The 236,725-nt window shown below is 38.5% G+C and overlaps 4 protein-coding genes across 8 annotated transcripts; 3 read left to right on the top strand and 1 right to left on the bottom strand.

The window, feature by feature from the left end:
- The first annotated feature begins 38,796 nt into the window (after positions 1-38,796).
- ERBIN (erbb2 interacting protein) lies at positions 38,797-133,463 on the top strand. Of its 5 annotated transcripts, none has more exons than XM_087715572.1 (27): positions 38,797-39,550; positions 68,196-68,252; positions 76,585-76,808; positions 87,482-87,599; positions 90,686-90,764; positions 90,882-90,971; positions 92,818-92,874; positions 94,215-94,278; positions 94,685-94,759; positions 95,239-95,383; positions 96,341-96,413; positions 96,759-96,888; positions 98,714-98,829; positions 99,630-99,699; positions 101,005-101,104; positions 102,574-102,695; positions 104,014-104,184; positions 105,634-105,813; positions 107,013-107,127; positions 109,105-109,288; positions 110,205-111,723; positions 116,461-116,604; positions 118,947-119,069; positions 126,922-127,116; positions 127,583-127,675; positions 130,049-130,123; positions 130,723-133,463. In XM_087715572.1, the coding sequence occupies exons 3-27, from the start codon at positions 76,620-76,622 to the stop codon at positions 130,825-130,827; spliced, it is 4,332 nt and encodes a 1,443-aa protein (XP_087571698.1). In that variant the 5' UTR covers positions 38,797-39,550; positions 68,196-68,252; positions 76,585-76,619; the 3' UTR covers positions 130,828-133,463. The 5 variants fall into 5 exon arrangements, with proteins under 5 accessions (XP_087571698.1, XP_087571696.1, XP_087571699.1 ...); XM_087715570.1 differs by having other exon boundaries at positions 76,611-76,808; XM_087715571.1 differs by lacking the exon at positions 38,797-39,550 and adding an exon at positions 60,127-60,276 and having other exon boundaries at positions 76,611-76,808.
- On the top strand, positions 71,025-75,937 carry LOC148045323 (uncharacterized). Its single transcript, XM_087715714.1, is given in 3 exon segments — positions 71,025-72,111; positions 72,113-73,908; positions 75,928-75,937. Coding segments are annotated over 3 exon segments (2,850 nt in total). The 5' UTR covers positions 71,025-71,067.
- A 1,796-nt stretch (positions 133,464-135,259) lies between the features above and the next one.
- On the top strand, positions 135,260-166,311 carry SREK1 (splicing regulatory glutamic acid and lysine rich protein 1). The gene is made up of 12 exons (XM_087715575.1): positions 135,260-135,477; positions 139,910-140,043; positions 150,714-150,826; positions 151,862-152,026; positions 152,868-153,046; positions 155,171-155,301; positions 156,922-157,030; positions 158,740-158,859; positions 159,224-159,781; positions 160,504-160,599; positions 161,549-161,690; positions 163,924-166,311. Exons 1-12 carry the CDS (start codon positions 135,317-135,319, stop codon positions 164,074-164,076), a joined length of 2,061 nt encoding a protein of 686 aa, XP_087571701.1. The 5' UTR covers positions 135,260-135,316; the 3' UTR covers positions 164,077-166,311.
- A 262-nt stretch (positions 166,312-166,573) lies between these two features.
- On the bottom strand, positions 166,574-198,768 carry LOC106546711 (interleukin-6 receptor subunit beta). Its single transcript, XM_087715715.1, has 16 exons — positions 198,762-198,768; positions 198,460-198,492; positions 196,652-196,693; positions 192,842-192,953; positions 189,460-189,626; positions 187,830-187,969; positions 186,168-186,309; positions 185,952-186,034; positions 184,857-185,070; positions 183,698-183,856; positions 181,237-181,356; positions 176,000-176,152; positions 172,082-172,225; positions 171,628-171,724; positions 169,573-169,654; positions 166,574-168,248 (listed from the first exon to the last, which is right to left on the bottom strand). Exons 1-16 carry the CDS (start codon positions 198,766-198,768, stop codon positions 167,937-167,939), a joined length of 2,007 nt encoding a protein of 668 aa, XP_087571841.1. The 3' UTR covers positions 166,574-167,936.
- Between the last annotated feature and the right edge of the window lie 37,957 nt (positions 198,769-236,725).

Consider the following 236,725-nt stretch of genomic DNA (forward strand, 5'->3'; position numbering starts at 1 on the left):
AATTATTAGTTTTTACCTTGCTGCTGAAATTGTTCCTCCTCCTTTCTCATTTCATTAAAGGAAATGGGACTGCAGCAAAAATTATTCATGTAGGAAGATCTGATGGCTTATTTACATTAAAACCTTCTGTATATTATTTTTAGCTAAAGAGATTTTGAGAGATGGGATTTGCAGGTGTGTGTGTGTGTGTATGTTTGGGTTATAATAAACTCTTAAAAAGAGAACAAATGGCAGATAACAAAATGAAAATTAGTGCAGTAATGCAACAGAATAGCTATAGTTCTGAATGTAAGTATCTTTTCAAAGTGGAAGAAAACACAGTTAAGGTGAGAATTAGAAAATACATTTCCTTAATGTTGGTGTGTGGGAGCAAAAAAGCATTGTCTGTATCACAGCAAAACATAACTTAGATGTTTCTGAGTTGCAGAGAACCTCCATGGGAGATTTTAAAAAGCAGACAAACTTATATAGATGTTTGGACTGCTAAAGCAACAAAAATCCAGATGATTCCATGATAGAGGCAAAAAGGTAGGGTACTTCTCATGGTTGTTCAGCCTATGATTTGAGTTTTTATCAGTTATATAAATTAGGATGTTTAATGCTTTGTGCTAAAGATTTACTCCTTTGGAAAGTGACTAACAAAGTGTAGTTATTTTGTCTTTTATTTTTAGTTAATTTGCCCATACATGAGGTCTTTCCAGTAACTAAAGAATTGCAAGTCTTCATGGAAAGTTTTTTTTTTAAATGGCTCCTCTTCCTTCCTGTAATAAATTTGAGCAATTACTAAGATATATTGTTAGAAAATATTAATCTTTTATTAAGTTACTACTTCTTTCAAAGTTTACAATTTATTATTAAAGTAATCTAAATGGTAAAATTACAGTGGAGCCCTGTTTTCTGTCTCAGAAATCAGATTTTTTTTAAAAAAAATTGGCCATTTTAAAAACTGGGGGCAGAACTCCTGAGAATGTAGTGGAAATGCTATATAAGTAACATGGTCTTCGCCATCAGCTTCAAGGGGATTTGGAATCTCCAGGAAGTTAGAGTACAGGTAATCTTCACTTAAGTCCATTAGGACCCCCCAAAAAATGTTTTCCCCCCAAAAGTACTTATGACCTGGTTCCAGAGTTCCAACAGCGACCCCTCTTTCCATGATCACACAATCCCATTTTGTGTGCTTGGCAACCAACTCACTTTTATGGCCAGTTCAAAGGTGGTATTCAGCCGGTTCGCACCAATTCGTGTGAATGGGTGGCAGCAATCTGCCGGAGGTCAGAGAACCGGTAGCGATGGCTGGCTGGCAACACCCCTGAACCAGTTCTCCTGTTGCTGCTCGCTTGCTTGCTCCACCCACCCAGTCATTGCTCGCTTGCCCCGCCTACCCACCTGCCTGATGCTTGCTTGCCCCGACACTTGTCCCACCCATGTGAGCCCTATATATGCCTTTGCCACGCAGCCCAGCCCCCAGCTACGTGCCTCAACAGTCATCTCTGCACCTCGCATGCTCTGCTCGGCTCACCAAAGGTAAGTAAGCATGCTGCCCGCTTGCCCTGGGGCAAGGGCTAGGGCCCCTGAGGCCCCAGAGCCGCCATGCACCTCAGCCGGGTCAGGGAATGCAACATTCCCTGGCTCCGGCCTTGCCCCACTTCCACCATCACCACCACCGCTGCCACTTCTTTGTTCGGGCTGCTTATCTTCTGCGGAGGCTGGTCCAGAATCCAGAAGGCAAACTGACCTGAGTTTTCAGGGGCACCAGCCAGCCACCGCTGCTGGGAAGCGGCTGACTGGCAAAGAAGCCTCCCAGCCACTGCTTTTTTGAGAGCTACTTAGCAAAAGTCAGAAAATGAATGTGACTCACTTAAAAGTCAACTTGTTTAGCAACGGAAACTCTGGCTCCAATTGTGATTGTAAGTTGAGGACTACCTCTATATGGTATGCATAATAAACCTGATGATTAAACTGGGTTTCTCCTAAATAGTTACCATTGGAGGAGAAGGTGCAGCAGATCACTTTTGTTATCCTTGCTTTCATAACAGAGAAATGTTGTATCTCGACCTCTTATTTCTGTGACTTGAAACTAAATTTCATATCCCATATGTCGGATCTGTCATAAATGTCATCAACTCTGTCTGTTCTAAATATAACTGATGACCAGATGATTTGGTAACTTTCGTGTACTCTGGGAAGGGCAAGAGCTGAGTAACAGAGAGAATGTTGTGAGATATCAGTGACTCATATTATGGCCTTTATAACTAAATGGATACGAGGCAACAGAGCTGAGAAAATGCTTCTTGGCAATCCTGGATTGAATGTACTTGGCTCGGCGCTTCTTAGATCATCAGCATTGAAAAGAAATGTCTTCATTTTCTCACTATTTAACATACATGTGTGTGGCCCACTCTTTGGAGAACTACATGCAGTCTGGAAGCCAAATACCGTTCCTCAAACATCTCTGGGTACATGAAGGAGTGGCCTTCTGGGGAGGGAAAACTTACCTCAGAGCACAAGTTGTGTTTTTTTGGTAATCTTTCCTTTGAGCAACAGGAGGAAAAAATGTGGCTGCTCTCTTTCTCCTTTTCTACAGCTTCCTTACTAAAGGTGTAAAGGTATGATGTCATGAAGAAGCAGAATGCACCAGGGCAGGGGTCCCCAACCTTGGCAACTTTAAGACTTGTGGACTTCAACTCCCAGAGATCCAATTCAACTATGGGAGTTAAAGTCCACAAATCTTAAAGTTGCCAAGGTTGGAGACCCCTGCTCTAGGAAGACTTCTAGTATTGGAATCATTTACTTAACTCTTCTTTTTTAATAATATATTATTCATAGGATCTGGATCATATTCATACTGCTTGAATATTGCTGTATAATGTATCTTTTACACGGTTGTAAATAAGAATGAAATGAGAAAAAATGAGGGCACGTTGCTATAGTGGTTAAGACACTGGGAGACTGGGAATTCTAGTCCTGCCTTTGCCATAAAGCCAGCTGGTGACCTTGCACTCTCTCTCAGCTCTACGAAGAAGGCAATGGCAAACTACTTCCAAAATCTTGCCAAGAAAATCGCGAGGACTAGCCAAGCAGTCATCAAGAATTAACAATGACTCAAAGTGGTGGTGGGGGGATGGGAACGCAGCAATTAAAATCTCTGCTGAGCATACGCTTCTAACCTCCATACAGAAAAATCAGTGATACAAATCGTAAAATAAATGCTTTGTTCTGGTTCACTTGGACTTGCATGGAGAGGGAGTGGTGGAAAATACGTTAGCCATATTGGCTCATTTTGCTATCAACATGTCAGCTGTCCAAGGAAATCAAATACAGGAATGAATCATAGCAGGAATGTAGAATACTTCCTTTCACTATGTAAAACAATTGTACCGAATATATACGTGTGGGTGTGTTTGTCTCTCTCTCTCTGTGTACTGTTTCTATTGGTATAGTGTGTTGTATGCTATGGATTGTTTTGTTGTGTTTGCAAGTATTGCATGCCAGCCTTATGATCTCAGCTGAATTACGGGTACCCAGAAAGACACTATTTCTGCTTCTCTTTAATCATAACTGATAGATGAGATCCAGTCTGACTCAGTAGTCTTGGAACAAATAGAGAAAAGGCTCCGAAGTATTATATTAGTCTGGGATAAATGAGACTGAAGATCTTTCAGAGGCAAAGATACCACTGGACTTGGTACTGTATTTTCTTTCTTCCAAAACTTTAAAAATACTGCAGAAAAATGAGGAAAAAAATCTTATTTTTCCCCTTAAGAATTGCATGTATACAATGACGTGCAGTCAGGGAGGCAGGGGAGGCAGAGTCTCACCACTATCATCATGAAAAGAAAAAAATGTAAAAGGAAAAAGGCTGAGGTAGTTGCTGCCAGAGTCACAGTGGATGACTCTGCTTAGTGCTTATCTGTTTAAAAAAGCCTCTAAAAAAGTGCCCTCTACAGGAGGAGGCGGGAGAACCACGTGCCTCATTTAGTCTGACTTTATGATCACTCGAGCAGAGTTACGCAAGGGTTAAAAGCCAAAAAATTCCTTATGTAGATGAGGCACATGGTTCTCTTGCCTCCTCCTGTAGAGGGCCTCCTCCTGTAGAGGGCGGGATGCCTCTATGTTGGACATAGCAGCAGGGCAGCCAAAAGCCGCTTTCTTTCTTTTTGCCTCACCAGCCATAAACCTCACTGCATGTCACTGCATTTATATTACCAACATTGGCTACGCAACTCATCAACTTTGTCTGGCATTAAGTTGACATGTCTGGTTACAGGTTGGTCATGGTGGATTTTAATCTAAGCTTGTTTTTCCTATGTAAATCCTGACAGCCTCAAGGTACTGGTTAATGCTTTGTATGGCACTTCAAACTTAGCCTAGGTTAGCTATGAATAAGTGTCACTAGTTTGTTTGTTTACACAATTTAAAGACCATTCAACTCTAAATGACTCTGGAAGATTTATATTTTAAAAATGAGAAACAACAAAGTGAGCAGATTACTGTATTTTTCAAAGTATAAGACGCACCTTAGTTTTTGGGGAAGAAAATAAGAAAAAAAATCTTCCTCTGCCTACCAGCATCCATTGGTATTCATCTGGCTAGTGCCCTTAGCAAACAGCCTGGTCAGTTTCAGCACGTTAGCATGTGATTCAGCACGAACGGCTGATTGGCAGGTGGATCGGCCTCCCAGAATACCCAATCAGCTGTTCCCAGAGGTGAACTTTAGCAACAGGTTCATTGGTTGTGAGCGTGGACCAAAATGGGTCCAGTCATGTGATATTCTGAGTCATGACTCTCACAAATTACAAATCTGATGGGGCAGGTTACCTTACAGTTAAAGAACAAGATTTCTCAAAGATTTCTAAACTTCAAGAAGACTTTTTGAGGGGAATGGGGGACAGAGTGAGGAATTGCTTGCTGCTTGCCTGATTTTACCCAAATATTTTTACTTAATCCACATTTCAAAGTCTAATCTTCATGTTTCCTTTGTTGAAAAAAATCAAATTTAGGAGGCAGCTCAGTGGTAGGTTCCGGATCCCATTGCAACTGATACGGTTGCAACGGGGCTAGCATCCACCACATGAACGTGTGCAGTGCGCGCGCATGCATCCTTACCTCTTGTAACAGCCCCGCGAGCCTCTGCAACACTCCAGCTGCTCAGCGAAGCATCGCACAGGTGCCATGTGCTCCATGCATGTGCGCAGAAGCCCCAAAGAGCTCAAATACAGGTAAGGAGCTTGGGCGGGTGGGCGGACCCTCTGGAGTACTGTACCGGAACGGTACCCAGTGCTCAGGGCAGGCCCCAGTATGCCGGTACTGGGGCATAATGCCTGCAACCCACCACTAGGGTAGCTATATAAGGTTGATTAAAAATAAAATAAAGTAAAATAAAATGCAGCAATTGCTCAGAGGTTTCCGCTTAGGAATAAAAATTCTGAATGACTTGACAGCTGTTCAGAAGACTTCCAGAATACCTAAATCACCCATACTGAAGCAAGAAAAAATATGATTTGTTTTATAGGCTCACATAACACATTGAGTTTTGAGGCTGGCCTTCATTAGCGGTAATTGAGCATCTGCTTCTTATATTTGATGACTATAGAAGCCAAATTTCCTGCAAGTGCTGTTTAATAGCATGCAGCAATTTTTGTAGAGTGGCAGAACAAAAGTGGAAATCATAACCCCTACTGGAGCATAATAGAAGAATCTGAACTTATTGGTGTGAAATTGGCTTACATAATGCAAATTCTGCACAGATTGCCTCTAGTTATCTAAAAGGGACAATCAAAATCCAAAACAATGCTACGATCAGAGACTAAAATAGTTTGACCTGTTTTTTTTGCATTGGTGGAACACACTTTCTTTCAGGCAATTTGGTAGTGTCAAACAGTAGAGTGTGTTCTGCAGACTCAGCATATATGATTTTATATATTAAAAACAATAATATTAATACAATATTAATATAATAGCTATTTTCATAAATAAATAGAAATATATTTTAAATTTGGTAAAAATGTCACATTGCTCAACGTCCAAATTATTAAAAAGTATTCATGTTATATTTAATTATTTCTTTATTTATCTTGATGCATACATTACTCTCAGTGATGCACAATATTAAAATATAAATTTGATATTTAAAAAAACTAAATTATCTTAACCTAAAATGAGCAGTATTGTGATTCTTCATGCTTCTTGGGGATCTTCACTTGAGTTTCCTTGTTTGCGTATTCTTGGAGTAGTGAACATCACAAGGGACCTCATAAAATAATCTATCTAATTATTGGAAAAGGAAATTCCAGGTTTGTATTAGATACTACTTTAAAGCAGAATGAAAATATACCTTGCCAATAGGAATGAGGGTAAATATATATTTAAAGCAACCAAAATAGAGTGAACCGTCAACATAAAATTCCAGTAAATCCACTTTGGAGTCCATTTTTGTTTTATTGTGGTTGGGTAATAACTGCCCTGTAGTACAATTTAGCTCACTATCGTTTTATCGAACTAATAACCCTACAGTGCAATTCCCACTGCTATTTAAAAGTGTGTTTGTCTGGTTAGGAAAATACTCCTCAAAGTGCAGTAATATTCCGTTGGGTAACCTGCTTGTTTGCCTTTCCAATTGCCCAAATGCCCTGGTCAGTTGAATTCAGAAGCTTGTTATTTTGCAGCTGCCCTGCAGAACCATCTCAAATATAAAGGGGAAACATTTTACAGATAGTCCAAAGCAGGTGTGTCAAATTCGATTTCATGGAGGGCCGCATCAGGGTTGTGTTTGATCTCAGGGGGCTGGGGTGGCCAGCTTGATGTCACTCGTGTTGTGGTGGCCCGAGCGACTAGCCAGTGAAAATGGGCTCCTAATCTCATTTTCGGCTGGGATGGTCTCCTGCAACTCTCTGCCTGCAAAAACAGAGCTTGGGAAGGCCGCACACGGGTTGCAGGAGGTTTTTCCAGCCAAAAATGGAGATTGGAAGCCCGTTTTCACTGGCAGAGGCACTGCAGGTCCATCCTTCGCTGTTTCCAGGGCAGCCCAGCAGATCAGATCTAAGCACCTTGTGGGCCGGATCTGGCCTGTGGGCCATGAGCTTGACACCCCTGGTCTAAGGATCAGAATATACTTTTGCTTTTTAACTGCTGAAAAACTGTTTTCTATATGTATAGATTTTTTTAAACTACTCTGTTTAAACTGTAGCTTTAAAGACATCCTAACAACCTCCCACTCAAGAACAGTTAAGGCTGGTTGGATGTAAGCCTCCCCGGCAACTCTTAGAATATGCTCTCTTCTTCATTATGGATACCACCATTTTTTCCTGGATTTCTCTATTTTTTTAGGTGCAAGAAAAAGGTTGGGGGGGTGGAGAGTAGTTTGAATAGGGAAGCTATATGTCATCCTGATTCTTGTCCTATGCAGAGGACATATTTTTTCAGAAAAGGAATGAGACCTCCAAAAGGTCTGTCACTACAGTGCATTAGAAGCATGGCACTGTAGCTTAGTGATGCCCTATAGATGTTTCCCCTAATAAAGGAAGCTCTATAATGCATAATAGGCTGCAGAAAGGTAGGTGAAAAGAGATTTTTATCAGGTGAGGATGGATCTTGGTATCTGTGACAGGAACAAAAACATGAAAGGGCCCACAACAAAAGAGCCGAACCAAGAAGAATTCTATAACTAAGTCCTTATTATATTTCCTTCCAATCATCTATCATTGGCTTTTGCGGAAATACAGTTTCCAAGTTGCAGCATGGCCTTTTCATTCTTTCCAGCCTAAGGGAGTGTTTGTTAGAAAAAAAAATTACATAAAGACACTCAGGACTCTAATTCTCCGTCAGAAGGCTCGCTTTAAGCAACCTGAGCAGAACAGGATCTTAATTACTTACTTACTTAATTAATTAATTAATTAATACAATTGAAAGAGGTATTTCACGAGAAGAGTACTCCATTTCTCTGTTCACGACAGAATCCCTTATGGCACCAGGCTCAAAAATTTTGGGCTTGGATAACCTGGAACTATGCGGTCCGACCTAAACATAGTACACAAAATTGTCTGCTACAATGTCCTACCTGTCAACAACTTCTTCAGCTTCAACCTCAATAATACGCGAGCAAATAATAATAGATACAAACTCAAGGTAAACCCCTCCAAACTCGATTGCAGAAAATATGATTTCAGCAACAGAATGGTAAACACCTGGAATGCTCTACCTGACTCTGTTGTTATATCCTCAAACCCCCACAGCTTTAACCTCAAGGTGTCTACCATAGACCTCACCTCATTCTTAAGACGTCCGTAAGGGGGCATGCATTTGTACTCATTTCCTTTGTTCATGTATACCTGTTATCTTGTACACGTTTGACAAACCAAATATAATAAATAAAAACAACTGGATCTCTGACAATTTGTAGTGGCCAACTCATCACAGCCAACTTGCCACGGGACAACTTGCTCCAGGACAAGAGTTACACTAATAGCAAAGAAATGGTAGAATGGAAGTACTAAAGAAAGGATGCAAAAGGAAGTACAGAATGAAATGTGAATGACAAAAATTAAAATATTTCTTATTTATTTTAAATAATTAAATTTAAATTCTTAAATTGTCCCATGGTGAGTTGGCCTACGGTGAGTTGGCCATGGTGATTTATCCCTCAGCAAGTTGGCCATGTTGAGTTGGCTGTGACAAGTTGTCCCATTCCAATCACAATTAGGGTGTGTGCATGCTGAGGGGGATAAGTGTAAGTATAATCTTTATTGTCACTGTACTTAAATACAACGAAATTGGTTGCAAAATAAACTTGCCAAAAAAGTGAAATTTGACATGGGACCAGATTTAGTTGGTGCTGCAAAGAAAAAAAATTACCCCCATGCCCCTCTATGGCAGAGGCAGTTGGGCAGCAGCTCCAAATATTGACTTCTCCATTCTAAGCCATCCTTTGTCTTCTTTCTGGTCTCAAGTCCCAGAACAAAAATATTTGAAGGGTAGGGAAGAATTTCAGGAGCCGAGTTCTGCATGGTTTCAACACTTCGTTTATTTTTACCAGAATGCTGGAAGGAAATATGTACAATAAATTGGGGAGATGCAGTGGTGGGATTCAACATTTTTTACTACCAGTTCTGTGGGCGTAGCTTGGTGGGCGTGGCATGGCTTGGTGGATGTGGCTTGGTGGGCATGGTAGGGGAAGGATACTGTAAAATCTCCATTCCCACCCCACTCCAGGGGAAGGTTATGGCAAAATCCCCATTTCCTCCCAAACAGATGGGACTCAGGAGGCAGAGAATAAATGGGGGCTGGGCCAGTCAGAGGTGGTATTTACCAGTTCTCTGAACTACTCAAAATTTCTGCTACCAGTCCTCCAGAACTAGTCAGAACCTACTGAATACCACCTCTGGGGAAGTATTGTCTCTTTTAACTCTCCTTCAACTGGACAGAATGGGACCATAATTTGGTGCATTTGAAGAAGCTGGCAAAGGAAAGGTCTCATCTGAAAATGGGCTTGCTCTAACCAGGAGTGGTGTAGAAAAACTTTCCAGAGAAAGTTCCAACAGAGCACCCCTAATGGATCAGAATGTTCCTGGCTCCGTCATTCCTGGATATGTGATCTAGAATATACCCAGAGAATATAGCATATACTATATAATCCATCTTTGTCTTCTTTCATATACACAACAGACAAAGAGAAAATGTAAAGAGAGAGCAAAAGCACCTCTAGAGATACGACATATTCTTTTGTTATAGGCAAACATTCAGAATGTTTCCTGTTGTCAATGTATATAAACAGTTTCAGAAGCCATGTTTACATGCTTTCTCTATCTTGTTATTGTATATTATTCAGTTGTTTGGTTGCTTTTGATTCTTCACGAGAATCAAAAGACAACATTTAACTGGGATCATCTATTAGTAATTTTTTGTTTTGCTTTGCTCTGTTCTGGTCATGCTTGTGATATCAGTATTAGTACTTATCCAACTTGTTTATGTGAGCCTCATTTTTCTATTGCTTTAAATCTTTTCAAGTATAAGAGTCTTCTTCCAAAACATTTGCTTCTATATCATTTATCCAAAATATGGAAACTTTAAATTCATTATTAGTGCTTCTGCGTAGCTATCTATTTTTACTTTATCTAGCATTGTTTTCCTTGCTGTCCAAGGTACTCTCAATAGTTTTCTTCAGCAGCACATTTAAAAGCATCAAGGGTCCCGAAAGCTTAAGGGATGGACTGTATATATCATTCTGAGAAATTCTACTTTGGTTCTACTCGTATAAATTCAAAGATTTGCCTTGTTTGAGAAAATGTAATTGGCATAAACTGTTCTGACCTAGGCTTCCCCAAAAAGCATTAGGCAGAATCCTGGTCCTGACAAAACCCTTTTATTAATTCCTCTCATTCACATTCAGCAAGGCCTGGAAAACAGTCTTTCAAAAGAATATTTATGACTACAGACATTATCAATCTTGGAAAGCTGCCATGTAAATATTTTCTAAATGTGGTGCTGTGGAAGGAAAGACTGGGAACAGAGTCTCTGAGATTCATGGACAGATCTTCACACTTCACACTCTTGAAAGGAATCTAATGACCAAACGAACAAATTGTTTCCTGCAAAAGCCCACTCCCCTTTTGCTCCTCTTATTTCCTATGGGAAGGGCCAATCACCTTCCACCTGTGACTTTACTCTCAAGTCTACCCTGATTTCTGAGTTGTTCTTTTCTTCTGGCAGCTCTGCGCATGCACACACTGGGAAGAGGTTCTAGCTGTTCCTCTGCCCCACTGCTGTCTAGTTCCATAGGCACCTGATCACTGCCAGAGGGCCTCAGCCCTGTCTCTGCCTCCTATGCAGAGGCCTCGTCTGAGCCTTCCCCAGCCTCCAGGACTGGCCCATGCTCCTCCTCTCACTGTCAGGAAATTTCTTCTTATTTCTAGGTTGGATCTCTCCTTGGTTAGTTTCCACCTGTTGCTCCATGTCCTGCCTTCAGGTGCTTTGGAAAATAAGTTGACTCCTTATTCTTTGTGGCAGCCCTTCAAATATTGGAACAATGCTACCATGTACCCCTAGTACTTCTCTTCATTAGGCTAGACACACCCAGTTCCTGCAACCATTCATATGTTTTTGCCTCTAGCTCCCGAACCATCTTGGTGCCCTTCTCTGAACTCCTTCGAGAGTCCTGACATTTTTTTGGTATTGTGATGACCAAAACTGGATGCAGTATTCAAGGTGTGATCTTACCAAAGTATTACAAAAACCGTACTACCACTTTGTATGATTCTGTCCCCTGTTAATGCAGCTTAGGACCGCATTGGCTTTTTTGGCAGCTGCAGCATATTATAATTATATATTATAATTATCAAAGTTCTGAATTAGATTTATAATAGGTAGAAGACTGATGGAGTTCTTAATTAAATCATTTTATGTCCAGCAAATATAATAGCCTCTTCATTTGTTCTGATTGTTGTAAAGTCAAAGGATTAGAGAAACTGGTTACAATTGTATATGCAGGGTTACCAGTTCTTCCTCTGTTGTAAAGTTCGTAAGATATCCTTAGGCTATTTACTATGAATAATTCTCCCTTTCAACCTGAGAATTTTTTTTACAATGGATTAGCATGAATACTTAGGAGATGCAGAGTAAATATTTGCATCTCTTTATGTATCATTGCAAGTATTTACATAAAATGGAGTGTACACCTTTTTTAAAAAAATTGAATATTGATGAACCATGAACTCTACATTACATTTTATAACAGAAATAACAGGAAGTAAATGGCAGGCTTGAGATGACGTCAGTATGAATCAACTAGCTGTTTACTGGAGCTCTGGAACAATCTTTTCCCATAGACTGCATCAGTGATATCATCAATATTCCCAGAAAACTACAAAGAAAACCCTTTGCTCTAATTCTTGTACTGCTGAAAGAACTGAAATTAGAAATTACATGTAATCACTCTCTTTTGTTCAGTTCTGTTAAGTTCTGGCTTCTTTTTCTAGTTGCATGGTAAGAAATGGATCGTTTTCTGTGTATATTCACTCCTTCCTTTCTCCCTTCCAAAATAGATTTTCCAAAAATGTGCTCTATTTCTCAAGTTCCAAAGCTGAGTCCTGCGTGTTTTCAGATTCATCCCTCTTAAAAGAATTTGACATTGAGGAGAGCAGCTTAACGGGTTGCACCTTGCCTTTTCTTGCACCACGGCTTATTCTGTCTCCTTAGATTAGCATTGATCTCATCCACTCATGATTTTCAGTGCTGTTGGGGCCCCCGTTATGGAAGCTCATGATATATATGACAAAACCGTAGACAGTGAATGTGGATAGCTAATGTTACATTTGTAGTGCTACTGAAGACAATAGGCTCTTTGGTGATGCCATCATATCAGCCTTGCAGGTTGGGAATGAGTTATGGGAATTAGAATGCTGGAATGCTGGGACCACCCATTTTAACTTTTTGCAGGAGTCCCTACACACTCTGGTAAACAAATAATTCCCTCAACACTGTCAAACTATTTACTAAGTCTGCATTACTATTACTATTAATCTTCTCATCATTCCTATCATCCATCTCCTCCCACTTATGACTGTATGACTGTTACTTTGTTGCTTGTATCCTTACGATTTATATTGATTGTTTCCTAGTATGATTTGATTGCTTACTTATATCCTATGACTATCACTACGTGTTGTACCTTAGGATTCATGACGAATGTATCTTTTCTTTTATGTACACTGAGTGCATATGCACCAAAGACAGATTCCTTGTGTGTCCAATCACACTTGATGAATGTATCTTTTCTTTTATGTACACTGAGAGCATATGCACCACAACAGATTCCTTGTGTGTCCAATTACACTTGGCCAATAAAGTATTCTATTCTATTCTATTCTATCTTGGTTATCACCATTACCTAGATTCATAGAGGTTAAATAGGGTTGTAAGAATGCTAAAGGAACCCTTAGCTCAAGAAAAGATGGCAGGCCAAAGTCGCCAGTAAACTACCTAGATGAATGGGATCCATCAGAAGAGCTTACACAATTAATAAGGGAATGCATAAGTATGAATTTGTGCATGTTGCAGGGAAACAGGTGAAAGGGTGTGCAGGTAGCCCTCAACTGACGACAGTTCATTTAGTGACTCTTCAAAGTTGCAATGGCCTCACAGGTGGGTTCCTACCAGTTCGCACCAGTTCGGTAGAACCGGTTCGTCCAATCTACCGAACCGGTTAGAAGATGTTCCACCAGAAAGCAGGCCACACCTACAGAAGAGGTTCCAAAATTTTTTGAAACCAACCACTGACACAAGAGAGAGAGAGAGAGAGAGAGAGAGAGAGAGAGAGAGAGAAAGAGAAAGAGAAAGAGAAAGAGAGGAAGAAAGAAATAAAGAAAAAAGAAAGAAAAAGTGAGAGAGAGATGAAAGGAAAAAGGGACAGAGAGACAAAAGGAAGGAAAGAGAGAGAGAGAGAGGGAGAGAGAGAGAAAGAAAACACATGGCCGGCAAGCCACGCCTACCGGTCACATGGCTGGCAAGCCACTCCCACAAAGGAGGCCACACCCACAGAGTAGGTTCGAAAATTTTTTGAAACCCACCACTGAATGGCCTTGAAAAAAAGTGACTTATGACCGTTTTTCACACTTACAATCATTGCAGCATCCCCATGGTCACGTGATTTTACATTCAAATGCTTGACAATTGGTTCATGTTTATGACCGTTGCAGTGTGCCGGGGTCATGTGATCAGCTTTGCAACCTTCTGGCAAGCAAAGTCAATGGGAAAGCCAGATTCACTTCACAACTTTTGTTACTAACTTAACAATCACAGCGATTAACTGAACAAGAAAAGTTGTAAAATGGGGCAAAACTCACTTAACAAATTTCTTAGCAACATCAATTTTGGGCTCAGTTGTGGTCCTAATTCCAGGACTACCGGTAATGCAAGCACATGGATGTAGACTGGATACTGGAAATTTATTTCCATGAAACATTTAATATAATGATGGGTGTGTGGTGGTGTATTTCTGTAAGCACTAAAAATAAAATAGTAAATACTTAAATCTGGACATAACCCAAGTGCAAAATAAAAATATGGATGAGCTAAAAATGGGTACAGGATGCACCGAACATGTTTAGCAGAAAGCTTTTGTGATGGATCCTATAATTAGGTTCACAATACTTTCACCTCAGAGGTGGGTTGCTCCCAGACTAGCCCAGATTGGCTGAATTGGAAATGGCTGTGACGGGATGCTCCGCCCACCTGCCCGCATGCTTCTGTGCATGTGCAAAAGCTTCTGCGGATGCACAAAAGCATCACGCGCATGCACAAGCAAACCAGTAGTGCCGGGATTTGGAACCCACCTCTGTTTCACACTAAAATCACACTTCTGGTTACCTTGTAATATTCCTTTCAGCAGCAGATTGCCTATGTTAACTTCTGTGATACAATAAATGGGAAACAGATGTTCTTGATCCGCTATTGCAGGAGAACTATAGTGGATTCCATGTGTCCTACTGCCTCCTTCCCATTCTTTGAAGCATACTGCATATTTGACAAAAGAATCCAGTAATTTGATACCATGGCTTCAGCCCCATACAGTCCCACACTCCTGCTTTTGCCTCCTCCTCTTCTATGCCCTCTTCCAGATGAACAATGCGATTTGATAAGCCACTCTCTACTCAGTTGCCTGGATCAAGAAATTGCTATTGAATGCTGCAGTGCATATCAACCAGCCTATCTTACCAGGTCCATAAGATGCGTTTTCCCCACAAGAACCAATTAGATTCTGCTTGGCACGTGTCTTTTTATATACGTACATTTTAATTGCTTTTAAAATAATAGCAGAAAAAGGAGCAAAACACATATATTATTTAAAGAAACACATAATACATGTTTAAAAAATGGAAAAATAAAACAGAAGAAATATAGAGTACAATAGGTCATTACAACTGTAAATAGTTGAAATTCTATATGTAATTATCTAATGCAAATATTTTGCATATATGTAGCAATCATGCTTTTTAAAAGTACTGTATTTTACATAAATGAATCCCATATTTCATTATGTCCTTTTCTATATAGACACAGTTACATTCAATAAATTCAAATATTATTTTTGTTGTTTAAGTTGTAGTTTAAGATCCTACTTGGCATACATGAAAATTAAATCTTCAGTAAGTTCTCTGTTTCAAAAATGTGGGTGTTTTGTTTCTCTTTTGACCATTGTTTCCCTTTCTCCTCTTCTTCCTTCTTCTCCTCTTTTTTTCCTCTTTGCCCTGTGGCTGCTGAGTAAGAGGGAGAGCTTTTTCATGCCAGATGTTGGAACAGATTGCTTCAGAATGGCTTTTGAAAATAATCCAACACTCCTAGATCACCCATTTCTGTCCCTTCTTGCTGCATCAGCAACTAGCCAAGGTCTAATATAATATAACCAAATGGACTTCTTTGTTTAAATCGTGGCTTGATTATGAGCCGTTATTTTTGCTCATAGAAAAATTCTACACAATCACAAGATTCAGATGGAAACACTCATATATCAAAGGTAGCGTAGTAAGAAATATATTTATATTTATCATATCTTATGATGAAACAAATATAATGTCATATAGGGAACCCTTTCTAGGGACTCTAAAGAGAAATTCCAACATTTTGATGCAGGCTGTCTGTGCATTGTAAAGGATTCTTTGATGCGTTCAAGGTACATAAGTGAGTTGATGATGAGCTGCTGGCCAAGCATGTTGCGTGTCATTTCTCCTCTTCTGCATTCCATTTCTCTGTGCCACTGAGTGGCACTTCAAGTACTGGTCAAACCTCCCCCCCCCCCCCCGACATATCTGCTGACAGCGTATGTGCCAGCTAAGAGTAAGAACATGTGGGGCTTTCATAAACACTAGGCTTAATGGGAAATATATCTTTGAAACAGATGTCTAAACAGCAGAGAACAGAAAGTTAGACTGGTACTTTTCTACCAGAAGGACTAATACACCTAACAACATACCGCCTACAAATATTGAATTAAGCACAGATTTTGCTCTTAATTTGAAAAGAATATCAAAATGCTTTACATTTGGTTTTCCTTTCAAGATTCTTTTGTTATAATTGCAGACCTCTTTGTAATCTCTTCTCTGAGATAATGTGGAAATACTAGATAATATACGGATACTCCATGGAAACCGTAGTAATGGAAAAGAATTTTTTACATACTATTTAGGAGCCTGGCTGGCGCAGTGTTTAGAATGCAGTATTGCAGGCTAACTCTGCCCATAGCCAGGAGTTTGATCCTGATGGCATAGTGGTTGACTCAACCTTCTGTCTTTCCGAGACTGGTAAATTGAGGGCGCAGAATATTGGGGGCAATATGCTGATCCTGTAAATTGCTTAGAGCAGGGGTGTCAAACTCGATTTCATTGAGGACTGCATCAGGGGTCTGTTTGACCTTGGGGAGGGTGTGTGTGGCCAGCTCATTGTCACTCATGTTGGGGGTTCCTGTGGTAGTCTGAGTGCTCTTTGAGCAAAAAGGGAACACGGGAAGGCCATGTGTGGCCCTCCCGATCTCTATTTTTGCTGGCAGAGGGTTGCAGGAGGCCATCACAGCTGAAAACGGAGCTTAGGAGGGTTGCACATGGCCCTTCTGAACTCCGTTGTCACTGGCAGGCTGATCCTTTGCTGTTTCTAGGGTGGTCCTGCAGGCCAGATCTAAGCACCCTAGAACTGGCCTCAGGCCTTGAATTTGACACCACCAGCTTAGAGAGTGCTGTAAAGCACTGTGAAGCAGTATATAAGTCTAAGGGCTATTGCTAGTGCTATTTCTACCTTAATTTGGGAAATGGAATGTAGACATTTCCAGATTGTCTATATACTATGCTTTAGCCACAGAGCAGTTCAAAAAAACTAATTACTTCTCATATGACTTATCTTTAATCAAATATTAAGTAGAAAAAGGCTTGATATTTTTCTTCCACACATGGTAGTAGACCCATACCTTTGTTAAGTTTGAATTAAAAACAACAAAATGTGAATAAATTAAAATATTAGTAAAATATTAAAACTCTTCAGGCTGAAGGAGGAAGGAAGAAAGATTATTTTGCAAAAAATGTTGAAAATCAAGTATCAGCTAATTTATTATGACGATTAATAAAGTGATTCCTAGACTACTTTAATTCCTTAACTGATGGATCAGCTTAGTTACTTGGCAGTTTGTTTACTGCATGATAAAGTATTTACATTGAGTTATGACCAAAATGGGCCTTGCCCATTGGGTCTTGTAAGTCATTTTGGTCATAAAACAGATTGGTCATGTCACCAATTTTATGAATATTTTTGTGGCAGTTATTAAGCTATTCTTTATTTACTATGGCACAGTTTTGTCAAAAACTAGTAGTTCTGGTTTTCAGCAAAATGTAATTATGTGACTGCAGGACATTGCAAACATTCATAAATGCCTAGTGGAGTCACATGACCTTGGGGGGCTGGGCAATCATTGAAATTTTGGATCTAGCTGGTAATTGCTCTTTTTCAGGTAGTTTATAATTTTGAACTGTTCTTGAGCAACCGGTTATAAGTCAAGGAACAGCTATATCAGTGCCTCTTGAATAACAAAATTTTCAAGTATAAAAAATAGCAACTCTCACTAAATAGGCTAAGTTGGGTCATATGTTTGTTCAGTAGGTTTAATATACCAAACTGACTTAAAGCAGACCCTTTAAAACCCTTCTGGGGAAAGTTTGGGAAATATGAAATCCATCTTAAGGAAGTTGAGATAGCCTGTTCCATGAATGCATTCCCTAGCCTAACATTCCAGAAGTAAAATATCCATATGATCTCTTGGCTGAAATCCATCAGACAGTTGTGCCAAAAATACCTGAAATATAAGCTGATTTAATTCTACTGAGTAAATTGAGTTTAATCCAAACATCCAAACCCAAATGACTATAGATCATGCTGATTGAAAGGAAAATATTTTTACTCCAAAAAGTACTGTACTTCTCTGATTCGTGTAGGTTATCCCATAGCTAGCAATTACAAAAGAATGTTGGCAAGCAACATTGGAAATAATATAACTGCAGGGCTATGAAGCGAAGATGCTTTCTCTATGTCTTCTGCAGTCAATGAGAAATTATTTGGCACTGGGTAGAAAAGAGAGATGCCTGTGAAATGTTAAACATTTTTATTCAGTTGTCATTATAAGGTTGCAGACTAAGAATGGCAAGACTTTTGATCACAGCTCCCTTGTTTAGACTTTGTAAAATAATAATTAAAAAATTCCTGACCTAACCAACCTCTGTTTTGTTATTCTATCTGAATTGTGAATGGGACATGGAGGGGGGGGAATCTAAATGGATTATAAGGATTATAACTTATACAATTTTTAACTGAAAAGCAGACAATTGTTTTCATAATTTTTATTAAGATTTTAATTAAGAGAAGTAAAAATGAATACAAACTAAACTCAGAAAAAGAGACGAAAAAGAATGTAATGTGCAAAGCAATAAAAAAGGGAATGAGTTAAAATATATAAAAATCACTTCCAAACTTCATAGCGAAGGCAAAAACATATTTGATAACTCTACCTTAAAAAGGCTTCAGATAATTGATTTGCTACTTAAAACAAACCATTGATGTGGAAATAATTATACTTGAGGACCTGAACTTGCATTTAATTGAAATAGATCTTCACTTTATTGATTGGTATCATTAATCATAAACAGATGCAAGACCTAATCCTATAAATGCAACTAGAAACTGACACAGCTTTTTAGTATGAACTAAAGCTGATCTTATCTAGTGATGTAAGATAAAGAACAGCATAGTTAAGAATGTGTATCCTGATGATTAGTTTCTGCCTGCATATAATAAAATAGGAAGATGGATATAAGCAGCGCCTTACAGAATTGGATCTCTGGACTGTCTAGTCCTCAGGTCCTTCTGGAACAATCTCCCCGTGGAGATTCGGACCCTCGCCACCCTTCAGGCTTTCCGCAAAGCCATTAAAACCTGGCTGTTCCAGCAGGCCTGTGGCTGATGAGTTCCCAGCCCACTCGAATGGTTGTGGCTGTTGAGAAGTTTTTAATTTGTTTCTTTGTACTTGTTTTGTCTTCATTGTTTTTGTACTCTCCCTTTGCCTATTTGGTTTGTTAGCCGCCCTGAGTCCCCTTGGGGAATAGGGCGGCATACAAGTTTAATCAAATCAAATCAATCAATCAATCAATCAATCAATCAATCAGTTCTGTTTTTACAGTGGTCAACTCACTGCACAAGGAAGCCCATTAGTGTCCAGCAGGTGGCTTTCAGAGGTAAGTCATTGTCATCAAGGCTAATAGCCATTGAACTCTAAAATGCAGAAAGTGGAAAGAAGACAAATAAAACCTAATATATAACCTAAACATGCTAATTTAAAATTATATGTTAAATTACATAGAAATGTGCATCTTCCATTTTACACATTCCACCAATATTGTCTCATTTTTCCCTTTCTTCCTTAATTTTCAAACATCTGGCTGCTCTTCTCTGTTGATTGACAGAGAGAAAAGAGCCATCATCTGTTCATAACCATTATTCAAGCATTCCATGGCTGTTCAGCATATGTCCTCTCCCCCCCCCCCGGATTATGAGTAGACAGTGGCTCTGCCCCCATCTACATTAGCATTAGCTGCATCCTTTTAGTCTAGATCACTATTAACTTCCTGGAAAAGAAAATAGTATGAGTCGGATTGCATTAATTATTGCAGCCGAGAGGTCATGGAAGGAAAAGGTTCACGTCACCAGAATTGTAAGGTGTTCACAAGACTTCCAGCCCACGTTGAATCACATCACTATGAAGGGGGAAAAAATGAGACCAAGATAATGTTTGAAGTTCAATGTTTTAAAAAAGAGGTTGGAAAGCCATTTGTCTGAAATGGTATAGTGCCATGATGGTGAACCTATGGAACACATGCCACAGATGGCATGTGGAGCCCTCTCTGAGGACATGTGAGCCGTTGCCCCAGCTCAATTCTACCATGCATGCATGCATGCCTGCCTCCTGCTGGTCAGCTGATTTTCAGGTCTCTGCCGCGCATGGGCACGCGGCAGGAGTCCATGCAGGAGACATGTATACATGTGGGGGGGCATGTGTGCATGCATGGGGGTGGGGAGTGCTGATATGTATGATGCACAATCCTGTACCCCATTTATGTCCCAGGAGGCTTCAGGGAGGCCTGCTAGACCCAAAATGAGCTGAGGAAGTGCGCCCCCCCACCATGCCCTGTTTTGGTCCCAGGAGGCTGCAGGGAGGCCTGCTAGGGCCCAAAATCGGGCAGGTTGGAGTCACAAATGGAGTCACAAATGCATGTGTGGGGGAGCATGGGGGTGGTCAAGAGCCGAGGTGGCGCAGTGGTTAAATGCAGCACTGCAGGCTACTGCTAGATCAGCAGTTCAGCGGTTCAAATCTCACCGGCTCAGGGTTGACTCAGCCTTCCATCCTTCCGAGGTGGGTAAAATGAGGACCCAGATTGTTGGGGGCAATATGCTGACTCTCTGTAAACCGCTTAGAGAGGGCTGAAAGCCCTATGAAGCGGTATATAAGTCTACTGCTATTGCTATTGGTACATGCATGCGCAGGAGCACGGGGTGTGCACAGGGGTTTCACATGTGCATTGCATTATGGGTGAGGGCATGCGAGGACAAATAGGTTAGCCATCACTGGTATAGTGCTTCCTACCTGAGCAAGCGGTTGGACTAGAACAGGGGTGTCAAACTAACAACATCACATTGTCATCACATATTGCGACTTTTCCCCCCTTCGCTAAAATGGCGTGCCACCCCTGGACTAGAAGACTGCCCAGTTCCCTTCCAACTCTGTTGTTTTGTCATTCTGAGGTTTTTCCCTCTGGCTTTTATTTTCTTGGCTAGTTTGGAGTCTAGAAGTGAATTCACTCATCAGTATGGCTAGTTTGGTTTCATCTCGCCATGCTTTACATCTTTGCATTGTGCATTATGCAGACCCAAACAATAAGGGTTTATTCAGGAAGAGATGGTTAGTAGTAGTATAGCATGATATGTAAAACCCACCAGAGTGTGTCTTCCAGTTAAACAACAAGTTGTAATTTGAGAAGTAGTTTTGTTCAGGGCCAATATAAGATGCTCTCTCTCAAAAACTCTCATCACAAAATTCTTGAGCCAAAGGTAGGGTAAAGCACATTCAGCATAATCGTTAGATTTTGGGAATATAGTTGTATTCATCCATTTGCTAATTAAAATGCAGTATTGAACATGACTAGAGGTAATTTAGAAATTATGAGTGAGATTTCCCCCCCTACTGCAATATATTTGCTAAATTGAAGGGTCATGAATATACAACTCTTCCTCTTGTGAGATATGAAACATTAAAAAGATAAACATATCTCTCAAGAACTTGTGTGAGAAAACAAACTAATTACTGCTTTTCTCAGGTAGAAAGGACAGATATCTTTAGGGCAGGGGTGTCAAACTCAAGGCTTAAGGGCCAGATCTGGCCAGAACTGACCCACAAGACCGCCCTGGAAACAGTGAAGGATAGTAAAGGACCAGGCCACGGTGCCTCGGTCAGCGAAAACGGGCTCACGAGCTCCATTTTTGGCTGCAATGGCCTCCTGTAACCTTTGGGCCCTCCCAAGCTCTGTTTTCATTGGCAGAGAGTTGCAGGAGGCTATCACAGCCAAAAACGGAGCTTGGGAGCCCATTTTTGCTGGCAGAACACTTGGGACATCACAGACATATCTGACATGAGTGACGTCGAGCTGGCCAGGCCCACCCCAGCTATGTTCACCTCGACCCCCCAAGGTCAAGCACAACATCGATGTTGCCCTCAATGAAATCAAGTTTGACACCCCTGCTTTAGAACCTAGTACCATCGTAGCTTTGTGTATATGTGCATGCACCTGCGTGCATGTGTACACATTCTATAAAAGGGCATAGAAGAAAAGAGTGACTTGTTTCCTATCCTCTTTGAGCGGACCTACCAATTTAATTCTAAACTACAATAGGCAAATGTGCAGAGCCCTATATGATGCCTCCATGTCGTTTCTGTTTTCTGAAGTCACTGCATTTGCCCTTCAAAAGTGGAGTAATTCAGTTAGGATGGTATGCATAACTCAGACTCTCTGCCCCGACTCTCATTCTGAAGAGGAGATGACAGAAGAGAAGTAAGAGGGCCTGTTCGCTTAAGGCAATTGCACAGGCGGAGAGTGCCAAAAGCAATGCACAGCCTGCTGGCATACTTTAACGGAAGCTAATTTAAGATAAGAAAGCATTAGAAAATGAAAGTCAGATTTCACAGATTATGCAAAAGTAAGCCAATTAAAATAGGGTTTTAAATGTGTTAGATTTCTTTTTTCTGCTTATTTTGCATAAATGCTTTGACTTTATAAAATCGAACAATTTGTTTTATTTACAAAATTCATTACAAAAGTCATTACAAAAGTCATTACAAAATTCACTTTATTTATTGCAAAGTTTGAAAACCCTGCCACAATACATTCCCCACATAGTGACATGCTAAATGCTAGTTTGTGAACTGTGCAGTCTAGAGAGCTACCCTTTTAAAAGAAGGATTCCTGTGAAGATACTTAAGCAATGTTCCTTGCATTACTCTTTTCATTACTCTTCCTCTAGATCTCGAGGTAGAATATTTCCCATCTTATCACATGTGTCCTTGTTTTATGATCACAATTGAATGCAAAAATTGCATTGCTAAACAAGACAGTTGTTAAGTGAGTTATGTCCCATTTTACAACCTTTTTTGCTACTCTTTTTAAGGGAATCACTGTCAGAGTTTGTTGCAGAAATCAGATCCAGAAAGCACACACAGGTAAGTGATTCAGCAGGATTCATTATCTTTATATACATAACAACACATGAGTAAATGTACAATATCAATAGTGGATTCTCCAATGTGGTAATACTTACAGGCAAAACACAGGAAGAGGAGAAATTGGTTTCAGTTCAGAGCTTAATTCAGAACAGTTGGACTAAGCCAAGCCCAGGTGCCTAGCTGCCTCCAGCAAATACTGTTTCAATTTCTAAACAGCCCCTCATTGGCTGATTTAGTTGCTATGCCTATTCATTGGCTGACGTTGTTGCCACGTGTCTGCCAGTTCATGAATATTGTGACAATCACTGCAGTTAAATAAATCATGTGTTTGTTAAGTGAATCTTGTTTTCCCCATTGACTTTGCTTGTTGGAAGCCGGCTGGGAAGGTTACAAATAGTGATCACATGACTCCAGGGCAGGGCAACTGTCATGAATACATGCCAGTTGCTCTGAGCCTGAATTTTGATCTCATGACCATGGAGATGCTGTAATGGTCGTAAGTGTGAAAAACGATCATGTCATTGTTTTCAATACCATTATGATTTTGAAGGGTCACTCAACCATTGGTTGTAGGTTGAGGACTACCTGCCGATTGTGATAGCTAGGTACTCTTGGCTAATCTCAAAAAGATGGAAGTTGCACTCACCTAGTTCTTGGGTGTTCTGTGGCAGGGGTGTCAAACTCAAGGCCCGGGGGCCAAATCCTGCCTGTGGGCTGCTTAGATCCGGCCCTGGAAACAGTGAAGGACTGGGCCACAATGCCTCTGCTAGTGAAAATGGAGCTTGGGAGGGCTGTGTGCAGCCCTCCCGAGCTCTGTTTTCACTGGCAAAGGGTTACAGGAGACTGTCACAGCAGAAAACGGAGCTTGGAAGACCGTTTTTGCTGGCAGAGCTCTTGGGCCACCACAGGGACCTCTGACATGAGTGATGTTGAGCTGGCTACATACACTTGAACAAGCTTGTGCTCAATCCCGACAAGACTGAATGGCTATTGATGTTCCCTCCCAAAGATTGGCAAACTATTCCATCTCTCAGGCTGGGGGGTGAAATTATATGCCCCTCAGAGAGGGTTCGCAATTTGGGAGTCCTCCTGGACCCACAGCTGACTTTTGATCACCATTTGTCGGCTGTGACCAGGGGGGTCTTTGCCCAGGTTCGCCTGGTGCACCAATTGCGACCCTACCTGGACCGGGAGGCACTTCAGATAGTCACTCATGCCCTCGTCACCTCAAGACTGGATTACTGTAACACTCTCTATATGGGGCTGCCCTTGAAAAGTGTTCGAAGACTTCAGCTAGTCCAGAATGCAGCCGTGCGAGCGATTGTGGGTGCACCCAGGTACACCCACGTTACACCTATCCTCCACGAGCTGCAATGGCTACCTATTGATCTCCAGACACGCTTCAAGGTGCTAGTCATTACTTATAAAGCCCTGCATGGCATCGGACCTGGGTGCCTGAGAGACCGCCTCCTGCCAATTACCTCCCAAAGACGATTCGATCTCACAGGCTTGGCCTTCTCTGGGTTCCATCGGCCAGCCAATGTCGGCTGGCAACCCCCGGGGGAGAGCCTTCTCTGTTGCTGTGCCGGCCCTCTGGAATGAGCTCCCCGTGGAGATCCGGACCCTTACTACTCTCCCGGCCTTCCATAAAGCTACCAAGTCCTGGCTGTATCCAATATCAATTGTGAATGTTGTGCATTTTTAAATTCTTTGTATTGTCTTATTTATTTCCCTTCCTTGTTTATTGTGAGCCGCCCGGAGTCCTTCGGGAGTGGGAGGCATACAAAACTAATAAACACAACACAAACACAAACACACTCTGGCCACACACACCTGCCCTCCCCAAGGTCAAACACAACCCTGATGTGGCCTTCAATTAAATCGAGTATGAAACCCCTGCTCTATGGAAACACTAGGAAATTGAAAACCCTAGGAACCGAGCTCAATTTGTGGGAAGCTTTACCTTTCATCATATAAAGTACGACTAAGTACCATATATAATTTTTATAATCCATTTATTTACTTTAGGATTTGTTTTGCTTGCAAAATCTCTAAGCCATTTTCACTGATAATGTTTGTGTTAATACAGTTTGCACTAAACACCACCCAAAAGTCTCCACCTCATTAAAACCACAAAAGTTTCCTTTGCTGTCTTCCTCTCCTCATTTATTTTTCATTGTGACAAACATCATAATTCTGTAGAAATTAACTTTCTAACTCATACATCATCAATCATTTATCCCTTTACCTCTTTTAATACTTTAAAGTAAGCCAAAATGGTAACAAAACTGTAAGGAAAAAGAACTTCAACAAATATTGAATTTATCCTTCAATAAATAAACATGCACAATTCTATTATTTAAATCAGCTGGCTGACTTGGAAATTCTGGGAGTTGAAGTTCATATCTCCTAACGTTGGTAAGGTTAATAAACACTGACCTAAAATTAACAATTAACCCAATACATAATATAATATTAAAATTAAAGTGTACAATACAGGAAATATGTGTCATTAAGAATTTGTATTATAAAAGAACAACTTCAGAAAAGTTAACCAAATGTTATGACTTTTCTTGGAAAGCAACTACTGTACTTCACTGTCTTGATTTGTTTTCTGTAGCAATAGCACTTAGATTTATATACCACTTTACGGTGCATTACAACCCTCTCTAAGTGGTTTAGAGAGAATCAATTTAGAACTGACGAGAAATTTCCTGACAGTCAGAACAATTAATCTGTGGAACAGCTTGCCTCCAGAAGTTGGGAATGCCCCAACACTGCAAGTCTTTAAGAAGATGTTGGATAGCCATTTGTCTGAAACGATATAGGGTTTCCTGCCTAGGCAGGGGGTTGGACTAGAAGACCTCCAAGGTCCCTTCCAACTCTGCTATTGTATTGTATTGTATTGTATTGTATTGTTTAGAGTCAGCATATTGCCCCTAACAATTGGGTCCTCATTTTACCCACCTCGGAAAGATGGAAGGCTGAGTCAACCTTGAGCCTGGTGAGATTCGATCTGCCAAATTGCAGGTAGCTGGAAGTCAGCAGAGGTAGCCTGCACTCTAACCACTGCACCACCGTACCTTTTAAAGACCCCATATTTTTTTATTTGTTTCTGAAAAGGGATGATCAGCACTGTGCACATATTTTAAACCTGGTCATTTCATATATTTTCTCTCAATTGATTATGATTTGCCAATTTAATTTTAAATGCTTGATCTATCAACAACTATACCTTCTTTTATATTGTTCTGAGTCTTGAATTGTTTGTTATAACTTCCAGAAATCTTTTGCACTATAAAGTGTCTTGTACGCTAACTGCACCTAATGAATTAAGTTATTAGATTTGCCTTAGAGTTAGAAGAAGTGATATGTACTTCATTAAACAAGTTATGTTAATTTGGATATTATGAATTCTAAATTCAAGTGTATACCGTATTACAAAATATGGTTTTCTACCAGCTGTCAGTACAAGACCAAACCATTCTGTCTGATCCGCTAGAGAACAGCTGCTGACTTAAACTGCTTAGGAAGCTTTTTATTATTAGCTTCAAAAAGCTATTTGAAATTGAAATTATAGGGAGTTCCTCATTCCTTTAACCCCCAAAACACATGGCACAGACTACAAATGCATGATTACAATATAGTGAGCAAGAAAGGAAAACATGGGCAGGTTGAATTTATTTTTAAAGTAAATGACCAATAGCAGTAGCAATAGCAATAGCAGTAGACTTATATACCGCTTCATAGGCCTTTCAGGTCTCTCTAAGCGGTTTACAGAGAGTCAGCATATCGCCCCCAACAATCTGGGTCCTCATTTTACCCACCTCGGAAGGATGGAAGGCTGAGTCAACCCTGAGCCGGTGAGATTTGAACCGCTGACCTGCTGATCTAGCAGTAGCCTGCAGTGCTGCATTTAACCACTGCGCCACCTTGGCTCTTAACCATGTTTTAAACTCATTAAAAAGATTAGTAATTAAATTTATGATCAGATGTTATGATGGATTACCTCTCTTTATAACTCATATGTTACAATCCACTTAAAAAAAATAACTGGCTTTGATTATTGGATCTGGATCAGACATAGCAGCATGCTGCAATATTCTCTGGTTCTTAGCATCACAGAGCTAGGTACAAATTCAGATCATATGTGAGTTGGAGGGATGGGAGGTAGGTATATGAATAGTTAAAAACATCCTATAATATACACTCCTAGTATGTCCCCCTTCCAGAATAATTTCCCCTCTGAAGAAGCCATTAAATCAATCCTCCTAAACCAGGGGTGGACTGCTATGGGGTTGCCCGGGTTCGGGAGAACCCATAGATAAGGTGATGGCCAATTCAGAGAGCCTTCAAATCCCTTGGCTGGCCTCTCCCACCCCTCCCCTTCCTCCCAGGAGTCTCCACTTGGCCCGTTTTGGATGCACGCTAAGTGCAGGTACCAGATGGAAACTCAGCAAAAACAGACTTCCTGGAAGTTCCAGAAGGCCCGAAAGGGCCTCTGGAGCCCGGGAGAGACAGTTTTTACCCGCCCATAGGCTCGAAGAAAGACTCCGGAGCCTGGGGAAGGTGAAAATGCCCCCTATTGTGGTGCAGGAGGCCGACTAGGCCACGCCAGGCAGAAAACCCATTGCTTAAATTTTTGAAGCCCACCACTGTCGTTAACCACTATGAGATGTGTATTTTTAAAGTAAAAGAAATCATCTCTAGATTTTTTTCTGTTAATATCTGTCTCATGTTGGTAACCAACTACAAACAAAAGCAACATTTTCCAAGAGTTTTCTTTGACACATCTTGCTGAATAGAATGAAGTTTTAGAAATACCAGTACTTGACTGTTTCTACTTTAGAATCCAATTTATATATGTTTAAAGAAAAACTAGTTCAATTGGCTACTAACATATCCTCACTTTTCTTGATTATGACAGCCCCTTCAAACTGAATACAAATACAATGTCAGAATGACTAACATGTAGGAATATTGAGAAATTAACTTTTAATGACAAAAATGTATTTACGACTCTTGGGTCCATTGTTAACAACAGTACATTGTTAACTGTTAACAACAGTGGCTGCAGAGGAGGCAAAGCTGGATCTGAGATTTTCACGCCCAAAGCATGTGGGATGCTGACAATCACATATTTCTGACATTATAGGGCTAAAAGTATTTTGCAGTTGATTTTAATTTGAACTTAGTGTCCGATGTATTTTTGCTGCAGCGTCCAACAACAGTTACCAAGCACAGATGGATTTCAATTGATCTGATACACTTTTCATTATTGCAACGTCCTGCTGAAATCTTTCACCATGATTGCACCTAGAATTTTGGGAAAGAAGTCCAAGTGTGAATGCAGAAAACAAATCTTCAATGACATGTTGCACTTAAAAGTCCTGTATGCTATAAGAAGTCTGTCAACCAGTTGAATATAATTTGGTGCTCTGCAGTTGTCAAGAAAATCCTTAAGGACATCCTTGAATGCTTTCCAGGTAATTTTCCCTCTTGTTCCACTAACAGATCTTTGAATCTCTTGTCATTGATGACATAGTTAATCTGTGAAGCTACAAAAATGCCTTCCTTAATCTTGACATCAGTTATTCCTGGAAACATCTGTCTCAAATAACAAAACCCTTAGCTGTCTTTGTTTATTGTTTTTTGTTTTTTTAATTCATCAGACTGAGTTTTATGTGAAGTGGTGGCAAAAAAATATCTTTCTTGGATCAACAAGTGGTTCGTATATCAGGTTTTTCTGTCCTGGAACCACATTCTTTTGGAGTGTTGATTTCTGTTTAATGTAATATGATTCTCTTGCATGGCTGCCCTATTTGCATATGTAACAACAGTATTTGGTATATTCAAGCAGCCTTCTAAGCAGCAAGCAAACTACTTTTAGATCTCCACAAACATTCCAATTGTACTTGTGTACTGGATGTGTTTCAATAGCAGTTCCATGTTTTTTATACGTTTCTTTCATGTGTGCAGCATAGCAAAAACAGTTACTGAAGGGTGTTTATTACAAAGCCAAAAGATTTTGATACAATGGTATACAATAAGTTAAATTACAAATTATTTTCATCATTAGCAGTAACTTTCATACTATCAAAATAAATCTTGTTGGGTTTTTTTATAAGTCTGAAGCAAAAAAGCATTATTCCAATATGTAAATTGATTTGCATGAATAATTAGAGTCAAAATTATGCATCCATCACAATTATTTTGCAACATTTAATGCAAAAAAGTCCAAAAAAGCTATGGCTAAATACACAGCAGGCTTCTAACATTATATAGTAGAGGTTCTATAATAACATTCCAATTGAATCCATGATTTTTAAAGTTATCTGCATTCCATAGATAAAGTGAAAATATATTTCCAATATAAAACTGCAGTTCAGAAATTCAAATTTAAATTTATCTAGCATTATATAAACAATATTGCTATCAACTCTCAAAATGATAATAATTATGCCTATTATTAACTTATATTATTCACATTAGAAATAACTATTCATTTGAAAGTTCAAAGCAAGAATTAGAAGTTTAATTAATTAATTACTCAGATTTCACATTCAAGTAACTAATGAAATGAAAAACCACAGACCCCACAACAATGTTGAATTGGCCATATGTCATAGGTCAATAAATGTAACAACAAAAATGAATTATTAACATGGAACAGAAGGTTGGGACATAAAATGCTACACTCCTGATTCTTCCCAGATTTCCCTGGTTGATCGTATTTATTTTGTATATTGTTCAAAATGAATTGAAATTCAAAGGGCATCTCATAACTTTATCTTCATATTAGAGAAATAAGGTAGTAAAAAGGCCCAAAGAGACTTTTTCTATAATTCCTTTGTGTCCCTTTATTTTTCAATCAAAGTATAAAGGCAGTTAAATAATTCCCTGCAGCTAAATACAGTAATTCTCCATAATTGTTAGTACAACTACAATAAACAACAATGACTTATCCTGCAACATTTACAATATATTATGTTTACCTACTCTGTATTATTCAGTAAACTGATCATTAGATTGTATTATTAACAAAAGGATACTATGAAATTATTTCAGTATTAATATTTGTTTCACCTGGAACTCACATAAAAGGAGTTAAGTATACCTATGCTGTCTATTGATATTATTTTATCTAATAGGATTGGGTTTATGTACAAACCTTTTAGGGGTGGGATTCTACTGTTTGGACTGGTTCAGGTGAGCCGGTAGCTCTGACGATTAGCTGGGAGCAAACTGGTTCGTCCTGATGATCAAATGGGCCTGCCTACCCCGCGCTATTTTCCTACCTTTATATTTTCAGCTGATTCGCATGGCAGAGTGATTGCCGTGCGAATCAGCTGTGTTACTCCTCTGGAAAAACCCAGAAGTGAAGATTTCTTCAAACTGCGCATGCACATGCAAATCATGCAATCACCAAACCAGTTGTTATACTGGGAGGATCCCACCACTGAAACCTATGCAAATCACAGGCTCTCCCCTCCACATTTCAGGAATGGTGAATTGGAGACAGCCAGAGATTTTGTACCTTACCTGGGCACTACAAAAGTTTTCAAGATCAACATAAGTACCAGAGGTGGTATTCAGCAGGCTCTGACCAGTTCTGGAGAACCGGTAGCAGAAATTCTGAGTAGTTCGGAGAACCGGTAAATACCACCTCTGATTGGTTCCGTCCCCATCTATTCTCTGCTTCCTGAGTCTCAGCTATACCATGCCCACCAAGCCACACCCACAGAACCGGTAGTAAAAAGTTTGAATCCCACCACTGATAAGTACCAAATATAGGCTAAATCTAAAACAGGTCTAATGGTTTGAAATCAAATTCTCCCCTCTTATTTTTCATTTGCAAGAGGGAGAGAGTAAAAGATTTCACTTATTCTATAGAATAAATCATATTTTCAGGGAACTGCAGCCTGTTCTATCCAGAGTTATTTAAAGTATTATGAAATGAAATAATGGTCCTGCTATGGCTCATTTACAGTGATCAGAACTAAAGCTTGGATGATCCCCTCAACAGTTAACTGGTTCCCAGAATGGCAGCATCTGGGTTATACTAGAAGGATTCTTTCTCTTTTGCTCCATTAATTGAAAACGCTTCGTTCTTTCTCTATCCTACATAATCACAGGCTTTTCAGAGGAGATCCTATCACTACATTTTTTCTCATTTAATCTGCTTATATAATTATTGTCTAGCTCTTGCTTGTTCTTTCTTGTAATTTTTGAGCATGTGGCATTTTTAGAATGCTTTGTATATTTATTCCATTCTACTATTCTAAACAGAAAAGCATTCAACAGAAGTTATTGAATCAATTTCTTTGGCAAAGACATCTTGCAAGACTTTTCATTGTGCCAGTAATTGGGGAAAATGGACATAACATTCCACATTTTCAGGGGGGACCATTGCTTTGGTCACTGGTTAGAATAAGGAAGTTTAGAACTGGGCTCTCATTAAGGAAACTTACTGTTTTGTTCCATTGAAATCCTGACTAAACTAGAAATCTGTGTTCAGCATACAATTTCAACATCTGTATAAGAAAAACAACCTGCTATCAGACATGTCCATTACTAAAACAAGAGACAAACGGAAGCAATCTTTTGGCAGGCAACGTCAACACAAGGGAAAGTTCTCCCACTGTTTCTTTTAACAACATTTATTGAACGAGAATAGTAGTTCGAGAAATCCTGCTGTTATTTTAGAATCCAATTTATCTCTCAGCTAGTTAGGGGCTGAGACTTGTTCAATCTTTCACTAGTGGTCTCAGTGTGAACCAACAAAGAGGCTGCTGTTTTACCAGACTTGCTTCCTAACCCATGAAACGGCAGTCCACTGCATTTCAAAGCTTGATTGTGAAAAAGAGGCATAAGGTTTTGAACTGACTGGTTCTCTGCCAATCAGCTTCACATTTGGGACCCAGCTCATTTTCTGCCTCTGTTGGTAGGTTAGAAAAAACACCATGTGTGATTCAAAAACTTTATTAGTCCTGTCAATCTAAAAGCACAGAGATATACTGTATACAGTATACATACATTTCATTTGTTTCCTAAATTCACATATTGTCTATATTTGTTGATAATGTCTGTAAGCTACCTAGTGTCCCCTCTGGTGAGGTAGGCGGCGTACAAGGTTAATAAATAAGTAAACAAATATTTGTTGATTTATTACTTTTTAAAATCCCTTTAACAGTTACAAAATCTGATTCAAGATGCTTGTTTTGTTTGTTACATTTTATTCTGATTCAAGATGCTAACATTTGTTTGTTACATTTTACATGTAACAAATGTTACATTTGGCCTGTCTGTTTGGCCATGGTCTCCATTGGCAAGTCAGCGGTAGCTGCAAGTCTAGGACAATTGTGGATTGCTCCTTCAGGAAGAGGTCTGATTAGAGCAGTGGTTCCTAAAATTGGCAACTTTAAGACTTGTGGACTTCAACTCCCAGAATTCTCCAGCCAGCAGAGAATTGAAGTCTGGGAGTTGAAGTCCACAAGTCTTAAAGTTGCCAAGTTTGGGAACCACTGGATTAGAGCATACCCAGAGTGCAAAGTGGTTTCTGGACAAGCAGCAACTTCATAGCCTGTCAGTTCAAGTCAGTTTCAACCTGAGTTGTCCCCCGGTATCACAGGGCCCCTCCAGACTACCTTCAATGCATCCCAGGATAGAAGGATAGAAACGCAAAAAAATATATATAAAATTGGTACCACCGCCATATAAAAGGTAAGATAAAAGTTCCCCTCACACATATGTGCTAGTCGTTGCTGACTCTAGGGGGCAGTGCTCATCTCCATTTCAAAGTCAAAGAGCCAGCGCTGTCCGAAGACGTCTCCGTCATGTGGCTGGTATGACTAAATGCCGAAGGTGCACGGAACGCTATTCCTTCCCACCAAAGGCGGTTCCTATTTTTCTACTTGCATTTTTACATGCTTTTGAACTGCTAGGTCATCACCATATAGTGTACCCCCAAACCAACCAAACAAACAACCTTCTTCTAGCAATTTCACTTAGATGTTAAGAAGTAGAGGTGAGAAGAATCCACAAGGGAGGGACTACTAAGCTGATATCTAGCTTTCCTTCCTCCCATTGACTGAAGGAGCAGACGAACCAGTTCAAAACAGTACCTCTTACTTACTCTTACACTTTGCTTTATGATCAAGAGGGACCAGGAAGGTGCACTCTCCAATATCCAAGTGTTAAGAAAAGACAACTAATGCCATTTCTGTCCTATTCCCCAAACTTGAATTTAATGCAGTGGGTAAACTGCTTCCTCTAGTATTTTTTGTCACTGAAACCCCATCAAAAGGTGACCTAGATTGAAAAGAAAGGATGAAGAGAGTAGTCTAATATAACTTGATCTAACTTAAGCCTCTTCAAAAGATACTACAGAAGCCTTCTATATGGCTTCTGACCCAACCCTCCTCTTCCAAAGAAGCTTTAATCAGCATCCCAGTTCCAGCTACTCTGCTCCCACCACTCCAACTAATGAAGGAGCAAGGAAAGGAATAGATTCAAGTCAGAAGGGATGGATCTCACGTTTATTAAATTTATATCATGTCCATCTTGTGGTTCGAGGCAACTCTGGGCAGCGAACAATGTTATAGATAGTTCTCGACATATGATCAAAAGTGAGCCCAGAATTATGGTCATAAGTGTGTCAATCACTAAGCAAGTCACCACATGACTGCCTGATTTTATGACCTTATGGCAGTGGTCATTAAGTGAATCACCATGGTTGCTAAGCAGGCAGCTTTATAGATAAAATGCATGCAAACATGTCACAGCGGTCTGATGACAGCTCTTTCTGCCCATCCTCCTTCAATAGGGAACAGACCACCTTAAATAGTGCTGCTGGGTGACAACTCACCATTAGCAAGGCAGAGGTGTGTTGATGCTCTGCCACCCTTCCCCCCATGGGTTCTTAGCTGTGCCAGTCAAATTTACTCTTTTTTCTTCTTCCAGCAGTGATCAAAGTCTCTCTTTTGTTATTTGATCTTCTAGACTCCCTCAATAAACCAAGTGGCAGATAAAGGTCCCTTGAGGGCAATCATGTCAAGTAGCTTTGCCTTTAACCCCAGAGCATAACCATACCCATCATTGTCTAAAGCAGGCCTCCGCTATATCCAGCCCACAGACCGCATTCTGCCTTATGCAGCCTGCCAGTGGTTTTTCTTTTTTAACAATGAGCTTAGAACAGCTGTTCTTGAAGGATGCACTGCTGAGTGCCTCCGAGCCTTACTTGTTACCATCAGCTCCAGCATTGTTGACGCTTTTCTAGTTGCCAGATTATTGAAAGTACACCAGGTATTGCATTGTCCTGGAATTTTACTAATGTGGCCTTTGCCTTCTACAGGTTGTGTAGGACTGGTCTAAAGAAATGTTTCTTTTAAAAAAGAATACACTAAATATAATTTTACAAGCAGACCAAATTATACAAAATAGATTTCATGCAATAATAAATCAATTGTGCTTAATAAATGCTAAAAGTGTGTTCCATATATTTTCTTCAGAATTTAATTTAAATGTCCCCCCTCCCCGCCCGCCATTACAAAATTTCGGGAGGTATGAGATAAAAATGGGTTTGCATGGGAATTTTACTTTTATGAATCAAAGTTATCTCTTATTTTTTTCATATTTCTGCCAATTTTGCACGGGACCATGGGAAACTGCAAATGGTTGTAAGTGTGCTGTGTTGCTGAGTACCTGAAATTTAATCATGCAAGCAGAGGGGACTCAACTGTCCTTAACTTTGGATCCAATTCATAAGTTACCCTTTTTCAGTCTTTGTAATTTTGAATGTAAATTGAGAACAACCTGTAGCACTTTGATATTAAGCTACCTAATTTCTTGTAGGGTTATTTCCTCTTCAATCTGAGCACTGACCAGGAAAAGCCAAGCCTTCAAAACTTTTATGGAAGGCTAGGTGGGTTGGTGGATGCCTGCTGAACTTTAGGCATAAGAGTGTTCCATTGGACAGGAGCTGCCACAGGAAAGGTATACTTCAGATGGCAACATTTAGGGGAACAGACTAGGAGTGTGCCTACCCTTTTTGTTCTGATAGGATGGGTAGATGTCCTTTAAAAAGGCAATCCTGCAGATAAGGCTGAATTGCAACGAGAAAGAAACTGGAATTCAGTTCAACTCGTGCAACTGAGGTGTTACATGGGCACGCCTATGTACTGTGCATATTGCTACATTCTGGAGCACTTGAACTTTCTGGGTGGTCTTCAAGGGCAGCCTCACATAGATCACATTGTAGTAATCCACATGGGATTTGACCAAAACATGAATAACCATGAGCAGAGTGTTCTGGTCAAAGAAAGGGCACAATTGGCACATTAGACAAATCTATGTAAAGCTCCTCCCTTCCCCAGCCACAGCTGCCACCTGCTTGTTGTCTAAAAGATCTTCAGCTTCCTTCAGTATTGTACATGCACTTTAATGCATTTACATATCAAGTTTATTTCATATTTCTCCCACCATCTGAAATCACCTATGATGGACTTTCTTGTTTTTAATCTGCTTTCCTTCAATATTGTTTCCAGTCTGAAGTTTGCTTGTCCCTAAAGATTAATAAATGAATGTGTATCAATGGTGGGATTCAAAGTTTTTTACTACCGGTTCTGTGGGTGTGGCCTGACTTGGTGGGCGTGGCTTGGTGGGCATGGCAGGGGAAGGATACTGTAAAATCTCCATTCCCTCCCCACTCCAGGGGAAGGATACTGCAAAATTCCCATTCCCTCTCTATCAGCTGGGACTCAGGAGGCAGAGAATAGATGGGTGCGGGACCAGTCAGAGGTGGTATTTACCGGTTCTCCAAACTACTCAAAATTTCCACTACTGGTTCTCCAGAATTGGTCAGAACCTGCTGAATACCACCTCTACTGTGTATGTTCACTTGCATACCACCTTCATTACATTTACAAATAATTGAAGGTGGTGAATGTTTCTGGTCCACCATCCTCTTCCTATTTCCCCAAAACAATAATCCTGTTAGGTGTGATGGACTGAGAGAATGAGTGACCCAAAGTCACAGTTGGTTTTCATGGTAAAAGTGGGACTTGAACTCACAATCTCCTGGTTTCTAATCTGGTGCTATTGTTGATGTTGATGTATCAATTCATTTCAATGCTGATTGACAATTTAGGCAAAAGCCTTTCTCTCTAGAATTGGCTAGTTAAAACAGGGGTCCCAAACCCCAGTCCGTGGACCAGCACTGGTCCTTGGCATGCCAGAAACGGGGCCATGCAAACAAGTGTTGAAAGAAATGTCCTTCTGGGTTCGGCTTCAAGTGGGGAAAAACACACTGGAGACATGGAAGCTGCTTGGAAAGATGGTTTAATGGTGGACAGGACCACATGGCTTGAATCCTGAACAGAAAAGGTGATCACATGCTTCAATGTTGGGTGAAGAAGAGAGAAGGAAGGGCTAAGATGCTGAGACTCTGGTTTTATGCCCTCTCTGGCCTTTGATCTTGAGCTTTTGTCCTGATTGGTTGTCAAACTCCCAAGGGGGCCATTCAGGGGCAACCCTCTAGGCTGTGTTTTGAATCCCAAGTTTGGTTGAATTCTCAGATGCCATGTGGTGAGTTTCTGTGAAAAGCTGATACTACCTTTATTATGTAAAGTGGACTAGCTCAGGCTTTAATGGCTCATTGACAAAGGGGGTGGGGGCAGGAAGCTGCAGGGAGCTACTCTGTCTTTTTAAAACATGTTTCTTCCTTTTCACATCCAGGGAATATTCTGCCATTTCAATATTTCTTAGGATATTTCATTTTTCTGGGAAAGGGCTGGGTGATAACTTTCCACACAAGCAAAGCCCCAGGATACAGGCAGAACACGAAACCACAATCCCTCCGGTATTTGCCTTTTCTTCCACTCTTTGCACATTGTTGACTGGGGAGGGGGGGGGGCTTATATTGGTAGATATGCATGCATGCAGAAATCCTCCTGATTGGCCCAGAAACCCCTTTATATAGTGTTGGAAGAAATGTCCATTTGGGTTCAGTTCCAAGTGGGGAAAAGACACTGGAAACATGGAGGCCGCTTAGAAAGATGGGTTTTTTTATTTTAATTTTTTTAAATTAATAAACATATAAAATACACTAAAAAAAACCTTAAAATACAATACAAACAGGAGCTTCCTATTCTTTCTAATAGCAATTATCAATCGATACCGCTCACCTTATATTATTTCCCTTTCTATTGTATTTCATTTGGATTTCACCATTCTTAACCCTCTTATTTTACTCATAACTATTTTTTGACTTTTGTTATATTCCTTCATTGATTCTTGTTTCTTTCCTCCATCCACCTATACCATTTATCCCATATCTGGTAGAATTCTGATTCTTCTTTTCCATGGATTTCTTTAGTTAATTTGTCCATTTCAACACAATCCATAACCTTTCATATTAATTCATCTTCGCTTGGAATTCATTTGTTTTTCCATTTCTGGGCAAAGGCAATCCTTGCCGCCGTAATTATATGTAGTATTAAATACTGGATTTATGAAAATATATGAAAGATGGTTTTAATGGTGGACAGAACCACCTGGGGAAAAGGGGGATCATGTCTCAAAGATGTTGAAGAAGAAAAAAAAGGGCTGGTTTGCTGAGAGTCCCTGGGTTTTATGCCCACCCAGGGGCTCCTGTGCAAAAAATGCACTCTGATTGGCTCTCAGACTCCCATGGGGCCATACAGGGGCAACTCTGTAGGCCGTGCTTTAAGTCCGAGGTTGGTTGAGCCTTGCTGGGTGATGTAATGAAAGGGCTTTGGGATTCCTATTATGGCTCTGCCTGTAGATCTTTGTTATGTAGAATAGACTGGCTCAGGTCTTAATGGCCCATTGACAAAGGTGGGGACTATTAAGAGTGAGTCTGTTTCCTGCCTAAAAACATGTTTCTCTGGCCCAGGCCTTAATGGCCCATTGACAAAGGTGGTGGGGATGAATTTCTTCCTCCCTTTTAGGGGGAAACATTCTGCCCTTTAATATGTCATTTTCTAGGACAGAGGTGGGTGCTAACGTCCTACAAAAAATCTTATTATGGTCTACTGGCATTTTGGCTGAGATCAGAAAGATCAGACTTGTCCAACACCTCGGGAGAGTATTAGGTTGGAAACGGCTGCTTCAAACCTTATTTTACATAACTACTACTCCACTACTGCATAGGGCCAAGTCGGTGTCACAATTTTGCCCAAATTGTTCCTGATCCGGTGTTTTCCACCTCTGGGATACCTCTTCTTCACAGCTTCTCAACGGTAACTCAAGGATTAATACCCCTCCTTCACCTTCCTTAATTATATTTGTAAATTAGCTCAACCCGCTCCTTCCTTTTCCATGCCGCCCCCCCCGCCCGCAATCGCTTTTCAAGGCCCACGACTCCCCCCCCTCCCCAAATCTAATCTCGCCTTCAACCTTTTCTCCTATTTCCCTGGCACAAAACACTAAGTCTGAGATCCTTCTCGGTGGTTGGAACTCTCTACCTCACCACCTCTTTCTCTCCCCTCAGCTCCCACCCCCCCAGCGCCGCTTTCCTCCCCGTCTTTTTCTTTCCTACACATCCTAACATGATCTTTCTTCCCTTCACGGCCGCCCTTCCGAGCAGGGTCATTGGCTGTTGCTAGCGGCTCCTCGCTCCCGATTGGCTAAGTCGCGCTTGCCTCTCGCTTCGACTTGGTTCTAGACTTGTTGTCTGGCTCCGAGGCTGAAAGTCTGAGGGGGGGGGGGAGGAGGAGGAGAGTATCATTCAGTCACGCTTGGCTGTCTGGGCGGCGCTGCAGTCTCTCTCTCTCCCCCCCCCCCACCGCCTCCCCGACTTAGCGGCGGTGGTAATCGTAGTAGTAGCAACAGCACCGTCCCCGCCGCCCTCGTGGGCCGCGAGCGCCCTCCCTCGCTCTTGCCTGCTTGCTCTCCCGCCGCCGCCCTTCTCTCTGGGGGGAACGCGGCGGAGACGCTGGAACGAAGTCGCCGGCGGGCGCCCACGGAGGGAGCTGCCGAAAGGGAGAGGGGCGGGAAAGGCGAGAGGAAGGAAGGGGGAAGTGTGGAGAGGAGGAGCCGGGCGTGCGAAGAAGGAGAGAGAGACTGAGGGGCCGAGGGGAAGAAAGAAAGGAAAGCGGGGAACGCTCGCGGAAGCCCCGCTCTTCTCCCCCCCCCGCCCCACCGCGTGCGGCCGCTCGGGCAGGAGCAGCGACGGCGGCGCTAACGGGGGGCTGCGGCAGGCGCTGCTGCTACGGCATCCGGGGCCCGGCCTACGAAGCCGGAGGTGGTGGGGGTAGCGAGAGGGATCGGCCTCCCGCTTCGGAAGAACCAAGCCAGGCTGCTGCGCAGGCACTGCGGCCCCGTTGTTGCTCTTAGCCGCCGCCGCCCCCTCGAGAGGGCAGGAAGTGACTCTAAAGCCGGGACTGGGCGGTGTGTCCCTGCGCGAAGCACCTGAAACCGCATATTTGTCAGCGGAAAGAGGGCGAAGACGCCGAGACCCGCCGAGACCTCCTTCCCCTGCTCGAAAAAGTGAAACGGCGGGGAAGGAAAGGGACAAAAAAAAAGACCTCCCTTCCCTCCAGCCCCGCTTCTCTCTGGCCTCTCCTTTCGGTCGTGTCCCGCTGCCCTCGCCGAGGTTGGCCTTTTCCTCTTCGGCTTCGCTCTCCTTTTTTTTTTTTTTTTTGAACTCGAGAAAACTTGGCTTGGATTTAAAGCGTCGCGGAGCGGCCAAAGGGATCCGCTTGTAGATGGAGGAAACCGGGACGGCCGAAGTGTAAGGTGGGCGAATCGTCGTCAAAAGTCCGAATGTGAATGTGGAGCTGTTGGGTGGTTGGATGTTTATAGGAAAATTGCTTTGCGCGGGAGGGGGAAAGTAATAACCCCCCCCCCCCGAGATCCTGATCTGCTCCCTCGCATAATTGATTTTGCAATACAAGTGGTGGAGTTCACTCCGCTAATCCTATGAAAAAGTTGCAATAGACGTCTCTGTCTCGCTACTTGTTCGTGGCCGAAGTGAAGTGAAAGAAAGCGGATTTGGTGTTGGGGGGCGGGGGCGGCGGAACGGGGCTAAAGCTTCTCAAACAGGAATTTCTTTGTTCCACAGTGGAAGGTAGTGTATTGCAATGGAACTGCTTGATTATGCATTGATGATTCAGTTGAAACTTATTTCTGAAAGGGTAACTTTTCCCCTTCATCTGTTGATATTATAGTCGAAATTCTTTTTCTTTGGTAGGTTAAAAAAGTTTAAGAGGTGTTGGGCAGGGAAGATCGAATTTCTCTATTTGGTAGTTAAGACTAAGACTGAAGTTGAGACTAAGACTTATTACTATTCTTCTTTTCATTACTAGTATCTTATCTTTTCCAACTTATTACTATAACCATGTTGCTTGTATCCTTCAATATGTTTTTAATTGTTTCCTGATATGATTTGATAACTTATTAGTAACCTTGACTATCACTAAGTCTTGTATTTTTTTATTCTTGATGAATGTATTTTATTCTCCTTATGTATACTGAGAGCATATGCACTAAAGACAAATTCCTTGTGTGTCCAATCACACTTGGCCAATAAAGAATAAAGAATTCTTAAGTAAGTTTATACAGCTGTAAAGGCCTGATGAACTTATGAGAGTTTTACTTCCTCTTCCAAGTTCTGCAGTTTGAAGGTATTCGGTAGCTATTTCCAATTCCGATTAAACAACTTCTTTTTTGGGTAAATTAGTCAAAAACTTTTCAAGAGTATAAAAGTTGTAGTTCATCCACCAAATCTATAATAGCAACCTAAAAGAGGAAAACAATTTGCCCATATCATATTTATTGCTCTTTGGACTAGATATTTTCATTTGAGAACAATTAGGTAATTAGGAAACACATATGAAGGTAGTTTTAAAAGATTTTTAAAAGTTTTCATAAAACAAAAACCTTAGGTTTTTTTTGCTTGGAATTAAAATATCCCACTTGTAGAGTTACTTAATGTTGATTAGGCAAGAATTGAATGTTTTATTTAAAGTGAATTGAGCAAAATTGTAAACTATATAAATGATAACTGTAAGTAAAGTATGTTTTGTCTTGTAAACACATGTTTTTATTTCTATAGTCTACATGCATAGAAAAGTAAATTTTTTCTACTCCAGTTAGCTTTGTCAGAGTAAAATATATAAGCCCTTTTTACATCTGATAGCATGATCTGAGCAAAGATTACTTTGTCATCCAACAATATTCAATAAAATAGATGGCAATGAAATTTAACTTCCTTATATGGCTTAGTCATGAACTTGAAATAGAATACAGTACCTATAATCCTTTTACAGAAAAGGGTCATTTCAAAAGCAATATTATTTCCTAGCCTTGACTTTAAATGCTGAAGGGACAAAAATGTATAACTCTGAAAGTTACATCTGTAAAACTTCACATTTGTATTTTGAGCTGTTGGAATCTTTTCCACTCAAAAACCTAGAAAACATTAGCCACCTTTTTGAACATTTGTGTGTCTTGATGCTTTTGTTTTTGGCTAATTCTGATGTCATAAAAGTCCATTAGTTTAGTGTAAAATGATTTATTGAGATTCTTACTCTTGGCAAATCAAGAGTTTATGATGGTAATTATCTGATCTATTAATTTTCTTTAGTTGACTTGTGTATTACATTGTTAATTGATCTTTTCAGAACTCTGCACTGGTGCTCTATTCCCTTTATTAATGTACAAAACCTTTAGTTTTGATCAAAAAATAATATATACAACATATTTTAGAAATTGTAATCAACATTTTACAATTGTAACCTGTTTGAATAAATACCTTTTTTTGTCATAAAACTTTTGGGTGATTACAAATTGCTCTTCAGTTTATATTTTACAAGTGTATTGTTGACTATATAATATATTATATTAATGCACCTATTTTCATAAGACGATGTGCCACTGTATCAGCCTAAGTAGTAAGTAACAAGAGAAACTGAGGTGAATATAGCTTTTTGCAGACATTTTATTAATAAATCGAACGCAGAGTCTGTTACTTTAGAGACTTTCCTTTCTGTTCTGCAAAAAAACAACAACAGCAGCAAAAAGAATCTATGCAATTGGTGTAAATAGTGTGAATGGTCACAACAACATCTGTAAAATATCACATTAGGGAAACTCAGCAGCTTCAGAATATTGAAGAAATTGTCACTTTTTCTATGACTCAGTTTAAAAAGGTGGTATTCAGAGCCTGTCTGCAATGCCCTTGGTAAAATAAGTAGAATAACCTAAACATGTGAATCCAGGCCTTTAATTGGACAATGCCCAGAGGGCCTATGAAGTCTATGTGCTTCTGCGTAAAGTTGTAATGTTTTCCTGGTAATTCATTCCTGTCAAGGCAAGCCTTTCTGCACCTTGCCAGCTGCATCCTTTGAAAGAAAAGTAAATAAATAAATATAAAATTTATTAAGTAGTAGTGGGATTAAAATTAAAAATATACATGAATCTGGTAATAATTCAACTCTTCTTTAAAGAGATTGGTAAAAATTGTGCCTGGCTACTGAGATCTGTATGTACTACTGTCAATGTTGGAAGTACTGTTGTTTCAGTTGCCCATAAGGCAATGATTAGAAGGCACATTCAGTAAATTGGTATTTGAATCTGTTTCTACAGCTGCCACCAAAATATTTTGGTTCAGGCTTGTCCTGTGTTATTTGTGTATTTTTTCAGATACATCCTTCCAAACAGTAACAATGTTCTGCTTACAGCAAACTTAGTTGCTATATAAAGTGTGGATCTTCTCTGAGCGTTAGAATGTTTTATTGAGTCAGTAACCACGGAGTTGCAGTTTTAATGAAGTGCTTTTGGAGTTATCATACATTAATTGACTATGATCTTGGGTGATATATGCCACTTCTGCTTCCGGTTCTATTCCCCCGCCCGCCCCCAGTGTGTTCATGTTAAGTCTTAGAATTTTCTCAGGGTGAAATACAGGTGATCGCAAATTTGGTAAAGATAGAAGACATTATTTTATTTGTATGTTTTGGTGTGTCACTTTGAATGCCAAATACATGTTGAATTGCAGATTCCTCAAACAATGGATTGGAAACAATTGTTTTTAGGCAAATAGAAATTGTTGTTTTCTTCATGTAAGAGATTTATGTAGCACAGACTTCCATTAGAACAGAAGGGAGGCAGTTTATACATCAATAGTCCACTCATACCATCTCCCTTCTAAAATAGAGGGGGCGGGGTTGACAGAAAGAGCTGCAAGCGGAAGAAGAAGGTGCATTCTGTAAGTCATCTGAATCCTCGAATTACGACCACAATTGAGCCCAAATTTTGTTGTTAAATGAAACATTTGTTAAGTGAGTCTGTTCCATTTTAAGACTTTTCTTGCCACAGTTGTTAAGTGGATCATTGCATTTGTTAAATTAGTAACATGGTTGTTAAGTGAATCTGGATTCCCCATTGACTTTGCTTATCAGAAGGTCACAGAAGCTGATCACATGACCCTGGGACATGGCAACCATCGTAAATATGCCAAGCATCTGAATGTTGATCATGTGACCATGGGGATGCTGCAAAGATCAGTGTGAAAAATGGTTGTAAGTCACTTTTTTCAGTGCTGTTGTAACTCGGGTCACTAAATGAACTGTTGTAAGCTGAGGACTACCTGTATAAAACCAATCTGTTAAAATAATCAGGACTATGTCTTTAGTTTTGTTATATTTATATTTTGTTGCTGGGATTCTTTAATAACGAGGGAGGGAAAAGGCCAAATTATGGCCAGAAGTGACCTGTGTGGTTTTCAGTTACTTCCTCCTTAATTTTATTGTAAATGTGTAGCAATAGCACTTAGACTTATATACTGCTTCACGGTGCTTTACAGTCCTCTCTTAAGTTTACAGAGTCAGTATATTGTCCCCAACAATCCAGGTTCTCATTTTACTGACCTTGGAAAGATGGAAGGCTAAGTCAATCTTCAGCCGGTAAGATTAGTTATCATTTCAAGTGTCCAAAAAGTGACTTAATTACGGGAATACAAATAATGCTTTTAGAAGCTGAGACTTTAAAATCTATTTAACAACCATAAAGAAGCATATTTGGTAGCAGAGATAACACACTGAAATGGTAAAATGAAATTAGTCCATGCCAAGATGCCCTGGCAACTTGTTCTGCTTAAATTCGCAGAAAAGGAAAAACACACCCAATGAATGTTTTAATAATAGGTAACATGAGACAAAAGGAGTCCAGATAGAAATGATATAACTGGACCTAATGAAACCTGGAAAATATGTATGAAATTTTCAATGTACTATACATAAATTGGAGGAATGGAGCAAGTAATAGAAAAGAGGAAGGAGCTACATGGCCTAGCACAGATTGTAAACTATTCAAGTAATAAAAGAGGAAGTATTAAACATACAGTATTATGTACTTATATATACTCTGTTAAACAAAATATTTGAAAAGAATCGCATTCATAAATTTAGCTGATAGTTATGAAGTCATTCCTTTGACTTATTTAGTGTGATTAAAATTATATAACTAACAATCACAAAATCATGTTTTATTCAATTAAAAGATTTTTGTTTTAATGTTTTGACATTTTAAAAAGCAAACATGAAACTCAACATAATGCAAATACCATAGAACTTCTTCTTTCAGTATATTTTGAAGACTGAGAATGTGGGAGGGAAGAGAATTTGACCATTTATGATTTTGTTTTTTGTTTTTAAATCATATTTGGGTTTTTTAGTCAGAATATGTTTATATGTCTTTAGTGCTGCAAAATCAGTCTGAAAGAAAAGACCATTATATGCCCTTTTATTTCTCTGGATGAATCTCTTTGTCCTGAAGAGTGTGAATTGGACAGCAATGTTAGTGTGCTAATGCCTTTTATGACTACCTTGTTTCCCTGAAAATAAGACAGGGTCTTATTTTCTTTTTACCCACAAAATATGGTTTGGGCCTTATTATCAGGGGAAGGCTTATTATTTTGGGGTTGCCTGGCGGCTGCTCTCTTGTGAGTGAGCTGCCGAAGAGCCGGCCACAGCCTCAAGGGCAAATGGCTGTGTTGCATTGTTGCAGCAGCGCAGCACAGCAGCCATGAAGTGACTACACTCACGAGCAGCCACCCTGCAAACTCCCTTTCTAGCTGGGCACAGTGCCATTCACTGACCTAGGGGTATCGCCAAGCCGTGGGAGCACCTCTTCACTGCCTCCCTGCTCCTGTGACTTGGTGCCTTCGAAATGCCAGTGAATGGCGCTCTGCCAGCAGCCAGCCCACAACCATAGAGTGTACGCCCAGAGCGGCCACTGCCAGAAGACTCGGTTTGGACCCCCTGAAAAAGCCATGCTGGGATGGTGGTGGCGGCAGTAGAGGTGCCACGAATCTGCAGGAAGAGCTGGGCCATGGCATTGTGAGACCAGGAGGCGTGCGAGCGGGAGCAGAACAGCCACAACCCCTCTCTCCAGCCATGCAGAGCGCCATTCACTGGCATTTTGAAGGCACCAAGTCGCGGGAATCGGGCGGCGGCGAACAGGCACTCCCATGGCTTGGCGATACCCCTAGGTCAGTGAATGGCACTGTGCCCAGTTGGAAAGGGGGTTTGCCGGGTGGCTGTTCGTGAGCATGGTCACTTCATGGCTGCTACGCTGCGCTGCTGCAACACGCAACATAACTGTTCTCCCCTGAGGTTGTACCCGGCTCTTCGGGAACTCACTCATAAGAGAGCAGCCGCCCGGCAACCCCTCTCTCCAGGTGGGCACAGTGCTGTTCACCAACCTAGTGGTATCCCGAAGGTGCCAAGCAATGCGATCACATCCCCCCCCCCCAAATTCCCGTGGCTTGGCACCTTCTGGATACCACTAGGTTGGTGAGCGGCACTCTGCCTGGCTGGTGGTGGTGGGGTTGCAGGGGGCTTATTTGCAGGAGAGGGTTTATATTTTTGCCCACCAGAAAAATTGGCATGGCTTTATTATCAGGACATGTCATATTTTGGGGGAAACACGGTAACAAATTTTATAAAGGTGTAAACTCAACTGCAATTCATTTTATCAGGTGCATAGAATGGTTATTTTATTACTAAACCATAACCACAGCTAAAACCACTAATATTAGATTTTCTGGACCAGTCATTGCTATTGGCTCAGCAAAGCAATGTGATGGACCAGCAGCTTCCAATGTGAGCTGAAGAACGTGCACCAGAAGCACTGCTGGAGAACAGGTCTGTGGGCTGTGTTGGAAGCTGCTGGCTCCTTGTGTTTTTTCAAGAGGCAAATGGACTTTCTGGTTTTTTTTTTTTTTTTTGAAGATGTTTTGCTTCTTACCCAAGAAAATTCTTCAGCTCTGACTGGATGGTGGGGAATGGAAGGATTTATATTCCCTGCAGACAGCTGGTTATTTACATTCTGGTCATTTGAATTCTGGTCATTTGCATCCACTCCCAAGGATAAAACACCCAGACACAAACTGAGTAAAGTGGTATATGCAGTACAATGCAGTGAGCCATATGCAGATCTGTACATTGGGGAAACAAAGCAACCACTTCATAAACACATGGCACAACATAGAAGAACAAACTCATCAGGACAAGATTCAGCAGTCTATCTGCACTTGTAAGACAAAGGCCACTCTTTTGAAGACAGCAAAATCCACATTTTGGACAGAGAAGACTGCTGCTTTGAAATAGGGGTCAAAGAAGCCATCTATGTCAAAATTGAGCAGCCCTGCCTCAACAGAAAGGGAGGGATATAACATTATCTATCTCCAGTCTACAACAGTCTTTTCAACAGTTCCAAGAAGGCGCCACACTCATTTGCACCACTCCGGTGACCCTGATGACACAGAAAAACCTCCAGGGGGCCTTAATTTGGCACAGGTGTCAAATTTGCGGTGTCATGTCATCACACAATGTTTTGTGACGTTTTTCTCCTTTGCGGGGATGGGGGGGGCATGACATGCACATGTGATGCATTTGGCCCATGGAGCACCAGTTTGAATGCAAATGACCAGATGTCTACAAGGAATATAAATCCTTCCATGCTCCAGCATCCAGTCAGAGCTGAAGAAGCTCTAGTTGGATAAGAAGCGAAAGTCTTCAAAAGAAAAACCAGAAAGTTCAGTTGCTTCTTGAAAAAGCACCTTTGGGTAGCCCAAATTGGATAACAGTGTTTTTTTTTCCATTGGTAACAACCCATCACTAATCACAGCATGGATATTTAAATTAATAAAGTGTTTTATTTTGGGTAAAATGGATTTTCTGGTAAGTGGTTTTGTGTAACGAAGGGAAAAGTTTGGAAAACCCTGAGCTAAAGATGTCGTCTTCCATCAGTTACTGACGCCTGCTGTCCTAACAACCACAATTGGAACTATTGGAACTGCTCTGGCTAAGCAATGTTCCAGTTATGATAGTTAAGTGAGGACTGCCTAAAGATTCGAGGATCAAATGCTAATAATGGCTTCTTTTGACTGATTTGGGAATAAAGTCTCTGCATCTTTTTGTTGACATTGTAATCCAGTCTTTTTTGACGGTGAGATTGGTAGCTTAACTATATAGTTATGATCTCTTTGCTTTTCAATGTCACTTTGGCAATTACAGCTAAATATTTTTTATCGGTTTCAGTTGACATACTTATGGTTTATATTTCAGGCCACATATTTCAGACTTTATTGCTAGTTAAAGTACAATAGTAAGCAGACTTCATACGTAAGTGTAAGTGAACCTCAACAAAATCTCAATCATATATGAGATTGTTTGCAAACAAGTTCCAAATAGCAACAGTGTTGCCAGGTCATGATCCAAAGATTGTCAGCCAGCTTAGGTTCAGAGCAACTGAAATGTTGAGAGGCAGGAGATTCAGGGCTTTAGGAACATAGAAATACAGTAGAACGATGATTGTACCCAATTAAGAGTCAGGTGAGAGCCAATCAAAGCTAGCAATGCCATTTCCAGGTAGAGAGGTACATAGAGTATTTTCGCTTTTGCTTCGCTGAGACATAGAGCATGGTATGCTTTGAGGGTTGGGCAGTCAACCAACATCCTGGTTGTGAGAGGAGCAACTCTTGATTATTGCTGCTGAGGCCAGCCTCAATAGTTTCTTGTCTTCTGAAGTTGAAATCAGGAAGCCTGCTCTGATATATTCAGAGCAGACTTCCTGATTTCAGAGTCTTCCACTTTGGGTTGGCCATGACAGTCATTATGCCTAATGTTTTTTTAGAACACTAATCATGCTTCTATTGGGAATTTTACAGTACAACATTTGGTTGTACTGTTACAACCATGATTGTAGTCAGGTGGTTGCTAGCGTACTGCTCAAAAGGCATCTGTGACAAAATAATTGAACAGTTTCAGAGGTGGCACTGAACAACTTCAAGAACGTAGTGATGGGAGACTGCAGCATCTGCATTGCTGTTGGTGTATGGATTGTTGGCGTTTTTTTAATTAATCAGGTCAGTAATTTGGGAGTTATTTGGGGTTCATATTCATAGGGTAAAGGTAAAAGTTCCCCCGCACATGTGTGCTAGTCATTTTCTGGCTGTAGGGGTGATGCTCATCTCTGTTTCTAAGCCAAAGAGCCAGCACTGTCCGAAGACATCTCTGTGGTCATATGGCCTGCATGATTCAACGCTGAAGGAGCACGAAGCACTGATACCTTCTCACCAAAACGGTCTCAATTTTTCTACTTGCATTTTTCATGCTTTTGAACCGCGAGGTTGGCAGAAGCTGGGACAAGTAATGGGAGCTCATCCTGTTAGGCGGTGCTAGGGATTCGAACTGCTGACCTTCAGATCGACAAGCTCAGTGCCTTAGCCACTGAGTCGCCGCATCTGTACTCATATTCATAGATTGATACAATCTAATAAATGTATCTCAAAGCAACAAATGTTGCTTGTTTTCCTGATTTCAAGAAGAAAGACATTGACTTTGGGGCAGCCAGGTCCTCCTCAGCTGCTTTCTTCTTTTATTCCTTCCTTGGGCAGCCCCAGCCTCATGATTTATCTCTTTTTTTGGTTAGTCCTCTTCTCACTGCTGCCGAAAAACCTGATGCAGCCTTAGAAGCAGTGACTGCCACAGATCACGACAGCGGGTTCATGTTCTAAGCAATGTGGAGCTGAGCATGCAATAACTTGGAGTACAGCTGAGAAGACTCCGTTGTTGAAAACTTACTGGTCAGGGCAAGATAATAGGTCTTGGTTTTTCAATGTTTGAGTGTTTCCTCTAGCTCTGCTTGCTCATAATTGTGAACTGAGGTCTGGAGCATTGCTGAGCAGTTTTGAGCTGTGAGTTTGAGATTCTGAACTAAGACATCCTTATAATGAGAAAATATGGTAACAAAAAGGTCTTTTCTTTTCATATATCATGAAATATTTTTCTAGTATAGCTAGAGGATTTATTAATTTCTCCCCAGTGACAGAAGTGCTCAAATCTAATATAACTCAATGGCAGCATTTAAGTACTTAATGGTAAGTGCTTTAATGTTGCCTTAAGTGCCAGATTCCATATCTGGCTTAATTCTGTGGGTTGGCTTTCTGTTGTTACAGCCTGAGGGCAGGGAGAAGCTGTTTTATTATAAGGCCAATGTTTTGTTGTCTGACCTCGTTCTTCATGACTGATTTACGTTAGTCAGGAAAGAATGACTGAATTAGGTACAGTGATGTATGCATTGTTGCATAAGTTGGTACTGAAGACCTCCCAAAAGAGGGAGCTCTGCCAGATAAAACTTAACTCCGGATAAAGGTAAAGGTTCCCCTCGTACATAGTCGTTCCCGACTCTAGGGGGTGGTGCTCATCTCCTTTTCAATGCCAAAGAGCCAGCGCTGTCCGAAGACTTCTCCATGGTCATGTGGCTGGCATGACTAAATGCTGAAGGCACACAGAACGCTGTTACCTTCCCACTAAAAGTGGTCCCTATTTTTCTACTTGCATTTTTACATGTTTTCGAACTGCCAAGTTGGCAGAAGCTGGAATAAGTAATGGGAGCTCACTCCATTATGCAGCACTAGGGATTTGAACTGCTGATCTGCCGATCTTTTGATCGACAAGCTCGGCGTCTTAGCCATTGAGCCACCTTTTTATTCTGGATAGTACTCAGCAATCTATAACATTTGAATAAAAGGTAATAGTTCAGTTCCAGATAATTTTGTAGAGCTATTTTAATGTGAGTTCAAATGTGATTTAGGAACTGAAACCACCTCAGTTATTGTTGTGGTCTTTATTGGAAAATGAGCAGAGAATACGATCCTTATTCTTAGTCTCTCAGCAGTTTCTAGTTACTATTAAATATATGATATTAAAGCTGCTCTCAAACACCCATGGCCAAAGCATTTCTTTCATTTTCTCTCTAATAGTAAAGTCAACAAGTGTTACAAAATGTATGCATGCTATCCATTCATATAATTGCCAGGCATAAAGTTCAAATTGTAGGCAATTTTATTTTTTAATTGTTAATACTTTTCACATCTGATGGATACGTCTAAGCACACTTAAATTACAATTAAGTTTGCTATTCATTTTGGTTTAAATTAGGTACATCAAGCTGGAATGACATTTTTTCTTACATGACTCTTAATGTACAAGAATAGTCAAAAAGTTCTTACATTTCTGATTCTGTCTATTGCATTTAATTTTATACAGAAATATTGAGATGTTTTTCTGCTGAATCAGATTCAGGTAACTTATTTTTAAATCAAAATTTCAATTTGTGTAATATAAATGTATGGAAATTATATTTTCTTTTTTCTTTTAAAATTTTTAATAGATATATAGAAGCACAATCCAGAAAAAGCAGAAAAAAGTAAACATACAAAAGACACTTATAAGCTATGTAAAACTGAGTAAAATTTTTAAAGTAACATAAGGTTAGTTCTGTATGTAAAAGTGATCAAAACCATTATTAAAATAAGTGATGATTTAATAATTAATAAAGCTAGGCAATATAATAGCAATAGCATTTAGACTTATATATTGTTTCATAGTGCTTTACAGTCCTCTCTAAGCGGTTTACAGAGTCAGCATATTGCCTCTAACAATCTGGATCCTCATTTTACCCAACTCTGAAGGATGGAAGGCTGAGTCTACCTTGAGCCTGGTGAGATTTGAACTACCAAATTGCAGGCAGCCAGCAGTCACCTGAAGTAGCCTGCAGTACTGCATTCTAACCACTGCGCCACCACAGCATACCAGACATAAAAATCAGATTAGAATAAAAATTAACATAAGTTCTATCTGCTCTAAAATATTCTATCCTTGCTTTATTAAATCAAAAGTGAGTTTGCTAAAGTCTTACTTAACAGAACCTATATGTACAATAATAATACATGGATTATTATTGTACATAATTATTATCCCAAGCTGAGTGAAAATATTTATCAGGCTTATTTTTCAAATGCAAAGTTATTTTTGATAGTGATGAATATTTCTATAACTTTGTTTGCCATTATTCTAAAGCTGATTATATGTGATTTCTATGAAGTGTCCTGGTAGTTGGTATACTTTTCAGGAATATAAGATTTTGTGATATTTAATAGAAAAATATATAGTCTTTGGACTATAATAAATATTACGATTTTAAAAAATATATTTTGATTATAATTTTTAATACAGTAAAAAAGTAAAAAAGAATACAGAAAAGAATTAAAAGGAAAAAATACAGAACTATAACTTCTCTGTATTGAGTAATTTTAATCTTAACCTTTTCTCCATCCATTTCATCATTTTTTAGCACCAAATTCCAAAATAATCAATTTGATCTTCTTTCAACAAAAAGTCCACATAAGGTTTCCAATTTTTCAAAAACATTCTTTGTTGTCTTTTCTTTAAGTTCAGTTCATTTTAAAATCCAATCTTCTACTAGAAGTATCCAAATTTTTATATATAATAATCTCATTTCAGGTACCATTTACAATATTTCTTTTCTAATTCCTTACCCATAAAACCCAATGGGAATAAATATGGCTTTGTTATTGACAATATCTCTTGACATAATTTTATGAATTTGCATCCAATTTTTTAAAAATTTTTTCACGAGTTCACTGTTCACAACCAAAATTTTCTTTGAATATGTAAGGCAGTTTTAGCCACTGTTACATTGTACATTTTTTTTGTGAAGGTTCTCTCTTAATGTAAATTTAATACCTGTGGGTATGTCATAAATATTACAGTTGTCCAGAATGAATTTCAATCTTCTTCAATTTCCTTTCCCGCCCTTAAGTTCCCTTGTTCTTTGCTGTATGTAATAAAGATTAAAATTTGGAGTGAAGCATTGGAACTTACTCTGAAAGGGAAGTCATGCCAGAAGAATGTAAAATGAAGGTGCCATTTAGCTACTTGCTGGTAAATTAGCAGCAAGTGTAAAGTAGCTGGTGATTACCTCTCTAGAGTATGCAAACAGGTATAGCAGAGTTGTAGGAGGAAGGTCTGGAAATCCCACGCGGATCAATGGGTCCAAGCACATATTTTACTTTACTTTGTATTACAATTTTTTTTTCAATCCTTCTCTATATTCTATGTGCATTTGGTTTTTGGGAAAGCTAAAGAAATAGCCCATTTGCTGCCTACTTTGGTGCCAGCTATGTGTTTCCTGCTGAATAGTTACTGTATTTTTCGAGTATAAGATGCACCAAAATTTTGAAGAGGCAAATTAAAAAAAAAAGGTTTTGCACTCTGCAGACCTCATGAAAATGGGCCCATTTTTTTCCAAAAAAGGGCATGAATAGCCTTTAGGAGGCTTGTAGGGTGCTCCTGGGGTGTGCCCTCCCAAATGAGCAAAAAATGGTCCATTTTTTTTTGCAAAGAAGGGCCTGTTTTTGTCAACAAAAGAGCATGCATAGCCTTTAGGAAGCTTATAGAGTGCTCCTGGGGGCTGGGGGGGGGAATTGAGCAAAACATGCCCCATTTTTCACTCATTTCTGCCCTCCCCAGTCCCCAGAAGCACTCTGGAAACCTCCTAAAGGCTATGCACGGCCATTTTGGTGAAGGGGATGTGGTTTCGGGAGGCCAAAATTCAGTGTATATGATGCACCCAGATTTTCAGCCTCCTTTTTGAGGGAAAAAGGTGTGTCTTATACTCCAAAAATATGGTATGTCCTTTCTGAAGGGTTCATGGAAGAATTAAGCTTCAATGCTGGCATTTATAACATACTGTAGCCACATGAAGTTAGACAACAACAACAATGAACAAACAACCCCCTTCCCCAAAAGAGTTTCTTTAAAATGAAGCAAAGCTCTATCATACAGTTACATGTTATGCACAACCAAAATATGTTTCTCTTACAGAGTTCACAGATACCTTAAATTTGTTAGGGCAATGTTGAAAAAATAAACTATGTAAAGCACCCCAACTGGGGAGGATTCATATTGTTATTTAGTACAGTAGATGAGACACAGTATATGAATCTATGAATCTATGAATCTATTTTTCAAGTTGGAAAATATTGTAATTGGAGGAAAAACATTTCTCTGAGAACCTATTTCCATCATAATTGTATTAGTTTGCATATAAATGCATTCATATTTTTTAAAATCACAAAACTTTGGTGTGTTTATGTATAACTGTATGGAAATTCAATTAAAGACTGCTTTAAAACTATTAATAATACTTATGGTACAGTTACTGTGAGAAATATTCCATCCAGCAGACTCTTGTAATATTCCTCGACAGTACTCTTTTCTACAGCTTTATATTGTCATGTAAAAGAGTTTAGCTTTTAATAAGAGCTTTGTTTTCAAATGACAATTTAAATGTAAAAAAAAAGATAAAAGCATAAATTGAATTAGTAATTAGTCTGCGTCCCTACAAAGAATCAATAAGCATATGGGAATGGGAAAAATAACAGTTGTATTCAAGTGGAAGGTATCCAGTATTTGAGTTATCTAGTAGAGAAGAGTTATATTAGATGCACAATCATATTTCCCCCTCCCCCAATATCAACAGTGGTCCTGAACCCCCCTGGGTCAAAAATGCCTGCCTTTGTAAAATGTTGCCCTCCCTCCACATGTTATTGTGATCTGGGTGCTTGACAATCTGTTTTCTCTTACTACCACAGTCCCAAATGTCCACAATTTGCAAAAAAATTTTTGCCAGCTTTCCCAGAAAGTCAGCGGGGAAACTGGCTGGGAAATTTGAAAGCTGTTGTTGCTTGCTGAGGGATTTCCCTCCCGTCCACTCGTGGGGGAGGGGGCAGCATGAAAATCCTTTGGCAGGCTGCAAAAATGAAACTCAGATCTTATCAATCTTGGCTTTGTTTCTTCGGCCCACTGTAGCATTCCCTTCCACACCCGGAGGAGAAAGAAACCTCCTTTAAAAGCCTGCAGAAACAGAAGTCAGGTCTCAATATTCTGAGCCCTGTTTTTGCAGGTCCTGGAGTTCCCCTTCATGCATGGAAGTGAAAGGAGCTCCTGTAGCGGACTGCAGAAATGAAGCTTCGATCCCCAAAATCTGAGCTGTTTTCTGTAGCCCACCACAGGAGCTGTCATTCTCACACAGAGGCAAAACTGCCTGCTTTCCTTCGGCAGACAGCTCTTTCACGCCATTGGCTTAATGACTGTGGAGTTGTGTAATGACCACAGTTGGGAGAGCCAAGATTGCAGTTGTTGAGCGAACAACTGCAGTCACATGGATGTCTCATTTAACAGTTCTGCCCCCCCAATTCTGGTTGTAAGGATTACCTATATTTGCTATTTTTCTAAACTGTTAAGTATATTGGCAATTTCTTTGTGCTATAACAGTACAGTTTTAATTATGCAATTGAGTCATTTCAGGTTTTTAGTTATTGAAGCAATAGTAAATGGCTGTCTGAATAGATGTGCACATTTATATCATTCTCTGCTTTTATATTTACATCAGAATATTACAATAACTTACATTTGGATAAGATTCCCATCTGATTAAAGACATTACATGACTCACTAGGCTACAATACTCATGCAGTTATAAGTGTTCATTTTTGCAGGGTGTAAGACATGGGTATCAAACTCGATTATGTCACGTGACATGACTTTTTTTCTTTTGCGGAGTCGGGTGGATGTGGCTTGTGCATAATGAAAGTTGGTGGCAATGCAATTTTCTTCCAGTTTTGAGCAGGAAACAAACATAAGACAAAAATTATGTTGTGATTTTGTTAGGCTTACCCTGTTTCCCTGAAAATAAGATCTCCCCGGATAATAAGCCCAATTGAGTGTATGCGCTAAAATAAGCCCTCCCCAAAAATATTGTAACACAGCAGCAGCCATAAGATGACTACGCTCGCTGCCTCCTGCACCTCAAAAATAATAAGACCTCCCCAAAAATAAGTCCAAGTGCTTATTTTGGGAGTAAAAAGAAAATAAGACTGTCTTACTTTTGGGGAAACACAGTACCATACTATAGAAATTATACAATGATCCCTTCAGCTAACATTTTTGGTTCATTAAAAAACGCATGCTCGACAAAAGTGTGCCGATGAAACCGCGGTGAGAAAACCGCAAGGTCGAAATTGCGCCGATGAATGGGCGCAGAAGTGCACTGACAAAAGCGCGCCTTCAACAAACAACTAATAACAACCTAATAACCCTAACCCTAAACTTAACCCTAAACCTAACCCTAAACCTAATCCTTACCTTAACTTAAATTGTGCTTTTGTGGGCGCGGTTTTGTCGGTGCACTATTGTGGGTGCGTTTATGATGTTGCGGTTTTCTCGCCACGGTTTTGTCGGCGCGCTTTTGTCGTGCGCGCATTCGTCGGGTCACAACATTTTTCACTTAAGGAAAAAAATTACTTTCCTTTAGTAATGGAATTATAGATCTGTTTTTGTTCTTGGCTATTAACATTTTGAAAGTGTATTGTCCTTGCACACTGACAGTTGTGCTGCCTACTCATCCTATTTTAAAGTGTTAATTGTTGTGAACGTTTAAGAGCTGTGATAGTTAGCATTTACAAATTAAACAAAATTAGATGTTTCAGTGGTTCTTTAATGACTGATTATGCATTAACACATTAAATGCAGATTGATACAGATAATAAAATTGAATTCACTGACAATTGATTTTTCATTATTTAAATAATTATATTGAAGTTAGAGAAATTTTATTCTAAATACCTATATCTAGATTTGAGCTAAATTCAGATTTGTAAAACATGGGAACTGAAGTTAATTCATTCAGATTTTTATAGCAATGCATCAAAATTGCAACATAAATTTTGGAATATTCTACAAATGTTAATCTCTAGCTCCATGGATTTAGCGATGTGCAGTTTAAATGCTTTGAAAATTAACGAGTGTATTTGCTGAAATAAATTTCTAGCTGAATTATAAAACACAATGTTGAAAGTAGGTTCCATGGTTTTGTTATCCAAGACAGCATGGGAAACAGTTCTTCTGATTCCATCAACCACCTGCAGTAGTAAGCGTCCCTGTGCCCCAGCCCCAAGCCAACTGGCAAAGGCCAGTTTTAATAGCATTCCAGAAGATCAAAAGCTTGGGAAAAGTTCTCACCTCTGGGGTGGGGCCACAGCAGAAAAGGCTCTTCTCCTTTACCCTGCCTGCTGGAATTCCTTAACAGATGGAAGATACAGTGGGCCTTTTCCATTGGGATAAGTGTGGCAGATACCTTTGACCCATGCCATATAGGGCTTTAAAAGTAACAACTGACATCTTGAATTTGATCCGGAAGCAAACTGGTAACCAATGCAGCTTGTGCAATAACGGTGTTATATATGCAATCCTGGGGGCTTCCAGAACTATGTGCACCACAGCATTGTTTACCAGCTGTAGCTTCTGAATACCTGTCAAGGGTATACCCTATGTAGAATGTATTGCAGAAATCTAGCCAAGAGAAGTCTAGGGTATGAGTGACCATGTGCAAGGCTTCATGATAAAGGTGAAGGTGCAAAGGCCCTGCTAGCCATAAGTACCACTTGCTCTTTGAGCAGGAGTTGCAAGTACAGGAGGATCCCCATGGTGCACAACAGGTCTGTCTGAGGTAGTGCAACTCCATCCAGAACAATGATAAACAATCGGATTCTGGGGTCACTTGCACCCACCATCTTGCCTGGGTTCAAATGAAACCTGTTGTCGCCCATCCAGACCCCAGCAGCCTCCAGGCATTGAGAAAGGTCTGCCACATGATTGCTTGGATCACCAGGAATGGAGATGTAAAGCTGAGTATCCTCAGCATATTGATGATCTCTCAGTCTAAGTGTTGGATGGTTTTACATAGAATGTTTTAACTTTATGCACAACATTATTTGAAAATATGATTTTAATTTTATAAAATTAGTATGTCATTTCTCCCTGATGAGGAAACTCAAATTTTCTTATTTTCTCAACCATCTGAGTAGGTCAGTAGACTAGGTCAAGAATCTACAAACGGAAGAACATAAGGAACTCCAAAACCACATGGTTGAAAGAAGTTTGGGTGGCAAAATATTAGAGCAGGAGCTTTTAACCATAACCATGCTTTTATATTTTCAATATATTTGCAGCACCTTAGTCAGATTTAAATTTTTACTTGGCTGCCAAAGCTTTTAGGATGGCTTTGGCAAATGGCGGTCTTTCATTGAAATTAACCTGAATGCTATAAATCATATGGGGAAGAATGGCTATAAATAGCCATCCCTCCGTCCATTGCCTCCCTCCGTCCCATCAGATCACATAGAGTAGGCCTCCTCCGAATTCCATCCGCCAGTCAGTGCCGACTGGCGACTACGCGGAGGAGAGCCTTCTCAGTTGCAGCTCCGACGCTTTGGAACGATCTCCCCGTGGAGATTCGTACCCTCACCACCGTCCAGACCTTCCGCACAGCCCTCAAGATCTGGCTATCCCGTCAGGCCTGGGGATAAGATCCGAACCTCGCCCCACCCGAATGCTGAATGAATGTTGTGTTTTATCGGTTTATTTTTTTTTATTCACATTTTGTTTTCTTTCTTGTGTTTTGTCTTGCACTCCCTTCCCATTGATTGTAAGCCGCCCTGAGTCCCCTTAGGGAAAAGGGCGGCCTATAAATGTCAATAAAACTAAACTAAACTAAACTAAACTAAATATAAAACAAATTTAAGTTTGTTTCATCCCGCTTTAAACTTGGAATTCAATCGAATTGTTTTCAGTAATACAAAGTATGCGAAAGAAAAAAGAAAAGAAAAAGAAAACAAAAATGTATTTTTTCTCAGTAATAGTCTTTTCAGTCAAGGAACCACATCCTGTTTTGTGAGGTTGAACATTTTAAAAAGCAAGGCATTACAGTTCTTGGTGTTACATTTTGTTTATGAAAAGGTTAAGCAAGGTTTAAATTTTTTTTTGGGGGGTGTGGTATTCTCCAGGCTGGTAACGGGGAAAACTGATTTCACCTAGGAATTATTTCTGGCATTATATCTGACAGATTTTATTTACCATATTTTTCGGAGTATAAGACGCACTAAGATTTTGAAGAGTCAAATTAAAAAAAAAAGTTTTTGCACTCTGCAGACCTCCCAAAAATGTCCAGTTTTTTGCGAAAATGAGCCCTTTCTTTTCTCAAAAAGAGGTATGCATAGCCTTTAGGGGGCTTATAGAGTGCTCTTGGGGGCTGGGGGGAGCAAAATTGATTTCTCCCCTCCCCAGCCCCCAGGTGCACGCTAGAAGCCTCCTCAAGGTGCTGCACAGCCATTTTGGTGAAGGGAGCAGGGTTTGGGGAGGAAAAAAATGCTGCATAAGACGCACCCAGGTTTTCAGCCTCTTTTTTGAGGGAAAAAGATGCATCTTATATTCTGAAAAATACGGTAAGAGAAGCTTAAAAGTTTTCTCATTGCTAGTAACTTAAATATCCTGGATGGAATATATATATCTATATATATCTATATTTATATATATATCTATATCTATATCTATATCTATATCTATATATATCTATCTATCTATGTATATCTATATGTGTGTGTATGTATGTATGTATATATATATATATATATATATATATATATATATATATATATATATATATATATATATATATATATATATATATATATATATATATATATATCACTCACAGACATCTGTTTAATTATAATACATTGAAAATAGAGATTTGAACTGCCAAATTGCAGTCAGCAGAAGTAGCCTGCAGTATTGCATTCTAACCACTGCGCCACCGGAGCTCAAATCCTCTAATATTGTTTTCTGGCTGCTTCTTTAAATATTAAAAAAATCTGGCCTGATACCGGGGGTGTTAATCCCTACAAAATGTAATATTTCATTCTCTTCTGCACAGTGAATAGAGGACCCACTAGATGAATGCTGTAATGATAAACTTTGAATCTTTTACAGTAGTCTTCAAGTTACAACCATAATGGAGCCTGCTTATTAGGGTTGGAAGTCTAATCAGTCTAAGTGATCTGTTTACGATCTCTCAAGGTCTCCCCACCCTTCATGCAGGCCATCATAGCTGTCCATCTGACTGCTCAGGGCTGGCTTCCCAAAACTAGGCATGAGGCATGAGAGCTTTGCCATCACTCAGTGGCCATCTGATTGTCACAGAAAGCTCAAAAAGCAGCCACTATTTCTGTAAAGAATTGTGGGGGCACTAAAAAGGGCTGATTCTAGGAGGCATAGGGAACAGGCCTGAGCACTGTAGGTCCCATCAAGGCAGGATGGTGGGAAGAGAAGCAGGGGATGCTGCAGCATCTCCGTGGTCTCTTATATGGACAAAGGACCACCGGGACACTGAAGCTGTCCTAACTTTGAAACATGGTCACATATGGTTTTGGGGTATCAGTCTTAACTTTGATTGTTAAGTGGCTTGTCATTTCTTGAGATTACCGATATAAAGATCTTCCTCAAATAGCAGGTAATTATGGTTTTTCAGTTAATAATTTTGAATGTATTGTTTATAGAATTTGGAAAAATCATTCTAATAGGGAGCTGAAGGTTTGAAAATTCACCTGTGAGAAAAAATAAGGGCATTAAACAATATGTCTTTTATAAAATTAATGAAAAATATATTTATTCTGAATATAGCTAATCCAATTTTTTCAGCCTTAGCATTGAATACAATTTAATTTGAGGAGAAAAATAGTTGTATTACTTACACCCAGAAAGTATACTCTTTGTGGATTTATATGATGCTTATTTTTTTTATTTCATGACAACCCAAATATTATAAAACACTTAATTAGCAACCTTTTCAGCTATTATTTTTCTTGTATTGCTTCCTCAGCTTAGTTTTTCTGTTGTATGTAGAATTCAGAACGTTGCTATACACTGAAATAGTAGTATAGTTTATGTTGTAACAAGATCTGACTTTCTGTGCTGTTAAAAAGCACAGAAAGAAAAAACAAAGATATTTCAGATTTTGTTTTGGTGTACGTACACAGATTGTGTATATGTACTTCACTTATTTTTCAGTCATGGTGGAATTGGTGGCTTCTGTCTTCAACAGCAGCAGCAACAACAACATGATAATACTATTCAAAAGTTCTTGGACTTCTTATAAACTTACCTGATTCATTCCTGTCTGCTTTAACCACTGCACTTTTGTAATGCAATGATCAACTTGATGCCCTCAGAAATTTACAATTTCTGCAGAAGGTAATAAATCTTCCACTGCTTCTGTGTATCAACTTGTATTTGCACCATACTGCCTGTCATTTACCATGTTTGTCATTGAGAGGGTACAATAAAAAGCCATCAATGTTATCCATGGACATTTCATGTGAGGAATGAAACTTGTAAACAGCACTAGTAGAATCACTGTGTACGTATGAACCAGATGCGTTACAATCTCAATCCTGGTAAAAGAATGGCCAAGAGTCTGTTGACTGGAAAAGATGTGAAGAAAAGACTTAAGACTCAAACTCTGATGAAGTTCTGAACAATTTTTCAGAGCTTCATCAGAGTGTGAATCTTAAGTCTTTTCCTCTCTATTCTACACCATAACATTTGTGCATGGATGGCTTCCATTTGTCTGCAATTAACTACCGTACCCATTGTTGTGAAATCTATTAGCTTCAATAATTGTGTAGTTCCTGAATATGAATTATGCTTCTGGAAATAAGAAATTTGAAGTCTGACAACCTATTTCTCCATGAATTAGTCCTATTGTCTTTTAAAATTATCTAAATTGGGATTCATCTTTAAATCCAGTGGAGAACTGTCTACAATGTATAAAGAAATGCCTCCTTTTCTATCTTAAGAGTCCCATATTTAATATTCCTTTAACATTGTTAGGTTGGAAGAAAAACTTTTCATACAGTTCAGGATTTTGTGTTCCATCATTAAACTGCCTTTTTTGACTAAAATTTCTAATGTCTATAGTTTCATAAAATTGCTGTTGCAGCTTTAGTGATTTTGATGACATTTTTTAGCATCTTTTCCAGTTCTGTAGTATTGTAAGAGGGAAGGTAATAGGAGAAATTAAAGTTGTGGTTAACGTGTTATATGTTTTAATTTCTAAACGTGTAGAATATTTTATTAAAAATGGAATGTTCAATTTAGAATGAAAAAACTGATTCATTGTTTAAGCTAGCAACACAATCTTGTTGAATAACACTTTAATAAATTACCTTTTCATATTAAAATTATGACATTTGAATATACAGGCCTGATCATTTATAAATGTTAGAAAGTATATAACTGTACAATATTGCAATATTTATCCCTCTTTTCTCTTTTAACTGCAAAATTGTGCTGTATGTGTTTTCTGATGGCATTTTACTTTGTGGGTGATTTCTCCAAAATTTTTCAGCAATGCAATACAATGGGTAAGCTGTTCAGTTATTTTAACCTGAGTTATGCAGGGAAGAATATTAGTGTTATGATGGAATGTGTAACAGACTGGGAAAATAGAGGGACCATTGCAAAAGAGATACTCAGTTAATGACTGCAGTTGGAATTGGTAACTGTTGCTAAATTATAAAAGGAAAAATGATGAGATTTGCAACAGCAGTTCTGGTTGAGATTGTTAAACAAATCACATGTGGTTATTGAGTGTGATTTCACATAACTGCGACCTGCGACTTCTTCCAGCTTTCCTAACGGCTCTGCTGGTTGAAATCTGGCAGTGAATGTCATAAATAGCCAAATTGGGTAACCAAATTGGGATCATGTGAGCAAGGGGAATGCTGTGACAGCTGCAACTTCAAGGAATGGTCATCTCTTCGTTCAGCAATGTTGTAGTGTTGAATAGTCACTAAATGAATGGTTGCAAAACAGGAATTATCTGTACTTCAGCCCAGAGTAGGGAGAAGCATAAGAGAAGGGATTCAGAATAACTCTACCTCCATTACATTAGATAAGAGTTGAGTGGGAGAATTTAACAGGCTTCCAAGGTTCTGCTACATTAACTTACTGGCAATAAAAATCTTTCCAGAAATTTATGTGGCTTTTGTTTTCAGACTGCCTAAAAGAGCCTGACACGTGCTACTACACATTAAAAGTGTGAGAGAAATAAAATCATTTTATTTTGTATAAGTAGCGCTCAACTTACGATCACAATGGAGCCTGGAATTTTGGCTGTATGTCATTGCATTTGTAAGTCAAGGCAACATGTGATTGGACTTATTTTATGACTGTCATAAAGCGAGAAACTAGTCATTAAGTGAATCCATTTCTCTGGGCATTTTTTGCCAGAAATTGACAGAAAATATTGGAAACTGACAAATGGACAATGCAATTGGTTGCAAAAGCTTGCAAATACCTGAAACACAATCATATAACCCTGTGTGTGTGTGTGTGTGTGTGTGTGTGTGTGTGTGTATGTGTGTGCATGCGCATACCCTGTCACTCTGAGGAAGGAGCTTTTTAAAATTACAACATAATTGAAAGGTTGTTCAACCACTAGTCATAAGTTGAGGACTACCTACATATTGGCTTCATGGCTGCAAGAAACTGATTTGATTTGATGGAATAATTCAGGGATGTCAAATTAAGGCCCGCGGGTTGAATCTGGCCCACAGGGTGATTAGATCTGGCCGTGTGGTTGCCCAGGAAACAGCGAAGGACCGACCTGCGGTGCCTCTGCCAACAAAAACTCCATTTTCGCTGGCAGAGGGCTGCATGATCTTGAGCTGGCCACACCCATCCCAGCCATTGCCATCCCAACCGTGCCCATTTGGCCCCCCCTCTGAAGTCAAACGCAACCCTGATGCAGACCTCAATGAAATCGAGTTTGAATAATTGAATGACATTCAGTAGATAGTGTATTAAATGGAACAGTAAATTAAATTTAGAATCAAAGTGCTTAGAAAGAGTATCTTTATTGACATGAAAGGAAAATGCTATTCATTTCATAGGCAAAAGGTTTGACAAGAGCTAGGTGCCTTTCGCTGTAAAAGTGCTATAGAATCGATCTATGCAATAAAATAAATAAATAAAAGTGGGATGCCCTCTGCCCAAAGGCTTCTAGGCAATCCAGTGAAGCAGAATATTTAAGTGCCATGTTCAGGAAGTAGATACAATTATCAGCTAGTGGCCTTTGCCAGGAACATGAAGTTAAAGGCCTGGCTTGTGAGAAAAGCTGCCAGATACCACAATACACTCCTGTCTGCCTGGGCCAAGTGGTGATTTCCCTCCCTCCCAACTTTTAATTAGAGGCAGAGCAGCTATTCTAATTACAGATTTCAAGACACAATAGATAATATATTAAAAAAGGGTTTTATATCTTATGGGGATCATCTTGAGTGGAAGGAGGTTCCATTGGTGAATTTATATTCAAGTGTAAAGTTTGGTTAAAATGATGCTAATTATAAAACAAATGGAGTCCAACTTTTTTTTAAAGAAAAGCAGAAGGGAAGTAGTTATGGGATACTCAGGAAATTAAATTTGAATGCTATGAGTAAGCAGTGACTTTGGAAGCATTTTAAAAATAATAATGCAGAAGGATATGAAGGGCCTCCGGATGTATTTTGAAGGAAGATCTCTAAATAACTGTTCTGCAGTTGGTTGCAAGGGAAAAACAAAAACCCTCATCTGTTGCCAACTAGCTTTGAATCTAGGAATTTGGTGTGCAACCTTACATGTGTCTTATTATAGTATACGTAGTCAATAACATTTACTTTTCGGGCACTGTAAAACAAGCTGCAGTGTTCTCAGAACTACATTTTTGTATGATACTAAATCTATAACATTTTATTTTGAAAATTTAAAAATGATGCTACCAGCAATTTTTGGAAACATTCTGGGTTTTGGTGGTGGTGAATGTTTATAATAGATTATAAAAATCTATTCCATTCAAACCAGTTATTTAGAGTACTGATTAAAAGTTTGTGAAATTTCAATATTTCTGCTTAAACATTACCCTAAAACCAGTCCCGATTTAACAAATGGGTAAAAAACATTATAATTGTTCATTTATTGAGAAAACGATCCTAAGCTAAATATTTTTGTGTGGCAAATGAATTTAAGCCTCTAGGCTTATCAGTTGATTTGAAGGGGAAATTAAAGTCATGTGTTCAATCACTGGTATGATAATAATGTAGAAGGTCCTGCTTTATAAAAAACAATAGAATTTTGGCTATTCATTTTCAAAGTCTCATCTTAAAAACACGACGTGGAAGTGTATCAGAGCTGAAAGGATATTTCAGAGGTTCTCCAACAAAAATTATTGATGTTTCACGATTTGGGAAATGTTACAAAACTTATTTCCAAAAAGTTTGGACTCCAGGAATAACTTTCAGGCTGTTTGTATAGATCCCACCAATGAAAGGAACTGAAAGCTTCTCTTGCATTTTTATGTATGTATAAAGTTTATATGGCCACCCATCTCATAAGAAGTGACTGAGTGGTGTTTGGCAATTAAATAAAACAAACACATAAACAATTATTAATAAAATGAGAGTGTCTTTATTAAAATACAAACCACTAGGTCAGTGATGGGATACGACTGGTACGCCCCGGTACGGGCGTACTGGTGCCTCCGGAGGGCCCACCTGCCCGCCGGCTTTTCTTACCTGTATTTGAGCCGATTGAGGCTTACGCACATGGAACGTACAGAGCCTGCATGATGCTCCGCCGAGCAGCTGGTGCATCACGGAGCATCGTGGGCGGTAAGTACACAAGCGCACACTGTGTGGGTGCTGCGCACGTGCATATGGTGGACTCCTGGCCCCGTTGCATTGTACCAATTGCACTGGGATCCGGAACCCACCACTGCACTAGGTACAGGAGAGAATAAATTAAGTACAATGAAGGAGCTATCTTCAAATGTCCCTCTTCTTCTGGGATCCCAAGCCAAATGACATCACCAGAGTTTAACGGACTTACAGAACGTTAACAGGGACGAGACTTAACCTTACTTTGTGAAGTAAAGTGTTTCAGGAGGTAGGTTATACACGGTAGAAAAAGTCCACCACCTGGGACCAGCCAACTATAAGTCCCTAGCAGATGGGACTCAAAGCCAGATCGAATGGGACTGCAGATGTAATTGGGTAAAGGTGGCCCCCTCAGATAATCTAATCTGATGGGCTGAAAAGGTTAAACCCACAACTTGTAATGGACATGGAAGCAAACTGGCAACCAGTGCAGCTTGTGGAGGAAAGATACGATGTGTGTTGTTTTACAAGCACATGTAACCACCATATTGCTTTCTGTATCAATTGAAGCTTCCACAAGTTCTTCAGGGTAATCCCATGTAGTTTGTATTATAGTAGTCCAATATGGAGCTGACTATGGGATGAATGATCGTGAACAGAGCCCCAGATCTAGGAATGGGTGCAACTGATGCACAACATAAAGCTAGACAAAGGTGTTGATGAATGTGTTCATGATGCCACCATTGGGACAACACTAAACAGCAGTACTGCAGTTGGGTTGCAAGGAGAAAGCTATCAATCTCTACAAAGAGCATTATTGCCAATCTACAGTTTCCAAAAGTCCAAGTGGATAAGCCAGAAGGCTATTGAAATAATGTTTTATGGATGTTACCAATATAATAAAACTTTTTTCCTTGAATGAAAAGTAATTTGTTTGATTAAAGGTCAACTCCACTTTCTATCGTAAGAACCTTATCTGAGAAATGTAGTTGCAAAATCATGGTTTGGATATGCTGTGCTGCCTCAGGATAGTTTGCCCTAATTGATGGAACTAATGATTCTGAATTGTACCAGCAAATTGAACTATTTAATGAAATACTTGTCTAGAACTGCTGTTTGAAGCTGGGAAGCAAGTACTGTAACTTGACCTGATTTTGGGAAAGGGGGATCTTCGCTCTATTCTTAAAATTTAATGTATCACTAAGAAAAAAAACAATTTAAATAATCTAGGGTTAGAACTTGTACTGAAATAACTGCAGAATGCCTTTAATATTTTTACATATATGAAAAAGAATCCAATCTTTGGGAGATATAATAATTAATTGTGGGCAGTATGGCATTCCCTACTGTTCACTTCTTATATTCAATCCAGATGATGTAACTGTTCAGGGTTAAAAACTGTCATGTGGTTGGTATTCTCATTTTGCATTTTATACATAGATACACATTGTCTTAGGTACAAAATATAAATTTTTGACAAGAAGAATTCTATCAACAGCTGGCACTATTACTGTAGCCTTTTATGTTTGGGTTAAGCATTACAGGTAGCGCTTGACGTAGGACCACAATTGGGACTGGTATTTTGTTAGTAAGTTGAGACACTATGCAGCCAGGCACAATTGTTTTTATGGCAGTTTTATTGCTGCCATAGTTAGTAGTCTTTAGACTTGATGATGACCAGAGGGCTGCATCAGGTGGTTATCATGATACAAATTCTGAAAGCATGGCTGTCTCTTGGAACATGGTTTTGTTTGCATTTGTTACTGCATATACTGTATTTTTCAGACTATAAGACACACTCCCCCCCAAGTGGTTTGAAATGTCTGTGCTTATTATAGAGCGAATGTTGCCAAAGCCCTTCCCACCTGCTGGCCCCCATCCTTTGGCCTCTGCCTCCCAGCAATTTGCCTCCTTGCAGCAACCTGGTCAGCTTCAGCGCAGCCTGATTTTACATGAGCAGCTGATTGGCAATTGGATTGGCCTCCCAGAATCCCACCTATCAGCTGTTCCAGGTTGCGGGGATCACTGCTCTCCATTGCCGCCGCTGCCACTTATCACCACTTCTGTGCGCCCTATTTTTGGCCTCCGTGTGTTCCATTTTATGCCTGTTCCAGGTAGCGGGGATAGGCGGCGGTGATCCCTGCCACCTGGGACCAGCAGAAAATGGGATGTGTGGAGGCCGAAAATAGAGCATGTGGAGGCGGTGATAGGTGGCAGCATCTATGAGCAACAGTGATCCCCACAACCTGGAACAGCTGATAGGCAGTATTCTGGGAGGCCGATACGGGAGGCCAATCCAGCCGCCAATCAGCTGCTCATGCTAAATCAGGTTGTGCTGAAGCTGACCAGGCTGTTTGTTGTTTGCTGCAAGGAGGCAAATTGCTGGGAGGCAAAGGCAGATTTTTTTTCTTGTTTTCCTCCCCAAAAGCTAAGCTTCTACTTCGGAGCATCTTATAGTCCGAAAAATACAGTACATTCCTTTACTTCCTGAAATTATTCAGAGGCCTTGGAAATACTCAATCCTAAACTTATAACAATGGAGAAATATAGAATTGAGAGGAATCCTGTCATTAGCATATAGATGACAATTGGTTTAAAGTCTGGGAATAATCCTTCCCTGTGGTTGCATATTCAATGGCATAGGAGATAATCATAATACATTCTATTTTGGGCTGCCTTGAGTTGGTCTCAAATAGGGGAGCAGGACTGCTAATTGCAATGGGATGTTTTTGAACAGAACTCAGTTCCGCTAGTTTCTAGTCAGTTTTTGGAATCAGTGTAAAGCCTTTGTAGTGGGCTGTAACATTCTAAGTTGTTAGACTTACTGACAAGCTTTTATTTAGCATTTGGCTTAGTAGAGGTTGAGTAACATGCAGGTTCTCTCCTTAACAGAAAGTGGCTAGCTACTGCATACTAGGAAGAAGCCCTAAAATGGGTAATGGCAAGCAGACATCCAAGATGCATTTGTATATTAATCATAGTTCAATTCTGTCTCTTCCTTCTCTTAGCCTTCCATTGTTTTCTCAATATTGATATTTGCTTTTTAGCCTTGAAGTTGGGCACTATTGTTTATTGGCATAACTTGACATGTCTGCCCTAAGAAACACTGGCTGTTTCACATAAAAGATTTGATTGAGTTGCCTTATGTAGTACAAACCTACCCGAATATGAAGCCATTTTTGGAATATAGATGCAATATTCCTGAACAAAGGAATTGAACTTTGGTTCCATAGCTCCCTTTTTGTGAAACACCTTCACTTGGTAGCAAATGACTGTTTTGGATTTTTTTATATATATTTTCTTCTATTGTACATATCCTAATATCTTTTAAAATTGTTACTGCGCTTTGGTGTTTGATCTATAGCTTATTTTGGTTAAGATTTTTAAAAGGGGGAAGTATTAGCAAAAAATAAACAGAAGGTTGTAGAATATTGTATATAGTTATAGTTTTAACCAAAGTTATTGTTTCCCTTTTCACAGAATGTTGGTTTTGAAAGCTCAGGGAAGAAGCAACAGGGAGAAAATCACAATCCAGTGGTAAGCATGACTGCATGGACATCCCATTTAATTATTTAACAAATAATATTTTAGCTGGGCTTTTTATTGAAATAAATATAGCAGTTAGAAATATTAATAAAATATTAGAGAATAATCAGGAAATGAAAGAACAATTTACTTGATTTAGCTATTCAATTTTAAGTGCATAATTTGAAATTTTAAACAATTTTTGTTCTTAAAATGTTAAAGTCTTAGTTATACTGTCTCTGTTTTCTCTAGCCATAATATCCTTGGCATCATAAATAAACATACATAGCAAAGAATGGGGGAAGGGAGAAGTGAGAGAAGGCAAGGAATCAAATCCATGCTAGAGCTTAGTTTTCAGATAATGCTATACATTTCCTTGTCTGACATTTCTAGGAGATGTTTTGACCAAATTAAAATGTTTATTCTACATTGCTTCCCTACACTCTTAACTGGTTATCAGATGTCCACAGATATTGGCATGACATAATTTTCTGCTATGATGGTATATATACAAGAATGGTTAGAGTGAAGACTATGAAAGCTATAATAAATTGCCACTAAATTCTATTTTAAAACAAAATGACAAGATAATGAAGCCATAATTATCATAGGGCTGGAAGGATCTTGGAGGTCTTCAAGTTCAAATCCCCCCCCCAATGCAATGCAGGAGACCTTATTGTATCCTGAATAAATGACTGCCAAATATTTTTTGAAGACCTCCAGCAATGGAGCACCCAGAACTCTGAGAGGCAAGTTGTTCCATTGATCAATTGTTCTTATTGTCAGGAAATTTCTCCTTAGTTTCCAATTGGATCTGTCTTCAACAAGTCTACCCATTGATTCTTATCCTGCCCTCAGATGCTTTGGAAAACAAGCTGACTCCCTCTTCTCTGTGATAGCCTTCAAATGCTCAAAGACAGTTATGTCACATGCAATACCCTTCTTTTCATTATATTAGACATTCCTAGTTCCCTTAACCTATTTATCTTATGAGTTATCCTCCATAACTTTTGTCATCTTTGTTGCTTTTCTCTGCACTCTTTTTAGTCTCTCAGTAATGTTTTGTGTGTTGGTGACTAGTACTGGTTGCAGTATTACAAGTGTGGCTCACTAATGTAGTGTGTGATACTATCACTTCTCATGATCTTGACCCCAAAATGTCTGACACAGATGGGTGGAAGTGGTGGCGGCGAGAGGAGATGGTTTTGCATGCACACATGCGCACGGCTTTCACAATGGGCCACAAGGGTTGGGGACCCCTGTACTTGACACTATCCCTCTGTTGATGCAAGAGCCAAGGTGGCACAGCGGTTAAATGCAGCACTGCAGGCTACTGCTAGATCAGCAGGTCAGCGGTTCAAATCTCACCGGCTCAGGGTTGACTCAGCCTTCCATCCTTCCGAGGTGGGTAAAATGAGGACCCAGATTGTTGGGGGCAATATGCTGACTCTCTGTAAACCGCTTAGAGAGGCCTGAAAGGCCTATGAAGCGGTATATAAGTCCACTGCTATATTGCTATTGCTATAGGGCTTCACATGCTTTTTTGACTGCTGCAGAACACTGCTGGTTGTATTAGATGATAGTACACTAGAATATCAAGTTCTCCATAGTGAGGGGGGAGGAGTATCCAGGATGGGTTTGACCTTATCCTCTCGTGATTGGTTTGAGTCAGATAAGCTCTTTGGGCTCCGCCCCCTGGCAGTGAGCATGCCCAGTTTTCTGACTCAAAACCTTCGTGAGAAGTTGCTCATTCGAGAGCTCCAGGAATTTACTAGGAAAATTCATTTGGATCCGTCGAGTTTGCCTCCCTGCTTTATACACAGCCTCCTCCTGCAAGATTGGAACTGCCACTAGCCCCCCTGGGGCGGCAGGCTGCCCTGGACACTGAGGAGATCCGAAGTCTCTCAGTGAGGAGCTTGACCAGGCAGCAGGAGAAAGGGCAAAAGCCTCTAGCAGGCAGCCCCAACCGCTGAGGCTTGTAAGTCGCTGGAGCGCTCCGTTGCTCCCCTCAAGGGTTGAGCGACGAACCAGGGCTTTCAAACGCCCTGGAGCGCCCGCGCTGCCTCCACGTGGCCAGAGGATCGTGAGGAAGCCGAAGAAGCTGTTCCTGGCCACAGCGGCATCGGAGGAGAGGCAGGAGGAAGAGAATCCGGCTGGGAGCGCACGTGGCAAGCTCTCAGGAGCTCAAGCCTCGCTTCAGGCACTTTTAAATTTCGCGCCCCTTTGCAAGCCGGTCGGCGCCATTTTGAAGCCGGGAGGACCCACGTGGTCCAAAATGGCGGCGCCCAGCAACTACCAGGAAGGAGAATCCCAGGCAGTTGCAAGCAGGGACTGCAGCCCCACCGGAGGGGCAGAAGAACAAGCACCCAGGTCAGTGGCTTCCCCAGAGACTGCCCGAGGAGGGGGGGGAAGAGGAAAGGCTAAATGCAAAACCAAGCACCTTTCCCCCAGGGCAGATCCAGAGGAAGGGAGGGGTCACAAGCCCCCCAAGCCCTCTAAATACGAGCGGAGGAGGCATAAGGCTTTAGAGAGACTTTGCAACCAAGCAGCCAGCCATCAGAACGCCCCAGGCAAAGGGGGGGAAAATTCAGGCACTCCCTTATCCAGCGGAGGCTCAGGGGAGAATCCAGCCCTGCCAACAAGGATCCCAATAGACACCTCGGGGCTTTGGGGCTCCACTCAGGGGTGGCAATCCCCTATCACCCCTACTGTGGGGGCAGCCTTGCCTACTGGCTTTCCCCTTTTGGGCAGCCCCCCCCTTGCTCAGGGGGGCTTCAGCCCCAACCCAGCGCCTCCCACAGGAGCCCCCAACTTCCAAGAATTAATGATGCAGGCTTTTCAGCAATACATGGCTGCAGCATTCCAGCAGCCACAGCCTCAGGGGGCCCCCCTCCCCCCCACCCCCAGGGCCCCTGAATTCCCAGAGGCCCAGGAGGAAGAGATTCACAGCTCCTCAGATTCATCCCAGGAGGACAGTGACAATGAAAGTGAGGAAGGCGAGATCAGAGAACTCAAGCTATCAGAGGATGAAGGCATGCCTCCTCCTAAACCCACATTCACTGGGTTGTTCCAGCCCTCACTGTTTGAGTCCCTGCTCTTCAAGGCCAAGGCAACGGTCAAGCTAGGCAACAGAGCAGCGGAGGCCACACCCCAACGCCAGGGCCTCTCAGCAGAGAACATCTTTGATGAGCAGGCCATCGAGGCAGACACTGTTCCTACGCCCAAGACCTTCCTAGGCCTGATAAGGCGCCAATGGGCATCTCCTACAAAGGGCCCATCACCCTCCTCTTCAGACAGGATGTTCTTCAATGTGGACCAAGAGCTGGCTAAGCTACTTGCACAGCCCACCATAGATGATCCAATCGTGGCTCTTCATACATCCACCAACATGCCTGGGGAGCCAGAGGATGCCTTGAAGGCGGAGGACAAGAAGGCAGACCTCACCTTGCAGAGGGGCCATTTAGCAGCGGCCTGGGCGGTGAAAGCATCCACCACAGCCTCTTTCATCATCAGATCTTCCTTGCTGTGGCTGCAGGAGCTACAGCAACGCACCCCCATAGCAGATGCCCGGTCACATCAGGACATCAACAGGCTGGCAGCGGCCATCCAGTTCTCATCGGATGCCACCCTGGCTGCAGCCAGATTCGCTTCCAGGGCGATCGCATCGTCGGTGGCATCACGCAGGCTGCTGTGGCTTCGACAGTGGCAGGTGGAGGTTCGTCACAAGTGGCGCCTGGCCTCAGCCCCCTTCACAGGGGACTCCCTCTTTGGCTCGGCTCTGGACCGGTTCCTGGTTGAGAACAAGGACAAGAGGAAGGTCCTCGCCACTGCCCAGAAGAAAGGCAGCTTCAGGTCAACTCCATACCCCAGACGCTCCTACTCCCGGGGTCAGGACTCTGGTTCCTTCTTTCGGGGTCAGGACTTCCTTAGGGGGTCAGAGGCAGGTTTCTCAGGAGGCAGGCAGTATCAAGGGGGATTCCCTGCTAGACAGAGGTACCCAGACAGACAGCAAAGAGGCAGGCAACAGAAGCGGCCCTTTCGAGGGGGCGGAGGAGGCGGAGGGGGGCGCTCCTTCCGCAAATATTAAAGCTAGGTCCAGCACTCTCCCCATTGGGGGGTGCTTAGCGCACTTCGCTGACCGCTGGGACCTCACCTCCTCTGACAGATGGGTGCAGAAGACCATCAGGCATGGCCTTTCACTCGAATTTCTTTCCAGTCCCCCGAGCTTCTTCCGGATATGTCCGGTTTCTAAGAACCCGACCCGGAGGCTGCTGATGCAGGAAGCCATCCAACACCTGTTGGAGATCCGGGCGATCCAGCCAGTGCCTCCAGAGCAACAGGGTCAGGGGCACTATTCCATCCTGTTTGTCATCCCCAAGGCCTCTGGGGGCTGGAGAGCGATCCTTGACTTGAAACGCCTGAACCGTTCCATTCGCTATAGGAGGTTCAAGATGCACTCCCTACACTCTATCTTGGAGGGGGTTAGACAAGGAGACTTTCTCACTTCCATAGACCTCACTGAGGCCTATCTGCACATCCCCATTGCCCAGGATCACCGTAGGTACCTCAGGTTCTGCTACATGGGTCATCACTATCAGTACCGGGCCCTCCCCTTCGGGCTGTCTTCGGCCCCGAGGGTATTCACAAAGGTAATGGCAGCGCTGGCAGCGCACCTGAGACAGGTCCCAGTGCGCATCCAATGTTACCTGGATGATCTGCTCCTGCAGTCATCTTCCTTTAGGGGCGCTCTGCAAGACCTAGACATCACCATGACAGTCCTGAGGGACCATGGGTTTACAGTGAACCTAGCCAAGAGTCACCTCCACCCCTCTACTAGTCTGATTCACCTAGGAGCCAGAATAGACACCCAGGCGGGCATGGTCTTCCTGTCACCCGACAGACAGATAGCGCTGAGACAGCTAGCCTCCTCGATAGCCAGGAAGCGCAAGGTGTCCCTAGCCACTCTGTCTAAACTACTAGGCACCATGGTCTCCGCCATTGGCATCGTCCCGTGGGCTCGCCTCCACACCAGAGATCTCCAATGGTTCCTCTTGCCGTTCCAGCGAAGACGCACGAGCTGTTCGCAGACCAAGGTACTTCTCCCGCTAGACGTCTCCCGCTCCCTGGCTTGGTGGACATCCCCAGCGATCACAAAGGGCGAAACCTTCTGGACACCAGACCGCTTGACGGTAACGACGGACGCCAGTCTGAGTGGGTGGGGTGCCCATCTGCTGGCTCAGATGGCGCAAGGAGAGTGGACTCAGGCGGAAGGGACTCACAACATAAACTGGTTGGAGCTCAGGGCGGTCCGCCTGGCTCTGTTACGGTTCCAGAATTCGGTCAGGGGCCAGCACATATTAGTCCTCACAGACAATATCACCACCAAGGCTCACATAAACAGACAGGGGGGGACAAGATCAAGGGCCCTCATGAAGGAGGCCAAACGTCTGGGTCAGTGGGCCGAAAGGAACCTCCGGTCTTTGAGGGCAGAACACATAGCGGGGGTGGACAACACCAGGGCCGACTGGCTCAGCCGGGCCGAGGTGGACAACTCAGAGTGGAGGCTACAGCCTGCGATATTCGAGGAGGTGGCCGAGCGCTTCGGGCGCCCGGAAGTCGATCTGTTCGCCACTCCCCTCAACACTCAGCTCCCGAGGTTCTTCTCCAGGTACCGGACACGGGGGGCGGAAGGGACGGACGCTCTGCGGAGCTCATGGCCCAGGGGTCTTTTGTATGCCTTTCCTCCCTTGCCCCTGATTCCCAGGGTCATACGGAAGATCCTTCAGGAGGGGGCGGAAGTGGTTCTGTTGGCTCCTCATTGGCCCCGGAGGCCTTGGTTTGCAGATCTCCAGTCTCTGTCAGTGGAGAGGCCCTGGAGAATTCCCCAGGAGAGGATCTCCCTCAGCCAGGGGGCGCTGGAGCACCCGGATCCTCAATGGCTCCAGTTGACCGCTTGGCGGTTGAGCGGAGCATCCTGAGGAAAGACCTCTTCTCCCCCAGGGTGATAAGGACTATCCAGGCCGCCCGCAGGCCCTCCACAGAGCGCATCTATGGCTCCACTTGGCGGGCCTTTGACTCTTGGTGCAACTCCCGGGGGTTCAACCCCATCCAGGCTACGGTGCCTCAGGTTCTGGACTTCCTCCAGGCGGGCCTGGATAGAGGGTTAGCTCCTAACACAATTAGGAGACAGGTCTCAGCCATCTCATCAGTTCTCCTGTGTGGCAGAAACCAGAGCCTGACGCACCACCCCATGGTCAGGCAATTCCTTAAGGGGGCCTCCAACCTCAGACCACCTACGGTACACAGGTACCCTTCCTGGGATTTACACAGGGTATTGGACGCTCTAACGGGCGCCCCATTTGAGCCATTACAAACAGTTTCCCTTAAGTTCCTGACCCTGAAGGTGGCTTTCCTGGTGGCCATCACTTCCGCCAGGCGGATATCCGAACTGCAGGCGCTGTCCACCAGGGAGGATCTCTGTGTCTTTCACCAAGATAGGGTGGTGTTACGGCTGGATCCATCCTTCATTCCCAAGGTGTGCTCCTGCTTCCATCGGGCCCAGGAACTGATTTTGCCCAACTTCTGTCCAGACCCTTCTCACCCATTGGAGAGGAAGTGGCACACTCTGGACGTTAGGAGGGCTCTGAGGATTTACCTCAGGAGAACCAGGCCAAACAGGAAATCCGAAGCCCTGTTTGTCTCCTTCCAACCAGGATCCCTGGGTAATAAGGTAACTTCCACCACTATCGGCAGGTGGTTGCGAACCTGCATTGCCACTGCTTACCAATCGCAGGGGTTACAGACACCAAATCATATCACAGCCCACTCCACACGGAGTGCTGCCACATCCACGGCCTGGGCCACACAAGCATCCCTGGCCGAAATCTGCAGGGCAGCCACGTGGGCTTCCCCCTCTCCCTTTGTTAGGAACTATAAGTTGGACTCCTTTGCCTCGGCAGAGGCCTCGTTCGGCCGCAGGGTGTTGCAGGCGGTTCACAGGGCAGGACCCGTGCCTCAACAGGCCTGAGAGGGGGACATATGGCCTCGGGGATCTCCCTCCCTAGGGACGTGCAGGCTTTGGTACGTCCCATCCTGGATACTCCTCCCCCCTCACTATGGAGAAAGGGCGTTGGTACTTACCTGATACGCCTCTTCTCATAGTGGGGGGAGGAGTATCCAGTCCCTCCCTGACTATGTTTGTACAACTAAGTGTTATGTTCATTGTTTATATTGTTATTTAATTATTGATGTTGAAGACAATAAAAGCAAAAAAACTGAATCAAGAGTCTGGAGTGAATGATGCAACGAGTCGGAGAGAGTTCTTCGTCATAAAACTGGGCATGCTCACTGCCAGGGGGCGGAGCCCAAAGAGCTTATCTGACTCAAACCAATCACGAGAGGATAAGGTCAAACCCATCCTGGATACTCCTCCCCCCACTATGAGAAGAGGCGTATCAGGTAAGTACCAACGCCCTTTCCCTCACAGTTACTACACTTGAGTCGGGTAACTCCTTTTCTCTACCTATGCATTTGGTTGTTCCTGTCTAAGGGCAGGACCTTATTTTTCTCATCTTTGAACTGCATCTTATTGGATAGAGCTCACGTTTGTCAAGATCCTTCTGAATCTAGAATCTGTCTTCCAAAGTGAGGTTCTTGGTGTTCTCTGAGCTTGCTTGTTTTCTTGCAGATTTTGGTGAGAATGGTCTTGGTGGTTCCCTATGAGGGTGTTGTTTACTGTTACCTTGTTTGTCTGAATTGATGGTTATTTGATTTGGGTATTGTTTGCTTCTTGATTGTTGGTTTATAAATAGACCAATCAAGGAACCACCAAGACCACTTGCCTCAACACTAAACGAGAAACCACTAATATATAAAATGAGAGCAAACCCCACTTTTTACTAGCACTGATGATGTAGCCTAGTTTCACAATGAAACATTTCCAGCAAACCAATCAAGACAGAAAGCACTAAGGACCCCGCAGTTCAACCATGAGCTACAACTATTCTCTTATGTTCATCTTCCCAAAGTGTTGGCTATTTTCCCCAACTTGGTGTCATCTGCAAATTTGATGAATTCATCTTCTATAAATTTTTAGTTTTATGTTCAAGTTAAAAAAGATGGTTACATAGCTGGCTTTCACATCTTTTTGGGAGGATTCATTACTATAAAGAGGCTAATACTTATGTTTAGAGATAATTCTATTCAAGAAGATGCATGAACATAACATTAAAAACTTTGTAAGTGCTGGGAACTAAGTACTTAGTGTCTTTTATTTAAAAAGAACTCATATCTGTAAATATGTGGCAATATTTATTCAACTTCCTGGGCTTGTTACTATTTTTAGAGTACTACTTTGTTGTCTCACAATAGTGCCTGAAAATGACAACAAAACGGAACTTGTTTGTGCGATTCGTCCCATGCCGTTGCTTGCGTGGAGAAGAAGAAACTGTGACTGTACTTGATTACTCGCACTGCAGCCTGGAGCAGGTTCCTAAGGAAATCTTTACTTTTGAAAAGACATTGGAAGAACTCTATTTAGATGCTAATCAAATTGAAGAACTTCCAAAGGTATGTTGCATCCTCATATGGCATTTCTTTATGTAAGTGAATAACAGTGAATCCTCACACAAATGCTTTGTGTACAAAGCTAGGTAGAGTACATTTTCTAGTAGTTGTATAATGTTTGTATGTCAGGACAGAAATATTAATATGACAAATCAAGGTTGACATATCAATATTTATATAAGGTTCTGTACATGCATGTCACCTTTGTTGAAATCAACCATAGTTGCTTGCTTATTGATTATTGTTCTAGCATTTGTGAGTGGCCGGCAAAATAGATTTTGTGGAGAAGAAAATAATTTATAGTATTCTAGGCTAATAGAGTGTTTCCATTTTCAGAAGAATCAGTTTTAAAAATAATACTAAATGACTTCCTTAAACATGGATTGTTGGTAAGTTTAGAATCCAAGCAATATGTTTTGTACATTCCTAGGTGAAGCAGTGGAATTACTGTTGCTCTCCAAAGCTTCAGATAAATCCTTTCCAGTGACTTCCTGTAGATGCTAAATAATAAAGGTCAAATTAAGTGGTTTTATTGAATAGTGTTCTATTTTTCAAACACAGCACAGTAGAATAGAACATAACCTTTGTAACTTATTAATCTCAACTCTGCCTTAGGAGGGAACACTTGTTAATGTGAAGAAAGTACCATCGTTAAAACATTAAAGCAGATTATATGCTGATAGGCATGCATAGCGTCTCTGAAGACTGTTGTTCATTTTCTGCATAATATTTTCATGGCTTTGATCAGTAAAGTGAAGCATTGCATACATGCACAAACATACCCAGGAATAGCCTTTTGAGGCAGCCAAGCGGGCGTTCCAACATTTCTCCTAGCCGCTGCTTGGAGTGTCCAAGCATGGGTTAACTTCAGCTTGCTGCCCAAGGACTGAGTTAAAAGTTTGTGTAGCCACGCCTCCTGCTCCCTTTAGAGGCCCAGTTTAAAAAACTCAGTCACCCTAAAAGGATGCAGTTGGGGAGATCCAGTTCTTGGACAACAAGTTGGACTCTCCAAACAGTCTAGTGTAGCCTAATTTTTTATTTTTCTTGTCAGTGGATAGTTTAGGAAGCATTAGGGTTTTATTATTTTTTCCTACAAGTGAAAACTTTCTCATACAGCCTTCCTGACGCGCAGAACAGGCAGCTTGGAGCGAGGCTGCCTTCCGTGACCACCGTGGTCGAGGCACCACCGGGAGGCTCGTCAGTGGCTGCTGGCAAGCTCAGAGAGCAGGTAGGAAGGTTAGGGAGCCCCCAGACACTGTCGGAGGACTGTTTCTAGCCCCGGAGGCTCTACTGAGCTATCCGGATTGCCGACAGCTCCCCGGTGCTGCTCCAAAGCTCGCGGTGGCCATTTTGAAAGGAAAAAAGTGGCACGCTTTATTTCCCAGCCATTTAAAATGCCGCAGCCTGGTTTCCAAAGCAGATCGCCGCTGGGAGGGCGTTTAACATCGGAATCTCGTTCTGGGGCTCCAGGCAGGTTCCCCCCTCCCCAGGAAGACTATTGAAGGCAGCCACAGGGAGTTTGGCTTTGCTCTGGCCATTCCCTATTTTATTATAGCGCGGATCTGTGGGTGCTCTGGGACTTTCCAATTTGGCACCAAAATCTTGCACCAATTTTGCTCCCTGTCTGGCCCTTCCCTCAGAACTGTGACTGCATAAGGGGCTCATCATTTCTATCCGCGGCACTTCCAAGGCTTAATTATTCAACTTGCCTGTGTTACAGCTTGGAGTGGACCATGGCCAGCAATAGTGTGGCTGAAGTCAGTGATCAGACAGGTCCTTCCACCAACAAACACAGCAGACTTAATCCTGCTGCCAAGGGGGACAGTGCAAGTCGCTGTGCAAAAGGGAAGCAGCCCCAAAACAAGAAGGCTTCAAAGCAGAAGAAAGATTGGATGAGAGGCAACAAAAGGTATTGGAAAGGCAGTTTCAAAGGGCACAATCTGCCCAGGAGCAAACTGCCCAAGCCAGGGAGCCACCACCAGCTGAGGTGCTGCAGCTCCTTCCGCAATTACCAACCAGCAGGATAGATCACCATCACTGGGCAGAAGAAGGGGATTTTGGTTTTTCGCCCAATCCTTTTAGGGCATCTCCCAGGTCCCTTGCTTCCTCTCTGGAAGAAGATTACATGGCCTGCTCTCTGTTGGAGGAGGAACTCCGTCCTCTGGAGCCTAGAACTGGGGTCACACGTCCCTCTCAGGATCCAGACTCTGAGTTATCCCCAGCAATGCAGGAGGTGGTCGCACGTGCGATTTCTCAGGGCATTGCAGGTGGCATCCAGCAACTAGGCCTCACATTGCCTCCCAATAGCCAGGCCAGAGCCAACTGCCTCTCAGGACCAACCTAAAAGGGCCTTTCCTCCCGTTTCCTCAGCCGTCAGCGAGGCGTCTGAGGATGAAGAGGGTGTTCAAGACACCCCAGACCTATCTGAGGACAAGAATCCGGCTCCTGACACTCCCACTCACTTTTCGGGGTTATTCAAGCATTCCATGTTTAGGGCCATCCTCACTAAGGCGAAAGCTTCATCTGTCCAGATGCCACTCCCTGCTCAATCCGATAGGAACAATGCCACAGAGCAGGGTAATAAGGAAACTGTTGATTCCTCAGATCCAGGTGCTCGACTGTTCAAGGAGAGCACCCCCCTCAGGCTCTGGTTCCAGCCCCCCAGCTCTTTCTGGATGTTATCCAGTGCCAATGGGCCCAGCCTGGGTCTATGGCTAATCCCAGTGGGGTAGATAAAAAACTCTATTTGATGGAAAGTGGCATTGAGGACCTTCTGAAGCTTCCGCAGGTAGATGACCCCATAGTGGCCCTAACCTCGAATTCGGTCCTTCCAGCTGATCTGCTGGAGGGACTCAAGGCAGAGGACAAGAGGGCGGAGAAGGCCTGTCATAAAACTCACCTGGCCACTGCGTGGGCCATGAAAGCCACCTCCTCCTCCTCATACTTCAGTAGGGCAGCCCTGTTTTGGCTTCGTAAGCTGCTAGCCAACCTTCCAGCTGGCGACACTAGATCACACCAGGACATCAACAAAATTATTGCAGTGGTCGAATATTCAGCCAACGCCTCCTTGACGCTACCAATTTCTCCTCTAATATGACTTTGCGCCGACTCTGTCTTAATTGAGTCCAAGGACAAACGCAAAGTCTTGCCAGCGATTACAAAAAAACCAGACCGCAAAGGCCATTCCTTTTTTGTAGGCAGCCCTTTCGGACTGCAGACTCCCCTTCCACTTCCAGGGATTTTACCAGACCTTACTCCCAAACACAGGACCACTCCCATGACAGGGCTTCGTTTAGGGACAAAAAGAAGCAGCAGGGTACCCGCAGGTCCTTTAGAGGGGTGGTTCTCCAACCGCTCCTTCAGAAGAACCAAGTGACCATCACCGGTCCCTTCCCATAGGCGGTCGCCTGCAACTCTACGCCAATCAGAGGGAGGTGACAACGACGGACAGTTGGATCTTGAACATGATCCGTCACGTACTTACCCTGGACTTTCTCTCATTACCACGGACATTCATCTGCTGTCCCCTGTCCGAAATCTGCCCACAAACGACAACTGATGCTGGCAGAGATCAGGCATTTGCTGGACATAGCGGCCATCGAAAAGGTACCACAGGGCCAGGAGGGCAAAGGATTTTACTGGATCCTCTTCCTCGTTCCCAAGGCCTCGGGAGGGGTGAGAGCCATACTGGACTTCAAGAAACTCAACATCCATCTAGCATACAAGCGCTTCAAGATGCAATCGCTCCAGACCATCTTGGGTAGAATCAGGCAGGGCGACTTCCTGACGTCAATCGACCTGAAGGAGGCGTACCTGCACGTTCCTCTTCATCCAGTGCATCACAAGTTTCTGAGGTTCCAATTTGCAGGCCAGCATTTCCAGAACAAGGCTCTACCCTTCGGCCTCTCATCGGCCCCCAGGACATTTACCAAGCTTCTGGCTATTGTCGCTGCATGTCTTCGGTCTCATCCAGTGAGACTCATTTGTTATCTGGATGACATCCAGGGAACAGGCATGTCGGGATCTCAGCGTCACCATCCGCATGTTCGAACAACACAGTTTTTCCGTAAATTTGGAGAAAAGCCACACGATCTCATGCATCACAGTGGTTCCCTGGGCACGACTGCATGCACAGGCTTCAGTGGTTCCTGCTTACGATTCAAGGCCAGCAATTCCAAAAGAGTGGTGAGCGTTCTTCCATGGGTACTCTGGTCGCTCAGATGGTGGCAGACAGCGGCGCTGAAGAAGGGGTCCCTCAAGGAACCAAAGCGCCTGGTCATAACAACAGATGCCAGCTTCTATGGTTGGGGCACCCACCTTCAGCTGCACGTGACGCAGCCTGTCAGTGACCAAGCAGTGGCACATATCTCAGGAGCAAATCTCCCTCAGCCAAGGGGCCATCCCACACCCAGACCCTCAATGGCTTCAGTTTGGCACTTGAGGGGGACCTCCTGAGGCGGGACAACTTCTCTGACAAGGTCATCCATACCATCTAGGCATCCAGGCGACCTTCTACCGTGCAGATCTATGACACAACTTGGGCTATTGTCTCCTCTTGGTGTCAGTCTCATCACATCAATGCCACAGCAGCAACAAATCCACGAATTCTGGACTTCCTCCAGGAGGAGTTGGACAAAGGCCTCGCCCCCAACACCCTTCGAGACAGACGGCAGCCCTAGCTACCATCTTGCCCAGAGATGATTCTCAACCACTCACCATACACCCACGGGTTAGCAGTTTCCTAAAGGGGGCTACCAACCTACGCCCTCAGACAGTACACTGTTACCCAACTTGGGACTTATCGGTTATATTGCAGGCCTTAACATCGGCGCAATTCAAACCAATTTGCTCTGTTAGCCTACGACATTTGTCGTTCAAAACCGCCTTTCTTGTAGCCATCACTTCAGCGAGCAGAATTTCGGAGCTAGCTGTGCTCTCCATTAGGGAGGACCTTTGTATTATACATTCGGACAGAGTAATTCTGTGATTGGATCCAGCATTTTTACCAAAAATTAACAGCTTATTCCACAGAATGCAGGAGGTCATCCTCCCCGATTTCTGCCCACACTCCAGTCATCCCAGGGAGCATGTTTGGCACAAATTGGATGTGCGCCGTGCTGTGCAGGTATACAAAAAGAGGACAGCTTCATTTCACAAGTCAGAATCGTTCTTCATATCATTCCAGCCCACCTCCAAGGGTAGGAAGGTATCATCTTCCACCATAGGATGCTGGCTGCGTGCTTGCATCAAGCTGGCTTACGAGCAACAATCCAGACCTGTTCCTCCTCATATAATAGCACACTCCATGAGGAGCGCCGCGACTACGGCCGCCTGGGCCACTCAAGCGCCTTTGAAGAGATCTGCAGGGCAGTTACCTGGTCCTCGATGTCACCGTTCATTTGGAATTACAGACTGGATTCCTTTGCCTCTGCAGAGACTTCATTTGGAAGGAGAGTTTTACAGCGAGTCCTCGTGGCTCCTGCTAACCAGGACATTCCTTCTTCCCACCCTGGGGCTACATAGCTTGGGTATATCCCATGCTTGGACACTCCAAGCAGCGGCTAGGAGAATGACCGTTGGCTTACCTGAATGGTCATTCTCTAGGCGCTGCGGGAGTGTCCATCCCCGCCCTGGGGTCACCTATGAGTGCATGAATTATCACCTTCATGGCATGGACCTTACTCCTTACAGCATTCTTCTAGGTCTTACACCTTCGTTTTTTAAAGGCAGCGGGAGGCATGGCTACACAAACTTTGAACTCAGTCCTTGGGCAGCAAGCGGAAGTTAACCCATGCTTGGACACTCCCGCAGTGCCTAGAGAACGACCATTCAGGTAAGCCAACGGTCATTTTCATGTTTTCACAAAAGATTCTTCACTCAAACTGGCAGCTTTTGTGAAACACTCTTTTTAGGTGGTTTGTTTGGCTCTACTGCTGTAAGTAATTTTGGTTGATAACGTTAAAAAGTAAAAGAATTAGATAGTTTACCAAGATGACCATGGTAACCTTTGTACAACATTCAAGGCAAAAATCTGAATAAAACAGATCCATATAACCAGTACCATTCGGATCACAGTGATATTACAATATCACACGCAAATAAACATTTTTCACTGGCTGAATCAGCAAAAAATGTAATGTTGAAAAACAACTTCTATCACTCAGACATTCTGTCTGCATCCTCAAGATCCAAAAGCTAAACAAATTAAAAACTATTAGATAAGCACCTGAAACAGATGTTTCACAATGAGCAGCTGACTGCTACACCTTTTCCCTTTGCACCATCCCAGCAAATAAAGCCTCAGACTACAGAACGATAGTAGATATTACTATCTACTAAATATGAGTGCTCTAAATATGATATAGATTTTCGATACTCCTGTCCATATCTGACCTTCTTCATCCCAAATTGCTTTTTTGTTAGGACTCTAGATGTGTATATCCATATTTCTGGAGATCTAAAATCACAGAATAACTATTTAAAAATGTACTTTAGGAAGATGTTTTTATCTGCCACAAACCTTCCAGAGATGGCAAATTGTACGGAAATTACATTTTGAAATGTGCACTATAATCAGGAATATGTGATTGAATATTTTATATAAATTGACTTTATGATCCTAACCTTATTTTTACTTCTTAAAAGTGATTATCACTCTCAATTTAATATATACCATTTTTCCAGATAAAATTTAAGGTTAGGATTTATCTATTTTTCTCTTGAAAAGGGGATCTTGTAGACATGAGAAAGCCTACCAACTTTGATTAAGCTGTCCAACTGTATGCTTTTACATGTACACAGGTTTATACTTTCTCCTTCCAAGTTTCCCTTTTTCAGAGATACAGGTTCTGTGCCATTAATGATTACCTTTTCTTGATAAGGCACTTGTTGGCCTACAGAATGGGAAAACAGGTTATCATATTCTGTTTTATGGGATACACCATGTTTCAGTTTATGAAGCCAAGAACATGGACAAGAAACCTGTACCTGCCTGCCTGACAACACACTCTGTGATCTCTGGTGATGTGGCCTCGTTTGAGCTGGCTGAGGGATTGAGTGGGTGGATGCAGGGAGTGGTAAACGAATTTTGCATGAGAGAGTAGTGCCATCAGACCGCAAGGAAGGCCATTTGTCTTTCTGCTCCTCAGGAAACATTGCCTGGATTGTCTCAAAGTACCTGAGCATGTAATAGTTTTGCATTTCTTAGAGGATACTGATTATTACTTTTAAATTAAAGCTTATTGAACACATTTTTATGAAAATAAAACAGTGCAGGTATTAGAAAAGAAATAGAAAATAAGAAAGAAATTAAGAAAAAGAAATAGAAGTAGAAAAGAAAGGATTATAAAGCAACTTCCAGTCTTCTCGACAGTAGTCATAAATGCATTTAGATTTTACCTTCTCTCTCTAAGGTTGCATCATAATTTTCACAAGGTTCACAAAATTCACAAGTAGGTAGTTGTTTCTCTAATCAAAGGAAGTTAATTTTGCCGTTATCTTTATAAACTTTCTTCTATTGTGGGTATTTTAGAATCTTTACATTTTTGCAGATTTATTTTGTTCCCTTTGATCTTGGTTCAGCCCTGGTTTTGGGATAAAGTCAGCTATGGATAGATTTATTTACTTATTTATTAAACTCAATTTAGGTGCTGACTCCAGACAGCTCACAATATAATAAACCATAAAAATACAATACAAAACAAAATGGAATCCGGTTACTAGTCTACACAAAAACATAGACAAAAATACAGCCAGTAAAGGGCTCCATGCATTTTAACCCAAGGCCTGGGAAAATAATCATGTTTTTAAAGACTTTTGGATTGTCATGACAAAGAAGGCACATTTATGGAATCCCCATAGATAGTACTGTTTAAAGGAACCTGGGGCACACCAAATCTGCCAGCACATACTGACTAGGCAGAAATATTGGCTGTTTGTCAAATAAGCTGGTTCTTAAGTGTAGCTAGATGAGATGGATGGTCTGTTATGGGAATTGAGGTAAAGAGAATGTGAGTTTATTTATTATGTTGGATTTCTCAACAGCTTTTGGTATTGCTGATACAGTACTTTCCTGGGCTGCCTCTGTGAGTTGGTAACTGGGGGACACTATATTACAATGATACTCTCTCTAGTTGCAAGGAGAGTTTTGGAGAGTAATACTAGGCAAGTGTACTTTTACACTCTATGCCCATAGGAGTAAACCTATGGCACACGTGAGCCATTTCCGAGGGCAAGCGAGGCGTTGCCCTATCAGCTCCAGCGTGCATGCGCGCTGGCCAGCTGATTTTCAGCCTTGATTTTTGACCATTTTTCATCCTTTGGAGGCTTCCCTGAACCTGAAGCCTCTGGAGGGCAAAAAACCACCCAATGCGCAAACTGGAAGTTTGGGAATGGACTTCTGGTTTGCGTGTTGGGCTGTTTTTCGTCCTCCATAGGCTTCAGGGAAGCCTCCTGAAGCTTCCGGAGGGAGAAAAACGGCCAAATGGGCAACCCAGAAGTCCATTCCCGAACTTCTGGTTTGCATGTTGGGCCATTTTTCACCCTCCCCAGGCTGCTAGAAAACCTCTGGAGCCTGGAGAGGGTGAAAATGGATCTATCGGGCCCACTGGAGGTTGAAAAATGGGCTGTTTGCAGCCTCCAAAGGGTCTCCAGGAGGGAGCGGGAGGGCTCGTTTTCACCCTTCCTAGACTCCAAAAAAGCCATGCGTGCATGCATAGGTTGTCAGCTCCGGCCAACCCAGAGGCCTGGAGCTGCCATTCAGGGGAGAAACCCGGGCCATTTGCCAAGACTCACCAGGTTTCACTCCTACACAAACAGCTGGTTAAATCTACAAAGCCAGTGATAACTGACTGACAATAATCCACGATTAATTGCCAGGTGGTTTTTGTTTTGGGTTACGAGGGGATGGGTGTGCGCGTGCATGGGATGCAGGTTATCCTAATTACTAAGTAACTATAAAATGTGGTGGGAAACACCGGGTGGAAGCTCTGATAATTTATTCATTGCCTTAGTTCTTTGTTGGTCAGTTTGTGCCGAAGGAAGAATACAAACTGCACTTCAAACCGTTTCTGTGTTTGGCTGTTTTCATTAATCCTTCGGAACCTGACACGGGGCAGAGGTGGGGGTCACACGCGCATGCGCAGGGGGAACGGTATGGGGGAGCATTAAATTATAGGGGTGGGCATGCGCGCACGTGCAATAGCGTGCTTTTGGCACCTGAGGTGAAAAAGGTTCGCCATCACTGCCCAATGCTTAGGGGTGCCTGAAAGCACTCTCCCCCATATTATTTAAAGTATTTGTAAAGCCATTAAGAGTCATCAAAATTTGGGGGACTAAATATCACCCTTGACTTGATTTCTCTGTATCATTCAATTAGGAGAGGTGGTGCAGTGCCGTGTGCCGTAATGATCAGGAGAAACAAAGATTTAATCCTAATAATATTGAGACTGGTGGGTGTGTGGCTCCTGCTTTGGGAATTGTGGAGCTGATTTTGTTCCATAAGGGGTTGTATTTATTTAGAAGTAACTGCCATTTACTACCAAGCTACCTTTATGATTTTTATGTTATTTGAGACTAGTCCTCAAATATAGTGACCTCAATTGCAACTGGCAACTTGGTTGTTAAACAAAGCAGATACTGAATGAAACTGTGGCTTTGCCTAACATCTTACTTCAACTTTCCTTTCCTTTATAGGCTTGTGAAGGTCATAAACACAAGGATTAGGTGGAAAGTTACTTTTTCATCACTGTTGTAACTACAAATAGTTATTCTATGAGATAGTTGCTAAACAAACTAAACCTGTAGGAGATCTGCCAGATTATTAACCTCAGGAAGGACTTGCAACCTTTACTGAGAAATGCTGAATGTCATCTGATGGCTATTCCCGGTCTGATCTTCTCAGTGAAAGTTCTACACCCTGAAATGCTTTTCCCCTGAAGTTTGAGGAAGCATCTACTTATTATACTATTGTTTAGGCACAGGTTGAAAACTTATCCTTTCAAGCCATAGATTCAATACTGTTTTATTAGTTCATCGTTCCCCAACATGACTGTCATCCAGCTGTAGTAACTTCATCTCCCAGATTTTTCAGTAATACGTCATGCTGGCAGGGAAGTTATATAATGACTAATTTCAGTTGTTACATAAATCTGGATTGTATGAAGGTTGGGAAACTTGCATTTAGATTAATTGAAGGTTTGTTGCAAACATTTGATTTTTCAAACTTTTGTCAGACCAGATAGGTTGGAAAAGGGTCAGGGGAGGGGAAGTGCTGGTGTTCGACCTTGACTATACCATTCTTACAGGTTATTAGGGACAGTCTCCAATTGTGTGATTATTTATAGAATTTATATTGGACAACACCAAGGAATCTCCAAAAGCTGGCTGCTGCTGGTGCAAATCACATGTTTGTCATTCTTCCATTTTTATAAATACAAACTAGTCTAATCTTACCAGCATGAATAAAATCATATGTGCCTCGTGTTCGCCTGATAAAAATAAATGCGCCAATCATTATAAGTTATAATATTAGCTATAAGTGTTACTTATTGAAGTGTTACAATATTAAATTATGGATTATTATTTTCACAATATTGTTCAACGCAATGTTTTTACAGATAATTTTGAAGTTTTGCACCTTATTAACAGTTTTGCTTATTTATTTTTTGTCTCAATAGCAACTTTTTAACTGTCAGTCTCTATACAAGTTGAGTTTGCCGGACAATGATTTAACAACATTGCCTGCATCCATAGCAAATCTCATTAACCTCAGGGAACTGGATGTCAGCAAAAATGGTGAGTTTTTCCTAATATTACCATGAACACTAAGGAACAAGGTTATAAAAATAGATATTTAGATTTCTGAATCTATGGAAATAACTTTGGGTGCAAAGGTCCAAAAGTGTGAAAGTACATGACATATTTTTTATTGAATCAATTAATTTCACCAAAAACACTTTTCATCTTTGTTTTGCATGGCAAAACTGAAGTGAAAAGAAAGTAACCTGTATAATGGTTTCCTATGCAAGCAGATTAAATTGGAGATTGCAGTTATGGAAGATGTATATATTTTAAATCACAATAACTGGAGAACTCTTACCTGCTTGCACAAGAAACATTTTTGTGTTTGTTACTGCATAATATACTGTAACAAACGCATTTTATTTGTTTGTTACAGTGTGTTAGTCATTATACCATTGTGGCAAATTACCATTCTATGGACAAATCTATTTATTTTTCTTGATATGACATTGTCAGTGCCGACTGGCGACTACGCGGAGGAGAGCCTTCTCAGTAGCAGCTCCGACGCTTTGGAACGATCTCCCCGTGGAGATTCGTACCCTCACCACCGTCCAGACCTTCCGCACAGCCCTCAAGAGCTGGCTATCCCGTCAGGCCTGGGGATAAGACCCTAATCTCGCCCCACCCGAATGCTGAATGAATGTTGTGTTTTATTGTTTTATTTTATTATACCTCACATTTTCTTTTTGTGTTTTGTCTTGCACTCCCTTCCTACAAATTGTAAGCCGCCCTGAGTCCCCTCAGGGAAAAGGGCGGCCTATAAATGTCAAATAAAATGAAATAAATAAATAAAAATGTCATCTTCAGTGATAAATTTATGACACCTTTATGGTTTCCTGGTGATCTGCCATCCAAGTACCAACCAGGTCTGTCCATGTTTAGCTTTGCAAGATCAGTAAAAATTGCTTAAATACTTCCACTTAACTGAACAAAAACAATATCAAATCCAGTTTGACTCCTGCTGCCTTTATTCAGACATGCAAGAAGAAGGGGAACATGTAGGTGCAGAACGAATTCTATTTTATAAGTAATACACAACTAAGTTGCAAACCCAAATTGACATTAATTATTGCTTAAATAAATTACATTTGGTTAGAAGAAATACACTGCTAGAATTGTGACTTGCAACAATTACCTCAATTTGTGATATTTTTTGTTTAGAATTTAAGCATCACTGTTCCATTTTAATTTCTTTCCCACTGGCAGTTGGCTAGCATTCTATGTTTATTCTTAATTGGGCAGGTATTATGTATTCTCTTTTGTCTCTAAATACTTTTTATTTAATAATTTTCTATGTGTTAACAAATTATAGGGCTTCCCCAAATCTGCTTTTAGTAGGGCCTTCCTAAGAACTGAAATTGCTATAAATATTTGTGATCCATTCCAATTGCTGATTCTGTTGTAAAGTTATATGGTGGTCTTTCTTTTTGTTGCCTAGATTTTCAGTTTCATATGAAAGTGTCATAACTAGGTACACTATTTTGACAGCTAGACAAAATTTCATATTTTCTTTGTTGGACAAACAAATAAAATGTTTAGTGTATACAATTTCAGTATAGCATTTTCCACAATTCTGAACTTTGAGGTGCATTAAAAAAAACATTGATAACTTGTAAAACATTGATTTAGATTGCTCCTTTAGCTAGTCCAGGATGGCCCATGGGGCTACCCTGGAAACAGTGAAGGATGATGCCACGGTGCCTCTGACAGCCAAAATGGAGCTCGGGGTGGCTGCTCTTTTGCTGGCAGAGGGCTGTAGGAGGCTGTTGGCTGAAAATGTCCCTCCCCGGGGGGTGTGCACAGTTCCCCTGGGCTCTGTTTCCGCTGGCAGAGGGCTGCAGGATGCTGTTGTGACCAAAAACAGAGTTCGGGAGGGCCACACACAGCCCTCTGTGCTTGTTTTTGCTGGCAAAGGGCTGCAGGAGACCATTGCAACCGAAAATGGCTCCTGGGGAGTCAATTAAAACTTGGGTTTTAGGTTTTGTTTTCACAAAGGAAAAAGCTGAATGGGTGTACAATCATTGCTTTTACTAAGAACTTTAGATATATTGTTTCAAATGCCTTATTGCTATATTTAGTTTTGAATTTATTATTGTGTACCATCTTAAATATAGAATGGAACAGATGAGTTGCCTTTTTAAAAAAAGGATGTCTGCATTGTAACTAAGTGATAAATTCCTTATTCCAAGTGTAATGTTTCAAGTTTCATTGTTCCTTGACTATCCCCTACTAAGCAAAAGCTTAAGGCAGATAGACAGAAAATCTATTCTTTATTATTTCAAAATTGATACTGACTGAAAGGATGCTCACAAGGAGTTCAGTTCCTCATGAAGAGCTTATGTTATTTCTAGAGGCTGACAGAAGGAAATAAAAACTGTGCCACAAAAACTGCTTCTAAGATCTTTGTGGCACTATTTCAAATGTGGTTACGAATTAATTAATACATTTACATTGAACTATAACAAGCAGTTCATTGCTTATTTTGGTTCTATTTTTCACTACCCTTTTATATTAGCTAATCAAATACAAACTTTGTAGTTTATACTTAACAAATGCTTTTGCAGTTACATTTTTATCCAATAATGCTGTGCCTATTGTAGCTCAATAAAATTTTGAAATAAAAAATAAGTTTAAAAATTGCTGCTACAGTATAAATGCACCTTCATAGTAGCAGTCATTATTACTACTCAACTTTCTCTAATTTACAGAAAAGTCATGATTGCACAATTGAAGAGAAATCGTTGTGCAATACTATACACACACACACACACAATAAAGAATTATGAAGAAATGAAACAAACATGTAGGCTATACATTTATAGACAAGTATATATCAATAAATAGAAGCCATGATTTTTTACAGTCATGCATGGCTAAGCTATATGAGTAAATTCTGCAGACCACTGCATATTTTAAGCCATATATTTGCCTTTCCAATTATGACATGTAAGCCTTTTGGCTATAAATAAGGTACAGTAAATCCATTTTATTTGTTTGGATGTCAACTCCATTGTAATATATTAATAACATAAACCCACATTACTGATTTTATGATACTTTTTAATGTTCTGATTCTACAGGTATACAAGAGTTTCCAGAAAATATCAAGAACTGTAAAGTTTTAGCAATTGTTGAGGCCAGTGTAAATCCTATTTCAAAGTAAGTTCTGTTGTAATATTTAAATAAAAACGTGTTGCCCAATGAGTATTACATTGTTTTCAGATTAAGAATATGATCTTGGATTTGTTAAATTTATCTCTGTTTAAATTTATCTAGGCTTCCAGATGGATTTTCACAGTTGTTAAACCTAACACAATTATATCTGAATGATGCTTTTCTGGAATTCTTACCAGCCAATTTTGGCAGGTAAGTTGTAAATAAGTTTACAAAGGCAAGTCACTAGTAGCTATGAAAGAGGATTGAATGTTGAATCTTCCAAATACTTCAAAACAGTAGACCATGTCCTTGAACTAAAATATCTTAATTCAGAACTATAATAGATCTCAAGTCTCTCTGTACATGGCTTTTGTTAACTTTAAATCAGCATTCAAGTCTATTGCAAAACTGCTATAGGGAGAGGGGGATTGGACATTGACTTGAGGCTCTTGCTAGTAATATAGAAATCATATTAAAACTAGGAGGAGTGATCCACAAGGTCTAATTTTAGACTTTAGCTTATGTACATAAGGAAGTCAGGCAGTGATGTCTGTTCAATTTGGAAATGAACTCATTAGCAAAAAGAACTCTCAAATCCAAATTTTCATCTCCCTAGAATGGCAGATAAGGATTTCCCCTTGCAGCTGACCTTAGCATGCACTCAAAAACCTAGGATGCCTTGTAATAAACTTCCAGAAGATCAAAATAATGGTCTCTGTTAAAACACTCACAAAGTTTCATTGGATAATAAAAGGGCAGGACATTCAGTGAGTCTGGGTTTTAAATAATTTAGATATTGCCTTTTGGAGTCTGTGCAATGGTCATGCAGGTGTAGAAAAGCTCTTCTGCCATCCTAATTTTCTTCTGTGCAAAAGGTGGAGAATGTCTCTCCTCAACTCTCAAATTATTCCCAGCAAGATCTCTGGCTCAGCTGCTCTGTAGTTCCTAGCTAAGCCCCTACCTAAATTATTCACAGTTGCAAGCTTCACAAATCACGATTATAAAATCAATGTTCCAAACCCAAAGCTGCATATCCAGTGCAATTTTGAGATAGAAACTGACCAAGAGAGGATTGAGCTTAGAGCATGTTTAATCCTATTTAATTACTGACTTCTGTCAGCGAAGGAATGTCAATTGGTGAGTTCCAAGAGAAATGACTTTTCTGCTGTAGTGACCGCCCTCTAGAACAGGGGTCTCCAACCTTGTCAACTTTAAGATCTGTGGACTTCAACTTCCAGATTCCAGCTTTGCTGGCTGAGGAATTCTGGGAGTTGAAGTCCACAGGTCTTAAAGTTGACAAGGTTGGAGACCCCTGCTCTAGAGTACCTGCTCTTCTGATGGTCCAGACACTGCTTGTCTTTTGGAAGATTTTGCATAACTACATGGCCAGACCTGCGGTTCAGTGTGTATGAAGGGCCCCATTTCCTGGTTAGGCTGACACTAACGAATTATATTATCTCGTGGCTACTATTTATATTTAATTTTTAATTTATATTGTATTTTAATTGTTTCTCTGATTGGTCACCCCCAACCCGAGTTACTGGCTTGAGAATATAAAGTAGATGAATGATTGCAGTTCTGTTTTATCCCTAACATCCTAGAGGATATTAAATAAAAGGAATTCAAAGATTAAGATCAATTTTAAATACTTGTAAGGAAAAAAAAGCCTGCATACTTATTTTGATCATTAGGAAGAATATGCTAATATCATAATTGGACAACTCCGTTGCTCAGAAATGGAGAAGATTCCATACAGGAGGACAAAATCAGTAATTTTAGGGAAAAAACAGTTGAATTTTATGGATTAAAAATAATAATTTTAAGTTCTACTTACGTTACATCTTAGAAATCTATTCTTATAAATTAAAAAAGTCTAAATATTAGAGAAAATAGGCAGCATGATTTGAAAGGCTGTATTTTAACACAGTTCTTTATTAGCTAAGGTCACAAATTTGTGTTTTAATAGTTTAAACTTGCAAATTAAATCAAATTTCTGTTATAATAATAGATTTATTTCATACTTCTCAAAAAGTAATTCATTGTATTTCTTTTAAAGGTTAACTAAACTCCAGATTTTAGAACTTCGAGAAAACCAGTTAAAAATGTTGCCAAAGTAAGTATACAGTGGTATTTGAATATATTTTGTTATGAATTGAAATATAATGAAAATCAGAATTTTAAAATCAACTTTGACGTTCTAGGACCATTGTCTTTCTTGAGGTTTGTTTCTGTTGGAATTACTATGAATTATTTCTTTTTGGTCTATCTATGCAATTATTCATTTTGACAGTAATTCTACCTTATGGATGCTCACAGTTTTCCAGTTGAAACTATGATTTTCTATCCATATGTTGTGAAATTAAAGAGTTTTCATCATGTCTTCTGACTGCTAGTTGTTATTCCTGGATGCGCTCTGCTAGTTTCGTTTGTCCTATATAGTGGCAGTTATAATCCTTACATTATATTTTGCAGGTGACTCCTGTTTTTTCCTTCTGGTTCTGCTGGATCTTTTGGTTTACTTAGGATTTCTGGAGAGCTTTCATTGGTTTACAGTAGTAGCAACCATAACCGTAACTGTTGTAATAGTGTGTTTATGGTTTTTGATGGTAGTGTTGGCAATGTTATCCTTTTCCACAGCTTGTGTTGGTTGTGCTATATTGGGCTGAGGTAGAGACACTTGATAAAGTTGATGGGGTATCCATTTTGTTGGGAAAAGTTGTACAGATGATTTGATTCCTTTTCTGGTGTTTGAGGTTGCTGCAGTTGTTTGTCCTTGCCTAAATAGTGTTCTTACAGAGTTTCTATTGTGGAAGGTTGGGTTATTACTTGGTAATAATAGAATACATGGTTGGTGTTGGATGTTTTGGGATAGACTTGTGCTTCTAATTTGCTATTCTAATTCTGCTGATGAGGATATCCAGGAATCATGTTGCTTTTGCTTTTTCCCTTGTGAATTTTATTCCTTTGAAAATGTTGTTGATAGTTTTGTGTGTCTTCTCTAATTGGTTCTTTTTATTATAACAAAAGTGTCATAATTTTGAGTTTTAGCTCCTTTTCTATTATATAACAGACTGCCCATTTGTTTTCAATTTAATTTTTTTAATTTATCTGTATCCTGCCTTATTATTTTAGCAAATACCTTCCCATAATTTAGCTTTGAGCATTTATTTTATTTATAGAATTGCTGCAAATTGGAGGGCATATAAATTTTATCAGTAATTATTACAATTAGAAATATACTAAGATGCTAGTATTTAGAGCAAAATCATTTAATCTTAGTAGTAGGATAATTTGACTGTTTACTTCTTATGAACTGATCCTATTTGGTATGTTTTCTATAACTGTTAAACTGTAATGCTTATTTAAAAAGGCATCAGAATGAGTACATGAAAATAAGATATAATTGGCATTTCCCTTAAATCTAAGAACTTTTAATCCTTTTCATTTTTGCAGAACCATGAACAGACTGACTCAGTTGGAGAGGCTAGATCTGGGAAGTAATGAATTCACAGAAGTGGTAAGTTGTACTTACAGTTTCGGTTTAAAAGGTCATATCCTTAAATCTTTTAGATAATGCCAGATAAGAAATTGCCTTACCTTTTATATTCTAAGCTAACTTTATTGAATTGTGTCATTTTAAAGTTGACTGCTTTTCCCCAAATTTTATTTGCTGTAGGCATGGCATTTTGGTGACACATTGAATGTATGCATTGAATGACTCTAGATTTATGTAATTCAATAAACTTAATCGTTAATAAAAATATTGAACATAAAAATAAAGATTTGGAATAGAGAGTAAAACATCTATGTATAAATACATAAAAGAAATAACTAAAATTCTCAGTATTTTTTCTTAATTTTGTATTTTCTGTTAAATATTCTGTTATAAAAATAATTATAATATATTTTTTTATTTCTATCAGCCTGAAGTACTTGAACAATTAAGTGGGTTAAAAGAATTTTGGATGGATGATAACAAACTAACACTTGTTCCAGGGGTAATGTATATTTATTATTTTTATATTTATATTACTACTATAACAATTCAGTAGTATGCTTAATGCTTAAGTGAATAATTGTATTCAAGAATGCTGGTCACCTTTCCTGAAAGAGATTCATGAAAACAGTTCTCTTTACATTCAGCAAAAACTCAACAAATATACCTTCGGGATAAAAGTCTGAAAATAACAAGGAGTAATTTTTCTGTGTCACGTAGCTTATCACCTTTCTTGAATTCATAGAGAGTGGTAATTGGTTAAAATGTTTAGTAGAATCCCACAATGAAATATCTTTTTCTCTAGATTTGGATTCTGTAAAACTTTGATTAAAGTATACATCCTAATTTGCAACAGAGCATAAGTATGATCTGATGTCATAGCAAATAAAAATTTCTTTAGAATTAATTTACCTGTAGAGTAGGTATATTCATGTTTTAATTCACAAGCTTTGTATTTTACCAATGTCTCTGTATTTTCAGTTTATGGGCAGTTTGAAGCACTTGACCTACTTGGATATTTCCAAAAACAATATTGAAACTCTTGAAGAAGGTGTTTCAGGATGTGAAAGTTTACAAGACCTGCTATTATCTAGTAATTCACTTCAGCAGCTGCCAGAGTCCATTGGTTTGTATTGTTACCTATAAATATATCATAATATCATGACCACATTTTGGCATTCTTTATTTAAACATAACTGTACTTTTGTACCATATAAACAAAACATACCTTGTCTTATTTTTTTATTTTAAAGAACAATTTTATATTGAAGTTAACTTAAAAGTAATTCATCAGTGGAAACAATTACAGTGGTAGTAATAAAGGAGAACATTTGTAGCTCAGGGTTGGCATGAAGGGTCCTTGGTGCTCTCTGAGCTTGCTTGTTTCCTTGCAGACTTTTCATTTCCCAAACTACATAACATCAGTGCTAGTTGTTCTCTAGACCAGCTCTGCTGATGTTACTTAGTTTGAGTAATGAAACATCTGCAAGAAAACAAGCAAACTCAGAGAGCACCAAGGACATAGTCCCCCATGACAATGGTTTAACCAATCCAGTATAATGCAGTAAGGTGGATTAACATTTCCAAATTGTTTTGCATTAGTTAGCGTGCTACCAGATTTATTAGTCTAGAGTTCTCATTATCCCAATTCAACGTTGTTTGTGATCAGAGAGCTGGCAAAGGAAAAACAGAATATAGTATCTGTCAATTATTATCTGTCAATATAGGTCTGTCAATTATTAAATATTTATGGTTTTAGATATTGCTTGGTAGTAACCATGACACTTGCAAATAAATTTTCTCTTTTCCTCAATTGACAGTATCTACAGATGTCCTTTAATAATACATAATAATAAATTAAAAGAAGTACTTTTTCTTTTGTAATAAAATTTGGTTTGATTTTGGTTGCAATTGATTTAGGACTAGAATAATCTAGCTACTCTGTTTTGCACAGGATACAATGTAATAGTTGCACATAAAAAATGGAAGACACCTTGAGAGATTGCTTGCTTCCTCTACAATGATGTAGATTATGTCATGTGAATACCGTATGACTACCATTTTGATATTTCTTTTATAACAGGTTGTCTGAAGAAATTAACAGTTCTTAAAATTGATGAGAATCAGTTAATGTACTTGCCAGATTCCATAGGAGGGTAGGTATTTCTACATCTTCTTTAACAAAGAACATGTTATATTTCATTTTAATGGTTCTTTAATGAGTAACTTAAATAGAATAGTTTACCTAACGCCTTTCAAATCTATTAATATAGCCATATTTGTATTTGTAACCATTTTGAAGTTTATAATCCTGCATATCCAGTAGATTTAGATTATTTTGGGGGGTTTACAGGGATTTGGGATATTGAGCTTTGTTCCAATCAGTAGCAATTCAAGTTTCAATTGGTATTGTTTATATTTTCCATACTTGAATTTATATTCTTCTAACAAATAATTTTATTTTTAATTTATTTTAATTTTATTTATTGAAATTGGTTTAGGTTAACATCAATTGAAGAACTAGATTGCAGCTTCAATGAAATTGAAACTTTGCCTTCATCTATTGGGCAGCTCTCTAACATAAGGACTTTTGCTGCAGATCATAATTTTTTAACACAATTGCCACCAGAGGTATGCTTTTATTCATGGATCCAGTTGTTTGTGTTTATAGGCTTAGATTATTGAGATATTTAAAAAAAATAGTAGAATGTGACTTTAATTTTTTTTTTTGATATAAACTAGAAACTAATTTTGGAACTCCTGATTCTTGGAAAATTGGTATAAAAATGCTCAAGTAGCGAGGGTACTCATCTGCCAAATGATTCATTGTGGCACAAGTTAGCTCAAAAAGCAGGATATAAATTTAACAAATGAATAAAAACGAGAACTGCTTGGGAGAGTGTAACTACTTTGTAATGAGAAACGGGGAAGTTGGGAGAGGAAATACTTGTTAAAAACTTTTTACCACCTGGAGCATTGTCCTGTATGTGACAAAATGTGCAAAATTGGATATTTGGAAATGAAGGACTCCATTTTGATGACCATGAAGTACTCTCTCTACACCTTTTTTTTGATGATGCATTAAGATTTTTCTGTTATTAGAATACACAGTTAATCCAAACTTGCTCTTCTACTAATGGAAAGACTTAAAGAGATAGAGTATGTTTTGCTGATCTCTTTAGACATTTTTAGACATTTTATTGGGATTTATAGGCCGCCCTTTTCCCTGAGGGGACTCAGGGCGGCTTACAATCGTAGGGAAGGGGGTGCAATACAAAAACAAACAATATGTGAACAAAATAAAATGATAAGACACAACTTGCATTCAACAGTCAACACTCGGGCGGGTAAATTGGGAACCTATCCCCAGGCCTGATGGGATAGCCAGGTCTTAAGGGCTATGCGGAAGGTCTGGACGGTGGTGAGGGTGCGAATCTTTTTCCAGAAATCATGTAGAGCTTTAGAGATAACAATAAGCATCTTGAATTGCACACAGTAGGACACAAGGCATGCCCATACTGCTGCATTCCATACCAATTAAATCTTCCCAGTGATCTTCAAGGACAGCCCTGTGAAGAATGCATTGCAGTACTTGAGTTGTTAGGTGATTATAGCTTAGATCCGTGATGGTAAACCCAGAAGTGGCACGCAGAGCCATCTCTCTGGGCACATGAGCCATCACCCGTTTTTCTTCTGGGTTCTGGTGCACTGGCCAGCTGGTCTTCCTATGTTCAGGAGCAACAAAACCGGAAGAGCAGCCGCCCAGTGCGCATGCCGGGAAGATGATCTTCTGGTTTCCAGCACGCATATGCACACTGGCCAGCTGGTCTTTGTGCACGTATGCACAACAGAAACCGGAAGACCCGGTGACTGGTGCGCATGTGCACGCTGGAAGCTGGAAGATCATCTTCCTGGCGTGCGCTGCCATTTTGGGACAGTGCTGAAAGGTTCGCCAACACTGGCCCAGATTATAATTGCCTAAAGGGCCTCCGATTCAGAAAACATAATCTGATTTCATACCAGAAGTAGTTGTGCTAAGGCTTTCTTTTCCTTCTAGTACTAAGTGCTTTGGAATTTGAATTTAGACAGTTGACCATAAAGGACACAACTGCTAAAGTATATTAGTCTGATTTTATTGGCTTATCTTAATTTGATAGTATCAACTGGATTTCCAGGCTCTGCAGAAGAGTTGTTCAGGACTGATGTAGTGGCTGAAGATTGCCTTCCTATACATTATATAGAAAAAATACATGTAATCTCAATGTGAAATATATTCTCCGCAAAGTATAAAGTCTAAATATGATCAGAAATATAATCTTTTAGCTGTGTTTTCTATCAATTTTGGTAATTCAAAATTGTCATATTGAAATATACTTTTATATTCAACAGCAAAATAGCAATATGTACATTTATTATTGATAAAAAGCTTCTGCATAATTATGTTTATTTTTTTCAGATTGGAAGCTGGAAATATGTAACTGTTTTGTTTCTTCATTCTAATAAATTGGAGGTTCTTCCAGAGGAAATGGGTGATATGCAGAAATTAAAAGTTATAAATTTAAGTGATAATAGGTTTGTAACTTACATTATTTTGCATGAATATTCTGTTATTCACAATGAAGCTCTGGATGGATATAATCCAATCACTATTTCTCACATAGAATTGTTATAAGCATAAAATGATGGGTCATTCAAATGGGGAATTATTGTTTCTTTGGATGAAGGTGGAATGAACATGTAATATTTATATAAAGCATATGTTATGTAAAATATTTTGATATATTATTTTATAGTTTCTGTTGGTGAGAAAAGGTATGTCTAGGAAATGTGAAAGTCACATTAGGAAATGTGACTTAAGAATTTAGACAGGAGGAATTTGAGGAAATTCGAGGAAAGAGCATAGTTGTTTGCAAGAGAAATGTGCTTTGATTCCAGAAAAGTTTGAAGGTTGCAGGGGCTGCAGTTGTGTTGGCAAGAAAAGGGGCGGTATTTCACACCAGGAAGACCAAGTGACAACTTGAAGACATTATGATGGATTCGCCTCTTTTTTTGCCTCTGTTTTTAATTCATTTATATTATTCAATGATCCAGAGCAATGTGCAAATGCCTTATTCTTGAATTATTTGAGTTCTGCTTCAGAACTTATTCACAGTCTAGCTGTGTAAAACTGTCTGGAACCACTTAAAAAGCTGAATTTACCACAAGAATAATTTGTAATCCCAATAATAATTAGAAAGAGAAAAATTACACAATTAAAATGGATAAGAATGTGGGGAAAAATAATCATTTTATTGCTGTATTTTACTAATAAATAATTATTACTGCTTTGATTTGCTGATTAGCTAAACAATCATCTTGACTTTTATTCACAGATTGAAGTATTTGCCTTATAGCATTTTGCAACTGCAACATTTGACTGCTTTGTGGTTATCAGATAATCAGGTAAATGGTATTTGTATTTCATAATTTAATATTTATATTTCCTTTGAAACAGAGTACGTTTTAAAAATAGCACTTGAACTGAAAATACATTGTTAAATTATTTCATAATATTGACTTGTACATTTGATATTTTTATCATGAAGTGTTGTATTGAATATGTTGCTATGTTTCTGATGAGAAAAATATTTTATTGATACTTTGCCTAGAAATAAAGTGAAAGAACGGTCATCAAGAGAATTTTAGATACTCAAAAAACTCTCTGAGCAGTTTTACTCAGTTTCTTAAGAAATATCTTCCCTTCCTTGTCTATAAAAGTGCAGTTGAAAATACTTGGGTTAGATAATGTTTATTATATTTCTCATTTGCTTGTTAAGAAAAGTTTAAGCCTTCCTCCCTCATTCTGTGGCTTATTCTGAGCAGAATGCAGGAGGCGGGCCGGGAGGGGGGGGGGAAGGAAGAAAACGTGAGGAAGGAAGGAAAATGTTTCAGTAAAATATAAAAGACAGTTTTACTTACACAGTAAAACATATGCTTGTCTAATTGCTGGAAATTAAGTTCTTTTGTATTTCCATATGAAGAACGAATATCTGAACTGTACTTGTTTCCTCATACATTGAACAAATAACATTTAATATTCTGTTCCATTATTTTTACTATTTTTTTATAGGCATATATGATTTTTGTAAATAGGCTCTCTCTAATGACCCACCACCTATATAATATGTGACCCACGTCACATTATATATCCATTGTGGTTATAATTAAACATGAATATTTACTTACTTATTTATCAAATTTACATAGTTGCCCAACTCTCTCTCCCTCTCTCCCCCCTCTTTATTTCAACACATGTTTATCTTATCGTTATATATCTTAGACATTCTTTTGCTATCAACATAAGATTTGTTTTGTGTCCAAACAATTACCAATGACTGATTCCAAATCATAGTTTATCTCTTAATATGAAGTGACAGTACAAATATAATAAATTAACTTTTGGAGCTGTATACAGTTTTCTTTTATCACTATACCTTCAGAACTGAGATAAGATTCTGTGGAGTCAGGCACGTTGAATCATTCAAGTAGACTTTGTTGCTTTTTCCCAGCTAGCAGATTTTTGTTCCTTCGAGATCTGTAGAGAACAATCATCTAATAATCCAGAGCAAATTTTGAACTGGTCTCAAAGAACCATATTTAATGTTTTACAGCAAGTTATATAAATAATTAGATAAAAAATGAATTATAGTAGCTTAACCTGCATAATCTCTATATGTATTCATAAATGTTCCCTTCTTTCATTCACAGTCTAAACCTCTCATTCCACTTCAAAAAGAAGTTGATCCAGAAACACAGGAAACTGTTGTTACTAATTATATGTTCCCACAACAACCAAGATCTGAAGATGGTAAGAATTATATTTATTGATTATTATACAAAATGCTACTTGGAATAAAAAAAAGGTTAGATTGGATTTGTTTGCCTGACCTTAGAAATTCAAAACACCTGAAAAAATATTTTAAGATATTTCATGGGAGAAACAAGTATTAACAATATTTAAATTCTGTAGGTCTCCCCAGTATATAATAGAGATATGATGACCATTAGGATTCTGAAAGATTTTTAGGTTTTGGCTCACAGATTTGTGAGCCAGCATCTAAACAACTGCTGTTTAAGGCATATTATACTATAACTTTACAGCACTTATAAATGAATGTGTTTTGTGTCTATGTTCTGGACATGCTCTGAGCATTGAGTAAAAAATACATTGGAAGTTATGGCTCAGATTAAAATCAGTAGTTCACATCTACTGTCTCATATAAAAGGGAAAAAAGCAAGGTACAATTTAAACTGCATAAAGAAGAAAGTCTCGTGAAATAATTGGGAGCTGCCTGAAATTTTGCCTTCTGGAATACATTAGGAATGGAGCCACATTATCTGTTTTATAAATTGCTTCATGCTTTATCAAGTCTTTATAATTGGGATGAGAAAATGAATAGATTCATTGTGCATAATTTCTCTCATTACTGTTTATAAACATAGATAATTGTAGCCCTTGGGACAGTCTTAGTGCAATATCTGGTCCAAAATATAAATTAACAAATTTGAAAAAAACAACAAGTGGTTATTTCCTCAGCAGTCTTTCAGTTGTAGAGAATTCTGAAATTGTGATACTTAGAGCAATTAATAAAATTAGTCCTTAACTTACAATGATAATAGAGCTGGCTAATTATGTCATAAAGCGGGCCCTCACATGACTGACCCGGTTTTATGACCTTTTTTGTGATGGTTGTTAAGCAAACACCATTGCTGCAGATGTTAAATGACTGCCAGGATCGTTAACAATGTCGGGCATCTTTGCTGAAAATCAGAAGTAAATGTGTTTTTAGCAAAAACATCATGAGTTGGGATCATATGACAGCAGGATGCTGCAAACAGCCATAAATGTGAGCAAGTTGCCAAGTGCCCAAAATGCAGTCACATGTGTATGTGTGTGTGTGTGTGAGTGAGCAGAACTGGGTTGTAACTACCTTTTGTGTTTGTGGGGGTTCTGGTGTAACTTTGATTGATCACCAAGTAACTTGTCATGTTTTGCACTGTCTATAAACATTTCATTTTTTAAAAACAAGATTATCATCATGAATTTTCAGATCTAAATATTTTTCATTTGATTTCAGTAAAGTTCATCAGATCTTGACTATTCTTGTTGCCAGGTAGTAATGGAAATGGAAACTTCATTCATTTCAAATTGGAGCTTGGGCTTTGGCTGTTTATAGTGCATTCAGCCTGTTTCGTTAAGGAGGATTTTAAGAAATGCTACGTGCTGTTGTATGAATTACTTTATTTTCTCTAACTTACCTTTATACTTTTATTCAGTGATGTTCCTATCTGATAATGAGAGTTTCAATCCTTCACTGTGGGAGGAGCAAAGGAAGCAGCGTGCTCAGGTGGCTTTTGAATGTGATGAAGATAAAGATGAAAGAGAAGCACCACCTAGAGTATGTATTTGCTTTATTCTGTTATCTTGCCTTTAGCTTTATCCTTTACAGGTGAACCACAGCTGCTTTGGATGTAATATTTTGCTGAGGTGGATAATCTGTCAATGCATATCCTATTTGATCTGATGGGGTGGGCAGATAATCTCAGAGAGAGGTGGTCCTACAGATAACCTGCTCTGGTGTCCTGTAGAGCAGGGGTCTCCAACCTTGGCAACTGTTGCTAAGGTTGGAGACCTCTGCTTTAGAGCTTTAAAGGTGATAGACTTTAAAGGTGATAACCAGCACCTTACATTGTACCTGGAAGAAAACCTGGATCCAGTGCAGCTTGCTTATCAGGCATGTAACATGAGCAAACTGGTGGGTGGTGGCAGCCAACACTTCCAGATGGTCTTCAAAGGTAGCCCCAAGTATAACACATTACAGTAGTCCAGATGGAAAGTGACTAAGATATAGGCGATGTTACTGATAGCCCTTATTTACTGATCATTCTAAGTTATGTAAACCCCAGAAAGCATGTTTTACAGCCTTTTACAGACAGTACTTTTGACTGTCACAAAATGCTCCCCCACCAATGCATGGGGTATTGGCAACAGGTTCGCATTTATGACTGGTTGAAGCATCCTGTAGTCACGTGTCTGCAATTTGTGGCAGAAAACAGCAAAAAAGTTCCATTGGATATGTTGGATTCCCTTAACAACTGTCAGGGTTCCAAGTAATAGATCCATATCAAGTAAAACTCCAAGGCAGGTAAATTCCTCAAAGAATAGCTTTGTTGGAAATACATTGGCACAGATCTGGTGAAAACCGACCCTGAGGACTCCCACAGTTTTCACCTATTTAAAAGTAAAATGTTGTCACTTTCTCAAAACAATCAATTACATGGTCCAATCACACCTCAAGTCATGTTGCTGGGTGACATCACTCTGCCTTTCTCCGGCAGGGTGTGAGAATGTCCTTGGTTCACAACAGAAAGTATTTTGTTTTGGCTACGGAATCCCAACTATCTCAACTCCCCCTTCCCTATCCCTCAGCTCCAGTGTGTCAATGAGGTCAATGAGGTCAGCTTCAGGGTTGACAACAACCACCTGATTTGCTTAATGGCGGGTGACTTAATTTACGACTACTGTAAAAATGGTTATAAAATAGTCAGGTCACATGGTGACCCACTTAACAACTGCCCTAATTTACACCCAAAATTCTGTACCCCTTGTGGTAGTAAATTGAGGAGTAACTGCACTTACTGTATTGATCAGAATGTGGAACACTCTTTGCTGCAATTTATAACTGGTTAATTTTAAAATTGATTTATTTTCTTTAGGAGGGTAATTTGAAGAGGTATCCAACACCTTACCCTGATGAACTGAAGAATATGGTCAAAACTGTTCAAACAATAGTACACCGATTAAAAGATGAAGAAAACACAGAAGAAACTAATAAAGAAGCAAAGCAAGAAAGCCAACAAGTTTCAGTAAAGGATATAGGAGTAAAGGTTAGATTCAGTTTTATGCTAGAAATTTTCTAACTTTTCACTACACGTTCACTACACTTTTGAGAGCAGTGAAAATTTGAACTGTTTAATTTTTTAAAAACTTTAGTTCATGTGAAGATAACTTTAAAAAAACCTTATAATTGACATTCTGTGCATTTTACAAGATGTTCATCCAAGGATAGATATATCATAAATAAATAATGTGTTTCACAATTTTGGTTAGCAGACTGGCCCATTTAGTTAACATTACAATTAATAGATAACGAATCAAGATAAAGAATAAAATAACCCTATAAAGAATCAAATCATTTAAAAATCTAAAGAAACTTTTAGAAACCACCTCAAAGTGATAAAACCCAACACAATTAAGAACATACAAAGAATACATGACAGTAGCATTTAAAATCTGGTAGCAAAATGGGATTCCAAAGTTTTGGTGCTATCACCAAAAAAGTTCTCTGGCTTGTCAGTTACAAGCAGGTAAATGGCCAGGTCAGCTCTTATCAAGAAGAGAGAAAGCTGGTAGGTTTTCTATAGATGGATATCACACTGACTTGAGCAGGGTCTTGGAGTACTTCCAACTACTAGCCTGGAATGAGAGTAATTGATACATGGGGCTTAGCTACTGTTAAAAAAAAAGGTAACTTATACTTGTTAATGTTGATCCTTGAAATATAATCCAAAGCACTTTTGAATTTAATTGAATTTTTGTCCCATTCCATCACTTAGTTAATGCCCTGTTATAAAATAAATTACTCTAATTTGCAGAAATACGTTGGGTCAAGGCCGTATATCTGAAATTCAAGAAACAAATTCAGACTATTGCATCATAGTAACATGGTTTGATTGGGTAAATAAACATGTTTGCTATAAGCATTTTTGGAAGAAGTGCAGAAAGCAATAAAAATGATAATATGTTGTAAAAAATTAAAAAAAAATAGTCCAAGGTTTTTTTTGCTAAAAACTTGTTTTTTCTATATTTTAACTATCTATTAATAAATAGCGCCTTTTTTACATGTATAGTTGAGTTTATAATGGGCTGGTAGGAAAATGTTAGGACTAGTGTAAGTAGACTTTGGATTTGATGAATTTATACTACCTTTCTCCTTACTATAATGCATTTTCATTTCTTTAATTTTAACATGCAGTAAGTCCCACTTTATTTGTGACCAATTCTGCTAATTTTGTGGAGTGAGGTCTCACACTCCTGTGAGTGAAATCCAGCTGTTTATTATTTTTCAATCCTAATTTTTATTATTGAAATGCAGCAAGATATGTTTCAGTCTGGAGTCAGTAATACTTTACAACTGCTTAATTTATCTGATATCAAAATCGGAATCTGAGGAAGTGGGGGATATTGATTATTTATAATATCCGCACATTATTTTTAGTATACCTAAGAAGCCTCATCCAATGGGAATCTCTTTTCTTACTGTGTTAAACATTTAGACTTTAGAAATTACTCCAGTGAAAAACAAAATGGAAAATGAGCAGAATGTTATGGGAAACTGTGTGCAGAAACCTAATGAACCAGATGATGAGAACAGTACCAGAAATTTGCAGATGAACCATCAAGTTAAAAACACAGAAAATGTGAAGCCAATTGTTAACCATGAAGATACTCTGGAGGTATTTTATGTATTTCTATGTCTTATTCTCTATCATCGTGGCATTAAATTTGGATAAAACATAAGGAGTATATAATTTTCAATATATTTTTTTATAAATCTAAAACAAAAAACTCCCATGCATACTTCATACAGTAATGTATACAAACCTTTTAAAAATAAAATAATCCTATACATATCTCCCAAAACTATCATGTACTTGAATAGTCATGGATAGAATCACTCTGTTAGTTACCAACATCAAACTTTTTACTGAATAGTAAATTTAAATAAATGCTAAGAATAATTATCGAATTTGTTACCTAGTAACAAATTTAGGTATTTATTATGTGCATTTATTTAAATTTGTTACCTGGTAACATTTCAAAAATATATTTTTATTATTTTTGTGCAACTAAAATATTATTATTGCTGCTATTGCTTTTATTTTATACTGTCCTAGCTTTATAACTTAGTGCGAATTAGTACTAGAAAACTTTCAATCAGCATGATTAAAAGAAGTCAGGTATAATAAATGTTACATTTATATAGTGTCATTTTCAGTGGTGAAATTCAAATTTTTTTACAACCGATTCTGTGGGTGTGACTTGGTGAGCGTGGCGGGGGAAGGATACTGCAAAATCCCCATTCCCTTCCCACTCGGGGGCCAGCCAGAGGTGGTATTTGCGGGTTTTCTGAACTAATCAAAATTTCCACTACCGGTTCTCTAGAACCTATCAGAACCTGCTGAATTTCACCCCTGCTCAAGTTAGATGAGACTTTTGTAGCTTACAAATATCCTACATACTATTATTATTAGTATTCAGTATGGAAAATATATTTTCCCCTGCATTCCATATTTTAGTAGCCTAAATAAAAACACCCAGTGAGGTAACATTTGTATATTCTTTGATGGCCAGCTGTTTTTCTGAAGACCAGCTATCCAAATACAACTATATACCTCTTAAACAACAGCTTTGTGGAAAATCTTTTAAGGCAGGGGTCCCAACCCTGAGGCCAAGGACTGGTCCTGGTTTCTGGCCTGTTAAGAGACGGACTGCACAGCTGGGGTGAGCAAGCAAAACCCCATTTGTGAAAGATTGTCTTCCACAAAACCTGTCCCTGGTGCCAGAAAAGTTAGAGACTGCTGCTTCAAGATCTTTGTGTTAACCTTAAAGGCTGTTTGTAGTTATGTTGACAAACCTGATTCTTCTTTTACAGGAATCAGAAGAATTATCTTCTGATGAGGAAATGAAAGTAGCAGAAATGAGACCTCCTCTCATAGAAACTTCCATTAACCAACCAAAAGTAGTAGCACTTGGCAATAGCAAAAAAGGTAGGCCTTTATTCAGTGATAAATGCTTTAAAAAGAGATCTATTTCTCTGAGTTGACTAAAGTTACAAGTTTTGCTTGAAAAGTAGCATAAAAATACATTTATACTCACATATTTTTTACTTAAGTTCCTTCTTCAGTTGTTTGGGCCTGGATTGCAGCTATTAGGAAACAATAGAGATCCCATGCTGTGTAAAGATCTGTGTGCTTAAATTTGATGTCGTTGCCTTGTATTCTACCTACCTTCTTCCAGTTCAGTGCTTATTATTTGGGTTTGTGCTTGTTGTCTTCCACATCTTCAATTTTGGATTAACCTAAATAAGCCAAATCTGCAACTCTTTATTATATCTTGCAGCCTAGTTTGTTTGATATGCTGACCACTGTCTATGCTTTGTTTATTTCTGCTTTATTGTCTATTCTGTATTGCATTATCTTAATCCTTTTTGTGTGGTTTTAATATAAATAATTAGTACAAATATACTTAGATTAGGATGATAAAGTTTTACTATTTTGTGTTTGTAGTCCCTATAATTTTGTTATTATTTTGTTAAAGTGTTCTTCAATGCATTTGCTATTTTGTAAGATTTGAACACAGAATTTATCAGATATTTTCATTGTAAAGAAATGGACAAATGTTTTTATTTACCAAACTGCTGCCTTATGATTTCACAAAAATTTAATATATTTTGGTACACTCAAAGCCCCAAGCTGAATATAGGTAGTCCTCGAGTTACAACTATAATTGAGCCCAAAATTTATGTTGCTTAGTGAGACATTTGCTAAGTGACTTTTGTCCTGTTTTGTGACCTTTCTTGCCATGGTTGTTAATTTGCAATTCTAGTGACACGATTGTTAAGTGAATCTGGCTTCCCCAGTTCCTTTGCTTGCCAGAAATCACAAAGGCTGATCACTGCAACTGTTGTAAATAGGAACCAGTTGCAGACATCTGAATTTTGGTCATGTGACCATCAGGATACTGTCAATGGCCGTAAGTGTGAAAAAAGATTGTAAATCACTTTTTTAGTGCTGTTATAACTTCCGTCACTAAATAAACTGTTGTAAGTCAAGTACTTACCTGTATTTCAAGTAAAATTGAATATTTTGTATAAAGCCGATTGTTCCAGGTAAAATCATTAAAGTTACAAAGCAAACATGCTGATTATTATGAAATGAGAACTTTATGGAGCCATTAAATATGACTTACTGTGAAATCATAATATTATGGAACCATTTGGCAAAAAGGAATACCTTTATCCTAATACCAGTATAGAAATGCTGATTCTTCAGCCTATTCAAACTTAAAATCAACTATTTAGCATATTTAGTATTAAGCATATTAAGCATATTTAGTAGGGTTGTATGAGTCATTCAGACTCATTCATCTTCCAAAAAATAGAAGTGCTTTTCTTAAGCTATTCCCCAAACTACCAGGGTAGTGTGACTTTTCTGCTAGTTTACTGGCACTCTGGTCAGTGGTGGGATTCAAATATTTTTACTACTGGTTCTGTAGGTGTGGCATGGCTAGGTGGGCATGGCTTGATGGGCATGACGGGAAGCATACTGTAAAATCTTCATTCCCACCTCACTCCAGGGGAAGGTTACTCCAAAATCCCCATTTCCTCCTGATCAGCTGGGATTTGGGAGGCAGAGAATAGATGGGAGCTGGGTCAGTCAGAGGCGGTATTTACTGGTTCCCCAAACTACTCAAAATTTTCGCTACTGGTTCTCCAGAACTGGTCAGAACCTGCTGAATACCACCTCTGACTCTGGTGGACATGTCTTTGAGAGGACATAATGCTTCAAGTTGCAGGTTTGGAGAAGCCTCACTGAGTTCCAGGAAGGTGTTCCTCCAGATGATTCACAAGGGCCGTGATACTTACTGTCTATGAAAAGCCTCATTTAAACTGAACGTGTACCATAGATGTACCTTTGCATGAGTTAGTAATACAAATATGCTAAATCAAATTAAATTATTTTCAGATGACAGTAAAGCAGTAGATTCTTCGTCTGATGATCCCACCCATAACAGCAATCAGAATAATAGCAATTGTTCCTCTCCTTCCCGAATGTCGGATTCAGAATCTCTAAACACTGACAGTAGCCAAGAAGCATCATTGTGTTCTCCAGACAGAGAAATTACCATGACTGTCAATACCAAAATCAGGTTTGAAAAATATTATAGTATGTTATAAGACCATTTGAAATAATGAAAAAAATTTTTTTTTGCATTTTTTCTATCCTCTGCAATTTGTATCATCTGCAAATTTAATAAGCATCCTCTCTACTTCATAATTGTCATGCCATCTAGTATTCTTAATTACCTCACTAATCAGAATATCATGAGGTATTTGTATCGTTTGCTGAAGTCAATGCATATTATGGGTACCTCATTCCTTCAATTCATTAATAAAATAACCCAATCAAAGAAATGCAATAAGATTAATTTGGCAATTTTGCTCTTGACAAATCTGTACATTGCATTGTTTTCAAGATGCTATTAGACTTCACTCTATAAATTTCTGAAACATCTTGCTAAATCGTAACATCAGTCGGATTGAATTTCTGGATATTCCTTTACCTGTTTTTGAAGAAAGAGCAATATTTCTTGTCCTCCAGCTATCTGGTATTTCATCAGTTCTCCAGGATTGCTCAGAGAAGGGTTCAACTAGGTATTAACTGGTTCCGCTATCTTGTTTTGAAGATTTAAATTCATTCAGAATAAAGAGATAATCCTTAACAATGTTTCTGTTTGTGTAAAGCTTTAGACTGCCCCTTCATCATGCAATTCACAATTTCCTGGTGTATCACAATGTTTGTTAGAAAAGACTATAAAGACGTTTAATCCCATTATCATCTTAGATAAGTTCTACTGCTCCCTTTTGCCTTGGTTGACTGATATCTCTTTCATTACTATTATTATTATTTGCTCAGTTTTTAAGCAGCTATCTCTCTGAGTCCAGTTCATTTGTCTCTACAGTTGATTAAATCTGGCTTAATGCTGCTTTCTTAAAATATATTTATTAAATATAGCCATTTTATAAAATTACTCTTGTTATATTTAGGATTGTTTTATTTTACAGGGAAGAAGATGAAAATTCTAACAGTCTTTTGCAAAATGGAGAAGTAAATGCTCTGACAGAAGAAAAAATGAACTTTCCAGATAAAATCACAAATCTATCTGAATTCAGTTTAAATATTGAGGAGAGATTAGCTTTAATAGAGAAAGGTGTTGAACTAAACAACACCACTGATGAACCTCACAACGTGCATCAGATCAACAGGAATATCTGCAAATTAGCTGAAGAGGGACTACAATCTAATGTAGTGAATCAAATAAAATCAACAGAGATGTCAATTAAGGACTTGATAAATGACCATATGAAAGAAGAAATTAAACAATTGGAAAATAAATATCCAAATATATGCCCAGTAAATATTATCAATGGACATTCTGACGACATGCCACACTCCGCAAGAAAGTCAGAGCTAAAGAGAAGTGCTACCATTGAAACCGATTCTTCTTTGGAAATGTGTCTTTCAAAAAGCACTGAAGACTTGTCTCCACAGAGGAGTGGGCCAGTGGTGAAATCCCACAGCATAACTAACATGGAGACAGGTGCTCTAAAAATCTGTGATATTCTAAATGACAGTGGATCCCAGAACCCCAATCCAGCAATAAAATCAGCAGGTATGGCTGCAGATGGAAAAAATATAGTCCGGAGCAAGTCAGCTACTCTCTTATATGATCAGCCATTACAAGTATTTCCTGGATGTTCATCATCTTCTGATTTAATATCTACAAAAACAGCAACTAAATTTGATTTGAATCATAATCCTGAAGATACTAATACAGTTAGAGGGCAAGGACCGCATTCCTCACAACCATTCACTACCCCTCAATATAATATACAATACAGCAGCAATATTGTACCCAAAGAGTCTTTGTGGCTCCAAAAACAAAATCCTGTAGCTGAACAAAGTTGTTCGTCTTCTCAGCGCTTACCAAGGCTGGATAGTACAGAGAGCTGCACTTCTGCAAAACATTCGGCCAACATGAATTTCTCTAACCATAATAACGTTAGAGCTAGTGCTGCCTATAATATGCATCAAAGGATGGGCAGTAGGCATATGGAAATGTGGGCTGTTTCACCAAATGACAGGCATCCTTCTAGTGCAACCCGAAATACTCTCCAGCGACAGAGTAGTGTGTCTTCTACTGCTTCAGCTAATGTTGATCCTGGATCTTCACGCCGTCCTCTGGTTTCTGAGGGGGATTATTTAACGTATAGGGATTTGCATTCAGCGGGAAGAGTCCCGCCAAAATTGTCAGGGCAACAGAGACCTCTTTCAGCAAGAACACATAGCATTGATGGACCAAATGTACCCCGACCTCAGAGTGCCCGTCCTTCAGCAAACGATATACCAGAGAGAACTATGTCGGTCAGTGACTTCAATTACTCAAGGACTAGTCCGTCTAAAAGAACAAATCCAAGAGTTAATTCTGAATACTCTCTGATGGATCCTACAGGAAAAAATAAAGTTCCTCATGACTGGAGAGAACAAGTACTACGGCACATAGAGGCCAAGAAGTTAGAAAAGGTAAGCAGTTTTACTTCCTCTTCTTGAATTCAGCAGTTTGTTTTTTATGAAGCTGGTAAAAGCCTGGCATTTTAAGGGATACATTGTTGTGATATTATAATTCAAAATTTCAATAATTGGTTTAGTAATAAACTCATGTTCATACAATAGGTAAGTTAGCTTTAGGATTACCCAGCTAGATGTTTTATTATAATACATAGTATGCTTTATTTGTAAGGAAGAACTGTAAAATCATCAAGATAATTATTGCTATAAAGTTAATGTTTATGACATCTAAGCAGATAAAAATCTAACCATCTTCAGCAGCATGTTTGAAATACCGAGATAATATAAAATCCTACTATAGTGGCATGGTTATTGCTTTGCTGATTATACATTCTTGTTAAAATGAAAAATATCAACTATATATTTACTTCCCAGAGGGCTGATAGCAATTTTTCAAATGATTTAATTTTTCTGGGGTACTAGGAAAGTGGCAATATCCAAGTAATCCTCAATTTATGACCAACCACTTACTGGATGTTTGAAGTCACAATGAATTTCTTCAGAGCTGACCAGCCACTTAGTTGATGTTTGAGGTCACAGTGGGTTTCCTCAGGGCTACTTACAAAACAAAATTAAAAATTCCTGACAGCAGTTGAAAAAGTCATAAAATCAGTCACATGGTTACTCACTTAACGACTGGTACAACTTATGACCATAATTGCAGTTGAATGTCAAGGTCTATCTATATTTAGTAACACAGAAACTTGAAACTTATGGCAAATTCAATCTAATACAGAATATCTTTGAAAAGGTTCACGTAGAAATTTCATCAGACTGGTTTATTTTTTGTTCCTAGTCTTGACGTATCCTTACACAGATATTAATTCTGTATTGATCTCTGTTGTCCCGCTTTTTGCCTTTCCATATTTTTACAGTCCCTCTCCCCCAATATGGGGTTCGTGAAAGTGTGGATCACAAAAACTGTATTTTCTAGTTTTCTGATACAACAGTAGAGATTAGAGGAAAACTGCTGATATGATAAACTGCTAAAATATAAGACTCATTTGGCCTCATGGATGATATTGAAGACTATTAGCGAGTATGCTTTCATAAATTCGGTCATCTTTTGACTGTCAGATGTCAAGGATTGGGATTATTTGTTTGATGTAAAAATTTTAATTATGAAATACTTTTTCCTTAGAAGTATTTGGTTCAGGTCTATTTCCCTCAAATAGCCTGTCACTATAGCTATCCATTTCTTCCAGCTTTGTACATTAGCAGTTTAACATAGAAACTGTGCAAATAAACAGGAAGTTTTAAATAAGTCAAAACAGAAGGTTTCCTGTCCGGTAAACTATACTCTTGAATATTTTAAGTGGAAATATATTATGGAGTGTAAACGATTATATTATGTGGCTCATATCTATTGATGTTGATCTGTTCTGGTTAGGATCAACATGTGCCTAGTGTGTCTGCAGCATTTATATCTTGGTGTGGAGGAATGCTTTTCTTGAATATTTATTTATGTTGGATGTTTCAGATACTATTTTCTTTTAAATGCAGATTTGCAGATTGATCTGAACTTTATATATTACTTCTGTGCATAATGTCAGCCAGATTTTTAGTCTGAATTTTTATCCACTTATCAAGTCCTTCCCAATGTCTTGGGATAGGCAGGTGTTGTTTTATGATGTTAAAGGTATACGTTGTAAGATACCTTTCAAAGTGAAACTGTCTTTTGCAATTAACGGATGGGTATTTTGTCAATGCTGATGATGTTCAAGTGGTGCTCCAAAGATATTGGAATTATATCCACGGTAGCTATTCCTACTGGCACTATCATTGCTTTCTTTTGTTATTCTATTTCTGTTTGCAGGTCTATATATTGTGATCTTTCTCCAGTTCTTTTTTGTATATCTTATTGTCTCGGACTATTGCAAAGTCTACTATCCAGACTTTCTTTCTCTGTTATTGACCATTTTTAAGACTGGGATGTTATGTGGCAGGGGTTTATGCATTTGAATTTTAAAATCCCAGCCCACTTTAGCTTCTTCATTTTCTATTTTCTTTTTCTGTTTTGTCGTCGCACCAATTCTTGCTTGCAGGCAAATGATGTTTCTTGCAGATCTTCCAATATACCATTGCTGTTATTTTGTCATGTCATAGCTTGTAATGCAGATTCTCAGTCTTTGGTTTGTAGTCAATCTGTGCAAACTTCTTATAGCAGCTAACTAAATGATCCATTGTTTCTTCAGCTTCTTTGCAAGAGGCAGCACTTGCTGTTGTTGCTGTGTTCTCAATTCTGGCTTTTTATGCATTTGTTTTTAATGTCTTGTGCTGCCATAATTAGCTCCTCTCTCTCTCTTCAACTTCATGTTCTTAGCTACATTACCAGACCTTATTGTTATCTGCTTTGCTTCCTTTTTTTTTAACGTACTAGCCAGGGGTGGGTTTCTTGCCTCGTTCCAACCGATTCGGTTGGAACGGGGCCGGCGGTGTCCTTGTGCACGCGCGTGGCACACGCATGCGTACTAGCGTCTGTGCGATGCTCCAGCTGCTCCTGGAGGATCGCGCAGGCACTGTATGCGTCCTGCGCATGCATGGAAGCGCAGAACTCGTCAAAACCGGGTAAGGAGGGCGGGCGGGTGGGCCCGTCGCCATTCCCGGAAGTTACTTACTTCCGGGTTCGCCGACCAACCGGTTCGCAGGGACCGCCGCGAACCGGTTGAAACCCACCCCTGGTACTAGCCCTATAATGCTTTGTCTTGGCAATGCCTTGCCATGTCTCTTTTCTAGTCTTCATTTGGTCTTTCTTTCGGCCAATATGGTCTCTCCAGTATTCAGTAAGCCTTCCACGTATACTAGCTTCAGCACATCATCTTCACTGCCCTTCAGATATTTTCCCAGTGCCCTTTTTTCTTCATAGCTGCCTGATGTATTTGCAACATTCCATACCAACTTATTTTCCTTGGTAAGTGTTTCCAGGAACACGAGACTGTCTTAGACTACCATGAAAACATAGTGAATTTTTGACAGAAAGTCTGTTTGCTTTAGATTTAAATGGCAATAGCAAATTTCTTTTCATCTATCCCTCCACAGATTTTTGAGAAATGATGGATATTTTCTCTCTCTCTCTCTCTCTCTCTCTCTCTCTCTCTCTCTCTCTCTCTCTCTCTCTCTCTCTCTCTCTCTCTCTCTCTCTCTCTCATGCACAATATTGTATTTCATTTATGCCTATCTCAGCTTGATTTGCAAAAGTGTTTTTTCACCTCACTATGTAGTTTATTTTTATTTTCTCCCTCAGCAGTATCTTTATTAGGAGAGGGAAAGCAAGAAAAAAAATGCTGTTGCCCATCCTACAAAAAGATTGTCGGTTCACGGGATGCGAAAACAACGTTATAACCCTAACCCTAACCCTTTATAACGTTTCCGCGTCCCACTATGTTGTTTGTTGATGGCAGGCATGGTTTTGTTGGTGCGCATTTGTCGGGCACGCATTTGACGGGTCACGAAGATTGACAATAAGATTTTTAAAACACCTTTAAAAAATTGTCTTAAGAAATCATGGAACTGAATTAAAACAATTAATTGTAATGCAATCTAGCACAGACTATTTTGAGCCCAGCAGGAAACAAGCAAAACGATTTATATTACTTCGTAAACTCATAAACAACAACCAGTAAAAACAAAGCCAAGATATTTCTTATGGCTATAGATTTGGGAGAAGCTTATTTGTAATATACCTGAATATATTTAAGTTTTTGTTTGGAAACTAGGCTGTAATCAGTAAGAATCAGCAGCAGTAAACATGCAAAGTGATTTAGTAGCTCATGATAAACTATGATGATGAAATCAATATAATATTTCTTTATGGGCAAGGTCTTGCAATCAAAATAATCTCTCCATTCCAATATGATGTGCAAGCCAGTTGAAACATTGACATCCCTGAAGCTATTTGATTTAAGTTTCCTAGCTCTATCTTTACAATCTCAAGATGCATTAAAACATTGTACTTTGTTAGAAGCAGGCTTGGTTTTCTTTCATGTTAGAGCTTAATACCAATTCTTTTCTAGATTGGCTCTTGTTCCATTTGATTTTGGACACCACTCTGGTGGTGTCCAAACCAAACCTGGTTTTAAAGGGTGATTAGCAGGCTTCCTTCTGTAGGACTTTTTCCGGAGCTTGCTTTGTTCATTAAGTTTTTATAATACTGGAAATATTGTTAAATAGCACTTGGGGATATTGATCTTCAGTTTAAATCTGGTTCCCAGTCTTATAGTTTGTGTGGCCTTTTCACAATGGGTTGATCTCATAGTGATCTAAATATAGATCTCATCTATTATGTGCCGAAATTCTATTGGGCTTTCACTATGTAGTCAAAAGTGGAAAAGGCACATTTCCAATGTCTTACTAAATGGCAAGATTTCAGGAAGAGAAGCTTGGAAGCATGCCTCCTCCCCACTCCCCAAATCTGGTCTTGTGGGATGGGCAGATAGGGAGAGGTGATCCTGGCCAATGAATGGGCGTATGCTGTGCTTTGTGTGGTGATTATGTCAGACAGCATGTTCAGTTATATTGTGAAAAATCACATGGCATGTGACCGAGATTTTGTATTCACAGCGGGACGGTTTTTTGTTTGCATGGTTATAACATGATATACAATCTGTGTGTCTGCACTGACTTTGTGTATAACATGGCTTGTGATTTATGCATGCTGCACTAATCTCTGTTATCTGTCCCCTCTTTATTCAGAGCATGCTGTCACGGTCCTTTAATTCCAATTATGCTCCAGTTAGCAACTTTTACTATGGCAGCTCTAGGGATCTGCATGGCAGCCAGGGCAATGTTGCTTTGAGTGTTGCAGATGGAAGAAGTTCTGGTGTTCCAGTTCTTCGTGTGAGTACACTCCTAATAACATGCTTGTTGAAAGGAAATTGGAAATGACCAATTTAATTCTTGAAATTTGTGAAATCTTTACTATGTTTGATTTTATTCATTACTGTACTGGTTTTAAAAGGGTAATGATTTAAGAATAATGCACGAATCCACCTGTCCCTTTAATATTACTGCATTTCCTGCTCTGAGCCAAACAGCAGATCATCTTCTGATTTTAAAAATACTCATTGGCATGTTTTAGTCCTGTGGGACAGCATGTGTATGGAATGAGTTTATTTGTTGCATTGGCAGATGACTTAAAAGATTTTGATGAAATATGAACATACAGGGAATCCTCAGGTTATGGCAGTAATTGAGGCTGGAATTCCCATCATGAAATGACGCAGTCATAAGGCATGATGTCACATGACCACATTGTTTTAGTGATGATAATGCCATTTGCTATTGTTAATCCCACCCAGTCATTACGATACACCCTGACTCAAGCCATTCACAGCTTTGTCCCAGTCCCAAATTTCAGTAAGATTAGAGGCTGCTTCCAACTACTTGCACCTGCCTATCTCTACCCATCTCTCTGCCTTTTTGGCTAGCCGGTGTACAAGGGCCTTCAGCTGATCTCTTGTTTTCTTTCTCCCGCTATTGGCAAAGTGCACCCACCTAGTCCTTTGTAAGGCAGCTGCCTTCTTCCTAAGGCCAGAATGATGCTCCCGCTGATGTCGTGTCCCATTTGCAACCAAACTTCATGGAACTCATAGGGTCTCTGCAATTGGAATGGTGGTCACGATAGTGCAATTGAAGCTGGCCGATTGTGGCAAAGTGTCTGCAGAGGGTTGATCGCACCATCACGTTCACCGCCCCCCTTTTAACCCTACCCTATGTGTCCTTGTCAAAATTGCAAATTGGTAAGCCTTCTTGTGAGCCTTTCAAATTGAACAGTCGGCAGAAGGCCTGGCCTGGTAAACAGCAGCCTTGCAAAGATCCAGGCACATCTTGTGAAGGTTAGCCAGAGACTGTGGAGCAGAGGCTGGCCGAAGCAGTGAGAGCATTGCAGTTAAAGAGCAGAGATGGGAGAGGATATTGGTTGAGGAATTGAAGTTACCATACATATTGTCATAAGTACACTCAAATTTTGATCACATGACAACAAGGGCACTGCAATAACTGTAACTTATAGAACCAGGCATAACTACCATTTTTTCAGAACCACTATGATTTTAATCATAAATAGGTAACCTCTTGCATTTCTTAAATGATCCAAGTTGATCAAGCATTCTGAATTGTGAGAGGGGTTTTTGTTTGGAAAATTTCAAAATATAAATGTTTTTTTATGAAAATAAATATATTTATGTACATATTCATGTTTAGAAGCAGTAGCAGAGCTTAATTTATAAATTTATTTATTTACAGATTAAAGTATATATAATTTCATTTTTCTTGATAAATGGATATTCCAGAAGTGGGGTTCACTTACCTTCCCTACCGATTTGCAAATGTGAGCGCACTCGCTTCACTCTCACACAAGCATGTGCACAGACACATATTGGCTGTACTCTAGTATGAGTAAGATTAAACCTACTTTTCTGTCATGTGTTTGTCTGATTGATCTAATCAGATTCGTTCATCTTATTGTTCAGATATGAATGTGACTATCTTTTATGCTTCCGTCCTTCCATAAGTAGTCTATTTTCAAGTCTGGATCGCTTCTCCATGCACAGCACATGATCTTTTGAGTAAAAAAGAAATCCAATTCTCACTCTAGTCCTCTGTCACATTGACTAGGCAGACTTCTGATTTCTATTGGTATATTTTCTCTTTCTTCCACTTTTGGCACCAGTATAATTTTTATACATACTATGGTGCTATGTAAATGCCTATATTCACTTGCACATGTCCACTTCTATACTTCCTTTCATTTTTTCATCATTGTTTTTTGGCTGTCTAATTCAGGGGCGAAACTAACTATGAATGTCTGTAATAAATAAATTTAATAAAACCATATTCTTGCTGTGCAGCTTTTATCTTTAATTTGATTTCCTATATTGCTTCCCTGGGTAAAATACACACGATAGATTCAACAGTTCAAGGACTTGCCTTTTCTTTTAAACTAAAGCACCAATTGCAGCAGTCATTGAACAGCATGTCCACTTGTCCAAAGTCGTGCTATATTTCAGTTCCTAGGAGAAAATAAATAGCAAAGCTGCTATTAAGAGGTAAGCTTAGACACTAAATGATGTAATTTGTAATACAATATACAGGAACAAACTTGTGAACAACATGAAAAAGGATTAACTTGCTTTGGTATATAGCAGAAATGTTTATATGCTTTTTTTTCTAATTTTCAGCATCCCCAAACAGCTAATCCAGTAGATGAGGATGTATTCATTTCTGGGCAGCAGAATTATTCAACTGCCACACTCAGTCTGAAAGAGGCAGTTCCAGAGACCATTAAAAAACTTCCTGTGCAGGTAATAAACTGTACGATTCATTAATCATATGTGACTGTAATGTAGTGATAGTAATTAGTATTGTTTACATGTTAATTTTACATGTATTGTATTGTATTGTATTTTATTATTTGTATGCCGCCCTTCTCCGGGAGGACTCAGGGCGGTGAACAATTCAAGGGGGAAAAGGGGGAACATAAAAAGACAAAATACAAATAATAAAAGTAAACAACAGTCGCACAACCATACATGTCGAGAGTGGAGGGAACTCATCACCCCCAGGCCTACCGGCAAAGCCAGGTTTTGACGGCTTTTCGGAAGGCCTGGAGAGAGGTGAGGGTCTGAATCCCTGCGGGGAGTTCATTCCAGAGGGCCGGAGCTGCCACAGAGAAGGCCCTCCTCCGGGTAATAGCCAGGTGGCATTGGCTGGTAGATGGCACCCGGAGGAGGCCAACCCTGTGAGATCTAATGGGTCTGTGGGAGGTAATTGGCAGCAGGCGGTCTCTCAAGTACCCAGATCCAATACCATGAAGGGCTTTATAAGTTACGACTAGCACCTTGAAGCGTATCTGGAGACTGATCGGTAACCAGTGCAGCTCGCGGGGGATAGGTGTAACGTGGGTGTACCGAGGTGCACCCACAATCGCTCGCGCGGCTGCATTCTGGACGAGTTGAAGTCTCCGAATACTCTTCAAGGGCTGCCCCATGTAGAGCGCATTGCAGTAGTCCAGTCTTGAGGTCACGAGGGTGTGACCTTTAGGTTCATGTGCTTTACCTTCATCTGTTCCTCTGCTGTTGTTGCCAGTAGCAGATTGAAAGGTTGTTCCTCTTTTTTCAATTACGTATTTTTCGGAGTATAACACGCATCGAAGTATAAGGCGCACCAAGGTTTTGAAGAGGCAAATTTTTAAAAAAGGTAGGTAGGTAGATAGAGGGATAGACAGGGAGAGAAAGAGAGAGAAATACAGTAGGCAGTAGGGAGAGAGAGTGTAGTTAGGTAGGTAGAGAAAGGGATAGAGAGAGAAAATGAGAGAGAGTGTAGGTAGGTAGAGAAAGGGATAGAGAGAGAAAATGAGAGAGAGGGTAGGTGGGTAGGTAGGTAGAGGGATAGAGAGATAGAAATAGAAAGAGAGAGAGAGAAATACAGTAGATAGGGAGAGAGAGTGTAGGTAGGTAAGTATAGATAGATAGATAGATAGATAGATAGATAGATAGATAGATAGATAGATGATAGATAGATAGATAGATAGATAGATAGATAGATAGATTAGATATAGATATACAGGGCGGGGCATAACCTTTTCCTAGGGGGTCACAGCAAGATCGACAGCAGTTTACAACTTCCGCGACACCTCATTTTAAAGCCCATAAAAAACTGAATTGAATGAGCTATTAAATGTTAAATTTGCTTTAAGAATGGCTGGAAAATTCGATTCGGAAGAACAAAGGATCATTGACAGAATAAAATGCATTGCCTTTCGAGAGGCTCGCGATGCTGGAGCGACGTTTATCAATCGAAAATGGATTGCAAACAAATTGAAATGTCATCCGGATTGGGTTACTGATAATTGGAACAAAACAGCCCAAGAATGTTTCACAAAATTTGGAGAAGGGCGTCCTCTGCAACTGTCCCAAGAAAGCAAAGCCATCATTGCAACTGGCAGTCGCAAACAACGAAAAGGAAACCGAAAAGTGGCCCAAGAAATCCTTCAAATTCGTGGAAAACGAGTTGATCAAAGGACAATCGGCCGATATCGAGAACGAGAAGGTTTGAAGCCATTCCACGTCATTTGCAAACCATTGAAAACTCAAACACACGTTCAAGATCGGCTTTGGTTGTGCGATTGGTTGTCTGAATGGACCGAGGAAGATTTTCTTCATTTGGCGCCATCTGACGAATTCTTCGTTTATGCCATTCGAAAACCGAATTTCCAGAACGATCGAATTTGGGCTAAAGACGTCGACGACATCGCCAAACATGAACGATATCGACAAATCGTTCGCAATCCGACTTGCATCGGGATTTTCGTCATTTTCACAGCCAAGAAACTGCATTGGGTTTTGAAGGATAAAGGGGAATCCTGGGATGGCAGTTATTTCCGTGAGAAAATTTTATTGGAGAATGTCATTCCATTTCTCAGTGATCCAGACAATGTCTTGGTGGTTGGTGAGGCTGTCTTTCTTCATGACAAAGCTCCTTGCATGCGTGCAAATGCGACTCAGCAATTGTTAAAGGAAAACAATGTCGAATTTTGGGGCAATGACGTCTGGCCGGGAAATTTGCCAGATCTCAATCCGGCAGAGAACATTGGGGCCATAATTAAGGATGAAGTGGAAGCTCTGATGATTCAGGAGCAAGATCAAAATCGATATTCAGTTGAAACTTTGAGAATGAATTTGGAAACTGTGTTGAAAAATCTGGAAAATCGAACGGAACTGTTTGAAGATTTGTTGTGTTCTTATCCACCTCGTTTGAATGCTGTTCGAAGGGCTAATGGTGGTCATACTGACTATTAAATCGTGTCAATAAACTCAGTTTTTGATGGGCTTTCGAATGGTGTATGAATTATTTGTGTTGTTATTACAAGTGTTGCTGTGAGAGAGAGAGAGAGAGAGAGAGAGAGAGATCTATTTCAAGCTATTTAGCTCTCATCAGCTAGCCATACCCTTACTGGGAATCGAGCCTGTGCTGTATTGCCTCTAAGGCAGATGTGTTAACCATTGAGCCACAGAGCTCGACTCCTTATCAGCCAGCCAGGGTGAAAGGTATATATTTAAAGTCACAACCCAAAGTCTCTTATGACGAGCCGAAGGACAGAGAATGGAAGTAGTGATCTTCCTCCCATATTTGTGCATACCAGGGGTTGTGACTATATATATATACACACACTTTCACTAACGTACTGACATCCAATGGATTCCAAAGAAATAAGATCACCAACCTAATCCAAAAAGAAACCCCTACTAAAATCCAGGACAGAGAACAAGAAAACGGAAAAGCCCTCCTCCCATATATAAAAGGCACCATAGACAGAATCGGCAAAATCCTCCGCAAACACAACATCAAGACAGCATTCTGCACAAACTGAAAAATATCCACCATCCTAAGAAATCCCAAAGACAAAATTGAGTTAGAAAATCAAGGAGTATATGAAATCCCATGCCCCACCTGCCCCACCAAATACATCGGACAAACCAACAGAAGAATAAGTGCACGCATTGAAGAACACAAAAATGCAATCAGAAAAGAGGAACCAACTTCTTCCCTGGTCCAACACCTTAAAGCCACAGGACATAAAATGTGCGAGTTTGGAATGGCCGCTCCACTCTCCGCTCCGTTCCAAGCTGATGGAAAAAATGCTGGGGAACCTTACAAATGGCAACATAATTCTTCGGAGAGGTCCCTGGGGATGATTGAGATTCGGGGGACCTGAAGAGACCAGTCTGCTGGGGAGGCCATCACTCCCGGACAATCTCAGGTCTCGCAACTCCCAGCAGTTTTGAAACTATCTCTGCTGCTTGATGGTGGCGGCGTGTGGGCGATGGCGGCGTTTTTTGCTGATTCTCGGTGCTTGCGATGTTTTTTGACTTTATCCGCCCGGCTTGTTGAGCCCCTGGGGTCCTCTTTGGATTGCCACCACCCCGGAGGAGGGGAGAACGACCTGTGCGCCCGCCGAGGTTGGGCGAATTGGGTGGCTGGCTACATTTGCCGCTGCCATAGCCCTTCTGGACGCCCCTTCCCCCCCTCCCTGTTTGGCTCGGCCTTTGCATCAACGCTGCCTCCTTTTTCTCCTGTTCGTTGCTTGCTTGGACTTCTTCCCTTGGTGAGTTTCTCCCTCAGCCTACCATCACTGCTGTGGAGCCTTCTACCCCCTTGCTTGCCATTTGGCTCCTTTTTATTTGGGCTTCTGAACATCCAGCTCCCTTAGATGGGACTTTTCTACCTGGCTCCCTATTCATGCCTGCTCGATATTGGGCCCTGGACATTAGACTCGAGGCACTCCATCACAGCCTTTATAGCCCACTTGGAACCTTTTGGGCCCCTTTTTCACAAGATCACCTATATTTTCTCCCACGCAAGGAAGTGAGAAAACAGGACTCTTCCTCCTCCTTTACATCCTTGCGAACCCTTCCGGACTGGACTCTTGGCGAACCTACCCACAATCTCTATCTGAATTTGCACATCTTTTAACAACAGCGCAATTTTATGAATGAGGCGTGTATGGTGTGATTGCTGATGTATGTGCCCACTTTTAATTCCTATTATTATTGTAACTTGTTTTGTGTTTTAAATCGTTCTGTGCAGTGGTGGGTTTCAAAAATTGTTCGAACCTACTCTGTGGGTGTGGCCTCCTTTGTGGGAGTGGCTTGCCGCCCATGTGACTGTATGGGAGTGGCTTGCTGCCCATGTGACCGGATATGAAGATGCTGACGACACTTGTCAGAACCACCTTAAATTACCTCACACACAGCACTGGCATGCATAAGAATATGATGTAAACTTGTTTTTTAAAAGGCATCTTTGGTTTGCGTTAAAACAACTTCAACACACGCAATGTTCTGATAGCACCACAAGCGCAGTAGTCATCCTTACCTTTCACAGAGGCACTGAGTTTTATAATTATGAGCATGATAGTGTAGAATAATCATATCCAAGGACCAGTGGTGGGTTTCAAAAATTTTTGGAACCTCTTCTGTAGGTGTGGCCTGCTTTCCGGGTCCACTGGTGGAATCTCTTCTAACCAGTTTGGTAGATTTGACGAACCGGTTCTACCGAATAGGTGCTAACTGGTAGGAACCCACCTCTGGTTCCGTGGGAAGTGGCTGGTTGTGTGATTGTGCATGTCTGAGTAGGCTGGGATCGCAATGGGTACCCCTGCACTGAGTGCTCTGCAGAAGTGTCAGGGGGCCTGCCTAATCCCAGCCTTAGAATGTCTGATTCGAAGGGCCTGCCGGATAACGTGGTGGCCTGGGGGGAGGGTGGAGGGACCATGGACCCAGGAGTGGGCCGGAAAATTAAGGTCATAACAGGGAGGGGCAGATATGGCGGGGACTTTAGGGCTAGCCATTACCGGGGAAGGAGGGTTCGCTACGTCACAGAGATCCCTCCTTCCGGCCCTATTAGTCCCACTCCAAGGCCAGATGGCTGTTGTCGCTAAATGCCAGGTCTGTGGTTCACAAGGCTCCCCTCGTCCGGGACCTAATTTTAGACGAGAGGGCAGACCTGGCATGTATTACTGAAACCTGGCTGGGCCTGGAGGGAGGAGTTCCCCTCACTGAAATGTGTCCAGAGGGTTTTCAGGTGCTGCATCAGCCGCGACCCAGGGAAGGGGTGGGGGAGTGGCCATTGTTATCCGGGAATCTTTAGTTCCTCGTAGGATCCCTGCTCCGGAGCTTGTCGGGTGTGAGTCCTTGCTGGTGAAGTTGGACCTTGGGGGTCAAGTGGGCTTGTTGTTAACGTACCTGCCTCTCAACAGCGTTGCAACAGCTCTTCCCTCACTCCTCGAGTCAGTAGCCGAGCTGGCAGTTGAGTTCCCCAGGCTTATAGTGTTGGGGGACTTCAATTTGCCTTCACTTGGCGAGCACTCTGATGGAGCGCAGGAGTTCATGGCTTCCATGACAGCCATGGGCTTGACCCAAGTAATTCGGGGCCCAACTCACTCAGCGGGTCACACGCTCGACCTCGTATTCCTCTTGGAGCAATGGAGTTGTGATCTTGGTTTGAGGGGTAGCGAGATCTTGCCCCTGTCATGGTCGGACCACTTCCTACTGAGGCTTGATTTTCGGAAGCCAATCCCCCACTGTAGGGAGGAGGAACCGATTAGGTGGTTCCACCCCAGGTGCCTTATGGACCCTCAGGGCTTTCAGACGGTGCTTGGCGTTGTGTCTGATACTCTCGTCCACAGTCCGGTACAGACCTTGGTTGCTGCTTGGAACTCAGCAGCGACCGAGGCTCTTAACCGGATTGCGCCTTTAAGGCCGATCCGAGGCAGTGGATCCAGGAGGGCTCCTTGGTTTACTGAGGATCTCTGGGAGATGAAACGCTGAAAGAGACGCCTAGAGCGCCGCTGGAGGTCCAGTAAATCCGAGTCAGACCGAGCACTGTTAAAAGCCTGCATCAGAGCTTATCTCCTGGCAATTCGGACTTCTAAAAACACCTATATTGCCGCTCTGATTGCATCCGCTGAGTTGCGCCCAGTCGCCTTGTTCAGGACAACCCGCTTTGTAAATGTGCCTGTTTTTTTTAAAAGGCATGAATAGCCTGAGGGGGGCCCTTGCAGAGTGCTCCTTTGGATTGTGGGCAGCCAGAGTAAATTTAAATCAGAGCAAAGTATCTCATTGCAAAGAAAATTAATCACAGCTTATTTTTTATGATAAGTTGTACATGCTGCTTTTATGGATCACTAGCATTAAGCTAAATATCAGAGCTAGATGATGAGCTCAGGCAGCATTGTATGAGATATAAACTGATATGGAGGAAATGAAGGAAGTGAAAGCCAGCTGGAGTTCCTGGAAATGTTGACTAAAAAGAATTAAGTCAAGAATTGGACAAGTAAAAGGTCAAGAAAAAATTAATAGCCCAGGAAATTAACATAACAAAAACTGATGATGAAAAATATTGTCCACCAATGCTAAACTGAGTAATATAATCAATGGGGGAATTTTTTATTTAGTTATTTATTATTTATTATTAGATTTTTATTGCACCTTTATTATTATCGCACCTATATCGAACATGAGCTGGGTTGGGCTAACAGAGACTGACTGGCCTAAAGTCATTCAGCTGGCTTTCTAAGGTGGGACTAGAACTCACACTTACATTACAAAATACACTACGCATAGACTTCTATCCAAATGCAAAGCCTTCACTATGAATCAAGTTTATTCCTCAATGGATTTAGAGAGATATTTGAGGTAATCAGACTAATACTGTAACATCAGGGCAACAAAATACAATCAAGACTTATTTGCTCTTGTTCAATGGGCAAAATCTTGGCAACTAAAGCTGTAACTCTTACCCTAATAGATATATCTGGAGAGATTCTAGGGTGTGATTACCCTGAATCTCTTTTCCCCTCCTCCATCCAGCTCTCTCCTCTAACTGCTATCATGTAAAATTCAGTATTTTTGTAATAACCCATTGAATTAAGGTCAGTAAGAATTCAATTTAATCAATTGGAGCTTGTTATGTTACTATATGTATATTTTTTTTAGAAGTAAGTTGATAGAGGGAACCCCATGTATCTATATAACGTTGTACTGCAATTTCTAGCATTTATCCATTAACCATGATAGCTGAGGCTGCTTAGAACGCTTAACTTCAACATATATTCTGTCTCATTGAAAGACCTGAAAACATTTACGAATTTTTAAGCTTGTTGACTTTTACCAAGATTGGGGCTATATCCCTGGTTTAGAGGAATTTGGTTTTATTCTTGTCTCTTCACCATCTTTAAACTCTTCTGCTTTCTTTGTACTATTTGTATTAATTTAGTGTAGTTTTTATCAACATTGCTTATTCAACCAGACCTTCTATTAAAAAGTGCCCTAGGAACTAATAACTAGGTTATTGATTTTCACTTCATTTTCTTCGGAAATGAAACCCATCAGAGAGATATGAGACCATGAAATATATTAGCAGATTCTCAAATGTTTTATAAGTTGTTTTAGAGTTTGATTGTCAGTAAGAACAATTCCAAATGAAAGTGAATAGATTGACAGCTTAGAAGTCATAAAGAAATTATTGTATTTTTAAAAATACAGTGTTTGTTTTTGTGCATGTGTATTTGTGCGCATAGATAGAATAGCTGAGTAAATCAAAATATATTCTTGCTTGTGTAAACATTAACTTAGAGCTGTTTCATTTATTCAGATACCTTTGATGAATGGGCAGATGGGTCATCCCTCAAGACCTCAGACAAACTATAGTCAAATCCATCATGCTGGACCCCAAACATCGGTGGCAAGACATCCTTCCAGAGAGCAATTGATTGATTATCTGATGCTTAAAGTTGCCCATCAACCTCCCTATAGTCAACCTCAAGGCCCAACCAGACAATGCCATGAGGTATCAAAACAAGATGCAAGGGAGATATTTTTATTTTATGGATCATTGATCCATAATTGATTGTGGATTTCATTCCCATAACTAAGCACTGAAAATTATATTTAACTGTGATTCTGTTTTGCTGTTATCTTCCGCTGGCCTCTTGCCTCTTTCAAAAGTGAAATTATACAAAAATGATAATGGCTTTATTATCACAGTACTATTTTACTTTCATAGACATTACTTAGGAACGCTGTCAAAATTTTAGATACACTTTATTTATTTTAAAGAGCTAACTTTTGACTTAAAAATTCCCTTCAGTGTAGTTTACAAAATCAATATAAACTATATCTCTAAAATAAATAAATAAAACTGTAAAAATAATAATATCTCTAACATATTCAAGATAATTGGGTTGATTATCTTCATTTTCACAGTCTTGTATATGTAAGTAACCTACTTTTAAATATTATGTTTCATATTTTAGATTCGAGTAAGAATTGAAAAAGACCCAGAACTTGGATTTAGTATATCAGGAGGAGTTGGGGGTAGAGGAAACCCCTTTAGACCAGATGATGATGTGAGTATTAATTAAAAATATGTTCTTTAAATGAACATTTATCCTTTATCCATTGAGGCACTGTTTACCATTTGAAAAAATTGAAAATACAAATATCACAAATATACTGAAAATTTATACATCAGAGTTGAATATTTTGTTTTTTGCTTTTTTCATGCATTCGTAATACATTGTTTATAAATAATTCATATAAATCCTAAAATGATATATAATTAAACATAATTTTGTACATATTCTAAATCTTGAGTACTTTCTATAAATCTGTTTCTTTCGTGCTTTCATTTCCTAACTGGTGAGTTGTAACTCTTCACATACGCACCACATCTTGAGTCTGTAAGCATGTATGGGTGGATTGGCTTGTTTCTTTAGCTTATTTGCCATTCAGTTTCTGAAGATTTGTGAGATAACAAGTAATATGGTTAAACTATTGCAATGATCTTTCTGTTTAATTTCCTTAAATAATTGTCTAAAAGCTTCAGTTAATATGGAATGTGACTGTTAAGCTGCTAAGCAATGCATACTAGAAATAACACTGCCTTGACATTAAAAGATCTGCACTGTTATTTGCAGGTTTGATTTGTGCATTGCCATATTGCTTTTACTACAAATAGAATATTTAATCCTTCCCTCTGTTCTTCGTTAAATGAAGAAACAGGAATTATTTGTGTCCATTTAGCTGTTTTGGGTTTAAAATGGTACTTTTATTCTCATGGATGCCATCCAATATCTTTACATCTGTATAATGAACATAAAATATAAAAATATGTTTAAATTGTGAATTTTAATTTCCTACATCTATCTCAATATCACTTATTTGTGTGCTTATTTTTCATTAACCTTTCATAATACAAACTTTTCAAAATGTCTTCAAATTGTCAGGATTAAAATACTGAAATGATGTTTGTTCATTTACATAATCTTTTGATTAAAAAAGCTGTCTTCACCATGAAAATTAGAAAAAAATAAACATAACATAAACATAGTGCATAATAGAAAATAATTTCAACTATACAGTAACACTATAACACAACAGTAACACTATTTCCAACCATCCCTGCTAGGTTCCCCAGAAAAGCAATGGGGAACCGAGCAGGGAAGATTGTCATTGGCATAAGTCTTCGCCACCCTCTCCAATATTTGGGAAGTAAGCATACTTTATGGCTCTCTAAATAAACAAATTTAATTGTAGAATCTGCTATATATTGAAAAGACTTAGCAGCCTAGTGGAACCTATATATGTCAGCTAACAAAAATCTCTGCCAAATTGATTCCTGTAGGTTGATAAACCTAGCAGTCCAGCTCCACCCTTTTCAGAATCCATGAGATCAATTACCAATGTAATTACCGTAATGATCACCACTCTGACCAATAAGGCTTTTCATTAGGCTTCAGCAAATCTATGCACTACAGTTACATCCTGGCAGTTGATAAATAGCCAATTCCTTCCCCAATTCTTCCATTCAGAGTGGAAGAATTGTATTACTTAAAACTGAAGGGGGGGCTTGGGAATGTTTGGAAGTTTTATGATAGCTTCCTGGTTGGGAGCTTCACCACAGCAGAAATAAAAGTTATATGCAGTAAAACAGATTTGGAATATTAACTATTGCCATTCTACTCGTGGGGTACTAACTGATATGGTCTAATGGTTCCACCACAAAACCGCGGAGTACAAAATCGCGCTCGATGAAAGCGCGCATTTGACGTCATCACAGTGCGACGAAAACATCACGCTGTGATCGAAAAATGTAAAAATAAAGCAAAAACCTTACCCTAACCCCCCCAAACCTAACCCTAACCCTAACCCTAAATCTAACCCTAAACCTAACCGTTAACGTAACGCTAAACCTAATGCTAACCCTTAACCTAACGCTAAATGTAACGCTAACGCTCTAACCCTAACCCTAACCCTAACCCTTACCTTTATGTGAATTGGTTTGCTTTAATTTTAATTTTATTTCAATGTTTAATTTTTTTCGTCGTGCTGTGATGACGTCACATGCGCGCTTTCATCGATCGCGATTTTGTCCTCCACGGTTTTGACGGGTCACGTGGTCTAATATTGTGATATTAAGATGGGTTCTTTATTTTCATTACTATGTAGTTAACATGTATTTTGTATCAGAGGCAAGTATAAATGTAATATTATTCAGACATTGGGCTGCAGAATCCCACATATCTACTAACTGCCTTTCTTGTACTCATACATTCCCTACACATTTGAGTGGCTTTAATAACATGCATGAATTTTAGATTTGAAACATTTTTTGTTCAAAATAATATAGACAGCCAATAGCTGCTGCTATTAATACCTATGCAGTATAAATACATGTTTATTATAAGATGAATACTACTACTGTTTTTGTTATCTTGAAGGGTATTTTTGTGACTAGAGTACAGGCTGAAGGACCTGCATCAAAATTATTACAGCCAGGAGATAAAATTATTCAGGTAATATAATTTAAAGTATTCATAAATTATTTTCAACAATGTTATGCCTTTGCAAGATTCTATCAGTTTTCTGAATTTTATGTAAATAATTAGAAAAAAAGTCTATTAATACCGTATCTTTTCTCTGTCACATATTATAAACCACCCTGAAAAAAAATCTGAAGGCAGCATACAAATGATTAAAAATGAATAATTGTATATAAATCTTTGATTTTAAATAAAAAGGCGGACAAATTACCATTTTGAGTCGCATTGCAAAATAGTACAGTATTTGGTAAAGTTTCCAGATAAAGTGTTTGAATTAATAATTTAATATTTCAGGATTTGGTAGCTTATAGTCTTAGCTGTAATGATAATGATTTTGTTAATTCAATTCCTAGAGGAAAGAGAGGCTGTGACTGTATATTGAACATATGTTTGCTCTTTTGTGTTCCTCCTCCATTGATATGTTATTGGAACAACAACAAAGTTTTCTGAAAATTATAAATTAGAATTTCATTTGCATGGTGTTCCAAAACAAAATAAAGTTCAAAAACAAATTTTAAAAACTTATTGAAAATATTTTCTTTTAATTTATTAATGTATTTGTTTCTTTTCAGGCTAATGGATATAGCTTCATCAGTATTGATCATGGGCAAGCAGTATCTTTGCTAAAGACTTTTCAGAACACAGTGGAACTTACTATTGTTCGAGAGCTTTCTTAAACACTGTGGAGAAAAGAGGAAATTCTGTGTAATTTTTGAAGGACTTGTGGAAAACTTAATATTTTGACTATTTTTGTATGCAAAACTTTTAAAACTATGTACAGTAATAAAATAATGAATTTGTGGTTATGGGGAAAAACCACTGTAAAGAATATAAATGAAGCAGTTATGGAAATGCATATGGTGATTAGAGCTAAATTGTTTTAAGACAGTGTAGCAATCAAGGATCACTCCAAGAACAAACCTGTGGTGTATTTTGTACAGATGGTAGGTTTATTTTGTGGGTAATTCATATACATTAAATAACTTTGTGTACAAGGAGCCTCCATTGTAGCCAGTGGACAGATGGCAGGGCTTTCTGTCCTATAGCAGTTTTGTTGCCTTTAATTTTTCATTTATTTTTAGAATCTTTGTTGAAACCACTTCAGTAGATATTGGTAAGAAATTTTAAAAGTTGGCTTTGCAATGTGAGTATTGTATAGATGAATTGCTAGACTGAAAGTGGACTGATTGGATTAAATTAAAAGGCCAGATAAAAGTATGAAATTAAAAGAAGGGGAGATGAACTTAATGGGAGAATCTATATGTACCAATTGAAAAAAATGCAATAAAAATGAAGGTTTTTTTAAAAAGCAGAGTGAATAAATATACTTCTGGAAGTTCTACAGGATTGGTTCATATCAAATCAATTGCCTGTCATATTCCTACGTGTAATTTAGTTTTGAGTGTTTTTAATCACACATTTTAAAAAAATAATAATTATTCTATTGAGTTGTACTGAAAAGGTACTCTCATTACAAAAATTCCTGGTTTTATATAAAATAATGATTTTCTTCTGCTTTGTATGAAATGCTCCATATTCAAATTATTTATACATTTTTGAAAAGAACCTGAAATGGCCAGTTTTTGCTGTGTTGCCTGTAATGTATGATGATGCGTAGACACATTGAATTTTAACATGTGCATGTTCTGAATAGAAAAGCTGTGGTCTTTTCAAGGAGGCTTATGATACTGAGCCATATGAAGATTGGGCTGCCCCAGAATAAACGATTCAGAAAGAACTCTGGATTTTTGTTGGCCTTCAGTTGCCTTGAGACTAAAAGAAATAATACGATGGAGCTATAACCAAAGCCAGGTTATGGGACGCTGTTGCACAGCAATAGAAGGTTGCTCCCTATTGTAAAGGGACAGGTATTTTTTGGGCCCACCAACTTGTATGATCTTCTTCAAAGGGCTGTTCCTACAGGTGACATTAAATGTGAACTCGACACTTCAGAGTCATTAAAGGATTTCTAACTATATTAATGTAAGAGTGATTTATTACAAGCTGCCTTTTGTTTATTATTACTTGCATAAAACATTGGATTATAATTTTGTTTATGACAAATGTTTATGTTCTTCATGTTCATGATGCAACAGAGATAATATTGCCTAATTCACAAGATAAAAAGTAATACATAGATATTATGGACCACAGAAGAGTGTCATAGAAGACAACTGTTTTTAAAAGTGAATGATCAACCCATCATTGGAAAAATATTCATTTAATTGAAATTTTAATAGAAATTGATAGTTGTACCAATCCGTTAAAGATTTTGCAAAAGCATACTTGAATGGAAAATCCACATTAGCAGCTCTCAGTAGTTTTTAAATGATAAACTTAAATGATATTGCACTTCACTTACCAACTGAATATTGTACTGCATATAATTCTTAATTTTAATTGAAATCCTTTAACAACTCTTTATACATTAACTTTAGTTGATTTTATTAAAATTTACATAGGCATTGTTTTTTATATTAGCAGAAATGTGCTGTATTTTGGTAAAATTCACATTTTTGTGTGCTGTTAATCTTTAAAAAACATAGCTATATGTTGACAAGCGTGTTGCTATTTTATTTACAATTTATTCAGTGACTCACATTCATATTCATTGCTTTTAACTATTCAGTCTTTTAATAAAGAGAATATAAAGAAATGAAATAATTATGTGATAGATAAGTTTCAAAACTGAATATGGATTCAATTTATCTTTGCATACAAGATGTAAGAATGAAATATGTCCCAAAATATTGTATTTTGTATGAAATGAGAAATATTCCTTAAACTAAATTAGAAATTCATTTGAATATTTTTTGTTAAAAACATTGCCAAATTTTTTCATTGTTTAAAGTAACAGTGCAAGAAAAATGGTGCTTATTGTCTGTTTGCAAGGAAATAAAATTCTGTTTAAAGTTCTTTTGTGAGGAAAAACATTGTCAGAATAAATGTTTGAGGAGAGATTGTTGAAAAAGAAGCTCATCAAAACAGGAAAACATTTTTTTGAAGCCATGGGTATTTAATGTTTCTCATTTTATCAAAATATATCTGGAAATTTGATAGAATAGATACAGAATGGATCATGTTATCAATTCAGGTTTTTTTGTAATAGTTCTTTAAAGAATCAGTTCAAGTGAAATTTTTGGAAAAAGTCCCACATATTTATTGTGTAAATATTTTTTTTTACTATTTTTGACGAGTTTAAAAATGTGTACATACTTGAACACATCTGTGAACACAATCATAGCAATAAGAGACACACAGAACCAAGCCTTTATCATTAATTTGCTGTATACTACTTTTTAAAATAACTATTCCCTTGTCAGCCGCACTGTAATGTTTTTATTGATCAGCATTTATTCAGCATTCCAGTTTTTTGTATATAATTAAATTGTTTCTGGAGTAACACATGAGAAGAATAGATAATAAAACTAATGCTCTTTAAAGTTATGTGTACTTTCTTGGTTTCAATTTACATTAGTTTTATTTTTTATAAATTGTTGAACCCCCCCTTGGAATTTCTAAATAACTTTTAAAAAATTATTTGAATTAAATACAATGTATGAACAAATCATTTCATACTGATTTGCATTTGATACTGATTGCTATTCCAGGTTAAGTAAATAGACAGATTGATTCTTAAATGAAATTCACAGCAATTTATCAATGGCAACAATTTAGAGAGGATGCTTTTCCAGGTCTCTCAATTATGCTGTGTGGGAGTTCTATTTGCACAATTATTAACAAATTCAATACCAATTACTAATGAGAAGTATTGCAAGTCAAACAAGCAGTTCATTTTGAAAATATTAAGTGCATTTAAAATACAAATTTGTCAAAACTAGTCCAGGGTTTTTTGCTTCCTTAAGACCATTGGCCATTTCACACCTAGAAACCAAAGTGTTTCAAAATCCGAATCTTTTTTGGACTCTTTTTTTCATCCCTGAACTGTTAGACTGACCCAGAGGGAAATATCCAAAATTTGATATCCAAAAATGTCCAAAATATTTGCCACGCTTCTTAGGGACCTGAAACCATCTCCGAAGCGAGTTGAATCTACCCAGAGAAAGCTTGCTGAGGACCCCAGTTCCGAGAGAACTGCTAGGATCCCATCCCTGCTCCTTCTCAGTGTCCTCCCCCCTTCAGCTTTGGAAAAGCCTTTCTCCGTTATTCCGTTACTGCGCTTTCTGTTAGATTTTCAAAAAGCCATGAAAAGACGGGATAGAAAATTAAATTGATAAACCATGCATTCATTGTGAGGAAAATACGTGATTTGTGAGAGGACACTCAATTAGCATGAAAGCGCTGAAAACATACGAAGACGTCTTTCTGCCCAACCCTCGTTTTGTCCACGCTCACGTATCTGCCATCACATTGAGCAGTTGTGGTGGCTGTGGATTCCCACTTCCAAGAGTTGAACGTTTTATGGCTCTGAAGCTGGCGCAAGAGCCTCAGCCCTAGGATGCGTCTTTTAAACTTGGTCTAATCGGTGTACAACGCTAATAGTATTCTTTAGTGCCGTGAAGGATTATTGTTGCCATACATGGAAAATCTACCTATAGAAGACGCTTGCGCTACTCAAGGATATTTTTCTTTGTCTCATAATTCCATAAAACATATTTTATATAAATACGAGACAAGAAAATATGCTTAAGGCGGACGCTAAAAATTTGTGACTAATTCGTTAGGTTTACAAAATAGTGTATGTCGTCATACCCTGCACCCGCCTAACCCCTCCCCCCCGTTCCCACGTGCGTCAACCAGCGAATTTGCTTTATGCGGGAGAACTTCGTCCTAGCTTGAGGAAAGGTTGGACTTCCGCATTGTGCCTTGGTTTTTTGTATTTGGGATACTTTGACCATAGAGCTGTCCTCTCCAACTTGTCCCTTTTCAGACTTGCTGGACTTCAATTCCAATAGTGGCGAGATAATTTATCACTCCTGGTTAACAATGACAGTTCAAAATAGCGACTCCCCTTTCCTCTACAAAATAACCTTTCTAGGAAAGCCATACCCGCAGGGAAAGCGCTGTTAACGCTTCCCACCTCATAGAATATCACGTGAACGGAAACATCGCAATGTATAACACTCTAGACGCCTTTTCTATGGTAACTTCCGTCCCTTCGCTTACGTGCGTTGGCTTGGGTCAGATAGAGAAATTGCCGCCATCATGATGAACAGCGGTGGAATCGGGGTCCCCCTCGGCTTTCCTTTAACTCCTACTTCGGTTATTCAAGTCACTAATTTATCCTCCGCGGTTACTAGTGAGCAGATGCGGACGCTCTTCGGTTTCCTAGGTGACATTGAGGAGTTGCGCCTTTACCCTCCGGAGTAAGTGAGGCCCGGGAAGCCATAGAGAATGGCGGGAATGACTGTCTTTTAAGGAAAGGGGTATATTAAAAAAAAAAAGCTGACCGGATGCTGCGCCCTCCATTTTGCTTGTGGGTGGCTGGGAGTAGCTCCGTTTTGAGGCTTTTGCTTTCTGAGAGGATTGTTGCCCGGAGTGAAGATGGCACCTATTCATGGACTTATTTTTCTCCCTCTTTCGTCTCAGTCCTATCATTCTTTTCCCTTTCCGTATTGTGAGAAATGCCTCCGGCGTTGCGGTTGGCGCTTCTTTGTTAGACGTCCTGATCCGAGCCCTCTGCAGATAAGGTTCTTTCTGTGGGAGCTCCATTGGTTTGGCTTTGAAAAAGATGCGGCAAGGGAAGCCCTCTAGCTCCTTCCCAGACACTTCTCCCTCTCAGCTCATCCAACCGCCCGAATTAGATTCTGTGGTGCAGTTTATCAGCCTTATTCTTTCAATCAACCTTAGGTCCCTGTAGAGCTTCAATTCCTTGTGTGTCCAATCACACTTGGCCAATAAAGAATTCTATTCTATTTTCTATCTTTGCTTACTTAATTGAAACAGGGGTTAATGAAATTTCATGAACCACCAATTCAGTACGGTTAGGATAGGAATTGCAACCTATTTAAAGCATCTTTAGTTTAATATTGTGGATAAATAGAGGTCCTTCCTTATAATGTTATCGCAGATACTGTATCACCTTATGTAAAATCTAAAATCCGGATATGCATCTCAATCTTTCAATAATGTTCAGGGTAGGTTGAATTGTTATGGTTTCCCAAAAAGATTCCCAACTTGTGTTCAAGTACTTGTAATCAAGTCGTTAGAATTCTGCATGTAAATGTGCTCTGGGATGAAAGGTACCAAACATGTCACTGATAGAGACATGATTCTTTTTATTAAGAAGATAAACTTTAAGGTTAAGATATACCCAAAAGCAAATATTTATGTATTTAACTATACATGCTTTTCTTTTGCTTCACTGATCTGGCGTTGAAAAAGACATGATCTTAAAGACTCCTGAATATTAGAAGTGAATGTAGACTTAATTCTGATGAAGGACATTCCACAGAAAAGGAAACATAAAACATAGAAAACTGGTGTCAGAAAAAGGCCTCTAGTTGTCTATCCAGCCTGTCTTTGGAGGTTTTTTATTTTCAAAATGTTTGTCAGATGATTGACATGGGTTTATGTTTAAACTCACTAATAATTCACCCAGTGTTTCTGCTGGAAGCTGGTCCCAAGCTTTCAAACATTGCTTTTGAATTTCCCTCCTATCAGTTTGAGACTGCCCTTATGTTTTGATTTTGCTTAATACTGAAAATACTGCCTTCTAGTATTTCATCCACACTTGTAATATAAAGGTTTCAGACTTTCAGTCATGTTCCCTCCCCTCCACTCCCTGCTGTCCTATAGGTTGTACATATTTAGTTCCTCCATTTTTTTTCTTGCAGCTTTCACAGAGTCCCTACTCATCATATCTCTTTTGGGATGGGGAGTCTGAGCCAGGACTCTGAAGTCAGAATTTTGAACTTTATAAAAAGTGATGATAGCGGATAATAAAATAAAATCTATAGTGCTACTAGGATTTAGAATTTGAAAGTTTTGCTTTCCTTTTTGCTGTTTTTCTCCTTTTTTAAAGCTTTTTTAATTTGGGGAATAATTTTCTTACTTTGATCCTTGGCCTTGCCATTCCCATCTCTTCATTATAATTTATTCATAACAGTATACAATAAAAAAATAAGTTTATTTTTTAATTCTTGATATGTAAAAATATAGAACACAGACATAATTGTTTTATTAGAAAAGCCAAAATATACTTAACATTCACTTTTCATAAATAGCCTGCTCCAGCCTTCCAATAGTCTCCCCATCAGATCCTGATAGGTAGGGCACAGAAAAATACTTTATATTGGTTAGTTTCGTGTATCACATGATGATTTAATAGCAGGAAAGGAATGGGACATCTCTAAAAGAGAGAATTATATCATCCCCACTCTGGATTCCTCATCACCAGTAAAATATCCAGGTTTTTTTTTGTTTTGTTAAAATAGCTTTTTTACTACAAAATGTCAGTGCTGAGATCCTGGAATCTTGGGAGTCTGCATATGGATACTAGATTATTCTATGTGCCTCTTAAGATAAAACAAACTATTGATCACTGACTTTTTATGTTGTTTCTTTCTTGAATTCAAAAGTCTTTTAGTATCTCCTTATGCCAATCTCTGTTCAGCAAATTCAAACTGCACAGTCAAAATATTGAATAAGTAAATATATTTTTGTTGCCCAATTTTTGATTTAATTTTTATTGCTTTCTGAATATGAATTTGCATATCTCACAGCTTCAGTAATTGACCTAATGTTATCCATGATCCTTCTATTGTTAACCTTCATTATGACAGTTAACAGTTTTGCCATTTCAGACCCAGTTACCATTTTTTATATCGGTATTTTGTCTGATTATATATTACTTTTAATTAATTGATATTGACATTTTTCTTTTCTCTTCCCTGTTTACTCAGTGGGAACAGATGAATAATTAATTTAAATATTAATTAATACAAATAAAGAATTTGTAGTCTTTGAAGCATGCTTTATTACCGTATTTTTCGGAGTATAAGACGCACCTTAATTTTGGGGGAGGAAATCAGGAAAAAAACCTTTGGCTCTTTTCCAGCAGCATCCATCAGTATTCATCTGGCTAACATCTTTGCTGCCTCAGTTGGAACTTGATTCCCGAAGTTGCCTAGGAACTGCGATGAAAGCCTTTTCAATGAAAGTGTAGGGTCCCCTCCCCGATTCCAAAAAGGGTGCATGCAGAGACCAAACAAGTGCATCATGTTTCAGGTGGCAGGCAGTTCCAGCACGTGCTGCTACCTGAAAATGCTTTTCTTCCCAGTTCCCCGGTGCACATCGCAGAACCACGCGCCCTCCTCCTCCTCTACAGACTCACTGCCTGTTTTCTCCTGGCCAGCACCGTCGGCTGGGGGAGGCAGGGAGAATAGTGAGAGGGCAGCGCAGTTGGGCAAAGGCACAAGAGCCAGGTGTGGACACAGGGCAGGCAGATTAGAGGCAGCCAGCTGAGTGAGGATCCCCGCTGCATGGAACCCCCTGAAAATGCGACGGGTGGAGCGGGTGGGTGGAGCTACATTTGGAGTATAAGATGCACCCAGATTTTCACCCTCTTGGGGGGGTAAAAAGGTGCATCTTATACTCTGAAAAATATGAGTATTATTTTCTAATGTGCAGTAATCATAACTAAGCTAAATATGAACTAAATATAAATAATTGTGCAATTAGCATTATTATTAATAGCTTTCAAAAATTGAATGCCAATGCAGAAGTCTCATCATAGATCAGCATTATAATGTTGGAGATACTACTTATTGGCTACAATATTCTAGTTTAGATTTTGGTCTTCCATGCCTGCAATTAATCTAATTGTTAACTATATTAAAATTTTAGCTGTTTTAACTGGTCTTGTAACAGAAATATGAAGTATTAATGATATATTTACAGTTTGTTTATCAACATTGTGTAACACAATTTGAACCCAAAATAGTTATTAATTTTAAGGATTTTAAGCCTTTTAAAATTACAACCTGTGCAGAAGAAAATAATTTGAAGTATTCTATAGACTAAAATACTCTTACTCTGTAAATGTTATGTCAAAATATTAAAAATGACCCTGAAGGTTTAATGTCAAAGATGGAATGATAATGTAAGAAAGAAATAAGGCATTCAAAGGAAGATATTTAAGTCAGGCATGCTTTGGAAAAAAAGTTCAGATGGTTTCTGTTAAACCTTTTCTTAAGTATAATTATAGTTCATAAGTCACATAATGCATCATCTTTATTCCAGATTGACTTCAGTTCATAGAAATCTCCTATGAATTAGAAGTTAGCTAAATAGATTGAATTGAACTGTGGTTTTTCAAGATCAGCCTAAGTTGTTTAGAAGGTCTTATCTATAGAGACTAATTATAGAATAGTCATGTGACACTTATTAAAGCATTATTGGAGTAAACCATAGTTTATAAAAAGAATATTTTAGTTACTTTTAAACTTAACTAATAATGGTAGTGAAATAATGTTTTATCACCAAGGCTGTGATTATGCTTAGATGTATATTTTATTATGGAGTAAATAGAAAACTCAGTTGTTGAATAATGTCTGGCAAAAGCTTGATATTCTTAACCCCATCTGAAGTACACATATAAGAAATTAAGAATCTGTAGAAGAACTGATGTCTTCTATAATTAACTTTCATTTGCACCAGTGTAAGATACATTAAATGATATTGAAAAATATAAGACAATGTATATTTTTGGGTGTTTATATGTTCACAATTGCTTTTGAGCACAGCTTGAAAAAAAGAAGAAACTAAAACATCTAATTGGTTTTCTTTTTCTTGCAGCAATGCACCGCTCGCTTTTTCTTCCAAAGTATGTTATATTAAGTTTCGGGAGTCTTCAAGTGTTGGTGTGGCCCAGCATCTAACAAATACAGTTTTTATTGACAGAGCTCTGATAGTTGTACCCTGTGCAGAAGGTTGGTATTTTCAGTATGGTTTTTTTTCATTTTTGTGGTCTCCACTCTGTCAGTTTGTTCCATATGTTTTTTTCAGCAAATATGTGCATACTTTCTTTAATGTAATGTAGTCTTTTACAAGGAATTGCTTCTTTCACTAATTCTTTTTGTTCCAATGTGTGTTGTTTACCATTTGCCTAGAAAAAGTGAGTTGAACAACACAGACATATTTATATATGAAAATGTCCTAAACATATTTTTAATTAAATGAGTGAGCACACGTCTTTGTTGCAGCAATAGAAACCATATTTTTTAGTTTTTATTATGAGTTATGAAAATAGAATAAGTTTTCCAAGCTAGGTATTATATCTTTTTCAGTAATAAATGATATAAAATATGATATATTATAGAGAGTAGTTACTTAGTGGGGTCAACACCACACCAGGATCTCCAGATTGCTTCAGATTATCTCAAAATTAAATATTTTGGAAATTAAACATTTAAAATGACTGAAATTCAATCTCCCATGAGAACTCTCATAGCGCATAAGATGTTAGCCATTTTAACTTAAGGATATATTTTTATGCCCATGCTATTTTTCAAGGCAAAGGCCTTCCTAAAAAACTGTTCCTGTATTTACTTCTAATATTGTTGGAATTTTAGTTAAATGGGGGGTTCTATGGTTTATTTGGACTTTTGTTAGTTTTAGAGTGCATTTATTTTTTATATTAGTGTTGTAAAATATTTATATGATCAGTTATTCCTTTATTAGTTTTGGATTTTGTTAGCTTAGTACTTATATCTGAAGGCCACTTTTGTAGCTTCAGTAGAGAGGCAAGAAAATGGAATAGCCATGCAAGTAACAGCATTTAGAAAAATGTTATTACTAATAATTCATTCATAGTTCATAGTGGGTAGAAAGGAAAATGTTGGGAACAGTAGTTGAAAACCATAGGTACAATTGTAATTATTCAGGCAGAAGTTAAAAGGTGGGATTTTGAACCAAAATATAAATAATTCAAGACTGAGGATACAAGTGAAATGGCACTCAGTGAAGACACAGCATATTTCAAAACTTAACAGTTGATTGTCCACTGCAACCTTACAACTGCATCTATGGTCCATAGTTTAGGTATATATTACTAGGTATATATTACCTCCCTTCTAAATTAAAACTATTTTATGGGATACAGGATGAGCCTTGGAGGTGGTTGAGTTACTTTTGCTATAATGGTGCTGTCTAGGCTGGAAACCACTGGTTTCAGCATTGCCATTTTTTATTTTGTTTCTAGATTGCCCATCTCAGTCAGGAAGGGACATTTGCAGCCTTTACATTCTTAGTCTTTTGTTTTCTATAAATCAGTTAAAAATATAGAATTAACAGCATCTGGTTCCTTTATGAACTGCTCTTACTATTAGAAACTTTCTTCTAACAGTCAGTCTGCCTTTCTGAAATTTAAATTATTTTTGGGTTATATACCTTTTGGAATGAGAATTTATTTGGTTTCTTGTAACATCAGATATTTAAAGAGTTCTGAGTTCTATCATATTTTCCCTCAGTTGTGTTTTTCCCCCTCAAGTCTAAGCATGTATAATCTCTGCAATATCATTTAATGATATTTATTTTTTAGTTTCTCATTGTTCTACTCTGGCTCTACTAACTTCTTTGAATCCTCCTTAAAGTACTACACTATTTTGAACAAAACAGAAAGAAGTAGAAATAGTATTTGTCATGATTTGCCTTTTTATAAATATTATTCCCAGGCTATATATTTTCCACCCTATGCTTGTTGGTTGTTTTCTAAGGAAAAGTTTTGCACTTATTTCTGATTAATGTTATTCTCTTACTTTTAGACCATTCTCCAAATCAGTCAAGATCATTACTTATTTTACTTCTGGCTATGGGTGCATTAACTAGCTCATTGTATTATGTTCTCCACAAATTTTAGAAACATTTCCTTTTCTTCATCCAATTATAAATTATTAATAAAAATATTGAAGAGTTGAAGACGTAGGACTGATCTTTGTGGCATTCTGTATGAAAACTTTGATTTGATGAGCAAGCATCAATATGCATCTTCTGAGTATGAGTTCTGACCCAGCTGTGTCCACTTATTTGTCATCCAGTCCTTACTTGACTATTTTGCTAATAATGTCATGAGTTACTTTTTGAAATGTTTTGTGCACTAAATGTACAGCATTCTCAAAATGTGTTCAAGAAGTACTCAGTCAAAAATGACATAAGATTACTTTGACAAGATTTGTCCATGCTAACATTTGGTAAGTAAGTAAGTATATTTTTCCAAATTAATTTTTTTATCTTTTCCATAGTTTTCCTAAGTATTGATGTCATGCTGACTGACACATACTTTTCTGAATCTTTTTCCTCTCTTTGAAGATAGGGACATTATTGTCTCTCTTCTAGTCATCTGGCACTTGCTCAGTTCTCAAGGAATTCAATCAAGATGATTATTTATTTCATGTAGCAGGTAGTTCATCTAGCCCTGGAAATTTAAACTCATTCAAAATAAAAAAGATAATTCCCAGCCATGTTTCTGCTATTCCCAAGATTCAGCCATAGAATTTAAAAGGTTCATTTAGATTACCAAGTACAACCCCAAATTGAAGCATCTCAACCTATTAATTTTCATAATTTCTTGACAAAATCTTCTGTTTGTTGAAAAAAAAAACCTGAACTAAAAGAGGGATTGAATAGCTCTGACTGTATTTACTTTGTTATCTGTTAACATTTTGCCATCTTCATTTTTCTTTATTGTGAACATATCTAAAAAAGTCATTTCTGTTATTCTTAGCATTATTAGATTATGCTAAACTTTTGCTTTCCAAACACCATTTGAACAGTTCTATGCAGCCTATATATTGGCTTCCTTTGCAACTGGAACACTCAGTTTTTCTCACATGTTTATTTATTCCATTTTTCTTTTGTAATATCTTTATCCAATTAACATAGGTTATTGCTTAGCATTTTAATGAATACCTGTAGAATGAGAAGCTCCCTTGATAGGCCTATATGTAATCTGAAAGATTGTTTTTTATTCATATATATTATTTACAGCTCTTTGGGCTGTGGAAGATTATTTGCTAAAATACAAATATCAAAAAAGTATCTGTTGCATCTTTATTTGCTTTTCTTAGTCCTTATAATCTTGTCCCAATTCTTGACAAACTTAATTCTGTGAAATCTTTGATTAAATATCATGAAGAAAATAAAGGATAGATAGATGGATGGATAGATGGATGGATGGATGGATGGATGGATGGATGGATAGATAGATAGATAGATAGATAGATAGATAGATAGATAGATTATATTTCCTGTCCATTCAGTCATGTTTGATTCTCATTGACTGCCTGTACAAGTTTCTGCAGTTTACTTGGCAAGGTTTTTCAGAAAACCTTGGAGTGCCACTGCCTCCTTCCTATGGCCGAGAGAAAGCTACTGACCCAAGATTACCCACTTGGCTTTGTGCCCGACAGGGACTAGAACTCATGGTTTCCTGGTTTCTAGCCTGATGCTTAAACCATTACACCAAACTATATATATAGATTATGTTAATTATACAGTATAGTTATATAGTTCGACTTCAGGGAACACAATGTGAAATAATTCTTTTTTTAAGTAACAGATTTTTCCCAGTGCAAAAATGTGGACATATCTGGATAGAGAATATTACAAATGAGTTTCTTTATTTTGTTTTAAAAACAAAATTGTCTGATAAGAGTGACAACTTAAAATTATTAGTAAGTTAAGTCATGTAATTTTTGCTAATTCATTTTGCTTGTACTTATCTTTAATATTATTTATTCAGGAAGAGCAAATATTTAAAAATATTGCTTTAATATGTTCATCTATTCCCTTTGTCTACAACAATATGATATTGGAGCAGCTTCATAAACTAGCATAGTTATCAAAGGTTACATATTGTACATCTTTGCATTTTGTTTGTCTTAATATATTAATTTGTACTTCTGATCTAAATTATAATCTCGCTTGTATTTTTATATTTGATTTCTAATAAGGATACAACAGAGAATATACCATCATGTATCTGGATTTTCCATGCCTGGAGTAGAAGAGCATATGAAAAGACAATTTCTGTTCTTCTACTTGTTTTTGTGCTAAAAACAGCCCAGAAAGACACACAGATTTCTTCAACTGAAAAAATCTTTCTTTACTAACTTCACTATGCATCTGCTAGACTAATGCAGAGGATTTAGTGGTGTTCCTTAGCCCTCTTCTTTCCCTTTATATTTGGCTCAATAATATGAGTTAACAGAAAGCTAAGTCATTTATATTACAATGGCATTTTGATACGTTGTAATTCCTCCCTCAATGAGTTATTAGATTTTTAAAAATGTATTCCCTATTATGGGGTATAAAATCAATAAGATACGACATGAAGGATTATGCATATAATCTATCAGTTTGAATTTTGTCTTTTATCATTTTAACTGTCTGCATGGGAACAAAAACTTGATACACATAAAAACAATTGAAGAGAATGCAGCAGTCATTGGCATTTGCTCCCTCCTCCAGTGTAAATTATTTTTTCCAAATCTGAATTTATGTGGTGACCTTCCCAACTTTTTACTTCCAAAATATGCTAAATTTCAGTTAATATAATTTTTAGCCAGCTGTTTTGGCTGAGAATATGAGGAATTCATTGAGCACAGTGGAAAGATACTTGAATTGGGAAGGATTATTCTACCAATAAGCTACCTAAAAGTAAGCCTATTAGCAGCTATTCCAAAGTAAGTATGCAAAACTATTCCTCTGCAGTCAGTGCTGGGTAAATGTAATTTCTTAATCATTTAAATTTTGAGTTTAATTACAAGTGATTCATATGGTTTATTAAAGTAAAATGCTCAGATCAAATCCATAGGCTTATATATACCAACCTAGCAGTTTCCTTGGATTTCATATGAAAAGTAGAGAGTTACATAGGCTGTAGAGCACACGTGCTCTGTCGATCTACTCTCTACTGAGAAATCCAAATAGTGTGATGCCTAATATTTATGAATTTATTGTACAAACTCCAGACACGGGGAGGGAAGAATGTTAATATCTTTTAAAAATGTTCATCTTGTCTGTCAGGAATTACTCATAACATTGCATGGCAATGGCTTCAATGAATATAGAAAAAATGATGTCAAATATATAACTCATACTTCATGATTAACTTTGTGATTTTGGATACAGTGCAACATCACATTGTCAAAATGTGTGGTCCCCTTCTCATTTTATGTGTATTTGAGATTTCTCTCTGACTTCAGTCTAGTTTGAGAAAAGACAAGATTGAAATACATCTGATGCCACCTTTAATCATCATTCTGAACTTTTATGTCCACATTTTCTGGTTAGATGGATTTTGACTATTAATTTGGTTTTGTATGTTTTCTCTGTGTGATATTTGTGCATTATTAGATGACTAGACTGGCCAAGGCAGACCTGTTACACTTGCCTGAATTAGGCATTGTTTGCCATGCCACTAAACCTGCCGCCAAGTGACAACTTCATGGGGGAAAATGAGAACGAAGTCTGGCCTGCAGAAGATGGACGCCCTGTCTCTGTTTTATTATTTTGTTTTGCTTTATTTTTCTTCTTCTTTTTTAATTTTGTCCCTTTCTTGCTGTAATTCTTTTGTTTATATTTGTGAACTGGTTTTTCAGTTCTGTAAAAATGCTGTTCTGTTTTAGGAATTCATGATTCATTTTAAGTCTATTCTGTGGAACTAATACTGTGTCAGTAAGAGCTGACATAATTCTAAAGTCAATTTAGATTTTACATTTAAATTGTAAGTGCAATTCTAAGTTTAGATAATTTGAAATCAGTGGAAATAATTTCTGTCTTCTTAATTAGGACTATGTTGAGTATCAAATGAACTGATAAAATTGTTTACATTATCTCCATATAATTAAGTGTCTATATTATGCATTGATTTCTCTGGACTAAATTTTAAAGTGTTCATTTCTTCTGTAATGTCTTCAGAAACTTTCTTCTCCCCCTGCCCCCACCTTGAACCTCTCTGTTACTTTTCAAAATATGTATTTGAGCAAATGTTTTCCTTCATGCCTAAGCTTTAGCTGAAGCCTGTTGAAATTTCTCATTGAGATTTGAACTGCAGGGCATATAAGCATATTGGTAATGTGATATATGTCAAGAAGGCTAATGTTATTTCAAGGCTAATAGGTTTTCTATTTATTTAATTTTATATTCAATATACTAATTTTAAAAAAAATCTAAAAAAAATTAGGGAATATTCAAAATAACTCTGCTGACCAGTGTTTGTTTTGTATATTGTCTTCTCTTCACTGTAGCATTCTGTGAGAAGGTGACAAGCATCACTTTTATGACAGTCTGTCTCGGATTAACAGACAAATAGAATTTGAATATTTTCTACAGAACCTTCTCAAGAACAATAACTTTTACTCCTTTTTTGCAACAGGGATGAGAGTTCACAATTATTTTTGGCATCTTTTATCATAGTTTTGCTTATCTTTTTTCTTTAATAAAAATATTTTACTGTACTCTGATAATTTTAAGTAAATAGGGAATTACATAATTAGCAGTAAACCCTACTGGAAATTTTGGTTTATCTAATGAATCAGCAGGATCTATACTAAAGCTACAAATTATTTAGAAATATAATTTAAGGGGCTGAAACTTTTGACAGAAGCTTTAAACTAATAGAATTAAAGTACACATTTATTTGGTCAGGGAAAAAAAAACATGAATTAAATTAAAATTGTTACAGAACAGTAGAGAAAGGAGGATTTGGACTTCCCAATTGGGAGCTTTATTATCAAGCAGCAGCTCTCACCTGGATAAGGGACTGGATCAGTCTAAAAAAACAGAAGATTACTAACAATAGAAGGTCATAATTTGGAACTGGGTTGGCATGCTTTTATCTGCGATGGGAAAGACAAAATTCATAGCTATTTCCAAAAACATTTAATTAAAAAAGCTCTACTACAAATATGGTTAAAAATCAAAAAACGCTACAACAAAATCCCAATCTGGCTATCCACCATGGAAGCTCTGATATACCTTAATGTATTGGACATAAACAAGATAATAAAATATAAAGACATATTAGACAACCAAGAAAGACTAAAAACAAGGCAAGAATTGAAAGACGACGGAATAGATATAGGCTGGTGGCCCTATTTACAAATACAGGCAAGTTAAAAAAACACAGAGAAAGGGATGGATTTTATAAGGAGCTGCAAGAGCTGGATAAAATTTTACAGGGAATTTTTTTTTATTAAAAAACATCACTTTATTAAAATTTAAAATGGAAGAAGAAACAAAGAAACGATAACATGGGCGATAAATGTTGGGTATAATATAGAATTGGATTGGGAAAAAAATTACAAATTAACGATGGCAACGGCATATAGAGAGAACATTTACAAGATGTTCTACAGATGGCATCTCACACAGCGAGAATTGTGAAAATGTTCCCAGAGTGTTCACCTATCTGTTGGAAATGCAACCAACAACATGGAACGTACTACCATATGTGGTGGACATGCACATTTGCGAAAAAGTATTGGGAAAAAAAGATTGGCTAGAGGAGATTACTACACACCAAATTGCACTAAAACCTGAATTATTTTTGTTAGGAATTATAAAAGGAAATTATGAAAAAAATATTAGATACTTCATTTTACACATAATTACGGCAGTGAGAATTACATTTGCACAAAACTGGAAAAATAATTATACACCAACAGAAGAAAATATAATAAAAAAATATTGGAATGTGCAGAGATGGATAGGCTCACGAAAACTAAAAGAGAAGAATCTGAATATTGCTCTGTGTGGGATTTATTGTACAATTGGCTAGAGGAAGGGGGGGGGAGCAAGAAAGCAAAAAAGAAAGATCAACAAATCAGTAAACAACTACAAAACCGGAAAATGATTAAAAGATAGAAATGAGATAGACTATAACAAATAAATATACAAAATGACTTAAATGTAGTAAAAACTGTTATGCATAGAATATATAGAATATTATATATAGAATGAAAAAAATGTATGAAATAATGTAAGTGCACAGAGTTATAAAAGATTTATTTGTATTGATAAAAGAATCACAACAGATAATGTAAAAAATGTAATGTGTTGCAAAGATGTGATGTTTGTACAAACAAAATTTAAAAAATTAAAAATAATTAAATTACAGATTGATGTAGTAGTTAGAGTTATTAATCAGTTTTAAATGACATAGTCTAGTTCTGAGTAAAAACCATTTGTGCATGTCCATGCTTTTACATCATTGTTTTTAAGTGTCATTTGAGCCATCACCAGTGCTGTGTCGCGCAATTAAGGAATCCTATGCATGGGGATGTCTTTTGCAAAAATAACTATTGAAATAAATTTTTATGAATTTTCATTCTTACCTTTTTATGATTACTGAAAACGTACAGTGATATTTAGTCTGGAATAATTTACTGAATTAAAACTTTGCTCTTGCACAAGTTCAGTGAGGTACAGTTGGGCCCTTTCTTGATGTAAGTCTCTGTTTAGCAGATCTTCAAAAATTATTTTATTTTCTTTAGTTTTGAAGAGAGATATTCATTTTGTTGCTTTTTAAAAGAAGGCTTGTTTTCTAGTAAATTAGTTAGATGTAGGTATGATAGGTTAGAAAGTTCAGTGTTTACTATAAATTGCTATCTGTTACATATACTTGGTGGCCACCCACTGATCAAAAGTTTCTCAATTAAGTGAGGGAAGTTACTTTATGACTTTTCACTTCTCTGTATGATTTCCCATGCTGCTTCCAGGAATGAGGAAATTTACAGGGGAGAGGAAAATAATTGAAAATTAGTTACTTCCCTTTTTCACTGTTGGATGCCTCGATTGGATTAAATGTCTTCCATTAGTAGGAAAAATCCCAATTAGATATGGTCATGGAAGACTGCAGTTTATAAGCATTTATTTTGGAATGTGCACTTGAACTCTATGGGCCTATAGAACGATAGGAAATTGGGTTTGAAATATTTTAATTTAAATGCAGTCCACTTACTATTTCAGTCAAGATCCTCTTATTTTTAAATCCATTAAATCCAAGTGGAACTATAATATGGTTTTTATGTAGCTGGTTTAATCTTATCTTTCAGTCAAAGTTTGCAGTGTTTCAACATATATATATAAAAGTTTTAAATAATATCCTTCCAAACTCAAATTGTCAGGATGTTTAATATAGATCTTCAGGTAAATTTTTAGCATCAGAAACATCTTCCCCTTTTTGAAGTGGAATAACCTTTTTTTGAGCTTAATATGGAGATAAGTGTGGTTATCTACATTATATCTGTGGCTTTTTTAATGGAATATTACAGCATTAGTAGATTAGTTGGTGAGGATTTTAAAATAAAAAATTCTGTGTGTTTTTCTTACTATAAATGCTATTATAATTCTAGATAATTGATGCTTTATGAGGCCAGATTGACTTAAATTCTTGTGCGTGCTCTAATAAGTAACAGTTACTTCAGACAGTGGTGGCTTCTTGGCAGAGTACTTTGCCATCTGCAGTCTAATTTCTGGATAGATTAGGAACTAATCCTTTTAGTAGTCCTGTGTTTAAAATATTTACATTTAGGCTGTTTGGGCATAACCAAACAGTAGTAGTTAGCCGCTGTAAAGCATCTTAAAGAATAGTATAAATTGATTATCCTTAAAGTACATTTTTAGTAAAGATCAATTCAATCAAATTATTCAAATACGGATAACCATGGTTAGTGTAAAGTAATTTTTATTTAATTATTTAAAGTATTTTTATCCTAATTTTCAATCCCTAACATTTCTGAGTTAAGAACTTGAGCAATTTTCTGGAGGTAAGCCTTGTTCCCTGAATATATATATATATAGCAAAAGACAGAATCTCCTTGTCATCTTGTAAAAACAACAGTGGATCAGTTGCACTGACATTATGCAGATGTAACAAACATGCCAGTGATCAAGTAAATATTTTTGTAAAGACTAGATTACACTATCCCTCATAATGCTACAGAGCTGTGAGCCTTGTTAGGTCAAAGTACTTACACTATGAATCGTTACCTTCCTTGCCTTGCTTGATTTGTACCAAATTGACAACTGGTGATCAACTGGCAATATTTTTCACAGCCACTTTCAGCAGAAGAAAAGCCCAGTTTTTGCTTAGCACACTCCTGTTTCCTCTTTTTTCTTTTTGACTGATTTGGTTATTTGCCATTTCTGGGGATTAAACTTTAAAAAATGTTCTTCTTTTCTGTATCTGATGTTCTGTGTGCTATTAGTGATGCAGCCAACACGAACGGTTGTCATGTGTAACACACCTTTCGATCACCGTGAAACAACGTCCTGCGAAAGCGTCCATGCTTGATATCGTTTGGTTCATGAACATTAAGTTTCCAGTACAGGTGACCCATAGCTCAAAGTGTTAAATAATTATCTACTCATTGTTCAGTTTTTAAAGTAAAAATCTGGTAATGAGATTATAGTTTTGCTCACTTACTGTTCCTAGTGGAGTAGGGGAAAGGAAGACGTGTGTTGTTTTGCTTTTTTTTAAAGGCTGTTGTAGTTTTTTTTTTCTTTACTATATTTAAGTTGAAGGGAAATAGTAAATAGAAGAGTAAAATTTGAAAGGTGGCCTTACTTTTGATAACAAAACCATTTTGCTCTTCAGGTAAAATCCCAGATGAAGCCAAAGCCCTCTCTCTCTTGGCTCCTGCTCCAACAATTACAAGCCTGATTCCTGGTGGAGGATTGCTTCCTATACCAACGCCTCCTGTGAATTCAGTAAGTAATGCTGGATGTAATAATGCAGCTGAGTCAGTTACATTTTTAGTAAATGGCCTGTGAGAGGGATGACTTTGACAAAATCTAATGTGTAATTAGTTAAAATCCAAAGTAAGATGGGCAATTATTAGGCTAAACCAAAATTCTTAACATATCAAAAGCCTATATTAGCAAAGAAGACCAGAGAAAATAGCAAGAAAAAATAATGTTAAAGCATTAAAGATTGGTAGAGTCTTGCATAGAAAGGTGTTAAGAGTTTCTGGTTTTAAAAGGACTGAGGCATCTTTCTTCTTGTGCCATATCCGTCATCTGACATTGGCGATCAGGTTGGCAATCCTATTTTTGTCAAGAGCCGTATGAAAAAGTGCTGTTGAGTTTTGTCCAAACCAGTCCCTTAGATTTTGAAGCCATGATGTTCTTCTTCTGTCTGGACCTCGTTTGCCTTCAGTCTCTCCCTGGAGGATTAAGTGAAGGATGCCGTATTTTTCTGGGTGTCGCATCACATGTCCAAATTTTTTATTTTATTTATTATTATTTATTAATTAGACTTATATACTGCTTCATAGGGCTTTCAGCCCTCTCTAAGCGGATTACAGATTTTTAGCAAATTGAGCCAGCAAATTGCCCCCACAGTCTGGGTCCTCATTTCACCCACCTCGGAAGGTTGGAAGGCTGAGTCAACCTTGATCCGGTGAGATTTGAACCGCTGAACTGCAGATAACAGTCAGCTGAAGTGGCCTGCAGTACTGCACCCTAATCACTGCGCCACCTCGGCTCCATTCTAACTTATTAGAAAATATTCTTTCGCTTTTTTTGAGGCATCTTTGCAGTACTCCAATTATTGAATCTTTGTACATGCTTTTCTGCTAAGAATATTGCCTTATTGCCTGGAATTTCAAGGAATTATTCTGTTTTAAAACTGAAAATGTACTTTTATAGTGTTTTCAGATAATTTTTAAATCAGTTTAAAATATTTTTCTATTATTCAAAACAGAAGAAAGACCCCATGCTTGTTTCTATATTCTCTACTTACAGATAGGAATTTCCCTTGGTCCACTAGGAGCTATACCAGCAACAGCATTGGATCATAACATTACAGCCATTGGAGACATACCCCAGCCACCCATTATGGGCAATGTGGATCCTTCCAAGATTGATGAAATTAGAAGGACTGTATATGTGGGAAACTTGAATTCCCAGGTAAACATTTCTGTTGCAGAGGAATATATTAATAAAAAGGGTAGCTGTGTATTATAAATTGCTGTTGTTTGCTCCATTCTCTCCATCAGAGAATCCAATTACCTTAATCTTTCACACAAGCAAAGTCTGGGAAATCTGTTATGTCAGAAGTCACTGTGATATGAGATCTTTGCATTATGATTCATATGGTTTATTGATGGCTGCCAGAACTGCTGTTGCTAAGGAGCAGCTCTAATAACGCACCAATATAATACTCTTTCATGTATCTATTATTTTAATTTACATGGCTGCCCATCTCAAATTCATGATTTGGTTAGCAGCATTAAAAAAATACAAAAACCCAGAAAAAAACAAAAAATGGAACATATAAAACAACAGCTGGGTTAAAAAGAGATGCAGATTAACATAACCAATGCCTGGCCTTAGCTCCATGTCCTCACCCCTAAATCCAGGGGCAAAGCAAGTTTTTAAGGATAGACTGACAAAGTTGGACCCAATCTGATCTCTGAGGATAATGATCCAAAGCATGGGCATCTTTGCATTATATGTATATTAATATTTTTAAAAGAGATATTTATCCAATAATCATTGTTGTCATTTCCTTTTGGGCTAAACAAACAGAAAATTTCATGCTTATAAATCAGATAAATTTAAACAGGAAATCATGGAAATAAAAGTATTATTTCTTGCTATTAAACTTGGTGTTCAAGATGTAGGAATAGTTTTCATTTTGGTGACAGAAATAAACATTGTAGTTGACGTGATTCCAAATAAACAGAATGAGAAATAAGTTTGCAAGTTATTTTTAATTTGAGTTGTTTGCTTCCCCCCCCCCTTTCAGACTACAACAGCTGATCAGTTGCTTGAGTTTTTCAAGCAAGTTGGAGAAGTGAAGTTTGTGCGGATGGCAGGTGACGAAACCCAGCCAACACGCTTTGCCTTTGTGGAATTTGCTGACCAGAATTCTGTACCTAGAGCTCTTGCCTTTAATGGAGTTGTGTTTGGAGACAGACCATTGAAGTAAGAAAAACACACTTTTATAATAAATTTTTATCAACATTAGCCAGAATGGAAAGAGTTTGTAAGAGTTGTAGTCCAAAACAACTGGAGAGTATTAGTTTGCCTATTTGTAGCATAATGCATACATATTCTTCATACATTTGTATGCATTCTCACAAAATTTGGGTTTCCTTAAGCAATATATTGCACATACTTAACAAATAGATCTGCTGTAGGTCTATGGGAAAAATGCAAATGTTTTTATTGGTAACTCATTTACTTTACTCCAAATGAAACAAGTGATACATTTACTATAATTAGGTAATAAACGTTTGGACAGAAGACATGGATAAGTTGGGGATTTAGCACAGAGCTGGCCTGTAGGAAGTTGCAGTACATTCTTGTCATGTAGAACTAGAAGTATTTCATAAAATATGAATGGAAAGATGCTTTTATGAAAATCTGAGAGAACATTCCCACTATGTATATATTATATTTTCATAAAGGCAGCTGGTGGAATTGAGACACAATTCTGTACTATATTGATAGGTCCTGTTCTGTGCTAGAGACCTTAAACAATTCACTGTATTGATTTGAGAGTCTTGGAAATTGTAATCTCTCTGGAAAGCACCATATTAAATGCTGTAAAATTTAGAGCTTATTTTAATTTAGAGGTTGAAGGCATATTTTGAAAAATCAGATAAGATGCCGCTTAAAGGCTTTATTTTTGTTTCATCTTATATGTATAAGGGTAAGCAACTTGCCGTAAACATCATTCCCACATTCTTTTTTTACATTCAGGAAGTGTTCTCTTAATAGCTAATAAAATTAAAATGGTATGCTGATCTAATATTTTGTTTGGATTTCATCAAAAGGAAGCAGTTAGTTGAAACTAAATTGTATCTTGATAGTCAAAATGCCTCTGGGTTTCAGATGCATTCTTAGGAAAATAAGAAGATGGAGAGAAGAGGAGACTTAGGAGCAATAATGCAACAAAAGAATTAGAAGTGAGAAAGTGATGGAAGGAGTTAAGGAGTTATGGGACTATGATTTGACAAAAAGGGGAAGAAGAAAAACATCTGAGTTCAAGGGGGGTATTTTACTAGCACAGGGGTATCAAACACAAGGCCCGTGGGCTGGATTCGGCCTGCAATGTGCCCAAATATGGCTCACAGGGCTGTCCTGGAAAATGTAAGGGGCCAGCCCGCGTTGCTTTGGCTTGGTCTACCCAATGGGAAGATGAAACATCAGGCCAGCTTGGCTTCAGACCAGTGCGAAGAGGAAACATGCCAGCAGTTTGGGGAGTGGCGTCAAGATGTCCACGCCCACTTAGTTGGCCACCACCACCACCCCGAGGTCAGCCCTGATGTGGTCCTCAATGAAATTGAGTTTGACACCCCTGTACTAGCAGGTCTCAAGTTTTTCTTGGACAATGTTTTTCAAATTAGTTTTCTGTCTCATTAGCTGAGATGAGGAATAGGCAGGATAAAATTACTAAAAGCAATAGGCTTTCATGAGGGCAGGAGAGGGGAGCAATGGCTCAGCAGTTAAAGATGCTGAGCTTGTCAGCTGGAAATCCAACAGCCTGGGTTTGAGACCTGAGTGCTGTGCAACAGGATGAGCTCCTGTTCCTACACCAGTTCCTGCCCACAAAGCAGTTTGAAAGCATGCAAAATGCGAGCAAATAAATAGGTATTACTTTGGTGGGAAGGTAACGGTATTCGATATGACTTTGGTGTATAGCCATGTTGGCCACATGACCACAAAAAAGATCTTTGGACAATGCTGGCTCCCTTGGCTAAGAAACCAAGATGAGCATCGTGTCCTAGAGTTGGACATGACAGGACAGAAAAATCTTTACCTTTATAGGCTTTTATGTAAAATGTATCTCTGATAGATTTAACTCCCCCTCCATATCACAATATGCAAAGAAAAGGACTGATTATTCCTCAGGGAATAAAAAGATAAAAAGATCAGTAGTTTTATCTGTCAAATTCATTGTTTTAAAGTCTAATCCAAACCATCCGTGTGAGCTAATAAATAACATGAGTCCATTTTATTCAATGGCACAAAAAAAAAAAGATAGAATGAAACATATGCATACATGCAGTGAAATAACTCAATACAATCTGTGGTTTAATTTAGAATAAACCACTCCAATAATGCAATAGTGAAGCCACCTGAAATGACACCACAAGCTGCTGCAAAGGAGTTGGAGGAAGTGATGAAGAGAGTACGGGAAGCTCAGTCTTTTATATCCGCTGCTATTGAGCCAGGTAGGCTTCTCCTTGCCCTGCAACTCCTGGCATGTATGTTTGGTGGAACATTTTTTTCCTCTAGGAAACAGGGAGAGGCTATCCTGGGCAGAATTCTTTGGTGGACTCAGTAATTTTGATGAGTGGTTTAGTACTTTATAGTCAAGAATGTGCAGCTAAGGTACCTGATAGCACTGGTTTTTCTATGTCAAACTATTGGATAATTTCTAATAGTTTTTTTTAAGTACTATTTTGTTGGCCCAACTCCTCACAGCTTTCCAACTATCTTTCATTCCATGGTCTCCTTAATTCTTCTTTCAGGTTTTTACAACCAATTTCTTTGTGTTTTATTTTGTACAATGACAATAAAGACTATACTATACTATTTCATTCTTCTTACTGCCTGACCCATTACTCTTCTTTTCCCCCTTTCTTTTTCATTATCATTTGCAGCTTCATTATTTTCGATTGAAGTATAACTTTTCTTGGGAGCATCAGTGTTTTGTTTGAGTGCAGATGAGTAAGGTGCTAAGTTGCTCTGCTTTTTTACTTTTAGGTATTGGGGTTTAGAGGACACGTCTAAATTTATTGAAGTAGTTATAATACCCAGAATCGTCAGAAAATTATGATAATTAGGAAAAAAGGTCAAAACTAGCATTATTGGACTGGGAAAACTGCACCTGAGCTAAACTGTTCAGCATTCACCTTTATAAAAACTGCTAAGATAATCCATGCAGTTAAAATTAGTTATTTACCACAACATCAGAAAACAACTGACAGGCAAAATCTAGAGATAACTTGATTTTGTAATGAAAGTTACTGAAGTAGTTGGTAGATTATGTAAGAAACAAATATCAGACCATAAAATTTTCTTAAGTACCTTACAAAGAAAAAGAAATTCTGAACATTAGCATTCTTGTTTTCCTTACTTGAATGAAATGTGATTACCTTTAAAAATGACAGAAAACATAATACAGATTATTTTGGTAGTTTTTCTTGATGTTGCTAACATCTAGTCAGTCCATTTTCAACAAATAATGTAAAAAAAAAAAGACCTTAAGCACCATACCCATTTAACTAAGTTTGTAGAATATTAAAGGACATGTATTATGAATCAGTCTATCATTTCATTTTATTATAAAAACTGAATGAACAAAATTTTATTTTCTTGACTGGTTCTAGAATTATTGCCTTTCTTACAGGATGAGTCCATTATGTTCTTAAAGATTTGAGGATTAACTACTTAATTATAGCAATGCTTTGACAATAAAATTCCAGTGCTATTCATGTGCATTTCTGCATATCTTTTCAAAATTCTATCAGATTTTGTATGTTTTCTGTCTGAAATCAATTTTACCAAAGATGTTTTAATCTTGTGCATTGTGGCAGCAACAAATCCCATTCCTTATTTAGCTAGCTGTTTATAATTATCTGGTTTATGTGTACTGCTGCAGGATGGCTGCACTCAACGAATATATGCAATGACTTTCTTGGATGTTTCTGAAGGATTTTTACAAAGAAGGAAGATGTGCAGAGAGTAGGCCCCTTGCAATATATGTGGTACATTCCACTTGTGCCAGATTGTTAGCTGGGATCTTTAAATATTCTGAGCTTACACTGCAAAGTCGTTTTTTCTCTCAGAGTCTGGAAAGAGCAGTGAAAGAAAAGATGGTCGATCGCGTTCCCATTCACGTTCAGAATCCAGATCTAGTTCAAAATCTCGAAGGAAAAGATCACACTCAAAACTCAGGTAAGTCTTCTACTTCTCTGAGATCTATAGTGAATTTCCCCCATGTCAGCTAAGGCAGGTGTCTCCAATACCCAGCTGTGGCTCGATGGGAACTGGGCCGCACAAACGGTAGGCGAGTGCACAAAGCTTTATTTGCGCATGTGTGGGATTGGGTTGCACACATGAAAACATCCTCAGCTGCTGCCACTTCTGTTGCTGGTCCAATAAACCAAAGATTTAGTCAGCAAGGGTTACAGGAATTGCTGTGATATAGCTGAACCTGTGTTTTGACATCATTTTGTTCAGTTTAAGAAACTATTAAATTATGGCATGAATTTTCAGATTTTCATGTTGCCCTGAGGTGGTACCTAAATTATATTTGCATGTGAAATTTAATATTTTTCACATGCAAGGCAAATATATTAACTTTCTCTTAATTTGTGGCTAAATTAAGTTTAATGGTGGCCAAGAATAAAATTTCAAAGAATCCTGGCTTATCACAATGGGTGATAAGCTTGCAGTTCTTCTTAGACATCATTATAGTATTCTGAACTGGGAACTTTGCTTTTATTCAGATTAGAATTCCTTGCTTGTTGCTTGCCAATGTGCTAAGATTGCGCGCGTGCGTGCACACACACACATTTCTACAAACTCAGTCAGGTTTAAAAGTCAAATCAAAATGCACTGATTTAGATGACAAATGGGACTTTCAGTTTTTGATTAAGTTAGGAGGGAGATTCTACCAAGGAGGATCAAGATGAGATTGAGCCTTCTTTGTGCATCAATATTTTATTGTAGTGCATTGTATAGTATAATAGAAAAAACGATGTTACAGAAAATAAAAACAGTAAAAAATAAAAAGTGTCTCAAGATTAAAAAGTGAAATGGCTGTAAAAAACCTGTGAAGTAATAATAAAATATAATGCTTTTTTAAATCCAATAATTCTTTAGACGTAGACTTCACAAACATAATGATACATTATGAGGAAGTTGTGTATGAGTATACCAAAATGCTTCCATTATACTATTGTTAGAAATATTGTTATGAAAAATATCTGTCTTGATCCCTAGCATTCATCCCAAGAAAGTGTCACATATTTAATATTCATATTTATCTTCAGCCATTTTTCTACACCCAATAATATATACAGAAATTTTAAGACCTTACTAAAAACATAAAGTATTAATGAGTAAATGTATTTCTTAAAGTCGTTCCTTATCTGTGAATCCACATTCTTGCTCTTATGATTGAACTTTCTCCTATGATGGAATAGGCAGCCTAGGTTCTCCCCAATCCTACCTGTAAAGATTATTGCTAAAATTGGCATAATTTTATTGCATACAAATAAGCTTCGCAGGTCAATTTCTGTTCCCTTGCTCCCCCTTCCCAAAATGGGAAACATAGGGGTGTTACAATGTATAATTAATGCTAAATTCAAATGCTTTGAACTGGCTGTGAATGTTGTATTTTTGGAAAAATTTTATAGCCCTTTTTGTAAACTGATAAATTCTAAGATTATCATAATTTGTCATCATTATTCATAAAATAACTACATTTCACTTGCCTTTTGCTTTGAAGTTAGCTTTGGAATATATTGTTTGGCTTTTCATGTTGTTTAGTAATTTGTGAATGTTCTAATTTTTTTAAAAAAAAGCACAATAATGCAGGCAACATAGGAAGAGAACCAGTATAATTTATAGTATTTAGCCTTTACAATTACTTGCTACAGGAGTAGATCCCGTGGTAGATCACTCTCTAGTCAAAAGGACAGACGCAGATCCAAAAGTCCACTCAAAAAGCGTTCAAAGTCTAAAGAACGCCGAAGATCAAGAAGCAGCTCTCCTTCTCGGTGAGATTCCTATAATTAATGCTATTACATATTTTTGATATTATCACCAAACACTAAGAGGCTTAGGAGTAATCATAAAAGTTAAATTTAATAGTATGTCTTTCTATAGAATTATAATTGCATGTTATCCAATTGTATATTTAACTGTTACCACAAATGGCATGAGGATAGAGCAGTTAGCATAATATCATTTTTGTTTACTGATTTTTCTATCTCTCTGCTAGATGCTATTTTGTAATTTTTCTGCCATCAGTAATCGGTGCATCCTGTTAAAGGACAGTTTTGGGAATTGACTTTACTTGACTTGTGCTCTCTTACATTGAATGTTAGGTAAGCTGAATTAATAAATATTTTCTTTTCTCAGGGAGAAGAGGAAAGAAAGCAAAGAGAGAATTAGAGAAAAGGAAAAGATTAGAGAGAGAGACAGAGATAAAGAAAAAGAGAAGGATAGAGTTCGAGAAAAGGATAGCGGCAGGGAAAAAGATAGAGGCAGAGAAAAGGAGAGAGGGAGAGAGAGGGAGAAGGAGAAGACCAAGGATAGAGAGAAGGACCGAATGAAAGATAGGGATAAGGAGCGAGAAAAAGACAAGGACAAAGAAAAAGAAAAAGAGAAGGAGAAAGCATCAGATATGGAAAAAGACAAAAGGGAAGATTTGGACAAAGAAAAGGAAAAGGAGAGAGAGATAGAAGGACACAAAGAGAAGGATGACAAAGAACATATCAGAGAAAAGGAGGAAGAGAAAGGAAAGGAAGGAGAAAAGGACCATGAAAGAGATAAAGAAGGGGAGAAAGCAAAATCAAAAGACAAAGAAAGAGATCGAGACAGAGACAGAGAAAGAGATGAAAAAAAGAAAAAGGAGAAGAGATCGAAAACACCGCCTAGAAGTTATAGTTCTTCAAGAAGATCACGTAGTTCTAGCAGGTTTGATTTTTTTCAAAGTTCCCCGATTCATTTTTAAAAAAATTGAAATTGTAGTAAATAAATAGTACATTTAGTGTCCAGTAGTACATACTAAAACAATGATGAGGCTTATTTGATACCTGTTGCATATTTCTGAAGGGATTAAATTAGGACCACATTATGAATCGATTACCATAGACTTTTATCTGGTAAATAATGAAGGATTCCAGAGAGAAACCTTTGGTGCTTCTAGACAAGACTTTTCTTGTGCAAATATCTTGCCTTGTCTTGATATTTACATGAAGTTCATGTATCATGCAATAAACTTCTACACATAGCCTTATATATATTTGGTTACTCATCAAATGAGTAAAACTAAAGAAACTCTGTTGCACTGCAAGTGTTTTGTTCTTCAAAAGCATACCAGATCAGGTTTCTTTTAAATCAACTGGCCTTATGTTAGGTTTTAATGCATTTTTGTATGAATTGTATTTACAGAGCTATTATGCCAAATTGGCATAATGGTTTAGCAAGGTGTGAATGACCCACAGCAGCTTATAGAAGGGTCTCTGTTTTTCTCTGGTACGGATAAAAACTGCAGTTGTTGCTTTTCAATCAAAATGTGCACTGAGATAACTTTATAGTTGAGGTTGACTGCAATTTAGGATCTACATGACAACCTGAGCTTAATTAAATTAGTAATACCCAGTGGACTTCCAATTTTTGATTAATGGATCTTACAGAGATCGAAGGAAGAGGAAGAGCCGAAGTCCTTCAAAGTCTCCCAGATCATCCAAAATCACAAAAAGGAAATCATCTCGGTCTCCATCTCCAAGGAGGTAGGTACATAGATTTATCACACAGAGTTTTTGTACTGTTCAAATTATTCTGAAGTACGTGCCTCTCATTAACAGCAAGTAGATTAATGCAAAGGAACACCGAACAAGAAAGAAACAGAAAACATGTGTCTGTTTTTTTTTTCTTTTGATTAATAATTATCTTCAAGTTTTTTTCTTTTTAGGACATTCTAAACATTTTACCTTTGTGTGTGTGTGTGTGTGTGTGTGTGTGTGTGTGTGTGTGTAGTCTCCAAACTTTGACAGTTTATTTATAATATAAATCTCAAACCATTATTGTTCCTTTGAAATGTAGAATTCATTTTTAGTAGCAGTTGTCTGACTAGAAGTTGAAAAAACACCTTAGTAAAAAGGGCAGTGATAAACCAGTTCTTTAAAGACTGCAGAGGAAACATATTTGAACTTGACTTGAGGTAGTCTTTAGCCTAATTGTCGCTATCAGAGCTTGCTGCAATGCATCGTAAAAGGATTATTAAGGTGCAGGATTTTTTAGTTTGATGGATACACTTCATAGATACTGTTTTTTACTGCTCTTGTAAGCTGCCCATAGATGTTTAAGATGGCCAGCCATAAAAATCTTCCAGATAAATAAATAAACTTTAAGATAATTTGAATAATTTCATTTGAGAAAGAATTGTGGTACATTTTTTTAAAAAAATGCTAAATTTGATGTGTAAAATATTTTTCTATTGCTAGATATTCTTTGTTAAGCAACATAAATTATTTAAAGTAGAAGAAACTGCTAAAATAAATTTTATGTTTCCTGTCATTAAATATATTTAGTACTAATACTTTGTTCCAATGTTACTTGTCATGAATTCAGTATTGTTTGAGGATGTGTGACTTTGCTAATAGTTCTTTAATGAATTCTGTAAGCATGAAATGAACCATCCTAATTACATCAGTGTGTATAATATTTTTTCCAAAACAGAAGCAAGAAAGACAGAAAAACAGAGAAGGAGAAAGATGTAAGTAATGATCGAAGAAGAGAGAGGGAGAGATCTACCTCAAAGCAAAAGAGTAGTAAAGACAAAGAGGTCAAAGAGAAATCAGATAAAACCGCAATTGTGAAGGTAAGCTTATTTTGATCAAGCCAATTCAATCATAGTAGAATATTTTAGGAAGACTTCATTGCCTGCTGTCTTTTGTGCGTTCTTTGGATACCTCCTAAATTTTATTTAATTATTGAAAAATTATCTTCAAAATACCTCAGTAATTTCAGACAAGAACAAGTCATAAATACCAAATTTAAAAAGACAACATAGTTTAACGTGAAGGGACAAAATTTGCAGTGTTGAATTTTATTCCTTTGAGGTCTTTTCAGGAGTATTTGCATGGTAGAATATTGTTTCCAATAGAAAGGAAAGGCCACCATTCTTAATTGCAGAAGGTGAAGTTAATCAGTTTTGCATATTTTCTAATATTTTTCTGAGGTTAATAATAAACTAAATAATATGTGTTATAAACTATCTTAAGTAGTATTTCTACAAGAAGGACTTACATTAAATAGCAATTATCTATTGTAATGAATAGATAATAGGCAAGTTCCCAATCCCTTTTAGTGGCAGCAATCAACCAGATAGGATTCAGTTAACTGCACTTCTAGCAGCAAAAGCTGCAGCCCTTTCTAGCAGCGAAAGCTGCACCCCTTTCCCATAAATGGAAAGATTTTGTCAAACCTGAATAGAAAATTGGTAATTGGAAAGAGGGGACATAATCTTTTATTTCAGTGAGGGTTTTCAGTCACCAAAATTCTCTTAGAAGCCTGTATTGAATTTTAAGTATTCCTCTGTATCCTACTGAATTGTTGTCATGTAACAGGTCGTGGAAGAAGATTGTGCCCGCCTATTTTCCTGTCCTCCCCTATTGTTGAAAGGCGTTTTTTTTACTGCAAACTACTCTTTATTGAAAATGTCATAATTTCTCTTTGCTGGACAGAATGCTCTTGAGCCAAATGAGCATGGAAGTACATTCCCTCGGTTCGGGCATGTGTGCATTTGGGCATGCACTTTGGGCACTTGGTCTGGAAAAGGTTAGCCATCACTGGCCTAGAGAGTATTGCAATCTTTTCCATTACTAGGGAGTGGGAGTAGAGATACCATAATACAATAGACTGCATGCTTGCTGGATCCATTTGAATCATTTCTGGATATTCTATAACCCAAGTCAGATTGAATGTGCATTTTTCTAATTTAGCAAAGAACTTATTGTGTCACAATTTTTGTAATATATTTCTGAAATGAGTTCCATGAAAGCAGGAATCTTCAGAATAAACCAAGAGGTCATCCAGTAGACAATAATATCTGCAGAAATGTTCATGAAGCTATAGAAAAAACTTCAGAATAAGACTTGAAACCAGGCTGAAAGACATTACTATGTATTCAAATCTTCCATACCTTGTATCAAAGCTTGATAAATATTCATGCCCTTCTTTGATTCTAATGAAGTTGTAAGCACTTCTCAAGTCTAGTTTTGTAAAAAACAATGTTTTTAGTAACTGATCTAGTAGATCAGTGGGAGTGGATAATAGTGTCTAATTATTACTTTGTTCAGGTCCTTGTAATCATGAATTGTGTGCATTTGGGTTCCCTCCTTTCCATTTAGATTGATTATTCTTTTTATCCCAAAGATGCTTTCCCCAAATGTTTTGTTTCTCATCAAGAAGCTTCTTCAGTTTTAGCTCAGTTCTTCAGTTCTCCAATTAATATAGTAACTAAATTGCAAAACAAATGTTGATAACATTTATATAAACTCAACAAAAACACAATATAACAACTTAAGTTGTTATATAAACCTAAAGATAGGTTTATTGTATGTCTTGCCTTAGTCCCTAAATGTATATTTAAAAAATTGTTGCTTTTAAAAGATTCCTGAATCCTAGGATATGACTCTTTCATTTGGTGGAAGATAATTTCACATTCTGTGCAGCAGGTTTAGATAGTTAATTGGTGCTGGCTAATGATTAATATGGGCATAGAAGAAACTAATTGTTGCAGTACTAATATCAACAGAAGGATATAATGCATTATGAATTTCATTTAAAAGTTGCCATTTAAAAATAAGTAATTATTTCAGATGTTTCAATTTTTATCAGATGTATTTATTTTTAAGGTTTATAGCCTTTCTTCAGGTGCTCCATATGGTTTACATGGAGATTATTATTATTTCCCCCCATTTTTATACACTTTTAAAATTCAAATTTTGGAGTGCATGAGAAGGACCATGCGTGCCCTCAAAATTCAATTAGATAAATTTGTTGTGTATTATTTATTTATTGCCTTTTAAATATTTTTTTTATTTACAAAGGATAAAGATCTCAGTAAAGAGAATCAAAATTCTGAAATCAGTAAAGCAGCAGAGGAAGAAGAGACAACAATTGCAGCAGAAATTGAACAACAACAGAATGGGAACTGCCAACCAAATGAAGACACGATCTCAGTTAAAACTGAAGATGTGTAGAATATTGAATGGACCTTTGACCCATTTTGCAAAAGAAATACAAAACCTTTTGTTTGATCTCCAAAATACATCAAAAGAGGATAAAAAAAATTAAGCAATCAACTGGCCATACCAAATTCTGCTAGCAGCTACTCCAGTCTTGGTGGTTTGGTCAGCTTGAGGACTGACAAGAAGCAGGACTCTGACCAATAGGATATGCTGTTACAAAAGCAAGCAGCAATGGTCATATCTTCCAAAATAAATGTATTTCATTGATCATAAAATACTAGGTGGTTGCAATCTATACTATCCTGAAAAGCTACCAGAGGGATGCATTTGGAAGTTGTTAAAATATTTGTAGATTGATAAATTTTGTTTTTTCTTATGGTTTTAAAACTAAACTCCATGTGATATGTTTTGATGATGTGCTTGAAAATGGTGCAGAAATAAACATATTTCCCTTGATGTTGTAAATTACAAGTGATGAAAAGTTTTAACTTAACAGTTTTACATTTGTGTTTATGCCCACAAAGGTAAGTGAAGATTCTTCCTCTGTTGTTTGTGACTTTCTTTTTATATTTTTAAAAACATATTTCACAACGTAAGTCTACAATTCTTCTCTTAATTAGTAGTTGATCAATGCATGCTAATGTTCTGATTCTAAAAAGAAGATACATGTTTATACTAGAGTTCCATTCTTCCAATTATAAGCACATCTATGTAGTAATTCCAGACAACTGACTTTGTCTTGAGTTGTATTACAGGGTGCCTACTCACTTGCAAATTGAACAGAACAGAAAGACGAATTTTTACTTGTTAGTGGAGATGTAGAGCACAAGCTGATGCTTTAGTGCCTTTGACACAGAATAGTGATTTCTAGTAATGTAGAGGGTTTTTTTTAAAAAATCTCTGTTTGAGTTGCTTTTTTTGATGATTATCACACCAGTAGGCAAGCATTTGAAAGATGTCAGTCATATCAACTATTAGTTATTTGAAATAATTTGAAGATCTCTTGATTTCAAGTAAAAAAACCAACAACCCTATGTAATATATGGATTAATTGCTGTTTAGGGACCATAAAAAAGTGAGCATTTTATCCAATTAATCCATACATTTTTCAGATCATATACTGAAACATGGAATTGAATAGTGCTAAAAAGAAGTAATTTACTTCTCATCAGGACTGGAACTTAGAAATCTCCCTTTAAAAGCACGTATCTTAAGGGCTAAATGTAAGAGGTTATTTCTATACTTTCTATCAGAAGTAAAGAAATAATTAAGATTTCTGTTCTGTTTGATAAAGTTCTGAAAGAAAAAAAGCAACTAGTTCTAGTCTCATTGCAGCCTTTTAAAATTTAAAGCAAAGGGTTATACTGTAAAATCAAGAACTATTTGAATATAATGTAATACAATCATATGGCCTTATAGCACTGAAAAAAAAGTATGAAAAGCCAAATAGTCATATAGCTTTCAGTTTGTGTTTTCAATATTTCTGTTTACGGACAGATAGGTGAGTATGATAAAATGAAAGCTATAAGATAAGAGGGCTCTTAGATTGTGACACTGCTTTAGTAGCTCATTGTTGGGTAAGGTGTTTTTGTTTGTTTTTTGTTACAGTCTAAAGTTTTTTTTTCTTCAAAAAACCTTTAGTGAATGCTTTACCATGTAAAGTATGGACAGTAATTTTGTGATGTTTATGCCACATAAAGTTGGCTTGCAAACAGCTTATTCTGATAAAGCAAAGACAAACCTCATGCTTCTTGAAGGACTGTGAAAGATTGTGTCTTGCAACAGCAGCTGTCATATTTATGATTTGTAAGTAGCATAGAGCAAAGATTGTATACCTGCTATCTTTGGTACCATCACTAATAAATTTTAGTATTTTAGAGAGAAGTAGTTTTGATTTGCTTTTTAAAATAATGCCTGAAAGTTTATTATCATTTACTACAATAGCTGCATTTTGTTATATGGATACTTTGGTTTGTGTTGGTATATATAGCAAAGTAAAAAAGATGGAGCCCAGAAGAGATATGTATTAAAAGTTTATAACTTTTCAGTATAAAGTACGGTAATGTTCCAAGTTTTTTTCATATATTGCCAAATGTGGTATCACTTTAATTTACAAGCAGAGGCTGAGATGGTTACAATGGGCCTAGTGAGTGTTTGATTAGGATCAATTTAAGACTAGTTAATGTAGTAGCTGAATAGGTTAAGGTCGTTTGAGTACAATAAAATCCCTGTTAAAATTGCATCAGATCATTGAGACGCTTGTTTGTTTTGTTTCTGTGTAGTTCCACAGGAATACATAAACATTTCCTTATGCAAAATACGTAGAGTTTGAACACTAAAATTGCAATTGTGGAAGGTGAGGTGGGTGGATACAGGAAGATGTAGGAAGAGGAAGACTGCATAGACTGCTTTACAGAGCTCTGGAAACAATTGTTAAACCCCAAAGCATACAAATTTATTTCAATATGACAAAAAAGTCTTGTATAATACAGTATAATGCTGTCAGTTTAAAACAAATTTTCAAGTTGAATTTATTTTTTTAAAATTTCCACAAAATTGTTAGCAAGGACACAGCCTATCTTTCTGCCTCGTGCATTATAACCACAAATGTGTAGATCGAGCTTGTAGAATAATCTGTCTTTAATGTCAGATACAGAAATGACAGATTTGGAGATAGCAAGGATTGTACAATGGGTGAGTATGATGACCCTGTTGTCTGCCATAGCATTTTCCGTAAATGTGGAAAGAGCTGCTATCTGCACAGGTGCCAAAGAAGCTAACTTTGCTAAATATTGCTGACAAGGCACTGGGAATAGAAGGTAGTTTTAGATCTTTACAGGACTTTGAAACATGTTAGAACAATTAAGCTGGGGGTTTACCTTGCACTTCCAAGAATTCTAGCAATGTAAATAATTTAGAAGAAAACTACTGCCATCAAAGATAAAGTCATAACACAATGGAGGGGAAGGGGAGTTAAACTGGAAAGCATGAAAGATACTGTGCTTGTTTTAATTGCCACTGCCTTACCACACATTCTGCTATTGAGCCACTTCCAAATAGTATGAATTCTTTTGATTGGTAAATATTAACTTCTAAGTGACTCTATTCATATCCAGAGAGCTTCAGGAACAATCAATTGGTAAGTTTAGCTAAAAAGAGTTTGGTTCATTGCAAAAATATTAATATAGAGATTTGATATAATAATTTCTGTTAGCATTTGTTTACCTTCATATAAGGTAATATAGGGATCAAAAGCAATGTAACCTTTATTTCAGGCTACTGTTACGTTAATTGAAGAAATTGTTCAAGTTTTGACAACTTGAATAGCACAATCTGAAAATATGTATTTGGCTACATTGCTACAAATAGAAATGAATTGTGAAAAACATTGGGCATTATGTACATTAGAAAAAAGTATCCAAAGAATGGACCAAGATGGTGCCAATGCCTTTAGATTATTTAAAGGCATTTAAAGGTAGGGGGGCTTCAATCGCTCACAACATACCTCTAAAAATAGAGTGCTGAATTTCTTCAAGTAAAAATCATTAGGCTTAAAAATAATTAAATTCCCATGGTAAAAATTAATATAATTGTATGGCGGAGCTTAAACTCATCTGTATTTGTAATTATAATTAGACCATATATCCAAATGATATATGAAATATAATGAAATAATTTCAATAAGATTGATTAGAATATATCAAACAATTCCAATTTATGCCAATATGAATTCTAATTACATATCCTTCATCTAGTGGTAAATGCTTTTGATCAGTTTACTACCTGAAGTGTCATCGGCTTTACCTCATAGGATCTCAAGAACAGCAACATACTGGTGATTCTTCTTTACTTCCTGAGTTTTTGGACAACTGTTAGAGATGGACCGTTTTCGTAGGCATATTCTCTGAAAGCTGCTGCATGGCTTTGTGACTGAATTCCATACCAACATAATCAAGGTGAAGGCCTGCCTTCACCTTCTCACTGGCATTTACTCTGTTATGAGGCTTGGGAAGTGTCTCTTCCTTTCCCCTTCCCACTGCTTCAGAATACTCTGTGGAAACTCTCCCGGTTGCTGGACTTGTTGGAGGAAATACCTCCAGATCATTCTTTATCACATAAAGCTTATCGGCTTCGTTCACTGGTGCTGAAGGAAGCAATGGTTGGAAGCTGGGTCTCAGGAGAGCCTGTATATTCAATGAAGTGGGGGAAAAATAAGTTGTCACTGTATTCAAACCTTAAGCCACAAACCAGACAACCTTAGCTGTCCTTATGGGTAATTCTATCCTCTGCAGGGCCCGAACATTGGGCTAATTGAGCATAAGAGTTAAATTAACCACGGGTAAATATTGTGCAAACACAGCTTTAATTTCTTACGGCAATATTAGAGTTAATTCCTAAAGCAAAATTAATAAGAAACAAATTGAAAAAAATATTTTTACTATAATTAATTAATCATGGTATGACACTGCAAGGTGTTGGACCTAATAACCTCCAGTTGTGCTGGACTGCAGGGCAACACATTCCTAGCCAACATACCCATTAGCTATGTTGGATGGCAATTAGAGAGTAGAGATCAATTTACTCAAAAGTGGTAGATTCATATGGTTGACGTTAGGAATTGACAACTATTTCTCCAGTTTAATCTTTTTTTAAATAGGAAATCTCTTTCACTGTTACAGTACTAATCACAATCTGTTTCTCTAATATTTTAAAAAATATTCATCTATTTTCTACACAGGGATATTTTTGTACAACTTATAGTACAGTAATACTGAAGAACTTTCTGTATTGCCCTATTATCTGTTATTACAAGAGTTGTGGTGGCGCAGTGATTAGAGTGCAGTATTGCAGGCTAATTCTGCTGACTGCCAGGGGTTCGATCCTCACCAGCTCAAGGTTGACTCAACCTTTTATCCTTCTGAAGTTGGTAAAATGAGGACCCAGATTGTTCGGGGCAATAGGCTGTAAACCGCTTAGAGAATGCTGTAAAGCACTGTGAAGTGGTAGATAAATCTAAGTGCTATTGCTATCGTATCTCTCGAAGTTTCAGTAGCATTTTCTTTCTTTTTCTTTCCTTAATTTCCAGCCATTTCACTTGTGTCAGGAGCACTTGTGGTGGCCTAAGAGCTCTACCAGCGAAAATGGATTTCCGAGCTCCATTTTCAGCTGCAATGACTTCCTACAACCCTCTGCCAGCAAAAACGGAGCTCCCAAGCTCGTTTTCACTAGCAGAGGCACCACGGGCCTGTCCTTTGCTGTTTCCAGGACCGCCCCACAGGCAAGATCTAAGCATCCCGCAGACTAGATCCAGGCCCCGGGCCTTGAGTTTGACACACCAGTTCTAGACTCATAAAAGATGACAGTGCGGACAGCAAAAACCCCACAGTATATTGATTTAAATACAACAGTGGAAAGGCATTCTATACATAAGCAATTATGCTATACTATTTAATAATGGAGATAAGTCCACAGTATTAAATGGTGCAAAAATGCTTAAAAGAATCATACCACTGGAAAGGTTCTTTCTGCAACTTGCATAGCACTGCTATCTCTTGGATTTGGGACAGGTGGCCAGCATGATTTTCTTGATCTGAAAGTCCAAATTTTGTTGAAAACATGAAAATTATGTTTAGTTCTTGAAAACCTAATCCTGCAAGTTTCATAATGAATTCAGTGTTAACAGGAGATATAGCTGAGCACCTGGCAGAAATGACCTTTTGGCCAAAGCATTTGGAATGGGCTTATCTGAGAAAAACCAACTAGCAGGTGCAATTTACATGCTGTAAATATCAATGTGTGCAATTTGGTGCAGTATGTAAAAGTAACTCCTAGCTAAAATTGCATGAAATACACTAAGCAAATGCGGGTTTTTTTCTTGCATAATCCATCACACACTTATAGCAAAAGTATGGGAGCTAATAATCATCAGGATTGTGAGAGTTATGTATTAGTGTATTTATTACCAAACATTTATTTTTAAAATTATTGTTTGATTCTTTTTGCACAGCATTTTCTTACCAGCAAATGCTCATAATGCTTTTCCTATTTGCCTGTGCTAATCAATGTGTCCTGATCATCAAACCCTTGACAATGATTTTCTGTTTTATTAAAACACTTATAATTCAAGGGGTTAAAATAGTGTTACATTTTATTGGTCTATATTCTCTTTCAAACTGCAAGTACTCAACAAACTATCGCTTCTGGTTATGGAAATTCTGCATTCCATGGTTTTTGAGAAACAAGATTGTAATCTGCCAGTAAAGAACTTGATGTAGCTTTGCAAGCTTTCTTGTGGGAACACAATCAATGCCTTTGCCCTTATTTTTGCTGGCGCGCTGGGTGAAAAGAGAAGAACTCCCAAAATGTATTGAGGTGGCAGAAGCTTAAATACTGGATCAAAAACCCATGCCCTTGTCCTAGCAGGGCCTCAATAAGGAAAAATATGCTTGCTGTTATCCTTACTGCTTTTCTCATCATTCTGAATGGGAAATTGCTAAGCAAATGCAGAAGGGGAAGAAGAAAAGGGGAAAAAATGATTTCACATGATTTTAGAACTAGTTCATTTGCAATGGTTTCTTTCTACCCTGCCTATTGTATTGCACTTGCTTCTGTATATGTCTCCTAACACCCATCTTAGTGCTTATTCCCAGATAAGGATTAACCAAGGGATAGAATCAAGCTCACGAGAAGTGATCCTACCAATTTATAATGCTTTGGTAAGACCACACTTGAAATACTGCATCCAATTTTGGTCACCACAATATTTAAAAAAAGGTTAAGACTCTGGAAAGAGTGCAGAAAAGAGCAACAAAGATGATTGGGTGGAGGGAGCTGAAAGCTAAATGTTTCCAGGAATTGGGTATGTCTAGTCTAGTGAAAAGAAGAACTAGGGGTGACATGATAGCAGTGTTCCAATATTTGAGGGGCTGTCACAAAGAAGAGGGAGTCAACCTATTCTCCAAAGCACCAGAAGGCCAATCAAGAAGCAATGAACAACCTGAAACTGAACAAAGAGAGAAACAACCTATAACCGAGGAGAAACTTCCTCACAGTAAGAAAAAATCAACCAGTGGAACTGCTTGCCTTCAGAACTTGTGGGTGCTCCAACACTAGAGATTTTTAAGAAGAGATTGGACAACCATTTGTTGAAAATGATATAGGGTCTCCTGTTTGGGGATTGGGATTGGGATAGAACAGGGGTCTCCAACAGTGGCAATTTTAAGACTTGTGGACTTCAATTCCCAGAATTCCTGGGAGTTGAAGTCTACAAGTCTTAAAGGTGCCAAGGTTGGAGTTCCCTGGGCTAGAAGACCTCCAAATTCCCTTCCAAGTCTGTAATTCTGTTAATAATGTTACTTTAATTCTTAAGTTTTGTAGAGCTAGACAACAAGGTAATGGTGAGTCCATAGAGGAAGTGAGCAGAACCCTATTTTTGTTCTGTTCATGCTTTCAAAAGTTTTGCACCACTTTTGAATTCTGTGGCTTTTGTTTGCTTGTTACCACAATTAGAATAAAAACACACAAAGCAATTAAAGTATTTCTATATCATGAAAATATAATTACCGTTTCAGTACTGAGGAACAAATTGTGATAGCAATAGCTGGAATTATTATGAGGCCAAGACAGAGGCCAACAACCATTCCTCCAAATTCTCCTTGATCTAAGAAGAAATAAGCAACAGAAAAATTGAGAAACAAACACTGCTCTAGGGAATTAGCCTTTTTGTTAAAAAATATATATGTTCCACTGGTAAGTAAGACAACTGTTTTCTCTATCAAGGATCTAACATATGCAGTTATTTATGGCCCAGTAGCTGGTTAGGACGGAGAGTTGTGCCCATTGTTGGCACTGAAAAAGTTGGCCATCAATGCTGGGTCAATGTGGAATACAACCTGATCCTGTGGATAATCTTAATTTGACTAGATGCATAGATAGCTGAGTAACATTAATGTGAAAGAGTAGAATACACATTAAAAGTACTAATAAGTAAATGCATAATAATAAAATTTCAAAATACCATATTTCAGCGTAGTAAAATCCTGCGGCAAGCTTTGAGCTCCTTCTCCCTTGCTAGTGATGCCAGAGACATGGACTGTATAATGGGTATTTGCCTTAAGATCAACCAAGTGGTGCTGTTTCATTGAAGAATTGAGAGTAAGGGCTGTAATGGAAGGGAAGGGAAGATGTTACGAAGAATAGTTGCTGTGCCTACCCCAGGAGAGGAAGAATTTGTTCTCAGTGTATTTGGGTGATAGATAAATATCTTCTAAGCCAGTGTTTCTCAAGCTTGGCAACTTTAAGATGGGTGGACTTCAACTCTCAGAATTCATTCAATGATGTTCTAAGTTCCCAGTGATGTTTTCCTCAAATGATAAAGGGAGAATTTTTCTCTTGAACTGATTGACCTTGTCTCTTCTCTTAACATACTTTACCTGATAGCATGGCACCTTTCTATATATAGTGTAGAAGCTATTGTATCCACTTACACATAGAATCAAATGATCTTGAACAATTCAAACTTTGCCTAGCAATACAGATAGTCCTTGTTTAATGACTCAGCAACCACTCAAATTTGAATGATGAATGATGGCAATTATGACCAAACCTCATAAACTGTGGTTGCAGTGTCCCCACAGTCAAGTAATTAAGATTTGTGACTTTCCAAGCTGGCTCTCACAAGTAAAGTTAATGGGGAAGCTGCCAAGAAGTTAGAAGTTGTGATCATTAGAGGCTGTCACTTAAGTACCTGTGCAGTCTTTGCTTAACTATGACAACAAGAAGTATTGTCACTAAGCAGCATGGTGGTCATACGACTGTTTTGACATGATTGTATCACTTAACAATAGTTTTTACCAATTAGTATAATTAAACAAGGATTACCTGTAACATGATATGAGCAGTCAATATATGTGGATTCTAATTAAAGAGGACCATCAACAGAACTTCACTGTGCTTTATGTACTGTACCATTATTTCTTAGCTGACTGCAAGACACTGTCAAAGTCTCTTTTTAAATTCTAGTTTAGGTATATTTGTTACTTTCCCTTCTTTCTCCCTTTTTTACCCTGTCCAACTCTCAGCTGCTTCTCTTTTCTCTTTGGATCTTTCCTTTCTCTGAGTTCTTTTAATTTCATAACTGGTTTCTTTATAAAAGAAAAAGATGAAGGAGAGTTAAAGGGAACCAGCTCTTCTGCATTTAGACTATGATGTCTTACTTTCTGAAAAGACTTCCAAGTCCCTTCTTTGACATTGAATCCTGCTGCTCTGTAGGAGAATATCTTGCAGTATATGGATTCTAAGTGTCTTTTTCTCCAGCGTTTGAAGTTAAAAGCATTTTTTCACTTAAATATTTTATTGAAGTGGAGTAAAAGATTCATATTATTTCAGAATAGTAAAGCATTTGCAGCATGTGGGGTCATTATGAACAGTGCTCACTGCTGCCTCCAAAATCAAAATGCATAGATGTGATACATGCCTGCCGACTTTCCTTTTCTCTTCTCTCTTTTATAGGAAACTTTAAAAATTAGGAGCCTAATACTGTATGAGTTAAAGAAAATTTATTTCTTGTCATATATATATGACAACATATATGTAAAGGTTCATTTATATATGAATATGGATATGAGTATGTATGTATGTATGTGTATAATTATATACCGTGTTTCCCCGAAAATAAGACAGGGTCTTATTTTCCTTTGACCCCCAAAATAAGCATTTAGCCTTATGTTCGGGAAAGTTTTATTTTTGAGGTGCAGGAGGCGGCGAGCCTGGTCACCTCATGGCTGTTGCTGTGTTGCAATATTTTTGGGGACAGCTTATATGTATGTATGTATGTATGTATGTGTGTGTGTGTGTATATATATATATATATATATATATATATATACACACATACATACACACACATACATATATATATTACAACCCCCGGTATGCCCAAATATGGGAGGAAGATCACTACTTCCCTTCTCTGTCCTTTGGCTCATCACAAGAGACCATCTTGTATGTATGTATGTATGTATGTATGTATGTATGTATGTATGTATATATATATTTGTGTTTTTTTATTTGTGCTGATAAATAAATAAAGGGAGACTAGTATAGATCTATTTCAAGCTATTTAGCTGTCATCAGCTAGCCATACCCTTACTGGGATTTGATGAGAGCTAAATAGCTTGAAATAGATCTATACTAGTCTCCCTTTATTTATTTATCAGCACAAATAAAAAAACACAAATATAACAAAGGCAACAGTAAAAATATTGGGTTTCTGTCGTGATGGACTCTTGTGACGAGCCGATTGACAGATGATGGAAGCTGTTAGCTTTCTCCCATAATTGGGGCTTACCAGGGGTTGTAAAAATCATATATATATATATATATATATATATATATATATATATATATGTATGTATGTATGTATGTATGTATGTATGTATGTATGTATGTATGTATGTATGTATGTGTATATATATATATAGTCTTCATGCAAAGAAGTATTCACAGATATTACTTTTGAAAGTAAAGCTTTGTAACAGCATTCAATATACTTTTTTCATGTGGGGACATCTGATTTGTTTCTGGAACATGATCTGGAGTTGTACGTTTTCCTCATTCCTTCCCAACTCATCACATTTAAAAATTTCCTCTACATAGATATATAACATTATATAGGGGAGAGGTAAGGGAAGAAAGAAGGGGAAGGAGAGGAGGAAGGAAGGAAGTAGAGAAGGAAGGGAGAAAGAAAAGAAAAGAAAGAGAAAATAAGGTGGTGTCATAACAGACGCTAGGGATGGTAAACAATACAATCCAAACTGTACTCTATAATCTCTTAAATGGAATAACAATAGTATAAGATTGGCAAAGAAAAAGATTAACCATGTGAATGTATACCTAGAATTGTATGTAAGAGAATAAATGATAGTAAGAATATATAGCACATTATAGATAAACAATATTTGGTTACAAATAGCTAAGTATAAATAAATATAGAATTGTACATAAAAATGGATAATGAATAAAGAGACCATGAACGTAAGATAGAAAGGTATACAAAGGGTATAGAAACACTAGCTGCAAAGAAACCAATACGGAACTTCTGTATGATATATGATGGAACGTCTTGTTCCTATGTTGTCTTAACTCATGTGTTTGTTTTTGTTGATGTGTTTATGTGTGTAAAATAAAAACTTAAAAAGAAAAGATATATAATATTATATACATTACATATATTTATACATGTATTATTATATAAGATAATAAACAACATTATTTTCTACTGGGGCCTTCGAGACATTAATTCAATTACTGCATTCCAACATAGCTGGGGATATTAGCTTGGGAAAAGCTGATAGAAAATTTCCTTAGGTCTTCAGGTCCTTATATAATTTTTGTATTTTATAGTGAGAAAATTTAGAGGATGAAGAGAATATTTACAAGTGATGCCCAAAATGTTCAACAATGCATCCAGCTCCTTGACACATCCATGAAAACTTCTTCCAAGTTCAAGTGTCTTGTGTTGATCCTACTTTATAAAGTTATGGGATGGGATGGACTAATCCTGTTTAACTAAGCTTTCCCTAACATGACAAGTGAACATTTGGGAATTCTCAGTTTAACTTTTGCTTCTGATCTGATATGAGCAAAAGGTTTCGGCAAGAGGTCTACATTACAGGATTGTCCTCAACAGACCTGACAAAAAGCACTTTGAAGATTCTGAAGTTTATAAGATGCTGAAGCAATTTATATTGGGATTTAATTAATCTTCTTCCTCCTTAATTTAAAAAAAATCATTCAGGTGAAGGGAAACTTCAGTAATGCTAAACACAAGGCATAATTTCTTCAATACTTTCCATTTTAAATAACACATTTGTTTACAGAATGGGTATATCATAAATCTTTTGATTAATTATGTCCATGCAATGAAGTAAATTACCCCAAGAGACGCTGTTTGCGACTTCTGTGTAGTGAATTCTGTATCCCAAAAGGAAACCCAAGCAATCTTTCGCAGGTATCTCAGTCCATTTCACAACAGCTGAATGTTTGGTCACAACTGGAATTGTTAAATTAGCTGGACCTATCCTGGGAACTTAAAAAGAGCATCCAAATCAATTTTCCATTTTCCAAAATTATTTTGATCAATTGCATACATTCTCGTGCTATTAGACTTTGCAAAGTACTGATACGAAAGAAGAATTTTTGGTTACAGCTCCTATCTATCACAACAATATATTTCAGGAGTCCTGAATTTATCCTTAAATCAATTGTATTGCAACCCTCACCATCAAGAGTCAGCACACATTGGAAATAATGGTCTTGTGATCTGACACTTCTGAAGCCTATTGAGTCACAGAAATGAATTTCGATTACTCATAATGGAATAAACCTTGACATATTCCTTCTAGACAGCCATACCAATTGGACTAGACTCTATATTGTGTGTGTGTGTGTGTGTGTGTGTGTATCAATCTGATTTTCATTCTATCATGAAGCCATAGAAGACACTCATAAAATTAACATCTATTGATTTTCACAACTGTAACAAAAACATTTATTTGCCCTGCTCCCACCTTCTGAACTTCATAAACAGCTTAAGATACTGTTTTCTCCTGCCCTGAGCTAGAATGTGGGTGATGGTGGTGGAAGCCCCTTGGTTGATTATTGCCTGCTTGACTTTGGGGGTTTTGGTTTCTGGTTACCTGTCTCCCCCCCCCCCCCAGTATATTTTGTTTTCTTTAATTTTTAACTGTAAGTCACCCAATGTTACTATGGAGTTGGCATCCTTGAAATTGGAAGGTTAAATAAAAATAAAGAATAAAGAAATAAAAATACAAAAGGTCGAACTTTAGCATTTCAGTATGTCAATATAGGTGATGTAAAAGAGTTCTGTCATCAAATCCTTGTCAGCAGAGGGCAGTGATAGCAAATTAGAAACACAAGTCTATTGTAAAGCTAACCACACTGGCCAAGTGCTTTATTACCAAAGTAACAACTCAACCTCCTACAAGGGTAGCTGTGCAAGAACACTATTTATATAAGCACAAACACACTGAAACAACCCCGAAAAACAAAATCTGTACAGCATTTCCCAACAAAATGGATACTCATGCAACTTCAGCAAAAAATGCCTGATCACTCAACCCAATAAAGCACAAGCTGTGAAAAGGATAACATTGCCTAGACATCAAAAACAACTCAGAAACATAAGCAGACTATTACAACCACATGGCATCACCGTAGTAATGAAATAACTAAAGTCCTCCAAAGCAGCCTAAGTAAACCAAAACATCCAGCAGTCCAGTGGTGGGTTTCAAAATTTTTTCAAACTACTCTGTGGGTGTGGCCTCCTTTGTGGGAGTGGCTTGCTGGCCATGTGACTTGGTGGGAGTGGCTTGCCGGTCATGTGTTTTCTTTCTCCCTCCCTCCCTCTCTCTCTTTCTTTCTTTTCTTCCTTTCGTCTCTCTGTCCCTTTTTTCTTTTTTTCTTTCATCTCTCTCTCACTTTTTATTTCTTTATTTCTTTCTTCCTTTCTTTCTCTTTCTCTCTCTGTGTGAGTCTGTGTGTGTGTGTCTTTGCCTCTCTCTCTCTCCTTCCCTCCCTTCCTCTATGTCTCTCTATGTGATTCTGTCTCTGTGTCTGTCTGTCTGTCTCTCTCTCTCTGTGTATCTCTCTCCCCCCTCCCTCTGTGTCTGTGTCTGTATCTCATTCAATTTTTTCCATCCCTCTCCATGGATCCCCACCCCAATTGGAAACGAGCTGGCTATGAAACACAAGGGAGCACAACCCACACGGCTTGTTCAAACAGCAAAAGAAGGGACAGGAGAGGAGTTTGCCTGTTTGAAAAGCCCCACTTGGAACTCCTCTCCTGTTCCTTCTTTTGCTGTTTCTAAATGCTGAGCGGGTCGTGCTGCCTTGTCGGCAAGGGTGCTTTGCAGCGACAGGGACCAGGACCGGTACCGGCGTTCCCGGAAGTTAATTACTTCCGGGTTCACCGACCATCCAGTCCGCGTGAACTGGGGCGATCCGGGAGGAACCCACCCCTGCAGCAGTCCCAGAAGAAAAAAACAGGCGTCTACAACATACAATGTAAGGACTGTAACCGCCATTACGTAAGGCAAACTGGAAGAAGACTGACAAAACGCATCAATGACACACCAACTAGCAGTCCAAAGACATGATGAAAACTCCTTAATTTTATAGTACATGAACAGATTTAACCATAATTTCAATTGGGAAACTGTGACTATCCTAGACCAAGCAAAGTCCCAAAATGCTAGAGAATTCTTGGGATTTTGGCACTGAAACAAATCAACCATCAACATGCACATAGAGACAAACAACATCTATATAACGTTAAAACAGGCAATCAAAAAGCCAAAAAGTGGGAGAAAGACCAAAATTCCTCCTCATCAGCAATCAATATCCAGATAAACAGAGATTTAAGACCAAGATTAGCATGGTAACCAAATGAGAATTGTGGTACAGTGATAGTAAAAGTATTCTTTCTTGACTTAAAATGTACAACTTGATTTGAATGAAGTATATGTAAGGATTGTGGAAGAAATGCACGGAATATATTTGTAACCAATCGATACGCTTTCTACAAGATGTAATGAAAGATTATTCTTTTTTTGTGTGTGTTTTTGTTTAACTAAAACAATAAAAAAATTCTAAAAAAAACATGCATATAGAGATAAACAACATCTATATAACATTAAAACAGGCAATCAAAAAGCCAAAAAGGGGGAGAAAGACCAAAATTCCTCATCAGCAATCAATATCCAGATAAACAGAGATTTAACACCAAGATTAGCACTAGACCAACAATCAAGAAATGAACAATACCACCATCAAGGAACTGTAAACAGTAAACAGCAGCCTAATGAAGCAACCACCAAGATCACTCCCATAAACACTGACAGGGCAATCCACTAGTATATAAAATGAGAACAAAGCCCACTCTCTTCTAGCATTGATGATGTTATCTAGTTTGGTATTGAAACATCTGCAAGAAAACAACCAAGCTCAGAGAGCAACAAAGACCCTACATATTATCAAAGCTATAAATCTCTGGGGAACAGATTTGGGTTTTCTACTCTCACTAACTTCTATATGACATGAATGTTAATATTAAAAAAGCGTCTTCCTCTATCAAAAGTTTGTAAAAGTGATGTCTGAAGAAAGATGAAAACTATATACAGACAAGTTTAAAATTGGGAAATATATGTTTAAAAAGCTCCATATCCAGGGAAATATAGGTGTCAAAGAAAATAAATCTGCATTGGAGCTTTGAGTAATCCAAAGAATAAAAACTGAAAATGCAGAAGGAGGATTATAGAAGGTGAGCAAGGGAACTGCTGTCTTCCTGAATCTGCTGACAGAAGCAATTCTGCTAGGAGGAACGCTGCACTAGATTTCATTCCCTATTTGCATTGCAGTATTTCATGGCAGAAACTGGAAAGCAGATAGAATTTATGTGTAGGCTGATGTTCTGGATTAGGGCAGAGAAAAAAATTAATGTGCTTGAGAAAGCAGCCAAAGGAACACCCCCACCCCTTCTCCAAGTCATTCAATTTCTGCAATTTATTACAATTATTTTATATTTTAGTATTTATTTAGATTCTTTTATCATACTGACTTACAATATAAATGCATACAGAGAGCATTAAAGAATGAGGAAAATCTCAAGATTAATAACCACAGCAATAGAAATTAAAAATGGAAAAAAAAGAAAAGGAAGACTTGAAAAACTACATTATAAATATTTGAAGCCTGGCTTCTCTTACATAATCCTACACTCCAAATCATAACATTATACCCGCATTTTTTGGAGTATAAGATGCATCTTTTTTTCCTCAAAAAAGAGGCTTAAAATCTGGCTGTGTTTTATACACCAAATACAGCCTTTTTTTTGCCTCCTGAAGCCCACCTCTTCACCAAAATGGCTGTGCATACCCTTATGGAGGCTTTCAGAGAGCTCATGGGGGCTGGGGAGGGCAGAAATGAGCAAAAAACAGGCCGCTTTTTGCCCTGCCAGTCTCAGCAGCATCCTATAAGCTTCCATAAGGCTATGCATGCATTTTTTTTGACAAAAAACGGGCTGTTTTGGGGAAGTTTGCAGAGTGCAAAAACTTTTATTTTTTTTCTTTTGGGAAGCTCTTTAACTGATTGATGAGAATTACATTGATCAAGTGCTGTGCCATCAGAAACACCTATCTATCTACTGTATTTCTCTCTATCTTTATTTCTCTCTCTCTATACACCTACCTACCTACCTACCTACCTACCTACCTACCTACCTACCTACCTACTCTCTCTCTCTCTCTCCCTATCTATCTACTGTATTTCTCTCCCTCTATTTCTCTCTCTCTCTACCTATCTACCTACACACACACACACTCTTTCCCTACCTACCTACTGTATTTCTCTATCTCTATCGCTTTATTTACCTACCTACCTACCTACCTACCTACCTACCTACCTACCTACCTACCTACCTACCTACCTACCTACCTACCCTCTCTCCCTTCCCTTCCCTATCTACTATATTTCTCTCTCTCTATTTCTCTCTCTCTATCCGTCTACCTACCAACCTACCTACTCTCTAATCCCTACCTATTTCTCTTTCTCTTTCTCTTTCTCTTTCTCTTTCTCTTTCTCTTTCTCTTTCTCTTTCTCTTTCTCTTTCTCTTTCTCTTTCTATCTATCTATCTATCTATCTATCTATCTATCTATCTATCTATCTATCTATCTATCTATCTATCTATCTCTCTCTCTACCTACCTACTCATTCACTCACTCACTCACTCTCTATCTATCTGTCTATCTATCTATCTATCTATCTATCTATCTATCTATCTATCTATCTATCTATCTATCTATCTATCTATCATCTATCTATCTATCTATCTCTATTTCTCTCTCTCTCTCTATCCCTTTATCTACTTAACTAACTACTCTCTCTCCCTACCTACCTACTATATTTCTTTCTCTCCCTGTCTATCCCTCTATCTACCTACCTACTTTTTAAAAAAATGTGCCTCTTCAAAACCTTGATGTGTCTTATACTCTGGTGCGTCTTATACTCTGAAAAATACGGTAATTAGGAGATTGAAATGGAATTCACTAAAAGTGACAAACAGTAAGCAAAGCAAGAAAGTGCTGTAAAAATACCTCCTTCCACTGCATAGAAGTTGGCCACTACCAGTGTCCGTTCATCTTTCATTAAGTCCTTGCTTTGACGGTCCAGTGCATGCAGCATTACTTTATATAACTGATAAGGTTGGAGGTGATCTACCGGTAGGTAACAGAAATTTCATTACTTGAAAATATACAATTAAGAAAACAATATGATTTAAGACAAAAAAGGACTGCTTATCAGTGAAAAACAGATGAGACACAATAAAATAATAGAAATAGCTCAATGGAACTACTAAGAAGTAGCATTGCTGCACCAAAGGAACTGGGTTCAATTGGGTTAAAGCAGAAAACCATTGACAAAAGGAAGGACTGGCAACCCAATACAGAGATTGTGTAGGAGCAGCTGCTGACATGCTGAGTTTGAGTCAAGAGACTCGAAGGACCTTGTGGATGTAATTTCAGAGGCCTTTTCTATGACCACGGAAGATGGGCATAGCACCAAGGAATTGGAGAACGAAGATTGTTCCTATCTTTAAAAAAAGGGGGGAGGGAGGGGGAAAGGCCTTGATGATTAAGGAGTAAGCTAATTTGACTAATACTGTGCAAAATTCTGGAACAAATCAATAGGTTAACATAGTTGGAAGGGTCCTTGTAGCTCATCTAGTCCAATTCCCCCCCCCCAAATCAGGAGACCTTACACAATTTTTGACAAATGGCAGTCCAATCTCTTCTTGAAAGCCTCCAGTGATGAAGCTCCCACAACTTTTGAGGGCAAGCTGTTCCATTGGTTGCTTGTTCTCACTGTCAGAAAATTATCTCCTTGCTCAGTTTCCATCCATTAGTCCTTGCCTGGCCTTCAGGTACTGAAGGGAGTGGGCGGCATACAAATGTTAATAAATCTAAATCTAAATCTAAAATCTTTGGAAAACAGGTTGACCTCCTCGTCTCTGGGGCAGCCGCTCAAGTATTGGAACACTGCTATCATGTCTCCCTGGTCCTTAATTAATAAGCACTCTGTGAGTATTTTAATAATAATGCCTTGCCTGGCAGGAGACTGCATTGATTGACTTCGAATAAGTGATGCCAAATCTGTCTGGCCTTCTTTTTTGAGAGTGACCACTTTAGTTAACCAGAGGCTTGTAGTAGAAGAAGAGTAAGACTTCAGCAAAGAATCTCACAAAGTCTCATGAAATTCCAGGAGTGAAAGTGATTTTATTATGTTTACAGGATTTTATTCCTTTTGTTTCTCATTAAAAATCTCTCAGTTCTCCTTTTGGATGTCATGCCTTTGGCATCATTGCTATTGCTAAGTTTTCTTAATATTTTCACTTAGCATTATCCGAAAGTCTCACTGTGCAAGTCTCACTGAAAGAGAAAGTGCACAGAAGTTCCACAAGGGGGATTAAGATGTAATGTTCAGTACTTTGCTTCTGTACTCAACTTCTGCAGTATTTGAAATATTCTGCTTTAAATTTGCATTTGCTGCTAAGGGATTAAGATTATGCTAACTGCCCTGTTTTCTTGTTAGTTGACAAAACTTAATCTAAGGTAAAGGTAAAGGTTCCCCTTGCACATATGTGCTAGTCGTTCCTGACTCTAGGGGGTAGTGCTCATCTCCGTTTCAAAGCTAAAGAGCCAGTGCTGTCTGAAGAAATCTCCGTGGTCATGTGGCTGGCATGATTGAACACCGAAGGCGCACGGAACACTATTACCTTCCGACCATATGTGGTCCCTATTTTTCTACTTGCATTTTTTACGTGCTTTTGAACTGCTAGGTCGGCAGAAGCTGGGACAAATAACGGGAGCTCACTCCGTTACTGGGTGCTAAGGATTTGAACTGCTGAACTGCTGAACTGCCGACTTTCTGATCAACAAGTTCAGTGTCTTAGCCACTGAGCCAATGCATTGTTAATTTACAGTCCAACAAACACCTCAGTCAAGTAAAATAAAGTAAATTTGAAAGTAGGTTTCTTAGGTCACAATAGATATCAATTGGTTCAGGGGTAGTCAACCTTTTTATACCTACTACCCACTTTTGTATCTCTGTTAGTAGTAAAATTTTCTAACCGCCCACCGGTTCCACAGTAATGGTGATTTATAAAGTAGGGAAGTCAATTAAATTTGAAAAAGGAAAGTGCTTCAGTATCGGACAAAACCCGTACTGCCCACCATGAAAGCTGGAACGCCCACTAGTGAGTGGTAGGGACCAGGTTGACTACCACTGAATTGGTTTAAGCGTATATAATTCTATGTTAGACTGTGGTTGAAATCTGCACTTATACCAGAATGCAGAGCATTTTTAACATTGTGATTTTTTTTAATGCAATTGGAAGTTCTCATTTCCATTTCAGTCATTATTGTTGCTCTTTTTGTATTCATATATAAAACGGTGCAAGCCCAAACAGAACTATAGACTCATTTTAATGTGGTTTCTTAAAATGAAAAGGAAAAAAAAAAACATTCTACTTTTAACGTATTATACAGATGGCATTACCAAGTATTACGCTTGTTTCATTGTGACAGAAACTTTTAGATTTCATGTCTTCTATTCCAGTGCCCCAATCAATAGCAAGGCAAGGAGGGTTATATTTTAGATTCCAGGTTATATTGGTACAATTTTGCTGATTTGAAATAATGAGATTGCCAGGTAAATCTGTAAGAATAAGTAGAAATGTTAATAAGACAATATTCTTCAAAGAAAACTCACTCTTAGCCTCTCACATGGGAGAAATCTATATATTTTTTTCTCCAGAATAAGCTGAAAAGAAGGATACAAATGGAATAAAATACGTATTTTTTTCACTATAAAATGCACTGGTGTATAAGACGCACCAGGATTTTGAAGAGGTAAGTAAGAAATGTTTTTTTGTCCTCCCGAGCCCCCAGGAGCACTCTGCGGGCTTCAGTAGGGCTAGGGAAGGCAAAAGTGCCACCATTTTTGTAAAAAGTGGGTGGAAATGTGGGAATTTTTGCCTTCCGCAGCCCTGCTGAAGCCAGCAGAGTGCTTCTGGAGGCTGGGAGGAGGCAAAACACCTCAGTTTTTGCAAAAAATGAGCCATTTTATGCAAAAATTGGATGTGGGGGCAGGCTTTTGGAAGCCAAAAATGCCTGTATTCAGTTTATAAGATGCACCAACATTTCCACGCTCTTTTTTGGGGAGGAAAGATGTATCTTATATGGTGATGGTGAATCTATGGCATGCGTGCCACAGGTGGCACACAGAGCCATTTGTCTGGGCAAGCGAGGCATTGCTCTGTCAGTTGGCGTGCCGACCAGCTGACTTCGGCCTTCTTTTGAGGCTATTTTTCGCCCTCTGGAGGCTTCAGGAGCTTCCCTGATGCCTCCGGAGGGCGAAAAATTGGCCCTACGGAAAACTGGAAGTTTGGGAACGTACTTCTGGGTTGCTCATAGGGCTGCTTTTAGCCCTCCGGAGCCTTCAGGGGCCTTCAGAAGGCTTCCTTGAAGGCTCTGGAGGGCAAAAAGCGACCTTAGGATCTTTCTATGTTGTATTATTCCATGAATTCAGAGATAATAAAACAGAAAAACCTGAGGCAAGACAACATTTTTAAAAATGATTTTTCATAGTTTGTTATTTGAAACTTAAAATACAAATAGAAAGTTTTTCTTGATATTCTTTTAAGAAACTATTTTACCTGAATATGTTGACATGAAATCTGGAGTCCTATAGTTCACTGAAGGCGAGTTTCCGTGTTCATTATAGGCAGTGATTTTAATATTGTAAGCTGCCATTGAGAGATTCAGATGCAGCCACGGTTTCGTTATGTTGAGATATGGTATTCCATGGAAGGAGTCAAGAATTCTCTTAATATGTATGAGATATCCAATGGTATGCTCGCTTTCACAAGTCTAGGGTAGATAAATACCAGCACTGAACAATTAAGCGCAACAGTAACATTATACATAGAGTTAAATTTGTAAATAATGCAAAAGTAATCCAAAAAAATTAATTAGTAATTTAATTTTCATTGACAACCCTGACTTCCTTAGATGTTTCTCAATATCAGTTTTACTTCGCTATATTTATCTGACTGCCATAGAATTCAATATTTCTATGCCTTTATAGAATAAAGCTTAATTAACCAGTTTCTTGATTAGGAAACAAATGATGTGAATGTGGGCTTCCTCTCATCTTTCAGCCTTAAATCTTCTAAAACAAGGGTCACCAACCTTTCAGACCTCAAGGACCACTACATTCATAATTTTTAATCCCGCGGATCACTAATATTAATTTTTAAAAAGATAAATAGCATTTAGTGCAATATAAAAAGAAATGCGAATAATTTTTCTGGGGACCACCAAAATTTTCTCACTGACCACCAATGGTCCATGGACAATGGTGGGTTGCTAACCGGTTTACTAGTGGTTTGTGCGTGCTCACGCACATGTGTGTATGTGCACGCAACTCTTGTCTGGGTGGGAGGGCGGAGCGTCCCGCCGTCGCCACTACCAGTTCGGCTGAACTGGGCCAAACCGGGAGCAACCCATTTCTGTCCGCGGATCACTGGTTGGTGACCGCTGTTCTAAAACATAGTTTTCTAATTCAGATGTCAAGGAAGCTATGATAATGCAAGCCAAGAATGATTGACCTAAGGGGCTGATTTTAACATATTTTATTGAGGGTTTTTAATGGGCAAAGAGAAAACATTCATGTGTGTTTTCTTAAGCTATGTGGGGTGAGAGGACAAGAAAAAGGTAATAAATAATTATGAAAATGAAAATATACATACCTTCCATGTAAGAGAGAGACTTCTTTTTCCTGGCGAGATCTCCTTAGTTATATTTTCCAAAATTGTGGGCTTTTGGGTAAGCTCTGTGAAAGGGCGATAATATGTCAAGTCTCATTTCAGAACAGCACAGCAACTCGTTCATAAAATAACAAGTGAAACTTTGCAATTCATCAATACAGTAATGTTGTCTTCTCAATTACCCAACATGACACTCACTATATGGGATACTAATTTCTTTTGTCCAAAGACAAACAGAACAATGATTATTCTTGGGTATACATCTGAGGCGAACCACGTAGGATGCTGCTGGCTTTACATCAGGGATAGTAACATTAAAAACTTTCATCTCCATGGAGACCTGCAAAGAATTTGAGATAAGAGCACCTTTATCACAAACACATTGTTTTCTTGAAACAATTAGCTTCTTCATACAGGCCTTCTCCGTAAGGATACTGTATGCATTGTTTTACCTTTATCCTACTTCTTTTAAACACTTTAATGCAGAGTGCTTTCATTATTATAACTTCAAATTATTGAGTTTTGTATCTTAACTAGGTGCATTTTAAAATTACAAACATTGTTTCGAGGTGTTCCGAGCATAGGAAGCAATACAGAAACAAAGAAAAAGACTAAACAAATTAAACTCCCCCAAATGATCCCATTAAGTTCAATGGACTTATTCTTAGGTAAAGAAATATAAAACAGTGTCCTTGCAGCATAATCTGGTGCAATTTAGTAATAAGGTACACTGTTATATGGGCTCATAATTGTTTATAGAAGTGTCCATTTAGGCTGCAGTCCTTAGTCAGCATGCCAAGACCTTAGAACAGAAAGTAAGATACAAGCATCCCTTTTACTATGGATGCAAAAATCTCACTTAGCCTATTGTTCTGTTGTCAAATTATTGATGCTGTTGTTAGCAGCAAAAGTTGGCAGATCTGATTCAGAATGGGAGAAAATAGCTATTTACTTGGGTTAATCCCTTGTTTTTTTTTCCTGATAGTATTTATACTTTGTTTATATTGTTGCTTGCTTCCCAAAGGCATCTGGAATTGGACAGTCTTGTAAATATGATTTATAAATAAGCTCTGGAACTAGTGTACTTCTTTCTACTCCAGTTGCTACCCTCCTATTTTGCCCTGATAGGGTCAATTTGTTAATTCATTAACATATCTACAGTATATCCCCTTCACCTGCTTTCTGGATTGTTCTGTAGGTAAAAGGTAAAGGTAAAGGTTCTCCTCGCACATTTGTGCTAGTTGTTCCTGGCTCTAGGGGGTGGTGATCATCTCCGTTTCAAAGCTGAAGACTCAGCATGTCTGAAGACGTCTCCATGATCATGTGGCTGGCATGACTAAACGTCGAAGGTGCATGGAACGCTGTTACCTTCCCATCCTATTTTTCTACTTCCATTTTTTACGTGCTTTCAAACTGCTAGGTTGGCAGAAGCTGGGACAAGTAATGGGAGCTCATTCCGTTATGTGGCGTTTGGGATTCCAACCCCCAAACTGCTGACCTTTCTGATCGACAAGCTCAGCGTCTAAGCCTATTGTTCTGTAAGGCTTACTTAATTTGATGACAGCACCTTCGGGCCAAGTATAATATTTCTTTTAGAAGGATGTGTTTGAATGTCAGAAGCTTTTGGTCAGCTCAAAAAGTGAAAGGATACTAAAGATCAGATATCAAATAGCCTTCTTTGAAATGTGAGGTGTAGAAACTCTTTGAACAAGCTAGAGAAAGAAGCAAAGAACTGTAGAATTACACTTCAATGAAATGGCTTTCACCAAAACAATAAAGAGAACACATGGAGGATATCTAGATTTCTTTTTGACAATGAGAGTATTTTCTTTTGTCTTCGTATCTACTGAAAATACACACTGGTATCCAGGATGAGGTTCTTTGCGTTGCTTCCTTGTATTGCAATTCATACTGCAGTATATCTTCTGGCGACTCCCATGTTATTATTAGCTTATTGAATAATTGTTGTGTGTTTATATTGAAGGGTGAAGGACATTTTTCTAGAATATAAGAAATACAAAAGTCATTGATTTATACAAGCTCCAAAACACCTTTTTAAAAAATATTTTTAAAGGTGGGTAGTAAGGTATTACTAAGCGTACTTTGATCTAAAAAAAAACACTAAAGAAGGTTGAAAGCACTTAGTCACTTTGATGGGAGACCACCAGAAAGTGTAGGCTAGGTTGAGAAGTTTTTTTTTTTAAAAAAACCACCATCCTGGAAGAAGTCAGCAGAAAAACACTTCCAGGCTGTTCTCAAGAAAACTACATAGATCTATCCACAAAGTCACCAGGAAAAAATCTCAGCTTAGAGGAGGGTTCCGTTTTAATCATGAAGATCAGGGGTGTCAAACTCACGGCATCACATTGTTGTCATGTGCTGTATCGTGAATTTTTCCCCTTCGCTAAACCCGCTAAACTGAGGGTTGATGTGATGCATCTGGCCCACGTTTGACACCCTTGAAGAAGATGATGGAGGAAACAGGGGACCTTCCCAGTGATAGAAGCAAGTTCATCAGGATGCTTTATAGTGTAGGAAGTTAGCACCCACTCCTCTCCTAGAAAAATGAAACATCCTGGGAAATATTGAAAAGGCAGACTATTATATTTCCCTGGATAAGAAATGGAGAAACACATTTTTAGGTAGGAAACAGAGTCACTCTTAATAGCCCCCACCTGCATTTAGTGCATATACGAAGTAAAGAAAAATTCATTCATCAACATCAACTATTTTTTCAAGCGATGGTAATTAGAAAGTGACTGTTAGCCCAACACTTATATATATAAATATGTGTGTGTATGTGTGTATGTGTGTATATATGTATGTGTATGTATGTATGTATGTATGTGTATGTATGTGTATGTATGTGTATGTATGTGTGTATGTATGTATGTATGTGTATATATATATGTATGTATGTATGTATGTATGTATGTATGTATGTATGTTTTTTTATTTTATTTGTGCAAACCAAAGAAGCCTTTTAAAAAACAAGTTTACATCATATTCTTATGCATGCCAGTGTTGTGTGTGATTTGGGGCTTACAATATTTGTGTTACATTTTGCTGATAAATAAATGAAGGGAGTAGTATAGATCTATTTCAAGCTATTTAGCTCTCATCAGTTACCCATACCCTTACTGGGATTCGAACCTGGGCTGTTTTTACATATTAGGCAGTTATATTAACCTCTAAGCCACAAGCTCTCCTCCCTTATCAGCTGACCCAAGGAAATGATTGTTATGTCAAAGCACCTGGTATGCTCAAATATGGAGGGAGGCGGTATGCTCCTTCCCATATTTGGGCATACCAGGTGCTGTGACATGTCTGTCTGTCTGTATCATTGGCTTATATAATGACTTGATCATGTTTTTCCAGCCATTGCAGTGCCTGGTTAAATATATATAGCTGGGAAATGACTATTTCAATGACAATTAAAGATTTAAAAATCTTATAAAAAACAAGTAAACAGTGAGTAAAGGTGCCTAACCTATTTCTGTAGGCCTGATTGTAATTGTCTTTGTTGTCACACAGCTTCCATGGGAATAATTAGCTGTTACCCATATAGTCACATAATAATCTTTATGCACATATAACCGGGGTCTATTGAAAGGAGATGAAACCTTTTCTAACTTCTCACAACAGTTGGAAAAAGTCCTGTAAGGAAAAAGAAAACAAAAAAAACATGTTTTAATCATATGTTTCTGGCTATAATATCAGATGCACCCAGGCCATTACTGCACATGTTACACTTCTCCATGTAGAAAGTTTCAGCAACTTTTCCCTCTCCCTAAATCCCACTTTGATGGACAAGTTGCCCAGATATTGAAGTTTCAACTTACTAGCATTTTGGATTTCAAACATCAGGAATACTTGGAGTTTATTTCATTTGTTCATAGAATTGCTTTAGGATTTTGATTTTTGTTTGTTTATATAGAATTGCTGGTTGCTTCATTTATTTATTATTTATTGCCTATCTCACTATCTGGGCAGTACAATACAGTAAAATAAATGTAATATTTATTTTTTAAATAATCAGATATGGAGGTGGAACCTTCTCTATTACTCCAGCCTTCTCCAGCATAAAGCACCCCCATCGGGGCCTTAGGATATACTCTAAGAATTTCTGGGCAGAAGCTGTCTTAACCCTATTTTTCCCAACCAATCTATTTAAAATCCTTTGCCCTCTGGCATGCAGCCCCTCCCATCTGGGAATCCAGTCTACATTCCACCACAAATAACTTGAAATGACATTGGTATCCTTTGTGCTTAATCTTGTCACTTCACCATATGGAAGAAACAGTAATAGAGAGAGTTGTCTGCAGGGCTTTAGAGTGAAATTAGATAGATTTGTCTGTCTTAGCAAGAAGCACAAGAAAATCAATTTAACGTAATAAGCCAGAAGGACAAACTCCCTGATGAAAAATTGCATTAAAAACCTTCAGCTGTGCAAAGAACTGAATAAACAATTGAATGTGGCAGCAAAACTGGGCAAGGCTGAAGACTGACTAATTGTTTTAAGGTCCAATATGATACTGCATAATTTGAATCAGATCTTTCCTAGGGTCCTTTGACAAGGGAGAGGGAAAATCATTTGCTTTGTTTCGGTCTAGTCTGCCATTTTTGCCATTTTAAAAAGTTTTTTCCTTTTTCAAAAATTGGCTTTGTTGTAATTTCATTTTGGGCGGTTGTTCTAAACCCCACAGAGTCATCAAGAGTTGGGCAATGTACAAATCTGACAAATGGATAAATAGTAAAACCATGCAATTACGACCATCCAGATCTTGTAGAACATAAACTCCAGCTTGTTTTTTCTGATGGCCAAACACTTCAAGAAACAACACACCACAAATGAACTTAAAGATTTATTGTGCACCTGTCAAAATTAGTTTTACGTGATCAGAAATACTTAATTTGAGATTTCCTGCCCCAGTTCTTAAAGGAAGGTCTGAAATAAAAAATGGAATAGTTAAAAATACAAAGTATTTAGTTTGGAGAACAGAAGATCGTATGGTGAGATGATACTTAACTTCAAGTATCCAAAGGACTCTAGTGTAAGAAGATGAGAGCCAATCAATAAGGTTTTAATTCTGCCATTTTTGATCTAGACAATCAAATCTCTGCTTCATCTCTAAAGAATAGTATTTCCTTTCTCCCATTCATGTTTTTATCTGCATTAATTCAGTGATTCTAGAAGACTATAAATCAGGGGGATGAGTGCCTTTCTCTACCATTTCTCTCCCCGAGCGGAAATAAATTCTGAAAGGGGAAGAAAGTGCTTCTTGTTTTCTCTTTCTTTTTGACTTCAGATCCATAATTTATCATTACCAAGAGTAATTTAAAAGAATGAGGGCAAAAGGAGTTTTTTGCTTAACAATTAGGCAGTGAAAACATAATGGAATAATCCTTAACTTCAAAAAGAACCTTGTTCATAAATGCAGCGTAGCCCTACATTAAGTTCATCCCCAAAAATCAGAATCTTAAATTGTGAACTTCATTCTCTCTTTCTGCGTATTTATAACCCTCTGTCTATGCCATTTTCAGTGAGTGACTTGCCAGTGCTGGCATACTGAACGTTTATATGAATTAGTCAGATAGATTGTATACTTTTGGGGATGTTAGCCCTTTGATGTAGTCCAGACTAGAAGCACAATGATGAATGCTGTACTAGCTTTATCTTTATTTTAAGCTAATATTTTTTATTCATTCAATTTATTGCCCATCTCACTATCCAAAGTGACTTTTGCAAGTTTGAAAAGACAGGATGGTTCCACGTGAGACATGGCTAAGTGTGCATGTGCGCACAGCTCCATTGGCATGAGCAGGGGACATGCATGCACACATTTGCATGAAGAGCGTGTGCACTTGGCTGTCACTCATGCAAGTGGAGTTGTGCACATGAGCCTGCGTTCGCCTGTCATTTCCACAGCCTGGTTCTGAAGGACTCAAGGACCCTGATCTTAAACACATTTAAAATAAATTGACAGAGAGATAAGAGTTCAACTTATAATGATAAAGTCATAAGTATACCAAAGTAGCAGTATTTCTTTTATTTTTTACATGGTATGAATTTGAATGACAATGTGTTTTTTCAGTAAAGGTAAAGGTTCCCCTCGCACATATGTACTAGTTGTTCCCTAGGGGGCGATGCTCATCTTTTTTTCAAAGCTGAAGAGCCAGCACTGTCCAAAGATGTCTCTGTGGTAATATGGCAGGCATGAGTAAACCCCGAAGGCGCATGGAATGCTCTTACCTTCCCACTAGAGGTGGGTTGCTGGTGGTTCAGCCCGGTTCGGCCAAACCAGTAGTGGAATTCAGGCTTGGGTCACAGAATTGGCAGTGATCCAAGCCTGCCACGCCTCTGAACCTATTTCCTCGCTGCCGCTTGCCTGCCACCATTTTGGATTTTAGTGACTGTGCATGCGGAGTTCAGTGTAAATTGTTCTACGTATCCGTGAAGAACAATTTATATTGCCCAGCGGGATGTGAACCTTATGGGTTGCAAATTGGCACTAAGGCCAGCAGCCACCCACCCCTGCTTCCCACCAAAGATGGTTCCTATTTTTTCTACTTGCATTTTTACATGCTTTTGAACGGCTAGGTTGGCAGAAACTGGGACAAGTAATGGGAGCTCACTCCGTTACACGGCACTAGGGATTTGAACTGCCGAACCGTCAACCTTTCTGATTGACAAGCTCAGTGTCTTAGCCACTGAGCCACCATGTCGCTGATTTTTCAGTATGACTCACTAATTGTACCATTAATTAGTAAACAGTTTTATCTGGTTTTAGCTCTAGAGCTATATTTTGTTCCATAAGTTGAAATAGCCACTTCTTTTTTCTAAAATTTTCCTGAGTTTTTGACTATCTTACCAGTTTAAATATACTGTATATGCAAACGGATCAGGTATGTCAGAAAGCAGTGACCAAGAAAGATGGAGTCCAGAATTGTAGTTAAAGTAGAAAGTCATATCATCCTGCCAATCTGTTAGAGAAACAAAAAATGAAAAGCAGTTTCGCTTACTGGGGCTAACTCAAAAGAAAGGAACAAACTTTATTAGAACCATTCCAGGACTTCTGGTTTTTTGGTATAATAAATTATTACTGTACTTATGTGTGTCTGAGTGTGTGGCATAAACAAGGCTTAATTATTGACTTTCCCTTTAATTATAGTTTGGACTTTGCAACACAACAGGATCAATGTTAGACTGATAGCCAAATAAAACCCAAATAATGAAATTTGCACTGTGAAATGACCATATCAGCTTCATCCTTCCATACTTGCATTAGGATATTATGTGCAGGTATGCAAGATTGGAATTTGGACCACAGTTTTGTGACATGTTTTGCCATGTGGATGTCTATCTAAATCAGATGGTGTTGAAGTTTTTTTATATATATGACATCACTCTGGCAACAAAAATGTGTATAGTCAAGACTTTTGAAGACTGGTCAGGAAAGAGAGGCATCGGAGTCGCTGAGGTACTTTAACCAACTTTATTGCAACAGAACACAATCAACAGATTAGGAACAACTTCGGCACTTTGCTCTGCTTGACAGCTATTTATATGGGAGCTGTCAAGCAGAGCAACCAATAGGAACATTGTAAAAAGCCCACTTCCAGTCAGGCGCGTCTTAGCCAATAGGCGCAAGCCTTTGGTTGCCAGGCTGTCAGGCGTAAGTCGAGGACTTGCAGCCAATCATAAGTCAAGACTGGTTGCAAGTCAAGGACTTTACAAAGGCTATGGTTTTCCCAGTTCCAATGTATGGCTGTGAAAGTTGGACCATAAGGAAGGCTGAGCGTTGAAGAATTGAGGTCTTTGAACTATGGTGCTGGAGACGACTCCTGCAAGTCCCTTGGACTGCAAGGCGATCAAACCAGTCACTCCTAGAGGAGATCAACCCTGAATGCTCTCTAGAAGGCCAGATCCTGAAGATGAAACTCAAATACTTTGGCCACCTAATGAGAAGGAAGGACTCACTGGACAAGAGCCTAATGTTGGGAAAGACTGAGGCAAAAGAAGGATGGGACGACAAAGAATGAGGTGGCTGGATGGAGTCACTGAAGCAGTAGGCATGAGCTTAAATAGACTCCAGAGGATGGTAGAAAACAGGAAGGTCTGGAGGTACATTGTCCATAGGGTTGCAATGGGTCGGACACGACTTCACAACTAACAACAACTGTACTCTGGTGCATTTGAAACTATACCAAAACTACTACTGCTGCTGCTGCTGCTGCTGCTGCTACTACTACTACTACTACTACTACTATTACTACTACTACTTCCTCATATATATACATATATATATATATATATATATATATATATATATATATATATATATATATATATATATATATATATATATATATATATATATATATATATATATATATATATATATATATATATATATATATAATTCCTAGAGACTATGGATGGTTTGCAATGATTTAAAACATTTAAAATTAAAATACAGCCTGCCCCCAACAAAACAGCACATAAGAAAAGAACAATGGCAAAGAAAACAAACTCAGAGGGGACTAGAATGGAGAAAAGAGGCATCAACTGTCTCCTCCAAACTATCCTTAAAAATGCCAGCAGGGTGAGAGTTGCTTGAGTTTTCGGAAAACTTCATCCCAGAAGGCATGTGCTGCTATGGAGAAGAGGAGCTTTCAGAATGCCAACAGATGGTACTGTATAATCGATGGAAACGTGAGTATGCCAATGCTCATATTGAACCAAGCAGGCAGATGCTATGGGAGACAGAGGGGGGCGATCCCTCAAGTATCTAGGCCAACCAGCAGAGCTTATGAAACAAGGATCAAAATATGTCCATCACTGACTACACCCCTGCATTCTGGGCCCATTCAGTTATCTGGATGGTCTTCAAGGGCCATTTCAGGCAGAGAGTGTTGCATAGTCAAGCTATGACAAGGACATGAGTGACTGTCTGAAGCTCTCTCCCCACTTGCATGTAAGAGAGAGTGAAATTGTGGCATTTGATGTGATGTAGTTGGGCAAAAATGGAAAATTTTGAATTTTTTGAAGAAATTCAAAAATTCATTTTTTCCAGTTCCATAATGCTTAAAGGCAATCCATTGGTGGCACTATCACATCACCCTACTTCACAGTTTCCAAGTTTTCTTTGTTCCTTTCTTTCTTCCTTTTCCAACAGTGATTTTTGATATCTTTCCTGAGACCGTGTAGAAATATGCTGATTACAATGATCCTTTCCTCTTGCAAAGAAGGTAAGGAGTATTGGGAAAGTTTACTGATAGGCCATTATATACATTTTGCAACCTCTTGTAGGATCAGGCATAGTTTAGGGGATGGGACTGGGACAGTGTTTAAATGTTTTGAATTCTTCAGTTAGCCAGGGTATTCTTTATATGTTTCCCATGTTTCAGTGCTGGTGGAAATAAAATACTTCATACTATTTTATAAAGGTTTGGAAAGTGAAAAAGCTATTGCTATGGAGGTATCCTGCTCTTTACTTATACAATAAGTAAAGTAGAGATGATGTTAGGTATGGACCCATTGTCTTGTTGATCCTCGAGATTATAGTAATTTTTTATTTCCATATAAAACTATAGAATTTAGCATTACAACTGCTACTTTGCAGAATTTTAAAAATAGAAGCAGAGGACGACTTCTGAGAACTGCTTCACATTTGTTTATTAGATGATGCAGTACATGAATACGGTGTGAAAGGATCAGAGATTGTAATCTTTGTTTTTTTCTACTACAAAACCATAAGACTCAAGTTTCTATTTCCTGCAAATTAATTGCCTATTAACCCAGTGTGTTCCAAAATGATCTGCCTATAGCAGCTGGTCTTTTTCTATTTTGGTAATAAATAGAGAGACCAAATATTTCTTTAATAACTGGCAGGTGAAACAATCACTTCACAGATTTTCATTTAAACGGTGAGAACATTTGACCTATATTTCTGATAAACTGTGTTCAATATTAGTGTGTTTCTCCCAATTCATTTAACCAGGAACACTTGATATCATTAGAATCAGGGAACCGCCCTGTGATGTTCCCATAATGCTCCAGAATAACTTCCATATTGGAACGGGTTGTGTGGAATTTAGTCGTTTCTGTTATCCAAAGAATTTTATTTTATTTATTTTATTCAATTTTATGGCTGTTCATCTTGACAAAGCAACTCTGGGCAGTGAACAAAGTTTCAATTTTTAAATAACTTGAATTTCAAGTTTCAAGCTATATAAATAACCTCAGAAAGCATACAAAGCACAACAAAAACAAGCAAACAAAAGAAATGAAGAGTAAAATCCTCAAAGCAACAACAAACCCCCTGGATTTCATTTACTTCCTGACCTCAGGGCATGGATAAACAGCCAGATCTTAAAGGCCAATGGGGTCAGGGCCATTCTGAATTTGCATGGTGAAGTGTTCCAGAAGGCAAGTGCCATGACAGAAAAGGCACCCACCCGGAATCCAAAAAGGTGGCATTCTTTAACCAATACCCTGCCCCCACTCCCATGAGGTCTAATGGGGCAAATAAAGTCAATTAGAGAGAAATTTCAAGGCTTTATAGATGACAATCTGCACCTGAAATTGTAATTAAGGAGAAAATGGGAAGCCTTTGCAGATATTGGCAAATGGCATGGGACTGGGGCATATTCAAATACTGATAAGCATAGATATTCACCTGGTTTTATTTTGCACATGGAAGAGTTGCAGCCAGAACGAACTATAAGAGAAGAGGGGAAAAATATGGATATGAAAAATTGATGACATTTTTCTAATCTTTTAAAATTATGAATGCTTTCCTTGACTTATTTTCACATTGCTCACTTTCTCACCATTGATTGATTATTTGCCATTAATTCATTGATTCTTACCAATCCGACAAACAGATCTGTTCCATGATAATAGCCTAAACTTTCTGGCCTTTGAACAGTGCATCCCTGACTTACTGTAATTAAGTACATCTACCTCGTTGTCATCCTCTCTTCCTCTTTCTTTTTAGCATTGATACTTTCTGTTCTGCTTCTTCCAAGTCTAGCTTTTGCTTCCATAGAGTGCCACAGAGGATGCTATTGCACAATCTTTGTAGGTAGAGACTAGGGGTGTCAATCTCGCAGCCTGTGGGCTGGATGCGTCATGTGCTGGCCACACCCACCTCTGTTTTAGCAAAGGGAAAAAAATAGGTGACAGGACGATGATGATGTGACGATACGAGTTTGATAACCCTGGAACAGACAGATCTGAACGTCTTTTCCAAGGTCGTAATTGTTACTTTATCAGGTAGTAATCCATGGTAAATTTTTTGCCTCCTTTTCTGTTTGATCTTAAAAGCTGAAGCTATCTGTCACATAGTATTTTCATAATCAATTCTAAGGCTGGCTGTTATCAAGAGTTTGGTTTCTTCATATTTAAAGAAGTCCCATTTGTTCACTGTATTTAGTGGTGGGTTCCTACCGGTTTGGACCGGTTCGGCCGAATCGGTAGTGGCTTGGTGGCTTGGGTCTTTGGAACAAGCAGCGACTTAGGCCTGCCATACCCCTGAACTGGTTCTCATCTTGTTTTTTGCTTCTGTTCACATGCAGAACAATTTTTATTGTACTGCACATGAGTGCGCGGTGCGCCCATGAGCAAATTGGCAGTAGTGACTGCCGGAACCAACCCATGACTGTATTCCTTGATTTTTATCCCTAGAGATTTGAAAGATCATTAGCTTAACATAGCTTTTTACTGGTTCTTCTCTAATTATAAAGCCATACTTATCTTCTTGCAGTCCACCTTCCATAGAAAGATAAATAGATAGATTCAGCATATAGCTGAATATATAAGGAGAAAGCCCACAGCCATGTCTCTTTTGTCAATCTGGATCCAGACTATTTTCCCATGCCTGGCCATACAATGGCATCTCTAATTGTATATAGTTTTTCATAAGGACCGTAATATATTCTGGGATTCAATTTATAAATAATTAAATTTGGCTATTTTAATCTTTATTATACAGTATATATTTTTTGTAAAATCAGATTTGTTCTATCCAATTTTAACAGTTTGCTGCTGTTTTTTATTTTGCATTTCCATAGGTTTCATAATTGTTATGCATTGTGTTCACATTTGTCCTAATATATACAATTGGTGAGAAATGTCTTCAGATATAAACATTTATGTATTGCATATTATTTACTTGAATAAATCCACCATTTTGTTTAATCCATAATTTTTTTTTTTACAGAATGTTTGAATCCTGTTGCAGACTCCCACATTTAAATAGTAAATACAAAGATTTTCCTTTTCATTTCTTAATTAATTTGGGAAGTATGATTTAGATCAGTTCAGATTGAAATGCAGGCAGAGAAAAAGTATCTCTTCGCTACACAAATGTCTTTAGTGGCACAAAGGCTTTCATGCACAGCAGTCTCAGCTCCAATGCTAGGAGAGTAGTTGGAGAAACTTTAGCAGGAAAAAGAAGATCCAAGTGATAGGGTTGGCATTTACCTTTTTTGTCTACAAAGCAGCGTTGGGCAGGGACTGTGGAGAAAATAAAAAGAAGTAAGTTGGAAATAACCAGCAGCCACTAGAAGGCACTCATGCCTAATCTTTGGAGAGTATGGGTCAATTAATCACTAAAAGAAAAGCAAGATTGGAACATCAAAAGCAGCTTAAATCTGAAGAATGGAGAATAACTTGTCCCCTGAGCCATCTGGGAGTTATGACTTGCTTAATGAAATTGAGAAATAGTCACAGGAAGACTGAACCCATCATGTCCTGTAGAATGAGGGCTCTATCAATTATCCTACCTGCCATCTTTAGGTTATTTGTACTGAATTCCTAACTCCATCTGTCTTCCTTTAGGACCAGACAATTAGTTATCTCAAAAACGTATTGTGGCTAATATGTTCACAATTTTCAAATATTTTTATTAATGTAATTGCTATATGCATCCTATTGACTATAGCCTACTGAGAAAAGACAGAATTTTAAAAAATAAAATAAAATAACTAGTCACATGGATTTATTTTGCTGGGGAAAGAGTTAGAAAAATGTTTACAGTATACATTTTCTTACAACTGCTCCACTTAAAAAAAGGTCACTTATTGAATAGCCAACTTTGATCCAAATCTTTTTGTTCCTTAATTATTATGCAACATAGTTAAATGATAACTCAGTCTAAACTTTCTTAGGTCAAAAAGATTTTAAATGAATAAAAACTTACCCCCTGTGGACCAAGCAATGGACAAAATGAATAAAAGCTTCCTTAATTCACCTTTGGGAGAAAAATAAACGTTAGGCAACTCTTGCTTGTTTCGGTATGTTAAACTATTACAACAGTTTTATAATAGGCTGAAAAATAATGTGATAGTTTTGGCAAACTTTTGATCTCAAGCCTTTCCTAACCTAAGGGCCTTCCCAAAGTGGTGACTTTTGTGCCCAGAATTCCCCAGCCAATTTAGCAAATGTTGAAGCTTGGTCCACATATTAGGATAGCGCCCAAATTAAAATTATCCATTCCACATAAGTAGAGTGATCTCCAATTTCCTTTCAAACCAGTATAATACTTCAAAGAATACAGCTCTGAATCCACAGTTGTAAATCATCATCCAGAATCCACAATCAAACCCGTCAGTCCTAGAGGAGATCAACCCTGACTGCTCTTTAGAAGGCTAGATCCTGAAGTTGAAACTCAAATACTTTGGCCACCTAATGAGAAGGAAGGATACACTGGAGAAGAGCCTAATGCTGTGAAAGATTGAGGGCAAAAGAAAAAGGGGACAGCAGAGAATGAGGTGGCTGGATGGAGTCACTGAAGCAGTTGGCGTGAACTTGAGTGGACTCCAGAGGATGGGGGAGGACAGCAAGGCCTGGAGGAACCTTGTCCATGGGGTTGTGATGATTTGGACATGACTTGGCAACTAACAACAACAACAATCCAGAACTACTATCTAAAACAGTGTTTTTCAACCTTTTTTGTGCAAAGGCACACTTTTTTCATGAAAAAAATCACGAGGCACACCACCATTAGAAAATGTTAAAAAATTTTAACTCTGTGCCTATATTGACTATATATAAAGTAATTTTCCCACGGCACACCTTACACTATGTCACGGCACACTAGTGTGCCGCGGCACAGTGGTTGAAAAACACTGATCTAAAATACCAGTGACGAAAGCAAAATAAAGCAAGTTCCTCAATTACAATACCCAAAATCAGAGAGGTGAGGTGCTGTGTTCTGCTTAAATAGCAGTAGACTTATAGCAATAGCAGTAGACTTATATACCGCTTCATAGGCCTTTCAGGCCTCCCTAAGCGGTTTACAGAGAGTCAGCATATTGCCCCCAACAATCTGGGTCCTCATTTTACCCACCTCGAAAGGATGGAAGGCTGAGTCAACCCTGAGCCGGTGAGATTTGAACCGCTGACCTGCTGATCTAGCAGTAGCCTGCAGTGCTGCATTTAACCACTGCGCCACCTTGGCTCTTGGTAAAGGTTTACCATTCCACTTGTTCTTTGTACTTGCCTGGCATCCACAAAGTAATATATAGAAACAAATTTCTGACACTTGTATATACAGTCACTACAGTCTCCACTCCTTTCCTTATAGTTTTGGTTTGTTGATTTGTCAGGTGTTACCACGAAGTCTCCCTCATTTGCATAATGTTATTACATAAGTAGGCAAATAAGGCTATGGAGAAAATAAATGTAAATTCAAGAGAAGGCCCGGGCGATTTCTGCTTAGATTGGTAATCTTATTTGCCTGTCTCATCTAAAACGAATGTCTGGCCTTCTCGCCACTACTCTAAAGGGCACCAGTCATAGTGAATACAGATATTTGTTTAATGCTCCACTGCCATATTGGAATATTATTTCTTATTAGCTTACTCCAAGGAAGCATCTGTTATCTTTCAAAGTTAAACAGTGGGCTGAATAATGGGCTGGATGAAAGTTAATAAGATTAAACCGCAGTCAGAGGACAGTCTGGCTCAAGAATTGAGATTTGATTTATATTGGAAATATTAGTTCATAGTTAAAGAAAATTCCTTGACCTTGTCCTTCAATTTTGATATGGTAGCAAGAATAAAATATATACTTATACAAGTAGGTTGCAATTAGTGCAATTTCAAATAATGCAATATTAGCACAGTTTATAAATTGATACCAGGCCATATTTAATGCAATCTAAAGTCAGTTAATGTGAAGGTAGTATATGCACAATTGAGGCCAATCACAGGTGTACTTGCGGTGCTGGTCTTTGTGAGTGCAAAATGAAGAAATGGAAGATTCATCAAAGGAAAACAGTACAAAAAATAAAGAGTTTCATTATTGCATTACAGCAAAATGTGATGTAAGTAAAGGTAAAAGTTCCCCTCGCACATATGTGCTAGTCGTTCCTGACTCTAGGGGGTGGTGCTCGTCTCCATGTCAAAGCCGAAAAACCAGCGCTATCCGAAGACGTCTCTGTGGTCATGTGGCCGGCATGACTAAATGCCGAAGGCGCACGGAACATTGTTACCTTCCCACCAAAAGTGGTCTCTATTTTTTTACTTTCATTTTTTTAACGTACTTTTGAACTGCTAGGTTGGCAGGAGCTGGGACAAATAACGGGAGCTCATTCAGTTACGCGACGCTAGGGATTCGAACTGCCGAACTGCCAACCTTTCTGATTGACAAGCTCAGCGTCTTAGCCACTGAGCCATCCTTTTGATGTAATTAAATACTGCTAAAATAGGACAAGACATTGGAACATTTGCAGTACTATATTAATTTTTATGTCTTTATTTTGGTTTCTGTAACTTTTTATGTGACTTTTTAAACCCATACATTTAAATCATAAGTACATTCTTTTTATCCTTTACTGTAATGTTTCATTAATATACATATAGATCTTCAAAAATTTTCATGAATACAGTAGTAATACAGGTTGGCTGTTCTGAACCAATCTTACCCGCAGTTATGTATATCCTGCTTATGTCATACCTAAGCTAAGATCACAGGAAAGATCCAGCTTATTTAAAATAAAGCATCATTTACTGTTCAAGGTACTGATTTTAGCTATGGAACTGGCTGCTTTATGATACCTGACTTCTCTTTAAAATGTTAAAAGCCCATTTGGAAACACTGCCATTTGCAATGATTCTTGGGATGTTGTATTAATTATAAAACATATTCCTCGGGAAATTAGAATTAACATGTGCTGTCCCTGCTTTCTGAAAGGTAACCCAGAGCATATTTTTAGTTGGCCTCATTTACTCACTTATGCTTTGATAATTGTTTAATTGTGTTGTATATTCCTTGACAGTCCCGCACAAGGCAACATACAAATACTGTAGATAATTAAATAATTACTAGGTACTAGTTAAAAGAGAGAAATCCACACATTAATCATTTTTAAACAACACAAAGCCTAGGATTTGTGCTGGAGAAACCAGTTTAAACCATTTTCCAGGAGGAAACAGTAACAGCCACAAGCAATAAGTAGCAAATATCTAAAACCATATGAAGCATAATTCCACATTCCACACTCAAAGCATAATTAAAATAATAATTTAAAACAGTAAAAATTCAAAGTCCTGAAATACACACTGGACAATGCATGGACAATGTATATATTGTTTGTTTTTATTTATTCTTACCTTGGAATTTGAGAAGATGATTCAACTCCATTCTGGAAAAAAAGAGGTCCAAACATTTATTTCAAATAATATCTGCACAAAACAATTCAATCAGTTATCACACATAGTTTATGATAATAAACTCTTTTGGTTTTGAGTTATCAATTTTTTGATTATTTTCATTTCCCTCTGCTTAGAGCAGTTTTAAATGAAAATAGCATTAAATAACTTTTGCTTAAGAAAAAAATTAACAAAGGCCAAAAAGACTAAGGAGGGAGGTGAATTCAGATACCAATTACAGCTCTTTGAAAAGTACAACTTCTAACCTCCCACAAGAAACTTTTCCCCATCTGCTGTGTCAACCAGATAGATTTAAATTACTTTGTAAAAATAGCTTATCATTTAAGAATTAGCATATTATCTAAACCACAAATCAAGTGTACTTTAACTCTATAATTTTCAAACTGCCACCTAAAAAATTCCATGCCATGCAATGAAAAGCTTTCCAAAAATTGTATGTCCACTTATTACTGCACTATCTAGTTTTAACAATAGAAAGTCAAATGGCATATTGCTTGGCACAATTTTGGGTTAGATATGTATTCCTCCAAATATTGGACATAAATCATACTATTACTTTTTGGGGAAGAAAAATTATACAAAGAGAAGACAAAGAATGGGGCAGCCCTTGAAGAGTGTTCGGAGACTCCAGCTAGTTCAGAATGCAGCCGCGTGAGCGATTGTGGGTGCACCCCGGTACACCCACGTTACACCTATCCTCCGCGAGCTGCACTGGCTACCCATTGGTCTCCAGATACGCTTCAGGTGATAGTTATTACTTATATAGCCCTACATGGTATTGGACCTTGGTACTTGAGAGACCGCCTTCTGCTGATTACCTCCCACAGATTAGGCCTCCTCCGTATTCCATCTGCCAGCCAATGTCGGCTGCCAACTACTCGGAGGAGGGCCTTCTCTGTGGCTGCCCCGGCCCTTTGGAACGAGCTCCCCATGGAGATTCGGACCCTCTCCACCCTTTAGGCCTTCCGGACGGCCGTGAAGACCTGGCTGTCCCAGCAAGCCTGGGGTTGAGTTCCCCCCCCTACTCGAATTTGCTGTGTCTGTTGTGCTTTTAAATTGTTCGTATTGTCTGATTGTCTTTGTCTTACTTTTTGTAATTTCCCCTCCCTTGGCTTTGTTCAGCTGCCCTGAGTCCCTTCGGGGAATAGGGCGGCCTACAAATTGAATAAACTCCAAACTCCAAACTCCAAACTCCAAGAATGGAAATAATGCACAAAAGAAATCAGAAGTGGGAGGTAAGGAAATTTGGATGTAATTGACTGTACATGTTTCATTATGCCACTGTGTATCTCTCCATTCTTGCAGACAGAATACCGAATAATAGAATTGGAAGGGATCTTGGAGATCTTCTAGTCTAAACCCCTGTTCAAACCACTATATCATTTTGGACAAGTTGGCTAACCAGTCTCTTTTAAAAAGCCTCCAGTGATGAAGCACTTACAAATGACTTAGTTAAATGGGGACAGATAACAGAAGAACCCACAATTTTGCCTTAGTTCTAGGTTGCTTCTCTCCTTGATTAGTTTCCATCCATTTTTCCTTGTCTTGCCTTTGGAAAATAGGTTGACCTCCACTGTTCTTTGTGACAACCCCTCAAATAATTGGAATACTGCTATCATGTCACCCCTAGTTCTTCTTTTCTGCAGATTAGCCATACCCAATTCCTGCAACCATTCTTCATATGTTGTAGACTTCAGGCCCCTAGTCATCTTTGTTGCTGTTGTCTGCACTCTTTCCAAAATCTCGTCATCCTTTTCATAATGTGGCAACCAAAACTGGATCTTGCTTTTCCCATATCCATATTTTGATCCATACATTAACTTTTTTCTTTAAACTGCTAACCTCTCTGGGCATCTCACTAATTTAGTTCAGTTGTGACATTTTTAGCCTTTCTATTCCTTCCAACTGCTCCTTCATATTGGACTCTCATTCAATCACCCAACCATCTGCATACACTCCTTTATACTGATCACTCACTTTGGTTCTCAGTCCACGTTATTTCATTACTCTTTGTTCTTGACACTCTGTTTCCATTCTTATAGCATTCCACTAGTGTGTATGCTTCCCTTGAAGTGCCCAAGAGTCACATCCATATAACAAATTTGATAGAAACTTACAGTGACATTTGTAGCAAATCATGACATGACCTGAGTGTGATGGCATCCTGGTGCAAATACTATGTCTAAGGCAAACATGACCATTGTGGCATTTGCACCGGGACATAATTGTGCATATGTTTGTCATTTCTCTCCTTATCTCCCTTTGGAGATCTATGCTAAGCATGCATTTATTCATTTCTATTTTTGCTTCTTTTAACAGTTATTCATTACTAACAACACACGTATACTATCCACTACCCCTTTTTTCAGTATTTGAACATCTTAATTTTATATCTTTAGTAAACATACTGCTAAGGTTTACAAATTTATTTTTCTGTTTCATTTTTTAAAATTATGCATAATATGCAAGCACTAACTAAATTAGACCTATCAAGCACACTATCTTGGTTTTAAATATATTAATTTTCTAATCCATGCTGCAACATATATATTCACTGTAAATGATTTTGGTTCTAAGCCAGTAATATGGAAATGTTTCTCACAAAACTACATAGCTAAATATGTTAACATGTTAACTAGCCAGCCTCTACGATGAGCATTCCTTATACATTTATCCATAAATACATTAATAAAACCAAAGGATATCATGCAATCGTGTCTTACTCACTGATAAAAAATGAAATATTCATGTTTTATTTCCATCATATATCACTCTTTTCACATTTCCAACTTTAATTTCTGTATTTGTGCAAACCAAACCATATCTATACATTCCATTGTAACAGTGTCTAGATAACCAGAAGGCAACTGGCTGGGAGACATTAGCTTAGATGAATGTCTTTTATCTCAAATAGTTATAAAGTTGAGATCAACTTGTATATAATATGAAATAGCAGAACTACTCAAATGGAATTTATTGAGGAATTCAGACAAAATATACACTGAAAAATATCTAATAGTTTCAATAATAATTTCTATTATTTTTTTCTCCATATTAATCTGGGAGCATTATTTCTATTTTGGAAGCAAGTGAGAAAAAAGTGTGGCTTGGAAGGAGCCAGCATGGGTTTATTAACAAGTCCTGTCAAATCAAGCTGAACCAATCTCCTTTTTTGATAGAGTAACCAGTTTAGTTCACCATAATACAAAATACCTCCATACAATGAGCATATATATTTTGCAAAATATTGGACAAAATAATCTATCTTGTCTTAATGGAAAGAGTGGCAAGTTATGTACTGGACTATGGAACAACCAGATTGTTAAATATGGTTGAGCTACTGTACACAATGAATTTATGCCAATAGCTCCATGTTGTGATGTAGGACATTGTTGAGTAGCAATGTAGGGCTTTATTCTAGGCAGTATACTGTTCAATATTGATAGAAGAGAATATTTGTAGCTCAGGGTTGTATCGTGGGGTCCTTGGCACTCTTGAATTTGGTGGTTTTTCAATATATTCATAAATGTATTGGATAACAAGTTAGAATATAATATTTTTGCATTTGCAGAAGATAGACACAAAAATAGATTTTGTAAGCCAGCAAGAGTCACTGATTGGTGCAGCATGCACATTTGATGAAAACAAACAAATAAATGAGATAACAAATATCTTAGAAAACAGCATCACGATTCAGGTGAATCTTGACAAGCTGGAACAATGTACAAGAAACTATAAGATGGATTTCAAAATACTTTGGCCAGAACAAAGATGCATTGACCAACATATTTCAAGATGACTGGCTTCAGCAAATGCTATGGGATGGAGCTCCCTTGGGCAAATGTTCTAGGCTGGATTAATATTATGGGTAATCATGGAGCCACATGATTTGAAGCATGTTGGTCAACTCTGGGGACAAAGATTCAGTCTTCTCCCGTAACAGTGGATTGCAAAAAGTTCAAGCTGCCACATTTGGTGAAGTGAATAAAGTCACCTCCAGTAGCTCAAATGAATTTGGTGAGTCTAATTTTAGAGACTATGCATTGACTTGTTTATTATAACTGTCTTTTGTCAGACAAAGAAAGAGGGTTTTTTAAAATCCACAATCTCATTCAAGATTGAATTAGAATAAGTCTTTAAATCAACGAAGACAGCATGTTGAAAATTCCCATGTACTTTTTACAAAAATGATTTGGATTGATCAACCTCAATCTGAAACATACAGCTTGGATTTAATTAACTGGCAAAAAGCTTACCAGTTATTGTTATCACATTAATTAACTTTTAAACTTGTATTAGGACAGCTTCAACTCATGATGAAGGAAGTTGAACAATCTAATGAGTTTCAGAAGTCTCGATATTACTGTGTTTAAACCTGGTGTTTCCTGGTTTTGAAAGGAGGAATCAATTAATTTCAAGAAAAGTTACATAAGATTATTTAGAAGATTCTTTTCTATTACCAGAAAATGTGGATCATCTTTACATTTCACAGAATCTTGAGAAATAGTAGCAACAAAAATTCATACTTCTCAAATATTGGTATGAATATTACAATCAATTCATCCAATATTATCTTAGGAACAATTTAAGACTGACCAAAATTAATTCTATTTAACATGTAGACAGATTAATTAAAGCAGTTCTTTGTTTTCATATAGCCTGTATCCTTTTGTAGTTGTACAAAGATTTAGACTGATTTTTAAGTTAATATCATTGAGGAAACAGAATTATCTTTTTTATTTTGCTGGTATGAATTAATTCTATGTTCCTCCCTTGCTTCGAGAGCAACTGGTATATCTGTGGAGAATCTCAGTTATCCAGGTCATAGTTGTCTCAAAGTGCTTTTTCAAAAGGCAACTAGACTGTTTGTTTTCCTGGAGGAGGATGTTTCACTTTTTGTCCAGGAAGCCTCAACTATCCACATTCTGGAAAGAGAGTCCACATTCTGGATGAAGTCCACATTCTGAATAGAGAGAATGATTGATTTGAAAAAGGGGTAAAAGAGGCCATTTATATTAACATTAACAGTGGCTCAGTGGCTCAGTGGCTAAGACACTGAGCTTGTCGATCAGAAAGTTCAGCAGTTCGGCGGTTCTAATCCTAGCGCCGCATAACAGAGTGAGTTCCCATTACTTGTCCCAGCTTCTGCCAGCTTCTCACTCTGTTATAGCAGTTTGAAAGCATGTAAAAATGCAAGTAGAAAAATAGAAACCGCCTTTGGTGTGAAGGTAACAGCATTCCATGTGCCTTCAGCATTTAGTCATGCCAGCCACATGACTACAGAGATGTCTTCAGATAGTGCTGGCTCTTCGGCTTTGAAATGGAGATGAGCACCATCTTCTAGAGTCGGGGATGACTAGCACATATGTGCTAGGGGAACTTTCACCTTATGTTAACATTGAGCAGCCCTTTCTCAAAAGAGGGAGAACACTAAGACACTACTTATCCCCTGTCTACAATACAGTCCTTTCAACAGTCCCAAGAAAGTTTCACCCCATTTGCACTTTGATAAAGGTGACCTTTAGGGCACAGATAAACCCCCAAGTGGTTTCAAGAGCGAATTGATCAGTTAACTGCAAAGAAATATCATCCCTCGCACCCACCCAACTCCCCATCCTGTCAGAACTGATACTTCCACTGCCCCCACATCCTGCCAGAACCAATGAAGCTTCTTGAATGAGAAGGGGGAAAAAATAGTTCAGCTGACTTTTGAAAAAAAAAAACATTTTTGGGAACAACTGGTTTGTTACTTATATGACATAAGAAAACAGCAAACGTACGGATGTAATTTACTGCAGCAGATTAAATCAGGTTAAGTTGAATCAAACATTTGATAGATGCCCTAAGAAATCTATTTATGTAGGGTGTGAAACATGGCAAGATTAGATCCTCTATCCCAGACCCACCAGCTAATCAGCTGTTTTCCAAACGTATATCATGCCAGATATCTAAAGTCTAGGTGTGTTTAGCCTATAACCCCCATATTCTTGATCACTGCTAAGGTTCATTAAGGTTGTTGAGACTTGTAGATCAAAGCATTAGAATTAACAATTAATGAATCAGGTGCTATTTTCTTCTTACAGAAACTAGAAAGAGCAGGAGAAAGACAGGCAACATAGTAAATGACTCAAATTTTATGCTACAGCCATGCAAACTCATCTTTTTATATTTTGCAGCTTCATTTAGAAGAAGAGCAACTTGAAGATGCTACCTGCATATTTATATCATAGTATAAATGACTATTGAATTTTAAGTATCGTTTAAAAATCTAACTTGATGTTGGTTTACTATGTATAATAACTCTCCCTAATAGTTATTTGCTTTTAATGAATTGTTTTCATTCTATTTTCATTATGTTTTAACCAAATGTTTTTGCATCTATTATATACTTCTTTAGAATTTTTTAAATACTTTTTTGAATACTTTTAATATATACATAAATATTTAATCATTAAAGCTTTGAGTGAGTGATTAGGTGTTATTTATAATATCATTGCTAGATTAATGTTACTTTTTAATTGCTATATATATTTCTACCTTTTTTGCATTGGTACTTTGATATTGTTTTTGTTTTATATAGTATAACTAGCTATTTTGGGCTTTCTTCTGAAAAGATAAATGTGATATATCTTTAAAAAATCTGTTTCAAAAATGTTCAACACATTTTGCAAAGCTATTTGTTGTAACAACTATGCAAGTAATCTGCTGAGAAGGATATGTTTACATCTGTTTAAATTGACTCTGCACAAAGATCTTGCAGTATTAAACAAATCACTTATGAAAGATGCATAGAGTAGACAAAGCTCTTTGTAAAATCAAGGATATCTGCATGAGAATAGTAAAGAAAATCAAGCTATTGGCCACAACTACACAAAGCCCTGCCATTTTTTTTAATATGCACCCCATATGTAACACAAATAAAAAAAGGATGTGGTTTTAAATCAAGTGGCTGCCATCTTTACTTTTTTGATCTGGATACTATTGGAAAAAGTTTCATGTGAGCATGAAACAAATTACAAAACCAATTCTGTGAACCTAGTCCAAGTATTTTTAAGGCACAACACACACTCACATACAAGCTTCCTATGGAAGACATTCTTTGAACGGAATATTTTACTACCCAAATATATCACTATCTGTTAGGTAATTGATAAGACCCTACATGGTAAAATCTTTAATATAAGTGTAAAGCATCCAGTTTCAATATCAAAATATAAGATAGGTATTCTCCTCCATTAAATATGCTTCCCTCATCATGTACTGTCACTCTTACCTATGGTCAAGCAGTTGATCTAAAAATCAATATGCTTTTGTAGGCTCTGCTGGCAAAATTCCTGATAGTACTCATGATCTTCCAATAACATGGACCAGAAATCAATCAAAATTACATTTATGTCAGCTTTAAAGATACTGGATTTTATCTGCTTTTGCTATTGCAGGCTAGCACTTGTTTGAAAACTAAAGAACAGGATGTAATTTTACTTGTTCAAGAATATTTCTTGAACTCTGTAGCTAATACTTCTAAAGAATTACTCATAGATATAATCTGTACATGTTTCCTGTTTATCATGGGAAAGGAATCTGTATCTCTTCAGATGATGCCATAGCGTGTGCTGCCTTGGGTTGCTATTCTGCATCTACAATAGTGGAATCATTGCTGGTACAAACTCACTTGTACGTATTAAATTATCTTAGCCTCTGAAGCATGCAAGCAGAGTTATTGTATGCAATCAGCAATTGCCAAGATATTAGATGGATATCTGAACAACTTTCAGAGGTGCGACGGTTTTGAAGCCATCAAAATCAATAGTACCTTTAAGATTTATTGTTATAGCATAAATTCTTGAGGAGTTTCACTTATATCATGATAGATGAATAATAAATCTGTTAGTCCTTGAGCCGAGGTGGCGCAGTGGTTAAATGCAGCACTGCAGGCTACTTCAGCTGACTGCAGTTCTGTAGTTCGGCTGTTCAAATCTCACCGGTTTAGGGTTGACTCAGCCTTCCATCCTTCCGAGGTGGGTAAAATGAGGACCCAGACTGTGGAGGCGATATGCTGACTCTGTAAACCGCTTAGAGAGGGCTGAAAGCTCTATGAAGTGGTATATAAGTCTAACTGCTATTGCTATTGCTATTGCTATCCCGATGTATCAAACTATATTGATTGAATGAACCAAATTTATCCGGGTTCACACAACTCTAGAAGAGATTATAATTTATAACCTGAATTTGTACAAGCAGAGCCAAAATCCAAACTACATTATGGCTTATGATATCATAAGAACCCCATCTTTTTTCTAAATTTTGTAAGTTATTATATCTAAATTTTGTCACATTCAGTTTACCCTATTTGGTATTACTAGTAATGATTTATATTAGACTTATAATATATGAGACGTAGTAGAGTAGAAATAAAGTCAAAAATAGGCGTTTTCGATTACAAAATCGAAATATCTTTTAAGTCTCAGTATTTATGCAAATCTGAGATTTAGCACTGACATTTCTGACTATCATTTTATCCACTTGAAACAATACAGCCAGCCACCAGTATGGCTCTTGCAGTGACAAAAGAAAAAACTTCAATAAGTTCCAGTTACTCCTTATGCAGAAAGCAATTTCAGAGGTAATAAGCCCTGGGAATTGTGGGACAGACTGCATAATAGCTTCATTTGCATGCACATTTTCTTCTCAGGTGCTTATTTGCAAGGAACCACTTCTACCGGGAGACTGAACCACAGCTGATTTATCATCCTTCACTGTGTATTAAAAAGTGACTTACTTATAAGGCAGAAGACTATGTGAAAAAGTGAGAAAATCTAATGCCCTAATTATATGCTACTTGTTTTTAAGAATGACTGTGAGAGGAGATCCATCAATTCCCCATTAATTGATAAATAACATAAACCACATTGCATTTTGAATAAGCTAATGTCTTAGTGGAATAACAGCCCAGATTCGTTATGTGGTTCTCACAGGAGTTGGAAGCCTCCTTATAATTTTATTTATATAGCGCCATTGGTAACAGAGACAGCAGTGGGAAGGCCTGTTAGAAATACCACACCTGTAAACCAGAAATGCAGGGAATAGGCAGAAGAGAAAAGAGCCTAGGCAAATATTTTAATTGTACATCTTTTTCTTTTTAGAGCTTCTTGATTTCCCAGATGGCTGAGTAGCACTGCTTGAGAATTCTGGAAATTTATGTTCAACACATCTTGGGAGGAGGAAAGCCACCAAGTTTAGGAAAGCTAACATACAGAAATAGCAAGAAGGCAACAGATCATGCGAAAAGGAGTATAGAATGGAAAGTTGAAGGAATTAATGTAATTTTATCATAGGAATGTTATTAAAAAGAAGACAGAGAAGTGGAAATATTGACTACATACCGCAGAAGATAGAAAAAAGCAGCCAGCCCTAGAGGGAGGTGTGAAGATAACATGACTGATAGAAGAAATTCTAGGAAATGATGATTAAAAATGGAAAAATGACATAGAATGTTTGTTTGTTTGTTTTTTCTTCTGAATATGAGTCAAGAAATCAAGAAGCAATGGATGGAAACTAATCAAGGAGGACCAACCTAGAACTAAGGAAAAATTTCCTGACATTCGAACAATTAATCAGTGGAATGAGTTGCCTCCAGAAACTGTGGGAGCTCCAAAACTAGAGGTTTTTAAGATTGGACAATAATTAGTCTGAAATGGTGTAGGGTTTCCTTCCTGAGTAAGGGATTGAACTAGAAAATCTCCAAGCTCCCTTACAATTCTGTGATTTTGTTATTCAAGAGAATCGAAAAAGATTCCAGAACCTCAGATGACAGACCAATGTTTTAAAATGCTTTAAATGCAACTGAACAATCTTCACCAACCATTTGTCTGAAATGGTATAGGGTTTCCTGTCTGAGCAGGGGGGTTGGACTAGAAGACTTCCAAGGTCCCTTTCAACTCTGTTATTCTGTTATCTAGGCGTCAAATATGACTTCTTTGTCTTCACTTAGTAGCCCTGATTCCATTGGTAAATATGGCAGCAAAATAATTATTTTGGATATATAAACTTTTCTTACAAAAGCAGAGATGGACATAGAGGTCCATCTTTGGGGAAACTCGAAACTTAGAGGAAACTCAAAACTCGAAACTCGAGGTGTTAATTCTTTATGAAACAAAATATGTTTTCTTAAAACTCTCTCAATATTTCCTTTAATTTACTTATTCTGTCTCTGGCTCTCTCTTCTGTCTGTCTGTCTGTCTGTCTATCTATTTATATTAATGTTTAATTTATATTATTTAATTGTTATAAGCCATCCAGAATCACTTCCAGTGAGATGGGTAGCTATATAAATTGGATAAATAAATAACCAAGATCCCAGTGCTACTTACCTAATATCATAATTGAGCAGTTACAGTTTATCAGTCCAAATTATCTCACAGAGTTATGGTTGTGAAAAAAATAGGAGCATGCTCTATGTATGTCATAGTGAATGGTGGTATACAAACCTAATAAAAGGGGATGGGCTATATCATTGGTAAGTGCCCTGCTTCTCTTGAATAATTTTGTTATTTTTAACCATCTGATTTTATACTGTAGGTTTCTTTTCTTTTTCTCAGATGGGAAGAGTTAGAACTCTGGGGATAAGTCTCTAGCCTTCTGCCCGGAAGGAAATGATGAAACTACTAAAGATGGACCATTTACTGTCTACCTGAAGAACAAAGTGAAAAATAAAATATATTTAATTTAAAAAAAAGATTTACTTTTTGCTTTTTTGCTTTTAAGTTTATTTATAGGCCGCCCTTTTCCCTGAGGGGACTCAGGGCGGCTTACAACTTATGTGGGAGGGGATACATACAATGACGTATAAAACATACATAATTAAAAATAGAGCAACATTCATCATTCGGGTGGGGACGGATTATAATCTTTAACCCCAGGCCTGGCGGGATAGCCAGATCTTGAGGGCTGTGCGGAAGGTCTGAAGGGTGGTGAGGGTACGAATCTCCATGGGGAGATCGTTCCAAAGGGTCGGAGCTACTACTGAAAAGGCTCTCCTCCGCGTAGTTGCCAGTCGACACTGACTGGCAGATGGAAAACTTTAGAGGACATCATCTCTTCCTCCACAATGAATCTCCAGCTAGAAGTGGCTTAGAAAGTATTATCCAGTGGATTGGAAGGAAATTTAGTGTGTAAGCTTTGTTTCCTTACTGTTCAAATCATTAGAGCCATCTTTGAGAGACAAATTATCTGAGAAAGATTGTAGATGGTTTTATTTGTAATACTCCTGAGTCTCAAAAGAGTGGCTGCCTGTGAGTTTCTAAGAGGCCACCTTTACAAATTCTTCAAATGTCAGCTCTCACTTTTCAGAGTGTACCAGATAAGCAAGTTCTTTTGCAGATTGATATGAGTCTTATCAACAAAAGCCAGGAGCTGGACAGATGAGGGATAAACAGACCTCTAAGATGTTCAGCACAATTCACTGATTCTGCTATCAGAAACAATCCTCCTCATACCTAAACAACAATATCTCTCAGCAGTGAGGTGAAATTGTTCCTTGCTAAGTTTCAAATGGTTTTCAAGGACAAAACGCAAACACCCCACTCCTGTTACAGGCAGAGTTAAGACTACAATAATCTAGAACAGAGAGTGTTTGACCTTGAAGATAAGTTTAAATTGTCAGCAGACTTAATAGGAAGTATGGCTATTTTAGAACAACTGCTCCAGCTGGAAAGAGGGCATGTTACTGGGAAGGTCAATTTCACAAAATAATTCACAAATGTAGCAAGGGGGAAGAGAAGGGAAGAGCAGCAGAAGTCCAGATGCCTGAAGGAAGTCTCTCTTGATACAAGAAGCCATAGAATGAGTAAAAAGGTTTTTTATGCTTTACAGAACATTCAAAGCAATTAATATTTTTTTCTACAAGGTTAAGCATAGAAGGCAAGGATGACATTTTTTAAAAAAAAAAAACGATGGTAGTTCCAGATCCAACTTTGTCACTCCAGATGTCTACTGGAAACCTGAGGCAAGAAGATTGAATCTTATGTTCTGCAAAGGGCACTCAACAAAGTATATTTTCTACTCTTGTCTAAGAGTCTCACTGCAATCACTCTATCCAAGGTTCAAGGAACATTGCCTACTCTGGGTATTGGGCCACATAGTGAGTCTCCCCAGAATCAAGCAGAAGTAGGGAAATTTCACACTCTTTCAGATCCAAAGAGCCAAGAACGACACTTCTGAGTAGTTCCTTTAATGTTGTTTGCAAAAAGCAATTATATGCAATAACTACAGGCAGTACTCTGAATTGCTAGAGAGGATCCGTCTTTGCCCTCTTCTTACCTACAAGACATTCCTACCCCCCCCCCACTGTCTCTTTGCCTTCTGGGAAGGAGCCCCTCCCTTTTGTTATTCTGACTACATTCCATCACACCCCTTTACAGAATCGACATCTTCAGAACATCTGTAAGTCCCCAAAACCAGAGAGTGTGGCATTCGTTCAAACCTTCATCTCTTGGAATATTTCAGGCTGGGCAGCAAATACAAAGGACCCATTCCTTTTAAAATTTGATATCCTTTTTTGGGGGGGGGAGATTTGGGCTTCATTTACCTTGGAGTTTAATGAATTTTGTATTAAGTCTTTGTATTATGGCAACACCTGGTAAGGTTGTGGGGAAATCTGAAAGAGATCTTTTTTAGCACAGGTTAGCATTTTAGAATGTCTCCCTGCCACCTACAGTCCTTAGTAACAACTTCTTTACTGGGTCTCAGAAAGTTTGAAATTGTCCTCATTAATATATACAACACCCCACCCCCCCAGTTAGGACTCAGATAAAAACCAGCTAGGAGTGCATTGAAAATGAAAGGTAAATGCCCTAAACCTTATCCTATGTCATCGTATTTGTTGTTGTTAGTTGCGAAGTCATGTCTGACCCATTGCGACCCCATGGACAACATTCCTCCACACCTTCCTGTCCTCTACCATCCCCTAGAGTCCATTTAAGCTCATGCCTACTGCTTCAGTGACTCCATCCAGCCACCTCATTCTCTGTCGTCCCCTGCTTCTTTTGCCTTCTATCTTTCCCAGAATTAGGCTCTTCTCCAGTGAGTCCTTCCTTCTCATTAGGTGGCCAAAGTATTTGAGTTTCAACTTCAGGATCTGGCCTTCTAAAGAGCAGTCAGGGTTGATCTCCTCTAGGAATGACTGGTTTGATCATTTTGCAATCCAAGGGACTTGCAGGAGTCTTCTCCAGCACCATAGTTCAAAGACCACAATTCTTTGGCGCTCAGCCTTCCTTATGGTCCAACTTTCACAGCCATACATTGCAACTGGGAAAACCATAGCCTTGACTATACTCACTTTTGTTTGCAGGGTGATGTCTCTGCTTTTTAGTTTGCTGTCTAGATTTGCCATAGCTTCCCTCCACAGGAGCAATCATATTTCAATCATATACAAGGAGATTTTAATGCCAGGATAGACCCTGATGGCCATTCCTAAAACCAACAATTTTAAAGTCATTATGTTGAAGACATTCTAGAGAAAAACTTGAATACAAGGGAAACAAAATATCAAAAGTGCAACCTGGCAGGGGTTTTCTGTCGAACAGATGGCCATGTACCTGGATTTATGTATCCTCAATGACTACACAGTTGGGGACCAACCTGCAAAATATATTTATAATCTCTCAGCCTCATTCTTGATGAGCCTCCCTCTTTCAATGTTAACTGTGTTATTTTGCAATGCATTTGGCAGAATTGAGAGAAATGATGCCCCAACTTAGGAGAACATGAATACTGTGGTTCAAATCAGATGGCATAAAAGAAGCACTCATGCTTCTAAATGTTGCTATTCACATTAAATATTCATTCACACCTAACAGCAAAAAATAATGATAATAGAAAGGGTATTTAGGGATTTAAAGATTTGTTTGTTTTGCTTCTCCAATCAGTCTTGACTCCTGGCAATTGCCTGCCCACTCCTTGATATTTTGGGGGCAAGATTTTCAGAATTGGTTTGCTAAAGCCTTCCTCCTAGGGCTAGGAGAGGCCAAGGTCAGTAAGGTGAATTTGTGCCTAAAGCATTGTGGCTCAGGACCACAATCTCTGGGTTTGTAGCCTGGTGCCTTAACTGCTACATCAAACAGGTTCTCATTTAGGGGAATAAGATACGCTCGTTAGTATTTGGAAGTTCATATTTATCAAAGAAAAGAACAATCATTATAATCCAGGCTGTAGGGAGTAAGCATGATTTGGTTAAGACAGAGTGGGCCTGGCCAGCTTAAAAGGAAATATAATGTATGCTGCATAAATAGTTTATAAACAAAATCCCTTGAAGACCCTGGTATCAGGACCTATTGAATTTGAAAATAAAATGTAAATCCCTTCTAAGAAAAAAAGAAACCCCACTAAGAAACTATGGCTAATGGTGACCTAATCCATTAAGGAATGAAAATCTTGTCTCTCTTTGGAGTTACATATAAAGAACTGGGTAAATCTCCAGTAAAATTAGCCAATCAGGTTCTGCTTTAAGCACAAGTTAGGACTTTCACAGTCTACAATAAGCACAAGTTAGGACTTCCACATCAGAAGCCATAACCCAAGAAGGTTAGGGAAAATAGCTAATGTGACATAGGGGTCAACTTCTGCACTATTTTCCCACATCCGTTCCCTACCCCTCCTTCAGAATTTGGCACCACTCCACCGGTGGAAGGTGAACATTTATTTCCCTGATTTAAAGGGAGAGTATAAGAGAAAAATGCTTGCAAATTTAGAATATCAATCAATTAGAACATTTCCCCGTAAAAAGCTTTCCTTGTAGCCATTATAAGAACTGAAAAAGAACGTAATGTTACTTGCATGCAAATTTCTTTAACAGAATATTTCCTTTGATAATTTGAGGAACTAAGCCTTTTAAATCCAGCCAGCTTTATCACCCTGGGATTTCTAAAATAATACATAAAGGGATCAGCTGGTCTTGTATTAAATAATAAGCAGAAAGCAGCTCCACGTGGAATCAGATGTTTTGGGACCTTAATTCATAGAATTCCCAGCCAATGGCCATTATGGCTATGAGAATATTTGGAACTGGAGTTCTAATGCCTCTAGAAGGCACTTTAGAAAGGCAAATTAAGTGAAAAATGATACACAGGTCTGTGAAAAAGAATAAGATCAATCCAGAAACACTCTTTGATCATCCAGTTTGGTTTGAGGCAAACCACCTCTCCCCACTGTACTTTTTGAGGGCTGAGGGCTCATTCATGTTTAAGCTATTGTGAAAATTTCCAGGTTACAAAATGCCAAAATGTTACACTTTCAGTACAGATGACTTTCAAGTTACGACCACAATTGCTACCACACGATATAAATAGGTGAGTCATGCCTTATTGTATGACCTTTTTGCCATAGTCATGATATCAGGGTTCCAAGTAACACCCCCATTGGAGGTGTTACTTAGAATTCTGACATATGAAGTAAATGACTTAACAGCAGTACTAAAATCACAGTAATTGATAGTGATGCACATGGTCATTAAGTGAATCTGGCTTCCCCCATTGACTTTGCTTGTCAGAAGCCAGCTGGGAAGGTCAGAAATGGTGATCATGTGACCCTATAATCCTAATACATTCATGCTGATTGCAAAGGCCCCAAATTTTGAACATGTGACCACAGGGACACAGGGATGGTCATAAATGTGAGGGCTATCCCTAAATTACTTTTTTTCTGCACAGTTGTAACCAAATGAATGGTTGTAAATTGAGAACTATCTGTTTTACAGTTAGCAGAGACTTTTCAATAAAATCAGAACTTATTTACTTACTTTATTTATTTGGCTTTATATGGTTAGATGCACAAGGAATTCGTCTCCTGTAGAGAAGCATTCAGTGTACTTGCAAAACAACAAAATACAACCACAACAACAATAAGTGTACAGCTATTAAAAAGGAGAAGAAAGAATAATAAAGGGAATAAATACTGCAGCCACACCCTATGCATAATATTATCTGCGGATTAATATACCGACTAGACAAAAAAACATAGTAGTAGTCACTGTATTTTGTCAGCTGTGAGAATTAGATGCTCAGAAGAGTGATGGCATGAGGGAAGAAACTACCTCTGTGTATCTAGTTGCCTTGGCAAACAATGCCCACGCCAGATATCACGGTAGTAGAGGGACAAAGCATAAAATTTATTAATATCACTGTACCAGGAGATGCCAGAGTCAAAGAAAAAGAACTAGAAAAAATCCCGAAATATCATGACCTGGCCATCGAAACTACACGGCTATGGGTGAAACATATAACAGTGATACCCATTCTCATCGGGTACTTGGTACCATGTCCAAGAATTTTATAATATACATCAACAAATTGCAGCTTTCTGCAATAACACCAGCATTACTGCAAAAAAACAGCGCTGCTCGGAACATTGTATATTTTAAGAAGGTACTTGGTTGATACCTAGGATGCTGGCAGCAAAACCGTATCAACCATTTGCATCAGTCTATGGTATTTATGATGGATTTTTGAACATTCATTTGACTGAGTTTCATGTTTAATGAATAAAGTAAATAATAATAAGTGTACAGCTATTAAAAGGGAGAAGTAAAATAATAAAAGAAAAAAATTACTGCAGCCACACCTTATGCGTAATATTATCCGTGGGTTAATATACCCACTAGACAAATAATATAATAGTAGTCATTGTATTTTGTCAGCTGTGAGAATTAGGAGTTCAGCAGAGTGATGGCACAAGGGAAGAATCTAGTTGCCTTGGCAAACAATGCCCTATAGTGCCAATTCTCAACTGAGCTGCTGCCTTCAAAACTGGATTGCTTCCCTAACATAATAAGGGTCCTTACTTCTTTGCAGATAGCTAGTTGAATACACACTCGAACTGAAAATATGAAATTATGGGGAATGGGAAGAACTACTTATTCTATTTTGTTTGGAGTGGTGGGAAGATATTTTTTTATTACTCCAGAGAATGTGACACAATTTGAATACCATCTTTAAAACACATTTATTGGTTAGTTTGGTGAAGAACCAAATCTGTTTATGGTGTTGTCTTTCAGCATGTTCAGGCTGGCTGAAGTAAGATGAACAAACACATAACACAAGTTTGTACGAGATTAGAAAGAGAAAATAGAATGAAAAGCATTGTACCTCTAATGTATTTAAGTACCCTTTCCTCAAATTATCCAAGATTTTATTTTTGTGGTACTGTATCTTGTTCATTGTCCATTAGTAGCTGGTGAATTAATTGGCCTTTATTAAAGTTTAATGTTAGCTTCTTCAGGCCATCCCAGTCTTTGAATTCTTAGATCAATGTTTCTCAGCCTGGGCAACTTTAAGTTGTGTGGATTTCAAATCCAGAATTCCCCATCTGGCATTGGACTTCAATTCTGAGAGTTAAAGTTGCCAAGACTGAGAAAGCTGCCTCAGACAATTCCTTAAGTACATCCAAATCTCGTTCCTACATCCTCCTGACAGGTATTAAAATAAAGGTCTACCAGAAAGGACCATGTTGGCCTGGGGTTTTTAAATTCCATCTAATTTCAGCTATCTGTCAAGTTGGAGGGCTTCAAAATCACAGTTTCCATATAACAGAACACTGTAGGTTATTTAAATGTGTTTTGTTAAGTAGATTTAAATTGTTTGTAATATGAGTGAATGTGAAGGCCTTCAAGTCATCTTGAATGAAAGGGACCTGTAATTGTAGGCATTCAGTGGGTGGCTCCTCTCCTTGGGAACAGCTTGTCTCCTGAGAGAAGCATGTGGAGTGGAATGTGTGGATGACCTTAGGAACACAAGGAGGAGATGCTGCCTAGAAAATGATTAGGCAAGAGAGGCGGAAGCTCCCAGTGGTTTAACATTCAGAAAAAAAAAAAATCTGAGGAAGAGCCCAGCCTAATGGATCAAGCAGTTACAAGAAGTTTATACTTTCATATTAGCAAGATTAAATTAACGTAGTGTTTCTCAACCTTGGCGACTTTAAGTCCTGTGGACTTCAAGTCCCAGAACCCCCCAGCCAGCAGAGCTGGCTGGGGAATTCTGGGAGTTGAAGTCCATAGGACTTAAAGTCGCTAAGGTTGAGAAACACTGTGTTAATGTAATATTATAATAAAGAAGAATTAGTCCATCTAGCCATGTCTTTTTTCTGGTTTACCTGACAAATGGCCCTGACACTCTCATGGTCTTCTGTAAACAGATGAAAACACTTTGGGTCTTGGGTGCCATATCAAATATTTCAGCCTATTTTTAGCATCTGTTTGGAAAAAAGATGTGTTTTCTATGTTATTATTTTAAGTAATCATAATTCTGACATTTATATTGTATTTTTGCATTACAAGTTTTGTAAGCTGCCCAGACCCCTTTAGGTTTCAGGTGGCAGAGAAATCACATAAATAAATAAATCCTCAACCCTTAATGAAGGTTTACAAATCACACCTGTTGCACTGACAAAACTCATTATACTCACAAAGCCAATGCAAAGGCAGCTTTATGTTATGGTGAAGCATAAACTACTCAGCCTTGCCTAGCAAACCTTGTTATGGCTTAGTGTGATACACAAAACCTGAAAAAAATGGCAGAGATGGCAATGATTTTATGCATTAGAACTGATTTCTGTTAACAGTTTACTGTCACACAAAAATAAAAATCAGTTTTTAAAAAGCGACTGCCCGGGCTCACAGAAATTAAATCAAATGCTTACACTAAATAACTGAATATGCTGCTTATTTTAATTGAATCTCTACAAACTAATTCTCTTTCTCCGCCCTCAACACACAGACCCTTCTAGAAAACCCATATATGATGCAAGGCATTTAAAAGGAAGGATAGTGAAGTGATTTCTTCCAGTTGCTTATTTTCCTTCTCTTTTCTTTTCTTTCTCAGCTGCACTTGTAAGTAGCCCTTTATAAAAATCCTGAAGCAGAATCTTCAAAAAATTACACTGTATATGGTTGCTAGGTATGATTGGTAGATGAGAAAGAGAGAAGTGAGGTGGGAGAAGCAATGAAATGTAGCAAGAACAGGGAGTAATGCAAAAACCTTCATGCCTATTTGCTGAATAATCCATTTCTCATAAAAGAATTCATTCTAAAGAGAAATGTGCATGGCCACAGCAGAAAGAAACCGAAAAGAGCAAAGAGCGTTCAAATGTTTTAAAAATTACTGGGGACTTGAGTTACGACCACCATTGAGCCCAAAATTTCTGTTGCTAAGTGAGATATTTGTTAAGTGAATTTTGCTCCATTTTACAACTTTTTTCACAGATGTTAAGTGAATCACTGCAGCTGTTCAGTTAGTAACTTAGTTGTTAAGTGAACCTGACTTCCCCATAGACTTTGCTTGATAGAAGGTCACAAAAGGTGATCACATGACTCTGAGACACCGCAATAGTCCTAAACATGAATCAGTTGCCAGATGTCAGAATTTTGATCATGCTGCAATAGTCATAAGTGTGAAAAACAGTTATGTCACTTTTTTCAGTGCCGTTGTAACATTGAATGGTCAATAAATGGACTGTTGTAAGTTGAGGATTACCTGTATTTGGGGGCATTTTCATAGTACAGTATTTTGGGATGTCATCTGTACCCAAATTTATAGTTCTATTTGCTTTGTTTTTGCCTGTTCTTGCCCTAATATTTTGGTCATTCTATCCAGCTTACAGTTGCCACCGAGGAGGTGTGTTTCTACTATTTGCTACACTGTTGGAATAAAACAGCTTTGTTTAACTGAAAAACAAAAATTACAGCTGACGGAATGAAAGAAATAATAAAGCCCAACCCATATGATAGGTTGAGTTAGTTGGAATCAAAAAACTAAAAAATATTATGCAACTTAATATGCAGATATTTCCATTTCGTTTTAGACCTTTAGATTTGATAGCTGTAAATAAGGAACTGTCTTATCCAAAAACAAAATGCACAGGTACAATATATGTGGTTCCTTGCTCAATAGTAGAAACTGCGAGAGGGGTATTGGAGTCCTAGTGGACAACCATTTAAATATGAGCCAGCAATGTGCAGCAGCTGCCAAAAAAGCCAATCCAGATCTAGGCTGTATAAACAGAGGGATAGACTCAAGATCACGTGAAGCGTTAATACCACTTTACAATGCCTTGGTAAGGCCACACTTGGAATACTGCATTCAGTTTTGGTCGCCATGATGTAGAAAAGATGTGGAGACTCTAGAAAGAGTGCAGAGAAGAGCAACAAAGATGATTAGGGTATGAAGAACGGTTGCAGGAAGTGGGTATGTCTAGTTTAATGAAAAGAAGGACTAGGGGAGACATATAGCAGTGTTCCAATATCTCAGGAGTTGCCACAAAGAAGAGGGAGTCAAGCTATTCTCCAAGGCACCTGAGGGCAGAACAAGAAGCAATAGGTGGAAACCAATCAAGCAGAAAAGCAATCTAGAACTAAGGAGAAATTTCCTGACAGAACAATTAATCAGTGGAACAATTTGCCTCTAGAAATTGTAAATGCTCCAACACTGGAAGTTATTAAGAGGAGATTGGATAACTATTTATCTGAAGTGGTGTAGGGTTTCCTGCCTAGGCAGGGGGTTCGGCTAGAAGACCTCCACAGTCCAATCCAACTTTGTTATTCTATTCTATTCTATTCTATTCTATTCTATTCTATTCTATTCTATTCTATTCTATTCTATTCTATTCTATTCTACTCCATCCCTGTCTCGCTTTTTGAGCTGCATGGTGGAAACAGAATTTGATGTAACAAGATTTGCAATTATAAAACAGCATCTCCAGAGGGAGAGACTTAATTGTTAATTCTGAGGATGTCTCTGGATGTCAATCCCACAATGTGTAAGTGCATTACTGTATTAATTCATTTTTTTTCAAATTGCCCAATAATAAGCACAAGTCAGATGATGTATTTTTTTGCACAACTACTTTAAGGCATTAAATTGTGTGCATAATTTGTTGTTTAGAAACTAAAAAAAACACAGAGATATTAAAAAGATACTCTAGAGTTGGGTTCTCAAACTTATAGCCCTTTAGATGCATCAAAATCATTGGAATGGAAGGAATGCAAAAAAAAAATATGTCTAATTATGTCCCTCTTGTTCTAATGTCCCCACTACAGATGAGGCAAATAGAGGGAAACCATTGTAGGAAGGAGAATACCAGAGCTGGAAGGGACCTTGGAGCTCTTCTAATCCAACCCCTGCTCAATCAAGAGACTCTATATCATTGGCTGTCCAATCTCTTCTTAAAAACCTCCAGTGATGGAGAATTCCGATTCACTTAACAATTGTGTTACTAACTTAACAACTGCAGTGATTCATTTAACAGCAGTGGCAAGAAAGATTGTAAAATGGACAATCCCAACTCACTTAACAACTGTTTCACTTAGCAACATAAATTTTGTGCTCAATTGATTACCGCTAACAGTGATGGCAAACCTTTTCAGCAACGGAAAGGTAGCGCACATGTGCAGCACTGAGTGCCAAAAAGGGAGCACTTCGCATGCACATGTCTGAGCCGTGGCAAGGAAGAAGAGCTGCCCAGGGTGTTGAGGACTCAGAAAGTCCTCGACTTACGATGTGACCTGTGAATAAAAGAAATTCTTCGTTCTGCAGTCTTGGCTCCTGCCTCGTCCTTCCGCCGATCTTCAAAACAGGGGGCACTGGAAAATGAACTTTCAGTTTCCACCGCGTGCATGCACACCAACCAGCCAGTCTTCCGGTTACTGCCGTGCATGCACATGGCCAATCAGCTGTTCGAAAGAGGAATGGGCAATGCCATGAGTGCCAGGCGACATAGCTTTGCATGCCAATTTGGGCACATGTGCCATAGGTTTGCCATCATGGAGCTATAGCATGTCAGGCTCTAGGTACCCTACCTCCAAAGGACTACAACTGTTGAATGTCTTTTAATAGATCATCACTGGTCAAAACAATATAGTCCAGATTACAAGTGTAAGAGAAAGCAACAGATAATTCAGGGAAAAGGAACCCAGCTGCAAATTACAGTAATTGTCATTTAATAACCACAGGCCTTTGAGCAAAGTGGTCAGTAAGTGAAACCACAAGGCATTTATGCTTTCCTTTCCTTTATAGACCTGCAAAACTCATAAATGCGAGAATTGATTGTCCTACTTGTCAACAGTCACTAAAGGAAGCAGTCACTAAGTAAGTACTACCTCTATATGCCATTAAATATGAAAACAAGGGAAAAGATGTTGTGAATTTAAAAGGCATTTTATACAATACACGTCCCTATTTCCAAAAGAAATCTCAAAAAAGTACTGTAGGCCAAATAAGTAAATTATTATATAAACAAAAAAATGAGACATGAAGGAAAGACCATTTATTGTCCCTTTCTTGGAATCACAGAACTGCCAGAGGTCACTTGGACCATGAAATATAAATTAAAGTATTGTAGCTGATAGATGCCCTGTCTATGCTTGAAGGCATGCTTGGAGAATATTATTCTCCCATATATTAGGCTGGCCCTGACCCTGTCAGCCTTTCATAAGACCTTTGAGACATGATTTTGTCACTGGGTCTGCGATTCTAAAGGTGTGGCTGAATCTGTGTAATGGTTGTGGTGATTTGTTATTGGTGTGTTTGCTTTTAGTTTCAGCTAAAAGGGGGGGAGGGATAGAGAGAGAGAGAGAGGGACAGGGAGAGAGAGGGAGAGGGACAGGGAGAGGGAGGGATAGAAAGAGAGGGAGAGGGAGGGAGAGGGAGGGAGAGGGAGGGAGGGAGGGAGGGATAGAGAGAGAGAGAGAGGGACAGGGAGAGAGAGGGAGAGGGACAGGGAGAGGGAGGGATAGAAAGAGAGGGAGAGGGAGGGAGAGAGAGGGAGGGAGAGGGAGGGAGGGAGAGAGAGAGGGAGAGAGATGATAGACAGACAGACAGACAGATCAATCCACTGAAGTACAACTGAACAGCCTCTCAGTATTGCACAGCTTTCACAATTTTTCTTAAACTTCCATTGGAATCTGCTTTCCTGTAATCTAAATCATTAATTCCACATCCTTGGTAATAAAGAATGCTTCTTGATCTCCTTATGAATGACAGGGTTTTTTTGGTTTCGCATATACGTTTCCTCAAAGTTGTAATATGTCTACCCTGTTTCCCTGAAAATAAGACCTCCCTGGATATTAAGCCCAATCGGGCATTTGAGCACATGTGCTAAAATAAGCCCTCCCCTAAAAACAAGCCCTCCCCGATAACATTGCAGCACAGCAGCAGCCATGAGGTGACCACGCTCGCCACCTTCTGCACCTCAAAAATAATAAGACCTCTCAGAAAATAAGGCCAAGCGCTTATTTTCGGGCAAACTTGGTAGCTCTTTTTAAATTCTTTTCATATGACTTAATTTTTAACTTGCTGATTATTCTGCTGTTGTTCCGATTTTTCAGAATCCTTCTTAAAAGACAGGGGACACATACGCCAATATATGTTTGGGCTAATGCTGCATTGCAATCTAGATTCACATCGTTTCATTCATCATTAATCTAAATGATGTTTTGGAATGCATGTGAACGCACTCAGAGAACTTGTCAGCACATTACAGGTTGTCCTCAACTTACGATTACAATTGAGCCCAATGCTAAGTGAGGCAGTTAAGTGACTTTTGCCCCATTTTACAACCTTTCTTGCCACAAGTGTTAAGTGAATCACTGCAGTTAAGTAAATAACACATTGGCTAAGTGAATCTGACTTTCCTATTGACTGGGCTTGTCAAAAGGTTGCAAAAAATGATCACATGGCCTATCATACATATGAGCCAGTTGCAGTGACGTTTATGGCTGGTGAGGCACTGACACAGGGGTTTCAAATTTTTTTAGACTTGTGGACTTCAACTCCCAGAATTCCACAGCCAGGCATGTTCAGTTCCGATTTAAAGTGACAGCATTTGTTTTTCTCCTTTGCGAAAAAGTTTTCCATCATTCTTTTTCTTCTCCCTCCCCCTCCTTCCTCCCTATCTCCCTCCCTCCCCCCTCTCTCAAACAGACACACACACACACACACACAGAAGTTGGATCCTTCTCTCACTCACTCAATCTCAAACAAACACAAACACAGAAGTTGGATTGGATATATTTTCCAATGGCTTGAAAGCAGCTCCTCTGCCATACCCCCCCTTCCCCTGCTGCCTTCCGATCCAAGCCTTTGATTGCAGGTGGAGTCAAGTTGCCTTTTCAAACTTGTAATCAGTGAAGCTGGGTTTATATACTTTTATCCAGGTGTGTGTGTGTGTGTGTGTGTGTGTGTATTTGTGTGTGTTTGTGTGTGAAAAGGCAACGTAGCTCTGCATGCAATCACATACCCTTTCCAGCTGTTTCAGAGAGGATTTCAACTCTGCTCTTGCCTGCCATCATGAAAAGAAAAAAAATGTAAAAGGAAAAAGACAAGAGCTGAAGGCTGAGCTAGTTGCTGACAGAGTCACCGTGTGGAGGACTCTGCTTAACTGTTTAAAAAAGCCTCTTAAAAACACCCTCTACAGGAGGTAGGAGAACGACGTGCCTCATTACGTCAGGAATTTTTCAGCTTTTAATCCTTGCTTAGCTCTGCTCGAGTGATCATAAAGTCAGACTAAATGAGGCACCTCGTTCTCCCGCCTCCTCCTGTAGTTTTTTAGAGGCTTTTTAAAACAATTAAGCACTAAGCAGAGTGATCCACTGTGACTCTGGCAGCAACTACCTCAGCCTTTTTCCTTTTACATTTTTTTTTCTTTTCATGATGATAGTGGTGAGGCTCTGCCTCCCCTGCCTCCCCTGACTGCACGTCCCTGGCCAGTTGCCAAGCATTTGATTTTTGGTTTGAGTTGTTGCAGTGGTTGTAAGTGTGAAAAAGGGTCAGAGGTCACTTTTTTTCAATTGCCATTTTAAATTTCAGCCATCACTAAACAAACAGGTGTTAAGTCAAGAACCTGCTACCTGTATTAAGTGAAGCACATCTTTTCTGGGTTCACAAAGTAGCAGCAGTCAGATGAGTGAGCTTGTGGAAAGATGCTTTTTCTTTAAGTCGATGCTACATCAAGGCTCATCTCATAAACAGCAATTGAGTCCTGGTGGAGAAGAATTTAGGACGAAGCATTTCAAATCAGTCAAAGAGAACTTGCCTTAATTAATTTATTATAAATAGAGGGAAATTCCCCTTACAGTTTTCCAAGATTCTGTATTTACTACAGACTACTGCAGATTTCTGTGGGATGCGGTGGCTCAGTGGCTAAGATGCTGAGCTTTTTTTTTTTTAAAGTAATCTTTATTAGTTATACATTTTTTTAAGAGTAAAACATACAAATACAAATACAATTTTAAACATACAACCCCCCCCCCCCCCGCGGTGACAGTCATTCACAGCCCAACTTTTTTCTTTCCTTCCTCATTGTTAGGTCTCTAAGCCACATCTTCTCATTACAAAATTCAGGGATCTATTACAATACCCATGTTCACTTTTAACTTTCCCCATTTTAAGTCCCTGCTGTTCTCCTTGTCGCCCACATATACCATAAGTTCCAGCTAAGGTAATGTTCCGTTTCTCCTTTGTCCCTCAGCCAACCTGTCATTCTGTCCATTTCTGCACATTCATAGATCTTTTTAATTATAGCATCTTCCGACGGTATGGTAGTGGATTTCCAAAATTGTGCATAAGTTATTCTTGCGGCCACAATTATATGTAGGCTCAAATGCAATATTGAACTGCTCACGTTTTCTGGTTTAATGCTTAGTAGAAGGTTCTCGGGTCTCCATTCCATGTTTGCCCCGGTAACCTCTTTTAGCCATTTTTTAATCCTTTTCCAGTATTTCGTGGCCTCAGTACAGGACCACCAAATATGGTAGAATGTGCCATCCTTTCTTCCACATTTCCAACACAATGGAGATAACCCAGGGAACATCTTGGCTAACCTCGTTGGGGGGAAGTGTCACCTATAAACCATCTTGTATATGTTTTCTTTGAATGCTGTAGATATTGTAAGTTTAATGGTCTTACTCCATAGATCCCACCATTTGCCCATTTCAATCTCATAGCCAAAGTTTCTCTCCCATGCTATTAGAAGGCTTTTATCCATCTCTTCATTAGCATCTTGGCAGGTCAAAAATTGGTAAATCTTCGATAACATTTTCTTGTCTCCACCAAACAAAATCTTATCTAGTCCCTGAGGGTTTGGGTAGATCCCAAACTGTATCTTATCGCTTTTAAACCTGTTTCTAACCTGTAAATATTCCCACCATTCCAGATTCCTGCCCTGCTGCTCTAATTCCATCTTTATTTTCATGTTGCCATCTTCTGTCATGATGTCTTTATATCAGTGACGTGCGGTGAGGGATACCGTTGGTGAGGCAAGAGCGCGGCAGCGGCGAGAAGCAACGTCCCCGCTGCTGTGTCCGACAGGCGTCTCTCGTTTATGATGGACATAAACTCGAGATGCCTGTCGGACACAGCGGCGGGGGTGTTGCTTCTCGCCGCTGCCGCGCTCTGCTGTCTCGCCTCCCGTCTCCTTCGTCCCCGCTGACATTCTTGGGAGCAGGTCGGGTGGCTGGCTGGCTGGGAGGAGAAGAGCGGTTTGTCTTTGTGCCGGCTGGCCGGCCAGGCAGGGAGCAGGTCGGGTGGGGGTGGGTGGCTGGCTGGCTGGCTGGCTGGGAGGAGAAGAGCGGTTTGTCTTTGTGCCGGCTGGCCGCCAGGCAGGGAGCAGGTCGGGTGGGAGTGGGTGGCTGGCTGGCTGGGAGGAGAAGAGCGGTTTGTCTTTGTGCCGGCCGGCCGGCCAGGCAGGGAGCAGGTCAGGTGGGGGTGGCTGGCTGGCTGGCTGGGAGGAGAAGAGCGGTTTGTCTTTGTGCCGGCCGGCCGGCCAGGCAGGGAGCAGGTTGGGTGGGGGTGGCTGGCTGGCTGGCTGGGAGGAGAAGAGCGGTGAGTCCCTCCCCAGCCAGCCACAAGGGCTCATCGCTCTTCTCCTCCTCGTCCCCCCGGTGCTGGGCTGGCTGCAGAAGAAATGGTGGCTGGTGAAAGAAAAACCTCTCCAGAATCACCCTTGCACTTGCGCAGTCGCTCAAGTGCAAGACATGATTCGCTGCTCCCAGATCAGGAGGTGGGAGAATCAGTGCCTCTTTTGCATATTAAATCTTTTGCTTTTTAATTCCGCCTTAACTTTTAAAAGGCGAAAAATTCCTTAAGCAAAAGAGGCCCCGAATTCTCCAGCCTCCTCCTAGTTAACACTGAGAGCAGACACCAAGCCACTGTGACTTGAAATCTGGTAGCAACTATCCTGGCTTTAATTCATTAAAAATTTTTTTAAAACTCTTTCCTTTCTCTCAGGAGACTGGGGAGGCTCCGCCTCCCTTGCCTCTAGTGACTGCATGTCCCTGCTTTATATGTTATGTTTCTTGTCCAATTAAATACACTGGGATGCGTTAAGGCCTCTAATGGTGCCAACCAGCATGGAACCCTAAGATAGTATTTTTTCCTCATCTTTTCCCAGACCTCCATCAAAATCTTCCGAATATAATGTCCCATGAAGTACCTATGGGGGGTGTCTCTTTCTTGCCAGAGGGAGGCATGCCATCCCTGAGGGAGGTCATGTCCCTCTATAGCCAATAGGCACCTTCTATTCAACATCAAGATGCTGAGCTTGTCGACCAGAAAGGTCGGCAGTTCAGCGGTTTGAATCTCTAGTGCCGCGTACCAGGGTGAGCTCCCGTTACTTGTTCCAGCTTCTGCCAACCTAGCAGTTTGAAAGCACGTAAAAAATGCAAGTAGAAAAATAAGGTGGAAAATAACAGTGTTCTGTGCACCTTCGGCGTTTAGTCATGCCGTCCACAAAACCATGGAGACGTCTTTGGACAGTGCTGGCTTTGAAACGGAGATGAGCACAGCCCTCTAGAGTCGTGAACAACTAGCACGCATGTGCAAGGGGAACCTTTACCTTTACTGCAGATTTAAAGTCATCTTTCTGAAATCTGTGTAGTTCTTGCTTCTTTGCGGACATCCTCCTCCATGCCAACATTTGGATGTATACGTTATTTTGTGGTTCTGCCTTATTTTACCTGCTTATTTCCATTTAGGACTGCACACAAAACCCTCAGCAAATCTTCCTTTTCCCACTCACCCATTTTTCTGACTGCTTCTCTAATCTGCTGATATTTATCTGGGCAGGCATAAAATAACATACACATCAGCAAATATTGAAGACTCCAAACAAGAAAATGAAAGGAAAGGAAAAGGTGCGAAAATTTCAGAGAGACACAGAATACTTGGATAATGGAAGATTAGATGACAAGAGAAGAGTTGGTCTCGAGAATCACTTTATAAATAGTGTGTACAGAGAACTGGGTTTTACAGCAGCATCGCATTGAGACTTTTCAATTTTTTAGGACTAATAAATTATAATGCACACTGCCACCCTCTTCTGATTAGATGTGAAAATGTTTCTGTATTGCACTGTACAACCCTTTTAAACAATGCTGCTTTCCTTCAGTCGCATAATCCTACTGTGTGTCACTTAAATGAGAGGATGCATATTTGTTTATACTGATTTAATAATATTCTGTAGTAATGTTATATAACAAAATTCTGGATTATTCTTTAATAATATTCTGAGAAAATGACCAGGGTTTTTTTTGTTGTTGTTTTGCCAGGGGGACATTTATAATTATCCCTCTGCAAAGATAATTCTCATGTATTGTTCAGTAGTAACAAAACGTATACAGGTAGTTCTTGACTTATGACTGGTTGCTTAGCAACTGTTGGAAGTTACCACAGATCCCGACAAAAGGACTTATGACCGTTTTGGAAATTACAGTGTTTGCCCTTCCCCTCGTATGATATGACTACATTTTAGGTGCTTTGCAACCAGCTCAAATTTATGGCAGTTTGCAGTGCCCACAGACATGTGACCTTAAACCTTCTCCTAAAACCACCACATAGTAAACAATGGGTTCATTTAACAATGACCACCACAAAAAAGGTGATAAAATTGGGCCTGGTCATGGGGAGATCCACCTCAACACCCTCACGATTTGCGATCATAATTGTGGCACTCAATAAAGGTTATAACTCCAGAACTACAATTTCAGACTTAGGGCAAATTACTTGAAAAATGATCACCTGTTATTGTTGTTGGTATGGAAATTCTTTGATTACTGAATTATTGAGTGTGTTTGTGAAATTTTAATATAGGAGATGCTTTTAATAATAATTTGTGGATGGGTGAGTAAGAATTAACTTGGTTACAGATTCTTTCTTTCTGATTAAATCTCTAGAAGTGAAAAGTTGTCTATACTATTTTCTTCTACCTACCATGTAAGGCTGATTGGATTCTTCCCTTCTTCTTTCAAGTTGCAATTTAGAACAAAGTATATTTCTGCCTTTGATGCGGGCATTGATTTTAGAATTACTATTCAAAGCTATGAGATAAAGCCTGACAGGCTACAGACAAAATTATTCAGGAAAAGCATTGTGAAAACGTAAAGAAAACAAAATGTTTCATACAAAGCCTTAAGCTAATTTGTGATTATTGTTTTTAAGTTAGACTCGTGCACTATTTTTTTTTTAGTCTAAAAAAAGAGGCGAAGGCAACAAATGAAGCAAAAGTAATTGCTAACATCCTTCGATAAGGACTAAGCTGATGTATAAGACACTTTGATGTGCTTGAAGCATTAGAAATAGGAAGGAGGAAAGTGATTGTAAAGTGGGGGGTGGGAAATCAAAGGCATTTCAGGCTGGTTTGATTCTAAATGCATTTCAGCAATCTCTCAGTAGCTTAGCTGAAAGCCTTGGGGAATGGTCAATGAGAGCAAACAGAACTACTACAGCACTACTGCAGCATGTTTTCACCATCTCCCAAATCCTTACTGATTGCTGATGCTATCCAACTACTAGTCTATAACTCTTGCGGCAGAGAGACAACAGATAAAACTATAAAGATTTATTCATTCCTTTCAACTCTTGGTGACTTTATGGAGACATCCTTGTATTTGCTTGGCAACCAGATGGAATTGGTTTGTCACTGTCTTCTTCCAGGGTGTGCTATTCTATCACCCAGTTTAGTCTGGTACCCGGGGATTGTCAAATAGCCTCCTTACTTGGTTAGGTGCTGCCCACCACTGTCATAAACCAGTTTAACCCTTCCATTTCACACATAGAACTCATTTGGTTTTTTTCTTCCTAATATTTTGTTACTGTTCAATAGTGGTACTGTAGTTAAATGTATTGAATAACTTAATGGACAAATCATAGCTGAAGGTAAAGGTTCCCCTCAGACATATGTGCTAGTTGTTCCCGACTCGAGGGGGCGGTGCTCATCTCCATTTCAAAGCCAAAGAGCCAGCGCTATCCAAAGACATCTCCGTGGTCATGTGACCGGCAAGACTAAAAGTCGAAGGCGCACAAAACGCTGTTACCTTCCCACCAAAGGTGGTCCCTATTTTCTACTTGCATTTTTGCGTGCTTTCAAATTGCTAGGCTGGCAGAAGCTGGGACAAGTAATGGGAGCTCACTCCGTTATGCGGCCCTAGGGATTTGAACTGCCAAACTGCTGATCTTTCTGATCGACAAGCTCAGAGTCTTAGCCACTGAGCCACCACATCCCTTTGGCCAAATCATACTTGGTGTTAAAAAGTAAGATATCTGCCTTCCAGATATCTTTGAATCACAAATTCCAGAATCACAGATCAGCATGGGTAAGAACTGGCTTGGAACTCCAGAGATGGCAGTTCCAATGTATCTGGGAGGCTCCAGTTTTAGGAGGGCCACTACAGATGGCTATACTATATGGCTTTGCCTGAATACTTTAATACTGATTATTTTAGATACAGATCCTAGAGAGTAACAATTGAAAAGGCTTCTTTTGTCCTATTTGTAAGTTTTCAGGCTATACTTGGTTGGTCTTTACTTATAAAATGTCAAATACACTTTTCAACTGAGAAGTTATTTCCAATTAAACCAGTAACTCTTCTTTTGGCACATGAACTTCTTGTTCGCTTATGCAAACATACTAATGTTTATAACATTCTGCATTGTATTTGTCACCCTAATAACTCTATATCTTAGGTACAAAATGTGTTTGCCAGCAGAAGCTGTTGGGATGCATCTTCCATCATCAACAGCAACCGTAACAAGCAACAATGATGTCAAAATAAGGACACATGCACCATGATGCAGTTGGGTAATGATATATATTGTCATTTGCCTCCCCTGTGAATAGTCATACCCCATCAGATCTGACTTTCAACATATTAGCTGGATTAGACTGAAGGCAAAATATTTTCTACATTCAGAAAACCACATGTACTCTATCTAGTGCAGTGGTGGGTTTCAAAAAAATTTTGAACCTACTCTGTGGGTGTGATCTCCTTTGTGGGAGTGGCTTGCTGGCCATGTGACCTGGTGGGAGTGGCTTGCCAGCCATGTGTTCTCTCTCTCTCTCTCTCTCTCTCTCTCCTTCCTTTTGTCTCTCTGTCCCTTTTTCCTTTTTTTCTTTCATTTCTCTCACTTTTTCTTTCTTTTTTCTTTCTTTATTTTTTCCTTTCTTTCTCTTTCTCTTTTTCTTTCTCTCTCTCTGTGCGTGTGTGTGTGTGTGTGTGTGTCAGTGGTGGGTTTCAAAATTTTTTGGGACCTCTTCTGTAGGTGTCCGGGTCCACTGGTGGAACCTCTTCAAACCGGTTCGGTAGATTTGACAAACCGGTTCTACCGAACTGGTGCGAACTGGTAGGAACCCACCTCTGATCTAGTGATAGAGTGACGGGTGCCAGACCCGATCGCGTCATGTAATGTATCGTGATTAAGTGACATATTGTGATGGTTTTTTTGCCTTTGTACAGCCGAGATGGGCATGGTCTGCCCATGACATATCCAGCTGCAGGCTGCCAGTTTAACAGGCCTGCATGACTATTCTATGAAAACAAGGAAGGAAAATTCCAGTCTCTATCTTCAATTATCAGTTTTACTGGAAACTCCATTCATAGCAAATGCTGTTAGATGCAACTTTATAAGTGTCATATGTACTAACATAGGAATGCAGTTGATTTATGCAGTTTCTTCAGTTAGTGAATTTCATGGCTGAGCAGGAATTTAATTGTAGTTTACTGATAAGTTCATCTTTACTACATATTCGTTAGAGCAAGGGCCAGTTGAAGGTAAATTGCAGTATGATTTGCAGTAAATTGTTAAGAGTTTTCATACTGAATTGGATACTGGCTAAAGCTAATCTGCCCCATCAGGGTCATTTGAGCCTCTAACAACAATGATGGATGTAGGTGCAACCCCAAGCAATATATTTGGTCTTTCAGAAGAATGCAGCTCTTTCTGAGTGATTTTAAGATGCATCTCTTGGATGGGTAAGGAATGGTAGGGCCTGTTTTGGCATTTTTATGAAAAGGGCTTGAAAGAAGCTGATTTGCTCAAGGATACTAACTGTGGAACATACTTGGTAGATATATTTGTCATAGCTCACATACACTATATTGCCAAAATTATTTGCTCACCTGCCTTCACCTGGATGGGAGTTAACAAGCTTGTACTCAGTCCAGACAAGACCGAGTGGCTGTTATTTTTTCCTCCCAAGAATTTGGCCAGTATTCCATCACTCAGGCTGGGGGGTGAAAATTTACGCCCCTCAGACAGGGCGCGCAAATTGGGAGTCCTCCTGGATCCACAGCTGACTTTAGAACATCACCTGTCGGCTGTGACCAGGGGGACATTTGCCCAGGTTCGCCTGGTGTACCAGTTGCGCCCCTACCTGAACCGGGAGGCACTCGCAACAGTCACTCACGCCCTCGTGACCTCAAGACTGGACTACTGCAATGCACTCTACATGGGGCAGCCTTTGAAGAGTATTCGGAGACTTCAACTAGTCCAGAATGCAGCCGCGCGAGCGATTGTGGGTGCACCTCGGTACACCCACGTTACACCTATCCTCCGTGAGCTGCACTGGCTACCGATCGGTCTCCGGATACGCTTCAAAGTGCTAGTCGTAACTTATAAAGCCCTTCATGGTATTGGACCTGGGTACTTGAGAGACCGCCTGCTGCCAATTACCTCCCAAAGACCCGTCAGATCTCACAGGGTCGGCCTCCTCCGGGTTCCGTCCACCAGCCAATGCCATCTGGCTACTACCCGGGGGAGGGCCTTCTCTGTAGCAGCTCCGGCCCTTTGGAATGAACTCCCCGCGGAGATCCGGACCCTCACCTCTCTCCAGGCCTTCCGGAAAGCCGTCAAAACCTGGCTGTGCCGTCAGGCCTGGGGTTGATGAGTTCCCCTCCCCTCTCGACTGGTATGGCTGTGTGATTTTCGTGTATTTTAATTATGTGTACTGTTGTTTATGTTCCCTTTCCCCTTTGAGTTGTTCGCCGCCCTGAGTCCCTCCTGGAGAAGGGCGGCATACAAATAAAACAAAACAAAACAAAACTAAACTAAACTAAACTTTACTCGCATATGAACTTACTGTAAGTGACATCCCATTCCTAATCCATAGGGTTCAATATGACTTTGGTCCACCCTTTGCAGCTATAACAGCTTCAACTCTTCTGGGAAGGCTGTCCACAAGGTTTAGGAGTGTGTTGATGGGAATTTTTGACCGTTCTTCCAGAAGCACATTCGTGAGGTCACACACTGATGTTGGACGAGTTTATGTGGCCTACCACTTCGTGGCTGAGTTGCTTCTACGTTCTTATAATACAGCTAACAATTGACTGTGGAATATTTAGGAGCAAGGAAATTTCACGACTGGATTTGTTGCACAGGTGGCATCCTATCACAGTTCCATGCTGGAATTTACTGAGCTCCTGAGAGCGACCCATTCTTTCACAAATGTTTGTAAAAACAGTCTGCATGCCTAGGTACTTGATTTTATATACCTGTGGCCCTGGAAGTGATTGGAACACCTGATTCTGATTATTTGGATGGGTGAGCGAATACTTTTGGCAATATAGTGTATGTTCTGATGTAGCTGTATGGGTTTTTAAATATTACTTCCTTAACTTTCTATTGAGAGTCAGGCAGCATACAAGCAATACATTACAATATTATGATTGGTCACATAGTCAGCCAAATGTTTAGACTGGACTTTTTAATTAATTTTATTTATTTTGTCAAACATGTACGAGATAACATGTATAAGTATAAACA

Source organism: Thamnophis sirtalis, unplaced genomic scaffold (genome assembly GCF_051295495.1).
Source record: "Thamnophis sirtalis isolate CommonGarterSnake01/CBP01778 unplaced genomic scaffold, rThaSir2_p1.2 scaffold_5, whole genome shotgun sequence".
NCBI classification, from domain to species: domain Eukaryota; kingdom Metazoa; phylum Chordata; class Lepidosauria; order Squamata; family Natricidae; genus Thamnophis; species Thamnophis sirtalis.

What these genes read in the sequence shown, in the direction of transcription:
- ERBIN (XM_087715572.1), top strand. Translation starts at nt 76,620, where the DNA reads ATGACAACAAAACGGAACTTGTTTGTGCGATTCGTCCCATGCCGTTGC. An exon ending in AACTAACACTTGTTCCAGGG is followed by an intron (nt 94,760 to 95,238) that starts GTAATGTATATT and finishes CTGTATTTTCAG; the next exon opens with TTTATGGGCAGTTTGAAGCA. An exon ending in ACTTGGCAATAGCAAAAAAG is followed by an intron (nt 107,128 to 109,104) that starts GTAGGCCTTTAT and finishes AATTATTTTCAG; the next exon opens with ATGACAGTAAAGCAGTAGAT.
- SREK1 (XM_087715575.1), top strand. Translation starts at nt 135,317, where the DNA reads ATGATGAACAGCGGTGGAATCGGGGTCCCCCTCGGCTTTCCTTTAACT. An exon ending in TTTGGAGACAGACCATTGAA is followed by an intron (nt 153,047 to 155,170) that starts GTAAGAAAAACA and finishes GGTTTAATTTAG; the next exon opens with AATAAACCACTCCAATAATG. An exon ending in AGAAGCAGCTCTCCTTCTCG is followed by an intron (nt 158,860 to 159,223) that starts GTGAGATTCCTA and finishes TTCTTTTCTCAG; the next exon opens with GGAGAAGAGGAAAGAAAGCA.
- LOC106546711 (XM_087715715.1), bottom strand. An exon ending in CTGCTTTGTAGACAAAAAAG is followed by an intron (nt 196,694 to 198,459) that starts GTAAATGCCAAC and finishes CTTCTCTTATAG; the next exon opens with TTCGTTCTGGCTGCAACTCT. An exon ending in CATGTGCAAAATAAAACCAG is followed by an intron (nt 192,954 to 196,651) that starts GTGAATATCTAT and finishes TTTCTCTAACAG; the next exon opens with ATTGGCAGGATGATATGACT.